The sequence below is a fragment of the Acanthochromis polyacanthus genome, chromosome 6 (genome assembly GCF_021347895.1).
Source record: "Acanthochromis polyacanthus isolate Apoly-LR-REF ecotype Palm Island chromosome 6, KAUST_Apoly_ChrSc, whole genome shotgun sequence".
NCBI classification, from domain to species: Eukaryota; Metazoa; Chordata; class Actinopteri; family Pomacentridae; genus Acanthochromis; species Acanthochromis polyacanthus.
The window spans coordinates 21,364,192-21,652,549 of NC_067118.1; the positions used below are offsets into that span (position 1 = coordinate 21,364,192).

The following is a 288,358-nucleotide window of genomic DNA, read 5'->3' on the forward strand; positions in this document are numbered from 1 at the left end:
AAGGCTGTGTGAAGCTGAGAGGTTTAACTGATTTTCAGGCTGACATGCAGCTCCTGTTGAGGTATTGGGTCTGAAGGGAGGTGTGGCACACCAATGAGTCTGTGTGTGTGCGTGACACTAAGCCTGAGTCCCGCTCGCGCGTGTGTAAGGGCGGTTGTTATGGGCCTGCATAGCAACGGTGCCTGACACAGACAGCAGTCAAGTGCTTCTCAGCAGCAGCACGCAAGGTCGTGTTCTGGCGCTAATTGTGGGCTAACCGTGAATGCTAGCTGAAAACTAAAATAACCGTGAGAGAGAGAAAGGCTGTTGCTAACCATAAATATAATTATTTTCCAAATATTGTGAGAAATGACCGAGTTACAGCGATTTAAAAAAACACTGGACCCTCCATGAGGCAGATGTTTCAGTTTACATTGGTTCTTATGGAGAGAACGGTGCGACTTTGCTCTAAACTGCTGCCTGCTATTTCACTTCAGAAAGAGCTAGGTCTTCAAACTTGGATTCATTTGAATCCCAGGAAAATTGTTTACAATCTGACCAAATTTCATTCCCCTAACATTTATCGATTGGTCGTGAGGGCGATGCAATCGGGAAATTTTCAGGTGGATTTTTCACCTCTCCTCCACTCTACCAACTGACATGCCGCACTCTAAACAGAGCAGATTTTGAGAATTTTCACTTTTTTGAGGACTCACTGATCAAAAACTGTAAATCTCAGCCTGACATAAAATACATCCCTGCGAAGACAAGAAAAATCACTGCGTTTTGATGGTTAAATAAAGTTTCTAGGTGAACGTATGGCGAAGGAGCAGTGTTTGGAAAACAATGGATTTTTAAAGCCGATTTTTTTCACTCTCCATTCATTTCCTATTGCAAAGCAATGGGAGGAGAGTGGCTCAACAGACTCTAATTGGTGGAACAACCAGTTATTACAGTTAATCTAATACACTTTCTGGCTTGCCTATAGAGAATACAGGTTTTTTAAGCTTACGGAGCCACAGATCACCCCTTCCTCTCCATTTCGGAAGGTGCCCTACAGGAGGTTTACAGTATGACTTGTAACCACCCAGGTAACATTAAGGAACAGCTTGGATGCAGCGCAGAGCTGCACAGCTGTCAAGCATACACATAACTTCATAGCTTCTTAAGTACTTGAATTGTGCATTATGTCAGTGACAAATAAGGTGTGTGTTAACACAGTAGAAATGTATGACATCAGTCCAGTAGTAGTAGCACAGCAGTCACATTACGCCATGTTAAATTAAATTGTAAGCAAATATAACTGCAAGCTGTCATGAACACTTTTCTGTTCATTTGACAGAGTGATAAAATAGAGCAGCTGGTTGTAAGAAAACAGTAGATGATGCAGCTGTGCCTCTCGTCTTATTTAACTGGCATCGCTTTGGAAAGATAGCTCCAAGGCAACGATGTCTCATTTTGTTAAATGCCTTTTGCCTTAACTCCTCTTTCCTTTGTATCTCTGGTGGGAGAATATGACAAAAGGAGAGGAGTCAAGGGTATACGAACTGCAAACTGAGAATGGAGGAGGAGAACAAGAGAACACCAGAAACCCAAAGACATGATTTTCATATTGTGTGTGTATACTCGCATATATTTAAATAGACACAGCCTACATGAAGGATGCAGAGCAATTTTTAAAATGTATGAACATATGATAGGTTTTGAGAAATGTCAGACAAGTAAAACCTGTATAAAATGCATAAAAACAACAACAATGGAAAATACAAAGAATCCCCAAATCAAAGCACATTCTGTGGGAGGTGTGCTAAAGAAGTGTTGTAAAAGAATAGTTTCTGTTATCTTTGCTCGTTGTGCAGAGACTGTTTAAAATATGATCGATTTCATGTGGTTTTTCACTTTTATTCCTCCAGAGAAGCTCCCTGAGCATACCAGTTATTTTTCAGCAGCTCTCTGCTTCACATTCTTAGTGTTCCCTGCATTCAGCTCTGTTGCCTCTTCTACCATGAGATATTGTACAATTTGACAGGTGTAACTGCAGTTCAATTGACCTCCTTTGTAGCCCACTTCTCTGCTAAAAGGCCTTTAAATGACTCCACTCAATCAAACGAAAATCATGACTTTTTTCCTTCTAGCAGATGACCTGAGAATTAAAGTCCTGGCAACAGAAGTAAAACAGTATTTGTAATTTGTAGACTCTTCTCCTGCAGTGTGGCTAGAATGTCAACACGACACAAAATTATCTGATGGATATTAGTTAATCAGTGTAAACACTGTTCAGTGCATTCATGCTGCCATGATAAAGTTTTGATTTGAACCATTAAATGCAAACCTCAAGAACAGGAGGCCTAACATATGAATCAAAATAAATCCATTCAGTCATCCAAAAAAGTCAGAACTGATGGTCTGTCACTGTAATGACGGTAAAACCTCCAAAAAATATTGGCATTATCATCCTAGAAATGTGTGTTTAGAAGGGACAAGAAGGGATGAAACTGACGGATCTGAGAATAACTGATGCAGTCTATTGCCACATTTGCTCACATGGTCATGAATTATTACCAGACAGGTGAACACTAAGGGCATAAAGCTTCCTAAATGGATAGAGCTGATTTGCATTCTAACAGACACACACACACAGACACATATTGCATTTTCATATTACCAGACAACATACAGTGGATGAACGTGATTTTGGCAGTGATGTTTCTTACTGTCTAGATCCATGGATTTGTTAAAGATTTCTGTATCATCGCGAGGTAGCAGCACAGCGTCATTGCAACTGATAAGTGAACACTACGTCAGCCACCTGCTGACGATCAGATGATTGTGATCCTACTACAAATCAGCTGTTGCAGACTTATCAGAACTTATCCGTTGGAAATCATACAAGAAACAATTGATTAAATTGTGGGAGTGTCCCATCAATTTCCGCCGCCCGCTACATATTTAGGTCACGCAATTCGTTAGCCTTGCATAACGTACACATGCATAACACGCGCCCGTACTCAGCGCAAGGTAATGTTGTCTGTGGCTGCATCTATGTTAAATGGCCACATTCTGTTGTCACAACAGCCTACTGCACTATCTGAATGATTTTCTTGTTATTGATTGATCGTGCTGCTGATTATTGATGAAGAAAATTATCCAGAATTTGCATACCTAGTGCAACCTATATGATAGCGTACATCTGTGAAGGCTTGAGCTCTGCTTCATGCTGATACCAATCAATTCATGATCAACCTCGATTCTGATTTCTGATTTCAATGTAGACATTCCTTATTTAAATATTTGTATTTCTGTATCCCCTTCCTGCCTTCCTGTCTTGTGTTTTCACTCTCTCCTCTAATACACATCCATCATCTGTTCAGCTGCTCATCCTCCCTGCCCTCTCATCCCCTCATTTTCTCTTGCTCTTACCCTCCAACCTCCCCCTTCATCCTCCACTTCCTTCGTTGTCTCCCTCCCTCTTGCTGCCTACTCACTTGCAGTCTTACGCTGCATAAAACATTAATGCTATATCTTTACGTAACAGAAACCCTGTTAACTCTGCTGATTGATGGCACGGTCTACAGCAGAAAAGTAACAGGCACAAAGGAGCCGTATTTTTTCACTTGTGGCTCATTAGCTGCAGATGGTTGGCAAAGGTTAGTTGTGCTTTTTTTTCTGATTAGTTCTTTACAGCACTGCCCCATTACTAAGCTGGAAAGCGTGACAGTTATGGCTAAAAGCGCAATTAAAATCCAAATTATTCTATCTTCTAGAGGTCTACTTTTTGATTATTATTTGCAATTTTGAATTCAGGCTTAGTTTGAATTTTATTCAGCTTTCATTTCTAAGCAGCAACTCACTCTGTTGAACATAGAAATGAATGCGTTTTACCTTTCAAGAGGTGTTCTTTGATTTCTGGTGTTGCCCTTATTCATTTCTTAGAACACCATTTCTTTTAAAATTATTTTGTATGTAAAAATGTTGCAGAAAGTAGCCTCATGTGGCTGCACCCAACGTGCAGATAAAAGTGTAGGCTGCAACACACCTAATGGTAGAAACAACACTTAATGATTAAAACTGCACTCGTTAATTTAGTGGCACGATTCTCACTTGTCTGAGAAAATGATCAATTTAGATTAAGTCTCAAACAGACTTCGATGAAAAAGAAATTGATCAGTCTGCTGTCTGTGAGTCTTAAGCTCTGATTTCATTGACCTCCAGTTCCCAAAACAAAAAAGAAATACACAGTAGAACTGATGAGAGTTATATACAAACATTTATTAACAAATGCTACAAACAAACAAACAATAAGCAATGACAGGCAGTGGATAGATTAATTACTAAATACAGATAAACTAATGGACTGTGATCGTCACAATCCATCACAGATACTCGCGTAGCCTTTGTAGTAGTGAGAGGGAGGCCGCTGCAGGATGTGAAGCTGTGATGATGTGCTGGATGAGATGTTCAGGAACGCAGAGACAGGAAGGCATTTTGGCGGGTTTGCATTGCAAAAGTGTGCCGAAGTAAAAAACACTAAGAGTCAAAGCTCATAGTTATCAAGAGAATATTCACGCTGTTGTAGTATTAAAGTTGACTTAAGAAGTCAAACTTTAAGAAAAATATAAAAAAACAAAGCCCGGCATCCACATCGTCACTATGGTGATGCTGCATTTCCTTGATGTTCTGATTTATAAAGTGTTCAGTTCATTCCCGCATACCAGGTTCTTTGTGTTTGCTCGGGTGATCAGGGACACCGTGAAGAATGCAAATCCTCATCTGCAGTGGTGTGGTTTTCCTCACAGTTGACACTTTACGACCCTTATCAGATCCCAGTGGAGGTAAGAGGCATCCTGTTGTCTCCAAGAATGCCATTAGTGGTCCTTTATTAGTAAACATCCGATCAGCAGATGTTCCATTTGGAGGTGAATTTGGGTTAGCTGTCTTCTGAAATGGTGTCACACCAAATTTACAGCTTTGGGAAAGGGTATTTGGATCTTTGTGTGTTGCTCTCTAATGTTCTGCTCCTCAGCACGCTACAATTTCTTGGCACTCTGTTTATTTTAGAGATTTTTGTTGCGTTTCTGAACATTCTGACACAGGATGCTAACTGGTCCGGCAAATTGTGTACACTTTTGTAGAGATCTTATTGCCAGGTGACATTTTTGGCTACTTTTAGGAATATGTTTCAGTGGCAGGTTGTATGCAATTTTTTAGTCAAACACTGTTAATATTTTCCTTTTTTTATGAAACACATTTAGTGAGAGTGTGATGTTAACTTTTCTTGTTACATGTGATTAACAACAAATGAATAATTTTAAATGTGGGATTTTTCATTTTGGTTTCACAAAATGTAAACTTTAGTCTTCCATTATCTCTTGGAGAGGCCATACTTTGCTATTCCCAACATGTTTTGGATGCAAATAAGTGAGATGTCTTGGAATACATTATACGGTCAGTTAACACGCACAGCTTCACAAACTCCATCCCAAATACACATTTTATGAAGTTACACACTGAAAGTGCTGCCAACATTGCTCAGCTGTCTGTGTGACTTCATGGCATTGTTCATGATGGGCTGAACAGAAACAGAAATTTGCAGTAAATATTTGCCCTTGTGCAAATCTGGTCACTGGGCTGTTCTGCTTTCTGGATATTCGTTGGAAATGGCAAGATAGTAGCTGCAAGCCATTCAGCGACGCATCTTCTCTTATCTCTTGCTTAAGAAACAAATTCATACACAGGATGAGAGCAATTTTTGTCTAGATTCTTTTTAAAAAAAAACATTTTCAGTTTGATTTGATTGCAATTTTAGATGTATTTGGACCAATTTGAATCTCATTTCAATGACTTAATTTGTAAATTCACCTCATTTAACACTGAATTCCAAGCAGTTTTTTTTCCAAGGTCACATTTTTCTTCACTGTGGGCTCATTTTTCACTGCAATATAGTTTTTTCCCCTCTATGGAAACAACACAACCATGGATAGCTGTGCAGGGAACTCAAACACGTCTTTTGTGCAGTAGGCCGTAACTCATAACAAAGAAAAACATTAAATTTTTAATTATTTAGTTCACAAATACCGAAGAAACAGTCCCTGGAAACAACCAGTGGCTCTGCAAGCTATAAATATTTAACTTTTTCAATTTTAGTTTGTTTCCGTTCTTGCCTCTTTGTCACGCCCTCCACCTCAGCTGCCAGATCGTGGCAGATTCTCCTTCCCTTCCCACATCTCTCCCTCTCCTAGGTGGTGTGTGGTATGCAGACGGGTCCTGCCAATTCTAATCAGTGGAACTGGCGGGCGAGCATGTGGGAGTGATCACTCCGCATCATCCTCCTTCCATAAAAGCCAGACGCTGCCACTACAGTCCAGTCAGTATTGGCCCTGGTTCAGGCTAGCTCCCTTTTGTTAGTGCTTGTGCTCATAGTCCTCTCTTTGTTCTAGTTGGATTTCTGCCTGCTCGTCCTTCCTGCCTGGATTCCCCTTCAGTCACCCTGCCATTCCTCCGAAGCACCATCGACCTTCATCTGCCATCATGGCACCTGCCAAGATGTCAGCCCTTCCACTCACCTCACGCCGATCACTGCAGCGTAGGCTGCTTGGTAACAAGCAGCCTCTCCTGCCCTACTTTCCCAGCTCCAGTTCCCCATCTTGGATAGTTAAGTCCCCAGCTCTTTCAATGAGCCACTGCAGTTAGTGTCGTCCTGTTCTTGGAGTTCCTGGTTAGTTCCAGAGTTTGTCCAGCTCCTAGAGCTACTTTCTTTTGTTACCGTGTGCCAAACTCTGTTATTCCGTATCCCTTTCACTCTTTAGCTTTCCTGCCTTAGTGTTACAAAATTTCGAGTCAGTTTTTGTAGTTCTGGTGTTCAGTGTATGAAGCCTGGTTACAGTTAACCTCCGCCCCACTGCGAGGTTCCAATTCAGTTCTGACATCTTCCTGAGTTCGTGCTTCCTGTTTTGGGACCCTCCAGCATCACATCCTGTTGTTTTTGTAAACTTTGAAATAAACAAATGTTTTACTTATATGCCAAATCTGTTGTGTCTCTGTTGCCTGATTTACGGCATCCTAACACTCTTACCTGCTGAAGCTTAGACAAGAAGTCTATGAATTTTTGAAATGAGATTTCTGAGACTCGAGTCCCTAATGGCTTCATACTTGCATTGCAAAAGTTCATTTTCTAGTGTTTCACAGAATCTGGTGCAAATACTTTGTCAAATTCTTAAATGACACGTATAATAAATCAATTTGTCTGAAGCGTTGTGATTTTAAGCAAGTTAAGTTTCCAAACTGGAAGTCAGAATTGGATTGCTAGAGAGTTGAAATGCATTCATGCTGTTTTTGCGGTTTCTGGCTGTTAAAGTAAATTTAGTATTAAAAAATATGCCTTTTTAAACTAGATGCTGGGTTTAGGGGTTCAGTTTGTTAAGTTTGTTTCATATCATGTTTAAACAGACCTTAACTTTGACAATCAGCACATTTGACATTCATGATATTCTTTTGTGGTATATAACCTCCAAGACCTTTTGGTTGGGCTTGCATTTTAGATTTCTTCTAGTTTTTGGAGATAAGGAGAAACCAATAAGTAAAATAATCAAATAAAGAAATTGCATAATATCTAATATATGATCATTATGTTTCATGATATTTAAATTAGATTATTAAAATTGTTGTTTTTAGTAAAATAATTTAATTCTTATTACAAACAACATGCTCTTTTTGAAGAGAAAAAAAATGATGTTCACATATGTGGACACCAGGTCTTAAGTGTAGATCAAATAATTAGCACCTTGGTGTGAAGATATTGGCCTACCATCTTGAGAATGGTTAACTAGAGGGCAGCAGGGACATTAATATTTGTCATAACTATTACCGCTGTGATTAATGATCTTTAGACTGCATAACTAACTCACATACTCACATTCCAAAGGTCACATCCTTCACAAGACACACAGTTTGAAAATTAGGCACGGTGTCTGGGTATCCAGGTATAAACGACCCTGACAGTGCTGTGGTGAGACGACAAAAAAACACTTCCCCTTAATATAATATGACCATGACACTGGATTGGAGTGACCGCAACATGTGTCCTCCCGCACATTAAATCACACGACCAAGGACATGAGACTGTCAGACGTGTGTGAGGGGGCGAGTATGTGGCTGCATGCCCAGTTCTATTTGTTCGTCTAATTTGTAGCCTATGTTAGAGAAGATACGTCATTACCACTTGTTCCTGCATCTTGTGTGTGAGCGTGTGTGATTGAGTGCAAGGCGACAGTTGTGACTGAGGGGAATACTAAACAGGGCTCCGCAGAGCACCGTGACTGACAGAAGACGATAAGGGCAAAGAGACATACATGGAAAACCAGACGGACGGAGTGGTGGGGGACTGAAGAGGGCCAGGAGAGACATGGCGAGACAGCAAATGAGAGGGGTGGAGGGAAGTAGGGAACATCAATGTACACTGTAAAAAAACAAAGTTTTTGTTTTCAGCACATAAGTCTTTGAACAATTTACTTCTACTATCCTTATTATTTTGGTGGCCCTTGACTAGGGGCAACTACAGGGTAATCAGTCCTCTGTGTCTGTGTGTCAACAATCTCCAGCTTGAGTGATATTCTACAGGTGAACGGAGAATGGTCTGTCCTTGGAATGATTAGATTTTGGGGTCTATCAGCACGAAAACAGCTCCGCTAGATGTCAAAGGTCACTTTTTCAAAATGCTGCATATGTTCAAAAGAGTGGATGATAGATTTATGGTATTTGGTGCAGAAAAGCAACATGTTGGGGCTTTCCATTGCTGATGTTACATTTGACCTTGGATCATATTTCAAGGTCAAACTCAAGGTAATGAATTTTGACTGAACTATAACTTGAAAATGGTGCAAGATAGACACATTGTTTGTCTTGGAAACCATACGTAAATATACGTATGGTTTCCATACGTATATTTACATAAAAAATTATTGTCAGCCTGGTCAATTTTTGAGGCCGATAACTGCCATGTTTTAGATTACCGGAATTGTTTTTTATGGACCAGTTATCAATAAACGCCACTTTAGCTCTGATGCAGCTCACTCTCTCTGCTTGTAGTCACTGTGGTCTCAAGCACTGTCCCGCCCACAGCTTTATCTGATTAGTTACACATCTTGAATAATAGCCAATCAACTCAGAAAGCTACCGTTTACAGACAGGGACAGATGCGTGCATCTGCAGACTTGAGCAGCTCTGGTGAATTAAAGTTATTAATGGTAAACAGAGAAAATGACAGTGTTTTTAATAAGTCAGCTAATTGAACCTATCCACAGCTGGAGAAAGCGAGAGACAGACTCAGAACGTTGAAAAATAGCAGAGACAACAACACTGATCTTTTCTTTGCCATTAAACAAGGCCCGATCTGGCAAGGTAATTAGCCAATTAGAAACTGGCAAAGTGCTGCACTGCTGATGAGCAGGTGTGACCCAGATAGATTTAAATCTGTATGCTTCAAAAACGCCTGCGAAGACAAGCATCCCTTCATAAGAGTGAGCACAAAATACTAAGATTGGAAAAGCAATGCAATAGTCAAATCCCAAAACCTCAAGTAAGATTTATTTAAAGTTAGAAACAATTTCTAACAGCCTTTAAAATTAATGTTTCAGAAATATCATTCATATTCAACAGTCTACATGATGAATAGGAGGCATCTGTATGATTTGAAAAGGATTCTGTTCAAATTATTTTAATCCTCTGCTATAGCTGGTGTGTTGCAAACTAGTTATCTATTCATACACTGCATGACATTAGCATACAATCATAGTTATGCTTATGTTCACTCAATGAATCTAATCTTCACTCTTCTCCCAGCTCTGGCTCTCTAGCTGCTTAGTGTTACACCTTCCTCAACAGAAAATGTCTCTGAGAAAGAACGGCCAGTGACATAATGTGATTTGAGAAATGTGACAATGGACAGAAGAAAATTGCGGTTCATCCACGGTTATGACAACTCCGCTGTCTCCTCACAGTGAATGCAGGGTATTGCATGCGAAAACTAAACCTGCACACGGCAGAGAAACCTAGACCTCACTGTACTCTGAATTCCAATGAGTGGTTTGGCATTTTATGCATACTGACAGTGAGATGACAAAATCAATACCACTCTCACATCTGTCCGTTGAGTACGAAGTTCGAGCTAGGAGCCCATTACTTTAGCCTTGCACTGAGACTGGAGGGATGAAACTTACAGCAAAACAACTAGTCATTTCTGTATTTTAGTTTGTGGGGCTTAGACACCACCAATATGGTGTTGCGTATGCACAGAAGTAAATTTTATAGGGAGAAAGGCTAGCTCTGCCCCCTTGTTTTTGCTCTCTGTGCAAAGCTAAGCTAATGGTTTCTGGTATCAGCTACAGAGCTGATACCAGAAACCATTATGGGAAGTGTCTGCACACAGACACTTCCCATCTCACAAGAAAGTGAATAAATGTCCCGACATGATAAAGTTTACCTCATGTATTTCATTAGTCACTTGATTAAGGTCATTGAAGGATATCAATAAATACAATTTACACCATTCAGCCACAATGTTGGAACCCCTGAAAACTTCTGTACATACAGACGCGGTTAGCACTTTCACTATTCAGCTAGAAGATCCCCGGTTCTCATCCCTGCCTTCCGGGGATCTTTCTGCTTGGAGTTTGCATGTTCTCCCTGCGCATGGGTGGGTTTTTTCCGGGTATTCCGGCTTCCTCCCACAGTCCAAATACATGCTGAGGTTAATTGGTAATTCTAAATTGTCCGTAGATGTGAATGTGAGTGGGATTGTTTCTGTGTAGTCCTGTGATAGACTGGAGACCTGTCCAGGGTGTCTCCTACCTTCACCCTAAGTCAGCTGGGATAGGCTCTAGTCCCCCTGCAAACCTAATGAGGATTAAAGTGGTGTATAGATAATGGATGGAAGGATGGAAGGACAACCTGAGTAAACACATTATGCAAGTTTTGAATCATAATTTACATTTTGAAGCATAAAGGTTATCCAAGACCTTAATTACCAATGTGAAAAATGAATCACCCCCCTGAACTTCATAGATAGTCGTGTCACATATTTCGGATTCAGGAGGCGGTTGCACTGCCTGATATCTGACCTCACAAAGGTCACAAAGGGGAGCTCAGCTACCTTGAATCGGTTGTTGACAAAAAAAAAAAAAAGGTTTAAAAATGAGACCTCTTCATAAAATTAAGCAATATGCCTAAATGAACACAATATATAGGAAGTGAAAACTATTTAAACAGTGGAACAGAAGATTATTTAGCTCTGGAATGAATTCTTCCGTGTAGTGAAAGACTGAATCAATTTCTTTCCAAGTTCTGCAAAGATGTAGCTGTTCCTTGACAATCACATTAATCTATGAATGACTCGTGGTCAATCAGCTGGAGCCCTTTAGTGTTGTCAGTCAATAAAAACAAAGCATGGTCTCATTTGTCTGCATGAGACAGAAGGATAACTACCCGGGGAATGAAGGTGTGTGTGGGTGGTTGTGTTCGGCACCGTTTTACAACGTTCCAGTCAATTCCTCAAATCAATGCACAGTTAAATTGGCTCATTTACTTCTCAATGTTTCAACACGTACTCACCCTGAGTCAATAACTATCTATTGGGCGTGTTGTGGTATGCAGTATATATGATCATTACACAATTCCTAAACTGACACGCATTGTGTGCTGAACATATATCAACATTTTTGCACATTTAAGCTCATCACAGTGATCTCTTTTCAGTCATTACTACAATGGCCCAGTAAATGGAGTTTCAATAAAATATGTGCATACATGAAATACAAGAAAGGAAAGAAACATCTACTAACAGAAATCAACCAGGAGCACCACATTCAGAAACATGCCCTTCTGCTGGCGCCTCAGTGAATTTGACATGTCCTAGTTGACTGTTTCCAGTAAATAGCAGAATGCTCCACTCTTAAGTCCAATATCTTGCATCTTTTACTTTTTATGTTGTCAAACTAGCTGCCAAAGAATAACAAAGTAGCTGCTGTTATGCATGTATGCATCTGCATCACAATAGACCCAGTGCTTGTCAGCTGGTTACCTGTGGAGAATGGTATTGTAGCACAGCTTTTGAACTTGCTTTGATTGATTGGTTGACTTGTTCTGTCTCTTACTTTTTGTCTTCAGGTCATATATTACAATATACAGTACAACAGGTGTACATGTTGGTATATTTTGGTTTATTTACTGTATATACTGCATCATACAATAGTAATACAATTAATAGAGAAGGTTAAGTGAAACAATTTCAGATTCCATAATGTATGAGCATTTTTGGCATGCAACTTTATATGTTACAACCACAACGTAGCCACTAGTTTTACTACCACTCCATATCTTTTTGCATGACCTGCACTTTCATTTCAATTTCAATTTATTGCCATTCCTATAAACAATAATGAGATATTGTTACAGCATCTGTCAGTTGACATCACATCACAGATATTAAGTGCAACCAGTGCAAAAGTCCCATCCATAAGTGTATAATATGAATCCCCTCCAAGTGGCAGTATATAAGACCACATACTGCCCTCAGTAGTAGCAGCTAGAGATGTGATGTTCGTGAACGAGTCAGTCATTTGAACGTCTGTATGTATGTATATAAAAATATAAATAAAATTCAGTAGAGTACATACTGGTGGGATGTATAAGACTGAATTATTCTGATCCATATTGTATCTTGTAAATCCTACCAGTGATTGGTTCCTTGATGAAAAGGAATTACCCCTTGTTGACTTCTAAAATAAATGAATACAACAACAAGCCAGTATTTTCAATGGCTCTTTGAAAGAAATGGCTCCTCAAGTTCCAGCTCCCTTCAAAAAGACATAAATCCCATCTCTAGTAGCAACAGACAAGGGAGCAGGTCTCTAGCAGCAGACGCCTTACTCACTAAACAGAAGGTAATTTCTAGTGAACACATTATAATGAAAGTACATCTGTTAAAATGCTAAACATTCAATTGTACAACACTATGTAACATTACATAACCATTCAGTCCATATTTTAGTCACAGGAGGTGTTATCATCATCAGGTGGCTGAAAGGGAGACGGTGGCAGTTATTTAGGACATGACTGTTACAACAATACAAGTCCAGTCCATAGCTATTGCAGTCTAATGACTGATGGGAAGTGGTGGGGAGACAGGGTGAGATGAGTATTTGCCTCTGTGTGGAGGCTCTCATTCAGCAACCTGACTGCTTCGAGGTATAAGTTGTGATCGAGTCTACGGGTTTGGCTCATATGGATCTGTAGAACAGATGGTGTGACTGGTCCTGGAGGATGTTTCAGCCTGAAAGGTGCTCAGCTTTATTTTTAAGAGTCAATTTCAACATGACATAATTAACCATGCCTGGCGTACACATCAGCGGGGTTACTGCATGCGCTTCGATATCTGGCTGGCTGGCTGGCTGGGTAAGTATGTATGTGTGTATGTCCGTTCAGATATCTCTGCAAGTGCTGAAGTCAGGATAATCAAACTTGGCACTAAAGATCGGTCTAAGGTCTCCTGCTCAGTTGTGGAGTTAGAGGTCTGGGCGTGGTTCTGCCATCTACTGAGGGCTGGTCTAGTTCTGACCTGCAACTAGAGCCATAATAATGGATTGGCATACATATCCTGCCCCTCCAACCAGAGAGTCAACTGTCTGCTTTCTAAACCGGGAAACCAGATTTACAGATTCTATACATGATTTTCATGTCCCGCTAACCACTGAAGCCGCAGCTCTGGTTCTATCTCCATTCATTTAGATAGGAGCCTGGTCTTGTTAGTCTGAAATAATTGCCTTCAGGCATTGCCTTTGATGAGTGGCGAAACTTGGCACATTCACAGAATGCCATCACATGCAGAGACTGATTTAGGCAGTGATGTTAAATGTCTAATGTCTGAAAATGGATTCTGTCAAAACTCCTAACACTACTTCAAATACAGCGAGTACATCCAAATAGAGAAATGCACTGCAAACACAGAAAAACAATCTTATGATGCAACCATGCTTAAAGAAAGCACAACCAAAGACTATTAAGTGCTGCAAGTAGATGAAACAAACCAAACACTTAAATACTAAAGTAGCTCAGACTAAAGTGAAGGTGAATTTCAAAGCAGCTTTTTACGGGGAACTTCAAAGTGTTAAATATGTCTGACCACAGTTAACACACACCTACTTATGTTGTGTTTGGTGATTCATGAAATCACTAAAGCTGTCTGTCTGTCAATGGTTTCAAACAATTCAGTAAAATGTTAGTCATAAATGTCAAATGCAAGCATTCTGGTTACATGAATAATGCAGTGTTTCTTGATTTGGTTGTGTTTTCCCACTTTGCAGCTGTCTTCTCTAAATTCTACAGATGTGTCATTAAATTGCCTGGTTTCCTCGTTTGCTGGTGTTCTGTCTGTTTCTAACTTCAGCGAGAAAATTCATTCAAGTATGAAACTTTGATCCCACAGCAGGACATTCACTACCATTCAAAAGTTTGGTATTACCCAGACAATTTCATGTTTTCCATGAAAACTCACTGTTATTCATGTGCTAACATCATTGCACAAGGGTTTTCTAATCATCAGTTAGCCTTTCAACACCGTTAGCTAACACAATGTAGCATTAGAGCACAGGAGTGATAGAGAGAACACATGAAGAATCTCTAGAGTGTATTTCTGATTAAATTATTGTTCTCTTCATCTCCTCAAAACTGCTTTTCTTTTAAAAATAAGAACATTTCTAAGTGAGCACTAAGGAATATCGACATGTGACATTGTGTTCGCTAATTGTCTTGAAAGGCTAATTGATGATCAGAAAACCTTCGTGCAATTATGTTAGCACATGAATAAAAGTGTGAGTTTTCATGGAAAACATGAAATAACCTGGGTGACCCCAAACCTTTGAACGGTAGGGTACATATCATTGCTGGATTAGGACAAACGTCAACAAATATTTATCTTGTCAGTTCAGGTTTCGGTCGCTGAATGCAAATACCAAAAAGGTCACAGACTGACGAAAATAACTGGAAGTTTATCATGCAAGAATCAACAAAATCCATAGCAGACATCTTTCCAGTAAATGTTTAATATTTAACTATGGTGATGACCAAATGCAACCACGAATTCATTATTTATACTTGCTTTAAAATGTCACCTCTCCAAATGGTTGGACTATTGCTATTAATGAGAAGCAAATATATTTCTCTCATGAACAATACCAACATATCAAAGGTCTGGAAAATGTCTACAAACAAATGGCAATTACGTCAGTTTAATGTTAGCCTCGAAGTTTTTCAGTATTTCCATTTTAAAAAAGCAGACGCATAATCAATGAGTGCTGTGTGTCTTATTGCTCATCAAGTTGCTTAATTTAGATGCAAATGAAGACGTAAATGCTGCAGGGATCACTTAAATATCACAGGGACAATGCCCATGGGTGACGACAGTTGGAAAAACAACGGCGACAGAGAAAAGAACGTAGGACCCAGGAGGAGAGAAATGTTTGATGGATGGTTTCTCATAAACTGGACTTTGAGTCGAGTAAGAGGAATGACTGAGCTGCAGGCAGGAGGGAAAAAAAGAGTTGAGTGATGGAGAAAAAAATGACAGAGAACACATGAAGAAATGGAGAGGCAGCGAAAAGGAGTGAGATAACTGCACACAGATAATATGACAGCGTGGAAATGAAAAAGTGTACAGTATTTTAAAATAGTAAATGTGGTGACAGAAAGGTAAATAAATTGAATATAAAGATGACACAGAGAGACATTTGTCATATTAAAAGTCTTCAGGCATGAAGGGGGGTAGCATAGAAAAAGTCATGCAAGAAAAGGCAAATCCTATACAATAAAAGCATGGCAATATACTTTATATTTAGATAACTAATGTGGTGTTTTAGCTCAGTATAGCAGATGTAAGCAGGCAAAGGACACAAAGGACTTTCCTCCTCCAGTCATCTATCTTCTTTTACATACTGCTGCTGAGCTGCGCTTTCCCTTTTGTTTTTTAATGTTCCAACTTGGTTCTGCAGCACAGCAGCATTCAGCAGGGAAAGAGCTGCCACCAAAAAGGCGACAAATTAGAGAGAATAATATGCAAACAGAATGAATCATTGCAAAAATGTGAGAGAGGCACAGTAAGAAACCCACCTCCTTTAGTAAGTCAGAACTCCACAACAGTAATTGATGCTGCAATAACGAGGACAAAAGCTTGGATTTATGCAGGAGTATTGTGATTTTATAGAGAAGCTGAATCAAACTCTGATTTTAATGTGAAATAGACTAAGATTTTTTTAAGCATTTCCCTAAATGGTTTCATTGTCCTGATTTTTATTTTTTTTTTTAATCTGCAAATGTGGAAACTTCCCATCAGTGAACATATTGAATTTAACTGGACAAACCAGATGTTTCAATCAGGCTTTTCAGAGCAGCTCAATTCTAATATCCTTCCGTGGTTTCATTTTTGTGTAATGACATTTATTATCACCATGCACACAAATGAAGAGTGTCTGATGGATATCATTTAAACAGGCTGAACTAATTATACAGGTGAGCAGGTGAAATTCAAATTAATTCAGACAGCACATGACAGTCAAGTGTTTTTAAATTTAGAACTTTGTGTCGGTTTTATTGTCTGATGTTCTGTTTGTTCATGTCCTTTGTTGATGCTGCTCTTCATGCCTTTTTAATTGCCCCTTGGGGATAAATGAAGTGTTCGAATTGAACTGAATCTCTAAATGCTGCCATTCAAACGGTTTTTATTCATTTGCTTTTTATCATCTACTAGCCCTGTCTCTTAAAGCTTCTGTAACTTAGAATATATTTTTTGCCAGGTAGGTTTTTACATATGCGTTTTGCTACGATGTTTTGGTGCACAACAGTAAATGCTAACATCGAGAGAATTTTTCAAAATAATTTTTAAAAAACCCCTACAAAAAGCAAGTGCTTCCAGTCAGACAGTTTCTATACAACTATCCTGCATTCTCAATAACATTTTGACCAAAGATGTATTTTCTGCTGGGTTATGTTTGTTTGTGATGTAACACAAATACCCATTAAATCTTCATCAAATCATGTTTTCCATCTATTTTATTGCTAACTGTTGCTCAAATCATTGATCTAGATTTGGGGTGACCTATAAAGTCAGGACCTGAGACCTAGAAACTAAAAGAAGCAGTTTAGACTCACAAACCCTTCAGTGTAGCTGCATTAATGCAGTTCTGCAAATAAATGTGGAACAACATCCCACCACTGTGATATTGGAGCTTATTAACCAACATTCTGGTTGTGGTTGCTGCTAAATGTGACACGACTATCTATGAAATTCAGGGAAGTGATTCATTTTTCACATTGGTAATTAAGGTCTTGGATAACCTTTATGCTTCAAAATGTAACATTATGATTTAAAACTTGTATCATGTGTTTACTCAAGTTGTCCTTCCATCCTTCCATCCATTATCTATACACCATTTAATCCTCAATAGGGTTGGAGGGGGACTGGAGCCTATCCCAGCTGACTTAGGGTGAAGGTTCACCTGGACAGGTAACAGTCTATCACAGGGCTACATATAGAGACAAACAATCCCACTCACATTCACATCTACAGACAATTTAGAATTACCAGTTAACCTCAGCATGTTTTGGGACTGTGGAAGGAAGCCGGAGTACCCGGAGAAAACCCACGCATGAACATGGAGAACATGCAAAGTCCACACAGAAAGATCTCGGTCCGAGGCTGGGATGCAAACTGGTGATCTTCTCGCTGTGAGGCAACGGTCCTAACCACCGATCCACTGTGCAGAACCAGGTTGTCTTTGTTTTCAGTAAAATTATGTCTGAAGGGTTAACACAATTTATTATGAGAAAAATACATTAATGTACATCTGTGCATCTCCCATGGCAGAACCAGGAAGTTATCCACATATCAGAATAGTTTAATGTAACAACATCAATCAAATATCATGTCTGAATCCAATATAATAAAAATAACAAACCCCAAAAGGCAGAGAAGAATTGAATAACAAAGAAAAAAAGACAAACTAATATTCTTTGCAAATGTGTGGGCAGAATAATTGGATTGTAAGTGTTAACTGAGGATGACAAAGTAGAGAAACACTGAAAGACCGAGAAATGGAAAGAAAAGAGTGAGGCTCAAAGAACAAAGGCAAACAGAACAAATAAAGGAGAATAAAATGCAGATAAACTGATTAAAAAAGAACAAATGAATGCTGTCAAGAGAGGACATTTTTGGCCAGGCAAATGTACAATAAAGTCTGGAAAAGAACATAGGGGAAAGAGATAAGAGAAGGTGAGGAGGTTAAATAAAGGAATCAGACTGTGAGCAGCAGACAGGAAATTAAAGGTGTTGACAATCATATTAATGAAACAGGAGGGATGAAGCCTTTAATGAGATTTTAATGAAAAGCTTCTTCAGATAAGCCTGAAGGTCATTTTAAGATGCAGAATTCATTCCGATTCCAGTGAGACAGAACGTCATGGACCTTCACGGTCTCCGTCTCAGAGGATTTACTAGAACGAGGCTAAACCTCATAAGCAGGTGAATTTGTTCATTTAGCTCCATATTACCTGCATGTCTCTGAAGGTTTGATGCACCATATCAGGTGTCATGTAGCACACCTCAGGCTATAGCTTTTTTTTTTTTTTTTTTTTTTTTTTTTACTAGTTATTTACTCAGAAGCACATTAAAAAAACAAAACAAAAAACTTTGAACCATATTTACACAACTACGGTATGGTTAATGATAAGCTGTGGTATGGAAAATAAGTTATGTTTATGGATGCAGTTAGACAGCTAAAACAAGCAGCTGGTCTCAAATGAGCTCCCAAATATGTTTAGAATACAAGAGGAATGTTAATTGCAGGTCCACGAGTGTTCCCAAACACTGATATGCATGAACAACCCTGTCTCAAAATGATTTCTTTAGTATCATTATTGTCATTTAAAAAAAAAAAATTAAATGAACAAAAAAGTACATAGGGACCATTAAAATAAAACATTATATATGAAATGAGAGGGGAAAGAAAAACATAGATTGTTTCAATAAATAAATAAATAATTTGGAACAAGGTTTTAATTTGGTGTCTTCTTGATGTTCATATCAGCTGACAGAAAATTCACGTGAAGCAAATGATGAATTCAATATTTTCAAAAACTTGTCCTAATGCAGTGTGATAGTCACTGTAATTATTTCCATCTTGAAGAAATTGTAAATAATGTCAATCCAATCATCTACTGTAAGTAAACCAAAAAAAGTTTCTGTACAACCAAACTGAACTCTTAACATTTTTACGGAAACAAATTTGTATCCAGATGATGTCTACCTGGTTGTGCTGTATCACAAATATGTGTCAAACCAACATATATTTGCCATTAATGTGATCACTTTACTGTTTCCTCCTTTACAGCCAACGAATCACATGCTGGACGGAGTGAGACTCATCACCACGGTAACCCAGAAACTGTGAAAGGATTGCATTCTAACGTTAACCTAATACATGACATTCTCTTGACACCGAAACTAACCAAAGAGGGAGTCAAAACCAAAGTAAATAAACTAAAATAGCACTCGGAGAGTGCATACCTCCGCTAGGCCATCTGTCTGTCTGTCTGTCTGTCTGTCTGTCTGTCTGTCTGTTTGTCTGTTAACAGCATAACTCAAAAAGTCATGGACGGATTTTCACCAAAATTTTACAGGATGTCTGGAAGAGCAAAAGTAACAGTGGTCATCTCTCAATTGTACATAGTCCTTCAAAAAAATCCTGGATCCAGACGGTGATCCGGATCACCTCTAAAATCTAATCGATTGTTACTTTTGCTCTTCCGGACATCCTGTAAAATTTTGGTGAAAATCCGTCCATGACTTTTTTGAGTTATGCTGTTAACAGACAAACAGACAAACAGACAAAAAGAGAAACTGACAAACTCCGGTGATTACATAACCTCCTGGCGGAGGTAATTAAAACTAAACTGAAATCTTACAATTATGGCGACACATGAGATGCAAAGTCTGGGTGAAAATACCATCTTGTGTCTCTACCCTCATCTCTTACCTCCTTATGAGGACTTTCAAGCTCATTAAAACTTTTCCTACTGTTTCCCAGGTGTGTGTGAACAAAATTACATTTCTTTCAAATTGTAAGTATGAATGGAGTTTAGTTGTACAGAAACTATGTGCTTTGGTCCGAAATACATGTGTTCTTTGGGATACTGCTACTACTCAGTGAAGTCCTTCAAATACAGGCAAAGGAAAGACATGTTTCTTGTATTACCCAGACTCGTTGGTACTGGATAGACCTTGGTCCTTGTTTTGATGTGAATGGTGCAGATAAACCTCAAATGATCCCAGCATTTATCACAGTAGAACTTCTGGATGTCTTGAAACTCAAGTGGGTGGATTGATTTTATTTGCAAAACAAAACCAAACAGAAAAAAAAGTGAGAATCTGAACTCCTAAAATAGTTACTGAGTCATCCAACCCTTCTCCAAGTGATCATGTTGTTCTTTGGGCAGAAAAATTATTCTTATATTTGATTTTCTATTTTGGACCATTCCAATGTACTCTGGCTTTTCCCAGTGAGGTGTAACTAATATCCAAGTTGTTGCTAAGATCTCAGATCTCAGATCTGCAGCTCTCGGTATGAAGTCATGCAAGGATCCAATTACCCGTCTGAGCTGCGAGGCCTCACCTTTCCACCCTGCCCCTCTCTATTGTCGTAAACAAACAATGCGTCATTTTCTCAGCAGAAATTGATTATCATATTTCACAGCAGAGAAGGGCCATCAGGGAAGTATGATGATGCCAATAAAATCTGCTCTTCTGGATGTTGCTGGGGTGTCGTGTTCCAGAGGAGACCAGTGGCAGCAAAATGTTCAGCTTCTTGCAGCGACAGTCTAAAAGAAGCAATATCTATAAACATACAATCTCTATACGTCAAAGAGCATTTATTGCAAGCGTACACTCATTACTGTGTATCAAACTTATGTTTGTATGTTTTTTTTCCACGAAAATACTCCATTCTTGTCTGAGATATAACGCTATGCTGTTGCCATGACTTTACTTAAATTCTGTAAAGCTACTCCAGGCTGTACAATAGCAAGTTGTAATTCAGTCATGCCTATTAAAGTTGAAAGAATTGGTTCCCTGTAGGTTGGTTCCAGGTCCTGGAAGTCTGAATGCGTGTTGTTGAGACTGTCAATACACTGCAGTTTCGAGGTGAGAATGCTCAACCAACATGTTAACTGCTATTTTTGCTTATAATGTGTCCTTTAAAAAATACAAAAACAAACCAAAAAAACAAACTTGATTCTCACCAGAAATGGTCTCTAAAGGCTCATTTTCACTGCAATATAACTTGCAGTTCTATCAAAACAGCACAATCATGGCTGGAATTGGAAAGAATAAAAAATAAAAGCCAACCAACTGTTGTTATTATTATTATTATTATTATTATTAAATGATTAGCTCTGGTCAGGGCTAATTATTTGTTTTCAGAAAATTTTAAAATGAGATGCACACACTACCCGGCCAAAAAAAAAAAAAGTCACACACCACTATTTTTCCGGACTGCCTTTAGTTCTGAGCATGGCACCCATTCGTCGTTGCATCATTTCGATAAGCTTCTACAATGTCACAGCATTTATTTCTGTCCAGAGAAGCATTCATTTTTCACCAGCATCTTATATTGATGATGGGAGAGTCAGACCGCTGCACAAAGTCTTCTCCAGCACATCCCAAAGATTCTCAATGGGGCTGAGGTTTGGACTCTGTGGAGGCCAATCCACATGTGAAAACGGTGTCTCATGCTCCCGATCCACTCATTCACAATGTCAGTCCCATGCATCCTGGCATCGTCATCTTGGAACATGTCCATGCCATCAGGGAGGAAGAACTCCACTGATGGAGGCCTCGTCATTCAGTATATTCAGGTAGTCAGCTGACCTCAGTCTGAAAACATAACGTTGCTGAACCTGACCAACCCCAGACCATAACCCTAACCTCCACAGTCTTGTAGGCACTAGCCATGATGAGTGCATCACTTCATCTGCCTCTCTTCTTACCCTGATGCCCCATCACTTTGGAACAGGGTAAATCTGGACTCATCAGACCACATGACTGACGACATTTGTTCCTCGAAGATGATGGTTCACCACTATTCTTCCAGGTTTTAATAATGTGTTGGATGTTTCCTAACCTGATTGTAGTAGTTTCAGAAATCTCCATGGTTGCTTTCTTTGCTTGATGCAGTCCAGAAATGAGAAGTTCCTCACTGCATCAGCTAGGGTTAAATAAGTTGTTGCCTGCTGAAACATATTCATCACTGCAGTAATTATCCAAGGAAAGGTTCTTACCTATTTGCTTAGTTAAATCCAGGTGGCTACTTTTTTTTTTTTTTTTTAGCCAGGCAGTGTAGAAAAAAAAATATTTAGATGAAACATCCAAATTTTAAGCTACAATCTGTTGAATTTTCCTGACAGAAAGTCAAAATTTCTTTCAACTTTTATAGCTTTTGGCTTTTAAATGGTATAACTGAAGTGATATTTTGAAGATAACACGCCTTTCAAACCAGCTAGTGGGCTGTCGAGTTCAGTGTTTAACACAACAGAAGTACACATGTAGTATTTACTGCCACATACTGCACCAGCAAATCATGCCACCACATGATATATTGTGTGTGTGTGTGTGTGTGCGTGTGTGTGTTTGAACCTCTATATCACTTCCTTTCCACCTCCAGAACAAACACACTTGATCTACAACAATCTCTCAGGAACCAACAAGCTGAACAAAGTGAGCGCTGAGTGTGCGCACACACACACACACACACACACACACACACACACACACACACACACACACACACACACACACACACACACACACACACACACACACACACACACACACACACACACACACACGTGTGTGTGCCTTGCTATCATTGTGGGGACATACCACTGACTCCCATTCATATCTAACCCCTAACCTTAACCAAACCCTAACCCTAACCAAAACAATGGCTAACCCTAAAGAAACGTTTTTGCACTTTTACTTTTTTCAGTAACAACAGCATGGCCAAGAAAACACTGTTTAAACGTGTGGAGCCCGAAAGATGTCCCCACAAGTGACATAGTTTTTGGATTTCCTACAGTTGTGAGGTCATTTGGTCGCCACAATATAGCAAAAACATGGGCACACACACACACACACACACACAAAATGACAGACAGACTTACAAGGTAAAAACAGCAGCCACAGAATATAACAAGCATTAAGTACAATCGCTTTGTAAGTTTTCCATTAGCACTGGGCGATGGAGCTGAAAAGTCGTTCACAATAAAATGTAAAGTCGATGTAACTGACCAGCACAGTGTGGATACCAACAGTCCGTATAGGAACATGCTTTAGGAGTGTGAGGGAAATGCAGAGTCATATGTGTTTTTAGACAATGAAACCTGGTCCTGCTGACTGGAACCTCCACCAGGGGAGATGTGCAGGGAGCTGAAAAGGCCCATTTTTTCTTTTGTAATGATGGTATGCCCGCAGCCATTGGAATGCACTATTGTTTCATCTGGTTTTCTCTTATTTTCAGTCTTATTTTGTCTGATGAACGGGAGACCTACAACCTGTAGATCAGACATTCCTCATTCTTCATCAATGACACTCTTGGTGAAATGCATTACTGCTGTGGGCTTACAGCTGTATTTCAGCCTGAACATTGCCTACATTTGAGGTTTACAATATGGTTTGCGTTGTATGTTGCAATCAGTCCATACAGAAGAGGTTTTCATAATTCATCGTTATCCTATTTCAACAAAACTGATTGATTTTCAAATTCTCTTCACAGTGTTGAATGCTATTTGTCTATTTTTATAACCTTCAGTACTGATGCTAGTAGCATGTATTCAAAGCCTGTGTTAACTTATTCCTTTGTGCCACAGAGCTCCACTGTTGTTCAAAACACATAAAAACCACATAGGCTGATCATAGTTTATTTAGAAACAGCTTCACAGACGAACAACAAGGATCACTTTCACTTATCTAGATTGCAATTTCTGGAAAGTGAAAGGTTGTTGAGTGCTCAGGGAGCCGAGTGTTTAATTATGGGAATTAAATTAAGGATGCCAAAATTAGTGCCAAGTCACTAAAGACCTATGGTGCGCACTCAAGGGTAAACTGAAGCAACACAGTGCAGAATTTGAGCATATATAATGTACTGTGTAAAGTAAACGTATTTATGACAAGTTACCCAACCAGTCCACTAGTTCCACCGCTGACATCCTCTCCTGAGAAACATCAGGCAATAACTGCGAATGTGCAAAGGGACAGTATATTGCACATTTCTACATCTCTCAGGAGCTGAAGGATGGCAGATCAGATATTTTTCTTTCCTCCTCGACTCTGTTTGTACTTTCAAAAAAAGCCCTGAAGCAGGAAATTTGATTTAAATATTAAACATTGAAGTGTTTTTCCAAAACAATCTCCACTAACTCTGGATGCTCCACAGGCCTCGCTGTCAGCAGTTCATGTTTGCAAGTACTTTCAACAGTACTGGACATTGATGACAGTGTTTCACAAGTTGTTTTACAGGTTTTGTTTCACTGTTGAATGCTGTGAGCATCACAAATTAAACTAGAAAAGCACTCAGAGAACGCAGTACTTCGCCAAGGCTGTTCATTCCCTCATATGACATTGCCAAAAATGCAGCCTTTTTGTTTTGTAAATGCAGCATTTGTTTGTTAGTTATTGATGATCAGAAATCCCGACAACACAACCTGAGGCCATTTAATATAGATGTACCCACAAACAAAATTACCTTGCGCTGAGCACAAGAGTGTGTTATGCATGTGTACTTATAAGTTCCGATAAGTCTGCAGCATTCGATTTGTAGTATGATCACAATCATGTGATTGTCAGCAAGCAGCTGACGTATTGTTCACTTGTCGTCATAGTTACAGTGCTGCTGTGCCGCTGTCTTGCAATGATACAGAAATCTTTAACAAATCCATGGATCCAGACTATAAGCCACATCACTTTCAAAATCTAATCACTTGGCCCTGTGTCATTTCTGACCTTCCCTAAAAAAAAATAATCCAAATCTGTCTGTTTACGAGTAATGTTGCTAACAGACAGTCAAACAGACAAACAAACCAATGTCATCGCCCCGTTCCTTCATGGAGTAATTACATTCACTTTCATAGAAGTGGATCTGAGGCAGGAGAAAAAGACAAGGATAGGATACTGTTCAGATAGGAAGACACCACTGGGGGTAAGAGAGAAAATACTGCATATTTACGGCACATCACGTCCTCAGATGAATTGCTGTTAACATTTGCGTGATAGAGCACGCTCAGTCTTTGTCTGTAATAACAGCAGAAGTAGAACACGGAGGTTCCTTCTTTAAATAGCACCACAGGAAACCATCCAGCACTGCACAGACTGTAAAGATGCTGCTTGTTCTGTTCTCTTTAGAAGTATGTTTCCTCTTAACAACCTGCAGAGTTCTTCTTCACAGGGATCCATATTAACTTGGGATTCTTACTTTTGATAATAGTTTAAAGACAACAGCAACAAAGGCTCATTTTATTATTATTTGTTTTTGTTTATTTTCATGCATTTTGACAGAGCCATGATGAAGATACGGATCGGGTTCGTTGTGGCTGTTCAGTCAAGAAACTGGATCTGTCTGCCTGTTTTCAAACATATGGAGAAAAAATATATACAATAAGTTCTGTCAGAGCTCAACTCAATTTGACTGCTAAGCGCAGATAGCTAATCTGTAACAGCAGGGACAGTCATGGGTGTTCCAGCACCTCTAACTCCCCTAGACCTGTTCGAACAAATGACCCTCAGACAGGCAGACAATATTTTATCAGATAGTTCTCATGCACTGCGCTCTGAATACATTCTACTTTACTCAGGAAGAAGGCACAGGGTTCCACTATGTAAACACAATCAGTACAAACACTCATTCATCCCTCTTTCAGGCAAGCTCTTCAATGAGCAGATTACCCAGGATGAACAGAAAGACAGAAAGCCACTACGGTCGTCTAGATAACCATGTGTGTAACAGTGTAAGGGGGTCTGTTCTGTACTATGTATACAGCCATTAAAGAAAGTTTACAACACATAGTTTGTTTTAATATATTAGACCATGCTTATCATTATATTTCTTAACAAAATGAACAGCAAAGGCATTTACAAAGAAACCGTTTTAATAAAAAGAATAAAATGTTTAGTTTTAAAGTTTATTTTACCAATTTATGTAACTGTGCCTTCAAGAAAGTTTACAACACATTTGTGAAAACTGACAGAGAAGCTTTTTTTTTTTTTTTATCACAGTTTGATGCATATAAACATTTGGATAACATGCAGTCAGCAAACTAACAGTTTGACCACCAAACAATGTTGGCTGAAAGGTATAAATTGGGCTGATAACATGGGCAACAGTCATTGCAGAAGTAATATCACCATGGGCAAAGCAAAAGAACTGTCTCAAGAGATCAAAAAGAGGATCATTAGCCTTCACAAGTCAGGATTAGGCTACCGAAAGATCTCTAAGATGTTGGGAATTCCTGTTTCAATTATCGGGACAATAATAAGAAAGTGGAAGGTACACAACACCACGTCGACATTGCCAAGGTCTGGATATCTTCATGTGCCAGGGCTAGCATAGTTAGAACAGTGAAAACCAGCCCACGAACAACATTCAAGACACTGCAGAATAGTCTGAAGAATGCAGGAAGAACTGTGTCTTTGACAACAATTTCTTCAGTCTTGCACAGTGCAGACCTTTTCTCCAGAAGTGTAAGGAAGACTCCACTTCTAAAAAAAACGACATCTTCAAGACCGTCTAAACTTTGCCAAGGCTCATTTTGAGGACACAGAAGATGACTGGGCTCGAGTTTTATGGTTAGACGAGACCAAGATTGAACTTTTTGGAAATGACCGTGTGTGGCGTCAGAAGAACGAGGCTTACAACCCTAATAATACCATTCCAACTGCGAAGTACGGTGGTGGCAACTTGATGTTCTGGGGCTGCTTTTCAGCGTGGGGAACTGGACGTCTTGTCCGGATTGATGGAAGGATGAATGCAGCCAAATACAAGGAGCTATTGGAGGACAACCTCTTCCAGTCTGCAAAGCAGCTCAGGACAACGACCCGAAGCATAAGTCGCATTTAATGGCTGAGTGGTTCAAGAAAAAACATCTGACAATCCTGGAATGGCCAAGCCAGTCACCGGATTTGAATCCGATTGAAAAATTATGGAGAGAACTGAAGGTAGTGGTTGACAGTCATAATCCTGGCAGTTTCCAGCAACTGGAAGAACTGTGTAAGCAGGAGTGGTCCAAAATTCCAGTAGAGAAGTGTAGGAAGCTTATCTCCACATACAAGAAACGATTACAAGCAGTTATAGACAACAAGGGACACATTACAAAGTACTGAGAATGTGTGTTGTAAACTTTCTTGAAGGCACGTTTCCATAAATTTGTAAAATATACTTTAAAACTAAATATTTTATTTTTAATAAAAAGTTTTATTTGTGAATGCCTTTGCTGTTGTTTTTGTTAAGAAATATAATGATAAGCATGGTCTAATTTATTAAAACATTGATTCTGACTATGTGTTGTAAACTTTCTTTAATGGCTGTATATGTAATACTGAATATGCACATTGCACTTTTGTTCTTAACCAATGTGACAATGCATTTGCACTTTCATTTCCACCTCACACTGACAGTGGTACCTTCCTTTTTTTAATTTAAATTTTGGATGTTTGAGTCAGCTGAGATAGGCTCCAGCACCCCCCGCGACCCTAGTGAGGATAAAGCAGTGTATAGAGAAAGGATGGATGGATGTTTATTTTGGGCATGGTTTGTATTTTATATCTGAAGTTCAGCCAAACTGATGATGTATTTAAAACACAGCAACCATATTTAAAGTAAGTTTCTCAAAAGTTTATGGTGTGGCATACAGCGGTGATGACCGGACACAGATGGTGACTCCTGTGTGAAAATTCAACACAGCGATGATCAGTGGCATCAGTTGTTTGTATTATCATTTAAAGCAAACAAATTTTAAGTTATACTCTAATACTAAAAGATTAACCAGCAAGTATCAGGAAATCCTGCTGTACAGGATGAGGTTAGGATAAATGGTTAAAGGGGCACTGAGGAAGATTTTTATGCTCGTATAAAAGTCTCATATTAATGTGGATGAATCTTCGTTATTTACACTTATTAATGCCCCCATTTTCGATTCATGAATCATTTTGGTTTTGTAAATATTTGTATTTTATTAATTTTTTGTCGACTCGTCCAGTATTTCCTGTGACAGACGGAGCAATTTACAGCAAATACGGTGCGCGTGCGCTGATGGAGCATAGCAGAGCGGAGCTAGTTGTTTTTAGCAGTAGCAGAGCGGAGAGTTGGTTGAGAAGACGGCACACACGGAGCGCAAAAGGAAGCGAACGGAGCAAAGTCTGCAAGCAAAAAGGTTGTCAGATCGACAACGAAGCAAAAGAAAAGTTCATCTTGGCATTTCAGAGGTGGAGAGAATTCCGGGAGCAAAAAGGAATCAAAACAGATGCCGAGCTGGCTGTGCTTCTCCTAGACAGGTACGTAACTTTAGCTCTTTGTAAGTTTGATACAATTCTTTTGTCTTTTGTGTGTGTTGCTTGCGATGTGTGGTTAGTAGACTATGGGATTAGTTTGACTGGTTTAGTTGACTAACTTTGTGGCAAAAACACTGTGTGGGTATTGGCTAATGTAACGTTAGCTCGGAGCTACCAAACGTTAGCTCCGAGCTAACGTTCGGTTAACTCCGTAGCTCGGAGCAGCTTTGACAACTCGGTTTTACAACATTAGACCGCGGAGTCATTTACACACGTTATTGTTCAACAATGATTTCAACTCCGCCGGCTTTCCTGAGGCTCGCTCGTTCGTTTATGACGGTTTGCGACAGTGCGCGCCGAGGCTCACGGGAAATGTAGGCAACGCTACATTTCTGCTAAAATCTTCCTCGGTGCCCCTTTAAAAAGACAACACACAAAAACTCACATTAGTTTATTTTAAGCATAACAACAAACACTGGCTATAGTGGTTGGACATTAGAAAATCTCATGAACTGTTCTTTTAACAGACATATTGTCAATTTCAGAGGTACTGACAAACAATGTCATCCTTCCATTGGGGCTTCAGATTATGTTGTTTAGGTCCGAAGTACAAGTTGAATTCCAGCTCGAACAAAATGACTATAAATGTTGTGGAAAACATACATGTTCTCCCCATTTCAGCAAACCCTTCACAGGGAATATTCTGTAATGGCTAAATTGGATGGACTCTGTTAACTGACAGGTACACAGAGTGCTGTGAGGGGAGTGTGTTCACATTTTTGCCAATTACTTCAATCAACAATATGGCAGCAAATGAGAAACGACTGGAATTATTCCTCATTGATCTGGTGGAGTAGCACAGCAACAGACAGGTAATGTAGCTGCAGAAAGGTGTAAATATTCAGTCTGTATTCCTGAGGCAAAACAAGGTTAAGAAACTAGTCTCTGTTCATTTATCTTCCAGTAGACAGCGACCATGTTACATAGCTGGCCTGGATGCACTAACAAGTTGATTAATGACTGTGGTATGTGGTCCAAAATCCCCTCTCTCGCTTTCTATTGCTACAATTGGCCTGCTATGGAGGAAAGTTACCTAACAGGGGCAAATAAGGCAATGTGTTGCTGCCGAGAGAGGACACAGGATCCTGTTCACCTCCAAGTCAAAAGAACAGTAATATTTCTTTGCACAGATGGAATATGGCCACTATCCTCTATTTGCCCAAGGACATGTGGCAAGAACAGTCGTATTATGTGCTGAAGCAATCAGCCCTATCTATCTAACTGCTCACATCCTGCTAAATATCTCTCCATCTGCCCACTATTTTAACATCCTTCATTTGCAATATTTTCTGTTGTTTACATCTGTGCAGACAGTTAATTGAAAGTCTCTCTGCACTGCTGGTCTCTGTTATTATGACTGACATACAGTGAGAATGGTAATTTAACAGCAACTAAGGATTGTATTGGTTTATGTGTTCAATGTCTGTTTGAAATATAATTTACGAGCATCGCTGGTGTATAGGTAGCAAGTTCCTAGTTAGTAAATTAGAAAACAGTTGCAGATCGAACATATAGTTTGATCGAAGTAAAGTCATTCCACGCGTCCTTCCCAGCAACGTTTCCTGTAAGGTGCTCACAGGTCAGATTAGATATAAAATCCGTCTAAAGAGTTCCTGCTGTACATCAAGGTCTCCTTCCAGGTACTCGGTAAACTTTAAAAGATGACAGAGCTAATTCAGCTGGCTTCTTTTGATGCACAACAGTAGCGGCTCTATTCTGAGCTCCATACCTGATCTGTAAGGCTGAACCAGCCACCCCACGGAGTAAATGTGTGATTCTCAAAGTCTACAACACTGAATTTCAAAGTTAGCCAAAGAGTTTGATAAAGTGTGTTATATACACAGCACTGTATCCATCTCGCAGAGGCTGACGATCAGACCAGATCACTACTTCATTTCTCTTGGTTTTTTTGTCTGACATTGTCCCCCTTTTTTGAGCTATTTATCGTGTTTAAGGTGTCAGAGCTCCCTCCTCGTCCTCCCCATCTGGCATCCCAAATACCCCTATCCTATGCTGTCTCCCTCCTATTCCTCCCTCTGTGCTCTTCTCTGTCTTTCGGCCTCTCTGTCCCTCTGTCTCCTGGTCTCCCATCCGCTCCTCTACCTCTCTCTTCCCTTGCAGCATTACCTGAGTGGAGTTCGGCTCCTCAGCTGACTCCACTCAGGTAATCAACCACATCCATGGATCCCGGACAACTGGAAGACATCTCATTGATTACGCCTCCTGCAATAAGTACCAGTTCAACCTTCCACACCCTGCCAGATCGTTGAACAAGACTCACCAATTCGGCTGTCCGGGACTCCCTCCGTCCTGATCCCTCTTCTGTCATCCCGAACTATTCGGTACCGGTTATTCACCCCGCTGGATCCCCCATTCTGCTTGGACCCCTCCCTGGATCCCCGACCGGCTTTCCCCGACCAACCCAGAAACCCCAGCAGCACCCCGGCTGCGTCTCACCTCCGGCGTTCCACAGACCATATCCCCTCACCGGCTTCCCTCCCGGAACCCCGTCTGGACGTGAGCCGCCATCTGGCCCTCCGACCACCTTGGCCCCCCGGATCATCGGCATCCTACGTCCCCCACTCCACTAGCCTCTTCCCCAGCTCCCTGGCTCTTCTCACCCCCTGCCATTACTCACTCACTAACCAATAAAATCACTCTTTCCACCAGCCTTGGTAGTGTGGCTCTCTGCCTGGGTCCGTTCTCGTTAGACGCGTGACATAGGGGACCTGGACTAATGATTGATGTATCTGTTTTGCCACTTAGGAGCAGTCACCTCAACAGCACTAGACATTGAATTAGTGTGCACATCTAATATTTCTTCAGCAGTTTAGACGTTCGGGATAACTCTGTCTGTCCATCCAATTCCAGCTGCTTACTGTTCTCCAGGTTACAATGTCAGCTGCTCCTGGGGGACACCAAGGTGTTCCAATTACCTGTCCCCCCCCCTCTCCCCTGGGCCTGTCGCCCATCAGCATAATCCCACATCTAGAACAGATCCATATCTGACGCTAAATCACCTCAGCTGCATCCTTTTCTAACCACTGTTCTTGCCACAGTTTGCATGTCGAAAGGTGATAGTTTGCAGAGAGAAGTTTTTAAATGATAGCTTATTTTGTTTGCTACTAAGAGCTCATGAAGTTTGAACACAGAGCTGCTGATTAGTGTTTGCTGTTGTCATCTGCCTATTACTCTCACCTTTACTCTTAGCGTTGAATAAGAACCTGGCATATGCAAAATGTGTCAGTGTAGAGTTTAAACCAGCCATACTGCCATCCTCACAGCTACCAAAAATGATCATTTCAACAAGTGTGGACTGAAAGGGGGGCTATCTTTACATCAGGGTGCAAGTGTTGTGTGTTATTGGACTATAGATATGTAAATATTTTGTGTATTTACTGATAAAGAACAGTAAAACAACGTTAGTGTAATGTATGGTGTATTAGAATACCTAACAGATCTTTGTTGAAAAGAGTAACTTAGCATTTTACCAAACCCGTATTAGACAGAGTAAAAACATCTTAACAGCGATAATTCATGTGAGGAAAATATTTGCTCTGACAGTCAAAGAGGATTAGTTTTTCCATTGGAGGAAAGCAGAAACCGACTGAGTTTGACTTACTATTACGGATTTCAACGTAAATATCTTAAACACATCAAAGACGGTCACACTCACACAAATCTAGAACTCTGGAAAGTGGACAGAAAGTGCTGTAACGAGCTGCTGCTGCTGGAGCAATTATACAGCAGCTCCATAAAAATGACAAAATATCCCGGGGCAAGGTAGCAATGCATATGAAGCAGTTCTGCAGAGAGAGCTGCTTCACGGATGGAAGAGAACAGCAAGTACAGACAGGCAACAATACAGCAGGATGGTAGTGGTTGGGAATATGAGTGGAGAGGAAGGTCATGAGGGATATGAACTGAAGCTTCGTCCTCAGAGTGCACACAGAGTGATGAGGAGCGTATAAATGTCTGCCGCTTGCTTGATTTAAATTTCTTCTAAGCTTATTAAATTCTCAAGATTTTGACCTTTCTGATATAAACGGACGCTGAGAACAGTGTGAACACCTGTTAACAGGTAAGGATGTGCAAGAAGAGTAAAAGAGTAAGTAAAGGATATTGAACATGTTCTATATGCATTTCACATTGTGTGTTCTTGGTTCATGTTCCAGTGTTAACATGGTTATTTATAGTTCAAAGGAAAAACAATTCTTCAAATGCTTAACTAGCAAGTGCTGAGCTGAAGGCAGTGCTCAAGAGTCAGGAGCAAGCTGATGCTAAAGGGTCACGTTGCTAAAAGGGCATTTGTTTTCCATAAACTATATTCTTTGTTTTTGTATTACGTTTTTTTTTTTTTTTTTAATTTAGCATAGAATGAATACAAGCGCATCCATCACCAATACAAAACCAGCTGCAAGGTGAAATACTGAAAAAGGCAGCAGAAAGGTCAAAAGGTTAAAAATATGACCGGGACTTGTCACTCACTCTTGACTGCTCAATCTGCTTAAACAGGAACAGCCCAGGTTCCAGTGTTCATCCAACATGATATTGATATAAATATCAATTGACCTCAAAAAGTTTAGTGGTATAGGAACAAAGTTTTGTTGAAACTGCGTTGGCTTCTGGTAAATGTAGATCAGTCCCTGATATACACTACCATTCAAAAGTTTGGCATCACCCAGACAATTTCATGTTTTCCAAGAAAACTCACACTTTTATTCATGTGCTAACATAATTGCATAAGGATTTTCTAATCATCAGTTGGCCTTTCAACACCATTAGCTAACACAATGTAGCATTAAAACACAGGAGTGATGGTTGCTGGAAATGTTCCTCTGTACCTCTATGTAGATATTCCGTTAAAAATCAGCCGTTTCTAGCTCGAACAGTTATTTACCACATTAACAATGTCAAGACTGTATTTTTGATTCATTTAATAAGAATTTAATTTCTTTGAAACATTTGACCCATCCATTAGCTCTGTCTGTTAGCTCCGCCCTTAAATCAGTTGGTAACTGATCAAAATGCCACATTTTCACACAAGCTAACAGTCAATCTAACTGGCATTTACCATAAATTGTATAGTGCACATTCATGCTACTCAGAGGAAAAACCGTTTTGATCGTAATGATCATACCACTGCAGTAGAAATGTCTGTAGGAGAATCCCAGTGACTTTCCAGAAGGCACAAGCTTTATACCATGTCCAACAGCTCTATACTGTTTTTGTGCAAATCAAATGATGGGTCCATTTGTTTCTTCATATTCCTCCATCAACAATAATAAACTAAATGAATTGTTCTTCCTCTACTGAACATCTGTGAATTCTGCTTCTTTCCATTTCTAATCTATTATTAACACAAACATGTTTTGTTTTTCTTGTGGATATGCTGCCTGCACATAGTAGACAACAATTCAACTCTAAAACAAGCGATCTAAGAATACATTAAACAGAACAACACTCACAGACATGGGTGCTTAAGAAGCAATACTGACATCTGTTTTAGTGTCAATGGAAGGTCAAAAAAGTCCTGGCTTAGTGCAGACTTGAGTCCATTCCAATACCCATACAACTATGCTATATAGTATGCCAGAAAAGATTTAGTGAGTCACAACATACGGTATGTCAAATACAATCTGCCAGCAACACCAGTTTGTCCTACGACATCTGGTCTCATTTTGAAGTATGCAAATCAGAATATAATTCTGACCATTCTAACCCACAATCCTCTGCAGAGCGGAAGAGATGTCTGACATGAGTATAAACTAACTTGAGCTGCCAAGAGGGCACAGAGAGAGATGACAGCACATTTTGCACTATCACAGAGATATGCAACATGAGCCATTCAGAGGTTAAGGTGCAATACTATTTCAAGGCAATGTGCCCTAATTGTATGCAGTCTGCATACAATAGTACATTCTTTAGAGTGGCAGCTGTAGTACGCATTGAAAGGGAAAAGAAGAAGTATATGATCTGGAATACAATCACGATCTTTGTGTGCAATGGTTCTCAAACCTGCTCCTTGAGCCTCAGAATAAATAGTAAATGGTATGCATATACATGTACTTAGCACTTTTCTATCTGACACTTCAGCATGTGAAAGAGCCACGGACAAATCACCAAGCTTGTGATTAGTGCATAGCCTGCTCTAGCACAAGTGATTCACAGCCGCCAGAGTCTTTCTGCTAGTTTTATCTCCTTACAGTCACTTAACTGTGGTTTACGGCAGATGTGCGTTAGTCCCTTGTATAGAACAATGGAAGCAAGAGAGCTATGAGATGTATAGAAGGAAAAATAGGAGCTAACAGAGGAAGAGGCAGTCTCCCGTAAGTTATTTCTCATATGAAGACATACACTACCGTTCAAAAGCATTGGGTCACCCAGACAATTTAATAATTTCCATGAAAACTCGCACTTTTATTCACATGTTAACATATTTGCACAAGGATTTTCTGATTATCAAATAATCTTTCAACACCATTAGCTAACACAATGTAGCATTAGAACACAGGAGTGACGGTTGCTTGAAATGTTCCTCTGTACCCCTATGGAGATATTCCATTAAAAATCAGCTCTTTCCAGCTAGAATAGTTTTATACTTCTTTAACAATGTCTCGACTGTATTTCTGATTCATTCAATGTTATCTTCATTGAAAAAAATGCTCTTCTTTAAAAAATATGGACATTTCTAAGTGGCCAAATGTTTGAATGGTAGTGTATATATTGCCTAACTAAAGCATCAGTCAGATATTTCTGAAGGCCTACTTAGACATAGAACTCGACAGAAAAAAAATAATGAAATTAAATCTTTCAGAGTTTATTAAGCATCTGTGTTCCCAGCAGAGGTGATGAATGAGCACTGGTCGAGCAGTGAAAGGAGAAAAGACGAGGGATGAAAGGGGCTGAAGAGGAGACCCCAGCTGTGGATGAACAAGTGTCTGAGTGTTCATCCCTCTGGCTCTCCAACTGGAGAGACGGCTTTATGAAAAGGCATCTGATGTGCCCTCTGTCTGTCTGACAGCAAGAATCCAGATATCTCTCCTCTGATATTGCCCATCTCTCTGCTGCTCCCCATCAGCAGCAGCAGCGAGGTTTTCAAGAGCCACTTCAACACCTGCAGGTGCTACAAAACTCTGAGTGTGGCATCATTACAAACACATTAGGCCTGCTTTCTGCTGAGCTGGATGGAACTAACATTATGTTGGAAAAAAACAAGACAAATGAACATGAAATTAAACTAAAATTATCAAAAAATAAAGCAAAAAAATCATTTTAGAATTCTTCCTATAAATTTTTATAAGGAAATATATAATACATTAAGATGCCATAAAGTTATACAGCGATAGGAAAACAAATACCGAAATTAATGTTATACATTCTCGCCTTTTAAATGTGCATATAAATTATTGGATGGATTGACCATGTCTGCTTCATCACTTCACAGATCTCTCATTTATTGACAGTTACAACCATTTACTGTCCTCTCTTTCTTAAATATCTGTAAATACAGCACCTGCCTTCCTGCTTACAGTTGCTTACTTGTTTGAATGTGCAAGATAAGAAAATGGCACATCACAAGCCTCTCTCTGGTCCTTTAAACATTAATTATCAATTTTCGTTTTGAGACTGCGTGCGATGTAGGAGTATTGACAGTCATGTGGTGTCACGTGACGCTGCGCTATCAGGACCTGTTACACAAATTTCCGAGGTAATATATCATACACTATCTGTAATAAACGCTGACTCTGTTTAAATGTGTCAAAATGATGAAATTTAAACTTGAATTTCATTTAGGGGGAAGAGAAAGAAGGAACATGGAACCAGATTTATCTAACTAGGAGGGCTAGTGAAGATGATAGTATTGTTTTGGCCAAAAAAACAGTACTTTGGGGCACCCGCGTGCCACAGTTCAAATCGTTAGCTCTGGATGTTCTCCCTCAGACACCTCCAGAAAGTACAATGAAATTCCGCCTTGACATTTTGAAAGATATATTCCCAGTGCACAACCAAGAGAATGTTGAAGAAAATAACTTGCACGCTGTTGGTGCTCCTGATCTGATCCACCTTCTCTAGTGTGGAAGGTTGTGGCTCTTCCACTGTTTGTTCTCTTGAAGGTAGCCACAGACCTACTTCTTGTCACCCGTGATGATCCTCCACATGAAGGTTGGATCATCCCGGCTCCTGACTGACGCTGAATGTGATGTTTGCTCTCTGCTCCAGTGGTCACCAAAACGTAACACAGATCTTAATATTGCTAGCGTGAGGTAACATGACAGCATGACTGACAGCTACTGACATGTGCACCGAGCAAAGTCTCAAAACTTTTAATTAATCCTTGAAGAAGATTTTTGCATGAAAACAATTCCTTCTTGTCCTAAAATGTCTCCAATATAACTCTACACCATTCCTTTCTTGCTTCTCTCTTCCCTTACCTGTCCACACTCGCTGCAGCTCGAGCACACCAGCTCGCCTATGACTCTCTTAAAACACTGTAAAACTACTCTACACTACATATATTGTAAATTGTACTAGTAGTTTAGCCATACACTGATCAGCCACAACATTATGACCACTTACAGGTGAAGTGAATAACATTGATTATCTTGTTATAATACACCGTTCTGCTGGGAAACTTTGAGTCCTGGCATTCATGTGGGTGTTTGACATGTACCACCTACTGAAACATTGCAGGTCAAATAACCCCTCAATCGTCCATGGCAACATGATGCCAGTTGCCGCTCTCAGCAGGACAATGCATCCCGACACACCACAAAAACTGCTAAGGAGTAACCCGGGAACACCAACAGAACTAAAGTGTTAACCCAGGTTCCACAGTCCCCAGATCCAAATCTTATTGATCATCTATGGGATGTACCAAGGTAAGCCTGATCTAGGTCTCAGCCTGCAACCCACAGGACCCACAGAATTCACGGCCACCATTCCAGTGCCACAGGACATTCCCAGAGGTCCTGTGTCCATGAACCACTGGGTCAGAGGAGGTTTAGCAGCATAAAGGAGATCAACACAGTATTAGCCAGGTGGTCATAATGTTTTGCCTTTATTGGTTTACATGTTTTGCTATGATGCAAAAAGCCCCACCCTGCAAGTTGACAGGATTGGACTGAATGTATTAAAACCCCAGAGATTTAAATCGGAGTTTTTGAAACTGCTACTGGTGCGCTGCAGTCTCAAAGTGGAAATACTCAGTCACAGTGCTGACTGCATATGTAACTCATGGCGTGTCTTCAAAGATATCAGAATCACCACATGTGCATGTTACCAACACTAGATAGTCACCTGAAGGGGTCTTCAAGTAGGAAGCGTACCACTTGGTTGTGATATCTCCTTGTTATGCTACTATGCTGCACTTGCTGACATGTTTTAGAGGAGACATAATGACTGTTTCATTATATTAACTGGCAACATTTTGTGCCAGAGCAGGCAGTACTGCATTTTAACATACAGGAAAATCTCAGAGAAGAGCTGCTGAATACTTGTGTGGGCGCACAAGTGCAAATTTTACACAGAAAATACATCTTCTGCCAAGATTTAAGTCCATGTTTACTTGTTCAAACAAAAAAGCGTTATCTGAACATTACATATAAACCACGGAAATGGATAATTATGCGTGTGTGTAATCCATTCATGGAAAACAGAATAGCGTGACATTGTTTGCAGCTGAGTTTGTTAGTATCACCCTGCTACAAATAAAAGTCCTGCTGTTTGCTTGCTGGGCATATGGAAATGTAGCCTTTTACTTTTTCCCATCCTGTCTTCAGCAGAGCATCCAAAATGCTTGTCATTATCGTTTGAAGCTGCCACAGTGGAACTGCCAACTCACTGCATCGAGACAAGATACAAAGAAAAACAAACCATGTCGTCTTCTTGGTTGTTTTGCTCTCAGAGGAAATCTGATTCAGACAGCTCCATCTGGGTGTTGTGTTCTGCAAACATTTGCATGTTTGACGCTAGGACAGCGCTAGCAATCAGCACCTGTTTTTGGTTCCTGAATAATACAGTGATGGTGTGAGTGGTATCTGAAAAAATGACATTACTGCAATGGTTGAGAATAATGACACAACTTATATTTCATTGGGTTTAATCCACATGTGTTTCTGCAGCGCCTCTGTGGTGTCTGACTACAGCTCTGAAGAACAGCAGCAAGCAAAACACAGCTGTCATGGCAGCATATGACTCTAACACTGTATATACAGCCGCTGGGAAGTCAGGATGTGAAAACACAGACTGACCACGCCCCATGTGGACATAAACTAGGAGATGTATTTCAGCGGCCCGGCGACCCTGCAGCCAGCAGTAGTAGACGCCTAGAAATTAAAGGGCATCTCAGTCAAATTAAGCAAGCCTGAACTGCACAGACGCTTCATTGCTTTATACAGATTATATTCCAATAAAATATTAATATTGTTATATAACATTTTTAATATGCTACATATAAAATATGAAAGCTCCATAAAATCACATTCATTCATATATTCAAACCATTAACCCTCTGAACTCCAAGTAGTTTCTGCTCTTCATTTTTCACTGCACTATAAAATCCCGCACCTCTATGAAAACACATCAGTCATGACGAGCAGAGATGCCGTCTTCTCTGTTAACACGGCTGGCAGTTCAGCTGAGTTTTTGTCATGTGTACTGTTGGTTGCTTGTTTTTGACAAGCTTTTAAGTGTGAAGTAAATTAAAATGATTTCTATCAAATTACCCAATTTGACACACATGGTTCAAGGACCAGCGGAAAGATTCTTCTTGTTTTTAAAGTTACCTGCTCCGATAAATGGTGTAATTTTTACCTGCCAGCAAGTTTTGGGAAACAGATGGTTAAAAGTAAGAGTATTTTTTGGAAAATCAGGACATTAACATCAAGCGTTTGGGACTAAAAGATGTATTATGGCAGATATCAAGTGTATGGTGGTGTTTTGTGTGCACTTGTTAATGGGCTATCATGTTTTAAGCTAAGATTTAGTGAATTTTCCCACAGAATAGTAGTTGAAGGACTGTTGGAGAGAGCAAAATATAACAATTTTCTCCGATTTTCATTGTGTGGTCTATCAGCCTGTTAGCATAACAACATGAAAGATGTCTGATGGAGGTGGGTAGTTGTGCTACAGTACCTGAGTCCTGAGTTTTTGCCGGGTGAAACACCAGGTGGTGTCCGGTGTCTATAATTAGCCTCGGGGGTTTGGCACTGAGGTTACCGCCTGCTGAGTTCTCATATCGGTAGATGGGTTTAGATCCTCGATCCCAGGCCACAGCCATGTTAGGCCGTGCCCCTGGGCACCCCAGGGTGAGAACTTGGTCCGCTGGGTGGCTCAGGTAGAACACTGGTATCTGCACCGGTGAGGAGGCAGAACTACAACACAGATTAATTATATTAGAGATGCATTACATTAGTTTATAGCACTGTGAACTACAACGACAGAGAGTGAGCACAACAAAAAAAAATCTGCAACACTGAGGTCCTGAGCAGATTCATTGTGTTTCTGATTCATGTTACCCATTAATGTTGTAATTAGAGTATTTATCAGGTCAAAAATCCCATTTGAACACAACATTACACTGTGTCTTGTAGATGAATGACTGTATTTAGCTGTGTGTATTCACACTGTGCCCAAGAACAACCAGACAGCCACCAACATGGTTGCAGGCTCTAGTATTTATTGCCAGCCTTGTTAAGGATTGACCAATAACGAAATCTTCATTGTTTTTTTTCCCCTGTGGCACTTTTGTATTGTTTTGGTATAAAGAATGATGTAATCTCTATGTGATGATTGTGTGGCTTTGTCTTGCTTAATTATTGATGAATAAAAAGATTATTTAATGATTACAGCATTTGAAAATCTCTCTGCACTGCAGCTCTTTCGCTTTCAAGAATTAGTCTGTTGAGTGTTAAAATCTGCTCTCTCCCTCTCTGCTGCATGCACCTATATACAGATGCATATATGATGCATATACAGAGTGGAGGCAAAAGGGGCAACAAGTTCTCAGCATCTTTGGGAAGTCCTTCAAGACTGATCATGAAGATCATCAAGAGAATGCCAAGAGTGTGCAAAGCAGTACTCAAAGGAAAAGATGGCTATTTTAAAGAATTTAAAAATATAACACATTGTGACTTATTTTACATATTTTTTGGTTATTACATAATTCCATGTGTGTTCATTCATAGCTTTGATGCCTTCAGTGAGTATCTATAATATAAATAGTCATTAAAATGAAGGAAAAAAACATTAAATGAGAAGGTGTGTCCAAACTTTTGACTTGTGGTGTATCTACAGCACATGCTCACCTGTAGCCAAGAAATGCCAACAGAGCGAGGAGTTTGGAGGATTGAGGGGGTTGAGTTGGACAAGTCACTTGACAGCTTCTGACCTTCAACTTGGCTCCAACTCTGCTTTGCCAAAAGCTCTGGCCAAAAGCTCTGGGCACCGCCCCCGAACCGCAAGAAGCCACTGTCTGATTGGCCCGCCTGTAGCGCACATGCAGGAAGCGGGAGCGGATGTAGCAGAGTCCCACACAGACCTGCTCTCCTGGAACGCCACAGCGATCGCACACCGTCCAGCGCCGGTAGCTGGTGAAGACTCGGTACAGCGGCTGAGAAGTGCTGTATTGTCTTCTTTTGTTCTTGCTTTCAGGAGTGAGCCTAGGAGCAGGAAATGAGTGACATTGTGGTATAAAGAAGATGAAAATTGTTTGAATTATTGGTTGAACTGTTAATTTTTTTGGAGCGACATTTACTTCTTTTTCTGTTCTTTCAACTGTCACACAAACAAACAATTCAAGTCAAGTCACTGGTAAATATAGGACACATTTAAAACACCACCAAAGTGCTTTCTCGTAGTAAAATATATTAAAATGAGCCTAAGAGGACCCTACAGCATTATTTAAGGTGTGAATTTACCCAACTGATGATTAAAACCAGACAAAAATTACATGAAATGCAGCTTCTTCTGATTATAAATATTAAAATTAACAGTTATAAATTATGGTTAACCTAACTAACACAAGGCAAAAATTTGAGTGTTATTATAAAAACTAAGACCCTACAAATATATTTAGACCCCACAAATCCAAGGATTCACAAGATTCTCTATGAGCTGGCCATACATACATAAAGAGACCTTGCGCAACAGAGTCAAGCACAACATATCATAATTTATTTTGATGCTTTTCATAATATCTTCAAAGTGCAATTTCAAGCACTAGAAGACTGGGTATTTTCATTTGCATCACAAAACAATCTGCAGCACCAGCAGTACTTTAAAATAAGTCTATCTGTGACACTGGATGGACTCTATAATTAACTTTTTTGCATGACACCATGACAACAGAGGAGACTCTATTAAGCACACCCTCCATGATGAGAGGTATTGTTTAGAAAAGCATGTTCAGGGGATTCAGAAAGAACAGATTTTGGGTGTCAGTATATGTTTAGTGAATAGCAGAAATGAACAAATACGTTGTTGTCTTAGCGTCATAATCAGACAGATGAAGCATCTGATTTCTAGTATAATGATAGTAACTGACCCTCTTCTTTTTCATTACCTTTGAGTAAAGCTGATTGTGAGAGCTTCCTGAATGTCCAGGTCATAAGCATAGAAGAAGTCCTGGTGAGCGGAGCCACAGATGTAGATGCCAGAGTCTCCGGGTCCCGCTCTGAAGATCAGCAGGCTGAAGAGCCGGATGGAGAATCGGCTGCTCAAGTCTCCACTGTGAGGGACCTGACTGGAGTCTAGCAGCTTGTTGCCATGGCGATCACTCAAGGCTCTGGTCTCTTCATAGCTGCCCAAATGTTTCCGAAAGAACCACACTACTGATTGGACCTGAAACGCAATGGGAACAATACAGTCTATCACAGGGCTACATATACAGACAAACAACCACTCTCGCATTCACACCTACGGGCAATTTTATAGTAATCAGTTAACCTCAGCATATTTTTGGACTGTGGAGGAAGCCGGAGTACCCGGAGAAAACCCACACATGCACAGAGAGAACATGCAAACTCCATGCAGAAAGATCCCGGGAAAGCAAACCAGGGATCTTCTTGCTGCAAGGCAAAAGTGCCAACCACTACACCACTGTGCAGAAAGTCCCATTAAATCTAAATATTGTTACAGAACAAGTTGTTGATGGGCTCAGGGCCTCATTTGACTGTTTCATTGGCTTTTGATGATACGTGATTCAGCATGAAACATAACAAACAGTGACATATATCCATTGAAATGTTGTGAATATCAGTGTCTGAATGTCTAAATCACTTTTGAACCATGCTATATGAGAAGTAAGTGTGTAAGTAAGTAAAATGTATTTATATAGCACCTTTCACAGATACAAAATCACAAACTTTTGCCGAGAAAATATGCTTCAAAATTAAATCATGTGTCTTTTAAACATAAATGAGCTGTCGAGTTGTATAGGAATGCAATTTTTGAGACTGAGGATGGATATTTCACAGGAATACTTATAGAAGCTTGTGGCTATTTTGAATGAATGGATGAAAAAATATACTTGGCACAGACAGAAATGTTGCACAAAAGCATCAGTCATATCATGATCGGGCCACACTACCTGTGGTGGTTTGCAGTGACACGGCAGCTCCACGGTAACTCCTGCCAGGTAGGCAGCGTTGATGAAAGTCAGAAAGGCAGGACAGGCTGTTGTAGCAAATACATCCTGCTTATCCTCTGGAGCCTCATAGCCCCACGCCCGCAGAGACAGCAGGACGAGGAGGAGGAGCATGGAGACGGAGTTACAAGCCATTAGGCTTTTCTGAGGAAAAGAAAAACTTTCTTAATGTTACCAAATTCACAATTTCAATAAACTATGTCTGTGCAGTCTTAGAAACCTCCACTGTTTGTGTTTATTTAATTTCCTAAGAATGAAACAAGCTCACAGACAAGCTTACTTTCAAACCTCGGAATCTGTTGCCAACGCAAACATCTTCAAATCCAGCAGCAGTCTGATTGCATTGCCTAGCATGGGGACAAACTGTTTTTGCATCACAGTTTCCCAGTGTCATTTTGTCTGGCGTTGGCTGCATTAAAAAACAAACCCTCTGGTATGTGGGTCCGTCTGGGTCAGTTGAGGCTGCAGAACCCACAGAGTCCTGTACAGCCTTGAGTCTGCTCTGCTGCATTATACAGATTATGAAAGCCATACATACAACTTTATTACAGCTAGAAACCCAAAGGTATGTGCTCCTTTTCAGATCTATAGGAGAGAAGCAGACAAAGGCAGTGGTGATGTAAATTATCTGTTCTGTATAAATTGTCATGGCAGATTTAAAATACTGTGACATAGCCGATTTCTGTTTTCATGTGCCAATGAATAAAGACATTTTGAAGATTTTACAATGATTTTAAGCGGCTGTGTTTGTTTAATCTCTGATTAGCAAACACTTGACCAAACACAAGCCATTGTCCATATACTACGGAAAAACTTGATTTACACATTAATAGAAAATACAGTTTAAAAATACATAAAACAAGTACCATACAGTACAAGTAGTACTAAGTCATTTAAAATGAAATAAATATGAATGCGTCTCATCTGACTGAAAACATACACTGCTTGCCAAAAAAAAAAAAAAACAGTTGCCACTTGGATTTATGTGAATATAGCTGATGCAGTGAGTAGCTTCTCATTTCTTGAACAACCATGCTGGAAGACATATCCTGTGGTCATGGAAAGGATGTTGATCTGTTTCAACAAAGTGAAATTATTGGCCTGCTTCAAGCAAAAAAAAACCAAAAAAACAAAAAAACAACAACAACTAAAGGAGATTGCTGAAATGACAAAAATCAGCTTAAGAACCATCCAACGCATTAAAACCTGAAGGATAGTGGTGAACCATCATCTTCAAGAAACAAATGTGGTCGGAAGTCTTGAATGATCGTGATCAGAGATCACGTAAATGTCTGGTGAAACCACATCATGAGAAATCAACAACAGTCTTTACATCAATCGAGTTTTTCTTCCCTAATGGCACTGACATATTCCAAGATGACAATAGCAGGATTCATCAGATTCACATTGGGAATTAGTGGTTCAAGGAGCGTGAGACATAATTTTTTACACATGGATTGGCCTCCACAGAGTCCAGACCTCAGCCCCATTGAGAATCTGTGGGATGTGCTGAAGAAGACTTTGCACAGCGATCCAGTTCTCCCATCATCAATATAAGATCTTGGTGAAAAATGAATGCATCTCTGGACAGAAATACTGTACTTTCAGGACTATAAACCGCTACTTTTTTCTCACGCTTTGAACCCTGCGGCTTATACAACGATGCGGCTAATGTATAGATTTTTACAGGCAAGCTTCATGCCGTCAATACTTTCAGCCTCATCACATCAGACCGATAAAATTACCTAACAGGTCACAGTGGATCAACAAAACTGTTGGAATTAAATCAAACGCACTCATACTAAATTCTTTAAATTAGTCATTTTGTGCTTCGTGCACACACCCTCATCATGGAAAACAGACGAAGAAGTGAGTATGATGCAGCTTTTGGGCTAAAGGCAATCAATCTGCCTGCCGAAGAAAGAAATAGAGCGACTGCACATAGTCTTGGCATCAATGAATCCATGGTGGGATGTTGGAGTCGGCAGCGTGAACTGACTCAATGCATGTTACCGCCATGTTTGCTGTCGTGTTATTGGCACAGTTTGGAAAAAAAGCATTTAATTAATTAAAATTTAAAGAAATCTTTCTGTGTAAATATCTCATGTTATAATGTGGACACTTGCGGCTTATATGTTAAAAAAAATCTATTTAAATCTAGTGGGTGTGGCTTATATTCAGGTGTGCTGAATAGTCTGGAAAATACAGTAAATGCTGTGACATTGCAGAAGCTTACTGAAACGATGCCACGGTGAATGTGTGTCATACTCAAAGCTAAAGGCGTCCAACAAAATATTAGTGTGTGACTTTTTTGGGGGGATGGGAAGTGTATTAGTAAGTAAAAACCAGTACAAACACTAATAATACCTGCAACAGCAAAGAGTTGACCTAAAAATGGCAACAGGAATACAGCCACTAACTGCTGCAGCAACTTGCTGCAATGCTCTTGATCTCAGTTTACTACAGCGGATTAATATGACTCATACTGTTCCACCGGGGTATTGCTGCAGTTTGCCCACACTGCTGCAGTGCTGTGATGGTTGAATGTGACGTGGACTAAAGCTGACAGTGGTTTAACAGGTGCGCCGTGGCCTCAGCTGTGAGGAGGGAGCAGACAGGCAATGACTGTGGAGTGTCCTGTGCGTGTTGTTCTCTGAACACGGATGTGCCATTTGTGGAGTGCTGTTGCCCTGCTCTAAGTGGGTGGATGAGGTCAAAGGTGTTAAATCTTAATACCAAAACTACCAGAAACACTCGTCCTAATGCACTTCAATCCACTGAACCACACCACAAATATCCAAGACACTAAACCGCAGCATGAAAAAAATGGCTTTACCCGAGGAAAAAAACCCCTGTGTCAAGTGAAGTCAAGTGGAGTCACTGAGTGTGTTTTTATATAGGCAGTATTTATGTAGCAGATTTAAAACAACAATCACAGAGCAAGTGCTTCTCATTAGAGAAATCAGACTGGTGCTGTGAATTTACCGAACAAGTGTAAACTTACAGTATGAATGACGACCCTACATACAGTATATAAAGTATTCTAATAGACCATTTGGCTAATTGAATAATTAAAGCTAAGACCAGTGACTGTATTTCCTACTTGCATAGTTTCAGAGACAGAAGTAGCTGCAGAGATGTACAGGGAGAGAGAAGACAGGACAGAGAATACACACAGGTAATAACCAGCATATAAATGCATGGGAAAAGTGGCTTAAATCACTGTAAACCGAAATTTTCCGGGCGGAAAGAATATGCAGCGTTACTGTCTTCCCTCCGCCTTCTGCCCACATCTGCTCATCTTGTCCTGTGATCACATAAACATATACACATATGTCTATAACATATACACATATGTCAATGTGATCACTCCCTCCTCCCCCCAGACGAAAAAATGTGGACCCGGGAGACCAGATGAACGGATCCGAATATTCGGGCCGTCTCCGCCGCCGCCGCGCACAACCCCCCACCGGTCGGACGTTACGGGGCGGGACGAATATCCGGATATTCGTCTTTAATAGGGCCTGAATATTCGGAGGCCACAAACCACTATTCGGGCCAGCCCTAGATACTAGTGTCTATAGGGTTGCTTTTAATGAGAGAACAGCCATTTTTCATGCTTATTTTTTGGAAACACACACACTCATTTTAGGCACTTTAGGGGTCATGAACAGGAAAATTCGCTAAAGAAATGAAAAGGTTTTTTTTTGTACCTGATCTGAAATTTAGACATTTTAATAAGGGGGTCTATGGAGAGGTTTTCCCCGGATACTCCCACTTCCCCCCACAGTCCAAAAACATACTGAGGTTCACTGATGTTTCTAAATTATCTGTAGGTGTGAATGTGAGTGTGGTCGTTTGTCTCTAGATGTAGTCCTGTGGTAGACTGGTGACTTCTCCAGGATGTCCCCTGCTTTCACCTTAAGTCAGCTGGGATAGACTCCAGCCCCCTGCAACCCTAAAGAAGATTAAGTGGTGTATAGATAATGGATGGATGGATGGATGGATGGATGGATGGATGACTCATATTTGGAGACAGCCTCAAGGGGCATTAAAGGTACCGCAGTTTTTACTCCTCTAAGGAGGCACAGCTGCCTGCTGATGATTATATGATTGAGATCCTACTACGAAAAGACTGCTGCAGACTTATTGGGACTTATCCATCAGAAATCATAAAAGGACTGAGGAGCCTTGGCGGTATACTGCACTTTCTGAGTGCTTTTCTTGTTTGAATTTGCATTGGTTTCATTTTTCAACCCCTGCTCAAGCTGCACACAGTTCACAATCCATACTTCAGAGTTTGTCGGTGTGAGGTGAGCTATGCTTCATACACTTAATTTATCCTGTGCTTCCCCACTACAGCGCTGCTGGCAGTAGCTGCTGTAGTATTATGAAGCAGAAATGAATGAGTGCAATGAGGCGGCTCCCAGCTGAGCTGCAGGTCTGCGTGTCATCAGGCCTCCAGCACAATGAATGAACACAACATGGCTGCTGACCAACTTCGCTGCCTGCAGACCCAAACAAGATGCGTATGATGTAAGCTGACAGCTTCAGCTGAAGGCATGCAATGAAAAATGATGAAAAAATGCTGGGCACAGTAGTCTCTGGGTTTTTCCACAACAATACCAACGGTGTCCGGACAGTAGGATGACTAACAGTGTGTTCGATGAAGTACACGTTGAGACCTCGCTGTTTCCTGTTAACAAAATGAAATTTAGTTGCTTTTCAAAGCACCACATATCCATTTTAGAAAACAATAATTGTATTACTGGGAGGACTGCAAAAGCCTGTGCTGGACCCAGGCTACGTTTGACAAGCACATGCTTCATTTAGTAATCACCACCATACCTTTTTCTGATAAATGTCTCCTCTTGAAATGAAATGCTGCAGGCACACAATGGCATTAAAGTCCTGAAATTTGTCTGGAATTTCACCCGAATCTGGCTCTAAGTTGTGGTTTAGATGTGCCTTCTAAAAGCTAGAATGCTCAGCTATGGGTTAGATTATATCTGTTCCCACGACTTGATGTTTGATGAAATCCCTGTTTCAGTCTGATTGCTGTACAGTGCAGAAAAAAAAGCATTTTCACAATGACACATACAGCACGTCATTGTTTTGTCCAGCTTATTAAAGTTGAAATGAACTGCCACTGAGATCAAAGTGTAGATTCTCATCACTTTTGAGGACTATGATGAAATGGGAAAATCACAACAGCTTTGTCCTTCCAACTTCAAATTTGTGTAAATGTCAGAATGTATTCTTTCAAAATGTTACATCAGTGTTTTCCTGGAAAAAACAGCAACAAAGGACTACCTTAACCAGTTTTTTGTTGTTGTTTTTTCCATTTGCATGCTGTCTGACGGAACTTGACATTTATTTTGTCCTTTTTCAGAGCTTTTGGCTGTATTTCCTGTAAATGTATTTCCTGCATATTGCAGTGGCTCCGCCCTGACCACCACTCTTTTCTTGTTGCTGCGTTCTAGGACTGGTTTATATAATTGCGTTTAAGTGCTTATTTATTTCCTGCTGTGAAGAAAACAACTTCAATTCTGAACAACCATAAAGGATGTTTCCCTCTACCTTTTGAATACAATCCATAGGAGCATATTAAATCAGACAATGTGTTCACCTCTGTTCAGTCAGGTTTAGGTTCAAAATAAAACTCTAAAAGGAATACTGATTTTGTTAACCAATCCATCCGCCCTGACTTCCTTTCTAAATAGACTTTGTGACTTTGAAAGTAATTCATTTCACTTCCTCCTCTGCTCTTTTAATGACTCTTTAATGAGCACTACAATGCAGCTTTATATTGAGCTTTTAGAGTCATAATTAGCTGTTTGCACAAAAAAAATCTATAAGGTTGCTTTTAATGAGAGAACAGTCATTTTTATCACTTCTTTTCTGGAAACACACACGCTCATTTTAGTCACTTTGGGGGTCACTGTAATGACCAACATGGATTTCCTGGATGGTTAGTTCTAACCCACAAGCTATTGTAGCCACATCGTGCAAAGAGAGCAGGTATTTTTGTTGGCAGCAGGCTATATGGATTTAGACAAAGACAGGTGTTCTGCATGGAATGTAGAGATCAGAAACACACTCAGAGTTCACTGTGACTTCTTTATACAGGCAGATGCATTTAAACCTCTTAAGTCTTAATTTTCTGTCAGCTGGCCAGCCTTTTATCCCCACATAGGAGGTGAGTCTCTGCATTATGAGTGCAAAAACACACACTGCAAACACACACACACACACACACACACACACACACACACACACACACACACACACACACACACACACACACACACACACACACACACACACACACACACACACACACACACACAGACACACACACGTCTCTGTGTAGCTGTACACAGTGCAGGTTGTTGGCATGCAGCCAGGTAGTTGTCTCCTGGCTACAACATGAGTCCCATTTTTTAAAAGCCTGCATTTAAGTACATTTGGACAAACTACCACTTATGGGATGCTGAGTTAGAAGTCAATAGCTTCTGTTTGCAATGCACTCTTGGACGTACAGATGAATCCATCACCGAATCGCAGCTCTGCAAGTTTGGGAGATACAAGTAGAAAGTTAATTTCCTGACATCAGGAATAAGTATGCGTGTCAGGAACCGTAAGGCTACATCCATATTGATGCTTTGTCACTGTACTGACCTTTAAAAGTGAAAGCAGTGCTAACTGTGTTTCAATTTGAAAACTTTGACGGGAAGAAATTGAGACTTGGACGCAATGATGCTGAAAACCACCTTCAGTTTCTGAGTGGGTATGAACTGTCACTACAAGTCGTATCCTCATTTATTACGCTCCTATCATACGACAGCCTCATCCTTGACGACCAGTGGCTGATTCAACATGGATGATGAATTACAGGTGCTGCTGATTTTGGCGTCTCTGCTAGCAGTTATTGTGCAGTCAAAGAAATCTGTGGTCTTGTTTTTGGCCGCTCCTTTATTTTCTCTGAAGTATTTTCTGAAACTATGCAACCAACCCTGTGCTTCATGTTTACACCAGCACCTTCACGTGTGTGAACAGTCATGTGATATGTGTTTCTGTAACAGTGTACATATGTATTTGGTTTTCATTTATTCAGCTACAGTGTGTAATTGGCGTTGGTGCCACACTGTCAGTTCCTGAGAGGCATGCATGAGGTGGGTTGTGGAGCACAGCACGGGCTCATAAATGGATGTTTTCTTGATCTCCCTTTGTTTCATTTATGAGTATATGTATGCTATGACCTACTCAGATGTTCACTGGAGTGTGTTGACAGATATTTAATGGTTTTGTTTGTTTAAATATGTATTTGGGGAGTTTGAGACACTCTGTGAGCTAGCTATCTAGCGAGCATTAGCCCAATGAACGTGCTGTTTGGTGTGGTCTGCACGAGATAGCCAAGCCCGCTGATCAGAGGTTTTCTTATATCAGTCCCTCCAGGATTTCATGGGCGTTTATCGTGATTGTTGCGGCCGAAAATGCCTGAATTCGTGGCAGCTTTTCTAAAAAATTGCGATAAATGTTGTGATGTTTTAAGCTTATTTGTTGAGATAAAATTGTGGGAGATAAGTGACAACGGCTAAAAAGCTGCATTTTTTTCCAGATTGTAGAACATGTTTCAACACTGTAATTGACAATATTTATCCAAAATTAATTATTTAACGTTCCAACCCATTTCCACAAAAGCTGGCACACCATGGTGGGACATTAGCAGCAGCCAGATACTGGTTTAATATGATGTGACCTAACTATGCAGGAGGCGACAGGAATTGGTGAGACTCAGAAACACCCCCACAATTTAATCAGTTGTTCCTTGTGTCATTTCCGATACGTCCACAGTGGTAGATTTGTTGTAGGATCACAATGATGTGATCGTCAGTGGGCCGCTGAGGTAGCGTTCACTTGTTGCCATGGTTACCATGCCGCTATGACTCCTTAATAAATCCGTGGATCCAAACTTTAAGCCGTATCACTGTCGAAGTCTAATCACTTGGTCCTTGTGTCATTTCTGACTGACCCTGAAAACTTCATTTAAATCCCTGAGTCCGTTTTTGAGTGATGTTGGAAACAGAGGAATGATTCACACACGCTGATCGTCACATAACTCCGTTGTGTTCTTTGGTGGAATAATTTAATCTAATTTACCTCATTCTTTCAGTGCTCTAATGGATCTGGATGCAACAGGTTCCATCATGGTGATTTGTCTGGTCTGTTGTCCGCTCATTTCGGCCGTTCTAATATGTTTTGTGTTTAAAAAAAAAAAGTGTGTATCAATCGATGATTTTTTCTTTTTTTGTATTCCACCACAATATTGCATGGTTGTAAAACAGTTTAGCTCCGCTTTGGTGAAGAACATCAGTGAATTAATTGTTTATCACGGTCTTCAGCAGTAATTTTTGTTGGTAAAAGACAGACATTAGTATAGCACGTCTGCATCTTCAAACCATAAACAAGGAAGTGAATTCGGTGACCTACGTGCATACGTTTGCACTGGGAGCTGCTATGATTGGTGGAACTCACGGGAGGCGGGCCAAAATTGCGGGAAAGTTGCGGTGATTGGACAAAATTGCAAGGCCGCGCAAAATTTGCGGAGATTGGTTGATTTCACGTGATCGCAACATCGCGAATTCCTGGAGGGACTGTTATATATACCAGAATAAATGGCACAAAGAAGACATCTCAGCCAGCCAACTTCTTTAAACAAAGATTACACAGCACAGAGTCGAGGGCTTTTAAACCAGTCAGTGATAGTGTGGCTGTGCATGGTTACACTTCCAGGCATGTTAGAATGTACAGAGACTAAATCTGAAATGATGCTGAAATGTGTGTTTGGATGTAGATCATCTTCCTTTGTAGTCATTTTAAAATGAAAACGTATTTGTATCTAAATCACTGTCTGTCTTGCTGTCTGTTCCCAGTTAGGACTTTAAGGACTTCAGAGAGGAGAGACATTTTTCAGGTACCAAGGGCTTTTAAGAACCTTAACTGGCCCCATTAGCTTTGTGTCCCAACCACTGCTACTGTTGCAAATATTGATCTGCTGATGTGGCCTGCACAGTCACAGTAGGGCACATCAATAGTTTTAGAACTCCCCAGTTTTTCCAGTTTTTTTATTGAAATTCAAGTAGTTCAAGTCCAAAGAATAATTTAAAATGGTACAAAGGTAAGGCTGTGAACTCCCAGAGATTAAAAAAAGGTAAAGTTATCCAAAACTGAAAAACAATGTACATTTCAGAATTACACAAAAAGGCCTTTTTCAGGGAACAAGAAATGGATTAACAACTTGAAGCTGGTCTGCAGCAATAGAGGTTGATCAAGCCTTGAAAGTTGCTGCTACTACATCCCAGAGGTGTTACAACCTTTCTTGATTACTTACAACCCCCTCTGTCTGCATAAAAGCAGTGCTGGAACACACCGTGGCAAAATACCCTTGAGAGCATTAGTTGAAAAGTATTGTACTGCAGTTTGTTGCTCTAAAAATGGCGAGGAAGAGGCAATGAACAATAGAAGAGATACAGATCATCATAACACTTGACAATGTAGGTCTTTCTTACAGAGAAATTGCGAGACGCATGTCGAGTTGCAGCAAGAAAGCCATGCTATGTGAGAATAAGAAAAAGAGGCTGGCCTGGGCCATGAAACACCACCAATGGTCTACTGAAGACTGGAAGAAGGTTTTATGGACTGATGAATCACAATTTGAAATCTAGGATTATTGTACATTGTGGAGTAGGTCCCGCTCAGTACAGCTGAAATGCCATTACCGATTTAACTGCAACCAACAGCCACACCACAGTTATGGACTTTATGGCTATACTGCAGGCTGTGGTTATACAGAGCAGACAGGGAACAAGTACGGAAATTTATGGACGCTAAATAATCAAAGAAACTCAACTTCTTTTTTATGATTTATAGCATTGCAAGTTTTTTTTATACTGCACAATACTTTTTGTGTTCTTTCTACCTCCTCACCATGGTCGTGCTGTTTCCAGGGAGGTGCAGGACTCATGTTGGAGTGAACAAAAATAAGCCCATGGTAATTAAAAATGTGCTGTTGTTTTTGTTTGCTTGATTTTTGTTTAGTTTTCTTTAAGACACTGATTGAGATTCTGAGGGTTAAAGATCGAAAACCAAAAAACTGGTCTCACAAATACTACAGCACACACTTTTGTATACACATATGTGCAAAAATCAGACTCATGATGAACAGTGAGGGATGCACAGTAAATATGGAATACCTATGTAAATATTCTTATTCTTCTTTGTTGCTTTTCTGGGATCCCTGTTGGTTGAAGCATTAATTTAAACATTTACTCTTTGCAGTTTGGCAACAGAAACTTCAACCTCTATGCTTTGTCCCACCTCCTTTTGTTCCTCTTGTGGACTGGTAGCTAGAGTCACAACATCCCCGTTCTGCTTTTTTCCCCCCCAAACATCCATTAATCTAATCCTCTGGTTAATCTAACAGCACACCCAGCCCTTCAATTCAGCTTCAGATATCTGTCCAAACATCTTTCTCCACCTCCTTTCCTACCTCCGCCTCCTCTACTTATTGAACTAATAGCATTGATTCTGAGGATGTACTCTGAACATCACCAATCCCCCTGCCATTATCGTCCCCTCATGCTCTCACATTAAGCGCTCGGAAACACTAAACGTCTCATTCAGCCCGCTCGTTCTTCGTCATCCTGCACACGGGAAAATTATTTTTAGCAGCGCGTAGTAATTTAACGTGTTCTGTTCTTGCAATCAAGGACGGTCGCCCCATTAGCCTGTCTGCCTGACACTTTAGTCCAGAGACATCTCACTGTGGATGAATCCCAATGACTTTTGGTGTTTTTCTGTTCTTTCATCTGCCACCACTATCGAACAACACTTTCAAATCATATATTCAAAGACTCAAAAAACAACTCAGAATAGTCATGGTTGTTTATCAACTCAATGTAGTCCTTCTTAGACAGTGTATATGTAAAAAAAAAAAAAAAAAAAAAAAAAAAAACAATAGAAAATTGACAAATGTAATGAATCTCCATAGCACTGGCAGGGCGTGTTGTCTGTAAATACTCTCAGTCTTCCAAATCATTGTATAGAGGCGTCCGCATCAGTGTATACAATATTCACTGTTTGATTTTCACCACCTACTGGAAAACAAGCTGGGGGTTAGCAGAACTCTCCACCAATGTTCCCACTGGGACAGAGAAGAAGAAGCATAAGCACATCAGAGAAGCACTTAAAGCATGTAAAAGAAATGGAACACCGGTGTTCCTTTTGTTATAGAAGTATCTGAAAAACTCATCTTCAATCACATCACCCTGATGCACATTAAGGCCAACAACATACTAAGGAAGAAGTATGTCAATTCTGAGAGGAGAACTCCCAGGTATAAGTAGAGCAGTGTAATGCAGTGAGGATGATCTGTATACTGGGGGAAACAAAAGAACCTCTTCACAGCCTGATAGAGACCCAGAACATCTTGTTATCTGGATTTGCTGAACACAAAGCTGGCTTTCAACAAATTAACCAACTCAGTTTCTGAATATAGCAAGGAGTTTGTTCATATTGAAGAAGCAATACCGATGCCATTTACCAAAAAATTGATTGGCCAGTAAAAGGCAAGTAAGTACGAGGTGTTTTACATGTACTCATATGTTATCTGGAACATAATCTGCTATTGAGCAGGTAAGGTGTGTAGCATCACTTAGAAATGAAGCATTGTTGTAGCTCTGAAAACTCAGAGTTAAATCTGAAGGAAGCAGTTCACCAACATCTGAGGGAAGAGGGCTAGAAAAGACAGATGATTTGAAAGAGCAGCCATCTAAATGAAACTAAACCAATCATCACTAAAAAGCAGAGGTGGTCTTCAGCACCACTTATCAGTCATTTAAGATCCCTCCAAAGACAGCTGAAATCCCAGCCACACCTCAAATCATGAGACCCGAATGACTCACATGCTCAGATGGGTCAACATGTGATGAAAACCATAAGCCTGTATGTTAAACATGGCTATAGCCTCTGGGTCTGAAATGTGAAACCACTGCAAATGTGCCTTAAATTGTCTTTCTTCCTCATGGAAGCAGCAGATACAATTCCTTAAAAAGAAAAATCCAATGAGAATATGAATCTACTTTACCTCAGCAAACTTTTTTTTAAAGGAGTCACTTGTTTCAAGACTTGTTACATACAGCATGGTGTTGATTTGAGTAAAATAAAACAGAAAAGGTTGTATTTTAAAGCAGGACTACCTTGTGACTGTGTGTAGGCTCCTCAGGCTCACCAGTCAGATCCAACTCTTGCTCACTACATCTGGTTTCAAAACACCAAGCTGAAGAGGGTCAAACACCAAAGCCGAGGCCTTAAAATGGAAACTCTACAAGCCAATGGGTGACATCACGGTCGCTACATTCATCTTGTATATCGATGAAGCTAATGCACAAGTGTTTTAAAGTCTGGGACTCCCCACCAGTCATTTAGAACCCGTGGTGTATTAGGAAAGAAAATCAGCTCTAACGAAGCTCATTGGAATTTGTCCCGTATGCCTGATGGCCAGTACAGGTTAGAAGCCTGTCAGATGAGAGGTGGAATAACTTCAAGAAACTCAAGCTGTAAATCCCTTTATTGCCCTTTATTGATCTTAGGAAGACAGAGACCCTGACTTTTATCTGACAGGTTTGTATTCCCTTCTAATTTCCCCAGTGAAGGTTTCCCAGAGTGAAGGTTCCAGATATTACAGAGCAGATACTAAAACATTTTGGTGTCCAAGTGTCCCTCTTGTCTCCTCCTTCGTCTCTCGTTTTTCTCCTCTCATCATCTCACCCATGAAATCACGGCACTCATTGAAGCATCAAATACATTTTATTCCTTTACCCTTCCCCGTCCTATGTATTTCTTCCTGTTCTGCACCACCCTGTTCTCCTTGCACACCTTGCACAGCCTTCCATATCAGACTTAACATACAGTTCTGCTAAATTCTGTTTAGCAAATCCTTGGACCTAAGCACGCATGTTTATATAACTGACATTTACTCTGCTGTTAAAGTTCAATGTAATTACATCTAATATGCAACCTTTATGCACTTATTTTTCCTCCTCCACCCTGTTGGATTTAGCAATTAATTTACCAATTAGTATAAATGTCACATCAGTTGAGAAATGGTCATTAGTGGTAGAAAAGTATGACACTGGATATTTTATCTGTTTCTCATGTCAACACGACTTAGCATTAAACAGCAAATTCAGATGACACAGTGTCTTTCAATGAACCATTAAAGTTTTGTTCTTGTTTTTGTTTTGTTTTTTGGAATTGCCACTGATAACTTACATTGTTAAAATGGTGACTCATCTTTTTACAAAATAAGTGATATCTTCACCCTTTGAGATTTTCCTCGAGCTTTCAGTCAAATAAATTCCGAATGAAAGTGTTTTTGATCAGAACTTTCCTGCTCCTGAAGTTTTATAAAATGAGAGGAAAACAGGAATCCACCGTTTGATTATTTGAAGTTGCCTTTCCTCAGACTTGCTTGTGTCTGCATGTTTTATTCATGAGTGTCCCCTGGAACACACTCCCTGTATTCACCTCTGTGTGTGAATTTAAAACAGGGCTTAATAAGACTTTGGATTGGACCACTAGAGTTTATTTATTTATCTGTCTTCCCTTTGCCTTTAATTTATTACTTCCAAGCATAATTTAAGATTTAATAAAAGGATTCTAGAGGAAAAGTCAGAGAGCTTAAACAATAGGCATTAGATTCAATCAGGTGTTCTCAGACAATGTGCTCAAATCCACTAATGAAGAACTCTGCTAAGTTTAAATTCTGGTGTTTTAAACACAAAGCCAGGACACCAGACAGCGTCTAGAGAAACCTTCACTGATCGATATATTTGGTATAGCTGATATTTGTTTTCAGCCTCTGTGGAAACAACATAACATTTATTTTGTTAGAAAAAGAAATAACATAACATATCCCATGTTCCTCCAATTCTGTTTTAATGAGGAGACTATTTAAGTGAATGTATGATTGGTATGCACCTAACCGTGGACATATGTTTTAGTAAATGCTGACAAATCTAAAGGAATTTGAAGCTTGAGACAAGATCTGTTGTGCTTCTGTTGCCATTGGGTGCTAGAATGGTCTTTTGTACCAGACCAGAATTATATATAGCCATACATCACTTATACAGGTAAGGAAATTGATTTCTCAACAGTTTGGAATCAGCACAGTATTCAATAGTAATTATTAATGTTAAAATTGATATCGTTTTGATCATTGAAGTTCCAAGCAGTGGAAATAGTGGACAGTTTTAAATATTTTGGGATTACACCCAACAATAAATTCACCTTTGACCAGCACACCATGGACATCTAAAAAAAGAAGCCACCAGATACTCTAAGCCATCCGTAAACTGAAAGGACTGTATGTTGCCCTCCTATCTCCTTCTGTTGTTAAATTTAAAAAAAAAAGAAAAAAAGTTCATTTTAACCTGGATGAAATTAAACTAATAATTAACACAAAACATTCCCTTTAACCCTTGGATGCATGGCCAACCAATACCTACACTCTTCCATGGGTGGGGTCAAAAATGACCCCAATTGAAATCAATGCATTTTTGCAATAAACTTGAGACATTTCTTTCATGTTGGTTAGACATTATATATTTTGTTCAACAAAAGAGTATTTTCAGTTTTGATATGTTCTTTCTTCACTTTTAATTCAAATTTTATCACATAATCACTGAAACGGTGTCAAAACATGTTTAATCTTCCTCCGTATTTTAAAACAGACAGAGGGACACATAAATTAACATTCAGTAACAATAATCAATAACATTCATAACAATCATAACATTCAATAACATTCATTCAGCATTCATGTTCAGACACATCCCATCCATCCATGATCATTTTTAGGGCAACGTCCACAGGGATCCTAGCTGGCCTCCAAGCAGCCATGTTGCCTTAGGTTGAAAAGAAAAGGAAAAAACATGAGAAAAGACACTGTTTGAATGCACAAAACTATAAATTATTTGTAGCTTTGAAAGTAAATCTACAGGTGTGCGTGTGCGCGCGCGCACGCACACACACACACACACACACACACACACACACACACACACTAACCCATTAGGTAGCCTATTATATGATCATCGATTATTCAATGGTGTATGTGTGTGTGTGTGTGTGAGAGAGAGTGTGTGTGTTTGTGTTAGCTAACAATACTTTAGTTATCAATCCTGTTAGCTAAAATACTGTGTAATAACAGTGCAACAACAGTGTATGAGTGTATGTGTATGTGTGCGTGCGTGCATGCATAATAATGTTAGCTAACAGTATTGTTAGCTAACAGTATTGCTAGCTAACCACAAACTAGGCAAATTTCACAGATATTCACATAAAATTCACATATTCTGTCAATGAAAAATAAGTTCATAAATGGAGATAATACTTACATGTATAATGCTGTGCAAAAATGACCTCCTAGGTGGTGGGACTGCTGACATCAGTTGTATGAGGGACAGTAAATGTTTATTTACACTCACAGTTGCCAAGAACCAATGTTAAGTGAAATATCCCATTGGAAATACTTGGGGTCATTTTTGACCCCGCCCATGGAAGATACAAAAACTGAATTATTTTTAAATTAATGAAAAAATGAATAAAAATGCAAATGGCATCATGTCACAAACATGTTTTATGAGGAATACCTGGAATATGAAAATATCAAAACTTTTAATCTTAAAGATATTAAGGAATAACAAGCTCTGGGGTCAATTTTGACCCCACCTATGCATCCTAGGGTTAAAATACCTTAAATGTGTTGCAGGCCTGTGTGTTGATCTTCAGCTGGTCGCCGTAGTCCCGGTGCAGAGTAGAAAACCCATGGTGATTTACAGGAAGCAGTAACACGGAATCCCCGCAGCAGCGTTGATGTCCACGGTCAGCAAAACTCACAGTAGTGGCAGTCACAGCTCTTTGTATGAAAGTCAGCAGCCAGGCGACGAATAATCCAATGTCCGAGGAAAAGAAACGCAGGTCAGAGGTGTGGCAGGTAACTCCTGGTCCAGAAGCATCTCAGTTTGTCCAATTCAAAGCACACTCAGGCCGTGACGACCATAGGTATGAATAATATCCTCTATATACATCTGTGGTGATGATGCTAGCCCGCCCATAGCTTAGCCGTTAGCTGTAGCGGTTAGCCTAAACCTGCTCACACGGAATCTCTGTTTTTATCAAGTCAGATTAAAAAAAATCTGCTCATCTACAGTCCTTAAAGCTGCTGTCCGGAGTTTGAATCGCAGCGTCTCCCAAAACACTGGTGGTCCCACCCTCCCTCCCTCTGATTTCGCCCCTTTATTTGTGCACGCGCGCAGTACATGAGAGAAGTGCCCGGAGTGCTGCAGCATCTCGCCTGTTTTGCTGTTTTCCCCTCTTCTACATTTAGTAAATAATAAAGGAATTACGTAAGAATGCTGTATTGAGTCTAACTTGTCCTAATACCAAAATAACATGAATCTGCTAGGACGAACGAGTAAAGTTTCAATATGTGATTACACTCGTGTATCCCTCTCGATGACGTTGTTTATCAAACTTAGTGCATTTACGCGTGTATATGTGTTAGATTGTTTATTTATTTCTATCTAGAGTTCAGAATTGCATGACTCCTCTGACGAAGAGTATGTCCCAGACGCCCCAACATCTTCCTCCAGAGGTCGGGCATCTAAACGAAGCCGTCAGGCGGGCTATGGAGGGCCGTGGTCGGGGAGCGAGGCGAGCACCCCGACCACGGCATCTAAACGAAGGCGTCAGCCGGGCTATGGAGGCCGTGGTCGGGGAGCGACGCGAGCACCCCGAGCCAAAAAACGCCCTGCAGTCTCTTGGCCTGACAAGCCGTGGGATTGGTAACTTTTCTGGAAGCTGCTGAGCCCTGATGCTCTCTCCTCCACAAGCAAAACAAATGTGCGCGCGGTTGCATAGTGCGTAGCTCGCCCACCTCTGCATGGGCTTGCTTGCTGTGCGCGTAACCGTTGATTGACAGCATGACAAAGCTCAAGCTGGAACTTGATTGGTCGGCAGCAACCGGCGCTTTTTGGAATAACATGGGGGTCTATGAGAGGAAGGCGGAGCTCAGGAATAAATTTTCATATCGCGTTATACTAACTTTATATTATAGTATCGAACTAGACTAACACATTTAAGCTTTGTTAAAAAATGATACATAAATTGAAAACAAACGGAAACTCCGGACAGCAGCTTTAACTACACACAGCTAGCAAGGCAATAAAAATAAGATTTACTAAGCAAACCTAACTAATATGAACTTGGACACGAAACAACAAGTACAACTTCCACCTTCTCTCCTTTTCTCTTGTTTTCCCCGCCCCCTAACATTCTCTTTCTCATCCCCGACCAATCCCCACACAGAAAAACAACTTGACCTTTAACCCTTGACCAATAAACAGCTAACTGAAAATGAAACGAGTAGTCTGTGTTTTTCATTTTCTCGTTTTCTAAATGTAATTATTTACATCACCCCACCCACCCACCCACCCACCCACCCACACACCCACCCACACACCCACACATACACACACACACACACACACACACACACACATGTTTGTTTTTCTATACCGGTGGGGACTTACCATTGACTCCCATTCATATCTAACTCCTAACCCTTACCCTAACCCTAACCTTAACCATCACCAAATCAATGCCTAGCCCTAAACAAACGTTTCTGCACTTGTACATTTTTTATTAACAACAATATGGCCAAGAAAACGGTGTTGCCACCCGCGGGGACCTCATTTTAGGTCCCCACCATAAGACAAGTCCCCACCTTTATAGCAAATAGTCAGGTCAAAGTCCCCACTGGTATAGCAGAAACAAGTACACACCTACACACACACACACACACACACACACACACACACACACACACACACACACACACACACACACACACACACACACACACAGAGTTCATTTCAACTATGTAAATAACCATTTTGTTTACAAAAAAATTAACACGAATGAACTATTTTAATGTCTTAGTTAGCGGAATTACTTTCAGTTTAACAGGTTTTTACAGAAAGACCTAATAACATTTTAGGCCATCAATATAGTTCAGAATCCCATTTTCAACAGGGCTACATGCTTTTGTACTGTCCGGTTAATGTAAATCAAGCGGAATGATGCTGTAGAAAAGAATTCACATGTCACATGGGTTACTCCAATGGCAAAGGTTATGAGCCACTATACAACAGTGATGTGGTTGTTACACATTTAACTCTCCTTCAGACTGAGAGCACTAACTGGTAGGCATCAAATATCATAGCAAACTTTGTCATGAAGGTCCTTTTACTAGCTAAACCATTTGCCACAGTATTCAGCAGTATGAGGTTCCAACTGATTTCATTCCATTTTTTTTTGACATGCATGTCCTTTATCTTCTGCCTTTTCAGTTAATATATTTTAAACTGAGTCAATTATTAACAGACATTATTTGATTAACTAGTAGTCACGATTATCTGCATACGTGCCAAAGGTTGCATGCTGTGGAAATGGCTGTAGAACTGAAAATGTTGAAACAGGCCCTTTGGGCACTGAAGCCTTCCCCAGGATCCTCGAGAAAATGCAACAGTCCTCAGATTGAAAGTGACCTGTCCAACGTGAACACAAAGGCATGGGAAATTCTGATTTTCTGCAACACTTGAATGGTAATAGTTTGGACTGGGAAAGAGTGTGGAGCGTGCAGTAGACATATTTTACACAAAAAGAAGAAAGGATAAAATATAACTCATGCGCAACCTTCCTGGTGAGATGCCACAGAGAACTGAACCAATCTGCTGCTGTCATGTTAGACATATTTTAGTTGCTTTGTTTGTAACCTCCTTTAGTTAACAAAAAAAAGTCACCCAAGGTCACACATTGCTTTTGACAACATCCTCCTCTATTTTCACACAAGACAAGCTTTTTGCACACCACACAGATCCAAGCAAAGTCTTCCACTTGGCCACAGAGCCGCTCCACTTGAGGGGTTGGCAGTTGAGCTGCATCGATCAAAGGGTAGCGAAGAGGAGCTGCTGGAGGAGGAGGAGGTGTTACTCATTCATTTTCCACTCTCAACATTTCCCAGCTGGTCCTGTGAAGCCTGCTCCTCCAGGGATTATGTTCCACTGGTAGCTCGGCTTGAGGACACCGAAGTTGAGAGAAGAATTTCACCCCGACCTGATCTTGATACTGTTGGATGGACTGTTGTAAAAGGTTCTGTGTGCATTTATGGTACTCAGGGTTGTATCCAAATGTTCCTCCTTGTATCTGAGACATGATAAAATCTATTGAAGTTAGATGAACCTTATGGGGGGTGAAGTTGACAGCTGACTGTGCTTGTGTTTGCAGGGTTCTGCCAACTGATTTTCCAGATGTGCAGTATTCTGTGCAGGGGAGTAGTGAAAGAAAAAAGAGAACCCTAAATTGAAACTTTCTCATGTCTTAATATTTCAGTGAAATGTCTTTATCTTATTGTCCATCTGTGCATTCATTAGTGACACCCACCTTGCCTTTAGAGGGCCTCAGTGGGCAAGTTCCAGTTTACAATGGGCTGCTACATTGAAGCAACAGTGATTTAGCAGAATGTCTTTAGATGGGAAAAACGTATGTGTGAACACAGGAGGAATGAACAAATGCCACATAGAAGTCTTTTGTTAAACCACACCACAATAAGATGAGTTTCGTGTATTTTTTTTTACATTAAATGTAATTCATATTTGTTGGTTTTGAACAGGGGCTGCACAGTGGAGTAGTGGTTAGCACTTTCGTCTCGCAGCAAGAAGATCCCGGTTCGAAACCCGGCCTGGATCTGGGATCTTTCTGCATGGAGTTTGCATGTTCTATCTGTGCATGCGTGGGTTTTCTCTGAGCACTCTGGCTTCCTCCCACAGTCCAAACATATGCTGAGGTTATTTGGTTACTCTAAATTGCCCGTAGGTGTGAATGTGAGTGTGATTGTTTGTCTGTATATGTAGCCCTGCAACAGACTGGCGACCTGTCCAGGGTGTCCCCTGCCTTCACCCGAGTCAGCTGGGATAGGCTCCAGCACCCCCCGCGACCCTAGTGAGGATAAAGCGGTGTATAGAGAATGGATGGATGGATGTTTGGTTAGCTTAAAGGACCAGAATTGCATGGCTAAGTGTAGGAAGATATCACACTTTGCATGGCACTTTCACAACGATAACTACTTGTTAGAGGTTTGGTTGCATTTAGGCACCACAATTACACATTTAGGTGAAGAAAATGTTTTGGTGATACATTCACTTACTGTGGACATTCTCTGTATGAAGAAGACCACCCTTTCCCTCGACTGGGTTTAAACATAACACAGTCCTGTCTCCCATAAATTACATTTCTATTATCGGTGAGATGCGTTTAAAAACATGTATCTAATTAATCAGAGGTTTGTAAATAATTAATCAAGATTAATCTCATTTTTGTCAAATAGCAATATTTGACAGAGTAAACGTTTTTCAGTTCAAATCAATTTAGGTTGATAAATGAGTCAATGAATAGACATATACAAAAACTTAAACAACAAAATGTTCGTTTCATTTATATTTGTTTGTGCATTTTCATCTGTCTATTAAATTCACAGATTATTGCAAATTTAAAGTGTAAGTGTAGCTATTATATTTAACATTTTAGCACTTTTTGTAAACTCAAGCACTTTCAGTGCCTTGAAAAGTGATCTATTATGGGCTGGCTACACCGTTTGCCTGTACCAGGACTGTCATAGCTAATGTTAGCTCCGGTGCATGCAGCAACATGTTTTACATTGAGGTGATACTGTGTGCTTGAAGTGTTGTGGTGATAAGTAAACTATTTGTTGCACAATTTGCACACAACCACACTTTTATCCTTGCTGTCATTGGGGAGATTTAAAAAAAAAAAAAGACAACAAAATTTTCTGCCCAACAAGCTCAACGCGATCTTGTCTTCCATCACTGTTCACCAAACTGCGCTGATTCTCTCAGTGTGTCCTGTACATCTTTTTTGCAGGTGGAAAACAGGCTTTAGGTTAATTACTGCCACCTACTGGGCTGGAGTTTACAGCAGTGTTACCAGTGTGCCAGAAATTAGGAAACTGAGAAAGATGGGATTAAGTGCGTTATTTTTTCATGCGTTATTTTTTCTGCAATTAATTAATTGAAATGAACACACTAGAATCTCACCTCTAATTTCTATACAATAAACTGCATCCTCAGTAATATTTTGTGCATTGTCCACAAGATGAAATTTGTTATTAATGATTTAAAAATACATTGGAACTCATCATGTCTTCACCAGTTAATTTTTATTGCTTTTCAACTGTCATTCATTTCAACCAATATTTGATAGGGTAGATTTATCACCATGGCAACCACATACATGAATAAGTTTGAAACATTCTGTGAAAGGGCCATACTTTAACCTAAGCTGTGCTATTTTCTGAGCCATAACCTATCCAGAGATGGATAATTGGGTGCAAACCTTCCTTTACTGGTGTGAGAGCAGCTTTGTACTCCCACCGACCACCCTTAATCGCCTTCCTTCCAACCCCAATGTCGATCATACATGGTCATGATTGGAAACAATTAGGTTGTGTCGAAATTTAATTTCTGGGAGACAGGTTTCCTGATTAAGATAGGCCATTTCTTCATTGTTTAAGTGTAAATTTTAAGTAAGAAGTGCTCCTCTACTCCCGGAAACCATTTGGTTTGTCCAGCAGCACTACGTGTTCTAGTGACAAACAGCAGCATGCTGTGCTTCTACTGGGAAGCCCCTGACTGAGTGGGCAGAGGAGAATGAGAATAGTTGCAATCAAGCCTTCCCTGGGAGAAAAAAAAATCATAAATGCAGTATAAGTCTGTTCATCTGTATTCTCGCTACAGACCAGCAGAGAGCTTTATGGTTTAATCATAAAAATCCTGCTCATTTCCACCAGGGATGCTGCCCTGCTAATGAGGGACAGATGCATGTTGGGGAATATTATCTGCTGGCTGTGAGGCTTTGCTGCGACTGAGGAATGATACGAGGTCATTGCAAGAATCTGTGGTTATTAGTTTTGATGGAATCTTGAATGATAAAACTAAATAGAGAATAGTGGAGGGAATATAGATGCACCTCTGTGTAACAAACAACTTTGGGTGTGTAAAAATCCATTAAAAAAATTCATGAACACATTCTTACCCATGCTTGATAAAAATATAGAATTCTAGAATCATATACATATAAGATCTATGTATGTATATACGAGTCAGCTGAAGTGCAGTCTTGCTTATCAAACCCATCCTGTTGCACTAAATGGTCTGGCTACATTTCTTTAGCTTTCTACTGTAGGAAACATTCCCTGATTTGTATTTCTTTAGAGCACTCACATCTTTAGCAGAGCTACTTGAAGGACAATCCCTCAAAATAGTGATGGGTTAGGGTTAGGTTATTGTTTTGGTGGAATATTTGCATGGAGGGAAGTGAGCACTGTCATGGAAATGGAACATCCACCAAAAAAATGAATAAATAAAAAAAATTAGTGGGGCTGCCATATTGAATGATCAAAATTCTCTGGAAATAGAAATAGAAATGAGTGGCCAGTGGGAGGACAATCCCTGCAGCCAACATACAGCGAGTCACACCAACCAAATTCTGTCCATTCTTATGGGAACTTCCATGACTGATGGCTATATTTGCAAAATTCCTCCTCCTGGGTTTTTCTGCTCCAGGATTTGCTTTGAGTACATAAAAAAAAAAATCATTTTAGAAGGATTGCACTACGTGGTGGAAAGTTAGAATGACAAATTTATTTATGGACTAACAGGTTTTTCAGTTGCTTTGCAAAAAAAGGAAAGGAAAAAAAAGAAAAGAAAGCATGCTGGCTGTCCAAATTCCAGAATGCATACATGCTGTTGCGGTTCATATGTCCTGCAGCAAAATATTTGCCAAAACTTATTGCACACCTAACAGAATATCCTCACTTATCTGTCACCATGCATCATTATTCCTGCTTATATAGTCCATAAACCTGGAAGATTAAAAAAAAACCTGATAAATTAGCCTCACTCCCGTTGCTGTAATGATATTTCTACCTAAAGACATTTGTCAAGTCAGTAATCGTCACTTTATATTATTATTTTGGATGTATTTTATATGCATACATAAAACACTAATTATACATTATATATACATTATTATTCAGATGACTCTTTGCTGTTGTCTTTTCTTCATCTTCTTCTCTTGCTTTTCTTCTGGATCTGTGTTCTGCTGGATGTCCTGCTTGTGTCCCAACGAACTTTCATCCAGAGACGATGTTTTTGCCTCAGGCTGCTGCTGAACACGGTAACTCTGCTGGACGTCTGCTTTTACACAACGAGTCACAAGCCAAAGAGGTTGAAAACTAGTTTAAAATTGAACTTACGTTGCATTCGTGTGTGTGAAATGTTATTTTGTTACACAACTAGTAATCCTAACTGTCAGATAAGTGTGGTGGAATGAAAACCACAAAATGAAACGAGTAACCTTCAGAATGATGTGGCTATTTGTTGTCTCAGCTTTGGATTGGAGATTCAAAGAAAGTGATTGTGACACTAGCGTTTGACTCATTCTAGACACTAAATATGACCCCATGTAGGCCTCTGCTTGATGGTCATTTTGTGAAAATGCTGTTGGCGGTGACTACAAAAACCTTATGGAACTACAGTATTTTGCTGGAGGGCTTCTTCAACTAAAATTAGGTCTGTCTAAATTATATTAAGCTTTGTTTCATATTGAATGAATAGTACATACAAGTTTTAATGATTGATGATATAATGATGATGTTTGCATCAACTGTACTGCTATTTAAATCGAACAGGACATTTCTTGACAGACTGCCCTCTATCCGATTTTCTTGTTCTTGTAAATTTAAATCCTTCTGAAACTAAGAATTGCTGCTTTACGTTCTCATTTTTATTCCCTAGGAAAGGCCAAGCGGTTCTTATTTTAGCACTTAATTGATCGATGTTGTTGGAGCTTCTGTGGCTCTGCCTACTGAAAGCAATACTTTGGTTAAAAGAACACCATCATTTCAGCTGCCAAAACAGAGCGCAATTGTTTTATATAGTTAATATGCGATACAACAGAACTTAACAAGAGAAAATGAAAGCGTGGAGATTAGCATTATCAGTGCAGGAGCAGCATTTGTATTAATTTCAACAGCAGCACACAAGTTTCAATCAGAAATCCAACCACGCTTGAGGCAAATCCATGCGAGTTTGTTGAACAAAAATAAGTTGCACACACGGATACAGCTGTTGAAAAGGTCAGTGAACAAAGTGCCCAAATGTAACAGCAGAAAGAGAGGGGAGGTGTCCTGAAATGTAGCTAAAGAGGGCTCATCAAGCTGCTTTCTCAGGGACTCTCACTGAGTTTGTCAAATAAGGACAAAACAGAGAATTCTGCAAACAGACAAATGTGCAGCATTTCAATGTGTGTGGATCAGTGGGGTTTCAAGGCAGCTCTTACTCTGCTCCCCAATCACATCCTCGAAGTTTCCATCAAGCACATTGCTCTTTGAATAGGAATACAGTGTTCCATTGCATCTTTATTCACTAAAAACATTTCTAGAGACTTGGCTTCTCTAACCTGGAGGAGCAATTCACCCCTGAATGAAAAGAGGTAATGCACTGTTTGCTGAAGAAAACAGAAGTGCTGAGTTAAAATGGGCCAGGGCCTTTGAGGAGGTATATTGAAATGTCCACGAGAAATGTTTTATCTATCCTTTTTCAGTTTCTTTCAATAAAATTCAAGATTTCTCAAAAAAAATGTAAACAAATGAAAACTGCCTGGTAAGAAAAGAGGTTGGCTTACTGAGTTGAAAAAAATTATTTACTTGTCAATCTACATTTATGTAAAACAACCACAAACTGACTGGACTTACGAACATTTTCACTGGTCCTTTTGTTTTCATGTTCTATGTTTTGCATTTCCCTTCGATATATTTAGACGTGTGTGCTACCAGAGACTGAAAAGACTAATTATGTAAAGGCCAACTACTGTTATTTACCCACAGCATTGTTTATAAAAAGATAACCCCACACTGGGATTGATTTGGATCCATTATTGACGGTAAAAATCACCCTCTATTTCTACACCCACACAGACACACAGCTGCCGACACACACACAATACATAATCACTAGGTAACATAAATGTCATTTTGAAAAAGGTCACCAGGCATTCTCCTCCGGTGCAGCTCTCACTGAGGAGAGGATACGAAATGACATGGTCTGTTCTTAGACATGTCTGTGCTGCTGTCCTCCAGCTCTCTTTGTTCAGCTGGGTTGTATGTCATTCACTGTATCTTTCCTTTCATTTCCTCTCTCTGAAAAAAAACAAAACAAATCTTTGAGTTTGAAATTATCTAGGCCGAACTTGTTGAGAGAGGATGGAGCATTTCAAATTTGTCATGTAAGGACCGTAAATTTGTCAGTGGCGGTTTTCATGGAGGCCAAGGGAAGCCTGGCTTCCCCAAAAAATATGCAAGAAAGAAACAAGATAAATAATCTTCACCACTATGTATTTTATGTTTTATATTTTTGTCATTCCTTGTTGTCAAAACACTACATCAGGCATTTCTGCTTTGCGAGGAGCAAAACAGCGCCCCTCTTTTCAAGCTCTTTTTGTGCATTACACTACGTCTCTCATGCCCTCTGCGCTGTCTGTTTTTATGTTCAGAGGCCAGCTTCGCCTTGCCTCCCTTAGAGAAAAAAACAGCCCGTATTAGCCAATCAGATTGAAGCAAGGCTCATCGCTTAATGGTCGATGCATCATTAAAAAAAACATAAGGGAGGCCAGATCAAATCTGGCTTCCAACCAATCACAAACTGTGATGAACAATACCCACACTAATGCAGCTGTCCCGCCAGGGCCAGCAAGCCCACACAGCAAGTATAGCCATCAAGCTAGCCAGAGAATGGATGGTGACAGGGACCTTGAGTTTCTTGTAAAAAATGACTTCACAAAAACTTCCTTTTGAAGTTCAACTACAAGTCAAAAGGGACGGTAGGTCAACTCCAAAGCTCAATCTAAGTGTAGAGCTAATGGAAAAGCTCGCTCTTTTTGTGAAGCTAACTATGCCAGAAACGAGTGGCTAACGGGAAGTGCCAAGCTTAACTGGCTTTTCTGCTGGCCATGTCTCCTATTTGACCGGTCTACCGGCTCCCTGAACAACCCCTGGAGCACTTAACCTCTTTTTTCACTGAAATGAATGAGAAGTTGGTAGAATAAAGGTACTGTAACAGCAGGCTGATTTGTTTACATGAAAATAACAGTTAAAACACCAAATCTAATTTGTTGTTCACGCTGGCTTCCTCGGTAATTTTGGTCACGGGCCGCCACTGAAATTTGTGTGCCAAATTCCCTGGCAATCCATCCAAATCATCCAAAATTTCACTTTACTGTCATTGCACAAAATACAAGTACTAAGACAGCAATGCTAAATTCCGTTTAGCATCTAAACAGAAGTGTCCAAGAAGCTATAAGCGTACAGCACAATGTGAAATGTCTAAGTGGAATAACTTTAAGGGCATTATTAATGCAGGTTGTTACATATGCACAGTATGAGTAGTAATCATATAAATAATGCATGCAAGTATACAAGATAGATGAGTATCTAGTATGTAGTATGTATTTAGTGAAATGTAGTATGAATAGAACTGACAGTACGGCCAGTGTGGTATGAATGCACAAAAAATAGAATAACTTGAAGGTAATATTGGTGAGTATCCATGTGTAGTGCTGTCACCTTGGTGAACGGTGATAACAACTGAGAGGAAGGAGCTTCAGAAGAAAGTGCTGGACAGACAGACTGGCACCGTCAACCACAGGACCCTAGTGGAGCTGTGCAGCAATGTTTTTATGAATGCATTCCCATTTTGCTGGTATTACATTAACCTGTCATGGGATTACACAATGTACTACAGATCAGCTGTCGGTGGCAGTAATGCACAAAGAAACATGTCGATACATCAACAGCAGCAGAAGAAGACTGTCTGGCCAGCTATAAGTCACAGACTGTATAGAAAAGATGGGCGTAGCTACCAACTTTTGAAAGTGAAACCAATGTGGAAATGCCTTAAAGCACAATACCACCGAGCACTGCAAGGCTCTATAAAGCGTTAGCTGCAATAGACTCCCATTCAAAGACTGCCATGAGAAACTGAGTCAATATATTTTTCCCAACAAGTCATTAAGATTTAATTTGTTAAATACCCTCCTTCTGATGAGTGTTTTGGTGGCTTATCTGTAAATGATTTCATAAATGTCTAGAAATATAGTTTCAAAGTGCAGGACATTTGAAGGATTGGTTGCTACTGTGGTTGATATGTCTGATCAGGTGTGATCGGATACTTCACACAACAGAGCAGGAGTCAGGCTGATAAAGATGGGCAGACACAGTGTTCTCAGGTTTATAGTCAGTCCTGCCCCTCACTCCTAACCAGATCTCTTCTGAATATGGTCACATCTGGCTCCAAAAACTCTAAGGTACAAGAGGTACCAATTTAAAAGCTTTGAAACAGTAGTCCTCAGAACAACGGGTGGCATTATGTGGCTATGTCTGTGCTTTAAGCTCTCAATGATCTCTGCAACAACCTGCAACAATTCTTATCTGCTGGAGTGTATCACAGAAGTTTGAAGAGAGCTGGATATGGTGCTGCTACCCAGCTTAACTGTTGAATGATTTCAGTTTCGTCACGTCTTTCAGTTTTAAGAATTCATGTGCAGCACCAAAAGCACCAACCAAAAGCAGCAACCACCATCCCAAGAGACATCTCTAAAACTGTCACTTCTAACTGCAAACAAGATCTGGTTTTACTCTGATATAAAATTTTTATTCATCGACATTTTATATTTCTAAAACCTCTCCAGAGTCTCAAAATCAAGTTTTACTGTTGTGATGTCATCACAATGGAAAGTCTATGGGAAGAGCAGGAACGTACTAATGCAAACATGCTGTGTACGTAAAAGCAGAGCAACAGGCTACAAAATGTTATTGGCTCACTGTGAAAAATTTACATTCATGTGAGATGGAGCTGTCTTTAAGTCCAACATTTAGTTCTCCGTAAAGGCAGACTATGTGATTTTAATCTAATAACCCTTTTCATCAAATTCAGCTAGGACTTTCTCATGGTTCACCATCACAGTTCTGGTTCCGTAAAATGAAACCAACTGGACCAACCCACACAACATTTTTCCAGTGTGTCAGTGCACATTCATGCATATATAGAGCACAGTGGGAAAGGGAAAGGTGTGGGAGTAGGGGGCCAAGGGGCCAATAGGAGCAGAACGGACAGGAAATCTGGCATATGCTAACTGTCTTCATGTGCTAACTAGCAAAATATCTTTCTCAATAATACCCAGAGTCCACCTTTAACACCTTCCTTGCAAGAACTGTCATTGCTTTCTGACACCCCAGTTGGCACTGTGGATGAATTATTAAAAACATAAGCTAATGTATGTAGAAGAGAACAGGGAAATGTGTTTGCAAAAGGGGCCATTCATACTGGCAAAATTTATAATGACAGCTCAAGCACAACGCCCCTTGAACCTCTCATGAAGGAACTTTATTGCACGCTGCAGTTGACCCAAACTCTTTTTAAGTGTGGTAGGGGGTCCAGGATTGCAACTAAGTGTCTTATGAAAAGAGGGCAAAAAAGAAGAAGTGACAATTTTGCTGAATGTTGAAACTGTGGAATTACTTTCAATTCCCACTTTCTCCTCCATTCCTTTCAGACATTTGGACATGGAAATGTGACCGCAATCTGTTTCTATGGTCACCCTGACCAAACCTTTGAAAGGAGTCTGCATTTCCTGCAGAACAGTAAACATAAAATGGTTTACAGATAGAAGTCTCATAGGTTAATGTCTACCAGCTATGTTATTAATGTATTCTTTTATAGACTGGGAGGGCAGGTGGCTGATGAATCCACCAAGGGTATCCACTTACAGTGTTAAAGCACATGCCACTTTATATACTGCAGAAAATGATGAATAATGAAAGATGTTATCTTTCTTTCTGCTTTGTTTCACTGTTTATCAGTGTTTGAAGATAAGTTATACTTTGTCCTTCAGAGGAAAATTTGCCTTGGGGAGTAGACCAAGTTTTTCACAACTCTGTATGACCATAGAAAGCATGATAATAAAACAAAACTAGGTATCAAAAGATCAGTTTTGCAGATTTAATATGTGACCACATGCATCAAGGCTTTAGATTGAGCTGTCTGTTGAGAGAAGTGGAAGTACAAGACAGTTTAAAGTGGTTGCTCTTGTGTTTGCAGGCACTGCAATGAAGGCTGCAATTTGTACTCTGAAAATAGAATGTGTGAAGGGTCCTTCAGGTTCTTGTCTACATGTCTGACAACTGTGTTTTCATAGACTAAGATGAAGAATGGGTGCTATTTTTCCCCAGTCACTGTTGATGGTTTTGGGGTTCAATGCAGACCAGAAAAGGAAGTCGGAAAGTATGTAAAGATGGGTAAAAACATTGTTGATTTTGGCTTTTCCACAGGATTTATTGACAGTAATCCCATCTGTTAATGTGCAGGTATCTACCTGACCAAGTATAGTGTTTCATTATATTGTTGAATACTGCTTACCTGCTATTGATCAACATGAATTTCTGTTGGTGTGGTCTGGTTTGATTTCATTAACATTTACTGAAGATAGATTTAAAACACTCTAAACTATTACAAAGGTTTTGACAGTACATTTTCTTCTCGAGTCAAATATAACAATAATTTGCTGATTTTAAATGAGAAAAACAATTAAGCAATCAATGAACAACAACAGTATATTGCTGAGGCAGCACAGACCCCACACCCTTTGCTGTCAATAGTTTAAGTACCCATCAGTGGGGAGGTCAAAGGTCTGTAACAGCCAGCATGTCAAATATGATGAAGGTGCTTACAGTGCAAATACAGATCACTACAGATCAATTTGGCAGCATTTTTTCATGTTTCATCAGTCACAGTATTGGAAAGAAACTAATTTGAGAGTTCATGACCCCTGTGGAGGTCAAAGATCAAGATGCTATGGTGGAAATTTTCTGTCATAACAGCAGATAGATGAGAGACATTTATGAATATAACGTCCAAAATGGCCCTCGGAGGGAGGATTCTAAAATGTGTGAGGGTATGTGAGAGGAAATATATTGTAATGCACATACTCTGTGAGTCTGTTATCACTCCACCAAGGAATTTGGCGGAGTTATGTGACAATCGTCATTGGTTTGTCCGTCCGTCTGTACGCAAAATTACTCAAAAACGGATTAAAAGGGAAGGCCAGAAATGGCACAAGGACCAACTGATTTGATTTTGGCAGTGATACAGCTTATAGTCTGCGTCTATGGATTTGGTCAATAGTTCTGTATCACTGCGAGATAGCGGCCTTAGCGGAGATAGTGGTCTTATTGAGACTTCTCTGTTGAAAATGTTACAAGGAACATTTGATTGAATTCGGGGGGGTTCTGAATCCCATCAATTCCTGTCGCCCAATACATAGGTGATGCAATTCAGTATCCATACAAAACATACACATGCAAAACACACAACTTTACTCAATGCAAGGTAATTTTGTTTATGGGTAAATCTATATTAAATGGCCACATTCTATTTTGTCGTGATTTCAGATCACCAATAACTAATTCATGCATTTCTAATGCATTTTAATGCTGCTTTTCTAAAATAAAAAACAAGCTGCATGTCTGACGATGTTGGCTGAGTACTGCACTCTCTGATTGCTTTTCTAGTTGAATGTGCTGTGATGGTGCTTCACACTATTTACACACACCAAAGTCCAGATGACAAGTGCTGCTGTTCAATACATATTAAATTTCTATTATCCCTTTTATCCTCTTAGCTTATTGTGTTGGTTTTACACCACATTTACTGCATGGTTTACTCTCAGCGCTCTCATCGGTGTCAGAAAGTACACAGCTGTTTACAGCAAACAAGCTCTGATAAACACAAACCCTCTGTACTATACTCCAGCAGCCGGCCGTCACAGAAAGTCAAGGTGACAAGGCTAAACGGAGTGTGAATATACAATCTATACATCAGGTAGACACAACTACAATCTCATGGTGCAATGGCCAAATCATTTCATAAAATGTAAGTCTGAATAGCTTAAGTAGGAAAAATATGTCAAGGCTTCAACGTTTTCAGCTTGTTTCTCAGTCCACAAAATAGATAAATGAATAAACAAATAGTACAACAGATTTCTGTGTAAGAAATCAATTTGTGAGGCAGAGGATTTATTTGACCCCCCCAGAATCTTCAAACAGTACAGAATTGAGGTGAACATCTGTTCCTGAACTGTTCGTTCAAACAGAACGCTGATAGAATGGATACTTTGTCCTGGTTGAAGGTGGCAGCGAGGCTCCTGAGGAGTATCTTAACCGTCTACCAAATTACCTCTTGCCAAGAATAATCCTCATTAAGAAGCACTATCACAAAACTAGACAAGTGACAATGGAAGTAACACTAATGCTTCTATAAAACTGTTTGTACGGTGGAACAACATTAGGAAGCATTAACTCCCTCCCAGACTACTGCAAGCTCTTTTATGTAGAAAGGTGGGCATTGATCTCACACCATTTTGTTTTGTTGCCTACTTTACATTTAGAATTCCAATGGGTAGAGATGGAATAATTTTGTTCCAGTATATTAATAAGTGTTTTCAAATTTAATTAGACAGTGGATGTGTGATTAAAAAAAATCCAAATAATCAAGATAAACACTGAAGAAAGCACATATATTTATATATAATATTTCATCATCTTGAATGTCCAGCATCAATGATTTTTTTTTTTTTTATCTTTATGGGGGTTCCCCATACACTACCATAAAGAGATTTGGGGAAATGTCCTTATTTTTCTGTCTTTTTCAATAGTCACAGTGAAGACATGCAGCAAAGGGCCGCAAGCAGGAATCAAACCCCAGCCGCTGCGTTGGAGACCAGCCCTTGTACATGGATCACCCGCTTAACCCGTTGAGCTATATGGGCACCCCAGAATATTCTTATTTTTTTTTAAGAAAAGCAGTTTTTTTCAATGACAATAAATTTCAAATAACCTGAAATCCAGTTTAGACATTGTTAATGTGGTAAATGACTATTCTAGCTGGAAACAGCTGATTTTTAATAGAATATCTACATGGGGTACAGAGGAACATTTCCAGCAACCATCACTCCTGTGTTCTAATGCTACATTGTCTTAGCTAATTGTGTTGGAAGGGTGATCGATGATTAGAAAAACCATGTGCAATTATGTAAGCACATGAATAAAAATGTGGGTATTTGTGGAAAACATGAAATTGTCTGGATGACCCCCAATTTATTTAGTGTAAATACTCAAATATATGGATGTGCTTAGTCAGAGAAAAGGAATCATTCACACATCTTTGGTATCGCTGTGGTAAAAGTGTCCAAACTTTATCAGTGCTGCAGCATATATGCGGCACATACTACATCTCATTACTAGAAATTTCTGTGCTCTAATCATTTTAATCGCCATGGGAACCCTTAGAAACATGAAGGTTTTTTGTTATTGTTTTTAATCACTGTCAATTAACCTGGCAACATACAATATAGGCAGGTTACAAAAAGTGATCTGCATTCATGAAATTGATTGAGAAACCATCTGTCTCCACATTTGGGGCATCACAGTGACAGTTGTATGCAACAAAAACCAAATATGAAATTCTGCCTCCAAAGTTGCTAGACATGAGTGAGACTCGTTTGAAGTTGTTCAGGTGAAAAGTGGCCATCAAGTGGCAAGTTAATGTATGGTCTATTTTCAGAAGAGTTACACTATTCATAATGTATAAGGTGAATAGCAGGCACTTTGGATAAAAGCATCCACTACATGCACAGGTACAGGTAGATGAAAAGGAGAGTGAGAAGTAAGGAGAGCTGGAAAAAGCAATGCGTGCAAAGAAAGGTTTTCTCTTGTGGCAAAAAGATGAGACAGGAGCTCTTATGGATGATAAAAAAAGTAGGTAAAGCCAATTTAAGGAAAGGAGAAAAATATGAACAAAAAGATGAAGGAAAGTTTGAGCAATGTGACAAAAGTTTGCTGGGAAGGTGAAGAGAGGTTAAAAAAGGACAGAGCCGAGCTGTTATGTAATGAAAGGGGAGGAGGGGAGGCAGAGATAGAGGGGTGAGGAGGATAAAAGGAAGGAGGCAGATGAATAAATGCATGTAAAGGGTGTCAAGGACTCACAGTTATTGTTCAAAAAGGACATCCATGAGTGTTTGTGCTTAATTCTTCTCCAAATTCATTAAAATAGACACAGCTATGGACAGATGGTGAGGTGTACGGAGAGACTAAGGACAGAAGGACAAATTAGACAGAAATGTTGAAAAATCACCTAGTCCTTTATTAGGGGTCAACGACATTTTAAAAGAGGCCTTTTTGAATGGACACAGTGCAAATTGTGCCAGATGTAATGGATTTTAATGGCTCAGGCACACACCGATCAGCCACAACATTAAAATCAGCTGCCTAATATTGCGTAGATGATGAGGGGGAGGGTGGGTTCTAAATGCAGACATAGGAGGCATACAGGAAGGTGAAAAGCAAACTTTCATAAAACTTACTGAAGGTGACAGTCTGAAACAAATCCCAAAGAAAGAGGTCTAAAAATAACCACGAAGAAATCAGAAAAGGGGACCAAACCCACAGGAGGATGGCAGACTGGACCTCAGGAAGGTAAATAGATGAACTTGCAAAAAACAAGGGATGAAACACAAGGTGGAAAAAATGAGGGAATCACGAGGGCATGAAGAAGACAAGCTGGAAAGGAAAATCAACTGAGGCACACCAGAAAAGTAACCGTAAAAGCAGGAACTAAAGCAGCTAAAACCAAGACTGTGACAGTAGTAGCTCTGAAAAATTAAGGCTTTGATTCCACAGATCCTTGAGGATGTCCTGTGGCATTAGGCACCACAACATTTACAAATGATCATTTACCTCCGTGAGATCTGGGGAATTTAGAGGCCGAGTTAACATCAGGAACACTTTGTGAAAACATTCCTGAACAAGACAAGCACTTAGAGAGCGCAGTACTCCACCGATGCTGCTCAGTTGTTGTAATGATTTTTAATGGATGGAATCTTAAAAAAAGTTTGTGGTCCACAGTGGCTGATTTGTGGTAGGATCATGATTATCACCAGGCCACTGACGTAGTGTCCACTTGTAGTCATAGTTACAGTGGCGCTGTGCCACTATCTCGCAATGATACACGAATCCGTGTGTCCGGACTATAAGTCGCATCACTGCCAAAAAGTAATCAATTGTATCATTTCTGACCACCTTTGGTCAGAAAAATTTGTTGTCCTGTTTTTTGAGTAATGTTGCGAACAGACAAACAAACCAACACAGGTCGTCACATAACTCCACTGCATTCCCTGGCGGACTCATAATGTTTGCAGCGCAGTAACAAGCATTATCCTGCTGAAAAATCCATCAGGGAATACCGTGATACAGGGTCTACAGTGTGTTTGGGTAAGTGTCAAAGTTTTGCTGTGAATGCCAGAACTAAAGGTTTCCCAGCAGATCATTGCACAGAGCATCACAATGCCTCCACCAGTTTCCTTTCTTCACATCGTGCCTCCTGCTGCCAATCTGTTCTCTGACTAAATGACACACTCAGACATGCACATGATGTAAAATAAGCTTACAGTAATGGACAGGTATCAGCATGGATCCTCTGAGTGGTCTACAGCTTTACAGCTTCAAGCTGTGTTGCACAGTGTGTTCTCACACCTTTCTTTCCTCAACTTTACAGTTTTCAGCAGCTTGTATTACAGTAGCTCCTCTGTCGGTTTGGAACACACTTGCCAGCCTTCCATTCCTTCCTGATTCTTGGGCACCCATGACTCTGTCTCTGGTTCACCAGTTGTCCTTCTTTTGACCGCTTTTTGTAGAAACTAACCACTGCGATCAGGAACATCCCACAAAACCATTTTGGAGATGCACAGATCCAGTCATCTAGCCATCACAGTTTGACCTTTGTCAAAGACACTCACATATTTCCCGCTGTTACAGACCCCATACAAACAAGAAAGCACATGGCTCAATACGGGTAGAAGGCTGTAACATATGAAGAAGGACGCCACACAGAAATGTTACAATTGAAGCCACAAGCTTTATTTGGTTAACCCAAAGTGATCAACAAAAGAAACACAAACCCAAAAGGAAACAAAGGAGGGCTGGAGACCCCGGCCGAAAAGAACAAAAGTGGGAAGATGCTGGGCCAACCACGCAGTGGGCCGTCGCTCCCAGTGTCTCCCTCTAAACTACCTAAAAATAGAAACTAAATCTGAAATGAACAGAAGATGAATAACGGACCTGCCGGTAATCTCCAGCCCAAACTAACACAACAAAAGAAAACAGCAAAACCCTGGCACCTAAACATGCATGGGATAAAAAACAACAAGGTGGAAGGGAAAAACCCCTTCTAACCTGACCAGGTGTCTGTGCCATGTGCCATGCCGCGCCCCGTGTCTCTCCACTCCCTGTCCCTCGTATCCCCTCCTCCTCTCCCTACCTGAGCACCGATTGCACTCAGGTGCACAGCAGGCCGAGGGAGGAGGGAGACAAACTGGACAGAAAGAGAGAGACAGAGAGAGAGAGCAGGCTTCTGCACGTAACACCTGCTTCAAACACATCAACTTCAAGAACTGACTGTTCACTTGCTGCTCACTGACAAGAGCTATTGGAACAACATAATCACAAAATAATCTGCGGTATTCACTTCACCTGTCAGTGTTTTGTTTTTTAAAAGAGGGTTTGCTTCAAATAATTTCACCACATTTTTTAATAAAAATGTATCTAAAGTCAATAAAACTCAACACTTTCTATGAAAACAGAGAGCTTCTTTCAATAATAGGAAACATACAGAAAGATAATAGAAAAAAAGACCTCGATCAAAGTCAGTTTCAAATGAAGCTTTGGCTCTGTCTTCACTTGAGATGAACAGTCATGTGTATTTTTCTTCTCATCTACTGATCCCACAAAAAGACTAAAATTAATAATGAATGGCTACAAACGGTTGTCTGTGTATTTGAAACTCTGTCAAAGTTCAATCTTCCTTTGTCACAAAGGTCTTGAAAGCATTCTAAAACTGCAGCATGTTGTGAGGTGAGTAGCTGGCATAATACAAAAGGAGTTCTCAGTCTGTCCTTATATTTCTGTACAAATTCTCAATCATCCATGTCATGGTTATCCTAACAGCTTCAGAAGAAGGAAACTGTGTGTCTTTTTGGTTCTTGAAGACATTTCTCCTCTCATCCAAGAGGCTTTTCAGTTGTTGCAGAGTCAGATATTGTCACTCCAAAAACCCATAGCTAATGGTCCATTAATGGGCCAAAATGGTTCAAAGTCTGGATAGTTGTAAAACTACCAAGTTTTAAAAACAATGCTTGTGGTTCAGATACGTGGGCGATGCCTTGGATAAAATTAGAGCCAAAGAAGTAGAAGTTTTCAGGGAACATAGCTATGTCCATAGCTCGATGGACAAAAACAACATCAGGTTCACAAGGGAGGATGTCGGGGAAACAAATAGCCCATTTTGGACTGTGTTGTGCACATTGAGGAGAATGGAAGTCTCAACATTTAAGTTGACAGAAAACCTTAAAAAACAAACCAAAACTTTCTGTTTGATTCCCACCGCCCACCGGGACATCAGCTGGGGGTCATCAGAAGGTCACAGCCGCAGGATGAAAACATCCCTACAAACACAGAGGGACGAGAGAAAGCACTTAAAACCTGTCTCTAACCTAACACCGCTATTATGAAGTCAAAGAGGAAATCCAGAAAAAGCAGCACAACATCAAACAGAGAATAAAAGCACAAGTGAAACTACATTGTCATCCATTATGTAGGGTTTGTATTTTCTCCAAAAACAAGACATCAGTGCACTTCAGACCCAGCAACGGCAGGACAACCATCTCTTCCGGACATCTGTTCATCTGCATCTGAAGGAGAAGGGACTCCTTGGATGGCAACAGCCTGGACAGAGAAGACAGGCGGTTTGAGAGGGGAGTGAAAGAAGCCAGGACGTTGCCTGCGATGCCATTTATCAAATATTTATAACAGTTTAACAGTTTTGAGATCTCATCCCAGAGAGTTCCACTTTGGAAGTCAGTGAAGCAGCAGAAAAACCTCTCCCTGCTGGTAAAGTGTACGAAAAAATATGAATGTTTAGATGTAACACAGATTGTATAGACAGGTTGTCAGATTGACAGAAAATGAATAGAAATGAATCTGAGTCCTGTTTTAGTGCATGTTCAGTGGATATTTCTTAAACACAATGCTGCCATGATTCTGTACCGTGTGGGAAGCTGTGCCAGCTGCAGACTATTGGCGTTTTGTCAAAACATAGTGACAGTATTGCATTAAGACTGGGACAGACATGCTCAGGACTCTGCTTTTTGTGTGAAGATTGATGTGTTTCTATGAGGACTGTCCGTAGCAATAAATAGGTTTGATTGATTTGGATCTCCCACATGAACTTCTGCTGCAGATTAGCTGTTCGTCCTTTGTTTATTTGTCAGTCCACTTTGATGAATGCCTGAAAGCTCGCTGCCAAAACATTTGATAACAAGGAATTTGCTAAAGAAGAAAAGAAGAGCTCTCTGCAAAACATTCCTGCAAGACACTAAAGAAAGCATGCACTGATGGAATAACTGAATAATAAAAATCATCTGATGAAAGCCAAGATTATCCGTTTAAAGATTTGTGGACCTGTGGCTGAATACCCAAATCAAGCTAATGCTTTTCAAGTGCACACCGCGTCTTCCACAGAACATAATTTATGTAAACTGCTTGTAAGAGTTCTAGGTTTGCAGACACTGGCACACATAGTTGATAATCCCGAGAGTAAGAGTTATACATGGAGCAACTTCAAAGTAACCGTGACACTTAACCAGTGTAATTAATGTCGGTGCTGGTGTGAGGTACAGGCTTCTTAATCTAGTTTGTTTGGAATCCTCAGCGTGCAATGTGTGGATTTGTCATTACCAACACTTGTCACACTTCGTCAGTCCAGAAATGTGCTCATACAGGTGTTAGCTGATAAGTACTACACACATGCCTGAATGGCCAAACAGCTGGGAAAATAAAGAAGGGATTAGTTGTCAAGAGGAAAATACAGGCCTCTATTACAGATGACATTTTGACATGCCACAGCAGGAAAAGCACCACATTTAAATGAAAAAAGCAAAAACAAAACGATACTGGGGAATTCCATTTAGCTGCTTCAGATTCAGTGTTCTGCTCTAGTGGGCTGTCATATAGTGAGGAATGACAGGAACACCTAAACAGTATGGAGTCATCATAAATACAATTATGTTTGTATACAAAGCACCATTTTTTTTTATAGACAATTGTTTCGCACATCAGCAAGTTAACTAGCTTAGAGTTTGTGATTGACTAAGGTGTTTGCACAATCTTTGTCAGTCATTGTAGATATTTTCTCTTTATTTTGAATCACATGTATGCTTTTTTGTTTTTCAGCAAATCTTTCATAGAAAATTTATTAAACTACAGGGGAGCCTCAACTTACGTCGGAATTTCATTCCTACAGCACAACGTAACATGCTTTTCGCTGTAAGTCGGAACTAACAAATATACATTAGTACCTATGTCAGGGTTTCGCCCTTTTCCGAGGATTTTATAATATCTAAATTCACTTCCACGGAGATGGCTTTCCTTTTCTTCGAAGCACTGCCATCAGAAGAGTCTGACTTAGGCTTGGGAGCCATAATGAAGGCCAAAAGGTTTACAACAAAAAAAAAACACAAACTAAAGAAAGCTAATGTAGCACAATTCAATGTGGCATACAACTGGTGAATGGACACAAAGCCATCTTTCTTGTATACCGCCACGTGACAATGTATTCATCTGAATGCAGAATGATGGAACAAGACTTTATTTATAAATTTATCAGAAATGCCGTAGGTCGACCGATTGTAAACCAAAGACTGATTGTAATGGATTGAATATTATTGGGTAGGACTGTGCTGCCGAAACCAAAATGTATGGGAAAACCTCAATAAAAACTAAGAATTTCCATCATTTTTGAAGGCAAAGTATTTGAGGAAAATGTTAATAATTCCATCCATTATCTATACACAAAGGCAGAGGACACCCTAGACAGGTCACCAGTCTATCACAAGGCTACATATAGTGGCGAACAATCACACTCACATTCACACCTATGGACAATTTAGAATCACCAGTTAACCTCAGCATGTTTTTGGACTGTAGGATGAAGCTGTGGGATGCATGTGAAACATTCCCTGTGCAAGAACACTGTAAACATGCAAATCAACACAGAAAGATCCCAGGCCCAGGTCGGGATGCGAACCGGGGATCGTATAACTGCAAGGCAACAGTGCTAACCAGTACACCACTGTGCAGCCCACTCAAGAACCCTCCATTGGGATTTCTTGCATCTAAAAAAAAAACAAAATAGAAAGAAAATATTCAAAAACTCCAAGTCATACATAGTCATCATTTATTTAATCATTTCATAAGCAGAGAAAAATATACAATTTAAAATTCAAGCTTCAGCAAAAACTCTTTATGCGTTGACAACAAGCCAGCTAGCATGGTAGTTCAGTCTGCCATACACAGAACCAGAACAAGTAAATTTATAGCGCTACAGCCAGAGTCATGGGATACAAACAGCCCCACTGACAGCTACTATTTAAAACCCATTAGAAATAGTAGCCTTATGTCTGATTATAGCATACTTAAAAGGTATGACTGGATTAATCTGATCCTCTTAGCTTGTCCTGATCCCCAAAGCTTTGTATCACATCTATTTTGTGTGAGTAGATTGGTACTTGGAAAAAGAAAGTTTCAGAAAATGGGACATCGATAGCAGCAACTTGTGCTGAGGAGTAAATTATTCGATTTTCAAGCGTGAAGAACTGTTTCAATTCATGACTGAGGCAGTGAGCAAAATGCAGTCCACAAGTGATACATAGATATATACCAGACAGTCTCCCACGCATAAGAAAACAAAACCCCCCAAAGAAATATAACAGAAACACTAATGCAACACTGTTTTTTTTCTCATTTAATAGTAATAACAACAACATCAACATTGAATGTTTTTTTTTTCTTTCTTAGATTTGGATTTTCAATGAGTTTTTCATTTGACATTCATGTGGTCTGTAAAATGTAAACAAATGAAAGTAATCCCCCCGCGTTCTGCCACGAGGAGGTAACAATACGTACCATTACAGTTGGTGAGAAATAGATTCTATTTTTACACCAAGAACAACCAGAGAAAGAGGTCAGATGTTAAACGATGATTAGATCATGTCTTATACTTTTACATAATTGTAATGTTGAACAAAATGCCTATACAGACGGTATAATTAATGCTGACTGTGTATTGTTAAACAGAAGGGTTTTGCCCACTTGGAGTCCTCTCTATGTACTTTTGCGTGACAAAAAAAGAAAACACCAAACAGTTATACAAAATATTGTTGCGTCTTCATTTTTAACAGTGACAGTTAAGCACAAAGAGCCTCACAGCTGCGCTATAGCACGTCTTCATAAAGATGAATCATGTCGAAGCCAGTGTCCTTGATGCTCCGGCATTTTTTCCTACACAAAGTCTGCTAGGTTGTACAAAAGAAGACCAGTATTCATAAAACTACCTCCAACCAAAACAGAGACTTAATTATTAGGAGCTACGGCTAATATGTGAGTCCAGCAATACTTACAGTAGTTAATAGTGGTCATATTCTTGTAGCTAGAAAACCAAACAAATCCCAGATTTCCCTCTGTTGAATATTTGAAATTAAATCCACTTCAAGCCATGAAAACTCGGTGAGTTATTTTAAATGATCATGCATGTTGGAAAAACAAAAAAACAATATTGGAGAGGATTGGATTTTTTCTGACCTGCTAAACCTACAGTTAGATTTGCATCATTACAGTTCTGCTGCCACAGTACCTTAGAACTTTTACTATTTTGATAACTGTTACCAGACATGGGCTACAGAATGTGAGCCAGTCTAAAATGAGTTTTCTTTTTTTGCGAAATTATTAAACTCGTAATCAGGGAGTCCAAAAAAATCCCACTTCCCTTATTTTGATTGGTGCTTTGATTTATTTAGAAAGTGGCTGAGATTGCTATTTTAAAATAAATAGAGACATCTGAATCTACACTACTGTTCAAAAGCTTGGGGTCACCCAGGCAATTTCTTGTTTTTCAAGAAATCTCACACTTTTATTCATGCACAAGCCTTTAAACACCACTGGCTAACACAATGTAGCATTAGAACACATTAGTGATGGTTGCTGGAAATGTTCCTCTGAACAACTATGAAGATATTCCATTAACAATCAGCAGTTTCCAGCAAGAATAGTCATTTACCACATTAACAATGTCTAGACTGTATTTTTTAATTCATTTAATGCTATCTGCATTTAAAAAAGCATTTCTAAGTGACCCCAAATTTTTGAACAGTAGTGTATCTCCCAAAAGTTACACTAAATTGCATTCTCAATTACGTTTTGACAGAAAAGTGTTCTGTCCCCCAAAGGCAACACTGTAACATAGAAGTCCTTCTATGGAGTCAGAAGGGTTGGATGGTGGCATAAGTCGGCAACAGGACTTTCACTCAGGCGACCAGCGTTTGCATCCTGCTTGGAGCCAAACTATCACACTTTGGTTGACACTTTCACATGATAACTATTTGTTAGAAGCAGTGAAAACAAACAAACAAGAACACACTTTATCAACACATGATCACAACAGTATTTGTAATGCATAATACCATGAATGTTGACGTTGTTTTGACATTTAAATTTAATGCAACAAATCTGAGGATTACCATTATTATCTTAGCTGAGAATTAAGCTAACTGTGAAGGGACCATAAGCTAACTGTGAAGGGACCATAATACTCAGGTCAAATTGCAAAACTGAACAAAAAATGCCAAACCAGTTTACGTCCACCGTAGATTTAAATATACATTATTTCTTATATTATGTGGTGTAGCATATGGGTTGCTTTTGCAAGTCCCAAAGTCAGAATCAAATGGCCAGCTTGAAGCTTTATTGTACAAACATTATGAGGGAGATAGAATAAAAACAAAAATCCACACAATGAAAATGAATTCATTATCAAACTGTTCCAATCTTTAGCCTAAGATTAAATACATATTTCAAGAAACCCAAGTTCAAAACAGAACTGTTCTCTGGCCTTGTGACCGCTGTCCTCAGAGGGTTTATGAATACAGGTCTGGACTAGTATAAACTAACAGCAAAGCACCATTAAAAACTAGAGCACATTTTATCCAGCCAGAGAGCGAGCTTCAGTAACAGACTTCACTTGATATTTAAGGCAATGTAAGTTTATAGAATTGTTCCTCTCGAAGAAAAGGACAAAAAAAAAGAGAAAATGAGGAAAGTGCACAATACAGATTTCTATGTGCTGCAAAGAGAAGCTGCAGCAAACAGATTGGTTTATACAAATAAGACATTTAACAGCAAACCTTAATCTTATGTGACAGCAAAAAGCATCCATTTGCTGTCCTGACACTCATTCTGCTAGAAAAAATGAGAGAAAGAAAAGCACATGTGTTTGGAATCTACAATAATGACATCTTGACCAATTAAACTTATCCAAATTATATGAAGAGACACATTTATAAAACTAAAGGGGATACCAACCCTAAAACAGAATACACATGTAAATACCTAAAGCCTGGACACTTGCTATAACTGTCTCACTGAAACTACACCCACTGCTTTGCTGCATAAATGAAAAACAAAGTCATACTGTTGTTCAAATGAGAACAAAAACTGATTTATAAATGTTTAGATAAAGCTGTGAGTCAGAAACTGCACTCAAGTTTCCTCAGAAATTGAGCGCCACTGCTTCAAGGCTTTCCTGGAAATAAAAGTTATAAAAATTGACCTCACCAAACATGTATCGGCCACAAATTTCACTCAAATTTTCAGTAAATAGAATAAAAATGATTTAGTAATGACATTTTACATCCAGAAGGTAGAATTCTCCACCTACAAGGATGAAAACTGCCACTTTAACTGTTTGGCAGAGGCCTACAACCGCTGGGCGATAACTTTTATTTTATAGTTGTCCAATTTTTGTGGCCCAAACCTCCACACTGACATATTGTATCCAGTGTAATGCTGTCAGTCCAATTCCCAAAACTGTCCAGAATGAGAATATTTGATGTGACGTCTGTTTCAGGGTTGATTTCCACTTTAAGACACTAAGAAGAGAGAGAGCCCCTTTGTCCCTTGGAGTGGGGTCAGAGCACTGTGACCCCGTCCTCCTGCTTTGCCACTGTGGTGCTGGGAGTCAAAATTACTCCTCAGGTAACACCCAGACGCCAACCCCTCCCGGTGTAAGTGCCCCACCTCAACATTTCCTAAACCCCGACTTCACCAAAACTCTCCTAAATCCAACGTCAACTCCTCAACAGATCAGCTTCACCTTGGAATCCTCAAACCTGACCTGGGTAAAAAAAAACAAAAAAACAGCAAACCCATATGTGTCATTTTTAAAACATTTGTTATCATATTGGTATCCAAATTGTATAAAACCATGACAAACCACTGGAAACTGGATCATAAGAGATGGTGTTGTCTTTCCTCCCAACTTTTTTTCCCCAGAGGTTCTTTTTGATGTTTTGGTGATACGGTAGCATTGACATAAAAAAACTGACATCTTACTGTATTTGTTGGTCAGTTCCATCAAATGTATAGGGAACTACTTCAAATTTAAGAAAAAAAAGTACAAATTTCCTTCCTTAAATGTGAGCTCTGCAATTTCCCTGCCTTGAAACTTACACTTGGGTTTTATTTGATAGTTAAAAGTGGCAACCTTTTTTGTTGCCGCCATATCAATATAATCAAAACAAGAATTTTGCAGGAGTCAGAATCAATGAGCAAACTCCATATGATGGAAAACAATAATCAGTAATTCCAAGCAGTTATGAAGGTCTAAATTTTCTTTTTTTTCAACAAGTTGCAGCAATGTTGGCCAGTTGTAGTTCACATTTTAAATACACTAGAGAAGGAAGTGTGTGCTGTTTTTCTTTGTATTCACTTTTAAACACATATACACATTGTCTTAAAAAGTTATCTTCTGGCAAAGTGATTTATAGTTTTCAGTGTTTGTCCGTGTTAAGAGATAGGATTGAAATCATTTTTTTTTATCGGAGTAATTGTTGTAATTGGATGTTTTGTTATAGTATTTAAAGATTTAAGTGCTTGGAACAGCTTTTGTGAAAGCATTGTTTTTACCCAGGTCATGTTAACGTTGTTTGAGTCAGATTTCAGGTCTTAGCTGCAAACTTGATACGTATACATCCCTACAGGCTAACTGTATTTTTATGTGTGGACACATCACAAACAGCACAAGCAGGCACTGTCATTCATTTTGTGCCCTACAAAACAGCAAGAAAAAGGTCCATACACCTTGTGGTTTTTTCTTCAAATACTAAATCACTTTGTTTTTGTTTTTTTTTGCTGTCGTGTAAGGTCTCCCCATATCCCACCCTAAATACTTCCCATGCTTCCACAGGTGTTCATAGAAAGTTCCTAGAAATCACAGAAACACTAAGAAACTTGTTTCAGGACAGGATTTCTTAGGCCTAATTTGTTTCAGGACACACTGAGAAATGCTTGTTCTATGAGAAATCACATTCATGTGACCCAATCTGGGTCCATAGACACAGTTTAAGAAATATTGTTCAAGAGTAACTTGCTGCAAATTGTTCTTTTCCTTGCAGATATTACATCCAACTTGTTGTCTACATAAACATCACATTACACTTTGTGTGCCCATTAAAGCCAAGGGTCACGGGCTCAGCAGCATAATACAATCACGTAGACCCATTTTGTTTCAGTAAAACCCTCTCAATAACAGCCCCTTACTGAGACCAGCATAGGACACCAGGCTTTCTATCCACCACTTCCAATCACTTACGACTGAAAGTTTAGAAACATCAACTGATAAAGATATAGTAAACTGTAGTGAAAGTGTTTATTCTCCATTTCGGGCGGCATGGCTCAGTGGGTAGAGTGGCCGTCTTGTAACTGGAAGGTTGCCAGTTTGATCCTCAGCCCATCGTGCTCATGTCAAGGTGTCCCTGAGCAAGACACCAAACCCCTAACTGCTCCTGACGGGTTGTGGTTAGCGCCTTGCATGACAGCTTCCACCATCAGTGTGTGAATGGGTGAATGTGACGTATCATGAAAAGCGCTATATAAATACAACCATTTACCATTTTGCAATGTCTAAGGTCGTTATCGCTGGAAAACCACAATCTGCACTTCAAATGTTGTTTATGTTCCTCCTACAAGCACCAAGGTAATGCAAGGTTGTCTTGCAGATTTGGTATCTGTAGCTCCTTCTATTAATCCCATGCTGTTTATACACTTACCCAACTCCAACTCATGCCTTCTCATAACCAAGTAGAAAGTCAAGCAACTTCCTAGAGAGGCAGCAAGTGTCTCCCAGCCTCAGTTGGTCGATCCAATTTCTGTTGATGAGACTGTTGCTTTTGGAACTAAAATAAATGTCTAACAACACTCAAGATAGTTGAAGCCTTAAGCAAATATCCTTGAGGTTTGCCTAAAAGTCACTTAACTCTGTTCCAAAACATGTTATCATCTTGTCCCATCTTGTGGAGTTAGGGCCATAGTCCTTCCAATCTAGGGCTCAGTTACAACCATATCAGGCATCTTCAACACAGATATCTACGTCCTTCCCAACAAAGCTTCCAACAGATCTAATTTCCCTGCACCCTTTTAAAACTACAGGTGCTGTGACTCATTCCTAAATTCTTTTCCTTTCGACCCCATCCTCCTCATCTCCCTCCCCCCCGCCCCAGGCCAGTCTTCTCATTGGGGGGCGGGAGGGTTCGTGCCGCTAGAGAGCTGTAATCTGAGTCAATTCTGTATTGGAGTTCCCTGTCCCATGGGTCTCTCCCCTCTGCGGGGGGTCTACCCCCACCAAAGGGAGCTCCACGCCTAGTCATGCTGGATTAGGCGTTCCACCTCCAGGCCCCCCGCCATCCCCGGCCTTGCAGCTGTAGGCAGCTGCCACCTCCCTGGCAATGCTCCTCATCCTGCCTGACTGCTGGGTATCAAGGCGGAACGGAGACGGATGGCAGAACTCACGGAAGCAGCGCTTGAAGTTTTCATCCAGGAAGGCATAGAGCACAGGATTCAAGCTGCTGTTGACGTAGCCCAGCGCAATGCAGAAGTGCATCAGGACCAGCGTGAACAAGCTGCTCAGGTTGAAGCCCAGGGACTGAGCCAGGACCATGATCTGGATGGGGGTCCAACAGACAACGAAAGCCGCCACCACCACCAGAACCATCCTGGTGATGCGACGCAGGTTGCGGTCCTTTTCCTTGGAGCCGGACAGGATGCGAACACTGCGCAGGCGTTTGACCATCAGGCTGTAGCAGATACTGATGATAGCCACGGGGATGAGGAAGGAGAAGAGGAAAACGCAGGTGCCAAAGACAGGATCCCAGTGACTCCTTGGTTCAGGTAAAACCACAATGCATTCAACACCTGGTTGTGAAAAAAGAAGAATAGAAGAAGACAAATGATATTCTTAGAAAAAAACACTCTTAAAAGAAAAAGAATCTTGAGGAACCTTTTGAGGTTCTTCACTATTCTCACTGTAGAGAAACCTTTTGGGTTAGAAACAGTTCCTTGAATAACTGCTCAAAAAGTTAATTAGACAATATATCACCTAATTACAGATAATCCTAAATAAACTGCAGAGACCTTTTTTTCCCATTTAGGCAATTAGGGAGCTTGGATTGAAAATCCTTTGCACATACTGTTGGCAGAAAGTCAGACAAGATGCTAAATTGCCCAAATATACACAGTTTGCATTGAGAAATATCCCCAGTACCGGTCAAAAGAGCTCTATATTTCTATGCAAAAAATGGGCAAAGAAGACAGGAAGATAAATGTGTCTGAAGCTATAAAAAGATAAATAGAGCCATGTGAAATCAAAGAATTATGACTGCAGAATTTTACAAGAACCTGGTGGGTTGGTCAAATTTCACATCATGAAAGGCAAAAGAAAATGTTCTTTAACAAAAAATTAGGACAAAAAGTACACAGTGACATTAAAAGGTTGTTCAGGGGAGATAATTTGGTGTGTCGAGCATCGTAATAATTTAAATGCAACACACACAGAGTATGTTAATACAGTAAATCTTGGCAGAGGACAGACAGAAATGAGAAGAAAACAAAGCTGAGTCTCAACCTACAGGACTGATACTGAGGTAAGTGGAGGGGGAGCAGTAACCACACACAGTGATAAGAGAAAAAATCATTTTGTTCAATATTTTTACAGAAACATACTGCATTGTTAGCACTAAATCACAACAGAGAGCAACGTCCCGGCTCTCCTGTTGAGACGTAATAAATGCATCTTGTTTGCCTAAATGGAACTCGGGTGTTGGCTTTGGATGCTACACAAAATCCTCTTAAGGTGCAGAAAGCAATGAAGCACAAATTGAAAAGAAAATACAGAATTGCTAACCAGCAGAGAGGAATTGCATAAAACCCCCCACTAAACCTTCGCACTTTAAGCCATTACAATGACTCACAAATGGCTGCAGGGTTGAGGTTCAAGAGCATTTTAAGAAAACTGAATCCATCCAAAATCCATTTTCAAATTTCGTTTTAGTTTATTCTTCACATTTTTTCAAGTCGGCAAAGTTAAAAGACAAACAAACAAAAAAGCACTACCTTTTAGAGTCACTTTATAGCTGTGCTCAGCTGTTGCCATCAGTATGTCAGTGTTCGGTAGCAGCTGCTGAATTACATCCTATCGTGTCTGATTTATATGTATTGGACTACAGTGGAGAGTGAAATGATTTCATTAGACAATTGTTAGCATCACAGTTTAAGAGTTCATCAGGTTTTTTCATCTGTGAAACAGGTCCAAACTGAAAATAGCCACTAGTTCTTGAGACATTAATTACAAATGCGAATCACTGTCTGACCAAACGATGTTGGTACAAAACTTTGCGTCAATCCATCCAGCAAAGAATGACATAGTATACCGAAAAAGTGAGAATTTTGTCAGCAGTGTTGCTAGAAGAAAGTAAGGTGACTGACAAAGTTCACATGAAGTAGTTTATTCAATGTCATACAGAGAAATCTGCTGACTTTATATCTTTGACATTTATGAAAGAGTACCCTGCAAAGTTAGCCTAGCCACGCTAGACCCATGTTTCTGAAGGCACAAGGGTCTAGGCACGCTCGACAGGCAGGGAGGGGGGCTAAAAGGTTGTCTATCAAATCCCTCTGCAGCAATTGGGTAGGTATACAACCAATCAGCGCAACGAATAGGCTCCTAGAGCGCCGGAAATCAGAGGATGCGGGAGTTCGGTGAAGCCTTATTTATACAGTCAATGGGTGAAGCTCAAGTATATTACAGACATGTTAACAGAAAGATTATTCAGAGTCGGTGCTAATGGAGCTCAATGACTGTTGTCGTTTTTGTTGTCGACCCTGTCAGAGAATTAAATTCGTTGCCATGTGTTGTCTAACGCGGCTAGGCTAGTTGTTTCCGGTTGTTTCTGTCAGAATCGTCGCGCCTCTGTCGTCACTTAGTTACGCCCGCCTTCTGACTCTACACTTCATGGTGATTCGTTCGGCCAGTTTTAGGAGAATCCAGCCTCGAGCCTTATGGAGGGTAACTAGACCCACCCTGGCAGAGAATTAAATTCGTTGCCGTGGGTTGTCTAGCGCGGCTAGGCTACTGCAAAGTCACTTTAGGAGACAATATCCTTCCATCCATCCATCCATTATCTATACACCGCTTAATCCTCATTATGGTCACGGGGTGCTGGAACCTACCCCAACTGACTTAGAGTGAAAGCAGGGGACACCCTGGACAGGTCTCCAGTCTGTCGCAGGGCTACATATAGAGACCAACAAGCACACTCACATTGACACATATGGATAAATTAGAATCATCATTTAACCTCAGCATGTTTTTAGACTGTGGGGGGAAGCCGGAGAACCCAGAGAAAACCCACGCATGCACAGGGAGAACATGCAAATTCCATGCACAAAGATCCCAGAAAACCAGGGATCTAAAGTTTTTAAAGTTTTCCATGGCTTGAAGAAAAACTGGAAAAGTGGTCAGTGTAAAACAATTGTGATGATCAAATTAAACACTGCTGCTGTTTTAGCACTTGCTGAAAAAGTAGACATTTTGAACTGAAGCAGTACAAAGTGTTAAAAGTGCCTGTAGCCACAGTTTAATACTTTCTTGCTTCGTCAGCCTGGTGGAACAACAACCTGCTTCGAGTCTTGCGGCTATGGACCAGAAGAAGGAGAAATCCCCCATACGTACGAATGTTTGACAATCAATTTGTCAGAGAAACCACAAATGGCCTAAACAATGATTGATTACACTTTAGAGGTAATCTGCTCCTGGGATTTTTGCCATTAGTTGGATTTCATGTTTTAATCATAACCCTGACAGGAGCGGAGATTAGAAAATGTGATTTTTTTAAAATCCTGAGGCTGTTTGCGAGGCCAAGAAATCAATCAGACTTACACTCTAAGTGATAGCAATGATGCTTTAAAGTGCAGGAGGAAGATGGAGGAAGGTTCAGCCATAGCAAAGGCTGGTACTCTTTAATTATTACCGTATTCAAGAAAAGGGGGGTTCTACTTTGAAAGCTGTAATCTTTAACAAAGTATTCGTTGAGCAGGTTTAGTCTCTATTATTTTGAAATGTTAAGTATGAAGTAATTTTTTCTAAACTCACAAGTAACTTTTTTCATGTTTGGGATTCAGGCTGCAAGAGAAACATAAATGCAGTGTCTTTGTTCTGAAATAAATCCTTGAACTGTGTTTATACCAGATACGGCATCACACACACACACACCAGCTGCATAAATACTCGAGATAAAGCTGTATGAAACAAATGGGAATAGGAGCTGCTGAGAGAAAAGTTGATCTATTATTCCATTTGTTGGAAGCTTTTATCCGATGCATCTCTCAGTGCCATGAGAGTGCACGATTTATGGCGTGTGCGTGTCCCCAGTAAAAATGGAAGCTGCAGTCCCCGCTTCATTACCGCCACGCTGCAGCCATTGATCAAAATCCCTGTAAAAGTCTGTGTGAAAGGGCAGGAATAGTGATAACTGTCTTGATAGGGCTGTGAAGTTTATGTGTTTTATAGCAGTTGCTGTGGATGCCTCGCTGTTCCCTGAGGAAGGAAGTGGCAGAAATGAAGCACCGGGCAGGTTTTAAACCTAAGGGATAACAACACCAACAGATACAAGAAAGGTGTTGTTCCCTGTTGGGTGAAAACCCTCCTTATGGACAATCAGAGGTCAAACGGAACAGCAAAGACGGGGCAGTTTCACAGCTGAATGAAACCAGCAGAGTCAAAGAAAAGCAACGTGTGCTGGTGTGTGTCGAACATTGTTGCCTTATGGGAAAGCTGACGTGACTGTAGATAATCAGTTCTCATTTCTGTCTTCATATCATCTTCTCCTTCTCACTTGTCTTTATCTTGAGGAAGCTGCACCCACTCTGTCTCCCACCCTCCATTTTTCAGACAGCGCTGACATTTCTGACCTCGCGGACACTTCGATTTAATGTCCATGATTTCGCTCTCATTCTGCTAAGAGACGAGATGGCAGCTTGTCAAGACACCGATATATTATACACCACAGCGCTCAGACCTCCATAGCTACAGCTTCAGCTTATGACTAGCGCATGAGAGAATATGTGGATGTATGTTAACATGTTAAAACATTTATTGTGCTTCTACTGTAAGCTAGAGGAAGTGTGTGTATGTCTTCATAAAATAAGCATAAAATTAAAAAAAATTAAGCAATGTGTTGAGGAATTTCAAACTGCCTATATGCATGCATTACTGCATGCTTCAAGATCTTCTGACTCGCCACACTCAACCATGTTATGTTTCATTTAACAAAGTTATACACTACTGAATGTAGATAATAAAGAAAAGACCATGTGCTCAGGTATGTTTGCACAAACTAATGCAATTCACTAACTGTTTATGACGTTTATCATTAATTGTTGATGTTGTTGGGGTTTGGTGTTTGACATGACGATTCAAGATTCAAAAGATCATTCTTGCCATGTGCACATACAGAACTGACAGTGAAATGTAAAGTGACTGTTCCACAAGGCTGTGCAACAACAACATGATACCATCCATCTATTCTCTATACACCGCTTTATCCTCATCAGGGTCGCAGAGGGCCTGGAGCCTATCCCAGTTGACTTAGGATGAAGGAAGGGAACACCCTGGACAGATCACAAGTCTATCACAGGGCTACATCGAGACAAACAAACAAGCACACTCACATTCACACCTACAGACAATTTAGAATCACCAATTAACCTCAGCATATTTTTTTAACTATGGCAGGAAGCCGGAGTACCCATAGAAAACCCATGCATGCACAGGGAGAACATGCAAAGTCCATGCAGAAAGATCCCAGGCCAGGATGCAAAACAAGGATCTTCTAGTCATGAGCGGCCGGTGCTAACCACCGATCCACTGTGCATCCCACAACATGGTACATGATTAGTAAAATAAACAAACAAAAAAACAACCCTTAAATAAATGAAAAAAAATGCGACAAATATTGAGGAGTAAAGAGGTTGTGGAAATGCTGTGTACATCATTCAAGAGTTGCAGTCATGTGTATGCGATGATGTAATGCTCAAGAGCACATGTGTGTATGTATACATCTATATATTACAGAACTACATACATTAAGTCAATGTGTTGCTGCTGTTTGAGTTGCTGTTGAGTGATTATTTTTGATGTCCGGGTCCCTGCAGCGAGCAATAATCTGCAGTTTATCCTCGGGAAGTCCAGACAGCTACGTATCAGCACACCTGGCTCACCAACCACTTCATAAAGACCGGCTCATCACTCCACTCCCTGCCACATCATGAACTCAATTCAAGCTAACCTCACTGTCTGGTTCTGCCCTGACTGCTCTTTCTGACCTGGCTGCATGCTAGGAAACTGGACCCCCTCCTCCTGATCGAGGATCTGGACCCCTGACTGTTCTGTCTAACCTGGTTGCATGCTAGTACCCTGGAGCATACCTGCCCCCTTCCTTCCTGTTTGTGAGTTTAGCCTAGTTTGGGTTTTGCCTCCCCAATCCTGTTTGTTTAGTTCTTGCTGTTGTTTAAAATAAAACCCGTTAAATTCTGACCTGTCTCCGTCTTTCTGTGCGCTCTCACTTTGGGTTCACCCCCATGTGCCGCGACATCCTAGCATGCCAAGTCCTGAAAAAGCCAGCAGTTGGAGCTTTGTTCTCATCCAGTGGGATTTCTGGATAATTTAACACTTCCTGCTGTGTTTAAGCACCATCGATGGAAGCATGCCATGAACATGGGACCTCTGGAGGTATCCTGTGGTTTCTGACACTGGAACGTAGCCAGTAAATCTGTTGGGTCCTGTGGTTTGGAGAATGGGGCCTCCATGGATAAGCTTTTTCTCAAATTAGATTGATATTCAGGGAGTTTGGAGGCCGAGTCAATGCTCTAGGTTTTTCATCATGTTCTTCGAGCCATTCCTGATCATTTTTTTGCAGAGTGGTGGGATGCATCGTCCCACATGATGAACACCACTGGCGTTAAGCAGTCCCATTAGCATGGGGTGTGCTCAATCACTAGTAAGTGGGTGGTTGGGATGTGATAAAGTAACATCCACACATAAGGCAGGACCCAAGATTTCCCAGCAGAATATTGCAGTGTAATGAGACAATCAATATTATACACTTCATCTGCCAATGGTTTTAATGTTGTAACTGATTGGTGTATTTAGTACTGATAAGATGGAACTTGCTGAGGGAAATTCTGGAATCTCATAAATGTATGCATTCATGGAGACTGGACTTATGTGAATTAAACTTTGAGACAAGTAAATTCTACAGGGACACCCTGCTGAAGTCTGCACACATAGGTAATCTCATTAACAATCCGTATTTTTTTTGACTCCACAGATTAAATATGGCTGGTCTAAATTTTGGAGTTATCATTAAGTGGCCCTTTTACCCAAACTGCCCATTGACACATTCCCACAAAGAAAAAAAAACAACCGAATAAAAAAACAAACAAACCCAAAAACAACATAAATATGTACACAGAGTAAAATATTTTGATGTGTACACGATCCACGATCTTTTCACTGTGTTGACAGGAGGCATTAAGTTCCCCAGCTCTCATCTCTCTGAGAGGATGATCGGTGGAAATCTCTCAGACAGGATTAGTTGCTGCTCCATTAGAGTTTTTCAGCAGCACTGGACACTCGCAAGAAAAGGTCAACATGCAATCACTCAACAGCAGTTTGCAACAATCACTCAATGGCTGTTTTGAAATATCTCGCATCTGAAATGTTAATGCAAGACCTTCACTCCACTCTTTTTTTTGCAAACAATTATTATTATTATTTTTAACCATGAAATAGGATTCACAATTAGCCCAGCTTAACCTCAAAGCCACTCTGCAGGAGGAGGCAAATTCAGTGTGTTTCTAATCAGTCCATTTTTAAAAATCATATCAATTTCAAAATCATCTCCAATTTTATAAAAAAAAGTCTCTTTACTGTGTTGCTGGTTTGTGTTGAACACACTCAAGGTTTCCAGTTTACCATTTATTCAGCCAGTATATCCCTTAGGATTGAAATGTTTTGTGTTTTTTTCTGGAGTGAGACCTGAATTCAATGGCTTCCCACACCAGGACAAGTGTGTTTGCTATGACCAAGCTGGATTCAGCCCTTCCAGGAGTCAAACCCTGTTTTTTGATAGTAGGCTGCTGATTAACATTCAGCGTTGGCATGAAGTGGCTCAAAGGTCAAAGAAGGAGGGAGAGCGCACATGCTGAGTTCAAAAGTATTTACATAACTAAATAAGATCGTACGGAATTAAACGGAGACAGAGAGATTGAGCAGGCTAGTTTTCTAAAGCCCCACGGCTCAGATGAACCTCATCTTCCTAATGACCTCCAGTCTGCTTGGCTGCTTTCTCAAAGGGAGTTTTGATGAGCAGATCACAAGCTCAGTCTGAATTATTCCTGAAAAGGTGCAGCTAGTGATTAAGAAGGGGAAAAAAATAGCTGGAAAGCAACCGTAGAGCGTGTGATGGAATTAACATGATCCTGCCTCACACAGATTTGGTTCCTGTACGTCTAAATTGCGTTCTCACTGATGTTATGAGTGAAACACATTTTGTGCCAGATTGTGTTTGTATTTTTCAAAACTATAGTTCTATTCAGTATATCTTTGCCAGTTATTCTATTACTAACCCAGAAAATGTAAAGAGGGTTTTAGAAAATGTTACAAAATGGCCGTATTTTAACACAAACCATGATGTGTCCTGAATTTAGCCAAGTAACATTGATGCCTGAATTTTACCAAACGATGACTGAAACACAAAAGGAAATAGCAAGGGAAAAAAAATCTGCGTATAAATAATTACATATCTGCCAAATCATGAATGGAAATGCAGAACAGTTGTATAGGAATGTTTTTTGGTAGACAGGGTTGGATCAACAACATAAAAAGTCAGAATAAATGCAATGAATGGCTAACTTCTGGTCAAACTAAAAAGACTATAAACCAAAATTCATATCTAAACTCAAACGCTGGCTTCAATACATAATCACCTTTTTATCTGTTGTCTCTCATCACTTGATGGAGGGGTTTTATTTATTTTTAGTTTCACACTATTTTTTTGTCTCTTAACCTTCTTTTTTCACTTTCAAGCTTCGTTTTTTCCCTTCACCATTAACTTATCGCCACAAACTGCTTTGGGTTTCTTCTTCAAATCTTCTGTCATCAGTTCCCTCCAGAATTGATCACTTTTGTTTGCTTTCCTTCACATGTAACCAAGGATCTGCGGGGCACAGATCCTTGGTTACCCTGTCAAACTCTGCTTTCATTCCTTTCATTTAACATTTTTCTCTTCTATTACATTTTGTCTAGCTCTGATTTTTTATTCTCCACCTGCTTAACTTCTTCCCTCCGTATCTTTGCTGCCCTTCTCATCTATTTCTTTTGAATTATTACTTTTTGTTCTCTCTCTTACTCTCTTTACCAACTTTTTTTTTTTAAAAATATTCGCCTGATTTGAATATCTCTCTGTTTTTACAAATTTTGTGTCTCTTATTTCTCTCTCCCTTGCCTTTCTCTGCACTTTCATTTTTTTCTATTTTGTGATTCTTTCCTCTTTCTTTCCTCATATCTTTTCTTTTCACTGGTTTTCTATTACTTCTCACCTGTTTATTCTCCTCTCCTCCCCAAGGACTTGCTTTTCCACTTTTCTAACCTTCTTTTCTTGGTCATCCCTCGGTAAATTTTTTTCGCTTTTAAATAAAATGCTCACATCCCTTTCCCATTCTCCAATTGCCTTTTCAGTTTCTTGCTTTCTCCTCTCTCTTATTGCTAATCCCCCCTCATCCCCCTCCTTTCAGTTTCAATCAGACCAAAACGGCATTCACTTCTCCCTCTTTTTTCTCATTTTGACCTTTCCTTACATTTTCACACATCATTTCTTTCCTTTCTTTTTTTTTCTCTACTCCTCCTTGTGTTGCTTCCATTTCATTTTCTATCACAGGACAGTAGCTACACACAATCTTGCAGTGATTGGATCCCGATGCTCTTCCACCTGAACACATGAAAGCTTGTTAAACTTCAGCAGTCAGCCCTGCCTCCCAATAATTCTGTTCCGATACAACTAAGCTGCATTCTCCTTTCATTCTCAGACATCCAGGGAGCCGCTGAATCCCATCCTCCTGCCCTGGAGAATGTTATATCACAAAAGCTTGAGGAGTAAACACCTTGATTCTTGCTAGAAAACACAAATAATAATCCAGAAAATACAACAACATGCACTGTAAAAAGTGCATTTGAGTTGTAGTTGAAGTAAAATACTTTATGAAATGAATCTCATTTCACTTTCTGGGTTTTTGAAAACAGTCTAGAAGTTACCGGACTCAATCGACTTTAGTTAAGCTTTATTCCTTTATGATGATGTTTGAATTTCAGTGGAAGTGCAAAGATCGGTTTCGCTGCTCTTTCACTGTTGTGCATCAAACGGCCAAGTTTCTGAAAAATTTCTGCTGAAACTCAACCACTGTTTTCTTTAAGTAGGACTGCAGAGAAAACAAAAGGAAAGAAAAGTAAATGCAATGTTGAAATCATGTTTAAAATGTACCTTTAGGTAAAGCAAATATGTCTGTTGTAAAAACTGTCAGTTTCGAGTTCTTCAAAATGCCGCAGCAGGAAAATGTTCATTTGAGAGAGATTGGTGGCTTCAATACAACTTCATAACTTTACTTGGTTGCACCTAATGCAATTGCTCTTTATTGTCAAGCGATTCAATAAAGTTGGTCCAACAATTCTCTCCTGTCATTGTGGGATAATACAGTTCCACCCCTAAAGTCATGTGTAATTACCTTCACCATCACTCATTATTGTTAAGTCGGTTATTTAAATCTTTAATCGCATGGGTGTCAGAGGAAAAGCAATGATTTGTAAAATTAAATGATGTCACCTCATTAATTTCTATTATCGACCTTTAATGTACAAGACAGCCTGAAGATCAATGACCCAAAACCTTCAATAAAATGAAAGAAAGCCAGGAATAAAGCAGATTCTAAACTAGAGGACTCCATCAGCTGCTTACATATTTTGATTGTGGTGCTTATGATTGGGCTGCACAGTAACGTAGTGGTTAACACTTTTGCCTTGCAGCTAGAAGATCCCCGGTTCGTGTCCTGGCCTTCCCGGGATCCTTCTGCATGCAATTTGTATATTATCTCGTGCATGCGTGGGTTTTCTCTTTCTGGGTACTTCGACTTCCTCCCATAGTCCAAAAAACATGCTGAGGTTAATTGGTGTTTCTAAATTGTCCGTAGGTGTGAATCCGAGTGTGATTGTTTGTCTGTATGTGTAGCCCTGTGACAGACCTGTCCAGAGTGTTCCATGTCTTCACCTTAAGTCAGCTGGAATAGACTTTATCCCCCTTAGAAACCCTAGCAACACCTGTAAGCCATCACTGTACAAGCTATATTTCTGTAACTTTGGCTTCTTTTGGTTAACATAAACACATTTTATCATGTCTTAATTTTTTAAAAACTTCTTAGGCAATTGATAATCAATTGAACTGACAACAAGATTCTACAGCAACACTGGCAGCTTTGTAAGGCTGTCCTTAGCAACAGCATGTCAGCATGCTATCATGCTCACAGTGACAAAGTGAACATGCTGATCTTGAGCAGGTAATATTTACTGTGGTGGCCATCTTAATAAAGTGTGTTCACATGCTAAGAGTTTCTCTATAACACCTAAAGTAATAGTACTTTATTACATTTATTTACTTGACCATCAATCAAAGTATTGGGTCGATTTAATTTCTAACATGAGGTATCACTAAAGTCATCAGGATTCATCCTCTGGGAGTCAGAAATGATAAAGCAAATGCAACATCAATCTATCTAGACGTGGGATGCTTCCTATTTTGTTTCTCAGGGATTCAAGATGTTTATTTGCCGCATGCTCCCACAGTAAGGTCAATGAAATGCAATATGACTGTTGTACAAGACTGTGCAATTACAATACACAATGAAAACTGTTCCTTAACACAGTAGAAAATTGTTGTTCAAGCGTGCTGTTGTGGTTTAAGATGATATAATCTGAGGTCAGAGAGTGATTTTACAGCTAGTGAGGATAAATAGGATTGTGCAGTTAGTTTTAAATTACATAGAAGAATAAGTAAATAACCACAGTTGTTGCTGTAACTGAGAGGAATGTTTTTTCTGCATGCTCTTTCATTATTCACTTTGCAGGATATGCAAGAAGTGGTGCAGTTTGATCAGCTAAAGTTGATTTGGAGAAAAGTAGAACAATCAGAGTCTGCTACTTCACCATTCAGCTGCCTCTCAGTAGTATTCATTTCATTTTTTGTGTTGTATTTTTCTTTTCAGACAGGTATTTGTACAATCTTTCTCACTATTTTTGCTGTCACCTTTTGGTCTGAACCTTTGTTACTGGTTTTAACAATGACACAATATAACGTAGACATTTTAAATGTAACATTTTAATTGGTTAAAAAAAGACATTTGTATTACATCGTCTCTATAAATGTATCTCTGTGTTTCTATGTGTGTTGTTGCTGTATTTGCTTACTTGCGGGCCTTACATTGTCTTACATGTGATTACATAAGTTGAACACTTCTTCAAGCTTAACCACTGGGTGATTTTTAGACAATTTAATGCTGCCTGGACCTGAATTGGCCCACAATCACTGCTTGCCATAACTGCTATAAGCTCTGTAGTCATTTCACGAGGCACTTTTACTGTTTCAAGTATGCAATGTGAACCGAGTCTTGTCGTTATGTACACTGAAGCTTATAAATAATCATTTAAACAGTCATTTTGTGTCCAGCTGAAGAGGACTTGCTGGAAGTCTCAGCTACTACTCTGACGGCTCGAGGACTGATGACTAACGACACAAATCTGGTCAACATCTCTGAAAAGCAGGGCATGACAGTTTATGAGAATGCTCCACTTGTATGTGACATTTCTACGTCAACAGCTCAGCTCACACTGCAGCTCCTGGCACAAAAAATGAAATTATAAGTGTGGCTGTCAGGAGGTGATGCGTGTTCGGCTCCAAATATCACCAGCTTGGCACTTGTGTGTAGATTTATTCTGTGCGTGTATGAGTCGATGGGCATGTATGTCTTCTCTGTGTGTATTCTGAGTTGGTGTGTGTATATGTCCGTGTGTGTGTGTGTGTGTGTGTGTGTGTGTGTGTGTGTGTGTGTGTGTGTGTGTGTGTGTGTGTGTGTGTGTGTGTGTGTGTGTGTGTCCTTGGGCGATACAGCACTTGTCATAAAGGTTTTATCTGGTTGTGTCAGTGTGGAAGGAGGCCACAGAACCCTACACTCCCTCACACACACATTCTAAATGGTGATTCTCACTAAGACCATCTCTTTTGGTGCAGTTTTCCTCCATCACACTTTATTGCTCAGCTTTATATTTGCTTCATTTCACTTTAGCGTTTCATTACTCTGTAGATTTATGTATTTAAGGAGATTGGATTAATGAAACAGAGCACCGTTTCAACTATCTGCGGCAAAAACTAGGAATGTGGTGAAAGATGCAAGCAGGTGCATTATGTACATCATACTGTAAGTAGGCAGTGTAGTATAAAGTTCAGTGGCAGTTGTGCTACGAGGGCACAATATTCTTGTTCCCGCAGGAGGATTATATGGTGCTGGGAAACAAAAGAAAGCAGCAGATAAATATAGAAACAGTTGTGATTTATTAGCACTGGTGGAAGAGCTGTATGTGCTTTATGAGACAATCTACTGTAAGCAAATACTGGAAAGGAGTGACTTTGTCTTCTGTAGATGCTCAGAAAGTTACTTTGAGAGTCCACCAGTACAATATTGTTATGGATATGGTTGTGTATGTAAATCAAAGAAAGACCATTCTTTCTAACAATAACCTATCTTTAAAAAAAAAAAGAGCAGAAATGAATGTACAACTAACGTGAAAAAGCCATGTTACATGTGTCACTGCTTTTACAATAATTAGCCCACTCAATATATACCACACCATCAGAGATAATAAGACATGCCAACACTGTACACAGTTACTGTAATGGAACTATATTAGCATATTGTTTTGAATTGTTCATTCCCTGATATTTACAGCCCTTTAGAGGATGTACACAAGGGGCTGAACTTTGACATGTAATATAGTTTAGGGCAGACAACCTGCCACCAGAAAGGAAATGTACAAAAACACAAATTGCATTCAGCTATGCTTTAAAAAAGGTAATTATTTTCACCTTTTCCCTGGACTAATTAGAGTTTGTATGGGGACAAATAATGATTCTTCCTCGAAACAACATGCAAATGTGCTTCATTTTAACATTTAGACCAGCGCTGTCTCCCACAACTTCTATATAACTAAATTGCATTTTCACTTATGTTTTGAGTCAGAGGTACTTTTTGATGAATTACACTTGTTTGTAATGTATCACAAGTCAGTATAATTTTTTTAAAAGTTTTTACCGTTGCTCCATTTTACCAAACCAACTATATGTTGTTTGAGATAGGAAAAGGTTTACACATTTTGTAAAAGGGTGATGTTTTAATGTGAAACAGAACATTTCCATCAACGTCATCAAGTAGCTTTGGTGACCAAGCTTAAATAAACTTAAAAAAAGAAGACATCATTGTGAAGAAGTCAATCAAAATGTGCTATTTTATTTAATCCAAATACAACCACGGAGTTCTGGTGCCTAAATTTAGTTTTGCATTTCTAGATCTTTTTCAATAGAAGTGTATCAGTGCTGGAGAATGCCCTGACTGCATCGCACCATCAATCTGCTATTTTTTCCCCCCAATCAGTCACAATCATTTTAGGTGTTGCTAAGCCCAGGATACAGCTATGGTGCCCCTCAAAAAAAAAAAAAAAAAAAAAAAAGAATCCAGTGAGTCTGCCATATTGCATGATCCAAATCCTCTCCTCTGAGCTTCTTATGCAGGCTCCTTTAAACTGGGAGCCTTCCCTATGTGACAGAGAATGCAGTAAGGTCGTGTTGGAACATAAATTTTGAGACACAGAATTGACTGAAGAAATGCTATTTGCTGCTTCACTGAAAAATCTGAGTGTAGGTGTCATAAAACTTCTAACATCACACTTGGTTTCAGTCACTGGCTTTCAAACTAGCATCATCTCACGGCACGTCTATGAAGGAATGGGAAGACTTGCTAGAGGAAAGAACACTGTTCTCTATGTACACTGGAGAGCAAGTTTCAGCTTTGAAAACAAAATGTTGACACGAGAACCGTCAAGGGGGGAATTTTACTCCCTTGCAAATTACAAATCTATGTAACCTTGTCAAAAATACAGCCCATATACCATTCAGTTCCTGACTTTTTCTAAAATGGCCATCATTTAGTGAATTATGAAGGGTTTGATATAAAATAAAAATTATATCAGCATTCATACCTCGAATCACTGAGGGTTCATTTTACCTCACATAGTGAACTACTTTATGAGCTGTGGCCAACACTCACATCACATCTGGTTGCCAATCACTGCAGATTGTGTAGACGTCTTGTGAGAAGCATGTTCCCTACCATGAGATGCAGCTAACTGTATTTGATAAATACACTAGATAAATACATACAGAGTTGAGGAGACCTGACAAAGATAAAAGAGTAATTACAGCAGCCTTGAAGTGATGCTACATTGATGGGGTACAGGATAAGTGAATGCTGAAGAACCAGGCAGGTGATTTGTTTGTAAAACTGTAGCTATGCCAAACAGAAAGTCCAGACTTTGGGAACCTAAACCAAGCAGGTCCAATGTGGAAAGTACCAGCAGAATGAGCTGGTGGGAGAAAGTAAGAGTTGAAGAGAGAAGTCAGAGCAGATCACACATGATGCAGGTACAGCAGAGGTGGATGTTGCAGAGAAGAAACTTTGTAGGAGTTCTGGTATTTAGATGGGATGTAGGTGGATTTGACCCCAACACACCCTCTTCTGAGGCTGTTTGACCGATTCCATCTGTAAGGTTATGAAACAGCCTAAAACATGAAATAAATACAGAGTGCTCTGTTTCTGTGTACTAGTTTTTAACCTATATACTTCATGTTCCTCTTCTGCATTGATTAAATTTTTCAAATATGTAAACAATTTTGATATTTGCTTTCTGTAACTTCAGTTTAAAAAAAAAAGTTATTTACAATATATTCGATCATTTCAATCTGTGATGAGATATCCTAAAGCAACTGTAAATTTAAGAAACCACACAAACTGAATTTTAAATTGCTATTTTGTCAAGTGTAGCTGATTATTTTTTTGAAAATCGATAAGAATGAACATCCTAATTGCTTACAAAATTACAAAATCATGGTTGCAGACGTTATTACCTCCGCCAAGGAGGTTATGCGATCGGGTCCGTTTATTTATTTGTCTGTCTGTGTGCATGTCTGTGGACAGGATTTCTCCGAAACTACTTGTCGGATCTTCATGAAATTTTCACCAGAGGTGGATCTTGGCCCAGGGAGGACTCCATTCAAATTTTGTGTTGATCCGGATAAGGATCTGGATTCTGGATCCGGATTTAGATTTTCCAACTTTACCATCCACATCTTCCCTTGGCGGAGGTCAGAAATCTCGGATTGCTCATGTTGCAGTATGAGGTAAAAACAGTCACTCGGTGGTTGTAGGGAGTGTTGGAATGATGGTGGCTTTAATGTTCAATGGTCTTTTCATTGCTATTTTCAGTTTAACAACCTATTGTTGTCAATGATGAGTGGCAACACTGAAGACAACTATGAGCCTACCATCCCATCTTCAACTGTGTAAATCAGGGGGCAAAGCTACGTATGTCCTCAAAGAGATTTCTGTCATGAGAGCTGAATGAGGAAATGATTTTCTGCCTGAAGTCCTGCGTTGATGGGAGGACTGACAGATTGTGTTTTCATTGTCATCACGTGACTGAAAGTGTGGTGACATGTACATTTAAATGTACTGGACTGGCAGCACTGTTGTGTTTACTGCATTTGAATGTTTTCCACTACAGCACAGGTCATTAAAATTAAATGTTATTTTTCTTAACTAACATTTTTACATTAAAAAAAGCAACATGAAAATGGAGAGTTTATTGCTTGTGTATATTATCCACCGTAGAGCAGATTAAATCTTCAAAACTAAAATAGCAAATGGCCTTTTCTGTGTCATTTGAATGCAGTTATGGAAAGACCATATTGGAATGCAAAAATTAAAATACAAATTAGATCATTGCATTTTCATTTTCATTTCGACCCAAATGACACTATTTTGGGATTACATTTTCATATTCATGTTTAAATTACCATTTAGATAAAAATCTGTAACCTGCACTGACACTGACGGACACACACTGTTTTGCAGATTTGTCCGCTGCTGATTTAACAGGAAAAGTTCAGATTTACATTCAAGAAAAAAAAAAAGCTCTTGAAATGAAATGAAGACCTTGACCAACCTCTGTGTTGGTGTCTCAGTACTGGCACGATATGCTGCCAGGAAACACACTTTGACACATTTTCTACGGGTCTTTTGAATGGATTAGTCAGAGCGTCTATTAGTGACAGTGGGGTGGCTGCTGATTATACCCTCCTTCCTGCCACCATGTCCTTGGGTAAGGCTTTTGACCCCAATTACTGAGAGCCCTGTGCCGTGACTTTCCCTGCAGCTGTCAGGTTGCGAAGCTGCTCTGACTCCACTTTGTTTGTTTAGAGGAGACAGAAAGAGGAGAGGAATAAAAGTGGAAGGGACTCAACCTTGATTATGCCTGAATGTCAATTTGCTGTACAGCTAGGACAATCACAAAAACAGAGACAAATAAATAAGTAAAAGCTACAAGACTGAGCCAACAAATTGCAATTACACAGGAAATAGTGGAAAGGAAAAAAATATGAATTTTATTAAAACAGGGAGACAGAGACACAACAAAAAAGTTAAGAAAGGACAACAGAAGAAGATAAAAAATGAGATGGAAACACAGGAGAAATTAGATGCATATTAAATTCTAAATATAATATTTGTTGTCTCTTCAAATTATGAGAGTCTCAAAGAACTCTGTGGATATCCAGTGGAAAATAAATCCATCCATCCATTCATTCTCTATACACCGCTTTATCCTCACTCGGGTCGCGGGGGCTGCTGGAGCCTATCCCAGCCGACTAAGTGCTAACCCATACCCCACTGTGCAGCCAGAAAATAAATCTTTACATTTTAATTTGAAACTTCTTGGAACAAAAATGAATAAAATCATAACAATAGGGACAACATGGAACCCCAACTTCCACACTGGCTCTTTGTGGAATGTCCTCAATTAAGCATTTTGAACTCAGAAAGCTCCTCCTCACTGGCAATGGTGAGGAACCACAAGAGGTTCATTGAGGCTCTTGTCATCTCACAGTGTAGAAAAAGCTAATTTTCACTCTGAAAGGAGGAAATGATAATACAGTAAAAATCAGAATGGGGTGATGGGAATAAAATAGCAGCGAGAAGTAACATATATGATAAATGACAGAAATGGAGGCACAGGGGAGAAAGAAAAACCAAAGGAAAGTGAGGTGTTGAAGACAAGTAAGAGAAGCGGACAATTGGAAGAATGAGAATGGAACTTTAATAAAACCGCTGTTGATGAGAATAATGCTGTAACACGAACATAGAGAAAGAATGAAATCAGAAGATCAAGTAGACGAGAATGCACTACGCCTTAAATGAAGCAGACGAGAATTAAATGAAAAGAACGAATGAAAGGTGAATGAGGAAGGAGTAGACGTTGAAGACAAAACAGAAGAACGGACAAATAAGAAAAGAAGCAAGACACGAGCAAACACGAGATAAGTAAGAAAAGAAGCAGATGGAGGAGAGAAGAGAGAAGTCTTCGTGCAGCTGTGGAGTAGACTAATAAAAATGATTATGGGATTAGGGTGTAGCTGCAGGCTGAGACTGGATCAATATCGAACCACTAGGCCTCCACTTTCCCTGCTAGCTACAACATATTACTTGATTTAACTGCAAAATAGCCCTGGTAGTAACAGGGCCGTGTGTGGGCACGTACCTCAACAGTTTGCCATTAAAACGGATAATGAAAGACAACTATTTTGCTTTCCCTTCTCAGGTCTGTCAACTAGCTCTCTGGCATCGACTTTAAATATGTACCAAAACATTGCAAAATCTCGGGTATTCATGGAACAAAGATAAGCAACTGTAACAAAGTGTAAAAAATAGGGCGAAGTCTTGAGCTAAACTGGCTTTTAAGGATGGATTTAATAAGAGGTCACTGGCAGATTTGTGAACAGCAAAAACAGCGGAGACAGACTCTGGAGCAAATCGGGCTCAGACGGAAAACAGTTCACTGAGATCAGTAAGAACCTGACCGTGGAAACGTGAAAAAACTGTAGTAAAATCAATTCTAAAATTGACAAGCAGCCAGTGAAGGGCAGCGTGGATCGAAGAAACAAGATCTCCCTTCATGACGCGTGTTTGGCAGCAGCTTTCTGACTAGTGCAGTCAAGAGGCTGGGACATGAGGGAGGGAAGTTGCTGCTCTAAAGTCTGGATTAAATAATTCATCCAGGACTGGTAATGGAATAAAAATAATCAGATTTCAGACCTGATTTCTGTGATGTTACAAAAGATTAAACTGAAGAATTGCTTACATTTAGGGTGCGAGGGAGAGAAGAATAAGGATACCGGCTTCAAAATCACTGAACTTGTTTGTTCATTTAACAAAGGAGATAACCAAAGATAGGAGTCTGTTGGTTTTTAAGAAAGTGGGGAAACCATGGGACTGAACCATCTTAATTAATCTGATTGCTTGGACATTGTAGCAGGACTCTCCTTTGGTCTTTCCTTTCCTTTAATAAGCTCTGAAAGGCACACCGATCAACCTGTCTAATACTGTTTTGGTGCCCCTTTGAGTCACCAAACAGCTCTGATCCTTTGAGGCCTGTTTGGACACAAGTACCATGACGCTTGTGAATCTTAGAAAATACCACAAAATTGTCACTTACAATATAAATACCAGTCATAGCCATCAACCAAAATGAAATATATTTCATTTTGGTTGATGGCTATGACTGGTATTTATATTGTTTTGTGGTATTTTCTAAGATTCACAAGCGTCATGGTACTTGTGTCCAAACTTATGGCCATGGCTGTATAAAAATCACTCACATTCGTACAGTCTGACACCTGCTCCCAATGCATCTACTTGAAGAACTGACTGTTTACTTGCTGCCTAACGTACGGTTTATCCCACCCTCTGCCATTGTAAGAAGATAATCAGTGTTATTCTCTTGTCAGTGCCTTTAATGTTGTGGCTGACTGCAGTACACCAGTAGCATCGAACCAATTCAGACCAAGTTTTTTTTTCATATTGAGAAAAGGTGACATCATTTAAACTTTGATCGTATTATTCTTTTACTAATGTTTTCATTTATGTTACATAAATAGATGTGACCACTCTCTTTATCATCTCACACACATAGGGAGCTGTTCAAATCATGTAAATTGTGCTAACTGTGACCTTGTGAACTACACCTGCCAGGACTGCTTTGTCAGTGCATAATGATTCAATGGGAGATGAATGAAATTATGTGGATTTAATGATTTTTATGTAAATACAGTACCACCAGGTGTGTTGTTTCTGTTCACACTGACATTAAAAAATTATCTTTCTCTGTTGGTAAATCTGATTAAATCCATTTCAGAGTGATTTGCAATGGTGTAAATGTAAAACACTGCAAAGAAATGACAGACAGGCGAGTTCAGTCAGGCCGCCAGTGAGTCTGGCTGCAGACGGACACGAGACCTGCTGTCATCTCAACTGGTCTGGTTAAGCCTGCCGGTCTCAAAGCAGTTTAATGCAGGGCAGAGCTGCACTGGAATATGTTAACGAAGACACCGTTTACACTAAGCTAGCAACTTTTGCTTTTGAGAGAATGGTGATCCCATTCATAAACAGCAAGATGAGAATAACAGGGAAACATGTTGGCATGCATTTCACTGATTGCTGCTACTAAGGAAGTATTCTCTGTACCAATGCACTCTGTGATCTCCAAGCAGTTTATGGACATTTATTTATTTATTTGCTCTTGTCATATTTTGACTCATTGTGAGTTCATTTTTAACTGCAGTATAAAATCCTGCACATTTCTGGAAATATCACAACAATGGCTGGGAGTAGAGAGAATTCAAACATCTATTGTGCAATATATGAAAGTTATAGTATCATAACTTATGAAACAAACAAAAAACATAATAAATAGAATTTGTTTTCTTTACAGAAATCAGAACAAATAAATAAAAAAAATCCACAACATTTTTCAACCTGCTCACATGTGTTACCAATACTGGAAAACAATGGCAATGCTACATACAAGATGTTTTACTACTCACAGTTTTTATTAGTTATCATGCTGTTCTCTTATCTGATCTGTGCAAACCCAGCATGCAGTTAGTTAAACAGAGGAGTCACGGATGACTTCACAGCTGCAGATGGGTCTATTTTCACGCCACAAATACGCCTTTACAAGTTCAATGTGAAGAATGTAAGCGCTATTAAAATAAAAATATTTACTTGAAGTTGTTGAAATGTGGATGATCCATGATCTGTTTAACTTAAAGAGTTACCACTAATAAAAGACACTGTGAAAAACCTCACTGACCTGATTTCCTCCTCTAGCTATGTCCTGGGAAGACATTGTGCTTCGGGGCTATTAGTCATAGCTATTATGGCGAGAAAAAAGGGATATGTATGAAGACACTGAAGCTGTTTGAGTGTGAGGACATGCACTCAAGCTTGAAACACAGGACATGTGAACAGCAACAGTATATCTGAGCAAAGAGAACGAGTTCTGAGCTGCAGCAGCAGGGCAGATTTCCACCCAAACAGTGAAGGCTTTGCAAAATCTTACAGTAAAATGAAGAAATAATGCTCTTAAATTGAAGGAGCGTTTTCTTGATCATAGAAAGTAACTCCGTAAATCTGAAATGCCAGCAGCGCACAGATGGGCCAGCTTTTACACGTAGCTTGACAATCATCCAGTATCAGTCAGTTGCCTCCTGAGGTTGGTCAGGACAGCCTCGGAAACAGTGGGAGAGTCACACTAACTGAGACGGCGACAGTGTTTTGAGTAATCAAATGAGATTCTTTCCAAAACCGCTTGGAGCCCAGACATGCTTCGTTGTTGGCGTGAAATTTTAGCAGCTACTAAAATTACAGTAAAACCTCTACTGCTGATTAACACCCCTGCTTATCTGCTGATGACATATTTTGGTCATTTCCATCTCTGTGTTTGTATTAACCTCGTGTGTTTGAAAGTCTTTGTGCACCTGTTACCATGGAAACTGAGCAGAACGCTTTTAATATTATGGCCTTTTAAGGAGAACTGCTGCCATCTGTGATCTCCAGCAGCAAGTTTGCCATGACATACAAGACTGCCAGCACAATGAGATCACAAACACACATAAATACTCGTCATCACCCTCACACAGCCCTATAAGACAAACACATCACTATGAAAGACACAAACATCTGCTTCATATGTCTATACAATCTGTTCCACTGCAAGACTTTTTCATTAATATTAGACTATGAATGTCACCTATAGTTATGCCGGAGTGAGATGATTCATTGCAGCACACACGCAAAGAGCTTATACAGTAGGACCCAGGTGAATCCATTCTACAGAAACTGATAAGCATCAATAAGAAGAGAAATGAAAGGAGTATATATGAGAATTAAGCTCCTGTTATCAGCTGACTGTTATCGGGTATCAAAGAACGAACAGAGAGAGAGAGACTGTAATAAAAAAAAATCTAACTTACCAGCTGCTACATACTTCTGAAAACTTCAGTATTTGGTGAGACATACTGTTGCCGTTTAAACATAGCTGCAGTCCATTCTCTTACATTGCTTGCTTTTACTATCTGTGAAATTAAATCTTTTACACAGATGCTATTTTTGCCTTTATTTAATTATGAGAGGATATCTACCGAAAAGCTAAGATTACTGCAATATTAGCCCTCTGATGCAAGGAACTGAGCAGTCCGCAGCAAAGATATGGAAGAGGAGTGCTCCTTATTCCCCTACTGGCTGTATCAGTGATGGGCTTTGGCTTTTTAAGCCTTAATTAATTGTCCATTGTAAATGCAAGGAACATTTGCCCTCTCCTCCCTGGGTGAATCCCTGTTAAATATTCTCACTGATTTAATCATTTATTGGATGGAGAATTCTGCTGATTCAGTGCACAGGCATTAAATGAAAAAGCATTAAGTCAAGTCTCTCATTTAATTCCCCTATGATCATGGTGCTTGATATTCTTTAATGAAAGGTGGGAATAAGGCGAGAAAGTGCTCCGATTATTACTATTTGCGATTTTAGAGAATTGCTAAGTCCCTCACCATGGGAGGAAAAGTTTTTAACTTATCTAGTATGTGGAGATCTTGAATTAGCTGATTCACAGCTTTCATCGATTTATTTAACACTCTGTACTTGAAACAGAGTCTGGGCATTTTTCCTGAATCTCTATGGAAACAGTACAACCATTGATTTAAGTACAAAGAAGGTAAAAATGTCTTCTGTGCAGTATGGAGCAGGCTTGACAATGTACTGGGGGAAAAAAAAGAATTTCTTTGACTGTTAATTTTACAAAAATATGGGGAAAAAATGGAAAAATGGGATCACCTTGCACAAGTTTTTTCTATATGCCCACATATTTTCCCAACACTGGAAAAAAAAAGATGGCTCTACGTTAAATAGAGTTCTTACAACTTGCCTTTTTAACATTTTTTCTTCTTATTTGCTCTGTGCAGTTCAAATAAATAGTCCGCAACTTTTTCCACGTGACCATTTGTCACAACTGAGTCACTTCTGAGTCGCTTCTCAGTTGCGTCAACCTTGCAGATTAGAAACACAGCATTACAGAAAATCTGGCATTTCTCAAAGGAGAGATGTAGAATGAAGTGATTTTGATTAAATATCGCAGTTTTAAATTTAGATTTGGTTAAACTCCTCAATAAAACAGCACGCTACATTTGGAAAGTGAACATCTGTTTACAGTTTCTGGCATTTCTGAAAGACAACATACCTTTCAAACCCACCAGTCACCTGACAATATTTTCTTTGTGCACTGTAAAACTTGATAATAAAGGGATACATTTATTTGTCTTAGATGAACGATAGTGGTATTCAATTAACCATGTGCCATGATGGGAATGTGATAAACCAAACCTAAAACAACTGTTATTGTAACTTTTATGCAAATATTTCTTGTAAAAAGTGACTGTAAAAAGATCTGGTGTGTCGATGTGTAAGAGGCTCACACTTGACTGTAGTGTAACATTACATACAGATGCAGATTAAATGAACCTTCTGATGATATGTTTCATGTAAAGAGCAGGACAGAAGAGGAGATGGTGAACACCTCCCTGACTGACATCTTGAGACTGGAGTTCAGCTGTGCATTATGGGAAAGGAGCACTAAAGCCAAGCTAGATTTATCTATCGAACTCCAGGTGAAGCTCACTAAAATTGTGTTTGCAGTTGGATTTCCAGTCTGCGTTGGAGGAAATGAAACAGCAGATGAATAAGGAAAAGCAGCAAAGACAATATAGAAAAAGCGCCAGGACACACGCTGATCAGGTTTTAGCTTTATCAGGAGGGTCTGATGTCAAGGTAGGAATAATGAATTGAACATTGAATTTTCATAGAGCATTCAGACTTTAGCAACATAATGAGGCTTCTACAAGGAATAATATTGAGGGGCTGTAGGTCCATATGATGATCTATATATTAAACAAATCCTTTCTATGACTCAGAGACTGAAAGAAAGCCTGGCATCATTAAGCCTCTAAATCCTCAAACACACAAGTGGGTTTCAAATGTATGTTTTCTTTACGAAATTTTCAAAAAATGATTATTAGAACAAGAAACTACACTAAAAAAAAAAAAAAAAAAAAAAAAAGGAAAAACAGGGACAGTGGCCAGTTTTTGGATTGGAAAGCCACTTTTCTACATGTTCAATTTGAAGGTTTATCAAAAATAAATCCTTTTCTTTCTTTCTTTCTTTCTTTCTTCATTTTTTTATTTTTTTACACTGCTGTTCAAAAGTTTGGGGTCACCCAGGTAATTTCATGTTTTCCATGAATATTCACTCTTTTATTCATGTACTAACATAATTGCACAAGGGTTTTCTAATCACCAATTAGCCTTTCATCACCATCAGCTAACACAATGTAGCATTAGAACACAGGAGTGATGGTTGCTGGAAATGTTCCTCTGTACCCCTATGTAGATATTCCATTAAAAATCAGCCATTTCCAGCTAGAATAATCATTTACCACATTAACATGTCCAGACTGGATTTCTGACAAATGTAATGTTATCTTCATTGAAAAAGAAAGATTTTCTTTTAAAAGCAAGGAAATTTCTAAGTGACCCCAAGCTTTTGAATGGAAGTGTATTTATTTTTTGTACATTATGGAATCATTATGGGTGTCCATGAAGAGACTAAAGCAAGTGAAGCAGCCTGAGGCCTGAATTCTCAGTGGGACTGTGATGCAGCAACCTTCTTCTGTTTACTGCACTCTGTACGACGTTAATTTGTGAGTAAGAATTCTTATTATCTCGTATTTTAAAGCATTTCAGTGCTGACTGTTTTGCACAGCCCTGTACAGTATATTTACATTACGAACACATCGTGTGCATGTCTGTAGGAATTACTTACTGTTATGCTCTTGCTCCTCCTCAACATTTCCCATGACCATAGCTGGGACACCGAAGGCAGAGGCCAACACCCACACACAGATATTCACCACCTGGAGTCAGAATACCATGATAGTGAGTTACTAGTCTGTGTTTTCCCATGGGTACGCTATTTAATAACCTGTACGTATACAAACCTGGAATGCTTTATGGCACAACAGTTATGTCACAAGCACCGGAGTCTTTGTCAAGTATGTTGTCAATATTCAAATACCCTTGTGAAACTGTAAATTAAATGAATAAATTCAAGTAATTTCATACGCAAGAGTAAATTTAAAAAAAAAAAGTCACTGTGTAGTTTGTGTTCTTGTACTTTTCTAACACATTCCATGTTCAAATACATTTCTCAGCTTCACTCAGGTGTCCTGGTCACAGCGAACAATACATGTGTTTATCTTTGCCAGAATATGATCAGAGACGCCATTTTGACATCAGTATCCATTGATCTCCTGCAGGTCTGTTCTCACACGATGACAGCAGACACAACGTCAGTTTAATGAATTCATGGTTTCATGAACTCTAATCATGAGATCAGACTCTGAAGTGAGTCCAAGCGACTGTTAACATCAGAACTGATGTCAGGATTCATTTGAGTGAGAACAAAGGAGGCATGAAGGTTTTGAAAAGGTAAATATCACACCTTGAAATGAATCAGTTTTACCTTGGCTTTGTGAGGCGTCCTCATGTCCAGCGCCTTGACAGGGTGGCAGACGGCTATGTACCTGTCCATACTCATCACTGTCAGGGTAAAGGTGCTAGTGAACATGTTGTAGTAGTCGATAGACACCACCGCCTTGCACAGGGCATTCCCAAATGGCCAGAAGCCCAGAAACACATCAGTGCCCTGGAAACATTGAGGAACCAAAGAATGAACAAAGAAATACAGCTGGGACCTGAGGTGCTCTGAAATATGACTTCATGCACATTCAAACTGATGAAACACAGCAACTTTGAAACACTTAATTTTGAAAGAGTATGTTAACAAACAGTAACATTTACACACGAATCAAAATTAGAAACCGTCATTCAGATGCGATAGATTTGTGGAGATTTATAGGCAGCAGAGCAGCTGTAGTAGTGATAGACACAATTGTAAAGTGATGCCATGAAGGAATATATAACCAATGAACATATGAATTTGTCTTCTTTTCCTTTCAGCTATTCCTACCATGGGTTTCCACAGCGAATCATCTGCTTCCATCTAACCCTGCCCTTTGCATCTTCTTCTCTCTCACCAACTAACTTCATGTCCTCTTTCACTATATCCATAAACCTCCTCTTTGGATTTCCTCTAGGTCTCATTCTACCAATTTATTCACCGTCCCTCCTCTGTACATGTCCAAACCACCTCAATCTGGCCTATCTGGCTTTATCTCCAAAACATCTAACATGTGCTGTCTCCTCTGATGTACTCATTCCTGATCCTATCCATCCTGGTCACTCCCAGTGAGAACCTCAACATTTTTATTCTCTGCTACCTTCAGCTCTTCCTCCTGTCTTTTCCTTTAAACCAGACAACATCACTGATCTCACCACCATTTTGTACACATTTCCCTTTATTCTTGCCGATACCCCTGACACTTTTCTCCACCTGTTCCAACCTGCTTGCTTCTTCACCTCTTCCGCACACTCTCCATTGGTCTGGACTGTTGACCTTAAGTACTTAAAATCCTCCACCTTCTCTATCTGTACTCTCTGTAACCTTACCCTTCCACTTGTATTCCTCTAATTCACACACATGTATTCTGTCTTGTTGTGTCTAACCTTCCTCACTTTTCCAGGACATACCTCCGCCTCTCTGGATTTTCCTCCACCTGCTCCCTGCTCTCACTACAGATCACAATGTCATCTGCAAACATCACAATCCATGGAGATTTCTGTCTAACCTCATCTGTCAGCCTGCCCATCACTGTAGCGAAGAACTGATCTATGATGTAGTTCCACCTCCACCTTGAACTCCTCTGTCACACCTACAGCACACCTCACCACTGTCCTTCAGCCCTCACATGTACTGCACCACTCTAACATACTTCTCTGCCACTCCAGACTTCCTCATGCAACACCACAGACCCTGTCATGCTTTCTTTAGATCACCAAAGACACAATGCAGCTCCCTCTGTCCTTCTCTATCAACATTCTCAAAGTAAATACTGCATCTGTAGTGCTCTTACTTGGCATGAAATCGAAGTGCTGCTCACAAATGCTCACTTCTGTCCTTAGTCTGGCATACACTACTTTTTTCCATAACATTATTATAAGGCTCAGAATGCCGTCCCTTTAAGATTGATAAAAGAGCAATGTTACACTAACCATGTCTGAAAAGGGCTTAGAAAGTCAAGGGTCGTGTAGTAAATGTGATGTGTGGATGGTTGATGAAGTCATACCTGGAAAGGTAAAGTAGCCAGGAACAAAGAGTCAGCCAGCGCCAGGTTAAAGATGTATATGTTGGTGGCAGTCTTCATCTTGGTGTATCTGGGGAGAGAAGAAGCACATCAGCACACAGATTCAGTTAGGTGAAAAAGCAAAGATTAGCAGCTTGCACTTTTAACACTGTAATCAAAGGTCTGTTGCCTGTTAAAGATTTAATCCAGTCTGGAGTGTGCAAACAAACACGAACAGTGTGCAGCTACAGATGCATTGTACTGATAGAATGCACAGCGAGTGTCTTTATCAGGCGCGGCTGCTAAAATGGAAAGAAAAAAAAATTACTCATTTAGATAAACTATTCACAGTGCAAACATTATATTGATCAGTCGGGATGACCTAATAATGTTAGCAATTGCATCAGCTCAATATTGCATGTAAATTAAAATTCAAATTTCTGTCTTAGTTCATTTAAAATTAAATTTAAACTGAGCTATATTCAGGAAAATTGGCTTGATAACTTAATTTTGCTTCAGCTTTAGTTTCAAGATTTCAAGTTCCCTCCCCTATTTTAATGTGCCTGCCTGGATAATTTCAGACAAATGTAATTCCAAATACAGTGGAATGCAAAAGTTTGGGCACCCCTGAATTTTCAAGATTTTCCTCTACAAATCACTGGTTGTTCGAATCAGCAATTTCAGGTAAATATATCATATAGCAGACGAACACAGTGATATTTGAGAAGTGAAATGAAGTTTATAGGATTTACAGAAAGTGTGCAATAATTATTTAAGCAAAAAAATAGGCAGGTGCATAAATTTGGGCACCCCAACAGAAAAGTTACATCAATATTTAGTAGATCCTCCTTTTGCAGAAATAACAGCCTCTAAATGCTTCCTATAGCTTCCAATGAGGATCTGGATTCTGGTTGAAGGTATTTTTGACCATTCTTCTTTACAAAACATCTCCAGTTCAGTCAGGTTTGATGGTTTCCGAGCATGGACTTTAAATCACACCACAGATTTTCAATAATATTCAGGTCTGGACACATTCCAGAACGTTGTACTTGTTCCTCTGTGCGAATGTCGAGTAGAATTTGAGCAGTGTTTAGGGTCGTTGTCTTGTTGAAGTATCCAGCCCAGGTGCAACTTCAACTTTGTCACTGATTCTTGAACGTTGTTCGCAAGAATCTGCTGATACGGACTGGAATCCATGCGACCTTCAACTTCAACAAGATTGCCAGTACCTGCACTGGCCACACAGCCCCACAGCATGATGGAACCACCACCAAATTTTACTGTGGGTAGCAAGTGTTTGTCTTGGAAAGCTGTGTTCTTCCTCCACCATTCATACCGCCCCTTGTTATGTCCAAATAACTCCATTTTAGTTTCATCAGTCCACAGCACCTTATTCCAAAATGAAGCTAGCTTGTCCAAATGTGCTTTAGCATACCTCAAGCGACTCTGTTTATGGCATGTGCGCAGAAAAGGCTTCTTCTGCATTACTGTCCCATACAGCATCCCCTTGTGCAAAGTGCGCTGAACAGTTGAACGATGCACAGTGACACCATCTGCAGCAAGATCATGTTGTAGGTCTTTGGAGCTGGTCTGTGGGTTGAGTTTGACTGTTCTCACCATCCTTCGCCTCTGCTTATCTGAGATTTTTCTTGGCCTGCCACTCTGGGCCTTAACTAGAACTGTGCCTGTGGTCTTCCATTTCCTCACTATGTTCCTCACAGTGGAGACTGACAGCTGAAATCTCTGAGCTAACTTTTTGTATCCTTCCCCTAAACCACGATGTTGAACAATCTTTGCTTTCAGGTCATTTGACAGTTGTTTTGAGGCTCCCATGTTGCCACTCTTCAGAGAAGATGCAAAGAGGAGAACAACTTGCAATTGGCCACCTTAAATACCCTTTCTCATGATTGGCTCCACCTGTGTACGCAGGTCAAGGGGCAATGAGCTTACCAAACAAATTTTGTGTTTCAATAATTAGTGCTAAAGGTATTCAAATCAATAAAACAACAAGGGTGCCCAAATTTATGCACCTGCCTACTTTTGTTTAAATAATTATTGCACACTTTCGGTAAATCCTACAAACTTCATTTCACTTCTCAAATATCACTGTGTTCGTCTGCTATATGATATATTTACCTGAAACTGCTGATCCGAACAACCAGTGATTTATAAATGGAAATCTTGAAAATTATCAGGGGTGCCCAAACTTTTGCATACCACTGTACCTTTGATTGGAGAGCTAATTCCCTTAACTAATTGTATTGTCTTACATGAACATATTTCAGTTCAGAGTTCGTTCATGACTCAAAAAGACCGATTCAATCCGTTGCATTTAAATTCTTTTGTTGAGCCCATAATTCACTCTTTAGACCGTAGATGATGACCAGTGTTGGTGTTTTACAATTTTCCAGTCTTCAGAGTCAGGGCAGCATGAAAGTGGTGACCTCGGTCCTCTATTTCCCAATCTACATTGCATGTTTTACAACATTCCAGATGAAACAATCACAGGAGTCAGAACCATATCAGAAGCAACACACACACACGTTATCTCAGATAGTAGTAGAAAGAATGTTAACTGGTGAGAAAATATCAATTTCTAAGTTGGAAAAATTCTAAAGGCATAAATTGGATGAAATGTGCTTACACACGTGGACAAAATTGTTGGTACCCCTCAGTTAAAGAAGGAAAAACCCACAATTCTCACTGAAATCACTTGAAACTCACAAAAGTAACAATAAATACAAATTTATTGAAAATTAAATAATCAAAAACAGCCATTACTTTTGAATTGTTGATTAACATAATTATTAAAAAAACAAACTAATGAAACAGGCCTGGACAAAAATGATGGTACCTCTATAAAAGATTGAAAACTATTTGACCAGAGTGACATGATTAACTCATCACTCATCACGTCATTTAATTGACATCACAGGTGTTTCCAAACTCATAATCAATCAGTCTGCCTATTTAAAGGGAGACAAGTAGTCACCCTGCTGTTTGGTGAAAAGGTGTGTACCACACTGAACATGGACAACAGAAAGCGAAGGAGAGAATTGTCCCAGGACATCCGAAAAAAAATTATAGACAAACATCTTAAAGGTAAAGGCTATAAGACCATCTCTAAACAGCTTGAAGTTCCTGTGACAACAGTGGCTCATATTATTCAGAAGTTCAAGACCCACGGGACAGTAGCCAACCTCCCTGGACGTGGCCGCAAGAGGAAAATTGATGACAAATTGAAGAGACGGATCGTTGGAATTGTATCCAAAGAGCCCAGAGCAACCTCCAAAGAAATTAAAGGTGAACGCCAAGGTACATCAGTGTCAGATCGCACCATTCGTCGTTGTTTGAGCCAAAGTGGACTTCATGGGAGACGACCAAGGAGGACACCACTGCTGAAAAAAACTCATAAAAAAGCCAGACTGGAATTTGCAAAAATGCATGTTGACAAGCCACAAAGCTTCTGGGAGAATGTCCTTTGGACAGATGAGACCAAACTGGAGCTTTTTGGTAAGGCACATCAACTCTATGTTCATAGACTCAAAAACCAAGCATACGAAGAAAAGAACACTGTCCCTACGGTGAAACATGGAGGAGGCTCAGTAATGTTTTGGGGCTGCTTTGCTGCATCTGGCACAGGGTGTCTTGAAAGTGTGCAAGGTACGATTAAATCTCAAGACTATCAAGGCATTCTGGAGAGAAATGTGCTGCCTAGTGTCAGAAAGCTTGGTCTCAGTCGCAGGTCATGGGTCTTCCAACAGGACAACGATCCAAAACACACAGCCAAAAACACCCAAGAATGGCTGAGAGAAAAGCGTTGGACTATTCTAAAGTGGCCTTCTATGAGCCCAGATCTGAATCCCATTGAACATATGTGGAAGGAGCTGAAACATGCCATTTGGAGAAGATACCCATCAAACCTGAGACAACTGGAGCTGTTTGCTCATGAGGAGTGGGCCAAAATACCTGTTGACAGCTGCAGAACGCTCATTGACAAATACAGAAATCGTTTAATTGCAGTGATTGCCTCAAAAGGTTGTGCAACAAAATATTAAGTTATGGGTACCATCATTTTTGTCCAGCCCTATTTCATTAGTTTGTTTTTTTAAATAATTATGTTAATCAACAATTCAAAAGTAATGGCTGATTTTGATTATTTAATTTTCAATAAATTTTTATTTATTGTTACTTTTGTGAGTTTCAAGTGATTTCAGTGAGAATTGTGGGTTTTTCCTTCTTTAACTGAGGGGTACCAACAATTTTGTCCACGTGTGTATATGCACACAATGTTTTCACATAGAATTTTCAGCACAAAGTGAAATGTCCTCCAATGGCACCAAGTATTCACTGTGAACAATAACAGAACAGGTGGACCTTGGACAGAAATGTTGATGACAAAGCTCCATTTCAACTTGAAGACCTCATTGTCCCTTATTTTCTCAAAAGAACATTTTGTTCTCAGACTGCAGAAGCAGAATGAGAGGCAGAGTTCAGTTATCAGACTCCTCTGCTGTGGAACCAGTCCCTAGTTTGATTTATGCCCCTATGCTTTCTGAATTTTTCTTTCTATTTTGATAAAGCTTGCAGTTAGAGCTAACAGATGACCCTGAACAGATCCCTCAGTGCTGCTGGATAACTTCCCATGATGCACTGAGCACCTCTCATTTTCTCTCTTCTCTTTCTTTCAGTGCATTTATGTACCACCTTTGCACGTCATTAAGTGTGAGTCTTCTCTCCCTGTAGTTTGCGTTTTGTCCTCTCTGCAGGTATCTCTAGATGCAGAACTCCACGTTTCTGATCTGTAATTAAAGACCTCAACGATTTCCACTGTGGCTGTTGTCCTCTTGTTGGTTGTTGGTTTGTTTGTCTTTGTTTTTTATCCTTCTATCTCACCCTAGTCTGGCTCACTGGATGCAGACTGCAGGTATTGCAGGCCCTGTCCATCCATTGTGGTAGTTACACATTAGCACTTTTAAACTTTAAAAAACGAGTTACAGTAAGGCAGTACTGCTGGTTCTCTTTGATGAATCAGCCATTCTAATGGCAGCGCCCGACTGCATGCATGCAAACTTTAAACAAAAATTGTTTCTGTCACTATTTTAAGTGAGTGGCACAGTGATGCAGTTTTTAGCACAGTCGTCTCACAGCTAGAAGATCCCTGTTTCTCTCTGTGTGGAGTTTGAATGTTCTCCCTGTGGCTGTGTGGGTTTTCTTCGGGTACTCCGGCTTCCTCCCACAGTCTAAAGGCATGCTGAGGTTAATTGGTGATTCTAAATTGTCCGTAGGTGTGAATGTGAATGTGTTTGCTTGTCTCTATGTGTAGCCCATACTGGTGACTTGTCTAGTATGCTCCCCCTCAAAGACACTACAGAAGATTAAGCTGTGTATACAAACTATTTTAAGTAAATATGGGATCCAGCCTGACCATTCTGCACAGTGCTATGTCAGGGTTAGCATATGACTATACAAGACTACTTTCTCCTCCATTTCTTAAGGCTGGGTTATGCTTTTTTACACAAACGTGATGTACGGAAATGTGACGCTTGGAAATCCGCTCGAGAGAACGTGAGTGGCTTTATACTCCATGCGCCGCCTGCTTCCAAACTGCAGGGGGCAGTATATCGTAAACACATGTTTACCACAGTACAAAACTAGAGAAGAAGGCGTTTGCCATTGTTTACACCCCTAGCAACACAGCATTTTACTGAATAGTTGCATTTCATTTCACCCCTTGAATTGTTAATGACTCGTTATCATGGTGATCTCTGGGTGATAAATCGTGTAAATGACTGTATTTCTGAACTTCTGCTGCTAGGAGCTCCTGTTCTTTTGCCAGTTTTAGGCATATCTCTGTCCATGCTGTCAGAAAAATTTGGAGGTGAACAACGCGGAAATTTTCCGCTTGAGAAGGGCTGTGTGAGGGGTCCTGGCTGCTAAAATGGTGCAATTTGCCCAAACAGAGCTGCACGAACCTTGCAGATGCATCAAGCATAAAACAAGCTTCAAGCATCTTCTCACTCTTTAGGATCTTGTTGAACAACCTAGTCAGAAGCTCTACTGCCTCTCCTAGACACATCCATACCTCCACAGGTATATTGTCAGGACCAGCTGCCTTTCCACGCTTCATCCTCTTCAGTGCCCTCCTCACTTCACCCTTACTAATCTTTGCTACTTCCTGGTCCACAACAGTCACCTCAACCTTAACCAGTTCATGTTCTGCCCGAGGTTTCTCCCTGTTAAAGGGGAGGTCTATTTCTTTTTTCTTTCATTTCCACTGCCTCCAAAGAGCTGTTCAGATTAAATCAGTTGGATTTGTTGGGTTTCTCTGTGATATCATATTGTGAGGTCTGCACCTCAGCATAGAAACCATTGGAGGGATTATAAAACACAATGATGAGTTTGAAATGATTTAAGAAAAAAAAAATACTGGCAGAAAGGTAATGAGGGTTTTAGCATCAAAAGGGTTCATCCTCTGGGAAAGGGAAATGTTTGCAGCAAATTTATCGCCAATAATCCAAAAACAGATTATGTACTATTATGTGTGACACACTGACATTTTGAGCTGTTAAATTCCCCCCTGCTGGGCATTTGTTGCTTCTATCTTTCTCTGAGTTTGCCCCTGAGGTGGTTATGTTCTGTGCTCAGCATCAGCAGCCTGATGTGACCCTGCGATTTTGCATCACTACTTTGTTGGGTTGTCGTGCTTCGGTTTTGTTTCTGTCAGGTTTAGTTGTCAGTGATCTGTAGGTGGACTGGAGGGAGCGCTCCAGGGCTGGTGATTCTGTGTCTGCAACGGGGATTCCCTTTATTTTATGTCATCCTGCGTGTTTCTCTCAACTTACTTTAATTTTAGGTTTATTTTTAGTCAGTACCTTTTTCTTTGATGTTTTCGGATCACACATACATCCAACACATATAATAAAAATCTTTACTTTTTTTGTCTTCCGGGGTAAGAATGAGACTGTTTGAGGTCAAAACACTGAAATCTGTCAAAATTTATCTACTTGAGTCCATGCATACATATCCATAGAAAACTGTTAAATATAAAGAAACCTGAGTCATTAAAGACAATATTTTTGAGTGTGTGTTGGGTTTGTTTGCTCTTGTATCTCTGCAGATTTCTGTGTCTTTGACTTGACAACAAGCTGAAGGTTCTTCTGCTTCGGCTGCCCTGAATAAAACTTTACAAAAACGCATTGCAGTCAAATGTTTTCCCCCTCTTCCCCCCTCTCTTCTCCCCCCTTCTCTGCCCATTATTCACTTTGGCCCCGGGCTCTTTTGCACTCCCTCTTCTTTCGTCAACACATCCCCTTCTTTCTCACGCCGTTTCTCTCGATCTCCTCCTCTGCCTCCTCTTTCCTCTTCATGTCCTTTCACTTTTTCCCACATCTCCGATTTTAGATGATGTTCACCATCTCCGACGCCCCTCTCTTTAATTTTATTTTAGATCTCCCACTCTTCTATTCCTTTGCATCCCAGCATCTGTGTCTTTCAGTCCTTTATCCTTTCATGCCTCTCATTCCCGTCCTCTGATTTTCAGTTCTATGGATTGGGTCAAAAACCCTCAGCTCGTTCTGATTCCTTATTGTATCTGCAGGTTCAGGGATCTGAGATGTTCAAGATTTTTGCAATACTTTGTGCCAGCAGTTAAAATTAGGCCTTAATGGTCACAACAAAGAGATACAGAAAACTAAAGAAAGAGGTCTAAACTGGCAGCTTTGCCAGGACAAAAGGAAATGAGGTGTTGATGAACATCCGACTGCTAATCTGATGACAGAAATTTGCAGTTCAGACAAATCTGCGAGGAGCTTTGAGTCATTCACTCTGAAAATCAACTTGTAGGGGAGAAGAACCTCAGCTGAACTCAGCAGGCCACTTGCAAAAAGTGAATATTTAGTCACATTGACAGTGTTTATTCATTTTCTTGTCCAAGTTCAGTTATACAGCTGACAGCAGAGCCTGTTTAGGCCCCTGAAGTCTAGGGATCTGGGCTGGTGCCAGCAGGCTTATTCAGTTAATCTTCCATAATGATTTGCGAGTACTGTGTAAGCAATGTGAAGGGAAAAGAAAAAGAACCAACCCTTCAGTTGAATGATCTGCCTCAATATGTCACTTAATGTAAATCATCTGCCAGCCTGTGCAAACTTTCCACTTGTGTTTGAATCTTGTTCAGATGCTTTTTCTGGAGAAAACGTAATTGTTAAGGACTGATAGATACTTTATCTCCTCCTATCTTCATCAGCACTTTCCTGTCTTTCTGCGTTTCTCTTTCCATTCACTTTCACCTTTTAACCCTCTGAAACACAAGTAGTTTCTGTGCGTTTTTTTGCGCTTCACTGCAGATCCATTTTTTAACTGCTATATAAAGTCCTGTCCCTCTATGGAACCAGCACAGAGATTGCTAGAAGTAGAGAGAACTTGAAAATATCTCCAGTCATTGAAAATAATAAAATAAAAATAAAAGAACAGCAAAGATTGAAAAAAAAATACTGACAATAAATATATAATTTCCCTGAATGCCCACAAGTGTTACCAATACTGGAAAAAGTAATGGTGAGTATACAGACTATGGATCATTTTCTGTTTAGATTTTAAATGACCATGGTGGTCTCTTGTCTGCCTTAAACATAACTGGTATAGCCAAGCTTCAGAATTTCAGCAAATAGATTTTACTTGTGTTTTACAGCATCTATTTAGACCAAATTGTTTGTTTTGACTTTTGTCTTAAAAAAAAAAAGTCATGTAGAATCAAGTAATTGTAATTAAACATCACTATTTGAAGGTTAGAATACGCTAAGTTTCAATACAGAACAACATTTTACAGATGATTAGTTGAATTTTCAATTTTGTTACAATTCTTTTTATTTTACAGTTGCTGGCCCTGATACTTTATTAATTCCAGGGTTCAGAGAGTTTACTGTGGGCCTCTACCACAACCCTCTGTCCATTTCAGCATCTGGCCATTCCTTTTATTTCTTCCCATCCATTCCTCTTTCCTCCTCGTTGCGCTCCACCCGCTTATCGAATACCTTTCATTCCTCCTACCTCACATATTGAATAGATTTTCAATCCCCTTTCTTCCTGTTCTCCATATTTCCTCCCTTTCCTCCTCTTCCAAGCCTCCTTCCTTCTTTTTCTACTTTTTATTCCATCTGATTCTTGCTTCATCTCTCTACCTCCTTCTTCCGCCACATCTGCCTTCTCCTCCTCCTGGTTCTCTCCCTTACATTTCTCCCTCCTTTTCTCTGCATACTGAGGACTTGCAGGCAGGCCGAGAGTCTTCAGAGAGAATATTTCATGGCTGTTCAGCTACCCTCCCCTTTATACATCAGAGACCGAGTCTATCTCTGCTTTTCTGTCTCCACAAGTGTTGTCTTCTCTCTCTCCGCTAGTCTCTGCAGGTCTGACTTGTCTTGTAGAATTCAGTCTCACTGGCCAAACTGTCTCTCCTCTGTCTCTACGGAAACAGTCCTCCAACATTCAGCCATAGTCCCGCCATCTCATTTATCTTTCACTCTCCCTGTCAGTCAGTGAAAGTGTAATTGCACATGGGAAAAATAAAAGGGACAAAACTAAAGATGTAAGGACTAAGATGTGAATCCAGAGCAAGGAGAAGCTACAGTCAGTATCATACAGCGTGGAAGTTAATTCTTACCTTAACATGACCTGTCACAGACTCATACATGAAGCACAGTCAGTGTTTGTTAGCTTTTTGCTTGAGTTTCAACAAGGGCATACTGGGATAGATGTAGTTTTGAAAGGAGTTTCATCTGCATTGTTGCTTTGATCATATGAGAACATCTTTATTTTTACACGTATTTTAAAAAAAAATTCTTTACATACACACTAAAACAAAACAACATAATAATCAACTCCTTCACAAGATAATTAGGGTGTTTATGAAAACAAGTTAAGAAAGGAAGAAAGAAATGGAAAGAAAGCAATCAATATATGGTGTCAATTATCTTTGCGGCAGGAAATGGAAGAGTACGGTTTGATCCTGAAGCCCAACAAACAGCCAATGGTTAAAAATGTTCAGAAAATACTCAATACACTGTAATTCACATTGTATATTGAGCTTCATGCATCATTTTTGTTATTAATAAAAACCAAATTTTTATGTTCTTCCTCTAGAAATGTGATTATTTGTATCTTAAAAAGTAACAATTAAAGCTAATGTTAGCAAACAGTCATTATATTTTCTATCTATCTATCTATCTGTCTGTCTCTCTCTCTCATATATATATATATATATATATAAATATATGTGTATATATATATATATATATATATATATATATATATATATATATATAGTTAAAAACAACATCAGAGCTTTGAGGATGTGGCTTACAGTGGTGATCCTTGGCAACACAGCCAATGAAAGCAGTTTGGTTGTTTGCTTGAGCATTAAATGAAAGCTACACTGGACAAAACAGCTTTTCATCTCTGACTGCCAGAAAGGAATACAAACCTCCCAACTGAGTAAATGCCAGAAGACACCACGCTAAACAACTGCAGACACCAGATGTTGGTAGATAACCTCAGAAATCCTGCTGGGATGGCAACTGATGCTTCATCACATGCTGACAGTAAGCAGCAGTTTGCACTGTTTATATTCAGTGCAAAGACAAGGCCAAAAAGGGAGAAAAGCACAGAGATCCCGGATATTCATAAAATGAAGCTTAATTCAGGTTAGAAATAGCTATTTATTCAACAGTATGTCTTGCTTGGTGACACATAAGTCACGTCATCAGTCAGTGTCAGACAAAAATGCACGGTAAAAAAACAATCTTTGGACTCAACATCCATCTTACTCCTCATGAGGGAGGCTGGAACTGCAGCTGATTTGAACAGGTTCACCAGTCTATCACAAGGCTACTTATGCAGACAATCAGTCACACTCATATTCACACCTATGAACAATTTAGAGTTCCCAAATAACCTCAGTATGTTTTTAGACTGTGGGTGGAAACCGGAGTACCCAGAGAAAACCCACGCATGCACAGGGAGAACATGCAAACTCCATGCAGAAAGTTCCCAGGCTCAGACCGAGGCATGAACCGGGGATCTTCTAGCTGCGAGGCAACATTACTAACCACCAAGCAATGGTGCCGCCCAGGGCTCAACAACAAAACAATATTCAGTGCAATAGATTCCATCAATCTTTTTTGAGTTAAGACAAATTTGAAAGAAATTATGTTCAACTAATAAACTACATTGAGTGGAGTAAATTATCCTTCCCTCTACAAGCTAATGTATTTTTAGTTAGTTAATGATTGGTCGTGTAAACAAAGTCTGTTTGTTTGTCTATTGGTCTGTTAGCAACATTAGTCAGCAATGGACTAAAGGATTTGGATGAAATTTGCAGGAAAGTTCAGAAATGACACAAGGACCACCTGATTAGATTTTGGCAGTGATGCATCTTATAGTCTGGATTCATGGATTTGTAAAAGATTTCTGTATCATTTTGAGATAGCGGCACAACGTCACTGTAGCTATGACAACAAGTGAACACTACATCAGCTGTCTGCTGACGATCACATGATTGCAAGGCTACTGCAAATCCACCACTACGGACTTACTGTGACTTATCCATCGGAAATGATACAACAACTGAGCACCCTTGTTGGAATACAGCACTCTGAGTGCTTTTCTTATTTTGTTATCGTTGTGGATTGTGACAGTTTAATTCATTCAACAGCAAAATTATTAGCAATTAACCATATCACAATTGAAAATGTCCCTACAATCATTGTTTTATTGTAAAATATTTGTCAAGGAATTTCTTTTTTATTTCTTTTTTTTACTATATTTTAGGTGATCTCATTGTCTGAATTTTTCCAGGCAAAGATAATGTTCTTTTCCTCAAGATGGAAATAAACAGTTATCAGGCCAAATTCCATGTAGATACTACAGCTTGACTTCAGTTTTAAATCAACTAATGGCACTCGCCATTATTAAATCAGCCCAACACATCAAAACAGTGTTTGCAACTGAAAAGGTTTATGTAAATCAGTAAAATATAATTTTATCTTGTTATTATACATTGAATTTAAAGGTGGAAAAAGTTTCCCTGAATTACTTTTTGAGCATAGCAAATTAGAATTACGACTAGAATTAGAACCCAGTGTTTGGATTTGAAAACACATGTTCTCTGTTTGTTTTCAGCTTGATCAACTGATTGTTTTGTCTATACGTAAGCCCAAAATCCCATTTCTAGTGCTTTATGTAGGTTGAGCTTCCCTCAACCAGCATGTAATGCTACACTATAAAACTGTAAAATGTACTAAGTAAGCAAATATTTGGCTTTGGTTTTGATTTCAAAAATTATTTTAAAGAATAGATTTCCATTCTGTCAGTCCTAATACAACCCACATGCCTATACTGTATCTGTGAGAGCAGTATTGGCTGCTGTGACGATTTCTCTATACTGGCTCTCAAGTGATCTCCTATTTGGCTATTTCATTCTAAGGTTCAGCTGAAGTGAAATTTCTTAAACCAAGTGGAGTATTTTCTACATGGAGTCTTTTCAGATCCCTCCCTCTCCTCATGAATATCACTAACATTCCTGAAATGCAGCTGAAGCTCACTGCTCTCAAAGACTCAGTCCTGTTAACATTCACTGTCTGCACTTAAGGAATCTCCAAAATAAGCATGAAATATTTAACCATCCATTAAAGAGGGTTTACTGCCTCGCTCGCTCTGTTGTCTCCCTCCTGCCAGCTAATTCTCCAGCTCTCTCTCCAATTGTCTTTTGACTACTTCTGTCTTCTCCACTGTCCTCGTATAAACACTAAGTCCAGGCATTATTCTCCGAACAAAATCCAATCTGCAAAGCTAATACCAGCGTACTGATTGCAGCTCCAAACTAATCATCAGACATACAGTTCATTTTGTCAGATCCTCCTAAACAAGCAGACTGGTGCAAGTTAGACAGCTAAAACACTCAATTAGGGTGAAGTCAGGCTCAGATTATGTCAACAAACATCAGCTGCTGGATGCTCCAGGCAGATTTGAAAGGCATGTTTTCTTTAAAAAGTCACCGAAACGACATCATTTTTAGTAGAAAAAAATGCAAAAACAGAGGAAAGTATTGAATGTCAACTTTCAGCGTTTGAGACAATTTTGTCAGAAAAATCAACCAAATGTAAGCTTAATATTTTGATACTTTATCAAAACCTTGCTATTCTGCATGCCGTACTTAAAAATGTGCAAAAAATAGTCTGCACTGAACAGATAAATATTAAACGCATTGCAGAGCTGTTTAGATGTCATTCATACACAATTAAATTGATTTTAATAACTTTTAGGGGCTTGAAGCGTCTATTATCTTGGAAAACGTTACTGGATTGAGACTTGATATTGCTAAATATTAAATTGCTCAGATTGGATTGGGTGAAAAAACAAACAAACAAAAAAAAAACCTATCTGGAGACCTCTGCTTTCCAGGTGGCTGCATCAGAAACTTGATATATCTTTCCTTCATTTTGCAGTTGTTCAAAGCAAAAGCTGCTGCATGGTGCAAAGGTGACTCTTCAGTTTCATTTCCACTTTGCTTTGGCTAATTTCCTGCATTTATATAAACTCTTACTGTGAAGCCTGAATGAAATTGTGTTCATCCAGGGAAACAAGCTGAACCAAAAGGAATTGAAAAAAATTGAAATCACTTCTAACAACCCGCGTTTATAGACCTGCTTTTAAGGGAAGTTTATTTTATTTTAAATGTTCTCTCTTGCTTTATTTTGCTTTTAGCTGCCTAGTTCTTTGGTGTGATGTCGTCTCTCTTTAATTCTCTATTTTTTTTTTTAATTTCTAACTTGAACCCTCAGTCTTATTTTTTAATGTTTAAACTGCCTAGTTCCCTCGTTTGATATCAGTGCTGATCTAGCTAATTATTCATTTCATTTATTATAGTTTTTACTATTTATTTTAATTGACTGCTCTGATTTGTCTCCTCTGTCTTGTTTGATCGCCTGTGTTGCATGTTTTAACTGTCAGACCACCTTGTGTACGCTGTTCTTAAGGGTGCAATATAAATAAAATTATTAATATTATAAAAGGCACAAACTTCATTCATACAACTTCCAGCATGGTTTGTGTAAAATTTACCCTCTAGCTCTCAAAATCACTTTTTCTAATCACAAGCTGTAACACTGCGTTATCCTCCTTGGAAGTAGTACAAGTTTTGCTTATTTCTCTTTTATCTGCTCAGATCACTGTATTAATATTTCACGCCAAGTCAAATTAGTTACGCCAAAGCAATCACATCATTTCCCTTTGTATTTCTGCTGCTTCTCTGCCTCACAGCTACACCTCGCTGTGTTTGTTTTCTCTCTTGCCCCTGTTCATGGCAACTTTCTCTCGTGCTGTTCAAATTTAAATTTTCCTCTTCACCTGTTACCTTTATTTGCGTGACGCTGTGATGCATTAATTCATGAACGCAGTTGCTCGATTACACCTCTGAACCTTTCAGCAGACACAACTGTAGCATGGGAATGAAAAATGGTGTTGTGAGGTGTATAACTGAGACCGAGAAGGTCAAGATTTTGCAATTCAACCAGCAATCGTTTCGTTTTTTTGTAACCACACAGATGCGATTAAAAGCTTCACGTATGCATGGAGGTTGATCATAACCTGTGTGGTTAAAACAAATTTTGGTCAAGACTAGTGAGTGTTGCTCTGAACACACTTCAGGGACACACAACAAACATTTAATTGAATTCTAGATCAGTCACTGACTTGTAAATGTCAGTGTAACAATACTGCTGCAAATATCATTCCAGCTGCTTAACCTGAATGACGTGTAGAAGCTTATTGCTATCCAGTAAACACCAACATTTCCTACACACAAAAAAGAATATGTATATTTAAATAATATTGTTTCACAGTTATAATAATGACAGCAGATTTTTTTGTGCATGTGTGAGTTTTAAATTTTTTGGGGGCGGTTTGAGCAAATATTTAAAAATTGTTGCAAAGTTTTTAAATAAGACATTTGGATGAAACATCGCGATTTCAGCCTCATGCTTGAATATGCTTCTCAACCAAAGGGTGCATCACTAATGAATAGTTCGAGGATTGTCCAAAATTGAAAATCCAAAAACCCTCTTTTTTTGGTAACAGTTTCTGTATCTGATAAATGTTGTAGTTTCTGCATTTTTAGGAAGATAATGTGACTATCAAATCTGCCTGTGGGCTTTGGGGTGCAGAAGGTCACCTCATTTAAGCAGTGATACAAGGACTTTGTCACAATAAAACAGTCTGAAATTATGATAGACATTAATTCCAAAAAAGTTTGAAGTTTCTTCTTTTGGATGCTGCAAGGCTGCTGTACAGCAAAAGCCTCGTATTAATGACGCATATTGGTGTTTTTGACCTGTCTTTACTTTTCTGTGATTTTCATGGACCGGGAAGCAAATACTATTTTCTGATAATATTACCTTGTGTCATGAAGGTATTTCGAACAAAAATAGGTCCCAGTCCTGTTTTTCTTATTATGGAATGATGTGACGACAGGCGTACGTTTGTCCTTCCATCTGTTACACACGTGGACAAAATTGTTGGTACCCCTCAGTTAAAGAAGGAAAAACCCACAATTCTCACTGAAATCACTTGAAACTCACAAAAGTAACAATAAATAAAAATTTATTGAAAATTAAATAATCAAAAACAGCCATTACTTTTGAATTGTTGATTAACATAATTATTTAAAAAACAAACTAATGAAACAGGCCTGGACAAAAATGATGGTACCTCTATAAAAGATTGAAAACTATTTGACCAGAGTGACATGATTAACTCAGGTGTGTCATTTAATTGACATCACAGGTGTTTCCAAACTCATAATCAGTCAGTCTGCCTATTTAAAGGGAGACAAGTAGTCACCCTGCTGTTTGGTGAAAAGGTGTGTACCACACTGAACATGGACAACAGAAAGCGAAGGAGAGAATTGTCCCAGGACATCCGAAAAAAAATGATAGACAAACATCTTAAAGGTAAAGGCTATAAGACCATCTCTAAACAGTTTGAAGTTCCTGTGACAACAGTGGCTCATATTATTCAGAAGTTCAAGACCCACGGGACAGTAGCCAACCTCCCTGGACGTGGCCGCAAGAGGAAAATTGATGACAAATTGAAGAGACGGATCGTTGGAATTGTATCCAAAGAGCCCAGAGCAACCTCCAAAGAAATTAAAGGTGAACTCCAAGGCCAAGGTACATCAGTGTCAGATCGCACCATTCGTCGTTGTTTGAGCCAAAGTGGACTTCATGGGAGACGACCAAGGAGGACACCACTGCTGAAAAAAACTCATAAAAAAGCGAGACTGGAATTTGCAAAAATGCATGTTGACAAGCCACAAAGCTTCTGGGAGAATGTCCTTTGGACAGATGAGACCAAACTGGAGCTTTTTGGTAAGGCACATCAACTCTATGTTCATAGACTGAAAAACCAAGCATACGAAGAAAAGAACACTGTCCCTACGGTGAAACATGGAGGAGGCTCAGTAATGTTTTGGGGCTGCTTTGCTGCATCTGGCACAGGGTGTCTTGAAAGTGTGCAAGGTACAATGAAATCTGAAGACTATCAAGGCATTCTGGAGAGAAATGTGCTGCCTAGTGTCAGAAAGCTTGGTCTCAGTCGCAGGTCATGGGTCTTCCAACAGGACAACGATCCAAAACACACAGCCAAAAACACCCAAGAATGGCTGAGAGAAAAGCGTTGGACTATTCTAAAGTGGCCTTCTATGAGCCCAGATCTGAATCCCATTGAACATATGTGGAAGGAGCTGAAACATGCCATTTGGAGAAGACACCCATCAAACCTGAGACAACTGGAGCTGTTTGCTCATGAGGAGTGGGCCAAAATACCTGTTGACAGCTGCAGAACGCTCATTGACAAATACAGAAATCGTTTAATTGCAGTGATTGCCTCAAAAGGTTGTGCAACAAAATATTAAGTTATGGGTACCATCATTTTTGTCCAGCCCTATTTCATTAGTTTGTTTTTTTTAAATAATTATGTTAATCAACAATTCAAAAGTGATGGCTGATTTTGATTATTTAATTTTCAATAAATTTTTATTTATTGTTACTTTTGTGAGTTTCAAGTGATTTCAGTGAGAATTGTGGGTTTTTCCTTCTTTAACTGAGGGGTACCAACAATTTTGTCCACGTGTGTATTAAGTTTGTGTGCCACATTGCTAAAAAACGGACTAACGGATTTAGATGCAATTTTCAGGGCATGTCAGAAATTACACAAGGACTATCTGATTAGATTTGGCAGTGATGTGGCTTATAGTCTGGATTTGTTAAAGATTTCTGTATCATTGCGAGATAGCAGCACATAGTCGCTGTAACTATGACAACAAGTGAACACTACATCAGCTGCCTGCAATTTAGTGTCCATACATAACGTTCACATGCAGAACACACATCTGTGCTCAGTGCAAGGTAATTTTGTTTGTGGGTACATCTATATCACATGGTCACATTCAATAGTGCCGTGATTTCTGTTCATCAATAACTGATAAGCAAATGTTGCATTTCTAAAAAAAAATGCTGAATTTCTGACATTGCCATGTGAGGGAATGAACAGTCTTGGTGGAGTACTGCGCTCTCTGAGTGCTTTTGTATATTAATATAATTGACTGTTGATTTTATAATAATAGAGTTCATATACACGATCAAGCTGTGTGTATTCATATACCAATAAGATATATTAAAGCAAAAATATGAAGCATTTACTACATGACGTAACACTGAACCATCATCGCACCATCAGAAGCTCATTGTCAGTGTTCCTCTTCCTCACCACACTCCTTTTCTGCACAGGCGTATCTCTGACAGATTTTTCTTTTTTCTGCATTTCTCTCTCCGCTTCTTCTCTCAATTAATGAAGGGAGGAAGAAGCGAGGAAGAAGGATGAAAGGAGTCGATCTGATGACTCTTTAATTCGCCGAGCTGTTTGGTTTCAAATATTAATAATCATTTTGAATTATTCACACGCTGCCGGTCTGCAATGTGTCGGCTTGAATGAGCTGTCACATGCCTGCACAAATTTGTGTGTGTGTGTGTGTGTGTGTGTGTGTGTGTGTGTGTGTGTGTGTGTGTGTGTGCGCATCTTCTTGACTCCGTGAGCTCACTATGCAGCGTAGGCACCCATGTGTGCACTATAGCAGGTCATACTGAACAGGGATCGTTGATAGAGCAGAACAAAAACAGACCACAATGTAAGAAATGAAGCAAATTAAATGGTCTGTTGAGGAAATGACATGTTTCATGTGTTTTGTTCTGTAACACAACAACCAAAATCCTGTTTTATACTCAGAGAACAACTCTGCTAATTAAAGGTAATATAAGTGAAATAGTTTTTTTTTACTGCTACAAAGGGAAACCTTGGTACTCTTTGACTCAATCAACAGGCTACATCATATTTCACTAGTTTGAGAAAAAGAAATAATTTGAGTTCTTGCTGAAAGCGAGTTCTGAAAATTTATAGTAGTCTCATGTTCTTATTTATGTTTGCAAGTTAGACCTACAGATTTGAGAAACATATACTAAGTGCTAAGTGTACTGAAGTGTGTGTTTTTTTTTTGTTTTTTTTTGGCTTTGGTAGATAAACTAGTATTATAGGTGTAAAACATTGAATAGCCCAAACCCAGGGAATAAAGAAATTGAATAAACATGCTTTTAATGCAACATATGCAAATGAATACTAAACCAAGTAAATAAAATATAGATTTAAATAAGATACAACTCTAAAAAAATATATGTTTTCCTTTAAAAATGTATTCTTACAAACTCAACAAAAACATACTCGAGCATTCAAAAGTTTGAGGTTATCCAGGTATCACCTCAATCCAGGTAATTTCATGTTTTCCATGAAAACACAGTTTTATTCATGTGCTAACATAATTACACAAGGGTTTTCTAATCACCAATTAGTCTTTCAACACCACTAGCTAACACAATGTAGCATTAGATCACAGGAGTGATGGTTGCTGGAAATGTTCCTCTGTACTCCTATGTAGATATTCCATTAAAAATCAGCAGTTTCCAGCTAGAATAGTCATTTACCACATTAACAATGTCTGGACTGTATTTCCGATAAATAAAACAAGGGCATTTCTAAGTGACTACAAACTTCTGAGCGGTAGTGTATGTTTTCCTGCATTTTATGCCTTTACTCTGCCATCATGCTAGCTGACCTTACAATCACTACCAAACTGACACCAATAAATGGCAGCTGAAGGCGAGTGTGACATTTAGCACCAGACAAACTTTTGTTGCGCAGAGGCGCCTAACTTAAAGTGCATTTGAAGTCGGCTGTTCTATAATATTTCAGTGTTTTCAGACTGAGAATTTACCTGAGGTGGTGCGGCTTGACTGATGCAGGTTAGAGGGGGAGAGGGGAACTTCTGACTTTTGTTGTGAGGCTAAAAATGTACAGATGTCCTCTCACATACAGCTCTGGTGGACGCCACAATTCATCAATGTTCTTTAATGATCTGAAATGCAGTCGCAGAAGCTATGAGGCAGATGGACACAGAGAAGCTTCTAGTCTTCGTTCAATTACTGCAGCAGCTTTGACAGATGTTTAAAACATCTGTGCCTGAAAAGAGTGAAATAAGATGCTCTGATGTCAGATTTACCTCAGTTGAAACAGAGAAATTGTTTCTACCTTGGGAAACTGTCACAAAGGCACACCTGCTAAATGCAAAGTGCATTGAAAAATTTAAGTCGCATTTAACAGTTTGTCTGTATTCTGGAGCCACTGCAAATGTGTAACCCAGGAATCCAGGACCCCATTTGAGGGGGTTAGAAGCAGAGTGGTCCAACCCACAAAAAATCCAAACTAAGTTGTATATCATTTCTGTAATATTTTATGGTCTAGATTTTACTGGCAAAGTGGTCTTACCCACAACCCAAATATAGTGTTACAGTGGTGTGATTCCACCAATGTGATTCCAATCACCATTCTTGAAAACGCAAAACGCTGAACCAATTTTTCTCAAAAACTACAGAAACCCTTCCAATCCCTTCATCTGGGCCAAGTGCCTTTGACTAAGACAAAATATCCCCTCGGGTCTCTCTTTGTTCTGTCACTGCACAAAATGTTTCCAGGGTCAAATAAATGTCCTACGCCATCTGCTCTCTGCTGACAGCACGGATTCTGATCTGAGAAGAAATGTTCACAGTAAATGACTCTGAATGGAAATGTGTCACTTAACTTGTGTTTGAAAGTAAAACTTTAATGACTCGTTTCACAGCAGATGAATGCTTTTTCACAACATGACTCCAACATCTATCGTGTGAAATCATATACACCTCTTTTCAATCTCCAGCTGTAGCTCACAGCATAAAGGCAGACTGCATGAACCAGACCTGACCGACACGCATTACAGAGATGAAATGAGTCAGAGTGAGTGCCCAAGCTCTTTCATAGATGCAGGAGGTACAATGACAATGTAAAAGTGCCATGTTTTAATGACAACAAAGCTTAAACTCAAACAAAACTTTATCTTCAAAGAATTTGCAAAAATCAAACCTTTCTTTAAAGTTGTCAGACATTCAATTTTCAGATGGTCATTTAACTCATCTGTAATATGCGGTTTTATCAGAAAATATAAACTTAAAATTGAAATATTTCATAGAGCTTATTACTCAGCCAAGGAGTTATGTGACGATCGACACACGTTTGTCTGTCTGTCTGATTATCTGTGCGCAACACTATAAAAATTCAGAATAAAGGATCTGGATGAAATTTTCAGGAAATGTCAAAAACACAAGGACCACCAGATTAGATTTTGGCAGTGATGCGGGTTGTAGTCTGGATCCACGCATTTGTGAAAGATTTCTGTATCACTGTGAGACAGTGTCACTGTAACTATGACAACAAATGAACGCTACATTATCTCTCTGCTGACGATCACGAGATTTCGATCCTACTACAAATCGACGGCTGTGGACCTACTTAAAAATGTTGCACATGCTGACTCCAAGATTTTTCAAGATTTGTCAAATAAATCATCAAAGAAATTAAAGTCTCGTAGAATGTAGCTCTGTGGTTCACATCGTCACCTTGCAGCTAGAAGATTCCTGGTTTGCGTCCTGGCCTGAGCCTTGGATTTTTTTTGCATGAAGTTTGCATGTTTTCAACAGGTACTCCGAATGAGGTTAACTGATAATTCTAAATTGCTCACAGGTGTGAATGACAGAGTGCTTATTTGTCTCTCTGTGTTGTCCTGTGATGGACTGGTGACCTGTCCAAGGCGTCCCCTGCCTTCACCCAAGTCAGCTGGGATAGACTCCATCGCCCCCACGACCGCGATCATGGATGAATGGAACTCTGGTTTTCTCTTTTGTTATGATTAATGGCAAGAAGACATTTTTGAGTTCCTTTTGCAGCTAGCCATGGTTATGCTGTTTCCATAGAGGTGCAAACTTTATATTGCAGTGAAAAATGAGGCCAAAGTGAGGAAAAATGTGAAATAAACTCTACGGGATGACAGGGTTAATCCTCAATCTGGCCTGTCAGGATTTCAAAATGTGAACGACACTGATAAATCTTATTGTTATGTATCTTATTGTGCGATGAAATAAATTCTGATATTCAAATACGTGTGATGTCAATTTCTAATTTGAGTCTTTTACTTCAAAATGCCTCCTTTTAACAGTTTTTAAATGCTCCAGGTTACACTGTCTCCAATCATTAAATTCTGCCAAATCTGCTGCACAAACATCCCTTTTACACAAAATCCTTATCTTTTAATGCTGTGTCTCATCCTCTCTCTCCCTCTGTGCTTTAATGATATCGTTTCATAAAGACCTATTTATCTGTATCTTACTACACTATAAGCTCTTTCATATCCTTGTGTGTCTTTAGATGGAAGAGCTCTCAAAGGAAAGCCTTTCTTGATGACAATCACACAATCCAATTCACGGCTGCCAGCTGCTGCGGCGGTACAGACATAGTGTATTATCACAGTTCTCCTTGGGTGACATCATCAGCTCCATTCTTAAAGGTCTTTAAGCGTCTGTGAAAGCAATTCAAAGGATGTACAATTATCTTTGTCAAGCCAGAAGGGTATTCAAGTGAGCAGCAAGAGGGATTATTGAACTGTGGATGCTGATGTCAAACAGCAGATCCAGGATTTTGACATACACCGCAAGGATTACAATGCTCTTTTAATATAACCACTTAAGCAGTTCTGTCACGAATGACTACATCTCTGCCATTTAAAGCAGTGCCATATACACTGACACCAAAAGTGTACCTAAGTACAATAACAGAATGAATGCTTTTAAATCTTGTACTTGTAGGTATGGTAGCTAAGGTTTCAATAAATAGTAATAAAATTTTATAGGTGCTGCAAAGTCATATGCATGTTTTTTGTTGGGTTTTTTTTGCAAAAGCAACAGTGATTAGAAAAGAGATGGAATGAGCTGGAAGATGAGGCTGGTTTCCACATGTAGGTAAAAATGAGACCTTTAAAAAGATGTAACTTTGTTTTGACGAACCACCTATCACACATGGTGGTACGACACCAAATGATCAGAAAACAGATAACTAGGACTGGAATTTTAACACATGAATTTGGATTAATTATTTACAGAAAAAATAATGTCTAAAAATTAACGCATTTAATCACACCTTTCTCAGTTCCCAACACTGATGCACACTCCAGTTGGGTGGGTGACGGTTAGGAACCATAAGTCTGTTTTCCAGCCATGAAGAAGATGCACAGAACTCACTGAGTGATGTCAGTGCAGAAGAAAGTTTGGTGAACAGTGAAGGAGGACGAAGGCGAAAAATTTTCTTTTAACAATCTTCCCAATGGCAGCTGAGATAAAATTGTGGTTGTGTGCAACAAAGAGTTTTGTTATCACTAGCACGGTATCACCTCAATGCAAAACATGTTGCTGCGAGCAGCAGAGCTAACATTAGCTACCACAGTCCTGGTACAGGACCACTTTTCAAGATGTTGAAAGTGACTGAGTTTAGAAAAAGTCTTCAAATGTTGAATATAATAGCTAGGTTTGACTGCAGTGATCTGTGGATGCAGCAGACTGATGAAAAATGCAGATAAATATAAATGAAACCAAAATTTTTGTTGGTTAAGTTCATGTATATGTCAATTTGTCGATTCAGTTGTCAACCAAAATTGATTAGAATTGAAAGCTTTGGACTGCACAGTGGTGTAGTGGTTAGAACGTTCGTCTTGCGGCGAGAGGATCCCTGGTTCGGGTCCCGGCTGTCCCAGGATCTTTCTGCATGGAGTTTGCATGTTCTCCCTGCGTATGCGTGGGTTTTCTCCGGGCACTCCGGCTTCCTCCCACAGTCCGAAAATATGCTGAGGTTAATTGATTATTCTAAATTGCCCGTAGGTGTGAATGTGAGTGTGATTGTTTGTCTGTATATGTAACCCTGCGACAGACTGGCGACCTGTCCAGGGCGTCATCTGCAATATAATCCAGCCCCCCGCGACCCTATTGAGGATTAAGCGTTGTATAGAGAATGGATGGATGGATGAAAAACTTTGCTTATTGTGTCAAATATTGCTATTTGACAAAATTGTGATTAATCCTGATTCATTAATTAAAAAGCCTCTAAATGATTAGATTAATTGTTTTGATCATGTCCCACCGCTACAGAAAACACATCCAGGGCAATACTACTTGGTTCTATTCCTCTATTAAACAGGTGGGAAACTGCTGCAGTTTTACTACCAACTCGATGCCATATCCCATGACGTTGATGCTCAAAGTTGATCATCAATAAACCTGTGTTGAACACCTTCAGATGATGTATTTGTGAAGTTATGGGGGCTCAAAAACACTGGAAAAAGGAACACACTGGCAAAACATTTCAATTCACCTCTGTAATTGAAAGGCATGTAACTCAAAAAATATTCATAGCATGGCGATGATATTGTGCATGGCTTCATGAAATGTATTACAGTTCTTGTACACAGAAAACAGCTGATATTAAGGGAGTCTGCTTGGAACTTTTTTCAGATTTGATGAAGGCAGAGTGTGTTTTTCTGCACTCCAAAATAGAAATAACTCGTGTTGTATCAGAGGCAGGGAAAGAAAGTTTTCCAGTGTTTCAAGCTTTTCTTCATATTTCTGCACAGAGATTGTTCAAAGCCCCATCTGTCTTTTGTCAACGTGCACACACAGAGCGCTGCAACATTACAAATCGACTGTCATGTGTTTTGCTTGATTTCATCTCACTTGAACCATCTATTGCACTTCTTTGAACATGCAGTACATCCTCTTGATCTTGAGTGCTGCATAAGAATGCAGTTTAGTTGGACAGGAACACAATTTTGGAAGACAAGATTGCTGTTACATACTTTTCCACTGCACTAAATCTTTCTATTTAATACATCATATAAGACTCGAAAAAAGTCAAACCTGAGCAATGAACACATGATACCCAACAGTTCCATGTCTAAATTCATCCCAGCTACTACATACCCAGAAGGCGTAAGAAAAATGTCAAAAAAAAAAATTTCTTTGAGAGAGGAGATTGAAGAAGGAACAGTGAAGTAAGAGCTGAAATCAAAGGTTAGTCAAGCTGTTTTTCCATCTTTGAATAAGAGCACAAAAGGATGAGTGGTATTCCAGTGATATTGAACAGGAGGATGTCAGAGAAATGAGGTTTTAGGCTTTTCGAGCTATTCACTCTTGACATAAAACACTGGAGTATTGATCCAGGTGGCTCCCAGCCCAGATTAAAAGCACTTTAGACCTCAGAGGACTCATTCGTATGTCAACAGGAGCTTTGCTTTCATGAACATTACCTTTGCATTTGCTTCCTTTTAGGCCCACTTTAAATGCTTCAAATGACAACACACTTACATGGTAATTGCGTCACAACATAATTAGTGTGCCTTGTTTGTCTCATGTCACTTGCAAATAAGCAGCAACAGCCATGGCTTCAAGCTGAAATCAGTGTGGAGGTGCCATGACCTGGCAAAACCTGCTGGTGGGTTTGAAACAACACCAAAAAAAAAAACAAAAAAAAAAACACAGCAAATGACATCATTTATCAGAAACAAACTGTAAAATGTCAGATTTTTAACTTTCCAACGGTTCGTGAATTTATCAACTACCAACAGGAAAATTAACTAAATCTAAAGAGACGTTTATTCAAAAATGACTCTGTTCTACATTTCATTTGAAAATTGCCCCAAAACAAAATTAGCACAACAAAGACGTAAGTAAATGGCAAATAAGTAACTAAACAAATAATCCGAGCTCTTTAGCACAACCATGAAGCCGTTAGTGATTCAGCTTTCACCCACCGTCATGTGATAAATTCGCTGAGCTACAGACCATGATTACACAGCACTGAGACGAGATGACTATAGAAACAAATTCAAACTCTAAATAGGTTTTTTTGGTGTGTTTTTTTAATCAGTGTCGGTAACACCTTTGGGCTCTTGGAAAAAATGTTATAAATGTTGATTCAGGGTTTCATTTCATTTTTTATTCTTTTGGGAAACAAATAATCAAAGAAATTTATGTTTTTATTTTTTTCAATTCCCTATCACATTGTAGCTGTTATACAGCACAAAAGACAGTTTAGTGTCCGCTCTATACTTCTAGCCATTGTCGTGCTGGTTCCGTACAGGTGCAGGTCAACTTCTCTCATGAAAAACTAAGTCAGTAATGCTGTATTGTAAGATAGTGAATAATTAAGTAAATAAGAGAGGCATGTTCATGAATATAAGTGGCTAAATTGGCATGTCTGGTCTGCATGTCATTTTGATTAGACTGTGTAATTGTTGGTAGAGTAGACGATGCGTTTTCCACACACAATTTTGCTGTTGTTTAGCTTGTTGAGTTTTTGGTTCATACGTAAATGGTTGTTTTCTTCATGGTTTAAATTTTAAATACATTTTCATTTCAAGTGTGGCATTAGACAGAATGCATGCATAGCCAACATGCAGATGATGTTGCACATATTCTGTTCCACATAGATTTTAGGTGTCACTTCCACGGTCCATCCTTGCCTCCAGTGACATTAAAGACATTCTTATATTCTTATATTTGCTGGGAAACCCTCAGAACTTCATAAAAATGTCCATATTGTAGCTTTGGACTGCAAGGATTTGCATTTGCTTCTGCACAATTTCAATATCAATGTTTAGTTGTATTTTTTTTGATAACATCTAGTTACAGTGCCTTGTGATATTATTCGGCCCCTTTACTTTCAGTGCACCAAACTCACTCCAGAAGTTCAGTGAGGATCTCTGAATGATCCAATGTTGTCCTAAATGACTGATGATGATAAATAGAATCCACCTGTGTGTAATCAAGTCTCCGTATAAATGCACCTGCTCTGTGATAGTCTCAGGGTTCTGTTTAAAGTGCAGAGAGCATCATGAAGACCAAGGAACACACCAGGCAGGTCTGAGATACTGTTGTGGAGAAGTTTAAAGCCGGATTTGGATACAAAAAGATTTCCCAAGCTTTAAACATCTCAAGGAGCACTGTGCAAGCAATCATATTGAAATGGAAGGAGTATCAGACCACTGTAAATCTACCAAGACCCGGCCGTCCCTCTAAACTTTCACCTGGAACAAGGAGAAGACTGATCAGAGATGCAGCCAAGAGGCCCATGATCACTCTGGATGAACTGCAGAGATCTACAGCTGAGGTGGGAGAGTCTGTCCATAGGACAACAATCAGTCGTACACTGCACAAATCTGGCCTTTATGGAAGAGTGGCAAGAAGAAAGCCATTTCTCAAAGATATCCATAAAAAGTCTCATTTAAAGTTTGCCACAAGCCACCTGGGAGACACACCAAACATGTGGAAGAAGGTGCTCTGGTCAGATGAAACCAAAATCCAACTTTTTGGCCACAATGCAAAACCATATGTTTGGCGTAAAAGCAACACAGCTCATCACCCTGAACACACCATCCCCACTGTCAAACATGGTGGTGGCAGCCTCATGGTTTGGGCCTGCTTTTCTTCAGCAGGGACAGGGAAGATGGTTAAAATTGATGAGAAGATGAATGGAGCCAAATACAGGACCATTCTGGAAGAAAACCTGTTGGAGTCTGCAAAAGACCTGAGACTGGGACGGAGATTTATCTTCCAACAGGACAATGATCCAAAACATAAAGCCAAATCTACAATGTTAGGGCTGGGTATCAATCTAAAAGTTTCGATACCGGTACCAATTCCGATACCTTCACTTCGATACCGGTTCCTAAACGATACTTTTTTCGATACCAGTTTCACAATATATACTCTAACAGAATGAAAATTGTATTCCACATTACTTTTCACATCTTGAGTTTAAATTTCCAGTGATTTCCAGTGCAAAAGAACATTTGCAAGCAATGTACAGTTCAGTACATACTGAGCCACCTTCACCCCCGGACCCTTCCTGGCCGACCCGGAGCAGGTCGCGGCGCACCGCCACGGAGGAAATGCGCCTGGCGGGGGACGGCCCGAACCCGGCGAGAGGTCCCGCGAGGGGATCCTCCCGCACCGAGCGGCCGCCCCTGACCCGCCGAGTTGAATACCCCGGGTGGACTGCGCGGACCCCACCCGTTTACCTCTTAACGGTTTCACGCCCTCTTGAACTCTCTCTTCAAAGTTCTTGTCAACTTTCCCTTCAGGTACTTGTCGACTATCGGTCTCGTGCCGGTATTTAGCCTTAGATGGAGTTTACCACCCGCTTTGGCATATGCTGCACCGCGCACTATTGGCGTCTGTGGCGATGGGCGTGGGAGAGCTCAGCTGCAGCGGGGAGAGGTGTGGAGGAGAGTGTGTGGAAGCAGCGTCAGGTTAATTAGCGCAGCTGGCACCAATTAGACTCACCTGATTCTCTCGGCAGTAACAGACTGAAGCAGAGGACAAAAGACAGACGGACAGAGAGGACGGGGGAACGGACGAGCGGAGAACAGCGGACAGGACGAGGTCCGGTGGAGCGGGCAGCTTACCGAACGAGATCCTGTGGAGAGCCGGCTGACGCCGAGACTGTTTACCGGAGGAGAACCGGCGGAGAGCCGGCAGACGTTGAGACTGTTTACCAGACGAGGTCCGGTGTAGTGCCGGGCAAGGAAGAGAGACTGTTTTATTTACATTGAGACGGTGTGGTGAATAAAAGACTTTGTTTGCATTGGCCGAACTGCCGTGGTTATTGTGCTGAGCAGAGCCGCAAACAGGTTCTCCTGTTACAGCGTCCATTTCACAAAAGTAGAGCCACATTTTAGACCTCAGAGGCATCTTTTCCCACTTCGACGACATGCTACACAACTGCAGTAAAGTCAATGTACCTAACGTGAAACCTGTCTGTGAATGGGCAGCATGCTTTTTTCCAGCTTGCCGCAATCACGTGTAATGTTACAGCCAGTCACAGGTTTGCTTTATCATAATCACGTGATAAGTACCGAAACATGGAACCGAAAGACGAGGCTTATTTCGATACTCATTACTATCGAAACATTTCGGTCGGTGCCATTAAAGAACCGAAGTTCGGTACTCAGCCCTAGGAATGGTTCACAAATAAACGTATCCAGGTGTTAGAATGGCCAAGTCAAAGTCCAGACCTGAATCCAATCGAGAATCTGTGGGCAGAGCTGAAGACTGCTGTTCACAAACGCTCTCCATCCAACCTCACTGAGCTCGAGCTATTTTGCAAGGAAGAATGGGCAAGAATTTCAGTCTCTCGGTGTGCAAAACTGATAGAGACATACCCCAAGCGACTTGCAGCTGTAATTGCAGCAAAAGGTGGCGCTACAAAGTTTTAATGCAAGGGGGCCGAATAATATTGCACGCCCCACTTTTCAGATTTTTATTTGTTAAAAAAGTTTAAAATATCCAATAAATTTTGTTCCACTTCACGATTGTGTCCCACTTGTTGTTGATTCTTGACAAAAAAATTACAATTTTATATCTTTGTTTGAAGCCTGAAATGTGGGGAAAGGTTGAAAAGTTCAAGGGGGCCGAATACTTTCACAAGGCACTGTATCTAGTTAGCATGTTCTCTGTGTGCATTCGTAGGTGTTCTCTGGGTTCCCCCCACAGTCCAAAAACATGCTGAGGGTAATTTGGAACTCTAAATTATCTGTATGTGAATTTGAGTGTGCTTGTTTGTCTCCATATGTAGTCCTGTGATAGATTGGTGACCTGTCCAGAGTGTCCGCTGCCTTCGCCTTAAGTCAGCTGGTTTAGACTCCAGCCCTTCCACAATCCTAATGAGGTTTAAATGGTGTATAGATATTGTATAGATGGATGGATAATGGCTCTTTGGCTCATTTGTATTTTTCATTCAACTTTTTCACCTCCAAGAACTTTTCATTTTTGACTTTTCATTGAATAAAAACATCATCCTGATTAATTTCCCCATATATGCAAAAATATGCAGCTAAAAATGCAGGCGTCTATTTAAAATCTCATCTTAATTCTAATGAGGCAAATTTTGCAATGCTCTAAATGGCATCATTCAGATGGGACTTTTTATGTTCATTTTCAGATATTGTTCAGTGAGCACAGGGCTCCCTCAGTTTACTCTCATTCATCCCACTCACTGCAGTCCCACAGGTCACGCTGATAATGGAGAGTCGGGGGGGCACATGCACACATGCTCACACACTTGAAACACATGCTTTTCACTCAGACACTATACCACACAGAGTCAAACACCCACTTTATTAGGCCAATCACAATTCAATCCACAGAAAAAGAGAGTGGAGGAGCACTGATGCGCACATGAGTGGATACTACAAACACACACACCGACACTGACAGCTTGAACACCAGCAGGATTCACTTTCAGGCATTATCCCACACTGAATTTAGTATTTTAACACAGCGTTCGTCATGATTACACTCACTGATAAGTACTGATACTGTAGTAAATTCAGTGCCATCTGTTTTAATAATTTTTTGCTTGGATTTATTTATTCTTATACAAAATTGATGACCCAGAATTTCAGGCAAATCTGCCCTTGATTTTAATCTTCAATTTTTGTATTCTTGTTTAGTTTTCATACTTGTCTCCTTTCTGCTTAACGTAAACACAGCCTGCAGTTCAGCCAAAAAAAAAAACAAAAAACAAGTTGGCCACAGCAGCATTCCTAATGTCATTTTGGTTGAGCATTTTGTTGCTTTATTTTAATTTTTTTTTTTTTTAGAAAATCTAGTTAGACTAAACACTTACATTTTGTGACATTTTGCTCGTTTAAAAATAACAATAATATCACAATTTAGCTTACAATTGGTTGGGTTTTCTAATGGAACACTATGTCACTGATGAGTAGTTTAGGGACTGTTGGGAAGTTGAAAATCCAACAGTTCTCTCTGCTTTTACAGTTTCTGGCTTCGATAAATGGTGTATTTTTTTTTTTAAAGGAAAACACTTAATTTAAAGAAATTTACACTTCTTCAGATATCAAGTGCTTTAGTTTTTTTTTTAAAAATCAGTTTTTGTCTTTTTATCTTTTTGCAGGAAACTTAAGTGACACTTAAGTCACAAACTTCTTGGACGTCATCTTTTATTTTTATGTATAGCATGCTAAACCCAATCCTTAGAATTTTCCTGATTGATGATATACCAACTAAATTTTTTTTGCAAATGGCATTCAAGTTTTCAAGAGTTAAGCTGTACAACTTCAGAAAATACTGCTCTCGGAAACAAAACTGGACCTTGTCTTTTTCTCATTTCAAAACATAGTGATTAAATGATTTTGCTCTGTTTGTGTCAGCACCATGCTGAGGAACAAGAAAAGAACACATGGTTGAGATTAAATCTTTTCAAAGGTCCTGCCATTTTGAAAAATGTCAGCTTACATCAAAGCCTGTGAAGTTCGCAGCAGCTTTAAATCAATCCAATCAATTTAGTCCCACAAAAGTGGGCTGCACATACGGATGCTTCACGTGAACATGTTTAACATGATAGCACCTCACTTTCTCTAATTTGTCTGTGCAGTGCTTCCCTTTCATGTGCTTCTTTTACTTTTACTTAAAAGTCTTACTTACTTATTTCTGCTGTAATAAGGAAGCTACAGTCATTTGCATACCGGGAGTGAGTCTTCACATCAGTGCGGTGTCTCCTTATTTCAAACAGAAATGACATACTCATACCGTCACTTTGCTGATCCTAGTGTTGAGACTCTGTATTTTTATCAAGCTTTTTGTTCAGTCAGTAGTTACAACTACAGAATGCAAATTCATCAGGACATTTTTATGCAGCACAAAAGACATCCAGTATGGTGGTTTTCTGCTTTATGTGATTAAAAAAATTACTTCATTGCGACTAATCACATTTTTGTCAAATAGCAATATTTGACTCAAAAAGCAAAGTTTTTCATTTCAAATAAATTTTGGTTGACGACTGAATTGATGAATAGGCATACATGTGAACTTAAACAACCAAAATGTTCATACATCATTTGTATAGTATTTGTGCATTTTTCATCTGTCTACAACATTCACAGAATACTGCAAGCTCAATGTGCAATTTTAGTGATTGTATTCAACATTTTTAGACTTGTTGTAAAATCAAACACTTTCAGTGTTTTTAAAAGTGAGCTATCGTGGGCTGGCTACAACGTTTGCCGGTACCAGGACTGTTAGAGTTAACATTAATCATCCATGTCCACAGGATCCATCAATTTCAGAAATACTTTTCGCTGAACTATTTTGTAATAAAATAGAAAGTTTGCGACTGAGCTGCCATGTTGGTTCATTTCTATTGGACTGAATGTCTGAAGGGTTGTCATACGATCACCTAGTGGCCCATTAGTGACCAGCAACTAAGTGGGCAATATTCAGATGTGGCACATTTCCATGCGAGAAAAAAATGGCCGTGTGGACACGCAGCTTGTCCGTGCTCGCAGCAACATGTTTTGCATTGAGAAGTGATTAAAAACAAACAATGATGGACGCTTTGCATCAGCCAAAGACTATTGTGTATTTGAATGAATATTTACTGCATAACATTGATGCACGATATGTTAACACTAAAACAATCCACTCTCTTTGTGAAATCACACAGAAATAGGGATTTTCATTAACTTTAGAATCTTGTCTGTCTTTCTCATCCAACTCATTGCTTTCCAAAATCACCCACAGACACATTTTCTAATGTTTATCAATAATGTATTCATTTGCCAATCCCTTACATGATGTGTTACAAAACAGATTCTTACTACCTGTATGGGTCTGTAGCCTCAACTTCCTCAAACTCATTCTACTTTAGCTGTGGTTCACTGACAGTTAGATCATGTCTGAGCTAAAAGCTCTGCATGCATGCATGTATCTAAAAACTTACAAAACTTTACAAAACTTAAATTTCTTTAAGTGTATGCACTGTAGGGTTGTGTTTGAATAACCCCAAACCTCTGGCCAAACTTCTCTTCAAACAGATTTATTGACTGTTTTAATTCCCTGTATATGCCTTTTCTGCCTGACATTAGTCTTCCAATCAATTGTAAAGATTCAAAGAGGGGAAAAAAGATTCTTATGAACAAAAAAAAATCAATAATCTCTTGCTAACTGTTCACAATGCCTTTTTCAATCGTACATCCCTGTCCTAACTGCTGCCTTTCTCTGCTCTGTTCTGATTTTAGCACACACACATCACACAGCCCACTTGATAAAAGACTATAAATTGTCAGTGGACAAGTGGGTTTTTTTTTTCATTCTTTTGTGAGCACATTCTTGAAAAAAGGTGATTGGAAGTAATTTCCCCTGATGCTGTTAGCTAACGCTGTGAAGAAAATGGAGGAAGAGGCACAGCGGAGCCTCATTGTGTCTCATAAACTTCATTTTCTTGTACCAGAAAAAAGAACCTTTACATTCTTGTAAACACTAAAAAACACAAACCACAGTGAAGACTTCCTTTTCATTCTCAAGAATGGTAACAGTTTCACTTTGGACTGAAGCACTTCAGGAGCATCAGTAATCCAGTCAGGTAGAAAACAAGGTCAAAGAGGAATTACTGCTAGATTAAAATTCAACAAAAACAACCCAAACTGGTGATTTTTGGAGATAAACTGAAACTGATCCACTGTGATTCTAAGTAGTTTACACACAGACAGTGTTACTTTCTCTGAAATTCCTTCATATTTTGAGTCCTTAAACTACTTCCAGAGGGAAAATGTCATCTGCTAGAAACCATTACATTGCATACAGACAAAGTGTTTCAAAAACACAAAATGTTTTCTGCTTGATCACTTTTGTACTTGAGTTTAGAAATGAACAGATGAGCTTGTTTTCTTTCTCAGTGACTGATATGTGGAACATTAGCCCAGCTGGCTAAACTGGAATTCTGTTGTTGAGCAAAGACACATGTGGTTGCCTGGAAAATCCAGACTGACTTTATTTATGTATTAATATAAATACAAATAAAGGCAGTCTGGCATTGTGATGACAGGAGACGATTTCAAAAAGGAGGGGCTAACGAATGCAGCTTGAACGAGAAAGAACCAATCAGCGTAACACGGATGTGACGCACAAACAAATCGACCTTGAAGTCCATGTAGTCCAAACATCAATGGCATGCAGCCGAGAAAGCGTCGCGGTGAATGATTACTGCCGTTTTTGTCACAAAAATCGGCGAATACATGGGGTACTCTCAAGTACAACACTTATTTTTGAAAAGGCTATGCAACAAAAGACTCCTTCCGAACGATTAGCGGTGTTAGGAATAACTTGAAATCGGAGCCAAACCAAATCGGTGCGTATGTGTAAAAGTTGCTTAAATTTACTCACACATTTGGAACGAGATTTTCCTCTGTGCAAACAATGGCAAGAAGCCGAAAGTAACGAGCCATCCACTGCCTCCTCATCGTATGAAACGTCAAGTGAAAACAGGCAACGACTAACGCCATCCAAAACGCCAAGAGACCACAAAAAGATTCGCTTTGGCCCCCCTCCTCCTCCTCCGGCATCATCTTCGAGGCGCTGAAGATGACGCAGCATTAACTCCCGCCTCCCGTGCTATGATTGGTCGTACCAAACTGTCCCGGGAGGGAAACGCGATTCAGTTCACCCAATGCCAAACTGACTCTCCTGTATCTCCTAACATGGAGATAGGAGATTACATGGAGATTCAGTTTGGATTTTCCAAGCTACACATGTGGGACATTTGCCATCCTCTACAAGCAGGACATGAAACTAAATAAATCAAACAATAACAAGATTAGACCCTGCGATAATCCTTTTCCCCTCCTGTCTCCTTGAATGCAGTTGTTTTTTAAAATTGCAGTAAATATGTGTGCATTTTCTGTTTTGCCACTTGGTATTTTTCTACTCGTGCTGTTTTTGTGGAAAACTTGTGAACGGCCAAACTATTGTTTTCAGTTGTATTTCATACCAGTATTCGGATTGAGTTATCACTTCTTCAGCAGGAGAAACAGTTGTCACACTGTTGAAAGCGCACGAACACTACAATTCAATAACTGAACAAATCAGAGTTAAAGTCTGGACCCAAACAGGAAAAAAAATCAACTTCTAAAATAAACAAATATCTACATGAATGTACTGGGGCCTGTCATCCATATATATGCCATATTTATTCAATTTTTTTACAATACTACACAAGTGGTATACTGATGAAAGCTGGAATTAAACAACTTGGTTTTGAGGAACAACATTTGGTTCTGGTTCTGTTTGAAAGCTGTGGAATTTGAAGGTAAAGCTAACACCTTGAACTCTTAGTCATGTCTCTTAAATTACTTCCGAACTGTGTTTAAAGTGTGAGAAACATTATGCTCCTGAAAGAGGCCAATACCATCAAGAAATACTGCTGCCATGGATGGGGTGTACGTGTCTGAAACAGTGCTTGGGGAGGAGAAATGTAGGAGAAAAGAATATCCAAGCAGGACATTCCTCAAAGTATCACACTGCCTCCGCTTGCTTGCCTTCTTCCCATGTTGATAAGAGTAGACCATCTTCATTTGATGCTACATGGTCAAGTTCTGATGCCCATGTGTCCATTGTAGACAGGATTGAGCCTGACCGTCACTGATCTGCACTGACATGACCTTACATAGAACAAACTCTATTGCTTTCTCTGTTCTGATACTTTTTATCACAGCAGTATTCATGTTGACAGTAGTTCTCTTCTGTGAGACGAGACCACTTGGGCCAAGTTTCACATCAATGACCCTGATCATGACCCATGACCCTGTTGCCCACTCACCAGTTGTCCTTCCTTGGACCACTTTTTGTAGATTCTATCCACTGCATACCAAGAACACCCAACAATACCTGCTGTTTTAGAGATCTGAACCAGACCTTGAACCATCATAATTCTCAAATCCCCACTGCGTTCCAATACATAAGCTTGAAGAACTGAGTGTTCACTTGCTGTCTAATACATCCCACTCTCTGCCATTCTGCTGTTTTTTTAATCTCTCAGTTATTTTAACCCTTACAAGGCCATGTTTCTGGAGAAGTACATATACTAAAACATATACTAAAACCACCTAATCCATAAAAATATTGATCAAGTCTTGCGAGGTCGCATTGTCGTAGTCGTTTGCCATTGTGAAATTCGGCCGTATTATTACGGTACATGGCCCAGCATAAAAGCTTCGTAATTACGGCTTCGTTATAGCAGCTCATACGGCTTTATCGTCTGAAATAAGCAAATTTGGGGCCAATGTTTATATCTTACCATTGGTCGACTTATATTTTATGTTAATTAGCGAGCCGAGAATGTTCGGTTTCGGCTGTGTGTACAAGTAAGCGTGAACCAAGATCGGTCCCGGCTTTTTAAGGGTTAATGTTGTAGCTGATAAAAGTAAAATGTGCTATGCAAAGAAGGCACTAATGTGTAAGAGTGTTTACTAAAGTATGATATTTTTCTAAACCTAATCACAAACTTTTAGTGCCAAAAGCTACCCAGAAAGTAAGTAAAAAGTGAAATTAAACAAGAATAGAACATGGCTTAGGACAAGAACCCTGGTCATCTGAGTGAAAGTCCAGTCATTGGCTCATGTTTCCATGCTTCCCTCCTGCCTCTTAATGTGGGCTTTCTGGCTTTTTCAAACTGGACACCTTCCTTACGATGTCATGGGTGATAAATTATGTTAATTTTAAATAAATAGGAGTGTAATTTTGAGGAGACAGGGTTTTTGTTTCACCTCTTGATGCCCTCAACCCAAGAACCAAATTCTGTCTTCAACATTGAGCTAATAAGAGACGAGGGGTCAATTGGCGACTTTCCGGCAGTTTAAGAAGAAATAATTCAAATGACTGAAAATAATAGGTTAAAATCTTGTGAAAAATTCAAGCTGCACTACCTCATTATTTGAAATAAATAAACAAATAAAAGGGAAAAACAATCGTTCAGCCTTGGTTTTAAATGAGCCGGGGACCATGTTTTACCGCTATGAAGTCAGCCAACCATCTGTTACTGTCCAAACGGTAAACTTGAAGGAGACACTTAGATTCGTGCTTATTAACCTTCAACATAATCACAGCTTTGACTTCAGTCTGTGTTGCTTCAGGCATAGCTGAACCGTTTCTTTTCCTGTCTCCTTCCTGTCTCTACACCATCACATATTGACTCTGTCTCATTGAATTTCTATCCCCGTTTGTCGGGAAATCACCAGGACAAAGGAGGACACCACGGAGCTGCAAAGGAAAAATGTGATGGACAGAAAACTGCCAAAAGTGATACTGAAGCATCACTTTCAGCTCATATAATCACAGTGTTGTTCTGTACTTTGATTTGAAAACAATGAAAGCAATGAAAATTTGAAAAGACAAAAGCAATACAGGGAAAATTTCTTATCAAACTGTTCCATTTATACATTATTTTTAAATACTTCAGCTACAAAACAATAGTGGTCTGTAAATAACCAGGCATGATGTCAGATGTGTCTTTTTTTCCCCAAAGCAGGCCGCTGATACACAACAAAAGCATCAGTCAGCACCTTCACTATTTAGCCTCCAAACTTGTTTGTTGAGTTTCTACAAAAGAAGTCAAAACTATTCAAAGGTAAAAAATAAGTAAATAAATAAAAATCTCTGCAGACTGTCAGCAGGTTGGCTCACAGAATAAAGCTGCTGAGATGTAAAGAAGCAACATGAGCACAATCAAGTCTAGAGGACCTTTTCTGATAACATTTTAGAAGCAGGCTTTGGGCCAGAAATTATATCAGCAGCTTAATCATCCATTGGGTAGCACTAGAAAATGTATCCCTTTCTCCTATTCAGAACTCACTGTTTTTCATTTGAAGGGAAAGTAGAGAACTGGAAAGAAACTATCCTGGAAAATTAGAAAATTTAATTTAAAATGCAATTTATGGGGTTGATTTCAGCATTACGCCAGCAGCTTTGATTTATTCACAGCACAGACACAGCTCACCATTTCTAATGAGGTCTGCCGCTAATTTATGACCGTATATAATGACAATATTGTGATTAAGGATGCATTTAGAAGCTCACAATCTGAAGGAAGAAAACGGCAATCAATACATGTGTCCTCTGAAGTCAGGCCAGTTCCCATTTCTAAAACACTAAAAGGCCAAGAAAGAAAATAAACAGACAGAAGGCGTGTCTTCCATCCATCCATTCTCTATACACCGCTCTATCCTCACTAGGGTCACGGGGGGTGCTGGAGCCTATCCCAGTTGACTCTGGTGACCTGTCCAGGGTGTCCCCTGCCTTCGCCCGTCTGTCACAGGGCTACATATACAGACAAACAATCACACTCACAGACAACTTAGAGTAATCAAAATTAACCTCAGCATGTTTTTGGACTGTGGGAGGAAGCCGGAGTGCCCGGAGAAAACCCACGCATGCACAGGGAGAACATGCAAACTCCATGCAGAAAGATCCCTGGCTCAGGCTGGGATTTGAACCGGGGATCTTCTTGCTGCAAGGCAAAAGTGCTAACCACTACACCACTGTGCAGCCCAAAAGCATGTCTTGATTACCGAAATGTATTTGCGGCTGAAACACATCAAGTCCTTTTTATTCGTACGATCACAAGTTCATCTGTTTTTTGGAAAGTGGTGAAACATTTAGTGTTGTAAGATGGAAGGTGTCACACCAGTGCTGGGTCGTGTCAGTGACACTGCTTCCATCACTTCAATAAAAAAAAAAAAACATTTTCAGTTGTTCTGTCAAGCTGTCTGCATTACCAATCTGGTAATGGAATTTATGGAATTTACAGAGAGCATATTAAGATAAAAGAAATATAATAATGTGGCTCTTTTTTTTTTAAAAATTTAACCACATTCAAAGCACGACAAAGATTCTCCACTACAGCACAGAGCCCTGTTTTTTTTTCCCCCGTTGCAAAGCAAAAGCACAAGAAACACCAGACAAAATTGATTCCCAAGTGCATCTGTGCTACCACTGTGCTGCAAGGCCACCATCATCTCGAAGTCAGTGTGAGAGAAGCAAACATGACCATGCTGATCAATGTATAACATTGATCTCTGCAGGGTAGCTGAGACTTGGAATGATGGAACAACCAGCAACAACAAACCGACCAAGTGGGACACACAGCAGGTCAGACACTCAGACATGAGCTACTGATGGTGCCGTATGCGGAGATCCAAGCAAAGGATTTTGTTAGTGAATGTTTCTGCAGCTTCCAGTAGGAATTATGGTGCACTGCTTTCCGTCTTTCTGTATTAAGACTGTAACATTACTCATCATTTGAGAGGGAGATCATGACTGACATTTCACCCCTTTAAACCATTACTAGCTTTGGTTGTTCATGGTTTTAATGGTATTTGCCACTAATGCTAGTTGCGGTAAAACAATGGTCTGTTGTTGGAATAAGATAATGGAATTGTTGTGGTTAAGCCATAGTGGCCTGGTAAAACATCTTATTCAAAGGAATCTTAATAGGAGACACATTAAAACAAGATAAGATGAGATAAGATGTGTTTTATTGCTCTGAAAATTTAAATTGGCATTGGACAGCAGCACGGATTTTACAGCTCTGTAAGATTGCAGACAGCATGATAGTAAAACAGAAGCACACAATTAAAATCCTGATTGGAAAAAAAGTGGAGGCGGAGCAAAGTATTACAAAATCGAAGCCCAGATTGCCTCGACAGCAGCCTTCTGTATTTTTTTATTTATTTTTTATTTTTTGGTTAGGTGTGTGCGCTGGACAGTCAAGTACAGTAATGTTGTTTTCAATTAAATTACAAAAAAAAAAAAAAACAACTTACATTCTAATTTTTGGAGCTGCAACTGTATATCTAAATGTATCTGAACTTCTGATCCACAAACATGAGTTTTTGCTGCAGCTTCTGTGTTAACTTGATTTAACAGAAATGAATGAAAACATTCACGTCGGTATGTACATGGAAGTACCAACCACGTAAAATATGAAAGGGAGTGTTAAACTATTAAGGATAATTTGCACCCACTCAGACCTGAACACACAGAGACAGCAAAAACACACGGCAGCCGTTTGATGTGCAGCCAATTAAAAAGCACCGAGAGAGCATCAACACGTGTCCTTCTTCTTCTTGCATTGTACAGTTTACGCTCACCTTGCCTCAAAAGACATCCTTTTCTCTCGCGAAGTCTAAGATGCACTGTGCGATCACAACTGATAGCATGGCCGCTTGGATCCACACAACACCTTGACACAAAGACATGCAGCTACGGAGTTGATTAGAATTAGAAGACCTCCACACAGCCACACAAAGACCTTCCCTCATGTTGCTTCACATTCACATGCACACGCCATCATGCACACAGAAGGTGGAACGCTACCCTCATTATTTTGAAAAGGGAGTCACGAACTGAGATCTGAGGATATTACACAGAGAGGGAGAGTGCACCCTGGGATGAGATGTTCATTAGAGCCTCACCTGCCGTTCTGTTACTGCTTGTGCCACCGACAGCAGCTGCACATACAAACACACACCCCCACACTGTGCAATAACGTGTACAACGACGGCCCTCCACCGCCTGTAAATAATGAATGATTTTTCTATAAATCCGGGCCCAGGATATGGAAGCGCTGAGTGTGCTCGGTCGGCCGGCATCTCCTTATTTGACAGCTTTTTCATCGCTGTTGCCAGCCGGCCAGCCTCGCTCAGGGCTCTGCCAGAAACATTAGGGTGCCGGCCTCGTGATTGCTGACTGCTGTCTCCTGGCAAATGTTGCACATTAATACAAAACCTTTCAACTCCTGCAGACATTACAGCCGAGGTTTTTGTCAGCCACTAGCGAGCAAAGAGCTGTGCCCTGCTCATCAAGGTTGTTGGTGACGACCTGGCAGCTGCAGGAGAAAGAGGAAACAAAAAAAGCTGTGACCTTTGTGTTACATCTGCAGCCATTAAAGCGTCCTATCATCTCACCTCTCCTCTTTCAATAATGGTCATTTTTCTCCCCACCTCTCTCTCTAGCTGCGTTCTCTCAGCTCTGGCTGAGATAAAACTAACAGAGTTTATTTTGATTTGCTTTTCTTCCATTTTTATATGACTTTGCTTACATTTTATGGTGACTTCAGGTCATGCGTTCTTTTTCACCTCTCACTCCCCAGCTTCTTCTGCTCCTGGTAATCCATCTTTCTGTCTACTATTGCTTTCTCTAAGTTTCAAAAATGAAATACACATATATAAAAAAATGTCTTTCAGAAGTTTGAGCATTTCTTTTCAAAGTCGACGTCTGTTATTATGCTATTATTCCATCCTTACTGTATGACTGCCGCTGAATTGCCACCCACATCTTAAATTTTGCTGAGAGATTCAAAGTTGTTCATGAATACTTCTTTTCCCACTTATAATAACATTTAAAGCAGAATCTCTGTGACCAGCCTTCCCATCACTGTTCAATGTTACCTTGATGTAGCCATAGAAGAAGATAGGTATATATAAATCTGGCATATTCACAACATAGATTCTTTTGACACATTTATCCCACTTGATCACACATTAGCAGACAGAACTGGCTGTACTGGTGTGTGAGATTTAGTTTTGATAAATACTAATCACTGCAGACTGGGAACACTCCACAGGAGCTGTAGTTTTGGAATTGCTCTGAGTCAGTCGTGCAGCTATCACAATTTGGCCCTCGTTACACTCACTCAAATCCTTACACTCCCTTACACACCCATTTTTCCTGCTTCTAACACATCAACTTTGAGGACAAAGTGCTCACTTGCTGCCTAATGTATGCAACCTACTAACAGGTGCCATGATAAAAACATAATCTGTGTTATTCACTTCACCTGTAAGTGGTTATGCCTGATCCGTGCATATATACAGTATAGATGTCTTCAGAATGGTTATGAAGCCTACAAGTTGGTGAACATCCAGCGGATTACAGATGACTTTATTTTCATATCATACATTGTCTTCTTTCCTCATTTCACTCTGACCCTGAATTCATACAACCTCAGTGTTTTGAGAGCATATCAGAAACACAACAGAGTTGTGCTTCAAACACATATGACTTGTTCTGTGATATGGGCTGTAGAATTAAATAAGGGGGAAAAAAAGAGGGTGATTTCACTGTCTTCTTCCTTTGTTCTTGTGCAACAAACTGACTCTCTTTATGTGACGCTTTCAAGAAATCACCCTCGCGTTTAATCCAAATTGTACTATCCTCGACTATCTGCTATCTGAGTTCACAATCCCTGTAAACCATCATATACCTATCATCGCACTATTGTTCTGGGGGCACGGATGTAATCATGTGTGAAATTAGTTTGGATAGGGTTTGATGGTGCTCCATGTCTCAATGGATAAATTCAAAGCCCATCTAATTAGGATCTGGAGCAAGAGAGGGAGAGACCAGTGACCTGTGGCCCATTTATCTGCTGCTAATCAGGATTATCTCAGAGTGGGAAATTGTCATAGCTGTCATGTCATTTTTGTGGTGAATTCTCTTTAATAGGTAGTGCAGGTACCACTTTAAACATCACTGCAAGATAATTGACATTTTAACCACTACCTCCAGTTAAGGTGAACATATGACACCCCAGAGATAAATGTAGCCACATTTCCACCACATTTTGGCTGATCAAATGAAGTTTATGAATTATATTGTTGATAATGGGTGTATTCCTTTTTGTTTTTTGTTGTTTTGCAAGATATAGGGTTGGTTGTCTTTGCTGGCTGGTTGATACTTGTGTAGCAGAGATATTAATACTTATCTACATTAATTGCTGTTTATCCAGGTTGTTTGATCCTGACTACACCCTTACATGTGTTGTATCTACTCTCATATGTACGTCACTTCGGATAAAAGCGTCTGCTAAATGAAATTGTAGAACTCTAGAATTAATAATTCAAGCTAAAAAAAAAGAAAAAAAGATTTGTTTAACCAGTGGATTTGCCGCAATATTTGGAGACTAGCTAGCAATGGGCCACCATGACAGAGACTTCTGTGGCCGTTCATGGCTTACAACCAAGCTCATATACATGACAAATTGGCATCTATTGCAAAGATCTTCCTGTTCGATAATTGCAACGTCATTTCGGCAACTAAAGCATTTGTCTGTGATTTGCAAGTCCATCCATCCATTATCTATACACTGCTCAATCCTCATTCGGGTTGCAGGGGGATGGAGTTTATCCCAGCTGACTTAGGGGACATCCTTGACAGGTCACTAGCCTGTCACAATGCTACACGGACAGACAAACTCTCACATTCACACCTATGCACCGTTGAGAATTACCAAGTTTTAGGACTGTGGGTGGAAGCTGGAGTAGCCTGAGAGGACCCACACATGCACAGAGAGAACATGCAGACTACATGCACAGGGATCATGGGAGGATGGGGACATGAACCAGGGATCTTCTAGCTTCAAGGCGAAGGTGCTAACCACCAATCCACTGTGCAGCCCTGGTTTACAAATGACAACTATATTGTAAATTAACTGATATCACTTTGGATAAATCCTGTAAATTTCTGTTTTTTTTAAGACAAAAATACACCATGATCCAGTTCTGAAAAGGAGAACACCTGCCTGTTCAGCCCGATCGCACGAGGATTCGTGAAACTGTCACGTAAGTTTTAGTTTCGGTTTCGTGCGCACCAACACGATTTCGTCATGTTTTTCGTGCCGCTCACCACGAAATGCGCACCAGTGTATTTTAAACGGCGGACTTTTCGTGCCACTCAGAACGTATTTCAAAAGAATGTGTATATTATATTTTTAATGTAAAACCGTGGCGAATCCAACGCTATATTTTGCATGACATCGTCCCTAAACATAACCCTAACCATAACCTAACCATAACCTAACCATAAGCCGGTGGTACACTTACCAATTTGCATAGGAATTTCAAGAATGTCCGGTGGCCGGCGGCCGCAAACGCGATCACACAAGCAGTATACGCCGATGGACAGCTTAGATCGTCATGAATCCGCCGGTATAAACCACTTTCAGATGTGATTACCACAGTGAAAAACATTTCGTGGTGAGCGGCACGAAAAACATGACGAAATCGTGTTGGTGCGCACGAAACCGAAACTAAAACTTACGTGACAGTTTCACGAATCCCCGTGAGACCGGGTTGGCCTGTTGGTACCTCAGCTCCTCATCTTTCATTCTCTTTAACCCTTGGATGCATGGCCAACCAATACCTACACTCTTCCATGGGTGGGGTCAAAAATGACCCCAATTGAAATCAATGCATTTTTGCAATAAACTTGAGACATTTCTTTCATGTTGGTTAGACATTATATATTTTGTTCAACAAAAGAGTATTTTCAGTTTTGATATGTTCTTTCTTCACTTTTAATTCAAATTTTATCACATAACAATCACTGAAACGGTGTCAAAACATGTTTAATCTTCCTCCGTATTTTAAAACAGACAGAGGGACACATAAAGGAGGTTGATTTCCAGGCAGCCTGACATCTCCAGGTGGACAATAGTCTGAGTCCTCTACATCTGAGATGTCAGATCCTGAGTCAATGCCTCCAATAGGCTCTTCATCCCATCCATCCATGATCATTTTTAGGGCAACGTCCACAGGGATCCTAGCTGGCCTCCTAGCAGCCATGTTGCCTTAGGTTGAAAAAAAAAGGAAAAAACATGAGAAAAGACACTGTTTGAATGCACAAAACTATAAATCATTTGTAGCTTTGTAAGTAAATCTACGGGCATGCGCGCACACACACACTCACACACATACACACACACACACACACACACACACACACACACACACACACACACACACACACACACACACACACACACACACACACACACTCACTAACTAACCCATTAGGTAGCCTATTATATGATCATCGATTATTCAATGGTGTATGTGTGTGTGTGTGTGTGTGTGTGTGTGTGTGTGTGTGTGTGTGTGTGTGTGTGTGTGTGTGTGTGTGTGAGAGTGTGTGTGTTTGTGTTAGCTAACAATACTTTAGCTATCAATCCTGTTAGCTAAGATACTGTGTAATAACAGTGCAACAACAGTGTATGAGTGTATGCGTATGCGTGCATGCGTGTGTGTGTGTGTGATTGTGTTAGCTAACAATACTGTTTGCTAATAATAATGTTAGCTAACAGTATTGCTAGCTAACCACAAACTATAAAATTCACATATTCTGTCAATGAAAAATAAGTTCATAAATGGAGATAATACTTACATGTATAATGCTGTGCAAAAATGACCTCCTAGGTGGTGGGACTGCTGACATCAGTTGTATGAGGGACAGTAAATGTTTATTTACACTCACAGTTGCCAAGTACCAATGTTAAGTGAAATATCCCATTGGAAATACTTGGGGTCATTTTTGACCCCGCCCATGGAAGAGTGGGGTACTGATACAAAAACTGATTTTTTTTTAATTAATGAAAAAAATGAATAAAAATGCAAATGGCATCATGTCACAAACATGTTTTATGAGGAATACCTGGAATATGAAAATATCAAAACTTTTAATCTTAAAGATATTAAGGAATAACAACCTCTGGGGTCAATTTTGACCCCACCTATGCATCCTAGGGTTAACCAAATCCTGTTGCAGACTTTCCCTGTAAGCCTATTAGTCATCTCTCCAACCTCCTGAGCACATCCACGTAGGTCAAGAGGCCCCGCCCTTCTCCATTTATCACCACTACATCCACTCACGTCTTTATCTTCCTTCCTTTGTCCTTTCCTCCTCCCTCCTTCCCTTGATGTTTCCCCTCCTCTGCCTCCTGTCTCTTCAAATTCAATCTCGATCGCTCTGCTTCTCAAGCGGTCTCCACCTCTAGCCTCCTCTTTATCCCCTTTCCTCACTTATTATTCCTTCACCTCTTTGTTTATCCAGAGACGACAGAGAGTTTTTCACCTCCCATCTTGTTTTGTCCTCCGTCCTTTACCTTTTCTTCCACTGCCCCCATGCCTCTTGTCACTCTTCCATCTATTTTTTTTATTTTCCCTTTCTTTTTCCTCCTTTTTCTTTATGATTAAGTGGACACTTCCAAACAAGTTCAGCAGCAAACAAACCCCTCCACTTGCTGCTCCTTCAGATTGTTCATATTCTTCCTGCACTCTGTTCAATTTACTTCAGAATACTCTGAGGAAACTCAAGGTTTCTTGTCGTTTTATTTTTGAAAATGGATTTCTGTTATTCGATTCGGTAGAATGTCAGCTTTTACTTCAGACATCAACTTCAGTCTCTTGCCATCACTTGCTGCTCCTTTACTTGTGTCCCTTCTCCTATTTTTTGAGCCTCTGCCCACAACTACCTCTATTCACCAACAAACACTCCACATTTTACTTTCTCCTTCCCCATTCCCACCTTCTCCACCTCCATCATTTCCTTCCTCCAGCTCTTTCCCCCACTTGCCTCCTCCATCTTCCCTCCGACATCAACAATTCAATTACTAACACGCTACACTGCTAAACTGCTTTTCTTGCTCTTTATTCATACTGTCTATTCTAATCTATACACTGGCATTTATATGTAATTAGTTTCTTTTGCTTTTCACAGATGCAATTTAGTTTCAAAATATGATGGCTCAGGTTCCCCTTTGTGTGACTGACACCTGATTTGCCAAGACGGAGGTTTTTGAATTAGGCTGCTCTGCATGTGCGCTCTGGGAAACAGATGATGACATAGTGCTGCTGCGAGGAAACGCTGTTTAAAAATAGGACAAAAATTACAAATGCAGGAGGAAAAGCCAAAGAAATTATAATAAATGGGACTATTGTTGCTTAAAAGCAGTCATCTTATGAAACTGTAAAATATGTGGAATGACATAAGAGACCAGAATTAATTACAGCTTACTAGAAAATGATAATCCCTGCAGCTTCGAAGAAGAGAGAGCTGAATGAGGCGGAAGACAATAACTGTCAGGTATTGTGTTTGGTTATAATTATTGCTGCTTTTTTTCTTTGCATAAATCATTTTTTAAAGATTGTCTTAAGGTTAACTCAATGCATTTCAAACATTTCAGTGCTCACAGTTGAATTCATTAAACTTTTTCTCCACCGCATTGTTCTGTCCCAAAGCAGAAGTTGCATATTAAACCATTTTTTAGGCTTCCTCTTCACCAAAGAGCTGAAGGTCCGAGCCTCAGTCAAGTCCACATGTGCTTTGAGGCTTGCCAGTTAGTAAACAACGTGGTATTCATCTTGCAGAATTCAGTACTTGCAAACTCTGGCACATCATCTATTGCCAACCACACTATCAAATACATATCTACCTTTAATTTAGAGCTGGTTCTTTCAAAAGGAGATTTTTCAGAAAACGTTTTATTTTAGTTGAAGTGAACAGATTTAGTCTTTGAATAGAATACATGTTGTGTGGTTAAATTAGACTTTTTCCAGTCACAGAGGCTGAATATATTCAAATTATGCATCATAAATTGCATATACTATACAACAGCTACTGTCTATTGTATATAAACCTAGACCTGACTTTATTCTTTAACTATGTAGAAACACAAAAACATCTGGTACAGGATGTCTGAAAATAGTATCAGATCTGAAGCCCAGACAGTCGAAAGGTCTGACAGATCTGTAATTGAAGCTACTGTATTTGTAGTTATTATTATTATTATTATTTGGCTGTTTGTCTCTGCTATTTTTCCTTCCTATCTTGTCTAAGCTCATATTATCTCCTTGTTACATCACTTTCTGTCTCTCTCTTCAGTTATTGTCCATCTTATACTGCATCTTGCTTCTAATGGAAGCCTCATTCTGATTCTGCTTCACTTTTTTCCTCTTCACAGTAAAAAACAAAACAAAACATGCTGTTGCATGTCTGACCCAACTCTCTATAATTCATCCACTTATCCCAGCGAATACCCAGTTATGCCAGTGGCCACAAATCCGTTCATTTGTCTCTCCTCTCTTCTCTTAGCTCAGCTCTAATATCTACTTCTTCAAGAATCTTCTGTCTTATTATCTTCATCTTCATTTCTTAAACTTCACACATCTCATTGTAGCCATTCTCTCTTCGTTTCCTCCATGATGATACTGCAGGCGGACTTTAGTATGATGTTTTTGTTTGTCTGCTTGTTAATAACATTCAGCTGCACAAACAATACGGATGGGATTTTAACGAATAGCAGCGTTTTTGAAACTAGTCTTGTTAAGGGTATTAGGTAACATCACAGAAAACTACTGAAAAACTCAGTGCCACAAAGCATCTGCTATATACACTGCATGTTAACATGATAGTTTCTAAAGGTGGAGAGACAATCCACACTACAAAATCTACTCATATTTGCCATTAAGGGCATTTTCTTATCTGCTGATGTTATCAGACAGTGCATTCCAAAATGCATATAACCAGTACAACAATTAAGATTTTTCTAAGCTACCACATCTCTGTGTGAAGTTTGGTTGAGGTTAGACAACATAAACTACTTGTTCAAGATAAGGAAGAAAAAAAAGCCCTGGTTAAATAAACCAAAAATGTCCGATGGTTAGGTGGTTAGGGTGCGTTCTACATGGGGCATTTGAGTAATCACTTTGACTCTAGGCCGACATGACCTCTGCTGCACTCCCCATAGTTTCTGTATGTCCCAGCAGCATTATCCAAATGAAGGCAAAATGCCGGAAAAAAATCTACCTTTCCCTTGCTGGAACATTTGATCATATCACAAAAAAACTAATTAGCAGAATGAGCCTCCTCAGTTGTTATGTCTTCATCCACAAAGGTCGGACATGTGAGCACAATCTGTGAAATTTCCGACATAAATAATTCCACAGCGACAGATCAAGTTGTGTTTGCTGACGACGACCAAGAGTACAGGAAGTAGAGGTTGATTTGAATGGATTCAAAGATATTTGTTAATTTTTAGTGGATGGCAATGTTTTATATCTGATCAATAATTTATGGTAGGAAACTGGTTGATGCAAAATTCATCATTTATTTTTAGATTTAGTTCCATAAAGGATGTGTCAGCAGGTCATTTGGTTTGTATTTTGTTCATCCAACCTCTCTGATGCTTCAGTTATGGGATGGCGTCACTTCCAACCTGCTGTAATCATAAAACCTGCACAAATCACCACCACATTTCCACACTCATTCTTTCCATTCGTTCGTCATCAAACCCCACACTGCTCCTTACTGTAATGCAAATAAAGCTCTCCCTGGTTGGAAATCAACCTTGCTGTCCATTGTTAGAAATCAAGAGAAAGTCCAGGAGCCTGGCGGTAAAAGGCGCGATCGGGGGTAGAAGCGGTGCCATGTTCTGGCAGAGCAGAGCAGAAATTAGTCGTGATGATGGTAAATGGTCCAGCTCTGTTTCACCATCTGAGGTCCTCATTAAGGGAAATGCCTCGCAGAAGCCCAGAGCAGGGATGATTGCACACGCTGTTGACCCTGCTAAGATTGTGTTGAAGTGCGTGTGCATGTGTGTGTCTGTGTGAGAAATCTGCCTTCCTGTTGAGCCCAATCTCTTGTCGGTGTGAAGAAATGATGCGGCTCTGCCAAGCCACATGTTTGGCAAATGTTTCACCAGGTGAACCAAACGCTTTTGGCCAAATACTGATTGTTTCTTCCTTTACACTTCACAGCTCCTGTAACAAATGAATTCGTCGCCTCATAAAGATGCAAGGCACGAGGAATCGATATGCGTAAATGAGGTGACGCCGAGGGTTTCATGCATTCCACACAGCATTCAACGACTACCTTAACCATCTTACAAATGATGCAAGAGCTACAGTATATTACATTCATCTGCCTGCACAGCACAAACAAGCAATTTGTTTTACAATCACCATCAATAAAAGACGCTTGCTGTGGAATCTGTCGTAGAAAAGGTTGTCAGAAGACTGAAATTTCCTTCCATTCTGTTTAATATCTTTCTGTCCTGTGAGATTTATTGTCGTCAATCCTCTTGGTCCCAAAACAATCATGCTTCAGTCCTGATTAATTTTCTGTTGTGTTTCAAAGGAGCCCAGAGCCAAAGGTTCTCTGCAGATTTAAATGGTCCAGCTTCTTAATCATTTTAAGTTGCATTTATTATTTTTATTTTTATGTTAATAGGATAATCCTGTTTTTAACTGGAGCAGTAATCTGTCTGTCATCTCCAAAGCCTGTTTTGTGTCTCACTACCATCATGAGAAGATGTTCAGACCATGCGATAAGAAGAAAAAACAGGCCTCTAAGTTTTATTGCTTTGTTCTTCCTCCACTTTAACATTTGCTTTCTGTTCTTGAAACATTTATGGCCATTAAAAATCCCATACATAAACTGTTTAACCTCCTGAAACCAAACAGATTTTGGGTAGTTTGCTTCCATTTTTATTCACTGTGGGCTCATTTTTCACCACAGTAAGTCCTGCACCTCTCATGGAAACAGAGCAGCCAAGGTGATATAGAGAAAATGTGCACAGCTGACAAACTGGAATCAATATGTACAACATTTTTCCAAGTGCCCGCAGATATCACTAATACTGGGGAAAAAAACCCAAAAATAAAACGGTGACTGCATATGATACAGATGTTTTTCTTCTTATATTTTGAATTTGCTTTGTACTTGTCCCGTCTCTGCTCTGCGTAAACTCGGCGTGCAGTTCAGCAAATTAGTCTGTGAGTGTTTTGTCGCAAGTTTTTTTCTGACAGCTGAATCATTAATTATCTGATAAACACCAAAACTGGTGTGATTTTGGTGATTTGTAGGAGGTAATATGAATTTCAACTCAAAGGTGGGTTTAGAGGGTTATTTGAAAAAAAGTTCTTGTTTTATTCTTCAGATATTTCCTATCCTGCACAGACCCAGAGAGTCTGTAGCACCCATAACTTCTGTCTGGGATGGAAGATATAAAAAATACAAAAAAGACTAAGAGAAGACAGAGAGAACTGCAAAGATGGAAAATTAATATGACAGTGAAGATCAAAGCAGAACAATAGATAATGAGACACAGAAGAACAAAAAGGGATGAATAATTTCTCCTGCCTCTCCTCATTTTGCTCTCCTCTTCATCTGATCTCTCCGTCCATCTTTCCTTTTTCTCCTCACTACTCCAATCTGTCACAGCTTCACTGATTGGGTTTTGTCAGGCAATCAGCTGCACGTTTCAATCCTCGTCTTCTTTGACATGATGGTGAGAGAGATACACAGAGGGGTGAGAAGCACATCGACCAAACATGAAACATGAGGAAAAGGAGTATGATTTATAGCAACAGTACAAGTATTTTGTGCACATTTTCTGCATTAATTTGCATGATTTTTTTTTAAATATTAATTTGAATGTGAGGTTTTTGTTGTTGTTGTTTTTTTAAAAAGGCTAAATAATGTCCACATCAAAAATCTGTTATTTTACGAATATTAATTCTTTGTTATTCTTTTTCTACAGATAGTTCTTCTTCTAGTTTCTTTACAAATCTTTTTTTAAATTTTAATTCTTTTTTTTACAGTGCATTCATGTGTTGCTCGGTGTTTTGTAAGTAGCCTCATTCTGTCTCACACTTGTAAAGGGAAAAATGCAGAAAGAATATTAAGAAGGAATCAAAAGCCTGTGCAGTGCAGCAAAGCCTTTGAGTAACAGCTTAAAAAATAAATACTTGAACATTTGGAAATTATTTATGCCAAACTATGTGATCTTCACTAAACGTTGGACTTTAGTATCAAGGTTATTTTTGATTCTCAAAACACTCCTAATTCCAGAAACTGCACCAAGCTATTCTATCAGTGAGTCATGTTATAAACTGGGATAATGGCAGCAACACTGCTATCAACAAATACTACCTTACCAAACAAAATTCACTTGTGGAGCTCGTATTTCATTTTTACAGTTTTGTTCAGGCAACTCAAAGAACAGTCAGTGTTCCGGTACACTAAGTATTTCAACTTTTGAAATCAAACAAACTAGCCTAGCCGCGCTAGACTCAGGTCTGAAGACGCAAGGGTCTAGGAACTCTCGACAGGGAGGGAGGCGGGCTAAAAGGTTATCTTTCAAATCACTCTGCAGCATTTGGGTAGGTATACAACCAATCAGCGCAACAAATAGGCTGACGTAGTTCCTAGAGCGCCGGAAATCAGAGGATGCGGGAGTTCGGTGAAGCCGTATTTATCTTTCTTATCTTATCCTTTGTTTATCTTTCAAGTTGAATTCTAGCTTCAAATCTTTAAGGGCTGTGGCCAAAGCCGAGTCGAAAGATAACTGTGTATTGTGCGCAGCCATCTTCTTGTCTATACTTGTTTCTATGGTTGTTTCCGGTTGTTTCTGTCAGATGGATACAGAGATGGAATCAAACCAATGAAAAAAAGGTAACAGCAAATGAGATATGGGTCATTTTGGGAAAATATTCCAGTTTTCACTGTAATATGAAGGATGGGGCAAAATGTTGCAAAAGGACTGAGATGCCTAGAATAACAATAACGAATGACAGAAAGTAAGATGTTTAATGTCACTTCTAATTTAATCAGTTTATGTGATTTTGGACTTCAAGAATCAATCTTAAGGAAAATATAGGCAAAAGACGACCAAGAGAAAGAAGTGAAAAAAGGCAAAACAAAACGAAAATAGGCCATTACTATATCCCTTGTCACATCTGGCACCTCATTAGTGTCAGTGTTTCATTCCCATCAACTTCACCCACGCTGAGGGGAAGCAGATGTCTCATTTAATGGAGGCTTTTATCACATTTCAAAACAAGAATGTCAGTGAAATGACCTTAAAACCTGAGGGGTGGACTATGGAGCTAAATGAAGGAGTTAGCAAGGTTTGTTGAGCCTAAACTCAGAGATTCTAATGTCACAAAGGAGGCTATCTTTTAACCTGCTAGATCTCCATGGTAACTGGTGCTGCACAAAGGAGATTCTGGTCAGTTTAGGATTAAAACTGACACTGATTAACCTGTTATTTTTCCTGATCAGCATTCTCCATAAAAGTTTGCTTGTTAATAGCGTAATGTGGAGCTGTTCTGAGAAAAAAAGCAGCTGCAATGAGAGTCACGGAATAGTAAAATATGTGTCACCTCACACCATGAACAGCTTTCTGCCAGCACTCTTATCCTTCATCATTTGCACTGGCAGCATTTTTGCCATAATTCATTCTCATATTCGTCATAGCGCTTCTGTTTCTTTTGACATAAGGGTCATATGATGCATTGACCGCTCCTTTTATGTGGGCACTCACGGTGACTGATGAAGGAAACCCGGTGACAACCATCATCGTGATACCAATGTCTGTGTCAAACTCACATAGCCTCATAGGTATATTGTGGAAGTTCGGCAAGATCGAGAGAGAAGGAGGAGGCAGACACAGAGAGACACACTAGAGATGCAGATGACTTAGCTTGTGAGTACTGATATCAGGAGATGCGGCACCGACAGAGCAGCAGTACATGCAAGCACTGCCAGCATCAGGAGTCTCTCTGATTACCGGATATACATTGTAGTTGGGAGAGGGGTCAAATTTAGATTACAGAGCAACATGGAGACAACTCGTCTGCTTAGTTTTGTCTGAATAGACACTATCTAACCTTGACCAGTGCAGAGAGTCCTGCATATCTTCCTCCTACAGTGTCTGCCTGTCGGAAGATAATTTGGGATGATGACAGCTAACAGCTGCAAGGAAATACCTTAGAAAGGGGAAAGAGTAATTTTCCTTCGCAGTACCCATAGAAATACAATTGCAAATTTAGATTACACTTTAAGATAATTTTAGAAGATATACTGCGTGGGAGCCATGTATGTCTGTACAGTGAATGGATGTGAAGCTATTCCAATAAATATGCACAAAAAACATTTACCTGTTGGCAGTACAAGAGGAAGTATCAAGGAATTATCAAGATTATTAAGATCATTCTGGTATTTTTGCTTTGAGTTAGTTGTTTATTTCTGATGATGTTTTAAATGAAAAGTGTAAAATAAAGAGTTTTTGATGAAATATTGCGATTTAAGCTTAGATTTGAACACTTGGATTACTCATGCCACGTATGAGAAGTTCAAGGACCATCAGAAAGCTGAAAATCAGATGATGGTAGCACTTTATCTCATGGGCTGGGAGGAAGTTTTTCTCAGTGACACAAGTGACATGGAGTCTTCTCATTTGCATTTTTGACAGATCGCCTGTCATCTTTATTGCTCATCAGGTGGCATTCTGTTTTTTCCCCAGTAAGTGTCAAAGTTAATGTCATTGCACTCTTTAATCATGAAAAGGCAGCTAAGGAAGTTAGGAGCAATGATTACTTGTGTGACTCTGTCATAGTATGACAACTACTGGACACAGAATATGACTCTGAATATAATTTAAAACTCTCTATTTCGAGGAAAATGCACATTAGTTGTCTTGAAAAGAATCAAATAAAAAGCCCCATCAGGAAGAGTGAGTGCACCATGAATGACAGAGGGGGAAACATGTTTGAAGTGAAAGTTGTGTCCCGTGGCTCACATCACTGCTCTCCAGAAAAAGAAAAAGAAAATCTTCTAAGGAAATATCACTCGACCGTCCCTTGAGGGGGATAGATTTCAGACTTCAAACTCCTCAAAAGGAAAAATGAAACGTGGAAGCATGAAAGAGAAAGACCAACTATCATTTTCTATCAAAGTTCAAACTTGAGGGCAACTGAACTACTAACAGCACTGGAGTCTGGCTGCTGTACAGTGCAATTCTGAGGCCTTTAATGTCTGCAGGGACTCCCTCTAAACATCTAACAAAATACTGTGGATCACCTAAAGGTGCAGAACAAAATGAGTGAAGGGCTGGGGTTGTTGCACTGGAGCCAAAGAGAAATTATTATATTTTCCCCCATGTTGTCACCTTCAATATTTCATTTGAATGTTGTTTTTTCTTATTTAATGTTAAAACTAAGTAAGACTGAACATCGTTGTCTCGCTGTCCAACACAGTCACAGTTTATACACGACCATTATATGTCACTGTGTGTCTTCTCTCCTACCATTGCCTGTCTAAGTTCTATCCACTATCTTTTCTCTCTGCCCTTTGTCTTCACCCCAAGTGGTCGAGGGTGCCTGCCATCTCTGAGCCTGGTTACATTAGAAGCTTCTCTCTGTATAGACCCTTTATTTGTTTACAAACATTGTGACGTTTTTTGTGGGCGGGGCTTATGCTGGAGGCAAAAGCGGAGCGAGAAGTCAAGCGGGACTGGGAGTATATAGTTTGCGCTGGGAGTTTGCGCTGCAAACTCGAGCATTTTTAACCCGTTAAACTTCAGTGTACCGCCGGCGGTACACTTACTAATTTGCATAGGAATTTAAAGAATGTCCGAAGACTGCAAACGCGATTATATAAACACTATACGCCGATGGAAAGCTTAGATTCTCATGAATCCGCCGGTATAAACCACTTTCAGATGTGATTACCACAGCGGATAATATAAACACATTTGTCCGACAAACAACGAATATCCATCCATCCTTTCTCTGTACACGGCTTCAACGCACACAGCGCGACTCACATTTCCGGGTTTATTATTACACACTGATGAAAATATTCCACAAAAAACGGCCATAATCCTACCTTGGACATCCAGACGACACAAGCCAGTAAACTATTTTGTCCAAAACATATCTAAGTCGGTATATAATCCACGAATTGGTCGTTTTCAAGGAAATGCACCTCGCGATGCGCGTCCAATATTCCCTGTATTTCTCATCATATTTTTTTATTTACAAATAGAATATTAGCGATTTTTTTGTACTGAAAATGGCTGGAATTGACTGCAGCTGATCGTCTCTGTCCAGTCTTTTCGCCTCAGTGCATTTAACCACAACTGTCTTCGTTCCCTCTGAGCACGAGTGCGGTGGAATTCTATAAAACTTTAATTTGCGTTCGCCAATGTCATTCCTCCTATTCTGGCATCCAAAAACACAGCAGGACGACATTTTAGAAAAGTTAATAGAGCCTAGTCCCTCAGTCTTTCGCCTTTCTGTCCGGCCGCGGGCTTCCTCTTTTGCCTCCAGCTAAAGCTGTGACGTCATTCGTGACGTGGGTCATTAAAGGGTCTATAGATATATTGATAAAAAGCTCAAAACTGTAGATTATGTCTAGATCAAACCTCTGTATTTTTTACAAATTGTCATTTGCTAAGAAAATACACAGATGTAAAGATTTTTTTTTTTGAGTAGTGCACTTGTAATACTGACCAATCAGGCCACAGATCAAGAAAAAGAAATGAAAGAAAGAAAGAAAGAAAGAAAAGTTTATCTTCACTCTACAGGTGATTAGTTACATCTACCTAAATACAGAGTGCAGTAAGCTAATGCCGTGTCTGAACAGAAAGAGTAACAGCTGCTTTTTGTGAGTTGTCTGTGTTTTGAAGGTGTAACTACAGTTGTTGTGTATTTGGCTCAAAACACAGGCGACCCGCGTTTAGCTGTACCTGAGTGCACACAGCAGCTGCTGCTGCTCGCTCAAACTTGCTACATTTTCTGTGCAGACACGAACCCTCCATTGTGCTTAGTCATGCTGCAGATGTAGCACCCAAAGCATCTGTGGAGAGACAGCTGGGACAGACCGAGTCACTGTCCCCTTCTAAACCACGCGGTGACCCCCAAAAGATCACATTACAATCAGCTCATCAAGATTTGCTCTGAGGGTGGATTTGGGCTTCGGCAGCCACGTGGCAGCAGTCGCCTCAGATTATATTGTTTGTCACGTACAGTGCTGCAGTTACGAAGATGGCCTGAAAATCCAGGGATTTAACTCCCTAAATCCCAAAACCACCGATGGATTTAAAAGGGTTTTTTTTGCCATAAAAAGAAATAAAATAGAAGAACTACACCATGTAAGAGCCAGACAATATAAAAACACAGTTGGATTTTCTCATATTTACAATGGTCCATAATCTACCTACCTGTGACAGTGAAGACAGCCATCAACGATCCCCACAGTGGATCTATTGAAATGACTGAAATGTTCATCCACAACATTAAAACCACGCCGCTGCAAATGTGTCCATACTCCAAGTGCCAGCTCTGACCCTTCATGGTAAATGGTCTGTATTCATATAGCGCTTTTACTATACCTGCAAGGTACCCAAAGCGCTTTACACGATACGTCACATTCACCCATTCACACACACATTCACACTTCAAGGCCTGGACTAGACCTCTGAAGGTGTCAAGTGGTGACTGACATCAGGATGTTGGCCGTGAATCCTTCAGGTCCTGTGGATTCTACAAGATGCAAGATCAGATTGGAATTTGGAGGTTTGGAAAGCCTTTTGTCGTACTTCTAGAGCCTTTTCTGAGTAGTTTTTTGCAACATGATGGTGTATTGTCCTGCTGGGAGGATGGTGGGAGCTGCTGCCATCCATGGTTTTAATGTTGTGGATCTTCAGTGTATATCAGTGTGATACATTTAGTTTTGTGGAGACAAATTTGATGCACCGATGCCAAGAAATTCAATTGAAAATAATAATAATAATTAAGAGAAAAGAACAACAGGCGAAGGTCGAGCATAGAGAAGAGCTACAGGGAAGAAGACATAAGGACTGTGAATGTCCTGAATATATGCAAATGAGAGTGTGTGTCTGTTTCGTGGAGACAGAGAAGTCATGTGACAACCAGCTATATTTGGTGTCCATTATGCACACACACACACAAACGCAGACACCCTCTGTTCTCGGTAGGGAGAGATTCATTTGCAGTTCAGAGTAAATGGCCTCATAATTCAACGTGGTCATTAGGAAGGAGGAAGGCATAGTCATTACCCTGCAGCACACACACACACACACACACACACACCTACACACACACACGCACACACACACACACACACACACACACACACATGCAATCTGACAAGCAAGTGTAGATAGAAACATCTGGAGATACATGCGTGCATTTGAAGCACAAAAAACACGACTTGAACTGATTCATTAAACATACATAAAATATGTAACTATTATTATCATTATTATTATTACTACTGTTATTATAATTATTATCATCATTATTATTATTTTGACTGAAATTTTTAATTTGGTGTGAATGCAGAGAAGAAGCAGAAGGAAACACAAACATCAGTGAACACTGTTAAAATAATAAAATAAACTTTTAACCTGTCAGTTTTTTTTACTTTTTTTTTTTTTGTTGTTATTTTACATAATTTCCCTGTTTTGGTGAATTAAAGTCAGTAACCCCTAAAATCACTGAAAAAAGCATTAATTTACACAACAATGAGACAAAACGGCAAAATTTCTAATGTTGTCCATAATTAAATTATGTTTTATGTTTTAATTCACAATACAATACACAGATTTCCATGTTTTATTTTCTTTTATTTACATATTTGTTTATACAAAATTATAAGTAAATTAGAAAATGAATAAACAAATTTGTATTTGAAGAAAACACATTAACTGTTCACCATTTGTTTGTAATGTGAAATCTTTGACCTGCTTTTTTCAGCATCACTGTTGTCAGGTTTCCCTTTTCATTGCAATTATTATGATTATATCATTTTTCAGGGTCAAGAACAAGCAGACATGACATGACATGAGAGTCATTTTTCTCTCTATTTTCCTCTCTGCTGGTTTGCATCAACGCTTCTCTTTAGCCTCCAGTCCTTCCAAACCTTCAGCAGCAGTTACGATGAAGGTGTAACAGATTATTTAGCTGATTGTAAACGAAGATGGCTTTGGTAAAAGTGATGAAAAAAAGCAAAATATGAGTAATAAAGACTTGTAAGACTTGTAACTATTGTGTTATCTGCATGCTCTCTTCTAAACAGATAGTCTGTCTCAATGGGATGCACAATTGTACAGTCATTTTCAAAGCACTTTTTCTGTTTATGTTGTGCAAAATGTAGATGCTCACATTCATCATCCTCTAAATGTAAAATCAGGCTGTGATGTTGCAGGTAAACCTGCATGATAGATGAAAGACAGACTAATGAATAAACAGATTTCATCAAGTGGGTGATAATGACTCTCACTAAACATAGATTACACACTCACACACATACACAAACACACACATTCTGATTAGTGAAGGTAACTGTATAGCGGATGAAAAATGATGAATCATGTGACATTTGATGTTCCCTCGTTCTCTTTCATTTCATGTCTTTCTCTTCACCCTTTATGTCTCACCTTTCTCTGTATCCGTTTCTCTGCTTATTGACTTCTCCTTCAATCTGCTTCAGTCTATTTTCACTGAAGAGCTCAGAATAACACTCCCAGCCCGACATCCAAGCACAGCCGTTCCACTTTTTAATTAAAATATTTTTCCACAGTTTTTTTTCCCTCAAACGCAAAAGTTAATTTTGACCTTTACACTGACAGTAAGAATGAGCATAACTTGACAGAAATATACTTCACTGACAAGTTATACAACGAGAGGTCAAAATATGCGAGATGATGTGTTTTTGCTCTTTTTTGGGACTCCAAACACACACTCTTAGACCATCTGTGTGCAATTACCTATTCAGTCAGCTCCATGTCTCTGAGCCAAAGTATGAATGTTTGATGTTTCTATCTATTCAAAGAGACACTTTTGGCTGATCACAAACAGCAGAGTGAAATGAGAGACTGGTAACTGCAAATGACCAAGCAGTGGATACCTGCAGCCATGTCCGCTGAGCGGCTAACAGGCAACTAACATTTCACCTCAAAGAGAAGCTAAAAGCAGGGATGCCTACATATGTAACTGTTGTTTTCCTTTTAAACGGGGTGGACATTTGTTGAGTAATGATAAACAATGAACTCAATTCAATAAAAACACTAAAATAACCTTTTCTTCTGTCAGAAATACTACACTGCCCATCCAAGAAAAAGTTGCACACATTACACTGGACCGCCTTTAGCTCTGAAAATGACAAACGTTCACCATGGCATCGTTTTGATAAGCTTCTGCAATGTCCACAGTTGCATGAATTTTCTATCAATGTCTTATATTAATGATGGGAAAGTCAGACCGCTGCGCCAAGTCTTCTCCAGCACATCCCAAAGATTCTCAATGGGGCTGAGGTCTGGACTCTGTGGAGGTCAATCCACGTGTAAAAATGATGCCTCATGCTCTCTGAACCACTCATTCACAATGTGAGCCCCATGAATCCTGGCATCATCATCTTGGAACATGCCCATGAAAACAGGAAAGAGAAACTCCATCAATGGAAAGACCTGGTCATTCAGTGCATTCAGGTAGTCAGCCGACCTCATTCTTTGGGAAAAAAATGTTGCTGAACCTGACCAACCCCAGATCATAAAACTCTAAGCCCCACAGGCTTGGAGGCACGAGACCGGATGAGTGCATCACTTCATCCAACTCTCTTCTCATCCTTATGTGGGCATCACTTTGGAACAGGGTAAATCTGGACTTATCAGATCACATGATCTTCTTCCAGTGCTCCAGAGTCCAGTCTTTATGCTCCCTAGCAAATTGAAGCTCTTTTTCTGATTAGCCTCACTGATCAGTGGTTTTCATCGAGCTATACAGCTTTTTAGTCCCAATCCCCGGAGTTCTGTTCCTATTGTGTGTGTGGACATGCTCTTAGCTGTGAGTTCTACTGTTGATTTCTTACGATCATCTATGAGTTTGTTACGACCACATTTGCTCCTCGAAGATGATGGTTCACCACTATCCTTCCAGGTTCTTAACCTGATTTATTTTTTTTAGTTTCAACAGCCTCCTTAGTTGTTTTGTGTGCTTGATGCAGTCCAGTAATTTGACCTTTCTGAAACTGATTAACATCCTTTCCATGACCACAGGATATGTCTTCTGACATGGTTGTTTAAGAAACGAGAAGCTCCTCACTGCATCAACTGGAGTTAAATATGCTCTTTCCAGCTGAAACATATTCATCACTGCAGTAATTATCCAACGGAATGTTCTTACCTATTTGCTTCGTTAAATCCAAGTGGCAGCTTTTTTTTTTCAGGCAGTGTATACAATAATATTCTAATTTTGTTTCTGTGTGGAGATTTTATTCCTTACTAAGGGTTAAACAGCACCTAAGAGTTTAACTGTCTGAACCCGATGACCAGCAGAACTGAAAGCATGCTATCTTTAAAAAAATGCAGATAAACTGGTAATAATCAACTTTCTGATGGTTCTTTACCTAATCTGTGACATTCTGTCAGAAAACGAATGGAAGCTTGAAATTATACAAAACATGCAATTGCAGGACAACATGTGTATGACAAACATTCCAGGACTTTTCGGCTGAACTGCAGGTCGAGTTTACGCATAGGAAGGAGAAGACAGAGTGTGGAAACAAATTACAAATGTAGGAAAATAGTAAAATATCTCTAGAATGTAGTCACCATTTTTTCCAGAACTGGTCTCAAGTGGTAAAACTAAGTGTGATGTAATTTTCTACTTTCAATTATCTTTTTCACTTTCATATGCGGGACTGAAATAAATTAGAAAACCAAACTGTCCAACAGTTCAAAGACCAGCAGATTGTTTACCAAGTGAGATTCGGATAACTGGGCCATTCAGTGCAGCTCAAAGCCCAGTTACAACCTAATTAGACTCTCTGGTACCAAAGCCTCACTTCAAATGCCAGATTTGCTCTGCAGCAGATGGTGAAACCTGACACAAACTGACCCGGCACTTTGTAAGTAATTCTGATGTTTTAGGGATCTTAGGACGAGATAAAGTGTTTAAAACTGGGTTTAAATACGCAAGAACACACACACATTAAGCAAATACCCTACATGCAAGCATCGTCAATAAATATTCATGAGGGTGTGTTATGATAATGAGCAGCTCTGGGAGAAAATGGAACAGTGAGGAAACGTCTAGCAGCGATATAAGAAGGCAGATAGGTGTTTTCTCCTTAACACAGATACCTTATGTATACCTTTGCTTTCCTCATTAAGATACCAGTGTGTATAGGATAGAGAATGTTCCCATCAGAGGATTCAAATGAAACACAGCAACATCCTGATTAGTTTTAGCCAATCAGTGTACAGACCTTAATTGTTCTTTCTATCTTTCAATCCCTTCTTCTTCTCTCCTATTTTCTTTTATTTGCACCATTCCTCAGTCGTTAGCTCTTCGTCCACCAGGCTGGACATCCTTGAACTGAGCTCTGTTCTGGGATCTTGGTCTGTCTGAACCGATCTTCAGATTATTTGGTACAGTGAGGTGTTTAAAAATCCTTAAACTAGGCTTCTGTGATGTGTCCCTCCATCAGAACACTCTATCAAATCTAAGCTTAAAACTGTGATACACACGTGGACAAAATTGTTGGTACCCCTCAGTTAAAGAAGGAAAAACCCACAATTCTCACTGAAATCACTTGAAACTCACAAAAGTAACAATAAATAAAAATTTATTGAAAATTAAATCATCAAAAACAGCCATTACTTTTGAATTGTTGATTAACATAATTATTTAAAAAAAACAAACTAATGAAACAGGCCTGGACAAAATGATGGTACTCTATAAAAGATTGAAAACTATTTGACCAGAGTGACATGATTAACTCAGGTGTGTCATTTAATTGACATCACAGGTGTTTCCAAACTCATAATCAGTCAGTCTGCCTATTTAAAGGGAGACAAGTAGTCACCCTGCTGTTTGGTGAAAAGGTGTGTACCACACTGAACATGGACAACAGAAAGCGAAGGAGAGAATTGTCCCAGGACATCCGAAAAAAAAATTATAGACAAACATCTTAAAGGTAAAGGCTATAAGACCATCTCTAAACAGCTTGAAGTTCCTGTGACAACAGTGGCTCATATTATTCAGAAGTTCAAGACCCACGGGACAGTAGCCAACCTCCCTGGACGTGGCCGCAAGAGGAAAATTGATGACAAATTGAAGAGACGGATCGTTCGAATTGTATCCAAAGAGCCCAGAGCAACCTCCAAAGAAATTAAAGGTGAACTCCAAGGCCAAGGTACATCAGTGTCAGATCGCACCATTCGTCGTTGTTTGAGCCAAAGTGGACTTCATGGGAGACGACCAAGGAGGACACCACTGCTGAAAAAAACTCATAAAAAAGCGTGACTGGAATTTGCAAAAATGCATGTTGACAAGCCACAAAGCTTCTGGGAGAATGTCCTTTGGACAGATGAGACCAAACTGGAGCTTTTTGGTAAGGCACATCAACTCTATGTTCATAGACTCAAAACCAAGCATACGAAGAAAAGAACACTGTCCCTACGGTGAAACATGGAGGAGGCTCAGTAATGTTTTGGGGCTGCTTTGCTGCATCTGGCACAGGGTGTCTTGAAAGTGTGCAAGGTACGATGAAATCTGAAGACTATCAAGGCATTCTGGAGAGAAATGTGCTGCCGAGTGTCAGAAAGCTTGGTCTCAGTCGCAGGTCATGGGTCTTCCAACAGGACAACGATCCAAAACACACAGCCAAAAACACCCAAGAATGGCTGAGAGAAAAGCATTGGACTATTCTAAAGTGGCCTTCTATGAGCCCAGATCTGAATCCCATTGAACATATGTGGAAGGAGCTGAAACATGCCATTTGGAGAAGACACCCATCAAACCTGAGACAACTGGAGCTGTTTGCTCATGAGGAGTGGGCCAAAATACCTGTTGACAGCTGCAGAACGCTCATTGACAAATACAGAAATCGTTTAATTGCAGTGATTACCTCAAAAGGTTGTGCAACAAAATATTAAGTTATGGGTACCATCATTTTTGTCCAGCCCTATTTCATTAGTTTGTTTTTTTAAATAATTATGTTAATCAACAATTCAAAAGTAATGGCTGTTTTTGATTATTTAATTTTCAATAAATTTTATTTATTGTTACTTTTGTGAGTTTCAAGTGATTTCAGTGAGAATTGTGGGTTTTTCCTTCTTTAACTGAGGGGTACCAACAATTTTGTCCATGTGTGTAGCATTAAATCATCTGTCTACTATTCACCAATTACTACAAAGTCAACGTGCAATTATAGCGATTATTTTCAACATTTTAAGACTTTTTGTAAACTCATCTTGCAGTGACTTGAAAGTGGTCTATTGTGGGCTGCCAGTACCGGGATTGTCGTAGCTAACATTAAAGGTACGTGTCCACAGGATCCGTCAATTTTTCACATCCTATTCGTTGTCTATGTGAAAAGCACCACATTGCATGCTGGTGGTGTTGCACTGCGTTTCAAGCTGTATTGCGATTCGTTGCCCCGAAGCTCATTTGCAAAAAATAGTTTAATTTCTACAGCTAAAAGAGAAAACTTTTTGTTGTACAAAATGCACACAATTTACATTTACATTTTTATCCAAGCTGCCATGGGGAAGATTTTTAAAAGAAAACTTTCTGCCCAACAAGCAATGTAGTTTCATCTTACATCACTATTTTAAAAATTTTCTTTTTATGTTATTGTTTTTCAGGCTGCTTTTGGCTTTATTTGACAGATTAGTGAAGAGGCAGACAGGAAAGTAGGGAAGAGACCTGCCTTTGTCGTCACTTAGTTACGCCCGCCTTCTGACTCTACACTTCGTGGTGATTCGTCGGCCAGTTTTAGGAGCATCCAACCTCGAGCCTTATGGAAGGTAACTAGACCCACCCTGGCAGAGAATTAAATTCGTTGCCGGTGGGTTGTCTAGCGCGGCTAGGCTAGATGTAGCTGACAGAAAATCTCCCCTTCTGTTCTAGAAAGGAACGGACAGCCCATGATGACTACATTCCCCCAAACATTTCCTCATCTGGACTTACTTCTTGTTGTTTATCTAGCTGTAAAGTATTATTAGATCTCCATTTCGTTCACATTGTCTCCCTATGAGATCATGTGATGTTGAAACTCCTGTAGAGTAAGCCTGGGTTTACTCACCAGATCAGTCAAGAAGCAATATGTTGTTTTTACATGTTGCACAGCTTAGTGAGATCATCTCTCACCTTTTGTCCTGGATCTCTTTATTTTCTCAGAGCTCAGTTTTGCTCATATAAATAACTTCCTTCACATTTTGTATGTTTTTTTAATTCACTATTTAGAACTAATAACGAAACACTGTGTGAAATCCACTGTCTTTCGACATCCAGTGTCTTCTCACGCCCACTTAATTAAAGCTCTCAGAAAAGTGCTGCAAACATCTTAATATGTCATCTTCTTTTTACTGTGGAGACTGCACACAAAAACAGCCCATTCAGAGAACTGTCATAGCTAAAACACTTTTCATGTCACAGTTGTAAAGGCACAAGATTCATGTCAAAACACACAGAGTTGTACTTTGGAAAGTAGTGGAGGTCAGTGGTTCAGATGATGTTTGTACATTTGCATTTAAAAGCTGTAAACTCACAATCATGTCGTCATTATTTCTCAACCTAGAACAACCCTAACACCAGACAGAGAATACAGACAGGGGAGTCTTGCTTTCTGTAATACAGGATATGCACAGAGAAGCAGGAAGATGAAGGTACCAGAAACATGTGGTGATGGTAAGTAAAGGCTAAGATACAGGATTGACAGATCAAAGTCCAACCTTCTGCAAGACAATTAGAAGCAACATTTATCCATCCATCATGTTTGCTGCCTTGCTATACAAAGGAAAAGGCCGACTGTCTTCTGCATTTAGACCTCCATTGTTGGCATTTTAAAGTCCAATCCTGCAGTGATAAGTGTGGAGAGTTCATGAGGGTGAAAGAGTAAATAAAAGGAGCAATGGCTTTAAGCATCAGTCCAAAAAACAAGTCAATTTGGACTCATGTCTTATACATAAGCAGTTTGATTACCGCTCAGTTGATCACTCCAATGTGTGACATTACAGTGTTAATAGTCTCTAGCAAATGACAAAACATGAAGGAAGCCATGATCATCTATAATTTCAATGCAAATGTGTGACTAGAAATACACAAACTGTCCAAATGTGCAACAAAAGTGGCATCAGAGCCCTCATTCACTGAGCAGGAGTGTGCCTCAGAGTCAGTGAGTGCAGATACTGGGATTGGACCCAAAACTATGAGTTGCTTCCAGCAGTTTGCCACAAGCTAATCTGTAATCATCAGCTTCAGCCTGCATCTAGAAGCATGCGGAATTTTCAGCTCTATGATTTGAGGTTCTCTCTATGTGTAGTCCTGTGATAGACTGGTGACCTGTACCAGGATGTCCCTTGTCTTCACCCTAAGTCAGCTGGGATAGACTCCAGAGACCTAATGAGGATGAAGCAGTGTATAGATAATGGATGGATGGATGATTTGAGGTTTCTTAGCAAAGTGCTCACTGGGATTATAGTTGACTCACGTAGGTAAGTTTGATACGAGCACTGGCACTTTTTCCTAACACAGTACCTCATCTGTCGATTCAGCTGGAGTGTTTCATCTTCATGAAGCCTTGGAAGTTCTCCAACTATCAATCAACTAACATCATCTAGGGCTTCCTGAACCTGGATGCACTCTTACCAGTGGAAAACAGCTTCATTTCACATCCTCCTGACACCTCCTGAGCCTTTTGTTCTTAGGTCTACTGTCACAGGGTTATGACACAATAAATTTAAAATTTGTGCATGTTTTCGTTTCATTTTTAGTCATTTCCTTCTGTTTTTCCCTCCAAGGAATCATTTTTGATGTCTCGAAACCGATGCCAAAGACTGACAATGTCCTAAACCGTACAACAGGATCGGTCTGTTGGTTATGGAAACAGGACCTATTTTTTCCAACAAAAATCCCTTCAGGCTGCTCTTTTTCCCTCACAAAAAAACCTGCTTCATGTGAACACTGCTTCAGCCTGCTATCCACTGTCTCTTTTCTCTTTCTCTCTCTTCAGGCTGTTCTGCGCTGAACTCAGCACGATGCTTCTTTCTCCTGTAGTCCACTTCTTTGGGGGCTGTAGCGCTAAACAGATGCTTGCAAGAATACCTGCTCACAACTGTTGTTGCTATGAGTCAAAAACACATTGCACTGCAATGCTATGCTGCAGAAAGTTAAAACTCTTCTTTTCTTCTCTTCTGTGACAGCGCTGAGAGCTGAAAGCGCGGCTAAAGCTCGCAGCGCTGTCAGAAAAAAGTGCTAATGCATGTCTGGGAAAACAAAAAAGTAAAGACGCTGAGAGAAGAGTTTCCGACAGACACATAGCCTCAATTAATGCTGCTTGATGGCTTTTCCTCTGTGCCTTTTATTGTTCATGTTTTTTTTTTTGTTTACAAGGAAAAGGTAAATGGGCAGCTGCTGTCTGCTGCATTCGCTTTCCATCTGCCGTTTACTCTGGCATTTAAAAGATCGTTCGTGAATGTGAAAGAAAAAAAAAACTTTCCTTTTTGCCTCCTTCCCTCAAATAATCAAAACATTTTTTTAAAGTTTCATGTCAGAGTATCTATGCATGCACATCATGAGTACAACATCTGTACACGGGGATGCAAGTAAGGGAAAAACTGTCTGGCGCACAGTGTGATAGTGTGTTGCTTTATATAAAAATGAATAAAACAGAACAGAAAAATTACAGAAACATACCAATATGTTTTGCTATTTTACATGCAGTGTAAAAGGTGTATTACCTGTAATATGCAAAATAACATTAATTGTTTACTTTAACATGATCCTTTAAAAGATGGTTACTTTTTTCTAGTTTATTATGATTATTATTACATTGTAGATGTATATACCTGTTTACAGTACATTTATATTTTGTAGTTATTTGCTTTACTTTACTTTATATCTAGATGGATGTACTTTGAGACTACTGCTGCTGTTATTCCCCTTGCCCACATTGGCCCTCAGGTGATCCCTTCTTACATCACTGTAGTGTAAGGTGCAGGACAAAATCCACAGTATATATCCACAGTATCTCAAGTATCTGAAGTTTAGCCTGAGTTCAGGCAAACGCTCTTGAGCCGGGGCGCTTCAACAGCCAAAGCTCCGCCTCGTTACTTACCAACCTTGAGTTAGGTTCACCCAAGAAATCCTTGCCATAAGACCTCAGGCTATGATTTGATGGATAAGAAGTAAAGGCTTAAGAAATACAGTTTGGAGTGAGACCCTGTTAAGCCTTGAAAGTTATTAGTACTTTTTTCCCCTTTTTTTGTCAGTAATTCTAAAATGAACAGGGAGCCAACAAAGACGGGTCATTATGGTGGTGTTGTGATCAAAGCCAAACCTGAGCATCAAAGCTACAGTCAGATTCAAACATCAGCGGTATGGTTTTTGGTTTAATAAGCCCTGGGCGTTTTTTTGACACATTCATCTGAAAAAACACCCCCAAATCAATTCAGTTGTGAGGCCACTGTGAAAACCTAAAATAAATAAATAAAATCTTTATTCCCATCACCAAGCCAGAGTAAAATGTGAAAAGTCCAGTAAAAAAAAAAAATAAATTACCTCTTACAAATTATGAAAACACATAACAGTGTCATACCAATGACATTGTGCCAGTGATGTTACTGAACCTGTTTTTTGCTGCAACTCTACCAAATTTCATGCGACAGAAACAAAGCACAACAAACATATAGTCTGGACTTGATGTGGGGTTCTCCATGGTGGGAGGGGATCACCATATACTGATAGATTCATATAATAATGAAGCTGTACACACAGGCAGGCATTTTGTCAGACCATGATGTGACCTAAAGCATCTTCTCAGTTTTCTTCCATTTGCCCATGTAACTGCAATGACTGTAACTGAGTTCTGGACACTGACCACATGAAGGTGACCTACACTCAGTAGTCTGCTTGTGTACACCCTTTGTTGATGCAGATTGGGCACTGAGGCTGCTAACACGCTACTCATGCAATACCTTGAAGTAGAGGCACTGTATAGATATAAAACTCACTGGTGTTGTGAAGTGGAAGATTCTTAAAGAAAAGCACTTCGAGAGCACAGTACTCCACCAAGCTGCTCAGTCTTTGCATCATTTCTGATGGATGAAATCTTCAATAAAAAAAATTACGCTGTGCTGAGCACAGGCATGTGTTATACATGCGTACATTATGAATAGATACCGAATCGTGTGACCTAAATATGTAGTGGATGGCGAGAATTGATAGGACTCAGAAACATCCAACAATTTAATCAATTGTTCCTTGAATCGTTTCCAATGGATAAATCCTGATAAGTCTGCAGTGGTCAATTTGTAGTAGGATCACAATCATGTGATCATCAGCAGGGAGCTGACAGACTGTGCACTGTTGTCATGGTTACAGTGACGCCGTGCCGCTATCTCTCAATGATACAGAAATCCTTAATAAATCTGTTGATCCAGACTATGAGCCGTATCACTGTCAAAATCTAATCGAGTGGTCCTGTGTGTCATTTCTGACCTTCCATGAAAATTTCGCCCAAATCTGTTACTCTGTTTTTGAGTAATATTGTGCACAGACTAATGTACACCGATCGTCATATAACTCCACCACGTTCCTTGGTAGAGTATATGACTCCTGGGAGACTCTGAACTCAGAACTTTGCTCATTTTACTGAACATTTAATGCTGCAGTTACAGAGGAACACACAAACACAACTTTCATGAACTCAGGACAGTTTATGATGCACCATACAGCAGACGTGAGTACACCCCTGTGCAATATCCCATAATAGGGAAATGATTCACAATTACATCTTTAATAACTGCATTATTTATAAGTTACTAGTTGAGTATTTCCTTCAATAAACAATCTAAAACACATATTTTAAATATTATGTTCTAAAATACAGGTTGAAGTAGCGACTCAGCACAGAAAACATGAATTCACCTGTAATCACTGACACACAAGTTAGACAACCTGCGGTCACTGAAGCTAACTGAGTACAACCACATGGGCAACACAAGTCTGCATAACATGAACATAAAATAAGAACTGTCAGTTTTGAACCTTTAGGTCTATCTGCATGTCTGCATCATGGCTCAACACTGAAGAGAAATGCCAGAGGAACTGAAAAATTTGAGCGTGAGAATTCACAAAGATGGAAAAGGATAAAGGAGCATCTGTGAAAAAAATCTGTCGAAGCTCAGTCGCAGCTCTGAACTCACTTCTGTCGTAGAAAAGCTTTCTCTTGCACTGCCATTCGCATCTGTTGTCTGCTGTCACCAACACTTCTGTGAATTTATGTGTCTTCCCTCTCACTGCTGTTTTCCTTTTGGATTGGGAGGAGTCCAGTTGACATAATCCTCTTTGGGACTAAATTACAGAGCAAGCCACTTTATATACATCCCAGAGTTCTTCTGTGTCGTGGTCAATCTTTCTTTGTCTTGCTCTGCTTCTCCATCACAACGCCAACCTCCCACTGTCCCTGCCTACCTCACACCTAACACGTGGGCAACACAAGTCTGCATTTGTCTTTTGTTCTCTGCGCCGTTCCTCCATTTGACATAGCCACACCACAAGGGAAACATTTAACATCAATCATAATGTTTTGCTTGACTGTCACATCTTTACATTGTAAAGACTGATTGCACTTTCTCAGCTGTGACTGCAAAGTGTTGTTTTTATTCAATTAAATCTGCTTCCTTGTTAAAATATAGTGCCAAGTGAGCAAATGGAGTTTCCCTTTTGTAGAGTGACAAGCTGATATATCAAGGAGTTATTTAGGCACACTACTTCTAAAAGGGTACACGTTAATGATTGTTCCATTTTGATGCAACCTGATGCATATATTTTGTGGTACATTTGCGTAGTTGGAGGATTTCTCAGCCTCTCACTTCCAGTCAGTCTTGCAGCTTTTACTGTATAACCGCTTTTACAAAATATGAAATTCAGGAATTCATTAGACACCACCTTTGAGTAAAGGAAAAGATACTACACCTACATTTTGCATAACCTCTGGCTATGGAAAGACACCAACCAGTGAAGGTTTATAATTTTGCGTTTTATGTTCAAGGAAACCTTGCTGCGTGGCTACAGTATTTGTTAAAAAGAACGTGTGTGGGGGGCATGTTTGTGTAGGTTCAATGTCCCCCCCCCATCTGCTACTAAAGAACTATTAAGATTTATCTAGCTGTGAGTATGCCATAAAATCACATCAAAATGTCATATTAGCTGCGCAGTAAAAAACACCCTCATTTACGTTTTCTTATCTCTTATTTCCTTCTTTCTTGTTGCCGCTCTTCATGAATAAGTGATTTCAGGCAGCCTGGTGTTATGAGATTCCTTGAAGCCTGCTACAGCTCCCGGATGAGATTTCAGTCTATGCCAGGTAATTACCCATAATCCATCACCTTAATACTGAGTCTAGCAGAGTCCCATTGGGTCCCATTTTTTATAGTTCTTTGGGATAATATGGACATCTTTAAATTCAAAGCACTTGGCTGATATTTGACCTACACTGAGTCTGAGATTATTCATTACTGCTTTCAGGGTGTTTAAGGTTCATCCAACAACCAGTATACTTACCTGTTGAGTAATGTATACATGATGTAGAGACGGTGCCTTGCATTTAGAGCAAGAAAGTAAAATACGCATATTCAGATTTAGACTTGGGTCTGAAGGTGAAAAAAAAGAGTCCAATGTGTTTTTTATGTCCAAACTGGCATAATACATATGTATAGGTGTCGGTATAGGTATAGGTAGGTATTTAAGGTATATATGTTCCTAATATTTTGCCTTCCTAAAGTATATGGAACACCTTTAAAAGTAATACACTCCAGTACAAAACCACTATTATTGCAGACCTCAATAATAAACATCTCTTTCCTGATGACAAAAATGTATAATCTTCATCAAAGTAGAATACATGTCAGAGCTGTTGCATTGGATTGGAAAAGATTTCAAAAGAACGCATTATAAAGTGACTGGTGAATGTAATCTTATTTTTAAAAGAACCCACATAAAGTGGTATCTATATGAAAGAGAAAGTTCATGTAACAATTATCTCTTTAATCCATCCATCCATAAGCAATATGCACTTATCCTTTCAGAGTGCTGCATGGTGCTGGAGTCGTTCCTAGCTGACACTGGGTAAGAGGCGTGGTACAGTCACACACAGTCCATAATGGGGCAACATGAAAGGGCAGGCAACCATTCACACACATTCCAACCTGCTGCGGCCGACCGACCTAAGCTGCATGTCTCTGGATTGTTAAAATTCTTAATATTCAGGGCGTATGAATCTGCTGAATAAACCTCTTGTGGAGTTCAGGTATTATACATAAATGAATATCTCCAACAGTAACTTGTCATATTGTATTTGACTACTTGAACTGCTCCATGAAGCTCTTGAGGAACTTGGGTATTTCATCAATGTAAGTCTGAGATAATAAGAAAAAGATTCAGTCAGATCAATGAAATTCACCCCAGTCTCAGAGGTTAATGAGTGCAGATGCTTGCACTGTTCCTCCTCATCTAGTCATGCCAAGTGATGGGGTCAGCATCATGTCTATAACAGAGGCTGCTGACATTTTTGATGAGGCAAGTTGTCGAAGGCGGCCATCTTAACAGAGGGCACGTGAATGAGAGCTTGCATGGCTGAGTACACAAGTGAAGTAACTGTAGTGGAGATTCAGTTCGTGCGCATTAGTCCGAAGAGTGTGTGTCTGTGTTTTCTGTGTGACTAAGCGTGGGTGAGAAAGGAATAATTCTCAGCATGTGTCCATGTGCGCACGAGTGTGTGTGTGGGTGTGACTCATATTTCTATCTTCAGAACATCATGCAGATGTCACAATGAGAGCAAGGATAGTAATTATCAACCAAAGAGTTAGAGAGGCACCATGGAGACAACACTGTAACACACACACTAAAATTCCCAAACTATAACAATTTTCCCTACGCTTCAGTTCTCCAGAAGAGAGCTGGACATTATTGGGGTAAAAAAAAAAAAAGAAAAAAGATGTTGAGCTATTTGTTTTGCTGCTATAAATAGTCCCACAACCATACAGAGACTAAAGCACTGCATAGAAAATGGATGGATGAATGGATGCTAAATCCATGCTAGGGTTTGCACCCCCCTATGCCATCAGATTTGGTTTTGCACTTGTCATCCAAAACCCTGTGGTGCCAATTTAAATGGTCAAAACTAATTAGGCATGTTGCCTGCATAGAGGCAACAACTGCAAAACACTGCAGACCAAATGAATATTTTTTTCTGTATCATACTTTATGTAGCTGAATATTTCCTTGCATCTGAAGTTGTTGTTAAATCTCAGAGACTCTTAGATAACTAGTGGGAAATCAGAACCAATACAAGTTTTATTTTTTGTGTCAAGCAAAAACAAAGTTCACATCACAATTCTTTCAACATGACTGTTGCAAATGTGAACATTGCAGTGATTGAAGCTCAAAGTACATGTTGTGCAGCCCTGCTGCTGACCAGCTTTAACATGGGCTCACACTGTACTTAATGAAGGTTCAAAGAAGAAAAAAGGAGAAACTGTAGTTTTGTGACAGTTCATAGGACTGAGTATAAATGCTAACCATGCCATGTGTAAAGGGAAATTGTCACTTTGTCAGGGAACTTACTTGACTTACTTGATCTGAGACTCTCAATATTTTTTTTTCAGATGGTTCATGCCAAGTTACATATCATGTAAAGAAGGCCGAAGAACAGGATTAACATCACAATGTTATTTGCTGGTGCTCTGTATGTGGACTCTGTTACTTGTACTTCATCACAGAGGAAAGATAAACTGTACCGACAGTATAAAACTTAGACATGTAAACATTTTAGGCTCCCATTTTTCCCAGTGTAAATCTCCCACTTGTAGTCACCAGCCATCTTTCAAACTTCAAAAGGTCTTGAGCAACATTTTGAACAGGTGTCACAGGAAAAAAAGAGAAATAATGGGGCAATAAATGCTCAATGCAAATGTATCCATAGACAGCATGAGAAGTCACTAATCTAAATTAATGCTATGGTCTTCACAGTCACAAAAAAAAAAAAGAAAGAAAAGCACTCAGAGGGCGGTACTCCGCCAAGGTTGCTCAGTCTTTGTTTTATTTCCGACAGATGAAATCTTGAAAAAATTTGAACCAAATTGTGTGATCTAAATACGGGCAGCAGGAATTGATGGGACTCGCCAATACCCCAACAATTTAATAAATTGTTCCTTGTATCATTTCCAACTGATAAGTTCCAATAAGTCTGCAGCGGTGGATTTGTAGTAGGATCGCAATCATGTGATCGTCAGCAGGCAGGAAGCATAGCGTTCACTTGTAGTCATAGTTACAGTGACAAAGTGCCGTTATCTCGCAAAACAGAAATCTTTTAACAAATCCATGATCCAGACTGTAAGCCTCACTCCCAAATCTAATCAGTTGGTTCTTGTGTCATTTCTAACCCCTCCTAAAATTTCCTCCGAATCCGTTAGTTGCGTTTCCGATTAATGTTGCTAACAGATGAGAGAAAACAGATGAACAAATGGATGCCGATTGTCACACAACTGAGAAGTAAAAAAAAAAAAATCAAATAATTCTTCCAAGAAAAGAGCCATGTTTATTCCTCCAGCAGAGTCTCACAAAATTAGGAGAATGTGTGACATGGAGTACTGAAGCTGTTCTGGAGTCTGGCAGTAGACCTAAGCCTTACTACCACCATGTCTACATATATTAAGGCCAATTTATGTCTTTACATAACCTGTTCTGTCTTATGTTGGTGGACAGATTGGAAAAGAAATTGACATCTCAAAATTCCCTGCTAGGACTTCCCAGTATAAAACCAAAGCAAAAGTGAGAGCACAGCTGTCAGCTATGTTACATCGCATGTTTGAAATGACATCAGTCTCAAGCGAACAACTATGATGCCTTACTACAGAGCAAAACTCCAGCAAAGTATGGCAAAAACAACAAGGTTTTTCTCTCTCTCTCTCTCTCACACACACACACACACACACACTTGTGTACACGAACACGCACACACTCCCTGAGCTCAACATCATATACATGAGTAACAGCTGGTGCTCTCAGGGCAAATGCACTAACTGAAGCAACATGAATCCACCTACGCTCTGTTCAGTCAAATCCATGGGAGAATAATGTGCACAAACACACACATGTGCTTGAACACACAGTGGCATCCATGACCCATACGTGACCAGACAGTTGGCTATCAGGCATTCCATGGGAATATCTGCACAACCAGGAACACTCACACACACAGACGCGTGCTAAGGGGGTTTATGTGTTTTGAAAGTTCTCCTTTTATGTTCGGAAAAAAAATGCTCAAAAAGAACCTGATGTTTCAAGCTGCAACTACTGATGATTGCCCTTTTGAATAACCACTTACCAGCAGGGGAACATTCATCCACTATCTATACACCACTGTATCTTCATTAGAGTTGTGGGGAGCAGACTATCCCAGCTGACTTAGGGTGAAAACAGGGGACACCCTGAACAGGTCCCCAGTCTATCACAGGGCTACATACAGAGACAAATAATCACACTCCCATTCACACCTATGGATACTTTAGAGTTACCATATAACCTCAGCTTGTTTTTAGACTGTCGGAGGAAGATGGAGAGAACCCAAGCATGCACAGGGAGGAACGCTTACTGGGGATCTTCTAGCTGCAAGGTGAAAATGCTAACCACCAAGCCACTGTGCAGCCCAGCAGGAAAACAAACAAACAAAATCATACCCCAATTTAATTGATAACAACACCACAACAAAGCTAAATGACACCAAGGAGCATTCAAAAACGCAATAAATTTCCATATCCCCATCATCTGGTCATATTGAGATCTGAAAAACGGAAGTAAAGTTTGCTTCTGCCTAGACAAAATTGTAAATTAGACAGGGAACAACTTTACTCAGTCCTATAAATCTTCAACTGCAACTCCACCAAATTTGATGCAACGTAAAAGAAACACAATGCTACATCCATTTGTAATACCAGTGTCAGGCGTCCTCTTCGGTGAAAGCATCATGCTCACACACCTTCAGACGCCTTCATCGTTCAGATTGTATCATAAATATACACTTTAAAAGTATATTGATGTAAATTTCAATAATTCAAGCAAGAAAAAAGAAAAATGCATTGACTGGAAAAAAAAATCAACAATTGTGCAGCAGCAAAGTGTTTTTTCAGCTTAGAATGAAGCCCTTGGGAGGGCTTCAATCCCTGGAATTGAAATGCACTGGTCCATCAAAGGTGTCCAGAGCACAAAGATGTTCTGAGGAAAGCAACAAATCTCAGTCATTCTACTCAATAAACGATGCAGATGACTATCAGAATTAAAATTGAATAATTGTCTCTCAATCACTCTATTGATTTTTGGACTAATAATGCAGTGCTGGCATTGATGTTTCTTTCTAAGCAATGACTGGACCTGTGATCAATGGACTCACTGATGTGCTTAGCCTAAATTATTTATAGATTTATGTCATAAATCTTGTCAGTTTGGATTGTCATGTCATCATTCTCAACTACAAAGCCTGTGATTGTCATTTGTAGAAAATTACGTGAGCACATTGAGCTATATTAGAAACAGTTTTTAAGCCCGTGTTCTGCGTTAATAAAGAAATTCATATTATTTTTACCTTATGATGACGTACATGACCAGAAGTTTCCCACCAGGCCAATGACACAGACGATCATGTAGACGACCACGATGGTGACCTTCACCCCGGTCGGCAGTAAGGCGTCGGTCTCGTTGTAGGCACTGCTGAAGTTGTTCTGGAAAATCGAGTCGTTGTAGAGCTGCAGCTCCGCCAGCAGGAACTCGTCTGGGAACTCCATGTCTGATCAGGGACGTTTTACACCCACCTGAAAGAAGAAAGGAAGCTTTTGCTGACTTCCAGTTTCATTTCTGAAGTTACATACAGATGAACTCCACTGTGGCTTCACCATCAAAGCACACTTCCACCCACACTGGACCGCATCCATCAGTGAATCAGGTGACGTCAGAGGGTTTCACATTTTAACCAGAGAGATCAGCGAAACACCGCTTTGGTTACTCCCTAAATATGTGATGTGCAATGGCCGCTTTGAATTAAAAAATAGCTTCCTAAAAGCACGGACTATGTGTGATAGTCACAACATTCACACAACTAAACCGCAAGCTGTGCTAGCAAATGTAAAATGACTGATCATTCTCGCTTCTTCTCTTATGATTTATGACATTATACATTTTTCATACTACATACAGGACATTTTTGAGTTCTCTCTACTTCTAGCCATGTTTGTCTTGTTCCCATGGAGGCGCAGGACTTTATATTGCAGTGAAAAGTGATCCCACAGTGAGTAAAATATGATAGGAGGATGAAGAAGTCAACTTGATGCCACCAAAATCCGAGAAAGGACGAAAGGAAGGAAGATACCAGCTTGAGTCTGGGTGTGTAGGAACAGAAGGTGCAAAGACAAAGGGGGAAGAAGGGGAGAAAAGAGTGAGTAGATGGGGAGGATGTAAAAACAATGTGATGAAGGAAACTGAACAGGAACAAAACAAGAGAAGAGGAATTGACAGCATGAAAATTTCTATTAATGCACTGCCATGAGGGATACATCAATGCCAAGAGATGTGTGAGAAAGAGATTAGGAGAAAGAACCAGGAAGACAGAGAGGGGAGATGACATCAATATTTATGGATGGTAATGCAGTGCAAGGAGAGAGAAATTGTGCTGGAATATTGGGATATCATCATAATTCTACAGCAGAACACAAAACAGACATTTGTTCATACATTTAAGGAAGAAGGCTAGGTTTGTGATGGTCTGGACCTTTAAACTTAGGGATCAGATAAGACACGGAGTAAAAGTCCAAAATCCAAGTTTAAATAAACAAGACATGAGCGAAATACAGGAAGGAGTCAGTGAAGCAGCCAGTCCAGATAAGGAGCAGGTCAAAAGGTAAAATTTAGCAACAGTTCACGTATCCAAAAATACATCAAGAGTTACTGAGGATCAGGCAAAAACAGAAACCAGAACAGGCACAAGGAATCACAAAAATACCAAGGAATGGCCAGAGCGTTCTGCTGTAGGACATATAACAACAGTCTGACAACGGGGAAAAGATCTGCTTGGTGAATGCATAATGAGTAAGTAATTTGCTAACTCAACATGAAACTGAAAGCTGCACAAAAAATGGCAGTAAAACTAATCAAGAAGCATGAAAGCAACACTCAGCAAAAAAACAGAACATGATCACTAAGAATCTTTTTCTTCTTACAAGTAGGACACCAGTAATAAATACTGGTTTTTAAAAGGAAACAACCTGTATTTTCCCCCGTTAAACTTAGAGCTGGGTGATTTAATTGTAAAAACCTAGCATTATAGAAAGTTTCAATTTAGTCTAAATGATAATAATTAACATTACTTGCTGACTTATTTGCAAAGGCAAGTATTTTCAATGTAATCACCTTTCTTTGAATGTATCATTTAAATATACCTAACACACAAATAAACAAATTAGCCACATAAATAAAAATTAGAAAAGCACTCAGAGAGTGTAGTACTTTGCCAAGAATGCTTAGTCATTGTATGATTTCAGATGGATAAGTCCTGATAAGTCCACAGCGTTGGATTTGTTGTAGGATCGCAATCATGTGATAGTCAGCAGGCAGTTGGCCTAGTGTTCACTTTTGTCACAGTTACAATGCCACTATCTTGCAATGATAACAAAATCTTTAACAAATTCATGAATCCAGACTATCACTGCCAATATCTAACCACTTGGTCCTTGTGGCATTTCTGATCTTCAATGAAAATTTCATCCAAATCCATTTGTCCGATTTTGAGTAATGTTGCAAACTGACAGACAGACACACACACAGACAGATACCAAATGTCACATAACTCTTTTATCCTTACTTATTACTCCGTCAAGGAACGTGGCGGAGTAATAATTAAGGATAAAACAGTGATCTTGCCAATTTATTACCATAAAAGAAAACAACTTTGACTAGACTAGTGCACCTCAGGAAATCTACACAGCTCTGGGAATATTGATGAAAGGCAAAATGGGTCCATTTTCATTATCTGCTTTCATGATAGTGCGCACATGATGCTTTTAAAATGATTGAACATCATGTTAAATCATATCCTTAATTCTACTCAAGAAGTGTCTAATGGTGATGCACATTACTTCTATAATTTTATCACCCATTCCAACTTTGTGTTGTCTGTCCATCTGTCCACCCACACATCCTCCATAAGCACAGTTTGCAGTTCTACAGAAATCTCACACTCCTTTGCTCTCCAACGTTGCTGGAAGGTAATGATGAAAGCTTCTCTTTAGAGGAATTCTAACGTTTGGTGAAGAGTCAACTAAACTTGAACATGAAGTTCTCAGGTCTCACTTCTATTCGTGGTAGTGGACAGATATTGAGGGGAAAATGAAATGGGGAGTCAGTTTAGGCGATTTAGCCAACTGAGGATGTCTCCTGTGGGGGTATTCTGGGACCATCTAACAGAGAGGATGCCCTACGGCTGAGAGGATTACATATTCCAACTGACCTGGGTACACCCAGAATCCCTAAGGGAGAGCTAAGCAATAGGGATGAATCCCTGGGCTGCCTATTTTAAATGCTGCTTGATGGAGTCGAACTTGGAGAAGTGAGAGGAAATAAAGAAACTAAAGGATGTGCACTACTGTTCGAAGGTTTGGGGTCACCCAGATAATTTCATGTTTTCCTGAAAACTCACACTTTTATTCATGTGCTAATACAACAGCACAAGGGTTTTCTAATCATCAATTAGCCTTTCAACACCATTAGCTAACACAATGTAGCATTAGAACACAGGAGTGATGGTTGCTGGAAATGTTCCTCTGTACCCCTATGTAGATATTCCATTAAAAATCAGCCCTTTCCAGCTAAAATAGTCATTTACCACATTTATAATGTCTAGATTGTACTTCTGATTAGTTTAATGTTATCTTCATTGAAAGAACTGCTTTTCTTTTAAAAATAAGGACATTTCTAAGTGACCCCAAACTTTTGAAGGGTAGTACGTAGGATTTACTCCAAATTAATTACAGTGCCAGTGTTTATTATAATACAAGAACATGGTCATGAATGTGTTTTACAGTGACGAGCCATTTCCCTGATACTGTACAAACATAAGGTATATTAGGCGCTAGCTATTGGGATACCTCTGTTCCACTGCAACAGCCCTTCATGCAAGCTGCAGCAGCAGTACATCAAGATGATGCGATGAACCCAGCGCCCTCCTCTCTCTCTCTGCGTAATCATGAATATTCATCAAATCAAAACAGCAAAGTAGCTCTGCTCTGTTGCCGAATTTCCCCAGGGTTACTGCCAGGCTTAATATACATGCTTTATATATGCTCTCATATCTCTCTTTCTTCTCTTGTTCCTTCCTCAAGTTTTTCTCCATCACTCTCTTTTCCTCCCCACCCCACTCCTGACATCCAAACTCTTCATTCTGACACAGTCTGTTATGTTTTCCAGGTTCAATCTCTGCTTCAGCAGCAGTGTGTGTACGTGTGTGTGTGTGTGTGTGTGTGTGTGTGTGTGTGTGTGTGTGTGTGTGTGTGTGTGTGTGTGTGTGTGTGTGTGTGTGTGTGTGTGTGTGTGTGTGTGTGTGTGTGTGCTGGTATGTGTGTTTTGGCTGCCTAAGGTTTGATGAATGCGCTTTAAAAGTTAGAGCCTTCAGTATGTGTCCATGTAAGGCTGCAGTGGCACTCTGGGTGGGCTGCTGTGTACCACTTTCAGCATGTGTGAGAGGACTAAGAAGCACTAATGACACTGATGTTTTTATTACTGCCGCAGGAAGAAGGACGAAGAGCATGTAGGAAAGTAGCTAACTACACACGTGGACAAAATTGTTGGTACCCCTCAGTTAAAGAAGGAAAAACCCACAATTCTCACTGAAATCACTTGAAACTCACAAAAGTAACAATAAATAAAATTTATTGAAAATTAAATAATCAAAATCAGCCATCACTTTTGAATTATTGATTAACATAATTATTTAAAAAAACAAACTAATGAAATAGGGCTGGACAAAAATGATGGTACCCATAACTTAATATTTTGTTGCACAACCTTTTGAGGCAATCACTGCAATTAAACGATTTCTGTATTTGTCAATGAGCGTTCTGCAGCTGTCAACAGGTATTTTGGCCCACTCCTCATGAGCAAACAGCTCCAGTTGTCTCAGGTTTGATGGGTGTCTTCTCCAAATGGCATGTTTCAGCTCCTTCCACATATGTTCAATGGCATTCAGATCTGGGCTCATAGAAGGCCACTTTAGAATAGTCCAACGCTTTTCTCTCAGCCATTCTTGGGTGTTTTTGGCTGTGTGTTTTGGATCGTTGTCTTGTTGGAAGACCCATGACCTGCGACTGAGACCAAGCTTTCTGACACTCGGCAGCACATTTCTCTCCAGAATGCCTTGATAGTCTTCAGATTTCATCGTACCTTGCACACTTTCAAGACACCCTGTGCCAGATGCAGCAAAGCAGCCCCAAAACATTACTGAGCCTCCTCCATGTTTCACCGTAGGGACAGTGTTCTTTTCTTCGTATGCTTGGTTTTTGAGTCTATGAACATAGAGTTGATGTGCCTTACCAAAAAGCTCCAGTTTGGTCTCATCTGTCCAAAGGACATTCTCCCAGAAGCTTTGTGGCTTGTCAACATGCATTTTTGCAAATTCCAGTCTGGCTTTTTTATGAGTTTTTTTCAGCAGTGGTGTCCTCCTTGGTCGTCTCCCATGAAGTCCACTTTGGCTCAAACAACGACGAATGGTGCCATCTGACACTGATGTACCTTGGCCTTGGAGTTCACCTTTAATTTCTTTGGAGGTTGCTCTGGGCTCTTTGGATACAATTCCAACGATCCGTCTCTTCAATTTGTCATCAATTTTCCTCTTGCGGCCACGTCCAGGGAGGTTGGCTACTGTCCCGTGGGTCTTGAACTTCTGAATAATATGAGCCACTGTTGTCACAGGAACTTCAAGCTGTTTAGAGATGGTCTTATAGCCTTTACCTTTAAGATGTTTGTCTATAATTTTTTTTTGGATGTCCTGGGACAATTCTCTCCTTCGCTTTCTGTTGTCCATGTTCAGTGTGGTACACACCTTTTCACCAAACAGCAGGGTGACTACTTGTCTCCCTTTAAATAGGCAGACTGACTGATTATGAGTTTGGAAACACCTGTGATGTCAATTAAATGACACACCTGAGTTAATCATGTCACTCTGGTCAAATAGTTTTCAATCTTTTATAGAGGTACCATCATTTTTGTCCAGGCCTGTTTTATTAGTTTGTTTTTTTAAATAATTATGTTAATCAACAATTCAAAAGTGATGGCTGTTTTTGATTATTTAATTTTCAATAAATTTTTATTTATTGTTACTTTTGTGAGTTTCAAGTGATTTCAGTGAGAATTGTGGGTTTTTCCTTCTTTAACTGAGGGGTACCAACAATTTTGTCCACGTGTGTAGCAACTAGTTATTACACTTCCAATATTCCACTCAAGTGTCTTGAATGTAGCAAGTTATTACCTCTACTCTGGTGTCAGTAATTATCTGTCGATCAAAATGCTTCGGATAGATTTTTATGCCAAGTTTGCAAAATAACAATGGGATCTGTGCACAACTCTGCTAACTACAGCAAGAATATTAATCCAGCAGCGGTAACTCCCATCCATTGTGGCATTTAATTACTCCAGTCTATTTGTGTTGTTTAAAGACATCATTTTGTCTTCTCTGACTAATGCACGTCATGTGGTGTTTCTCCATGGTGGTGACAGAAAGGAGACGAGAGGAGCAACAAGTGTCGACAACTGGAGTCAAACTGCGGACACTGAAGTCAACTATCCCTGCTCTTCTTATTCTTTTGGGGTCTCTGTGCTGATTCCGTTGCCCTGAGCAGCATCCAGGAAAGCAAAGCGACGATATGAGTTATAAGCGAAAGCTATTCATGCTGCAGAATGAATAAACTCACTTACTATTAGGAATGCCATACTTGTTGCCAAATTCAACACAGTTGTAAACAGTATCTGCTTGAGTTACTGCAGCTTTCTGTCAGCTTTACCCTGTCTGGCTATTCTCTCTCTCTGACAGCTCCCGTTAACAAGGCTTTACTGTCTTCCCTAATTTCTGTTCTTATACAACTGAACTGTGATCTTATAACAATCTGAGCCGCTTCATCTGAAAGACTAAGACTATATGGTTGATTTTAAGAAAACATGCTAGTTCTGGATAAAATACAATCCATTTCACTTCATGCAGAAAGCTTTTCCTCTGTTTTCTTGTTTACCACAGTGATGATTCCTGGACCATCAAACATCTGACTGATTCTGAGGACCTCTGGGTGTCACATGTAGCTGTACTTTGGTGTCATCTGTCACCGCGCTACTGCTGGGTAGTTCAATAATCCTATCAAAATATGTGACTGTTGGAGTGGTGGCTCAGCAGTTAAGGCTCTGGGTAACTGATCAGAAGGTCATGGGTTCAACTTCCAGCACTGTTGGGCCCATTGCCGCATCTTCCTCCATAGGGATGAACTAAATATTCTCTGTTGTTGCAGTTTTTCAACAAGATGTTTGCCTTGTAACATGTGCCTAAAGGGTACATCTTAACCCAAACCCCGATATAGTAATTTTGGTGCCACACTTCAAGTTAATATAAAAACAAAGAAAGAAAAAAAGACAACCGTGAAAGCAAAACATACTCACCAAATGAAATAACCTCAGTGAAAAAATAAAATAACGATCTGACATATGACAGAATCTCAGCCTCTTCAGTGAAATCTCTATGACTTACGCCATCATCTCTCAAGCCTCCTCGTGAGTCTACGGTGTACAAAGGTCTCCCTGAAGCACCAGAGGGTTTGGAGAAAATGGCTGCACTTGATGGCCTGTGAATATGAACAGGTTTGTGTCAGCCCATCTCACACCAACCGTAAGGCCACAGTCATGTCAATGAGATCCCATTTTTGTTTTTTCTCACTGTGATGTTTGAACTCAAAGAAACATCCCTGACCTGTTTGATCTTATGGATTACACTGCTGTCACATGATTGGCTGACTGGATAACTGTATGAATAAACAAGATGTTCCTAATGTAGCACTGGTGGATGTTTATGTAATTATTGCATTATTTCACGATTAACTTTTACAGTTTTAAATGCTGGTAAAACAGCAGTTATATGAAACACATGCCTTGAAGTGTCATCAGCTTCTACTATCACTGGATTAATAAAATTGGTTATAATTGGTAAATTGATAATAAAGTTGTGACAAGAAAGAGGTGACAAATGGAATAAGTGGACGAAGAAAAAGACCATATCTCTGGTTCTCCTGCACAATTTGGATAATTTCTTTTTACTTTCTATTGTAAATAACAAGTCACTGGAGTACCCTGCATCTTTTTTGTGCAATAATTGCACAGTTTGCAATAGAAATATATTGAAGTTAAGGCAATCAATGAGGGATAACAACCTGCTGGACAAAATCACATACATTCCAGGCAAAACCTGACCTGACATTCTTGTGTGTGTTTTGTTGTTGTTGTTTTTCATTCATTTAATGACTGAAGAAGCTCTGTTTCTTTCAAGCAGATCTACAGTTGTTCCGAATATTGCAATTCACCCTCATAATTCAATATTAATCACCCATCATGATTAGAACGGTTACTATAATGTTGGAAAAACAAAACAGTGAATGTCTTTTGGATCTCCTTAGAGGAAAACTAAACGGTTTTTAAAAGTGGACAAGCAAGGTTTAAATATTGTGAACTAAATGAGAGATCAGTGAGCTGCAGAGCATTTGTTTGTGCTGGATGCCCACAGGCTCAGATCTTTCTCAGAGGAAACAGAGAATACAAACAGTTGTTAATAAGTCCATGCGGTTCAGGTAAACTGGAGGAAGATGTAGTCCCTGTTTATTTTCATCCATTAAGCTTGTTCACGGCTGTCCAAATGCTTAATGTTACATAAAAGGACGTGATCCTGGTTTCCGCTTTTATTTTTTTCTCTCTCTACACTGCAAAGAACAACCTGGAGTCTCTTCTTCGCCAGTTACACGGAAAATATCCTGCACAACTTTAGTGTCCGCTGCAACAATCACCTGTTGATGACTGAGGATTGATGCTGACACTGTCATGATTATCACCAGAGTAAATGCTTGCTACAGACCTCTGGTAGCAAAACAATGTAACCCTTTACTAGGCAAATAAAAATCTATACCATTTGACAAATTTGGCAAAGACAATGATGTTGCTTTAAACTGAGGGTGAAAATAAGTGAAAGACAAGGAAAACAGCAGTGTGATCCAAAATACTCTGGTACAAACAAGCCACCAAAATCACCTTTGTTTCCAACATAACTACAATACACAAAAAAGTATTTCCACAACTCACAGAGAGGGACCAAAGAACACAGGGACACTGGGAGCCTGGATATCCTGCTCCTAAATTAAACATCACTTCCCTTTAAATGTTTATGACTGCAGGTTGGCACCAACTTGAAGACACACATGCAAACAGGAGATAATTGTACAGCACTGCACTGTGTTTTATACAGATTTTTACACCAGTGCAGTTCAATGAAGAGTTGATGAGCTTGCTGACTTCTCTAATGCTGCAATTTTCCCCTTGGATTCTGCTATTTTCTCTCTGCACATGTCAGCTGCAGGACTGGTTTTGAGCTGCACATCAGCAACAGGTCTGCCTCACGGGCCTTAAGAGCATACTCTGAAACTACGCCTGGTTTTCTCCTCGGAGTTGGCAATGATGTCCTGTATATTTATTGCTTTTAATCATAAGCTCCAGTGGAAAACTGTTTCTGGAATACATGCTCTACACATGCTGTACTATAACAATACCTCTTTCTTATAGCACATCAGCTGACTGCTCTGTTGTTGGGTCTGTGTGAAAAAATCCTTTTGTATGAGATCAGTTTCAGGCCAGTGCTGAACATTTTTGCCACACTGGTAACAATCTTGCTATCCATGCTTTATATCTTCAGTAAGCACCAACAGACCATTCTGCATGGCTGCATTTATTTGCATGGTGACAACAATATTTGGTACATTGGACTGTCTATCTTTTATTCATTGAAAGCTCAACTTAAGTTTTAATGCAACACTGACAACAAGGTGTTTGAAATAATTTAAAGCTCAGATAGCTACAAGTTACTGAGCAAACATAACCTGCTGATAAAAAAGGCAACACAGAACGCACAGTAAGTAAGGACACTTTGACTTGTGCTAAAAAGTTTATTTAACTTTTCATGCAGTTACTTGTTTGGTTTAAAGAGACTAAGAGAGTCAATGAAACTGGGACTTTCATTAGGCTGCCAGTGATATTTTTCTGTTTAGGAAGAACAGGTCTATTAGATTTCACCCTATAACTGCAATAGCATGATGATACTGTAAAATTAAGAGTGAAAAACTGCTCTGATCAGAGCCCTTCTGTTGTTTTGTGGCCAGTTCTGTCACATCACACTTGCACTTCCCTGCTCCAAAGTACTGTGTCAGTAGTAACAGAATCACATTTCCAGTAGAGACACTACACGAGTCAAAACACCCAATCAGACAGCACTTAAAGCAGTGATGCACTTCAGTCTGAGCGTAAAAATGCGCCCAACTTCCACCTTTCTTTGCAACGCAACTGGTCATAGAAATACAGCACGAGGGGGTGAAGCGTGTTTGCACCGACCGTCCTGCAAACACACGCCATAAATGCGACAACACTTCACATGAAACACGCCAGGCACACGTCTCCACCGGTCTCTATGCGGTGCGTTATGGCAACAGTTCAGATGAAGCGGCTCAGAATAAAAACAGTGACAAAGCGCAGACAGACAGATGGACGGACGCGGGCGCGATTCCTCTCGCTGCCCGCAGGACACACATGTGGACACATGCTGGGGATGGAGTTGCTTCGCTGCAGCGGGTATGTGCCTTATCCTACCTTCAGTCAGTGCCAACGGCTCCGGAGATCCCCGCAGACCGCCCCGAGGACACCGCTGCTGGAAGTTGTTGTGTTTCTCTCTGCGCTACTGTCTTGGATGTTGCTCTCTCTCTCTCTCTCGGCTTGTCTTCAAATTCACAGTTTCCTCCGCTTGTCATCACCAAGTAGTGGCAAAATCCAAAACCTCCTGTCAGGCGGTCCAGATTTTTTTTAAATTATTATTTTATTTTTTTCTCCGGGATGACGAGCTGAGAGAAAAACAGCTTCACCTCCAGTCAGCATCAGCTGGCAGAAAGACAGAGAGAGAGAGAAACGGAGAGAGGGTGAGGAAGAGGGAGAGGAAGAGGGAGAGGAGGGGTCTGCTGGGATGAAGATGCAGTCAGGCTCTGCGCTTTCTCTCTCTTTCTCGGTCGGATCGATGAGGGTTTGCTCGACACCCCTTCTCTTTCTCCTCTTCATCCCCGCACTAGTAACCCATCTTGTATGCGCATTTGAATCATCTGTGCGTGTGTGTACATCTTCAGAGTCTCCACGTTGTGTAGTTGTGTGTGTGTGTGTGTACAGCACCTGTAACGGTATGGCTGTGTGTACACACTGCGAGCTGTCCGTGTTTGGACTCTCTGATCCGGGAGGGATGATGAAGCAGAACCTGCAGTGATTCCATCTGAAGAGGAAACACGTGAATTCATGATCAGAGTGACACAACCTGCGATTGTAATCACATTACCTTTCCCATTAGCAAGGCGAGGTTACACAGGCTTTCTGTCCAATGAAATTTTCCCCTCACTTAGGCCAAGGAGGAGTGATGTCATGATTCTGATGTGGGTAATAAATGACTGAGTGATCCAACAGGTTACATGAGCAGTGCAGCAGTTCACAGTCTCACATGTATTGGTGGAATAATTATTTTCTGTGGGAGGGAAGAAAGGAAACAGCTTGATTCAGACAGCAAGGGCACAAAAAAGAAAGGGCTTGCTGAAATTTGTCATAAAGCCTCATGATAACCATGCTTGAGCTTGTAATATATAGATTTCATATAGATGGGTATGGACACTTTCATGTAAAGATCTGAATAAGTCTTCAACCACTTGTCCAAACAATGCTGAATGCACAGAAGATCAGTAAGACATTAGACAACCACAAACAGTCATTTGAGATCTGTATGAAACACTCAGGTCCAAGATTTTTGCACAAGCACAATGACAAAAAAGGGAGTTTTGATTTTGAATTTAGTTTTGGATTTCTCATAATAATGTAAACTCTGCAGTACCATGTCAGATGTATGTGATTGAGCTGTTTTGTTCTCCAGTTCTGTTCCCAACGGCCATTGTTTTTCTCTTCACTGTGGTATAGATTGACTGTATGGACTTCAATAACTTGAGTTAAGCTGTGATAACTTGCATTGCATCTTTACTAAGCAGACTTACCAGCATGTCCTCAAACAAAAAACGACCACATAGGTCGTCTGTACACGCCCGTATTACGACCCAGTGTTACGTTTTGACATATGCGACTTCTAGCAGTTGAGTAAATATCGACACTCCGGAGTCGCAGGTGAAACGTCACCATGAACAAACTTTCATCTAACACTATCCCTGTCCCTATCCCTAACCCTAACCTTAACCATAACCCTAAACCCATGTTGGGAAAGTGAGGAAAAAGCCGTTTTGCAACGGAAAAGCCGTTTCGTGAATTAAATCCCGTAATGTGTTCCTTTTCCCCGTAGGGGCGCTAACGTAAATACACTCTCACGGGTCGTATTCCGGTGCACGGTGCATACGACCGATGCGGTCATATGAATTTGAGGACTTGTTGGACTCACTGTTCATTCATTTACGACCATTTGAAATGTGACATCTGTTGGACAAATGTTTGTAGCAGAAGTGGCTTTTCTACATGTGTATTACTGAAAATGAGAAGTTAACTGTGTTTTTCTTCAACCTCTTTAACATTACATTTACCAATCTCACCAACTAGGTGTAGAGTTCTTTTATGGGTTTGTGGAAGCAAAATCAATTGTCAGCTCTTTGTTGTAAATTACTCTGCCAAGGAGGAGGGGGGTGGTATGCTAATGTTACCCTAGAACATTTCCTCAATCACTATTTTGTGAGGACTCTGTTGCTCAATCCTGCACCCATCACTGCCCAACATGATTGCAATGGTATAAAGAAAATCAAACAAGTCAAAGCTTTTCTCCTCATAGCAGAATTCTAATGAAGTTCAGTCAGACCATTCTGCAGTGGAGAATGGGCTGAATATGAGAGATTCTGTCTTCACAATCAATCTCCATTGACATTCTGTCGTGGTGGAGTACCTCAGGGCTCTATCCTAGCTCCTTTATTATTCTCATTGTATATTAATGGTCTCCCAGATGTCTGTCTGGGGCTTAATGTGCTGATGTATGCAGATGATGCAGTGAGCTTCACTCTGGGAGAGGACACTGTGATAATTGTTACAAATCTCTCAAATGCCTTATCCAAGATAGAAGACTGGTTAACATTGAACTGTCTCACGCTTAACACCAAAACAACTGTTTGTATGATGTTTACCAAAAAGAAAAAAGAAAACAATGACACATATAACTGAAAAATGACTGTCTGAGACAATCTTGTGTAAACTTTCTGAGATTGTTTGTTCATTAATATGCACTGTCTCGTCCAAATAAAGAAATGAAGTGAAATCAAACATCAAAACTTGTGGGAGAAAGTGCAAGCAACCAGTCACATGTGTGCTGCCCTCACATGGTTCTTCTGTAGCTGCAGTAGCCCCAGTTACAATTCTGATATTCTGCCAAACCTCAGATCACAGAATTGGAAGCAGTTGTCACTCCCAAATGATCTTGTGAATTGGGAACAGATATGACATCTAAATCTGACCCCTAAATGCATTCTTGCCTTGTGATGCTCTCAAAACCCGATTCATGGATCAAACTATTCAGTTCTGAGTTTGAATAATCCTCATCTGTCAAACTGTTCATCTTCATATTAGGTATTTCCAAGAAATGCCAAAAAGTCAAAAGCTGAGAATGTGCCTTAACATATTGCATTCAGGTAATTCAGGTAAACATATGAAAACAAGTCTTTACAATTCAAGCACAGAAAATCTTTGCTGCATTTGACTGAACTCTTTTAAACCCAAATGGAAACTTACCTTCAATTTATAGAGACAATTTTAAGGAAGAGGGCCACTGCACAGTGAAAATGGTTCAGATGTAACTATTAGTATTAGTTTTTAATAAAGAGATACAAACATAAGTTGAGACTTCATCATTCAACACTGCTGCCAAATTTCATTTATAAAAATCTTTTGAATATTTAGGGCCAAACCCCCCAAAATGGGATTTTTTAATTACAGCTCCACACACACACGCATAAAGTCTTTGATCATTTATTTTCATTTATTGCACCAAAGCCCCACTGAAAAACAAACAGATAGCTGAGATATTTTTCATGATAAGTCCACTGCAGTTGCTGAAAATAAGTCAGCATCAAATGGCATCATTATTTTACACTCACTATATATTCATGAAAGAAAAATAACCAAAGAGGTAAATGAACCCAGGATGAGCTCAGCGGTGCGTCAAAAACTGTCACAGTTATTTAAAGGGGACTTCTCCTTCAGTAAGTCTTCAGTTGTTTTTGTGACCTCAGCTAATCTGATCAGACAAATTGGCGGTAATGAACTATTGTGTGTGTGTGCATGTGTATTTGAGAGTCTTGAATGAGTCATTTTAGGGCCATAGCTGTTCTAATTTGACGTCTGGTCAACCAGTAATCTCAGGAGTCCTCAGGGCTCTCTGCTGGGTCACTTTCTGGCAACAGATGGAGTTTCTCAGACGACAAAAACACTTTGTGAACCCTTAAACCCATTTGCCTTTTTGATCTGGTTCATTTGAGTAGATAAAAAAAAGCTGCAGCCTGAACTCTGCTGAGGATTTAAAGGACAATACTAGTGATTTTGCATGTTAAAGGTTATGTCTTCACTAATTCACTTTCATTTTCAAATACCATTTTAAAGGACAAACTGTCTGTGCAGACCAGCAAAAAGTCTCAGAATAATCTCCATCCATATTAACATGCCCGAAAACATGTATTGTATGACCATCCACATTTCACACTTGATGTTTTTGTTCAGACTGCCCAGGAGCAATTCAATTCAGTTTTATTTATATACTCCCAAATACAGTTCAGATTGTTTCATGATGGTTTAAAGAACCCATATGCCTGATCCTCCAGAGAAAGCCCTAAGGTGACAGCGGCAAGACAAAACTCCCTTCACAGGAAGAAACCTTGAGCAGAGCCTGGCTCATATAGGGGGACCCTTATCTGTTCCCCAATCTTTCTGTTTCTGACTATCCAGACTCTCAGAGGGAAACTAAAACTAAAGTTAAACTAAAATGGGATCACCATACTTTCCAAAAGTCTCAGTTATAGTAGTGCTATAATACCGTAGTAGTGCAGAAGCTGTACACATAGCAAGAATTAGCAGTCTTAAAACAAAACTGCAGTATATTAATTTGGTGTATTTGCAATACATCTTCCATGCCAGTTATTTTCCAAAGCATGCAGCTATATTTTCACTTTGGTTTTATTTTGCAGAATTGTTGAAATTAATAACGAAATAAAAGAAATAATAACATGAGACATGGGCTGCACTGTGGTTTGGTGGTTACCGCTTTCGCCTTGCAGCTTGAAGATCCCTGGTTTGCGTCCCGACCCCCTGTGACCCTAATGAGGATTGAGCGGTGTATAGAGAATGGATGGATGGGATATGAAACACTTAAGTTAAAATATCATTTTTTTCCCCGACCACATCACTGTTAATGTACTGTACAGCAATCATCCAGTAAAAGTTTGTCTTCTTCTCAGAGCTCCTTATCATGAAATTTATTTCCTGACATTGTTTTTGTGAATGCATCTCTATTTTACTGTTGTTTATTTACTTCTTACGAACTAATGTTAGACTCGTGCGATCATCCAGTGACAGCACACATCTAAGTTCATCACAGAGGAGCAGATGTTTATCAGAACATTTACAACATTACTAGCTAGTAATTAGTTACAGTTATAGTGTATGAATGCATTTTACTGTGGCAACTGAATGGGATACATTCCCTACACGACTTGCCACTTTCACCAGACTTGTTGTCAATAATGTTATATGCATTATATGCACACATGATTTGAGCTGATCCTGCAGAACTACTGATATGGTCCTTTAACAACTGAACACAGATGGCTTAAAGCTCCAGTGTGTAGAATTCAGGAGGAACCTGATGGCAGAAGTGAAATTTAAAAGTAGTATGACCTGAAAACAGGAATCCTGTTTTTGTTCTCATCAGTTTAGTCATTTTAAGTCATTTTAAGTCCATCTGTTGAACAATCATTTTTTAGTTAATGTTTGGTAGTCCAGAAAGGACAAACCAAACATTACTTCCATTGCCCACACATGTATACATTTTTGTTTTTATTTTTTTATTGTGTGTGTGTGTGTGTGTGTGTGTGTGTGTGTGTGTGTGTGTGTGTGTGTGTGTGTGTGTGTGTGTGTGTGTGTGTGTGTGTGTGTGTGTGTGTGTGTGTGTGTGTGTTTTGAGGCAAGTTCATGTTCTGCTGAATTATGCTTGTTTGTGACCCATTGCAAATACCTTTCAAATTAATATATCTTTTCCATTTGTTTTGCTGCTTCACTATTGCTGTTTTAGTTATAATTTAGATGTAGCGGGACTCGTCACCTTGGTAACCTGGGGCAACTGTGGCTCAGTTTGTATAATGCAAGGTTAGCGGTTCGATCCCCGGCCTCTCCACATGCTGAAGTGTTCTTGGGCAAGACACTGAATCCCAAGTTGCTGCCCAAATTCTGTCACGATTGGTGTGCGAATGGGTCAATTCAAAACATACTGTAAAGAATTTTAACTACCACTAAGGCTGAAAGGCACTATATAAGTGCAGACTTTAACCCTTGGATGCATGGCCAACCAATACCTACACTCTTCCATGGGTGGGGTCAAAAATGACCCCAATTGAAATCAATGCATTTTTGCAATAAACTTGAGACATTTCTTTCATGTTGGTTAGACATTATATATTTTGTTCAACAAAAGAGTATTTTCAATTTTGATATGTTCTTTCTTCACTTTTAATTCAAATTTTATTACATAACAATCACTGAAACGGTATCAAAACATGTTTAATCTTCCTCCGTATTTTAAAACAGACAGAGGGACACATAAATTAACATTCAGTAACAATAATCAATAACATTCATAACAATCATAGCATTCAATAACATTCATTCAACATTCATGTTCAGACAAACATATCTCTTCTCACTCTTCACAGCTTTCACAGACTATTTTCTTGTGGCTGTGACCATTGCAGACAGGGCTTTTGCATTTCCAACAGAAGTTGGTGGCTAAATGTTAGATTGATGGCTAAATCATTTGTAGCTTTGTAAGTAAATCTACGGGTGTGTGCGCTCTCTCTCTCTCTCTCTCTCTCTCTCTCTCTCTCTCTCTCTCTCTCTCTCTCTCTCTCTCTCTCTCTCTCTCTCTCTCTCTCTCTCTCTCTCTCTCTCTCTCTCTCTCTCTCACACACACACACACACACACACACACACACACACACACACATCTCCACTCACATTCACACTGTTGTTACACTGTTATTACACAGTATGTTAGCTCACAGGATTGTTAGGTAAAAGCATTGTTAGCTAACACACACACACACACACACACACACACACACACACACACACACACACACACACACCCATTAGGTAGCCTATTATATGATCATCGATTATTCAATGGTGTATTTGTGTGTGTGTGTGTGAGTGTGTGTGTTTGTGTTAGCTAACAATACTTTAGCTATCAATCCTGTTAGCTAAGATACTGTCTAATAACAGTGCAACAACAGTGTATGAGTGTATGTGTATGCGTGCGTGAGTGCATGTGTGCATGTGTGCGTGTGTGTGATTGTGTTAGCTAACAATACTGTTTGCTAATAATAATGTTAGCTAACAGTATTGTTAGCTAACAATACTGTGGTTAGCTAACAGTATTGTTAGCTAACCACAAACTAGGCAAATTTCACAGATATTCTCATAAAATTCATACTTTCATGTATGATACATGTATAATGCCGTGCAAAAATGACCTCCTAGGTGGTGGGACTGCTGACATCAGTTGTATGAGGGACAGTAAATGTTTATTTACACTCACAGTTGCCAAGAACCAATGTTAAGTGAAATATCCCATTGGAAATACTTGGGGTCATTTTTGACCCCGCCCATGGAAGAGTGGGGTACTGATACAAAAACTGATTTTTTTTTTAAATTAATGAAAAAATGAATAAAAATGCAAATGGCATCATGTCACAAACATGTTTTATGAGGAATACCTGGAATATGAAAATATCAAAACTTTTAATCTTAAAGATATTAAGGAATAACAACCTCTGGGGTCAATTTTGACCCCACCTATGCATCCGAGGGTTAACATGGAAAACAAAAGATTAGCTTTATCCATTTTCCTCAACCTCACTGTGTAGTTTATTTGCTTTAACCGAACTAAACAGAGTGACAACAACAAGGAAATGAATCAAATGCTGGTCACTGACCTGTGCTTCCATCCTCCCCTTCTACCACCTAACATCGACTCTTAGACTCTTTCAAATTCAAAACCAAAATACATTTGCACCAGAATGAAATTATGTCTCTTTCAGTATGTAAATGAGTAAGAAGTCTGCATATAAATTTGTCATTTTGTTTAAACAGGGGTAGGTGAATACAACTACAGAATCCTTATTACATTCATGAGATAAAAGGAAACAGTGAAGAAACACTTGAAGAAAGTCTCATTTGTGAAAGTATTTGTTTGCTGCAGGGGTTATGCTGACTACTTGTGAAAGAAATGTAAAGCCAAAACTAGCAGTATATTTATATTCTCTGGATGATGGCAATTTTCAAAGCAGTGATGGTGCCGCACATGAAGGCAAGGACTGGATTGTATCTGACACATCAGAAAGGGAGAAGGGGTTCACCAAGAAGCATGAGGTGTTTTGTCATACTTGAATATTTTTAAAAGTCTTTGTATTCTCCAATTTGACCAAATTTTGGGCATGACTGTGAACTGATGACAAGAGATCACAACTACTGTGAACTGATGGCAGAGGAATATTGCCTGGAAGGTCACATTTCATGATTACATACTTTTTACAGCCATGCAGCTCTGTAATCACCAATGTCAGTGAAGCGAATGTAATCTGCTTTCCAAATGTTCGCTCGGCCTGAAAACCTGGCTAAATCCAGCCTACATGTTACTGAATAATTAGCAGGGAACACAAACAACTTTAGAGTTTTGTTTCGAATTAGAAGGTACTGAAATAGAAACAGATATAGATAATAAAGGATTAAGAAGTAAGTGACTGGAAAAGGTCACATACTATCAGCGAATCATTCACAGATAAAAATGACGAAGAAGCAAGAGACCACTGGGGATTGTTTTTGTGCTCTTTACTGTCATTTATTTATTGCTTCTGTCTGAAGACTCCAAAGGATTCATATGTCTGAAGGCTGAAGGAACCTGGAGATCACAGAGGACTCATTAAACACACTTCTTCTGTAAGAGACCCTCTGCTGACCTGAACTCAAATCGTATCCTAATGTCTCTCCTGGGAGTCTCCTGTATTGTCACTGTGAATGTGAATAATGGATTCTATTTCTCTATACTCATGATGTCAGCACTTGTGGAAGTGGCCTTTTCTAAAGTGAATCAGTGAATCTGACCAATGCAGCAGTTGGGATTTAAATTACAATCATCTGTATGTACAGTCTATTAAACAAAGCCATCTTTTGCTTGGCCGACAGCCAAGATTTTCTGTTTCAACTTACTAAATCACCATCAACTAAAGCGTTTTAAATTTGCCACTTCAATAGGTGTCTTAGTAATTATATAGATATAGGCTATAATTTAAATCTCAATAGCTTTAATTAAAATTACAGTTTAAGTGAATATTGTGTTTTCAAATTTTGATTCAAAAGTAATTAATCTCTTAGCCTAAGATGCTACTTTCGAACTGCATAACAAATTAACATTAGCATTATTAACACTAACACTAACTACTAGCTACAAACTGTTTGAAGGAACAGTGGCTGTCTCAGTTTGAAATGAAATGTCTTCATTTTTGTAGCAATTAGTTTGCAAATGGTCACTATCCTGGACTAAGCAGTCAAGCACAAAAACACAGGTTTAAAGTTCCAAAAAAAAGACGGATTTATTTTTCAAAAAAAGTATCTTTTACAAAACAAAAGACTGAAGATAATGAAGGCAAAGTTATAGGGCCCCGAAAAGAGGTCAACAAAATATAACTATTGAAAATATGGCGAACAAACTAAACTGTAAACTAAGTGTGCGTGCTCCATCCAGAAAACAATGTGTTGTCAAAATGCTAATAAACCAATTTTAAACAAAATAAACTGTGTGTTGTTTGTGATTTAAGTGACTGCAGCTCAAAGTAACTAAACATGTGGTAATGGTGTCAGAGTGTGAAAATGCTACAACCTCTTGTGTGGCTATGGGCACCACTTTAACAGTCACTAATGGATGTCTACTGTTGTACGCATTAAAATTTTAAGTATTTACACTCTCATTCAAATCTAATTGTGTTGATGAACAAGATATTATTCAAACCTGCGAGCCCCACTTGGTTACACCTGTTGTTGCCGAGTTCACAGTTGCCACCACTAAGTGCTGTCTTTTTTTTTTAGACTGGCAGTCCTTCTTGTGCTAGGTTTCTTCTTTATTTCAGAAACTTTTCTCTTGAGCTTCAGCAAACTAATGATTGCTGTTTGACCATACTTTATTGAAAACAGTGTTTCCTGACCAGGATTTAAGCCCAGGCCACCTGGTTGAGAATACTGATTCCTAACCACTAAATCACCACGGAAATACAAAGAGTCAAAGAGACTTTCTTTGTGCTGATGTACTCTGAGAGACAATGTGTGGGCTCAGAGAAAAAACAAGGCAAACAAAAATGCAACTGTTTTCATTAGTCTTTTTGAGTTATGACAACTTCTAATGAAATTATATTCAACCAGTACATTTTTTTGATTAACCTCCTGAACTCGTCCAGGTATGTTAAGGTAGCTTGAAATGCTGAACTTGATAGCAAGAAACTTCAACCAGTTTTATTAAGTTACTTCAACTTGCTTTATAGTTTCAAATCATCTAATGCAAAAACATCCAGTAGCTTCAGGTTGAACTGTTGTGTAACTAACTAAACTAGTAGACAATATATATATAAAAAGACAAATTCAGAAAGCAATATGGACTAAACCATGAAAACAATGCAGTAAAATTTTAGATTCCATTTCACATCACAACATATGCCTCCAATTTTAAAATGATACGGCAAAAAACATTTGGCAACATTATCATTTCTCCATATACACAGACATAAATGAAACAAAGTAATATATAAATGTGCAAAGGATGTATATTTTCAATTAAGCACCTATAAACCAATCACAACCACATAAGTTTACACTGATTTCTTCCTTGCATAGACGACTGCTGTTTTTGGATTGGACAGCACCACCTATACTTCCTTGCATTTATTCAAATCTATTCTAGAGCTCACATATCAGTCTCTAACATGCCAACACCATTTCATCAACGCTCATAGAAACTGTGCTTGAAAGAAGAACAACGGCATAATTTTAGCTAAAGATATCTTGGATATATGAGACACGCTTCAATGTGGAGCAGACCCATTCACTGTACGCTCTCTTGCAGCCAGGGGAGGGGTGTTGCTATGACAACTTGAACTCCGGGTGTTTTTTTTCTTAAGCAGTGGGATCAGTGTGAGCATTTTGAGTCATCGAATGCATAACTTGCTCACATAACTTGTGTATGACAAGTTAAATTTTTGCTCATCACACTTATTTTTGGGATCATGTACAAAAACATTCATCTAAGAGAGATGAGATGTGAAGATCTGGTTCTTGATTTGAACCAACAGCCTTCAGATTATTGCTCAAACCTCTGAGATTCCTTTCACCCAAGTTGTTCACCCATTTCTTCTATGAGTGCACACTAATGCAGCTGACTTTTCCTCTCTCTCTTGTCCTGTTCACATTTCTGCATGTGCACAGGCTCGGTCCTTGTTTATTTCTTGCCAGTTTTTGTTTTCATTTAAGCACACTCTCCTCTGTGCCCTTTCATTTGCCCTCAGATTTACTATGTGCCCCTGAGGATTTTTGCTTTTTCCACTCGCTGAAAATAAATCACACTGAATAAACTTTAAAACAGTGTAATAGTAGTGGCACCAGAATGGGTTTCTTTACTGCTGATATTTGTTTATATGCCCTTGATGAGTACAACGTCTCCCATGTGACTGAATAACTCCAGAGTATCACAATATACATGGTCAGTTCTTTAAAACAGAAATGTGTTTAATGTTACCCTAAAGTCCCTGATATTCAACTTTTGAGCCCTGGTCTGAGATAATCATTATTTGTAGAGCACATTGTAAAACCAGTTTACAAAATGCATCTCTTGAAATCAGTGATCAGACAGTTTTATGATCTATGGAGTTTTATAACAGTGAAAACTAACTGTTTTCCTGTGAAGACTGATTATGAACATGGCAAGGCATTTTAATATTTAATAGCTATATATGCATTGCAGATTTTCATGTTTCAATGCTTTCGTGTTAACAAACAAACAAAAAACTAATTAGATATCCACTGTGTCCTTCTTCCAAAACAACGAACACGGCAGAGTTCTGTGACAATCAGCATACATTTGTCTGTCTGTCTGTCTGTCTGTCAGCAACATTACTCAAAAACATACTGACAGATTTGGAGGAAATTTTCAGGGAAGGTCAGAAATGACACAAGGACCAAGTGAATGGATTTTGGTGGTGATCTGGCTTATAGTCTGGATCCACAATTTTGTTAAGGATTTCTGTATTGCGAGATAGCAGCATCTCATCACTGTAAGGATGACAAGTGAACGCTACATCAGCTGCTGTCATGCCGGAGGAACCTGGAGCCAAAGTTCTAGTGAATTTCAAACAAAAGCTAACAATGAACACAGCCCAAGTTCTGCAAATACTTCGCAGATAAGCTCCCAGAGCATTTGCTAGTGATCATCCACCGCAGCAGCTGCCTTTTCTTCCACAAATACTGTTCAGGTCCTCTGCTGTACCAAATTCCAGTGGGAAGCCTCACATGAGCAACATCATGCACAACATCCCTCCATTATCTACACACTGCTTAATCCTCATTAGGGTCGCAGAGGGCTGGAGTCTAACCCGGGACATCCCGGACAGCTCACCAGTCCATCAAAAGGCTACATATAGAGACAATCACACTCACATTCAGATCTACAGACAGTTTAGAAGCACTAATCAACCTGAGCATGTTTTTGGACTGTGGGAGGAAGCCGGAGTACCCGAAGGAAACCCAAGCCGAGACACGAACCAGGGACCTCCTCGGTGCAAGGCAACAGTGCTAAACACCAAGACACCGTGCAACCCCCCATACACAAGAAGCTGTAGATATCTCTAATTTTAATACTGGACTCTAAAACAGCTAATACATTTAAATTTGTCATAGATACATGCAGCAACTTTACAACTGCTGTCCAGCCATCATGTCTTCTGAGAAAACTACCACAAAATGAAGGGATGCAGAGCCGGCTGGTGTTTTCTTGAACTGGACGTAGGGTCCACTGACGTTCAGCCTTGGTGGGAGGTGGAGAAACAGTTGGGCGAGTGGAGTTGATCATCAGTGATGGACACAAAAGAAGATAAAATAAGGAGCAATAACAAGACAGTGAGAGAGAGACAGAGGGGTAGTTTGTGATTAGCTAACCTGACTAACTGTCACAGGTAGACAGATGGTTTAACAGCAAGACGTGAAAATCAGACTGCCAAGCCAGAGAGTCCCATGGCCTCCAGGTTTTGGCTTCTTGGCTCCTGTGAAGTTAGTTTGTGTTCCAGCAGCCTCACTTGGGGAAATGTGTTTTCTCAGAGCAGCACCATATGAGCTGAAAATGACGCCCAGCCATCAGCGAGCAGCACCACTGCTGAATACTGATCCAATCAGTGACAATGGTGATTTGATATAATCAGTTCCTTTTGAAAATCTGTTAAGAGTGATTCATACGTACATGTACTGAACACCTCCGCTATTTGTATCATAAGTAATGCAAGCCGTCTACCATACATACAAATCATATACAGAGCATAATTAGCTTCTAATTCACATGCATAGTCCAATTATAGGTCACTGCTCAGCGCTCCTGTAGGAGGTAGATGTTGCATCATTTCATGGGCAAATTAAGTACACTAATTACAGTTGGGATAAATGAATTGCTGCTTCTGAGTCCTCGTGAGTAAATGCACTGTGAAGAGACACTTGCAGAAAGAGACTGGAGGATTTAAGTTGAGGCGAGTAACAACATAGAAAGAGAACAAGTCTTCAAGACGTAAGCTTACTGGTGTGCAGTTTTTCCATACTTGATAGCAGATGTGCAATGTAAAGCTGTGGCTGCCTTTTACAAAGCCTGTGTGTCTGTTAAAGAGGTTCATGTTAACTATGCAGTCAAAGCCAGTATTTAGTCATATTAAAAATCAGGATAAAAAATTAAAGCAGCAGTTCACATCAGTCTCTTGAAATTGTGACAGCTTCTAATGAAATCATGTTTAGCCTGCAAACTCCACTGAGTTGGGTTCAATCAGCTTTCCTTTATCAATCAAGATATTTTTAATTTCCACTTACTTCATGATTGATGGGATGAACACAGATTTTGAGTTGATTATTATTAAAAAAGTGAAGTTGCTCCAACAAGTTTCTCCACAAATGGCTGAAGGGAATTTGTGTTGCACTCAACTGCAATATTTAAGAACACAAGTTTTTAAGTTCCCAACTGCTGGCAGTTTTTAATTGCTTTATTTGAATGTTTTTGAGTAGCTTTTAGGAAATTTCATTTATTCAGCAACAAAATTGTTCACCAATTAACATGCTTTTTCTTTATTTAATCGGTGTAATTGAACACAGGCTATATTTCCTCAGAAAATGCCATCTTCAAATGTGTGTGTGAGCTGTGTGTGTGTTTGTTCAATCTACAGGTCCTGTAAGGCTCCATCTTAGTTGACTTTGTTCAGGGGGGGACAATCTTGAAATTAGAGCAACTTAAATCTAGTTTTAAATCAATAAATGGTGAACTTAAATTCCACACAATATTAAGTTGATGTACTTGCCAGTTCAGCACAGTTTAGCAATAGGGAATAGTATCTATGATACTAAACTTTACATTTGTGTAACAACACCCTCACAGCAACTACTCTAAATCTGTGCAAAATTAATCTGAGATGGCTATTCATTGGTGCAACTGAGGTGGAAACTAAGTGTCAGAGTCCCAGCCTGGTCCCCTGTCTGCCTTCTCTTCCCTCTCTCTCCTCCTGACATCTCTCCCGTCTCCTGCTCTCTCGGTCCTGTCTCCCCTCTGTGCTGCGCCTCTGGCTGTGCTGGTCATCAGGGCTCATGGCCTCCAGCTGCACAATGGGCGCAGCTGGATCGGATCAGCCATCAGCTGCAGATAAAGCCGGGCTCGTCCATCCCCACGCTGCCAGATCATAGCTTCTGTCGTGTGAGCACTTCCTGCTGGCCCACGGCGTCACTGTCTGTCACCGTCTGTCCGGCCGCAACAGCGGCTTCTGCCTGCCCGCTTGTTCCCCAGAGCCCAGCCCCGCACTGACTCTGCTCTGCCGGCGCATCAGCCCAGATGCTGGCCTGAGCCTGCCTGTTAAATCCCCTGTGTTGGCTCACGTGACTTGGCCTTCTTAGTATTTCTGTTTGGCAGTTGACCTTCACTCCTGCCTTTGGATGAGCGCTTTAAGTTTGCCTTGAACTCTGAGTTTTCACTGTAGTTCCTCCAGCCCAGACTTGTATCTCAGCCAGCTTTTGTGTTCAATCTTGTATATTTTTCTGAGAATAAATACACTTGATTTACCTGACCTGTCCAGCCGTGTGTGTGTGTGTGTGTGTGTGTGTGTGTGTGTGTGTGTGTGTGTGTGTGTGTGTGTGTGTGTGTGTGTGTGTGTGTGTGTGTGTGTGTGTGTGTGTGTGTGTGTGTGTGTGTGTGTGTGTGTGTGTGTGTGTGCTCCTTGGGTTCTGAACTCTGCTGCCCTGTGGTGGGCCAAAGTCTAAGACTTGACCGTGTTCAAATGTCTAAAAATCTTCTTTAACGATCTTCAAAAGCCATCAGATTAAGTCAGCATTCAGGGCAGCAGGATTTATTGTCAACAGAAAATCCAGAAGCAGTTCTTAGACATGACTAGCACCCCCAAGGAAAACCAGAGATACTGAGCTGGGCATTGCTGCGAGAGTGGGTAATTTTTCCACACCTAAAGGGTGTATTTTTTGATAGACAGTTTTGACACTGGGTTCTAAATCCATTGGTTAGATCTTGTCATGGTTATTGTATTTCATTGTTGGGTCACACTTTTCAGAGGACATGCACACTAGGTTGTCATGTTTTACAGAAAACGTGCCCAGGCATGTTCAGACTTTGCCCTATGATTTTGTGACAGATTTCATAAATGTCACACCATTATGTGTTATGTTTTTAATATATTTTAATAGTTATAATACCTTAAGTATACAACATTATGTTTTGAGCACTCCACATTTCATCTCCTAGAAAACATGATTTATCTTCACACCAAAGTTACAGACTTTACTTTGATCGCCCACCAATGTTCCAGACATCCTTACTACTACACACAGCTTCTAGGCCTTCCTTTCCCCCCCTACTCTCTGACATACACAGACATCACAATCAAAGCATCAGTGATTATTAGAATATTCAACATTATGTACTACACACACACATTTTAGCATTACTCATCAATTCAAATGGCATTTGCCAGGGATACATCATATTGTACTTTTAGCATCGTATCCAAAGAATATACTGCACAACGAGATTAGTTTTTTATTCATTTCACAGAATCTGATTAGTCTGAATGGCTCTTTTTTGTCACTGTTTTTGATAAAATACCACTATTTTAAGCTTTGATTTTGGCAATTTTCCTGATGAAACTGCACAGTACACATAAATTGTTCAAGGACCTACAGAAAGTTGAAAGTCAGATTGTTCTTTTTACAGTTTTTGGCTCTGTTAGATGCCTTTCACACCCAAGATTCAGAGGGGTAGCAACTAAAAGGAAAACCGCAGTAACAAAACACCTTTACTGCAGTGAAGATTTCGCAGACTGCCAAAGTACATCTAACTCCTCTTCATTACACCCGAGTCTATTTTGGGGCTGTAGTGTCATCCAATTTTGTGGCACATTAGGAACCTGCTGTTTATGACCAGACAAATCAGAATCAGTGCCTTTCTAAGATGAACAACACTGCGATAAAATATAGTTGGCCCTAGTGGGTCAAACAACAGGAAAGGCTCTGTCCTACCTGCTTCTGCCTCATTACACCAGTTGAAGAGCTATTTGTCTGAGTCAGCCGCAGGGCAGCTCAGAGGGAAAGCACCTCATCAGTTCAGCTGTCACCTCTCTGCACTCAACAGGCTCTGATAGCAGCAACAGGTACAGGGCTGGACAAGCAGAGGTGATGTGATCTGTGATTAGAACAGATTTTTATGCATTTTTGTGTTTATTTGTGGTTGTATCCTCATCTGGTCCAACTATCACACTGCTGTGGCTCTAATTGTAGCTTTCTGGATAGCAGTGGTGAAAAATAAGAAAGTGTGCGAGTACACAAAATTGTCGTGAAGTGCAATTTTGAGATATTTGTACATTACTGGGCCGTTCTATATTATAGAGTTGAAACTGTGTTGGGTAGTGTTCTCTGTTTTGGCTGCTTGTTTTTTTGTCGGGTTTTCTGTAATCGCAGCACATTTTAATAAATCTTTGTTTTCTGTATTCGTAGCACATCTCTGTATTTGGTTGTCTTTTCTGTATACTTCATTAAGTAGTTGTTTTTGTTAATTTGTTTTTTGGATTAAATTGTGCGCTGCCTATTTAATGATTGCTTCAGAGATCTGTTGAGTTTTCTCACTTTGCAAAGGAGTTTTTGTTTTCTTCTTTGCATGTTGGTAAATTGGTAGAAATCCACTCTTAGCTCGCTCATGTTTTGCCTATTTGAACGTGTTTTCTGCAGTGGTTGTGTGTTGCGTTCTTAAGTCCACCATGCAATACAGCAATTAACGCAGTAAAAGCCTCACAAGTGCTGCAGGTCAATAAATTCAAGGACAATTGGTGCTTTTCATGAAGGTATACCTGCCTATTTGTTCTATAACATTACTACATAGGATGAAGAGAACTGAGCAAACACTTAGTGTCCAGCATTTTGCAAATGTGTAATAAGAGTGACTTTTATTGAATCCATTTCTAACAACTGGTAAATAAATAAATAGCAGTTATTTACAGTTTCTTTTGAAATTGCCCTTCAGCTCCACAACCAGACATGGAAGGCTCATTCTATGAACGGCAGTTGCTGTGAAAACCATTTCCAACCAGCTGCAGCAGTGTTAACAGCCCTCTTTCAACTTCTATTCACCACTGATAGATAAATCTGTTGTAATCAGTACTCTATTTACCACACTCACACACCCTCCAGATTACATCAGTCCACCGCTAAACAAATTTCATACAGCAAAATCAGAGCAGCTGTCTGCTGTGCTGAGGTTTGGGCTAATAGACTGGCCAGCCGTCACTTGACAATGAACTGCAGATTGCATGGGTTACAAAATCTTCAAATAACATCTTGCAGAGACCTCTACTGCAGAATTACAACACATGAGGAAATTATCATAAATGTTTTACATGTAGGAAAAGAATCAAGATGTAGATCAGAATGCTGATGCGTTAAATGTGAATTTATCATGCTGATAACACACACAGCAGGTTGTTTTTCTTGCAGATTGTAATCATGTTTTCAAGACTCGTGAAAAAACAAACCACAAGAATGTTTTTTTTCTTCTTCAGGAAAAAAAAAATCACATCCTAAGGTTGAAAGTTGTGTGTTAAATGGATCATAGTTGGCAGAACAACCCAATCTGTGTGATCTGTTTCCACTCCATTACTCTGGCTGAGGAAGTGTTTGGCTGCCTCAGCCACAGGGCCACTCAGAGGAGGGAGGCCTCATCTGTCAGTCTCTGGACTCAACAGGCTCTACTGGCACTGCACCAGGAACAGGGAAATGCTGCTCTGGCTCCTACTGGTCACTGATAGAGGCCATGGATTTCCAAAATGTCTGAATAGTTTGATTTAATAAAAGATGGCCCATTTTTATCATTTGATTCCAGAGCTGCAGTGCAACTTTTCCTTATAGGTTTGAGAGAACTTAAGACGTGCACAACAGCATGTAGAGATGGACGGAGTTATTGTATGTATACAAAGAAACATCAGCACATCTTTTGTACATGACTGGCTCTCACTGGTTTCTACAGTCAAAACCTTTACATGTTACTTACAGCTTGTGTTTGATTTCCTTAGACCTTAATTTGTGTAATCTCATCTGACTGTCTTTCAATTGAAGCTTGAAAATTTGTTTTTCACTGCTCATTTTTTTGTTCTACCCTCAACTCGTTGAAGCAGATGGTTGCCCTCTATGAGCCTGCAACTGCTGCAGATTTCTTGTGACCAGCTGCTTGCAGATAGAAATATACTTGGGTTTCCTTTGATAATACTGTAGTTTCTTGACTTTACTATGTAAAGTGCCCTTAGATGACATATGTTATGGTCTGACATCATATGAAGACCATATACACATCACATCAGTATTTTATTCATTTTCTTCTACTTATCCAGACTAGAGTCATGGTGGCAGCAGGATAAACAGTGTAATCTCTAGTTCCCTCACCCCAGCAACATTTTCCAATTTCTCCTGGGGAATCCTTATGTCTTCCAAAGGATAGATTAGACATGTAATCCTTCCTGTGTGTTCTGACTCTGCCCCAGGGTCTCCTCCCAGTTGGATGTGTCTGAAAAATATCCAAAGGGAGGCCCCCAGGAGACACCTAATCAGATGGCTGAACCACCTCACCTGGCTTATTTCAACAATAAGGGACAGCAGCACTGCTCTGATGTCCAAGCCCCTCAGCCTATATCTAAGGCTTAGCCCGACCACCCAATGGAAGAAATTTATTTTCACTACTTATATCTGCAATCTCAGGGTTTTAATAACTACCTAGAGCTCATGACCATGGTTGAGAGCTGGAACTATGATCTCCTGGTAAATCAGGAGCCTTCCTTTAAAGCTCCCTCTTCAGCACATCAGTACTGTACAACACAACTAGCATTACCGTCTCCACTGTGCCAAGCCACTGTGCATCTCACACTCCATTTTCCAGTAGTTTCTGGTTCAGAACCAAGGCCACAGATTTGGACATGCCAACTTTAATCCAGGCCGCCTCACACTCAGCTGCAAACCACCCCAGTGCATGCTGAAGGTCACACTTGATGAACCCAGCCAAACCTTGTTGTCTACAAAAAGCAGACATGCAACTGTTCAAAAGTGGAACTTTCTTTGGCCTGGCTGCGCCTTGAGATCCTGTCCATGAATATTACAAACAGGATTACATTATCGGAACAGAGTCAAACATTTTCCTGGTGGGCACTGGACCTCATCGCAGTTTCCCAATGACAGATCCATTGATTTTAGACACCAAGCTCCCCACTGGATGAATACTTCATTTTGTGCACCATATAGCCATTTGATTAAGTGCACAATAAGCTGAATTAAGCTCCAGAGAGATGAACATTGTTGATTTTGCCCAAGAGCAAACCCAAGTAGCATTTTAGACCCACTGATGCAAAGGCTCATTATAAAAAATGGTGAAGGACATACAACAGTTAGACACAAAAGACAAAAAAGACGCAATGATAAAATGTCACCAACTAGCTAAAATTTGAAGTCAGCAAACAAATGTCACCAAGGAAAGGGGTAAAGACTATACAACACTGCATAGCATTTATACAAAACTGTTCCGGTTTCCAGAGGCTCAAGTGCAGGATATGAGACACAATACAGAAAAAGTAAAATAAAGGCTTTTATTTTACAATATGAGAACCAACATGAACAACTGGAAGTGACGAAAAGTCATGCTACGGAGCAGGGAAAGGCCCTCTAGTAGCCTGGCGGACAAAAAAAAGACAGCAATGCCTGTGACAAATGCACTATAAATTACCCACAATGGGCAACACCTGGGCAGGAACAAGACAAAAAGCTACCGTGTCAAAAATACTAATGTAGAAAGCTACCAACATCAACTAACCAAATTACTAGGCAGATATGTAAACCTGAGCTAAGCAAAAACAAGAGAGTAATACTAACCAGACAAGATTTCAGGATACTCTATACTAACCAGACAACTTTACATCAATACACTATACTAACCTGAGGATCAAAACTAGAATACCAGTCTGGCTCTGAAGTATACTGGGACTTAACTGGGGGAATATAGGTGAGAAGTCCAGATACAGGTGCAAGGGGAACCCTAGGTGTGGGGCGTGGTAGGTGGCCAAGAGGTAGGCACGGTGTGTGGTGCGGCAAGGTAGATCTGGAGACACAGCGAGGGGCACGAGGTTCAGGGAAAACCAGGGGGCAGCAGAGGCAGGAGACAGATGATTCAAGGGTGAACACAAGCAGGTAGGAGTCCAGACTGGAAGGGAGCAGAGAAACAGGATTTACCAGAGTTTAGGAATGCAAGTGCTAGATTGAACAACACGCAAAACTAACTGTTGGTTGTTCACAGTCAGATACTGAGTACAGAGTGATGTCAGTCTTGACTGTCAGAGGGAAGTGGCTCATTGGATCCCTTTCACCTGGTCACGCTCTGCTCCAGCTGATTGGAAATCAGGCACACCTGTGCCACAGCTTCACCTGCATACGCACAATCTAGGAGAGGGAAAGGAGAGGGGAAGGGAAGATACTGCCACTACCACTACCTAGATGTGACAAAAACTGGAGTAACACTGTGGTGGCTTTTATACACCAAGCTGTATTTTTATCGATCTTTCAAATTATGATGATTTTGTGACATGGCTGTTGTATTTTGTAACTTGGATTTTAAAGAAAGACAAAAACATATAAAATTATCTTCAGTGTTATTAGTCTTACTTGCTGTTGTTGCTGTTATCAAACATCAACACTATTTTCATTTGCTGCTGATCAGTTGCCTCTTGAACGTCCACACAGACTTTACAGTATCCTATCCATGCTTAGCTCTTTAAAAGGTGCTGAGGTGGGAATTGGACCAATGAAATAAAGTCTACAATACATTTTCTGCCATAAACTGACAAGGTTCAAAATGTCAAAATAATTAAATTCCTCAGTTACAACTGTTACAACATACATGTGTCAAATTTTATTTGCAACCCTGGCAAAATGCTACTAGTATTAGGAAATATGCCGTTTTGTTTCATGAAAACATTTAAACTGCACGAGCAAAACATGAAAAAAAAAACATTTAACAATGCTAAATATTAACCACAAGCCATGCAGTTCTGTAGGCTGTTTAATGCAGTGAACTGATTTTACTGGTATCCACTTATCAGCCGAATTACAGTTGACTTTGTTAGCAGGGAAATTATTTATTAGTCTGCTCAGCTAACTGTACTTTGCTGCAAACAACATACTGTAGGCTGGACTGTAATATTGCACTGCAGTGGCTTATGTTTGATTCATTGTGTAAATTATTCAACAGAAAGAGAGGGAGATATATTGTGGTGAACAGTATGATATGATGTCTGGTTAGGTTAGCTTAAACTGCATTATTTTAGTTTAAAACCTGCCCTTTCTGGATATGTACAACATGAGACAGTGCAGTGTTAATGCAAGGTATTTAAAGGAACAGAAGACGCTAAATTTTCCTCTTCTTTTCCAAGTTTCAAGGCAATATTAGATTTCTTATTTTTAGCATCTTCAAAGTTTTGTTTTTTTCCCCCTGGAATTGATTAAATCCCTGAAAACTCATCTGTTTTGTCAGATTTACATTGTTACAGCTTGGCTCAAAAATGAACAAACCCAGAGACACACTGTGTGGCAACTAAAATTATGTTTATTGTAAGAAAAAACAACCAAAATGTGTACCAGTAATACAAAACCCATGCTGCTGGTGCTGCTGTGAGTGAATGAGGGAGACTTCTCTGGCTGAGCCACGAGTCAGCTGACGACCCTTTACTCAGCCTCTGCAAAAGACAAGACGGAGACACTTCATGTCCAGGTGAAGGGTCGTCACAACATACAGTATATCCTTATTTTCCCCTCCCATTAAAATAATTGGCCCCTTACATAGGTGTAAGCAGACTGGTCATTCATGCTACAATAGGTCCAATCATATTGCCCCTAAAATTGAACACATAAAAACTCACAGAAAAAAGTCTCGATGTGTCAAAACTGCTGCACTTTGCACTTTCTACAGGTTCTACAGCAGCTATAGTTCGGACTGTAGCACCGTGAAAATGGGATTACTCCTTAGGCAAGCTGAGCACAGTGGGAGGACAAAGCACAAGGATTTGTGGTGAATTTGGGCTGTGTCAACAGAAGGCTTGTAGAAATCAAAGCACCTGGTTGGTCCAGAGGGGCTAATGTCTGCAGAGGGGTCAGCATGGACCCTAAGGGACTTGAACGGATGACAAAATTTATGTCACGGGCACCCTTGTGGATCTTTGCTAACATGCGGACGGCATTAACTGTCCTTAACTCCACAGCCTTGCCTTCTGTACCAAATCTGCTCAATTTTAACTTTACTCCAACAATGTAACACTGCTCTATGCTACACAATGGTGAGTTGTAAGATTGCAGTAATTCAGCCGTACTGGGTTCTCTCTCCTGATAGCCATGGTTGTGCTCTTTCCATAGAAGAACAGGTGGAGTAACAACAACTGAAATTATATTTAATAAATTATATACAGTCTGACTGACTTTTCAATAAATCATAAGATCCAACAAATTCTTAGATTACAAATTAAGTGCAAAGTCGAAAATGGTTGCCCCCTGTGAACTAACTTGACCATGAACAAATCAATGGCCTCCTCCCAGACCGACTGAGCAGGAGAAGCACAGCAGGATCACGAGACAAAATCAGCGCCTACACAGGTGAGCATCAGGCATATCTTGCTTGAGGGTTCTTATGTCCAGTTCACCTTCAATCAATATCTCTCCTGGTTGGGTTTCCGAAGGAGGTTAAACATGTCAGAAGGCACTTTTCACTTTCAGGCTTTCAATTCTTCAACCATCTGTTATAGCAAGAAATTCCACATGGGAAAAAAATATCTTGTTTACTTAATATCGCTGTCAAAAAATTAGACAATAAAATACAGTAAAGATTATATTATCTGTGGGTTGTAAACAAACTCCAGGAAAATCACTGAAATAGATTAAATGGGAGCAAAAGACGAGGGGGAGGGGAGGTCGGAAGCAGAGAGAAAGAGTGGAGTGAAGACACTAATTGTCAGAAGGCCTGCAGCCTGGAGATGCAGCGTGTTTCTTCTGTGCTGATGCTAAATTTGTCTGGGATGCTTCAACATTCAAGCTGATTACCGTGTTGGGGCACATAGACGCATAGACGCATACGTTCACACTAAATTTTTAAACATCGGTTCAACGAGGCTTTCTGTTTTCTTCCAGTGAGGGGATTCTGTGGCCGCAATGCACAGTGGACAGGCCTGGATAAATCAGGGTGAACCAGATAGGAGCTGTGTCCTCATTTAGGGGCTGATCCCCTAAGTCCATGTTTCTAGACTGATTCTGTTCTGACGTCATGTGTCTGGATCAGCTTTCCAAATGCATTAAAAGGGTGTAGCATCCATTCCTGGAATCTGGAAGGGGGGCAGCCTTTGTATTGTTTTGTGCTCCTTGCCATACACTTATCCATTACACAGTCTGTAATTATATCTGTAATTCCTAGCATGTTTTATTTATGGTGTGACTGTGTGTTTTTTTTTAATGTTCTATGTTTGGGTGCATTTTTACAGATGTTTACACAAGGTATGTTTTGTCTTCATTCACTTTAGTATTTGTCATTTCACTTTATTTAACCACTAGTTATCCTTTTGAACCCCAAATCTGTTGACAAATTTGAAAAACATCTTTTGGAAATTGCCAAAATTACACCATTTATCAGAGCCTGAAACAGTGAAAACTGAAAGAATCACTCGGTATTCAGCTTCCCAAAAGACGCTCCTTCAACTTGAGAAACTGTGGTTTGAATTTCTGTCAAGAGACTTCAGCAGATCTAAGCTGAAAATTGGGACATATTCTCAAACGCACTTTTTTTTCTCCACAACCCTATCTGAAAAAAATGCCCCAAAATAAATCCTTTATTCTAACCAGATATAGGAAAATGAATGGAAAAAAAAATCTGGGCCTCCTCATGCAATCAAGGAGCACAGTAAAAATATATACATATGTATTAAAAAACACTAAAAAAGATTTAGAATAAGATAAAAGGCAGAATAAACAACAAGCAAACAAACAGCATCCTATGGAATTTGCAGGGTAGTAATGATGACCTTTGATATAAACTGAACCATAAAGGATTTATGAACCAAAAGACGGCGCATCAGTGCATTATAAGAAAATCTGAATACCAGCAGAGTTCTAAATACTAAGCCCTATGTAGTATTTACTTGCTGTCCATTTGGAAATTACACTACAACATTTTTTGAATCTCCAAGTAGACAACGGAGTGTCGGAGTGAATAAAAAACCTTTGCCTTTTGCGAGCTTGGACTGTCTGATTCGTGAATTTGATTCAAGGTCACAACATGTTAGCAGCTCCAGTCAGGTGTCTCAACACCTCGTCACACTCTATCATTTCCCCCATGAACACAAACACTGGTCACGTTCAGACAGTATGATGGTATGTCAACACTGGTTTATGTCAGCTTGTCAGAATGAAGCTCTGTCCTATTTCCCTGCAGCAGAAGCAGTTTTATCGCACTCCCTCTCCTGGTGGCACTGTATCTTCACTTCTTCTGATCCTACATCACTTTGAGTGCGTGTTATTGGGGTCCAGTGGCACAATGCCAAATATCTACCCACAGAATTTAACAGACTGATTAATTTGAAGGATGCAGGGCCTGAACTGGGACGAAACGGATGTTGGAACGTCCTTATTTCATCTGCGCCGATAAAGCTGTTGTGGAGGCCCAAGTAGATCCCACCTGGTCTGAACTAAATGTAACTCGACCATGTTTAAGAGTGAGAGCTTTTCTTTTGTCTGAGTACACAGCACAATGCGGTCCCTGAGCACATTTCCACTGCAAGCTGAAGACTTGTGCTGCGGCCCAGGTGGGAGGGTGCTGCAGAAATGATGGAGGGAAGGGATGTGAAGCTCAGCGGGAAAGGAGGAAAAAAGGAACATTTTCTGGCTATTACATTCAGATTTCAGCAAACAGGGAGACAAAAAAGACCGACATAATAGCTGTTATGACTTCAATAGCAAGTGAGTTGAGAGCAATAAACGCAGGCTCAGAAAATGAGGGGAAAAAAAGAGGAACTTTTTAGCTGTCTGTGCTCGGAATGCTTGTGCATTCTTTGAGAAAAACTAATAGCTACCTGAACGTTCTGTAACGTTGCTGAAAGAAAAGAGAATTTCGGAGTTTAAGCATTAAACAGGTTTATGGCTGACAGCATGGGCAATAAGAGAAACTGTTTTTGTTGTCTTTGCAGTTTAAGTAGAAAACGAAATGTGGATGTGAAAGATGGGATGAGAGCATTTCTCAGAGACAGAAGTAGAGAGTAAAGTAGGAGAGCATTTTATTACTGCTGCAGTTCAGGCAGGGGTGATGGTGATAAAGACGATCTAAAAGAGAGGGAGTGTTTTACTGAAACAGGAAGGTAGAAAGTGAGAACAAAAGGAGAGCTTTTTATTGTCATTACAACACAAATGGGATTATTTTGGAAGCAGAGCGAGAGGGGAAAGCGGTAGCGTGTTTTGTTGCTCCCATGAGTCAAAGTGTCAAAGAAATGAAAGGCAGTGTACAGGAGGAGAAAAAAATGTCTTTATTAGAAAATGATTTCAAGCTGCTAAACCCAGATGGGATGCTGTTGATGGAAAAATAGTGAAGACCGAGACGGAGAAAGAATAAAAGGTTGTTGCTATTGGCATCTGGGATCATTTACACCTCTTGTGTTTTGGATAGATTGGATGATGAGCCATTCTCCAGAGACACATTCTAGTTAATGCTGAAAGGGTGTTAATATATCCATCTCAACAAAACTCATACACAGTCTAATCTGTGTAGGTATGTCAGTGAGTGGAAATAGCTAGTATCCCCTGTGGTAAAGGCAGGTGAAAGTAAGCTGGATATTTACAGTATGTGCGTTAACCTCTGATTTGATTAGCCAGCGGGACAGGAAATTTGCTGCATATCATTCCCCTATGTTCTATCAGTTTCATTCCTTTCTCTACTGCACTGTCTGAGAAATTGAATGGATTTAAAAAAAAAAAAAAAGAAAAGAAAACGAAACCCTTGAGATGTCAAAATCAAGTTTTTTTACATTTATTTTTCTCACCCAATCTGATCTGAGTTATTTAGCATCAGGTGACCGTGATTACTGTGAGTCCCAAACCGATATCATTTTCCTCGAAATTACAGTTGCACAGGGTACACCTAAAAAAATGTTCACGTTATTTGTAACACATCTGAGCACGAAGTTATGTGACACTCGGCTTACATTTGTCTCTCCGTCTGTCTGTTATCAACAGATTTGGATGAAATTTTCATTGAAGGTCAGAAATGACACAAGGACCAAATGATTAGATTTGATGTGGCTTACAGTCTGCATCCACAGATTCATTGAAGATTTCTGTATCACTGTGAGCTAGCAGTACGGCGTTACTGTAACTATGACAACAAGTGAACACTATGTCAGCCGCCTGCTAACGATCATGATTTCCATCCTACTACAAATCCACCACTGGGGACTTATCAGGACTTATCCAGTGGAAAGGATACAAGTGACAATTCATTAAATTGTGCAGGTGTTTCTGAATACCATCAATTCTCGCTACATATTTAAGTGATGCTAGTCGGTATCCGTATATAATGTACACATGCAGAACACACATCTGTGCTCAGTGCAAGGTCATTTTATTTGTGAGTACATCTATATTAAATGGTCACATTTTATAGTGCAGTGATTTCTGCCACATTTTTTTTTCAAGATTTCAGCCCTTGGGAAAAGATAGAATGACTGAGCAGCCAGAATTGTTTTCTTTCTTGTTTGAAAACTCTCAGCATGGAGGATCCATTAGTCAGATAAAAAGGCCAAAGCAGGTCGCAAATGAAGCTGTCCAGTTATTGTTTTATTTCCTGAACTTACAGCAAATCCCCAATTTAATTAGCTCAGATCATCGTGACAAGTCTGTCTACAATGTGAGGGAGTCCAAATCAAATGATTATGCCACTCATTTGTTCCACTTCTAGGACGATTGTTTCCTTCCAGTCTTTTTCTTCGCATAACAACACAAAACATTCTAATTCGCTCAATTAGCTGTTGGCTCCAGCACATGAGCACAGAGCACAGAGAAGACAATGTGACATGGAGCCAGAAACAATTAGGCAAAAATCACAATGAGCATTCATACAGAGAGAAACATCTGAGGAGAAAGGATGTATGCATAATGAGGTGAAGATTGACCCGGAACAGTTCTCTGGATTGTTTTGGACAGCTCCCAGACAGCTGTAAACAGCCTCCTGTGTCCCTTCGTCTCCCCATCACTTTTCATTCATTCTGATGAAATGTGGATTGATTCTGACAAGCAGGGTTATAAAAAACACAACACCATCATATCTGCAAATTTCCATAACACTCCTGAAAATGGACACTGGTGACTGTTCATCTGTGAGAGTTGGAGGCAGTGTTGTGTAACAGAGAATGGGGAGGAGGAGAGAAGAGACAATAGAAGAGAAGATTATAAAAGTATAGCAGCAGGGCAGAGGATGAAAGTATGTGACTCAGCAGAGGAGACACTACAGGTGAACAGGGTAAAACTAACAAATACGACTCATATTGATTGTTTGTATGATAAGAAAATATTCATAATAATAATCGTTCTTATTGTATTACATTTTTCTTTAAAAAAATATGGATATGGGGTATTATCTCATCAGGTATTCTCATATTTGCATTTATTCCAGAAAACAAATCTAAATAGTGGAAAAAGTCTAAAATTCTTGTTTTAATTTGTTCACAATGAATCAAAGTTTTTTTTTTTTTCTTTTACAGATGACATTTTGGCTGTGTCTCTTTACCTCTCCATAAAATAGATGGTTTGTAAAAATTCAATATAATTTTAAAGGAAACCTATGGCGACAGTATAGGTTGTCACTGAAAATAATTTTTGTCATTAAATAAGAATTTGTCATTGAAAATGACACGGAAATTTTTAGAGTTTCTCTTCATGACTGTGCTCTCAGAGACTAATTATTATTTTTACACTATTTTTTAAAATGATGTTTCAAAGTTCCGTTTTCAAGGACAACTTTCTGTCTCTCTTTTGGCGTGGAGGTAAGGAGTCTAAGGGGAGGGGCAAGGAGTGCCTCATTTATATATCATGTGGATTTGGGGCAGCCGCGTGTCCTGTGATGCATTTAGCACCAACCAGCGGAAAAGAGAGGAGAAAATCGACAAAGGTAATCAATGTTGTTTTTAAAAATACTACTGTGATCGTGACACAAAGTGTAATTTTAAAATTTTAGACGAGAAAGTACTTGTATAAATGTCATATAACAACACTTGCCATGGCTTTCTTGCACACCATTACTTTAGGTCGAGTGAATGCTGGTGCAACTTGCTGCTGCTCACTGGTACCTTTCAAACTTTGAACGACAAATGTCATTCAGGTCAAGTATCCTAAGTGACTATGGGCTATGCTGATGTGGTAGTGTTGATATCCGAACTTGGCCTTACTGACAAACATTCAGACTGCTCATAGTGAGTATTTGGGTGCTCTACCTGTGGCGTGTCGGCAGACTCTCTCTCCTCTCCTGGCTGCTGCTACGTGCCGGCTATCACATCATGTGGATCAACAAACTGGTTTTGATAGTTTGTCCTCGTTTGGACTGTCTGACTTGACTTCCTTTTTGCAGTTCACAACTGCTAAACTCCTTCAGCTGTGGTTCCATTTCCCCTGCCTCGAGTGACTAATGGCACCTAAGACCAGGCAGCTGCAGCAGAGCGCCAAAGTTTTGCACTGGCTGGTGCCATGCTGTCAGTTCTCTCATTGTCTCAGTCATACAAATTATAGGGATCCTCAAAGAAGAAAACCCACCAGGCCTGCCCCAATCCTAGCCTCCGGTGTCCAAAACCAACTCTGCTTAGCCCCACAGGGACCCCCGTCAGACACCGCATGAGGACCCGTCGCCCCTTTTTGAGTCAGGGTCACCAATGGCAGCTAAGACCGGGTGACTGCAGCGGAGGGCTAAAGGTTTTGTACTGGCCGGCACACATTTTCTATACTCTATAGTTCATGTGTTAATCAATGTTTAAATCCCCACTGAGGGATCCACGGCAAGCTATGGCTTTTCACTCAACCATGGTTCTGTCCGTCTAGAGCTTTTATAAATTATGTATTTATTCATTCCCTAAGTCATTCCATTTAATCCCATACCTAGTCACCTGAAGAACCCCCAGCGCCACCCAAGAACATGCCCACTCTTCAACGGTTGAGGAAAGTGTCCCCTGCAGCTCATGGGCTGCAGGAAACCTGAACAAACCATACCTCACCCAACACGACACATACCCAGCCTCCAAAAAAAAAAAAAACTGAGAGCTACAGAAGATTGTGCTGGACAAGGCCCCCGTGACCACCTCCAGCCTCTAGGACCCCTGAGACAACCGGTCAGGGCCACTCTAGCCAAACCAGCCCAGCACCTGCACAACCCCCAGGGAAAGACCAGGGCTGCTGAACAAGGCCAAGCCAGAGAGGCCCTCATAGGCACCCTCCCCATGCAGGCTGCAAGGGAACCCAAGGCCACCAGGCAAGGAACACAGATGTAAGTAAAAACACCTTGGTCCAGGTCTTACACCACCTGTCCCTAAAAAAACAACTACAACCTTTTCAACCTATTTATAACCTACTGTAAAAGTCTTTGTTATCTGCTGTAATACATCATTTATTTATCAGTGGCAAGTGGCCAGGACTCCCACAGCCCTCTGGAGCAGGAGCCCTTTGAGGATTTACACCCTTGATTCATGGATTTTTTTGTTGCCTTGTGACACATCAGCACATATCACCTAGCTCTCTTCATAAAATGGGATTTGAGTCTTACGTGTTTTAAATTATCATGTTATACCTTATTTATACACCTTTTATCCAAATTTCAAAGAAAAATGGCCTTGAAGATGCCAAATCAATGGTTCATGCGCCTAGTTTTCCCACAATCCCATGCAAAAACTATAACACGAATGCACACATCTACTCCAATCATTTTCCCAGAATGCCCCTCTTTCCCAGGGGACAAGCTGGAAGGAGAACAGTGCCACATATAAGGGGATGCAGTACAGATTCCCCACATCCAAAACTTAGATGCTTATGGACCACCATGGATCCCCTGTCCCATCTGGGGAAAGCCCACGAAAAACAATACCCCTCAAGCACCAGTTCTGTCTCCAGACTATCATAGGGCAAGAGAAGACCCATAAAAGAATTATTTGGCCAAACTGGAATTGAACCAAGGATCTCCAGGTCCCAAGCCTCACATCAAAGTGAGCTATTTTGGCTTCACAAGAACATACCCTTCGGATTTAAAAAAAAAAAAATGTGATAACCTACAGGTTCCAATCGCTCTCCCAGAATGCCTCTCTTTCCCAACAGAAAACCCATGAATTAGGAGAACAGTGTCACACATAAGGGGATGCAGCATAGATTTCCCACGTTCACAAACAAAGACCATAGTGGGCCACCATGGAAGCTCGAACTCAGTCAACTGGATCTTATCTAAGGGAAGGCTGTGAAATCAGGCCCAACTCCCCCTTTTGTTTTTCCCTCTTTGGCTTGTTTTCTTCGACCTGCTGGGATGAAACACACTGACTGCAACACAGAAAAAAAAATAACAAGAGACACAAATTTTTAATCAATCATTCTAAGTAACATGAGCGAAAAGATTCAGACCTCATTATACCAGGCAAGAGTTTGTGTGGCTATTCAGGTTTTCGTCGCACAATTAACTATCCATTCTTGGCTGACACATGCGCTTTTCTGGCCAGGTGGAGACAGAGAGTGGCCTTTGCTGTTTCCTGTGTTGTACCTGAGGCCTCCACTCTTCAGGCCAGGGGGAGCCAGAGAGTGGCCTTTGTTTTTTATACAATAAGAGGTTTTTAGAAATAAGGAGTTTTTGTGTGTCTCTCTGTCTTTTGCTTGTATTCTTTCCTGGGATGAAACGCATTGATTGCAACACAGAAAAAAAGTGTGACGATGGACAAATTTTAAATCAATCTTTATGAGTAATGTGAGTGAAAAGATTTCCCATTTAAAAAAATAACATCTCTGTCTCTCTGCAACTCCTTCCTGGCATCATGGCCCCCCCTTTGCCGTAGCATGATTGGAAAATCAGTTAACCTCAGCTTATTTTTGGTCTGTGGGAGGAAGCCGGAGTACCCGGAGAAAACCCACGCATGCACAGGGAGGACATGCAAACTCCATGCAAAAATAAAATAGCACTACTTTCAACCGACAACTAAATAAGGAAGGTATGGTTTTACCTTGCTGACATGTTTCGACTGCATCCCCAGTCTTCTTCAGAGCATCATCCTACGTGTGATGATGTGTTCTTTTTATCCTGTGATGGGTTTGACAGATATGTCAGATCAGCCATGCCCCCCGCCGTCCGGTGGTCTCTGGAGGATGGAATCCCAGGTATGCCAGAGGGTGTAGGTCCCCCTTGTCCCGGTTCATGGAACTGCTCGCCCGCTTCTTGATCTCTATGGCCTCCTAATCCATTGTTTGTATTTGTTTGGCCTCCGACGTTAAAATCCTCTTCTTGTCCCTGTCCATGATGTGGTTATTTCTTTTCTTTCTTTTTTCTTTGGTCCATAATGGCAGATTTTTTTGTTTTCAACTAAGTCCTTATTTAGTTGTCAGTTTAAAAGTAGTGCTAGCCTATAATAAGAAACGACAAAATGAACATAATCCAACTCCATGCAAAAAGATCCTAGGCCCAGGCCAGGATGTGAACTGGGGATCTTCAAGTTGGAACGCACCAGATAATTTAAAACTACCGTATTTTCCGCACTATAAGGCGCACTTAAAAGCCTTTAATTTTCTCAAAAATCTGCGGTGCGCTTTTTAACTCAGTGCGTCTTATGTGTGCACTGAGCTCCGAAATCTGACTGTCAAACCATAGGGACGTAGTACGTACACTACACATGCTGGCAGCGATAAACCCATTAGAGAACATTATCTAAAGCTACGTACAGTACTGACTATTGTCCGAGCTTTCGCGAAAGCCGGCGTCATTGCTGAACAGCCACCTGGCAACGAGACTGACTCCGACAATGACGAGCGGGAGCCCGGCATGTTTGATGTCGAAATTGCCCAGCTGTTCAATTCAGATACAGAAGATGAGGACTTTGATGGAGTACTGACAAAAGATTGATTAAAAAAAATAATGTCAGTGTATTTTTAAATACGTAGTGGAATAAAGTTCAATCAAGCTCACTGTGTTGCTTCCGTTTCCTTGTTCTAGCATGCGCCCAATAATACGGTGCGCCTTATATATGGCTTACGTACAGAAATAAACCCCGTAATCGAGACTGCGCCTTACAATCCGATGCGCCTTATGGTGTGGAAAATACGATACATATATATTTCAAGTTTTCTGAAATTGCGTGTAATTCTGTAACTGTGCAAATTGGGTATTATGTCTTTCAAGATTCAATACTTTGCATAAATGTCCAACAGGCTAAGTATGGTTAAGATTTTTTTTTAAGTCTGAAAGAAAACATTTTGTGGAAGCAAAAAAGCTCTGCAGTGTGTGAACGAAAACTGTTTCTGTCTGTATTTTTTTCGTAGTTGTTTCCTAATTTTACAAGCATGCTCCAGAAACCTGCAATTGCAACTGGAATGATCAAGATTTAGGAAACATGACATGAAACATAGAAAAACAAACATAGAAGAGTGATAATGAGAAAGAAAATGATATCCTCAACTGCTTTGTGTAAGTGAATCCATGAGACATAAGAACAGAAAATACTCTCCTGCTATCATAGTGATTACAGTTGGCATGGGCATTTGAAAGTCCCAAGCAGCACCGACTGCCTGTGATGTCAACCTTCAATACTAGAATGCAGACCAAAACAATGACATCTCGAAAATCACATTTATGATCATGATTCTGATGCAAGCTATGATGTGATCTCATCTGAATTGCAGATCTAATTTTCTCTGCGTGAGAGCTGGTGGAGCTCACAAAGCACTGATAGCTCGTTTCATTTCCTCAAAGCCAGGGCAGAGATTTTGTCAAACGGCTGTAATTATTACAGCAATAATGGCTGCATTCCATTTCAGAGTGTCAGTCCCGGTCATCTGCGTCATCATTGCTATTATTGAGGTTTTCCTGCCAAGAAAAAATTCAAAATTCATCTGCTGTAGGAAAAAGAAAAGATCTCTGAGCCCTATTTTATCTGGTACAAATTTCGTATCAGCACAGTCAGGTACACAGAGCATACTGATAATATTGATTTCATTAGACTGAGTAGTGGCTTTAATAATGAGCTGAAGCTGCTTTTGTCTTATTGAAGGAATTGTCAAGGATTTAGAAAATAAAAGAGATGGAAATGATTTTTTAATGACACCAGACTTATTGTACACTGAGAAATATTTGGATATTAAAAGCTGTATGAGCGTTCTGAGTGTAGTTCAATGCACTGTGGCGCACGAAAGTGTAAGTGTACTGAAACACCTGTGGCTTCCAATAAGAGCAATCAGCTTCCTCAAACAAGATTCTGCCTTTTCATAAAGCGGAGTACCATATGCTCCACTTAGGAAGAAAATTATAAATAGATTTAATGTAACTTGTGGTAATTGGTAGAGTGACTCTGCACAGTCACGTAAAAGCTCTCCGAAATGTTGTTCGAATTTACTCCCATTGGTTTCAGTTAAAAAGGAATTCAATGAAGGATGATTGTAAAACACTTTTAGCTTTCATTCCCTCAAACACATCCTCCTCACATAAGCCACAGGGCGGATCGTTGGAATTGTATCCAAAGAGCCCAGAGCAACCTCCAAAGAAATTAAAGGTGAACTCCAAGGCCAAGGTACATCAGTGTCAGATCGCACCATTCGTCGTTGTTTGAGCCAAAGTGGACTTCATGGGAGACGACCAAGGAGGACACCACTGCTGAAAAAAACTCATAAAAAAGCCAGACTGGAATTTGCAAAAATGCATGTTGACAAGCCACAAAGCTTCTGGGAGAATGTCCTTTGGACAGATGAGACCAAACTGGAGCTTTTTGGTAAGGCACATCAACTCTATGTTCATAGACTCAAAAACCAAGCATACGAAGAAAAGAACACTGTCCCTACGGTGAAACATGGAGGAGGCTCAGTAATGTTTTGGGGCTGCTTTGCTGCATCTGGCACAGGGTGTCTTGAAAGTGTGCAAGGTACGATGAAATCTGAAGACTATCAAGGCATTCTGGAGAGAAATGTGCTGCCTCGTGTCAGAAAGCTTGGTCTCAGTCGCAGGTCATGGGTCTTCCAACGGGACATCGATCCAAAACACACAGCCAAAAACACCCAAGAATGGCTGAGAGAAAAGCGTTGGACTATTCTAAAGTGGCCTTCTATGAGCCCAGATCTGAATCCCATTGAACATATGTGGAAGGAGCTGAAACATGCCATTTGGAGAAGACACCCATCAAACCTGAGACAACTGGAGCTGTTTGCTCATGAGGAGTGGGCCAAAATACCTGTTGACAGCTGCAGAACGCTCATTGACAAATACAGAAATCGTTTAATTGCAGTGATTGCCTCAAAAGGTTGTGCAACAAAATATTAAGTTATGGGTACCATCATTTTTGTCCAGCCCTATTTCATTAGTTTGTTTTTTTAATAATTATGTTAATCAACAATTCAAAAGTGATGGCTGATTTTGATTATTTAATTTTCAATAAATTTTTATTTATTGTTACTTTTGTGAGTTTCAAGTGATTTCAGTGAGAATTGTGGGTTTTTCCTTCTTTAACTGAGGGGTACCAACAATTTTGTCCACGTGTGTATAATCCTTTCAGAAGTGGCCAGATTTTCAATTTCAGTTTTCGATTCAAGCAGGCTTCATGATTTCATGGAGATCAGGTGCATGGAACAAATTATATCACCAAGTAGGACTGCAAACAGGCATAAAAATAAAGTATTTGTCTTAAAAGAACATAGATTGTTATTATCAAAATACAGACCAAGCGATTTTGAAACATACTTTTTTTTTTAGTCACTTGCGGTAAAATAAACTCACAACCTTGAAGCATCAGCATTCAGGAGAGCGTCTCTCACTTGCAGCCAGCGATTTAAACTGACAGCCCACTCTGCAAAAAGGAGCTGATTTCTCTAACCTCATAGCTGCAACCAGCCCACTCCAATCTTGTTTGTTTGACCTAACAAAGACCCAGAAAGAGTTTTAAACACTCCACCAAGCAGACAATCTTTACAAAGGTCACAAAGTATAACTGAATCTGATTTGTTCTTCTTTTTCTAACAATTGCTTTATTGAAATTGACATTAGCAGAATCGGAGTGGCCGGGAGAATTAGGACAAATGTTGAGAGGGATTATACCCTCCGCCAGCCTGGCCACATTAGGGTTCCTTAAGTGGCAAAGGGTATACTTCATTAATTGAATAACGCATTTTAATCTTCCAGTAAGTGGTCCTGAGTTCTGGAACCTGCCTTGGAAAAATATTGCAATCATCCTTCTAGCACACCCTTGTGACACTCGTGTCCAATCTTTCTCTATTAGATTGCTTTTCCATTTGAAGTTCTATGAGGACGATGTGAAGACTGCAAAGTGTATTTCACCATCAAATAAAAAAGCAGATAGACTGCTTTATTATTTGAAACAAATGATGTCCTCACTAAAAGTTGTTGCTGGCAACATATTATTTTAGATATACAACTAGCTTAACACAGTCAGAATTTATTAATTACTATGTTATGTTGAGTGACGATTGGCATTGGTTTGTCAGTCTATTTGTTAACAACATTACTCAAAAACCAACTAATGGATTTGGATGAAATTTTCAAGGAAAGTCAGAAATTACACAGTGACCAATTGATTCGATTTTGGCATTGATGCGGCTTAAAGTCTGGATCCACAGATTTGTCAAAGATTTCTGTTTCATTGCAAGATAGCCACACAGCATCACTAACTATGACTACAAGTGAGCACTACATCAGCTGCCTGCTGACGATCACATGATTATAATCCTCCTTCAAATCGACTGCTGCGGACTACATATTGTTCGATTTCATCTGTCAGAAATCATACGACTGAGCAGCCTTGGCCGAGTACTGCACTTTGAGTGCTTTTCTTATTATTATGATAATGATGATGACTATTATTATTATTATTACAATTATTAGGATCCTACCATACATTACCAGAAGTCACATTCTACTATAAGAAGCGCACGTTGTGTTAGATGTGTGCCTGGATGTGCACCCCTTCTGACCCTCTGTTTTTGTTGGTAGCTCACCCAATCCCACTCTGACCCAATACCCTGGCATCCAATCTCGTTGGCGTTACGTCACGGCTCTATTTGAATATTAGATGCGAATCAAAGGAGACACACACAGATCACAGAATAAACTACACATATACAACTACAGTTTTAACACCCCTTAATTAGTGGCAGCACAAATAGTCTGTTTCAATCTTTTACAGCTTAAAAAATTCTAAATAAAACCATACAACCCTAGTTCTTTATCATCTTCTGTGATAAATGTGTATTTCCACATATACAGCTACACTCCAGTGTTATGAACAGGAGGATCCCTGCCTGTGTTTCTTGTGTTTGGAAGCTTAATTGCCTCAAAACACGTGAGCACTCAGCCTCACAGGAAGATGTTTTTAAGAGCGCAACATCGGCAGCAGCACCGATATGCTACAGACGTACATGATCACCCAAATACTTAGAGTAATTTAATTTGACAGCAAGCAATCAGCTGTCAGTGATATGGCAGGTATGATCAGTGAACTGTCAGCTGATTAGGCATCAAGTAACAACGTGGAATTCCTGTATTCACAGTAGTTTCTTCAGAAAAACTGTCTGTTGTGTAGAGATGAGCATGAAAGCTGCACGGCGCAAACGGAAAACCTAGTTGTTGTTGTTATTGTGCTGAGGGTTTCCAGGGGAAGGAGCATGACTCCCCTGAGACAAAACACCAGGAAAAGACAGCTGCAATTAAATACGCAAACCTGCCAATGCAACAAGCCCCTGCACAGAAACACATACTGGCAAGCACACTTTTTGAATCTGCATCATAAAGACACACACAGTGTAGAGGATACAAAATGCAGACACACACACCATTTCTCCATGTCTTCCTCTTGTCTGTAAGGTCAATGTTAATTAATCACTGTTTTTCAGAATGAGGGGGTTGAGAGGAAGACAGCAGGAGAAAGGGATGAATCAAAAGAAAAGGAGCTGAGTAGAAGAAGCAGACAAGATAATTAAATAGAGAGAAGAGGAGAGGAAAGTCAAGTACAAGGGGGAAAATGGTTAGGAAAACAAGAGATTCTTCTTGAAAGGACATTGTATTGTAGATTAATTGTAGTACCTGGTTCCAGCAGGTAGAGTCTGCCTCTGTTTAATAGGGTAGGGAGCAGTTTTGTTTTGGCAGGTAGGGAGTACTGTGGGAGTTTAGCTAGCAACAGGTCACTATGACAGAGACTTCTGTGACACTTAATGCCCTCTGACCAGAGGACATGTGTTTACCAATACCCTGGGATCATCTAGGACAGTGTTTTTATATCCTGGTGGATTGTGTAACATCAAATATTCATTGTACTCAATTTGTTTTATCAGTTAATCAATTATTGATTGATAATATTGAGTATTAAAAATATTATTTAAAACTTGCATTCCCAACATATTGAGAGTGCCATCTATAGTCAGAAAAACCCTTTTCTTAGTATAGGAAATGATTATTGTGTTTAAATGCCAACAAACACGTGTTTCAAGTCAAAGTGGACTTCCTCTGTACAATCAAAAACACACAGCAAAAATGAATTCATTCAGGTGAAAATGTGCGTGCGTGTGTGTGTGTGTGTGTGTGTGTGTGTGTGTGTGTGTGTGTGTGTGTGTGTGTGTGTGTGTGTGTGTGTGTGTGTGTGTGTGTGTGTGTGTGTGTGTGTGTGTGTGTGTGTGTGCGCGCGCGCGCGCTCAGGTGCTGGCTATACTTGTGAGGACCAAATGTCCCCACAACTGTAGGAAAACCAAAAACTATGTCACTTGTGGGGACCTCATTTCGGTCCCCACAAGTTTAAACAGTGTTTTCTTGGCCATGTTGTTGTTACTGAAAAAAGTAAAAGTGCCAAAACGTTCCTTTAGGGTTAGGCATTGTTTTGGTCTGGGTTAAGGTTAGGGTTAGGGTAAGGGTTAGGGGTTAGATATGAATGGGAGTCAATGGTAGATCCCCACAAGAATAGGAAATCACAGTGTGTGTGTGTTGTGTACTTCAGCTTCTTTGTGCATCAGAGCTTTAATTAAAAGCTTACATGCAATTAAGCATGATCTATTGCTCCATTTTAATGCATTTTATTAGGGTGTGAGCTTGCATTTTAATTCAAAGTAATTGCATGTCTTACTGTGAGTGTCAAATGTGCTTCTTGAGGACAAACAGCCTGCTCAGCTTTTCATGCCACCAGCCACCAGAATGCCTGACATTCTGCCAACATTCCACACTTTAAACATTTTTTGTTTCCTTGCAGTACAGCTGCCCTCATAAAGTACATACTGCTGTTTGTGGTAGGCGTACAACTAGGACATACTACTTTGTCATAATACTGCACCTGTAGCTTTGAAAGTTTTGTTCATGTGTCTGTCGTAGTCTGCAATGTGAAATGAGCTGTTGTTATTCTGTTCACTCTTAGTGCTCAAGTTATTAAATATGAGTGTAGGGAAACGAAAAATCAAAGCGTATATAAAATGCATTTGGCATATCTTCTGCTGTGCAGGAGATTGTAGGTCAGATTTGAGTTTCTCCACCTCTCTGTCACAAGAGAGTGATTCGAGTCTAGGTGTAATGATAAGACTTAATTTCGTTTGCAATCTGGAAATGAATAAATAGATGCAAGAAAATAGACTTGTGCCTGAGGAAAATTGCATTTTCTCTCATCCTGTCAGGAAAACATTTTCCGTAAACTGCATGTGAAGCGGTGTAAGGACTTCCTCTGTAAGTGGGTAAGTGGTATTGTTGATTTTCCTCTCTACTGAGAAATGATTGTTTCACAATTGTCACATTCATTCCTCTTTCAAATCTTCTATTTTCTCTTTCCAATATGTGTGCATTACCTCGACGACAACAAGGACTTCCAAGATAGAAAGACTTCCCGACACACAAAAAAATCAATAAATAAAAAATGCCAGGACCTCTCTGCCAATCTCTTCTAATTAAAAAGACTTCTTTAATTTGAAACGAAATGTTATCAAGACCCGAAGAAAGTTAATGTGTTTCCAATGCTATTTGACACAGGAACCAAATGACTGAGAATGTTTACAGACAGCTTATATACTCTGATAAGACACAACTTCAAAATCACTGACAAGTGAATACCACTGACTATGTTGTTACAATGACTCTTGTCAGTGGGTGGGATACATATACAGTGGTAGAAAAGGGTATTCTCTGGGTACTCTGGCATAACTTAATTGGCAACTCTAAATTGTTCAAAGGTGTGAATGCGAATATACAGCCCGGTCTCACGGGGATTCGTGAAACTGTCACGTCAGTTTTTGTTTTGGTTTCGTGCGCACCAACACGATGTCGTCATGTTTTTCGTGCCGCTCACCACGAGCGAAACCCGCTGTGGTAATCACATCTGAAAGTGGTTCATACCGGCGGATTCATGACGATCTAAGCTGTCCATCGGCGTTTGCGGCCGCGGCCGCGGCCGCCGCTTCGGCCGCCGGACATTCTTTAAATTCCTATGCAAATTCGGCGGATTCATGACGATCTAAGCTGTCCATCGGTGTTTGCGTCCGCGGCCGCCATTGCGGCCGCGAGACATCCAGCCGCAGCCGCAGCCGCAGCCGCAAACGCCAATGGCTGGCTTAAATCGTCATGAATCCGCCGGTATAAACCACTTTCAGATGTGATTACCACAGCGGGTTTCGCTCGTGGTGAGCGGCACGAAAAACATGACGACATCATGTTGGTGCGCACGAAACCGAAACAAAAACTGACGTGACAGTTTCACGAATCCCCGTGAGACCGTGTTGGAATATAATTGTCTATCCTGTGATAAACTGGTGACCTGTTCAGGGTGTTATCTGTCTTCTCCCTAAGTTATCGAGGATAGATTCCAGCCCCCTGTGACCCTAATGAGGATTAAGTGGTGTGTAGATAATGGATGAATGGGTTTCATGCTGATATAATCTATTTTAATAAGTTTTCAATAACCTTCTTCTTTAATTCACTCACTTCTACAAGCAAATCCTTCTGAAATTGAACATTTTGAACATGATTTTGCTGGTGTCGATCACTGAACAGTTTGTAACTCTTGAGCATTCAAGGCATACAAACCCTCCTGAAAGTGTGGACTTTCAGAATTTTCTGGAAATGTGTTTTGAACATGAGCATGGTTTCTAATCACAATGGATACTCGGCTGTTTTTGTACTGCATCATCCAGCAAAAGTAGTCCAGTAAAATTATATATATTTCACAAAGTCTGGATTGTTTCAGGTTTAGCATTGATTCTGAGCTGTAGTTTGTGACTCCATCTTTGGTCTGTGCATGACTGCACCTCATTACTTGTAGAAAATGAAAGCAATACATAAATACATGCTGTGGAGTGAAATCCTTGAATAGTTTAGAGAAGGGCTGTAGGGGAGGCTAAATGTACTTCAGTGTTTATCCATCTCAAATTCTGATATCTGACTTGCCCAGTACCAATCTGAATGTTGCACATTACACACGTTAATGTGCTAACTCCCTTTCTCAGTTGCTCTTACAAATTGTGCTGTTGCGACAAGTGTAAGTTTTAAGCTGGGGAGAAAAAATAAAGTATGTTTGCTTAAATGGGTGGACAATGCAAACAAAACCTCAAAAAGGCATGTACGAGTTATGCATGGACAGACAATTGTGAAAGGAATAGCTATATTTTCATGTTGTTCCATTTATTCTTTATACTGAATCAGGATGAAGTAGCGCTCCTGAAGCAATCTTTTAAATATATAAACTATGTCTGCTTACAGGACTCAGTGGGAAGCAATACCAACTTGTGAACAGCAGGTCAGATCAAGGGTTGAAATCCCAATTAGTCCAAACAACAATGATGCTATGGCAAAGCAGAGCCAGGATGCCAGGGAAGAGGGAAACATATCGGTGCCCCCCGTGCCCCCCATGCAAAGATTCTTCCTCTTGAAGATGAAGGAGACCAAATCAAGCTACAAACTACAGCTGATGATAAAACAAAAAAGAGACTGACCATAAACCCTCCTGATAAAGAGAGATGGCCCACCAGCCACTGACTGAAGTAAGAGATTTACTGTCAACCCTCCTGATAAAGACAGAGGGCACACCAGATCAAGAGGAAATGGACTCAGGCATCAGAAGGATGTGGAAAGAAGCCGCTACTCCACCCCACCCAAGAAAATGAGAAGCTAAAAAAAGAAGCTCAACTCAATTTTTATTTTTTTTTTACCACAATTTTAAACATCTTCATTCTATGGGTTCAGCAGATCCTAGAAAAAAAGCAAAAGAGACAAAATGTCTCTCTTTCTGTAAAATATCGAAGGGCTCCTCTTTGGCTCTCAGGATATTCTCTGGAGGCCTGTCAGGCATTAAAAGGCAAGTGTGCAAACAAAACCTGGTGCTCTGTAATCGGCTGATACTAAATATTATGTGACTCGGATCAGATCGTTGGAAAAACAAAGGGAAAAAAAGAAACTTAATCATGACATCCTGAACCATGATGTTACTGCTAGCATGGGATGGATGGAAGTTGTCTTTATCACATGATGTGGGAACACATTGCTGTATTCAATTCAATTTCAATTCAATTCAATTCAATTCAATTCAATTCAATTCAATTCAATTCAATTCAATTTATATAGCGTCAATTACAGTCAAATTGTCTCAAGACGCTTTACAGAACCCATATGCCTGACCCCCAGAGCAAGCCCAAAGGCGACAGTGGCAAGGAAAACACCCTTTTAACAGGGAAGAAACCTCGAGCAGAACCCGGCTCTGCATAGAGGGGACCCATCTGCCTGCTGATATGAACTAGATATATGAACTAGAGGATAATGTTCGGCAAGCTTTCATTTACATCCAGTTAAAAAATAACACCTAATCATTTGTTAAACTCGTATAGATAAGGGACTCAAGGTTACATTTGTCCAAATGAGGGCATTTTAGTTACTGGAAGAAGGTTACATTTAAAGAAAATGCTTGGTATGGGTGGTATTTTTTGTAATGTCCATTTAGTGTATAATGTACATTCAAACATATAATAATGATACATATTAAATGTAAAACATTAAGATATTTAAAAAAAAGACGAAAATCAGATTGCCTTCACTGGTCAATCACACATGAGCAGCCTGTCAAGAAAATTTGCAGAATGTTTTGGTTTTGTATTTTTATTCATAGCCAGAGTGTCACAGACTTACTCCTGATGTTTTGAGGTCAACTCCTAGTGTCACTAACAAGCATTTGAAACATGGGAGCATTGCTCTGTAAACAAAGAAATTATCCACTCCTCTTCTCTAACAAGGTGAGCTAACAGGTCCCTTCACACCTTGACAATTCCATTAACTAAACAAAATTGTCTGAACCATGTTTACCCCGATGCCCCTGAAGGGGAGATGAGGGAGACTCTGTAAAATAAAAGATTGCAAGTATTAAATTAGACAAGAAACAGAATGTGGAGACAGAAAATTCACAACAAGATGACACTGCGACAGAGGTTAGTGACTAGACCTCAATTGCAGTCACATTTTCTACCAACCTCAAATCATAATAAAGTGATAGAAGTTAATTATTTTCACATACATGCTAAGCCAAGAGATCTGACACAGTTATCCTATCTTCTATGAAGTAGTTTAACATGGTAATATTTTGTGTGTTGTTACTAAAATAGTCTGGGGTCCACGACTGTTTTGACACTCCAGGTTATCAAAGATGTGTTGAATATTGACCCCAGTGACTCTCCCAAGCTTTACCCCCTAAACTCCAAAACCCATCACTGGTTATGAGAGGCATCTTGTCTGTAAAAAAACTGTCAAAATTAGACCATTTATCAGAATCATAAATTATTACATCGAAGAGAATCGTCAGCGTAATGGTTCGGTTATGTATAGCTTACCACTTGTACTTGGCAGAGGACCAATGCAGTGGACTATGACAGGGCCAGATGGCTATTCAGTTGGTGGAATTGGATGTAACAGGGATGGAGGTTTAATGTACGAATGATTGCAGGCCAGAGGAAGAGATGTACTGTCAAAGAGAGGCTGTGGACTGGGCCCCTCCTATGGCTCCACTTGTTTGGAGAGAGATGATGCAATCTTCATCATGTTTTCAATTTTTGCTTCACCCGAAGTTTAGACCTGGCATTCACTCAGGCCACAGGACATGACTCATCTCTATACCAAATCAGGAGACACTGGAACCAGAAGCTGATTATAGTGATTAGTAATTAGTGACCAAAATCACATACTGCGAACCTCCACTGATCAGCTGACTCACCGGTCAAAGACACCAAACCATGAAAGATGAATGGCTCAGACATCTCATCAGTAAAAGTGTAGCTGCGGGGTTCTACTTGAATTAATCCTACACCTTTTGGCTCCTGAGGATTCTGCTGAGTTTTGCGCTTCAGTGAAACGCACTGTGCAGGACATTTCACTACCAACAGAAAAGGACATTTTGTGTGTCAAAACATATCCATCAGCTAAGGTGGCAGCAGAGGCGAGTGAAGGCACTTTTTATTTGTTCAATACGCAACAATGCATTCTGATCGACAGCTCTTGAACTCTTTAAGCAGTAATAACTAGTGATGGTGAGATGAAGCTTCATGAAGCATTGAGGCTTTCCATCCAATTGGTTCACCCATCACTCGAAGCTTCATGGTGCGTCATTTGCTCTATTGCGCCATCAAGTGGACAAATATAGTAAAACAGGCAGAGTACCTATAATGACACACTGGCTTTGCTATGTGAAGCTTTGAATTGTGTTGAAATGATAATGCCAATAAACAAGTAACATACTTAATATAGTGTCTGTCTTTCCTGATAGCAGAGATAGAGGGGGGGAAATGGAAAAAAAATGGGGAGAGATTTGATATTTGTAGTTTGACTGTTTGATTGGGGTCAGGTTCTGGTTTTCTGTAAAATGTTAAAATACTTTTAATTGTAATATGGGCGACATAAATAAAATGTGCTTGTGCTACTTTTTGTTTTGTGACTCTGCTTGTGGTACCAGTGAAAAACAAAAGTAGGGACAGCATTGTATTTGTTTTTATTAAAAAAATACATATTTTTTTCCACAATGCTGGGATTTAGGTGGTTTTTTGGACAATATTCCTCCAGCTCCTTGGAACACAAACCGACACTTCAACTTTTGAAATACTAAAAAAATAAAAATAAAAATTAGAACAAGCGCTGTGCAGTGTTGTCACAGATACTCATATTAAACTTCAATTGTTATGTGCCACTTTATTAGGTGAAATCAGGTCAAAGTATTCCCAGAAAGGGGAGAATCTTCTCTTTTTGGTCTTCTTCTATGGAGAAAAAGAATCTCAAACCAATTGCAGGCAAAGATACAGCAGACAAAAATCCAACAAATGTGAACTGGGAATCCATTGCGTTTCGCTGCCCCTTGAACCAGTCAAGCAGTACGACCAGCTCACGAGGCTTTGAATGTCATAATTTTTGGCTCCTCCCCTAAATGAAGCAAGCCTCGATACGCGTTTCGTGGAAACGCCCACTCCATTACTCGACACAGGCTTCGAAGCCTCGGCACATCTTGTAACATCACTAGTAATAACTCTCACAAGGAATAAAAATCATGAAGTTTGGAGGCTATACATCATTTAGTTTCCTTTTCTCTGGCAAACTCAACATAACTCTGGCTCAAAGACTTTCTCTGGTTTCTAAATCTCTTTTGATAAGCTTCAGATACTAATACAAAGGTTTGCAAAATGGCAGCTTTCACCATGTCATTTACACTGGTGCAGGAGCGGCCAAGTAATGCACTCAAATGCTGAAAAATATGAATCAACTCAAGCTTTTAAAATTGGTACTAAAGAGATATGCATACTAATGTGAAACCTGTCGGCTGGTAAGGTGGTGGAAGTAGTCACTGCAGCTCCATCAGAGACAGGTGGTAAACAAGTAGCCTGAGCTTTCAGGTCCAGCTTATGCAGCCACGCAGCTGTGTCAGCTTCAATCTCAAGCCTTTTAATTTCAAACTCCAATTGCACCTGCCCATCCTGTGCCTTCTCCTGGGCTTACAGCTGGAGATGGGCAAGGCAAACGTCTATCTAAGGACACAGAGAGAGCTAGTGGGCAAGAGTGAATCAAAACAAGGGATAGTGAGTGGAGTTCTCATCTGCACACCTTCTCCTACATCCACTCCAGCACCTGGAGATGTGTGAGGCATTTACTCAATCTTACAGCTACTCACATACAGGGCATGTGACTCCAGTACAGCACACACACTGCGTACTGACACACTTACCACCTTCATTTCCACCAACTTACCTACCACCTATAATAAATGTTACCCTTGATCTGTATGTATGTATGTGCATGTGTTAAAATAATAAAAATGAATGACATCAGTCCAGTAGCAGTAGTAGTAATTGTAGCAGCAGTAAGAAAATATAACTGCAAGCTGTCATGAACACTGTTCTGTTCATTTGACAGAGATGATAAAATACAGCAGTTGCCTGTAAGAAAACAATAGATGATGCAGCTGTGCCTCACGTCTGATTTAACTGATGTCGCTTTGAAAAGATAGCTCCAAGGCAATGATGTCTCATTTTGTCAAATGCTTTTTGTCTTAACTCCTCTCTCCCTTTGCCTCTTCCTCACCTCCTCCACTTGGATGTCTGGTAGGAGAAATTATGACATGAGGAAAGGAGTCAAGGATATATTATGAAATGTTTTAAGAAATGTCAGACAAGCAAAAAATTGCATAAAAAGCCTTAGAAAAAAAATTACACAACATATCAACATAAACCAAGATAACAGCTTCTAAATCAAAAAATAAATTCTTGTTCATTGTGTGTGATCTTTTTAAAAAGGGATGTAGAAGAATAGTGTCTGTTAACTAGGCCTGCTCTTCAAATTCCAAGTGCTCTTCACCTTAATACCTCCAGAGAAACTCCCTGAGCATACCAGTTATTTTTCAGCAGCTCTCTGCTTCACATTCTTAGTGTTCCCTGCATTCAGCTCTGTAGCCTCTTCCACCATGAGACACTGTACAATTTGACAGGTGTAACTGCAGTTCAAGTGACCTCCTTGCACTCCTCTTCTCTGCTAAAAGAATGACTCCACTCAATCAAATGAAAATCATGATTTTTTTCTTCTAGCAGTGGAGCCTGAGAATAAACGTCCTGGCAAAAGAAAAAAAATATATATTGTAATTTGTAGAATCTTCTCCAACAATGCAGCCAGAATGTCAACAGAACACAAAATTATCTGATGAATATTAGTTAACCAGAGTAAACACTGTTCAGTGCATTCATGCTGCCATGATAAAGTTTTGATTTGAACCATTAAATGCAAACCTCAAGAACAGGAGGCCTAACATATGAATCAAAAATAAATCCATTCAGTCATCCAAAAAAGCAAGAACTGATTATCTGTCACTGTAATGACTATAAAGCCTCCAAAATATTAGTGCTATTATTTCAGAAATACATGTTTAGAAGGGACAGGAAGGGAAGGAACTGACCCATCTGAGAAAAACTGTTGCAGTCTATTGCAACATTTGCTCACGTGGGCAGGAAATACACTGCTCAAAAAAATTAAAGGGACACCTTTTAATCTAAGTATTGCATCAAATCAGTGAAACATGTGGGATACTGATCTGGTCAAGTAAGTAAAAGAGGGGGGTTTTTTTAGTCAGCTTCAGCTGCTTTGGTGTTCGTGAAATTAACAACAGGTGCACTAGAGGGGTAACAATGAGACAACCCGCAAAACAGGAAAGAATTTATCAGTGAAGGCCGCTGACATTTTTTTCCTTCCTAATGTTTTCTGACTGTTTTTCACTAGTTTTGCATTTGGCTAGTGTCACTGTCACTACTGATAGCATGAGGCGATACCTAGACCCTACAGAGGTTGCAGAGGAAGCCTAACTCCTCCACAATGGCACATCAATACGTGCCATTACCAGAAGGTTTGCTGTGTTGCCCAGCACAGTCTCAAGAGCATGGAGGAGGTTCTAGGAGACAGGCAGTTACTCGAGGAGAGCTGGACAGGGCTGCAGAAGGTCCTCAACCCATCAGCAGGACAGCTATCTGCTCCTTTGTGCAAGGAGGACCAGGATGAGCACTGCCAGAGCCTACAAAATGGCCTCTAGCAGGCCACTGGTGTGAATGTCTCTGATCAAACAATCAGAAACAGATGTAATGAGAGTGGTCTGAGGGCCTGACATCCTCTAGTGGCCCCTGTGCTCGCTGACCGGCACCGTGGAGCTCGGGTGACATTTGCCATAGAACACAGGCATCGGCAGATCTGCCAATGGCGCCCTGTGCTTTTCACAGATGAGAGCAGGTTCATCGTGAGCACGCGTGACAGACATGCAAAGGTCTGGAGAAGACGTTATGCTATCTATAACATGGTTTAGCATGACTGGTTTGGTGGTGAGTCAGTGATAGTATGAGGAGGCATATCCATTGAGGGACGCACAGACCTCTATAGGCTAGACAACGGCACTTTTACTGCCATTACGTATCAGGATTAAATCCTTGGCTCCATTGTCAGACCCTACACTGGTGCAATGGGTGGGTTCCTTGTGGTGCACAACAATGCCTGGCCTCATGTGGTAAGAGAATTCATGCAGTTCCTGGAAGATGAAGGAATCGACACCATTGACTGGCCCCAATACTCACCTGACCTAAATCCAATACAATGCCTTTTGAACATTATGTTTTGTTCCATCCGACACCATTAGGTTGCTCCTCAGACTGTCCAGGAGCTCAGTGATGCCCTGGTTCAGATCTGGGAGGAGATACCCAAGGAGACAATCTATCTTCTCATTCGGACCTTGTCCCGGGGTGGGGGTGGAGGGCTTGTGGCGGAGACAGCCCGAATATTCAGATCCGTTCGTCTGGTCTCGGGTCCAAATTTTGCCTTTGATTTTTTTTCAGTTAAACTGAAGAATTCCCAAAAAGTTGAGGCAATTGATTCGCTGTGGCGACCCCTGAAGGGAAAGTCGAAAGGAAAAGAAGCATCTTCAGCATCTTGTCTTGTGTTTATGCAACGAAGTGAAGCGTGACGTCAGAGTCGGCAGCAACCTGGCCATTCAGGTGGTGTTTACAAACAGGAATGGAGGAGATGAGCCGAACACGACGGGATGAGCCGAAGTGGGCCGAAGGCGAAGGGAAGAGACGAGCTCCGAATATTTTTGACATATGTGTATATGTCATAGACATGCTGATCAAAAAAATGATCCGATCCGTGACTCTTGATCCGAGGACCGATCCGATCCGTGAGTTTAGTGATCTGTTGCACCACTAGTGTTAAAAATCAATGGATTAGAGAACAAGAGGGTACATGGTTGTATACATCAAGAAATGAATTGAATTAAATCACTGTCATTGTAATATTGGTTCTTTGGAAGAATAAACCTTCCTGTTGTGAAGCTAACGTTAGCTCAATGTGTGTGCCTCCTGTATTCTTTATCACAGCATCACACGTCAAGAGGACAGAAAACCAGCTGCCCCCTGTCAGGGAGTCAGGGAGGCAACATATACTGTAGTACTAACTAACATACATAAGGCAAAAATACAAGCTTCCTTTGTTGCAAAGGCATTTGCTCTCGTGATGAATCTGCACCGACCCTTAAATATCAAAATATTCTATTCAGAATTTAGAACTCTAGCTGTAAACTCAAGCAAACATACATATTTCATTATACTGCATTGCCCATAGCTGATGTATTCCCCTCTCTAAACTCTTCAAGGCTATGCATGTTTGTGTGTGTGGCGATAGAATGAGAAAGAGAGTGTGCACATCTATAGTCAAAGGACATTAACTTATGAAGGGAAATAATGCAACAACACAAACATGTAGCATTTTAAGTGTTGTTTACTTCTTAGCAGAGTTATTTATGCAATGAGTCCCTATGTGCTTTTGCATCATCTTTTTTAGCAGGACATGGCAGATCTCTAGGATGTTTCTGGCAGAAAGTAGTTCTGCTGTTTAACAGCACTTGCTCAATAAGTTGGTTGTTGAATTGGCAAGGCGAAAATGAATGAGAGTAAATCTTTCAGTATTTAGGGTCATAGTATAGTTAAATATTTTGTCTTGAACTTGTGCACAGAAAGGAAGGTGAATTCTTCTCAATGATTTTCTGTGAAACAGAAGGTAAAACACTGTTTGCATTGTTATTGGCTTCGCAGAAAGGACACCTCAGAATATAGGACATTTTTGAGAACTTTAGATTGTTTTTGGATTCCGTCATGATTGACAAAACCAAGGGACCTTTCTCCAGAGGGCAATTTGTTTATGCCGTAATGTTAACACTGGGAACAGGGTGGCACTTCAAATCCAAGTTTTGATTGATTGTGGAAATGTTACAGCTGTGGCCAATGCAACATCATGATTCTAACTCCTGAGCAGTATCATAGTATCTTTGGGCACTGGTGGACAGAAAGGCTCCAAAGCAAACTGACAACAAAAGGGATTTGATTTGACACTGCTCTGTGTTGGCAAACAGAGCAACATGAGCATCCAAACGCAGTATCTCACCAGAGTCTGTCAATTCTGCCTGAATTATGGGACTCCAGTATTTGCTTTTCACTCTAGCTTGGTCTACTCTCACTCTTGTGTAAATATCTGTTTCTGTTGCTGGTTACTATTGTACAATTATATTTCTCTGCAGACCGGCAAACACAACACACGAACAGAATGGAGAGCTCCGCAATAAATTCTGGGTTACACTAATATTGATACAAAGCAGGTACACGGCTAAGTATTGAGACACACACACACACACTAGAGACCCATAACTACTGTGACACAATTACTCTTTTTGAGATCCGTAAATGTTTCTGAAATGGCTCTGGAAGCTCCACCTGAGCCTCTGTCTTTCCATCAGTGGCACAGAGAGTCTGACAGTAACTTATGATGGCTGCTTGACTCTGACTATAACCTCCAAATCTGTGTCCATGCTGCTCTGAGCAGTGGTCACTCAGCCGTGTCCCTTAAACCTTCATGTCATCCACCATGTAGCCACGAGGCCATGACTGCCACAGTGTCTTCTCCCTTTAAAAATATAAATATAAAAAAAAAGTGCTGGGATGGAGGCCTTGAGCAAAATGTGTGAGTGTTGATGCTTCAAGTCACCCTTAATGTCAGTCAGAAGTATTTCTTGATAAAAACAAGAAAAATGCTCCACCAAGGCTGTTTATTCCCCCATATGGCATTGTCAGAAATTCAGCATTTCTTTTTTAGAAATGCAACTTTTGTTTATTTCTTATTGATGGATGCACGGATATTAAATTGCATGGCCTAAATATGTAGCAGGCGGCAGGAATTGATGGGAGTCAGAAACACCAGCCCAATTTATTCAGAGGTTCCTTGTATAATGTCGGACGGATAAGACCTGATAAGTCTGCAGTTGTCGATTTATAGTAGGATTACAATTGTGATCATCAGCAGGCAGCTGACATAGCGTTAACTTGTTGTCATAGTTACAGTGACACCATGCCACTATCTTGCAATAATTACGAAAATCTTTAACAATTATAAGCCTCCTCACTGCCAAAATCTAATGAGGTGGCCTTTGTGTCATTTCTGACCTTCCCTGAAAATTTGATCCAAATCTGTTTTTAAGTAATGTTGTGCACAGACAGAATAACAGACGGATAGACAAATGTACACCGATCGTCACAGAACTATTAATAATAACTGCTTAGCTTTTTCACTAGGAGCACAGGTCCTCCTACATGAAAAAATTTAGGAGCACAGAAAAAAGTTTAGAAGCGCTAAGAATTTTCACTATGAATTGCACAATTTTATTATTAACATTCACACAACAAGCCAAGCAGTAGGCTCAGTTATTTAACACAGAGAACATCCCTGTCCCACATCTTTTTGTATTCAAGTCGCCTGGCAAGCTTGGCTGAGTTCATCCAGCGGTCCACAGCAGGACTTGGATCAAAGTCCTCAAGACATGGCCCCTCATAGCTGATCCTCATGACGTCTTTGGTGGTGGAGACTGCAAGGCTGCTTCTTTTGGAGCCCTTTGTGCGGTTCTGCGCAGAGAAGCCCCTCTTGCACTGGGCAGCTGAAATGGGCCGCACCATCATCAGCTGCACCAATCAGAGTTAAACTTATAAACTTTACCAGCAGTGTCGCTGACGCCAGTGCTAGTACTAGCACGAGCTGCCGGCATCTCTGGCACTGACACAGGGAATCTGGGATAACTGACTACATTTTCTACTACATTTTCTCTCACATTTCTCTCACCCTCCTTGGTTCCACATTTTTTAAAATATGACTATTTTCTTAATCTCTCTTTCCCGCAAAAAATGCTGTAATGTTCCCAGTATCCAATTGACAGAAATGGCGTAGTTGACGTTACCTAGGTGACTGTCGTGAGAGGACCTTGTGTGGCTTGGACGTTAGCGCGCGTCATTACGTTTTGTAGCGTGCCGATGTGAAATAAAGTTGTTGAAGAAGAAGGTGTAGGCTATGACTTTTATTTTGATCCACTTTTTGTGGATTTATTTTAGGAGCAAAATGCGAATGATAGGGTTAACATCTGTACTCGCATGCGTGCTCCCTTTTTATTTTTTGTACTCGCACCAATCTATTTTTAGGCGCATATGCGAGTGAAACGCTCGCACTGTACAGCGCTGTGACAATGGCTTCAAGTAATATTGGAATATAACTGTCTCTTTTGATGTTTCATTATGCACATTCACCTCAAAACAAAAACTGTTTTTGTGACAATTTCACTAAATATGGGGTAATTTTTCATATCTATTGTCCAGTATGACAGTTCCAATGATGTAATTTGTTAAAAACAAGACAAAGAAACTTCAATTTCTTAGATTATTCATTTTTGAAAAAAATGAATAAAAAATGTAAAATCAAAATAAACATTTTTTAAAGTGTCTGCAGATGTTACTAGAACTGAAAAAAAATGGCTACGCCACATACGATAGATGTATTATTACTGCTTTGTGTCACCAAAGCCTGCAGTATAGTGCAGGTGAACACAAAAGTTTCCAGTTTTTTTGTGGCGAGGCTGCTGGGTGCAGCTGAGTCAGTCCTGACGAAGTCAGTGTTGGGCCAAGAAGTGGAGAATTATTAGTTTTTTGCAGAATCTGCTAAATGTGAACAGTATGTTTTTTGAGACCCTGTAAATTAGACCTTCAGGTAATGTAAATTTTCATGAGATTTCACAATTTTAAGCTTGCAAGTTTTCCAATAAAGCAGCGCATAGCTCATGATTAGGTTGAGGACTTAGAAAGAATTGACAGATTTGTGTTTGTTGTCTGATAAATGGTGCAATTTTGGTGATTTTTTTTTTTTTTTTGTGGGGGGAACTAATTGCCTTTCAAACCTATCAGTGGGTTTTGGCACTCATAGGGTTAACTTTTCCTAATACAATACTTTGAAATGCACATAAAAATTAACTTCAGAAACAGAATTAGTAGTTAATCGCTTGCATTGCATAAGAGCAAAACCAATGTTACATCAGATAGTGATGAAGCTAAGTCGGTAATAGAAAACTGTTTCATTGCAACACTGTGTTAAACCTAGTTTTGCTACCACTAGCTGCTTCGAGTCGTTCATTCTTACCAAACTTCTTATCCTTGAAATGATCACTACTGGCACAATGGCGTTGCCGAACTTTCTAAAACAAGCCTTGTTCTTCCTGACCTGAAGATCAAAACATCTAATTCACTGCTAAGCATTAGTGAAACTACTGTCCTTGTAACTTTACCAAGCCTGAGTTGAGTTCTTGTTCATTGTGCATGACTGTTTTTGTATTCGTATTCAATGCCATTAAATATGATGTCTAATAGTGTTTTCACAGTTTTATAATTGCTTTTAATGGAACCTTCAAAGACAAGTCACTGTCTTCCGCCTGAAATTTTAATGTGTTTAGCTCGCTGCATAGCTCTGCGCCCACACACATAGTGAAGGCCAAAAAAAAATGTAATTATGTATTAGTGGAGCTGACGGCATATTCCTTCCTCTTAAATGCATTCAGATGTGTGTGAGGACAAGGAATTAATTATTCAAACTGGCATCTGGATTTGTTAAGGCCACAACAGAGGCCACACTGCTGCTATCAGTGATACAGTCTTGATGTTGAGTGAAAGCGATGATTAATACAAACAATTTAGAAACACATCACAGTTTCAAAACAATGTTGCCTCGGAGATGAACACTTAGCTGCTCTGATTCTCTTTCATTTGCTCAGAGGCTTTTACTTTGAAAACATAGCCAATTAGCCTTATCACATTCCATTGTCCACAGTACACCATTACAGCTCATGGAAATTGAATTAATCTGCAGTTAGTCACATTCACCGTCTTTCAGAACGTTCTTTAGTCTTTCTACCTCCATCTTCTGGTCTCCTTCTCCATTTGATTCAGATCCTTGTCTGTTAACTCTGCTTCCAACAAATGTGGCTGACCATCAAACTGAAATCACCTACAATCAGTCATTTCATGGTCCAATGGGCAAAAGAGCAATTCATGGCTTTTGTGTCCATGCACATGGACGGCTTGCAATGAAAAAACACATGGGGCTCCGCAGATTTTTCTGAAAGGATGGATGTGTTTTTAACAGTATCTGGCAGCTACTCAAGGATTCAAATGTGACACCTTGTCAATCTGAATAATCCTGAAGTGTATCAGAACTTAGAACTTCTGACTGTGTTATGACTCCATTGATAAGCTCCAAAGTCCATCAGCAGCCTCTTCAGTTACAACTCTTGATACTGAAATATATAAGGTGATGACTGATTGTCTCCTTGTGTTGTCCCAAGGGCAAACATTTGTTCTGAGCACCATTTGTTTTTGAGCAGCTGTGGCTGATGTTATGTCCCAAAGTGTTCTTGGGCAAAGATGCTGAGCTTCAAGTTGCTCCCAATGGCAGTGCATGGGAAACATCTTAAAGCACTTTGAGTACCTCAAAGGTAGAAAAGCATGATTTAAGTGCTAAGTGCTTATGATATTCCTGGTACTTATGCAGTCTGTGTATTTGCAGTGCTGATGGTCCACGTGGTCACACATTTCAGTGTACACATGGACATTCCCAGAGGGGTCCGCATGCACTGTCGCTGACTTGGGTGGACGGTGGAATTTACGTTGCATGTACTGTTGTGGACCCACTGATCCAGAAAACACGAACCGGTCTGAATTTTGCCATTGCATTTCAAAATTCAACTTCTTTGCAGTGTATTTAGTGTAAGTGGGGATCACTCTGTGCAGCCGTGGAGAGGGCTGCACAAGCTTCCGATTCAACCGAAAAACTCAGGTTTGACTTGGGGGGTCCTCGACTAATGATGCATCAGGAGCAGATTTGGATGCCTGATATAAATTTGTCACAAACTATAATAGATGCCTTTCAGTTGGCAGATGGCTGGGCTAAATGAAAAGTTTTTTGTTTTTTTTTGTCTGACAGCATAAGTCAAAATACACTCCTGGCAGGAGAATTAAAAAGAAAAAAACTAAACACTCTTTGTACATTAGACGTCAGTCAAGCTCAGCTTACATGGAGTAGCAGGAGGTCTTGTATTTCAGATTTTTGCTCAGACATTTGAGAGAATGCGGCTTTTATTGAAAAGCAGCTTTTTTTTTAACGAGGACAGCAGGGAACAACAGTATTGACACAGACACACTGTTGAAGTTCTCTTTCAGGCCGGGAGGTGAAATGGTTGTCGCTGGCAGTTTGAGATGCACAGTTTATACGCACACACACACACACACACACACACACACACACACACACACACACACACACACACACACACACAGGCTGTTCCAAAGACACATAATGAATGCTCGCCCAGAAATTTGCTCTCTCAGCTCAGTTTACGCCCACAGATCTCGGCCCTCTCATCACATGTGCACAAACACACACAAACACACAAACATAAATATGCCATCTCAGCTAACACCCACAGATCTCAGGGAAAAGGATGGTGAGCCCCTGATCACTGGCGCTGCACTCACACAAGCAAAGGGAGATCAACTGTCTCTCAGTTCACACCTACAGATACTGTCAGTGGCTGCTGAGATGAGTCCCTGAACACAACATTGTCTATAGCTTATAAAGACAATGGCACACTGGGACACATATTCCTTTTATTCCAAATACAAGGGAGGAAGGAAAGTTACTCTGATCCCTTGAAACCGCATAAGGCTTTTACAGTCAGGAGATTTTCTCTTGTTCTTAGCAAAATTTATTTAACCAGGTAAAAGCTAGATATTGGATTACCATTCTTTAGTTTTATTGTCATTGCATGGAGTACAAGTAAAAGACAATGACATGCAGTTTAACATCAAACCAGAATTGTAAAAGCAGCAGTTGAGTGTATTATATAAAGCCTGGGTATACACAGTATAAGCAGAATGAACAGTAAAACACCCATAGATGTCAAAATAAACATTCATAAATGTATACACTTCCATTCAAAAGTATAGGAACAGTGAGGCCAACTCCTTTGTTTTTCCTGGAAACTGAAAACATTTGGGTTTGACATCAAACAATGAATGTGAGACAAGAGATCAACATTTCTGCTTTTATTTCCAGGTATTTACATCTGGATCTGACACCCAACTTGGAAGATAGCATTATTTGTAATGGAACACCACATTTTGAGGTGAGTGAAAATACTGGAACATCCAGCCATCCATCATCTATACACCGCTTTTTCCTCACTGGGGTCGCAGGGGGTGCTGGAGTCTATCCCAGCTGACTCGGGCGAAGGCAGGGGACACCCTGGACAGGTCGCCAGTCTGACGCAGGGCTACACATACAGACACACAATCACACTCACATTCACACCTACGGACAATTTAGAATAATCAATTAACCTCGCATATTTTTGGACTGTGGGAGGAAACCGGAGTGCCCAGAGAAAACCCATTCATGCACAGGGAGAACATGCAAACTCCATGTAGAAAGATCCCAGGCCCACCCCGGGATTCGAACCAGGGATCTTCTTGCTGTGAGGCGAAAGTGCTAACCACTACTCAACTGTTGCAGTCCTTTTTAAAATTTAATTTTCTAATTAAACATTAAATTTTTTAATTAAATGTTTTGTCTTTTTCAAGGTTTAATAATGTAAGTAAAATGTTTTGTAGTTTTTTTTAAATGTTTAATATTCTTCTTGTTTAATTGTATTTGTAAATGTTTAATTATCTGAAATATTTTATCTTTAATGTTTAATATTTTTGTCTAAAAATTTTAATTTCATAATGACATTTTGTATCTTCTGTTTAATTACATAATTAAATATTTTGTCTGTTAAATATAATTTAGTTGTATTTAATGTTTAATTTTCTTTTTAAAAGTTTTATTATATTAAAAGTTTTTTCCTTTGATTTTATTGCTTTTTAATGTAGTTTATTTCTTTAATCTCTTTCTGACAAGATTTTAACCAACCTTAAAAATGAAACAAACCCTTAAATCACAATGAAAATATTTCTGTTGTCACAATCATGAGTTAGTTATTCAGTTTATTAATTCAGCTTTATTTGTTTAGCACCTTTCACACAGATGACAAAACTACACAAGCAAAGAGAAAAAACTATGCTAAAACTATGATCAAAATTCAAAAACATTTTTAAATAAAAGATTTTACATGGTAATAAAATATGTTGTGTCCAGGGGATGAAGGGAGTTTATTGAAGTGTTCTTGGGCTCACACGATAAATCATTTAAAGTACAAACTTGATATTCAGTCTAAGGAAACTAGAAACTGCAGAGCGACAGAAGAACCAATAATATCTCCTGTTTTCTCCTTTAATGGGTCAACTGTTCTTGTGCTTTCAGACCCAAGAACTACAGACTCTTCACAACCTGCTCAAACTCTTGGTACAGGACCTCACCACATGAGTCAAGAAGGTTTCCTTCTCATTTCTACTCTGAAGCTCACCTTCTTCTGCTCAAACTGCTGACAAATGTTTCTGCTGCTCCAAAGTCTGGTCTCCAGACTTCCTAAAAACTCTCAAAGTCTCTTCTGCTGCAGGTTGCTTTGTAGAACTGTTACAGAAAACCTCACTAAACCACATGGAGGGGCCTCAAGATAGTCGTCCAAATGAAACCGTACAAAAACCAAACTAGCACAACCCAAACGCTAAAGTCTTCTGCAGCCTACCAGAGAACCTCTTTGAACAGAGTATCAGGTAGGCATGAACTAACTGTGACGTCACCCGTTGGTTTCAACGCCGAGAAAATGAAGCCCGGATTTTCCTACTTCCTGGTCGCCATTTTGGATTTTTTGGAGCCAGTGACTTAAAAAGTGTCATCAAACAGGATGGACTGGAGAGCAACTCTTGGCAGGACCAGTCAATGGGACTGTCAATCAAGTATAGCCACGCCCCCTGGCTCCACCAACTTTAACAATTTATTTAAAATTCAGTATTGATTTATTTTAAGATCGGCCACCTGATCTCTCATTTTTACCATGAAAACTAATGGGAAAACAAAATCCTGAGCTGTAGAAAATCAGTCTATAAAATTTAATTTTTTCCAGAAATGAATTGGGGTCCATGGAGCAAAAGCTTTTTGGAGCCAACCCTAGCAGACGGCGTGATATTGCAAGTTTTTGACACTTCCAGGTGGACTTCAATTTTGGAGCCAGATGCTACGTCCATCTTTATATACAGTCTATGGTATCAGGACAGGAACTCTTACCTTCCAGCCCGGTCTCACGGGGATTCGTGAAACTGTCATGTCAGTTTTTGTTTCGGTTTCGTCCGCACCAACACGATGTCGTCATGTTTTTCATGCCGCTCACCACGAGCGAAACCCACTATGGTAATCACATCTGAAAGTGGTTTATACCGGCGGATTCATGACGATCTAAGCTGTCCATCGGCGTTTGTGGCCGCCACTGCGGCTGCCGCTGCGACCGCCGCTTCAGCTGCCGGACATTCTTTAAATTCCTATGCAAATTCGGCGGATTCATGACGATTTAAGCTGTCCATAGGCGTTTGCGGCCGCCGCCGACATCCGGCCGCAATGGCGGCGGCGGCGGCGGCCGCAAACGCCGATGGACAGCTTAAATCGTCATGAATCTGCCAGTATAAACCACTTTCAGATGTGATCCGGCCGCTGTTGTGGCCGGATGTCTGGCGGCCGCAATGGCGGCCGCAATGGCGGCCGCGGCGGCGGCCGCAAACGCCGATGGACAGCTTAAATCATCATGAATCCGCCGAATTTGCATAGGAATTTAAAGAATGTCCGGTGGCTGCAGTGGCGGCCGCAGCGGCGGCCGCAAACACCGATGGACAGCTTAGATCGTCATGAATCCGCCGGTATAAACCACTTTCAGATGTGATTACCACAACGGGTTTCGCTCGTGGTGAGCGGCACGAAAAACATGACGACATCGTGTTGGTGCGCACGAAACCGAAACAAAAACTGACGTGACAGTTTCACGAATCCCCGTGAGACCGTGTTGTACCTTCTGGACAACCAACGTTGGTTCACAAACAAGAATACAGAATGTGTCTGACCAAAAACCTCTAAAGACTCACTACAGCCAAGATAAAGACACAACTCAGCTGCCCCAAATCCACTAATCACTGCATATGTTAGCACCATGAGCTAACTGTGGCTAAAGAACCACATTTACCAAGACAACTATCCACTACAAAGCCCTAAAACACACCAAGAAACACATTAAAGTCTATTTTACTGCTGGAAGCTGCAAGCTAACACCTAAAGAACAAACTAAAGCAACAGAGACAAACTCAGCTCAGTGGTGAAGAGAAGCAGAAGAAATGTTTGACTGCAGCCATAAAGCAGGAAGACACTGAGCTGTTCAGGTGTTCCTGATAACCAACAAGTCCTCAAATTCATACGACCGCATCAGTCGTATGCACCGTGCACCGGAATACGACCCGTGAGAGCGTATTTACGTTAGCCCCCCTACGGGGAAAAGGAACGCATTACGGGATTTAATTCACGAAACGGCTTTTCCGTCACAAAACGTCTTTTTCCTCACTTTCCCAACACGGGTTTAGGGTTAAGGTTAGGGTTAGGGATAGGGATAGTGTTAGATAAAAGTTTATTCATGGTGACGTTTCACCTGCGACTCCGTAGTGTCGATATTTACTCAACCGCCAGAGGTCGCATATGTCAAAACGTAACACTGGGTCGTAATACGGGCGTGTACAGACTACCGATGTGGTCTTTTTTATTTGAGTGTCCTGATAACACCAAGCAACCACCTGGACAGTCAATAGGAACACAGCTTACTGGAAGTCCAGAGGGCTGGCTTAGTGAAGGAAATTTAGTTTAAAGTTGAAGCAGAAAGTTAACAAAGAAAGTTGAAAACCACCTTCTGATACCTGAAATCTCTGAGTTTTCACACATAGAATGCCTGAACATGTCAAACTGGTTCCATAGTAGAACCTTCACTGTAAAAACGTCATAGCATAGTGTGTTGCTCAAAAAACATTACGACTGGCTGTCTAGGGTCGCCGAGGAGTGACACAAAAACAGGACAAACACTGGTTTCCAGGGGATTAGGAGGCTATTTATTTGAAAGAGTAAGTTTTCAATATATTTCATGATCAATATCAGGACAGATGTTACAACTCCAGTTATTCCATTAGACTGCAGTTATTCACAGAGAAATTAAAACATCACATTCCTCGTAATAACTAGATAGGACTTTTATTAAATAAAGTATTGGTGAATAAACTGTGTAAAAAGTGCAAAGCAGCTCCATTAAATGAGGACGTGAGACTTCCACAGCATGGATCACCATCAACTGGATCTGCTGTGTTGATTCAGAGCTGAATGTCAGAATGAACTGAGCTGGAAAAGCTGCTTTGAGCTGCAACATTACGGTCTGACAATCCAACACATCACACTTTTCATCTGGTTGTTTTGCTCCAACATGCCGTAATGTTCAGTTTTTACCTGAATCAATACAGAGATTCAATTTCCAACCAAGACTGGAATTAAAATTAGAATGTTATGAGGTTATTAATGCAACTAAATACTTTCAGATGGAAGGATTTACTTCTAAGTTCTAGTTCAAGTTTCAGTTGGAGCACGTTGCATTCACAAAGAAAAACAGTGATACCTTCATAGCAACATTTAATAAAGCTAAAGCTTCCCTGTTGGCTCATTGGTGGAGTTTGTTCCTGAGCATCTGAACCTTAAATCCAGTGAGAGGACCATCTTCAGTCAGAGAACTTCAAGACCTTCCATCGGCTGGACCAGATGTGGCATCAGCTCCCTCTGAACATCTGGATGACAGGAGAAAAGACAGAAATCAAACAAAGACCACAGAAATACACTTTCATCATTTTATAAAAGTAGCTTGAACTTTATTAAAACTGGACAACATCAGTAATGAAAGTCAATGTTTTTATCTCATCCTATTCCCTTTCAATTGTGGGCTTTGTGTATTTATTATCTTTTAATGATAAAAAATAAAATGGGTCACTACTATCATTTGGGCACTAATGCCTGCTTGTTCACTCTGTTCCAATGTTCCTTCATACTGACAGCAGTAATCCCCTCATCACTACTGACTCTGCCTCAGACACTAAATCACATTTTTAAAATGGTCAAAATTCTCAGCACAAATCTCCACTTTTGACAAAGCCATCAGGTCAGTTTCATTAATGTAGAGCTGAATCATCTTCTCATATAGAGCAGGTCTACACCAGTCTCTTCATTATATTCATTCTCATAATCTTCACTCAATGAACAATCCTACCTCCCACTCTGGTCTTGTGGCTCTTGGCTGCTGCTTGGTGCTGGATCTTTCTTCTGACTCTGAGGGGCTACAGGACAAAGTTTCCCAGTTTTGGTCGCATCATACTATTATTTAAATTATATAATGCTATGTTTTACGGCACAATGACACACAATTAATTGACTATAATTTACTTGAACGGTGGTTTGCAAAGTTCAACATCTTGTCGTAATTGTTTCTTCGTCCTCATTTGTCGTTTCAAACTGCAAGCTTTAGTGAAAAAGTTGCCAATTTCTACACATTCGGCTGTGTCTGTTTCCAGAGCTTTCCTGTTTTTAATTCTTGCCTTCTCCGCACTATCCTTGCTCTTCCTGTTTTCCATCTTTCAAACACCTCTGACCATGTGCATGAACGTGTTAAGTCAAGGTGCTTCTGCAAAAAAAAAAAAGAGCTGCCAGTGGAGGCGGCCCAGGAACAGCGGTAGCAGTATAATGGTCAACTCAGTGCCGTGACTGAATACCGGCCCAAAAAAATGGTAACACCAGCCCTCGCGGCCCAGACATCAGACCGGCCCACCGGGAATTGTCCCGGTCCTCCCGATTAGCCACCCCGGGTCTGGTGGTGGGTTTTATCTCCAACAACGACAAGGAGGACTATTTGATGGAGATTGCCCACCTGGAGGACTGGTGCAGAGACAACACCCTCCTCCTGAACGTCAGCAAAACCAAGGAGCTGATTGTGGACAATAGCAAGAAGCAGCAGAGAGCATACTACCCTCTCAGGATCAGTAGCACAGAGGTGGAGAGAGTGGAAAGCTTTAGATACCTGATGTTAACATCACGCAGGATCTGACGTGGTCCTGTCACGTCAGCATCCTGGTGAAGAAAGCTTGACACCGTCTCGACCACCTCAGACACCTGAGGGACTTTAAGTTCCTTCTCAAGGTATTCAGGAACTTTTACACATGCAATTGAGAGCATTTTGGTTGGGAGTATCACTATCTGGAAGGGCAGCAGCACCCAGCAGGACTTCTTTGCCCTGAGGAGGGTGATCCTCTTGGCTGAGCGCACCATCAGAACCACCCTTCTCAACCTGCAGGACATTTACAACAAATGCTGCAGGTTAAAGACCAGGAAGAGTGTGAGTGAGATGGTCTTATAGCCTTTACCTTTAAGATGTTTGTCTATAATTTTTTTTTTCGGATGTCCTGGGACAATTCTCTTCTTCGCTTTCTGTTGTCCATGTTCAGTGTGGTACACACCTTTTCACCAAACAGCAGGGTGACGACTTGTCTCCCTTTAAATAGGCAGACTGACTGATTATGAGTTTGGAAACACCTGTGATGTCAATTAAATGACACACCTGAGTTAATCATGTCACTCTGGTCAAATAGTTTTCAATCTTTTATAGAGGTACCATCATTTTTGTCCAGGCCTGTTTCATTAGTTTGTTTTTTTAAATAATTATGTTAATCAACAATTCAAAAGTAATGGCTGTTTTTGATTATTTAATTTTCAATAAATTTTTATTTATTGTTACTTTTGTGAGTTTCAAGTGATTTCAGTGAGAATTGTGGGTTTTTCCTTCTTTAACTGAGGGGTACCAACAATTTTGTCCACGTGTGTGTATATATATATATATATATATATATATACACATATATATTTCTCTGTACTTTTTAGCAAATTCCAGCCTGGCCTTTCTGTTCTTCTTGCTAATAAATGGTTTGTATCGTCTGGTGTAGCCTCTGTACTTTTGTTCATGAAGTCTTCTGTGAACAGTAGATTGTGATACCTTCACTCCTGCCCCCTGGAGGTTGTTGCTGACATTGCCACCAGTTATTTTAGGGTCTTTCTTTACAGCTCACAATGCGTCTGTTATCAACTGCTGCTTTTTTCCTTGGTTCAACATCTGTTACTTAGTAAACCAGAGATTTTTTCTTCTTCAGTACATTCCAAATGGTTGTACTGGCTATTGTCATTGTCTGTGCAATGGCTCGGAATGATTTTCCATTTTCTCTCAGCTTCACAATTGCTTGTTTTTCACCCACAGACAGCTGTCTGGTTTTCATGTTGGTTACACCTCTAACTCTAGATGCAGTCTGCACAGGCAGAACCCAAACCTGAAACTGAGCGTAGACACTGAGCGCTATTTATTGTTTGAATAATCAGTGTAATAGGACACACCAGAGCAACAAAACACACCTGCCAGTCACATGTTCCAATACTTTTGCTCACATGAAAAATGGGTGGGTTCAAACAAAAGATGCTATCTTCTAAGTTGTGTATCAGATCCAGACGTAAATACTTGGATATAAAAGCTGAAAGGTCGATCCCTTTTCTCATGTTCATTGTTTGATGTCAAACTCAAATGTTTTCAGTCTACAGCAAAAATAGAGGAACTGACCTCACTGTTAAATACTTTTGGAGGGGAGTGTATATGCATGTGCATATTGGTGCCTTCCTCTTAAGTGTGATGAATTGAAGAAAAGGTTGTTTGTCTTGAATATTGACAAATTATCCAAAAAGAATTCCTTGTCACCTTTTTACAAAGAATCATGATTGTGCTGTTTTGTGATTGTGAAAGAGTCATCTTTGTTTTGTGTCTTTTAAGAATGCATTTAAGTTCCTGAGCACAAGTTGTTAAGGACATCCAACTTACTGTACAAGGTTTACATTGCTTGACTATAAATATCGTCCTTGTGAACAGCAACTGACTGTTATTAACTAGCATATTTGCCATCGTGTCCATTGCTATTAGACAGTACCCCAATATGTCCTCTTTGGACAGTAGATGTGAGGCCTAATGTGGGCTGTCTGTCTCCCTAAGACGTGTTGCCTCAGTGTGATGACTGGTCAATTAAGACACACTCACTTAGGAACAGGGTGTTGCCAGGAAACAGGTGACAAAAGAGTGTCACCATTAGATCAGCCACAACTCCCATCCTCCCTGTCACGGCTGGAGAATCAGTAGTTACACAGTGTTTGTTGTTGGGTGACTCCAATGCACAAACATTTACTCATTGCCAGTGAAACCTGTTAACCTTCTGTTAACAGTCGACCAGGCTGACTGGAATCAGATATTTTGTATGGATGTCCGACTCCTGTCTCTGACTTTATTTTCTTATTAGGATTCATAGTCTGAAAGTTTAGCAGAAAAAGTTGAAATAAGATTCACTTGAAACATGAATATGCTCATTTGCTTTCTGGTTGAAAGGTTTCTCCTTGTCAGGTTATAATTATTTCCGATGTACACATCTGTTTCAAGCATATCAGTGTAAATGAAGGAATCAGAGAATTCTAGACTGTCTTTAAAACAAGAAGTTTAACAATAATTTTTCAAATAATGCAAGGAACACTTACAAATATACGTCATAGAGCTTATTATAAATGAAATATATTTTAATCCTTCTTTAGTTGAGAATGAAATCAGAATGCTGATGATACTCCAGTGTCCTTACAGTAAATATGACGTCCTTTGACAACTTATCTTAAATAAATAAAACTAGGACTTAGCACTGTGAGGTTGCAAGACCCTCCCTGAAGTCACCGTGTGAGGCTACAAACAGCCCTTTACACTTTACTCTTGCATTGTGTCAGTTATTGAAGGGATGTTTTCTGATAAGTAACTTTAGCAAATAGATTAAAAAAAGAAATGTTTTTCACAATTTTCAATTGTAATTTTTCTCACAATTTACTGGCATTTTTACAGATTTGCACAGTTTTTTAAAATTACAAATAATAAAATCACAGTAAAAAGTGTCCATTTATTTAAAAAAAAAGCAAAACAAAAACAAAAAAATAAAACAGGTCACAATTGTAAATGACTGTAAATAACATCACAAATCTGTTTTAACTTTGTTTTAATGAATGGTAATTTGTTGCTTTAAGATGTTTGACTGTAACGTTAAACATTTTTTGTAATAAAATTGTCTAAAATCTTAAAATATTATTTTACATATATTTATCATTATATATATATACATGTATGTATATATATATATATATATATATATATGTATATATATATATATATATATATATATATATATGATCTAGGTTTAATCTAGTTTTTGGTCATCCTTATTGGCAGTTTTCCACCATTATTAATTTACTTTTTGTATACTGTGTATTTTATGTGTCACCTAATGAACAAACAATGGAATACTAATGCAAGAAAGTTAATAAGCGTATTTTTCTAAATTGTTTAAACTAGTCCTTTAAGCTGTAAATTGTCTGCTAATGTAAAAGTCAGGAAAACTGAAAAAGATACAAACTAATACTATTCCACATTACTTTCAACACTGAGAAACTACCATGCAACTCAGTCTAGAGACAGTCTGGTAGCTCTTCTGGGAGAAGTTGGCCTTTAAACAAGGTGAAATGTCTCCCGTAAAGAAGAAAAGTCACATCTAAGAAAACATCACAGTGCCTACCACACTGACTGATGAGTCACCTCAGAGAGTTGTCACACAGAAATACTCCATCCACAAGATCAGACAGAGACACTTTGGAGCATAAATGTTTGAGTTTAATCACTCTAAAAGTGTGTAAGACGTGATTCTCATTCTACGTGCAGCAGATCTGAAGGTTGTCACAGAGCAAGCTGGCCCACATACTTCTTCTGTGTGCATTCACAGTTGTGTGTCTTTGTGCATGTGTTTGTGTGCATGTGGAGAGTCAATTTGCTACTAACTGGCACCGTCTCATGGGACTCGTGTGTCACTATGGCAACAAGTGGAGACAAAGATCAGGGTGGGAGAGAGATAAGACAAAGCAGAGGAGAGGAGAGCATCAGGGCTGCACAGCTTCCATCCATTTTTTTAATTATTTTTTTTTTTGGTAGCCCGTTGTTGGGATTTAATGTTGTTGCAATTTTTTTTTTTAAACATACTGTCCATACTGAGATGTTAGTTATGCGGCAGCAAATTTAAAAAGCTGTTAAAATCGAGATATTAGAGCCCAGGTTGGAGTCTAAATGTTTTGATGTGTATTTTAAACACTGTAACATTTTAAAATCGTTACAGTACGATGTTGATATTTTTTCTTTAATAATAAACCAACCCGATTAATCATGATCTCTGTTTTGGAGATACACATAATGTACACAAATGTTCCTCTAGGGAACTGTCTGTCTGTCTCTTTACCATCATCATCATCATCATCATTGATTAGTCATTTTCATATGTTGCAAAAAATGTTGTCATCTTTACTTAAGAAATTATTATTCACAGCATCTTATGGCAGCTTTAAAAATATACAAACTGATCAGTGGAGATGGCAAGAGAAATCTTGCAGAGGCAGATCTGTTTTCCTTTAAAATGAATCTGCTAAGTCACAATCTAAATCTGTTTTCTTTTATTTATTTATTTATTTATTTTTGCAAATTACTTCTGCATACCCAAGGTCCTGGTTCAAAACCATAATTTTGACACGTGAAAGGTAATGAAGATATGAATAAAAGCTAACTGAAAGAATGTGATCTTTAAATGAACATAATGGCATCACCCAGATGATTTTATAGTAAATGACTGCTTGCTTAACCAAAACTCTTGATCCATCATTAACCCCTTAAGCTTCAGTGTACCGCCGGCGGTACACCTATTAATTTGCATAGGAATTTCAAGAATGTCCGACTGTTGCAAACACGATTATACAAACACTATACGCCGATGGAAAGCTTAGATTCTCATGAATCCGCCGGTATAAACCACTTTCAGATGTGATTACCACAGCGGGTGAGAAAAACACATTTGTCCGACAAAAACAAATATTCATCCATCCGTTCTCTATACATGGCTTCAACGCACACAGCGCGACTCACATTTCCGGGTTTATTATTACACACAAAAAAAAAGATTCCACAAAAAACGGCCATAATCCAACCTTTTACATCCAGATGACACAAGCCAGTAAACTATTTTATCCAAAACATGTCCTGAAGTCGGTATAAAATCCCCGAATCGGTCATTTTCAAGGAAATGCACCTCGCGTTGCCCGTCCAATATTCCCTGTATTTTTCGTAATTTTTTTAATTTAAAAATAGAATATTAGCGATTTTTTGTACTGAAAACCACTGGAATTGACTGGTCTTTGTGGAGAATGCAAACTGACAACAGGCAAGGTTTATTCTGTTACTTACAGAAAAAATCTCAACCCTCCGAACTGCAGGTTTGAAAGGCATTTTATCATTTTTTAAAAATTGCAAAATGACACCATTTATCAATCAGAATCTTTTTTTTAAAACAATAAAAACAACAAAAACCAGAGTATATCATGAAATGTTCTACTCTGCAGCAATCCTTGAACTTTGATCATCTCAGATTTGGATGTCAAAGCTTAAAATTGTTTTAGTTCATCAAAATCACTTTCTTCTGTATGTGTTTTAAACATAACTGCAAAAACTAATAGTTTGCTCTAAAGAGACTCTGTTAAAGGTGAAACATTGTGAAGTGCTCGGCAGAACTAAATCATTGGTGACTTAGCTATGGCCAACAGTAACGTGACCAAAATTCAAGGATTTCTCAGCTTAACTGCAGGTTGTGTTCATGCAGAGCAGAGAGGAAACAAACGTGGAAATCCATTAGGAATGTGAGTCACAGAATATCTACAGATAGACTGAGCACATTCTTTTTTCAGTATTGGTGACACCTGCGGAAAATGTACAGTTATTTTGTAAAATAAATATTCAAAGAAATTCAAGTTTCATATTTTGTCTTCTTTCTCGTCTTTTTTGAAAAAAAAATCTCTCTATTTCTAGCCATGGCGGTGCTGTTTCCATAAAGGTACCAGACTTAATACTGCAGTGAAAAATGAGCCCACATTAAGCAAAGAGTGACAGGACAATGCGTTATGTATTTAGGTATGGCATATTGCTGGAGTGGACTTGTGTATCCTAGTCATGGTTGAATTAGTAATTCAACCATGACATGAAGGAAAGAAGAAACAGATGCAGGGAGAGAAGAGAGGAGGAGAGGTGAGAATATAGAGTTTTGTCAGGTACAAGTCAGACAGAATTGAAATCCAATCTGACTACCTTGAATGGAACACGATCTGCACTCAAATTGCGTTTTTACATTCAGCGCATGTCAGCTGATTGGGAGGAGGGAGAGAGATAAAGGAGGGGAGGACAAACATGAAGGAGGAGGGTAAGGAAGGGACGCAAGGAAAGATGGAGGGAGGGAGGAAACGAGGAGAAGGGTGAGGGAGGCCCGGAAGAAGAAGGGAGGAAAGGGCAGGGGTGAATAGCAGAGAGTGGAGGAGACGGGGGAGCCGGGGGAGAAGGCGGGAAGAAGGACAAGCAGACCGGAGGAAGGAGGGACTGAAGATAGCTAGCTTCATCTGTCACACCTTTTTGATGGAGGACAGCGGGTGTATGTGTGTGAGTTCAGTGTGTCCCTACTCAAGGTCTTACACCTCCCTGTGTGTCTGTCCGCCTGTCCTCCATTAAGCAGAGCAAACACACTGGAGCACCACATGTTGACTCAAAGACTTTTCAAATGGACACACAGGAGGATGAGGGGGAGATGTAACACTGTTGGGTGAAACAGATGTATTAGTCCATCAAGGAACGGTGGAGTTGTGTGACGATCGGAGTACGCTTGTCCGTCTGTTTATTTGTTAGCAACAGTGCTCAAAAACAGATTTGGGTGAAATTTTCAGGGAAGGTCAGAAATGACACAAGGACCAACTGATTAGATTCTGTCAGCAGTGCAGCTTATAGTCTGGATCTACAGAGTTGTTAAAGATTTCTGTATCATTGCGAGGTCGTGGCACAGCGTCACTGTAACTATGACAACAAGTGAACACTACGTCAGCTGCCTGCTGACGATCACATGATTGCGATCCCACTGCAAATCAACCACTGTGGACTTATTGGTCAGAAATGATACAAAGAAAAATTAATTAAATTGTGGGGTGTTTCCGGGCGCCATTAATTCCGGCCACCTGCTACATATTTAGGTCACGTGATTCGATATTCGTACATAATGTACACATGCATAACACACGCCTGTGCTCAGTGCAAGGTCATTTTGTGTGTGGGTACATGATATCAAATGGCCACATTCTATGGTGGTGTGATTTCTGCCACATTTTTTTAGAGATTTCAGCCACTGGAAATGATACAACAACTAAGCATCCTTGGCAGATACTGCTCTCTCTGAGTGCTTTTCTTGTTTTCTCTGGTGCACTTTATCTGAGGAAAGACAAAAGGAAAAATAAACAATAATACAAAAACATTTACCATAATCTTATTAAAATAAAGTTAATCTTGCTTAGTCAGATCCTTCTGTAGTACATGTCTGACTGTACTTCATGTCCATTCTGCTATAGAAGGAACATCACCCTTGCTTGTTTGAATTTAAGCCGATCACCATTGTGGTGGGCAGAGTTAAACAAAGTATGTGGCTTCAGTGTTCCCAAAAATAGCATTGTTTTTGATTATATTTGCATGTAGGGAGGCTAGAACTGTTATTGCACGGGCTAATGCCCCTGCAAAAACTGACACTTTCAGTGTGCACGGTTGCTGCTCTCATAATGAGGTGGATTTGAAAACATGAGTAACAGGAAAAAGCTGACTGAAACAAGTGACCGTTGGCAGGCTTATACTATATCCACAGGTCAGACTTTCATGGTGTAATATTTCAACGGAGCAGAAATGTTGAATTTCTGGTAAATTATGTAAAACATTATCCAATACTATAGCATCGATAGCATAAGAAAGTCAATCATGAGCTCTCTGGTTATCAGTTATTATCTATTTGTAAATGTAATTTTGTTGTTGGAGACTATTTCACATTAGTACAGTGAATTCTAAGTACCTCATAACTGTTAAAGAGTTGACTAGGGGTCAGAAGGTTAAGATCTAAAAGGCCTGAGGGCAACTAGAGAAGATATGTTTACACCTTTAGAAGGTTTTAGTCAGGAAAGATTCACATTTTCAACATGGTATGAAGTAAAGTCTCTTCCCAATTGCAATGATGTGCTTCCATTCTCCATACAGTGAACAATATTAGCTTTTGCAACCCAGTAGTGTGTTTGTTGACTTATTCTAGGCTAAGGCCCAGATGCACAATTTCCCCAACAATTGTTAGATTATTTTAGGTCAGTGATGTTATACAGTATTAGCTTGTTGTAACCTTAGCTGCATTCATAGTGGCTGAGACTAAAGTAGTAGCTGGCAGCAAAGTTAGGAGTTAGACACAGAATGTTCTTAAACAGTGTTTGAAAAACAAAGAGAAATCAAGCCCTAAGAGCTGGGCCAGGAAAATAAAAGTGACAGAACAGAGAAAGATTAAGAAAATAGAGAAGAAGAGCAAATGGAACTGCAGAAGAAAAACAGTTATTGATCTCAGTCAATTGATTTCACAGTAAACAGAATAGCATTGTAGCATCACATCATCACTCCTATTTATACTGTACAGATTAACTTATAGTAATCATTACTCATAAGTTTCCTGCTGTCACATGCTGTTAATGAACAACATTCAATGTATATCTGTTCCAAATATCAGCTATCGGTCTTTCTCGTTTATAATCGATATAGACATCTGGCCTACAAAAAATAAAAAAATATTGGTCAACCCCTAAATCAAATGACATAAAAGACACATGCAGTGTCATCTGATGTTCAAATACAGCAAACCTATCAACCATCTGCACAACCGGTATCGCTCAGAAACAGAATCAGTGCCGCTGCCAGGAACCATCAACCTCATGCAGAGAGAGTTCAAAAGCATCGACAAAAAAAAAAAAAAACTGAGCTGAGGAAAGAAGAGATGATGACAAAATGGATGAATGACAGCTGAGAAAAGGCAGAAGGAAAAAGAGACACAGAGCAGAAAGAGGTCAGGGTTTGATACAAGCATTTTTATTTTTTTTTTACCACATAAACAGCTCTAAATTTGGCAAAGAAAAAGAGGATGATTTAGAGTGAGCTGAATGGATCAAACACGATAAAACAACATGAGCTACTCTACTCACTTTTCCTTCATCAAATACTTACGGCTTCTGTGTTTCTCCTACACACAACACAAACAGGCAGCTTTACCAAGCAAATACAGATTAATTGACCATTTGAAAAACAAATTTATGAAATGGATCAAACACAAACACAGCAAGCTTTTCTTTTTCTAATCATATTTGTTCAAACCTTCACTGTCAAACACAAATGAAGATATAGAGGTCACACTGACACACGCACAACTTTTGGATTTTTTGAAGAACTCGTGTGGAAGCTGACTGAGTAACTGTACTTAATTCCAAGCATGCTACCTGAACCTTAACCTAAATCTATAAGCAATATCTTGGTTCATTTTACCAAGATGTTCTCACTTTCTAATTTGTGCTTTGCAAAATAGTTCTATTTATCTTGTACAAGTACCTTTAAAGTTTCTTATTTTTTTTAACCATGTATAGCTACTGCTTAAAAAATGCCAACATTTAGCACAAATTGTCAAAACGAAAAAACTCCCACAAACATCCTCACATTCAACATTTTTAGCAAAGAAAAAAAAATGTTAACACCTCTACAACATCCTCTCTTTGATTTACTCATCTTCCAATGTCTGTTTCTAATTAAAGACATCCATGTCTAAGACGTCCTTAGCTTAATCAAATGTCCCACATTTTCCAAAATTGTCCTTGCTTGCCAAAATGTGCTTAAGTACCCAAAAATGGCTTGGCACTTTGTAAATCATTTCATATACTATTTCTCACATGCAGCCATTCTGGTGACACTAGGTGAAACAAACACCAAAGTGGTTACATTTCATTGTGTGGGGGACGTGAGTGTCAGTAGTAAATTTAATGATTTAACCGTTGCCCAACCCTTCACTCAAAACCCATAATTGCCAACCTCATTGTGGTGCTTCTGTCGGATAGTAATCAAAGTCAGTCAGATTCATCCTCTGCAATCCCATAAATAGTGACATACTGTATATAACCACCTGATTCAGACGCTTTCATCACATGTCATTCTTTTCGGCCAGTAGGGAACTCATCTACCTTTTGGCTCAGAAGGCATGTGATTATCAAGTCTGATCACTGATAAACAGAAAGTATTGTTGATGATCTCCTGCGTTAGTGTGAATATGTGCATTTAAATTCTCAGAGGAAGTTGTCTCCCTGGAGTCAAACAAAATGGAGCTTTGTAAAATGTGGTTAACATATCTACAGGGTGTATTTTAACCCTACCTGTTCCTAAACCTCACCAAGTAAGTTTGGTAGTTTCTCTTTGCTTCTAGTCATGTTTGTGCTGTTTCCATAGAGGTGTCGGACTTTATATTGTAGTTAAAAATATATTCCACCTTGACAAGACCAAAAAGTGTCCAGTTCAGTGGTTTAAACAAACACGGTGACAGCAAAAGCAAAAATGAGGCAAAATGAGACTCAAACAGAAATCCTCTGACTGAAAGTGTCCTTAGCTGTCCTTAGCCATCACCAACCATCTCTCCATCCTCTAAGTATAAAACATGTTTCCTCTTTGTAATTCTAAAAGTGCAGCTCCACTGCCATTACATTCGGCAATAATGGAGCTCCATTAAAAGGATTGAAAACTCAACTTGCTAGAAGATGGAAATTAAGTGGTCCCTGCTGAACTATATGAGTAATAGTTCCATGCTATGAGGATGCCTGTTGTATGGTTTGATCATATCTGCAACAGGTGATATAACTTTGCATTAATAACCATCCATTATGTTGTCTTTGAGATGTTTTAGTTTGGACCAAAGTGGTGATTTAACCAACCAACCAATTATCCTTCAGTCCATATAGCCATACTACCATGGGCAGAAATATTACTGCCTATTTGGCAGAAATGATTCCACTATATTTAAAAATAGTCCTCATCTGCCAAAATATGTTCATTTTACTCAAAGCAAAGGTTCGAAAACTATGTGCCATCATTGTCTGGTATTATAGTTCTGCTCAACCCGTTTTTACTTTTCTTTGTTTTGTATTGTCTTGCATTTTCTAACTCTTGTCAATTCAAACCTGCTGGTCACTCCCCTGATCTTCCCCACCTGTATACACATCTGCATCCACTCATTCATTCTCTCATTACTTATACCAGAAGTTTGTCTTCCCCTGGGTCCTTGCGCTCCAAGGGGACGGGTCTGCTGATTGTCCCTGGAATGAAAAAGAAGACAGCTTTTTATTTCAGTGCACCGTCTTTATGGATTGCTCTTTCGTCTGACATTAGGCAAGCTAGCTTTGTTTTGAACACTTCTACTGAGCCAAAGACCCACTTGTTCACTGCTGTATATGAATCCAAACTTGTGAAGTACTGTGTCTTCTTAGATATTGTCTTTATCGGTTTTATCATTGTCATTTTATTGTCATTTGTCTGTCACTTGCCCTGTAAAGCACTTTGATTTGAAAGTGCTATATAAATAAAATTATTGTTATTAATATTATTTTGTTATTGTTGTTGTTATTATGATCATCAACATTTTCTCCGCATGCTTGGCCTGTTTTCTACCATTAGATAACTTTGTTGCATCACTTTGGTCCCACTTTAACCCGCCTTACTTCCCATCATGCTTTTGGTTCCTTGAGTGAAGAGTGTCAGTACTTTCAAAAAGCTTTTGTCAATTCACAATATATTCACTTTTCAAAAATGTGCACAAATGTCCTCACTTTTTAATAAAGTCTTCTACTGCCAAAAAAACCCATTTTGGATAAATGCTTTCTGACACTTGAGATCCAGCATTCAAACAGGTCAAGACAAAACGGCACTGACGCTCACCAGAAGCGCTGTCAAGAACAGTCAGGACAGTGTCTTTTTAAAGTGTCAAACACTCTGCAACAACAAGGCACAAACAATCCGCAAAGTTACTTGTGCACATACACACCGAGGTGACAAAGAACCCCCCACACACATCCAGACACCAAAGGCAAACATGTTAATCATCTCCTCCTCCGCCATAGCCTTTGAAATCCGTGTGAATGCCCGTGTTTCATCAGTGACGCTGTGAACAGAAAAGGACGTGGACTGACAGTTAATGCGAACATGGAAGGAGATAATACTCTCTTCTGACGTGTACTGTGAAATACGTTTGTGTTTGTTTGCTGACTGAGAGAAAAAGAAAACTGTCCATACTGAGAGAACACCAAGTCCATAATTCAAATGATGTCCATCTGTTCTTGCATTTGCAGAGGGCACACATTAGGACACTGGCACCAAGAGTAAAACACTCTGTTCCCAAAACACAAGTAAGGTTATTGTGAAGCTCTGTGGGGTCACAAAGATGTCAACTGTCATTGAATAGGTTGACTGGCTGTATTTTCCATTAAAATAGTTTCTTGGTTGCATCTTCTGGAATAAAATAAGTGCGATTAGGATACATGCTTGCCAAGAATCCCACATGACAACCAGATACATTTTGTTGAGCTCACTTAGTGTCCTCTCAGAGGTTATAACGTTTTGGACAATCTGGAAGTGACGATACTGCAGAAGGGCTTTTGATTTTTTGATATATTTCATCTGCAAGGGAAACTGAATGTCAGTAGTGGAGCCTGATTTAATCCACTGTTTTTTGTCAAGTTTGACATAGCCAGGCTCTATTTACGTCAGCTGGTGCAACAACAGCTAAAAATCAACATTCTTTGTTAGCCAGGTTTCAGACTCTGTCTGTGCTTCAACAAAAGAAGGCGACGGGTGAGTCATTTGACTCCTTCAGCACAAAATGATTCTGTCAAGAGAAACAGGTTGCTGTAATTACAAGCAACAAAGAATGTGAAAACATTTGTTGATATAAAGTGCTGTTACTGCAAATGATGCAACAGAGGAATGCTGGTAGAAAAACTGTTAAACATATTTCTCAAGATGTGCATTTAAGCCCAACACTGTCTCATAACAAAGGGGACATGGTAATCACTTTCTTTGACAATGTCATGCTATTGATTGGATATTCTGGATATGTCAAGGGACTATTTGATGTTCTAGTCTGTGTTTTATTTGCTGCAGTACCAGCAGTGTGAAATGTGAATCACGATGAAAACATATGCGTTTTCTATATTAGTAACTGAATGTAGAGGTTCCAGTGAAAAAGCAGTTTGTCGTCTGTAACTGCACAGCTCTGCTCAGTGGGATCGCTAACCTAGAGAATAACAGGGAGCAGATATAATGTATTTCTCAGGTGTATAAATCATCAGGAGAAGAACTGATGGACAGGTTGTGCCTCCTGTAGTTGGCTTTAATGCCAATCTCCTACAGAGCAGGTTAACTGGACAGCATCAGTTGCCATGGGGATTTAATAAGTTAAAAGAGAGCCCTCGTTGTGACATCGAAAAATCTGATTTTAGACTTAGCATACGTTGCTAACCCATTCTTCCTGCTTTCTAGCACAGTCCTCAGGTCAGAAATGAAACATTGTGTGTCCAAACACAGCCTAAGTGTGACTAAATAATTGAATTCAGCCTTACTCCTGCCTCGAAGAGGTCTTCCTCTCATACAAATGCCATTGCATGCATAGCTGCATTTGAAGGTTAATTAGCTCTCAAATGTGTTTTGTGCACTTCTTCAAACTCCGTGTGCGCTCCAATAAAAGAAGGTGATCCGTGAGTTATTTGACTTCTCAGCACAAAATGAGTAGGTGTCCTCATTTAAGTGATTTGCTGTTTGAAAGTGTATGTCAAGTCAGTAAAGCATGACTGTACTATTTTTGTTCTCTGCGTTGTTCAAATGCATGAGTGTGTGTTTGTGATACTGGTGAGCAGAGTGAGTGGTTGGTGAGGTGGTGTCTGTCAGCTTCATAAAAAGCCAATTAGAGAAATGAAAAGGGGGGCAGGTGCTGAAAGCATTTCAGTTTTTCAGTCATGTCATGTCACATCTGTTGAATGGAAGAAGCGCTTCAGTTTTCACTAATTAACTGAAATGAAATATGAACTAGAAACACAGTTTCACTAATTTGACACAGGCAGAAACAAGAAAAGCACTCGGAGAGCGCAGCACCCCGCCAAGACAGCTCAGTCGTTACATCATTTCCAACGGCTGAAATCTTGAAAAAGTTTGTGGCAGAAATCACTGCAGAATGGCCATTTAATATGCATGTACCAACAAACAAAATAACCTTGAGCTGAACACTGGTGTGTTATGCATATGTACGTTATGTACGGATACCGAAGTGCGTCACTTAACTATGTAGCGGACGGTGAGAATTGATGGGACTCAAAAACACCCTCACAATTTAAACAATTGTTCCTTGTATCATTTCTGACGGATAAGTTCCCATAAGTCCGCAGCAGTGGATTTGCAGTACGATCGCAATCATGTGATCATCAGGAGGCATCTGATGTAGTGTTGACTTGTTGTCATAGTTATAGTGATGTCATGACGCTATCTCGCAATGACACAGAAATCTTTAACTATTGTGTGAATCCAGGCTATAAAACGCTGCACTGCCAAAATCTAATCAGCTGGTCCTTGGTCCCATGTCATCTGCCTGCTGATGATCACATGATTGCAGTCTTACTACAAATCCACTGCTGCAGACTTACTGGGACTTATCCGTAGGAAATGATACAAGGAACAGCCGATTACATTGTGCAAATATTTCTGAGTCCCATCAATTCCTGACGCCTGCTACGTATTTAGGTCACGTGATTGTAAAAGTCATGGAATTCTCACCAGTCCGTGTTTTGGGTGACCTAGCATATGACAGCATCCTAACAAGTAGTTCTAATACATTCAGGCCTACTGAGTTTAACATCTAAGTATCGCCTCATTTTATGTAAATTTCTCAGGTGACAGTGTATTCGATGCATCAGTATCTGTCAGGAATCTGCAATCAGTCTATCCTCTTATTGCAGATGCAATGAGATTTTTGTGGCCTTAATCGGCAGAGGTCCATGCACACAAAATCACTTTTCATTTGTTATCAGGTTGTTGCACATTTTTCATCGCATGCAGACTGGTATGTCAATGAAAATTCAATTTTTTGTAGGTGAGGGAGTGAAACTTTTACCCACAATATCACTCACAAGTGTCAGGTAAGTTGGAGTTCCAACGAAACATCAATACTGATGACTTTGAGTGATTAGCCTACAACAGCTTTAAAATATTGGATACTTGTCTTGTAGCTGATTAAATATCTGCTCCTACTCTTTTGATTTTGTAACATGGCTGTGAGCTGTGAGGATGGCACATCAGGAACTCTCCCAAAAATGGTGACTGGATTGTTTTTTTGGTTTGTTTTTTACATCACCACTATTTCTCACTGAACAGCCAAATTATTTGGAGTGATGCAGCTGTACCCAGTATGAGTCTTGAGCATCATAACATCTTTGCAGAAAAGTCCAAGTCAGACTGAGAGAATTTTTGCAGTGAGGCACCAAACATTTGCTGTCGTGGCTCCTTAAATGGAAATTTTGCCTTGAAAGGAATTAATCATGTTATTAAAAGTGTGTCGTGCTTTCCAATAAAACTGTACACGCACACACACACACACACACTGGTAAAGCTCACCAGAAACCAATCTGTTACCTGCAATGTTATCTGGATCAATTATGGCCTTGGCCAGTTAGCACAAGACCAGACCTGAAAACATAATGACACATCTGCATGTTGGATAATGAACAGAAAAACCTGGGACACAGAGCGTTGCACACAATGTTGAGAGGTAATGAAAAAAAAAGAAAAGAAAAGATGAGCACAAAGCAACTGATATGTACAGATTGCAGAAGCAGAAGCACCCTTCATGATTTTAATTTGCGTTTCCATCTGCTCATCCAACTGGATAGCATACTTTACACCTACCTGGCATACCGTGCACACTTCTATTAATACACAAGACAGTTGGTTTAATGATAACTTATGTTTTTCAATTTTCCAATTTAGCTTAAAAGAATATGGGAATTTAATGGTCTGTTTTTTTTCCCATTACATAAATTAGAAATAATATATTGCACAGAAAAGTTTATGTTTAATAGACTTTATAGTCATTAATGAGTCTGTAATATATAATGAAGCAGAAATACAGACTTGAAGCATAATATGGCTGGTAATTATTGCTTGGGTTTGCATTATTCTTTATTAGCCAGGTTTCTCATGACAATTATCTTCTTTTATCTCTTTCAGCCTTTTATTCAGTAATGAATCTCGCTCTGCCTTTACTTGCTGACACTGTATTCTTCCTGCTAAGAACGTTGTGCCTGGTTTGAATGAAGACTGGTAGTCACCAAACTTGCAAAACTCTGCTGGTCAAACCAGAGATCATTCAGGACTAAAGGAGACTTATAAAGGTAATTTATGACAGAATTCCGTGACATGAATGACAGCAGTTCTATGACACGTTCAACCTCTCCATTTAAAAAGCCAATTATCTGCTTTATAATAGCCAAACCGAAAAGTATCTGGCCGGTCAGTTTTACCACACAGCAATGTGTGCATACTGAGTTGAAGTAGAAATTTGGGGAAAAAAAAAAAAGCTTTTTCAGCCTTGTTTTGGGGCAAAGTCACCCAGCTCTTTAAGCAGTTTTGTTTTGATTTGACCGGCATTCAAACATGCAATTTTTATGTCCAAGTGTTCACTGAACTCTCTCCCAATTCGTCAGATGGAGACTTGGTCTTCCTTGCTTTAAATATCCACCTGTACGTGTGACCTAGATGGGTGCTCAGTGATGAGGCTTGCTCTTGATTGACTGTGGTTAAACGCATCACATACAGGAGCTGTAACTGTCGCCCTATAATTGTTCACATTTAACATAATCCATTCATTTAAGGTTGTTTAAATAGTTTTTCTTGGAGAAACTGGCTCATGTGAAAAATGAGTACACTAACACACAAAGTGATTTGGTGTGTTTAAAAGATGCCTTTTCATGATGCTGGGCTTATCCTCCCAGCTGTAGTACTTGGGTGTGTGAGTTAATGAGGGATAAAAGACATTTAAAAAGTAGGAATAGGGCCCATTGTTAGGACAGCACGTGTTATGTGGAAACAGCACATTGATACTGAAAAAAGTGGGAACCGTGTTTAATTTGCAGGCTGATCACTCCTGACATTACATGGTTTCTACATTTTAGCACACTACTAAAAGTCACAAATCCCTGAACATCTGTAAATCTAAAACCACTCTACAAATGTGATACAACAAACCACAACAGTGAGCAGCCAGATGCTGTCACATAACACACAGAATCTTCCTGGTGGATTTCTTTCTGCCATCATCCACAGTTGGTATGTGTATACTTTATTGAGAGCAGGACAGCCTTGTATATATGCCATCAGTTGAGTCATGACTTGGGAAGGTCCATCAGGAAAGTCAGCAGATATGTGTTCAGAACTTCAGTAAGTAGCAACTGGACTTCTATTTTTGGTTCTTGGAAAGGTTTCACCTCACATCCAAGAGGCTACTTCAGTTCTCAGAGCTGAAGGAGCCTCTTTAACACTACCATGTACCATTTCATCCAAGTGCTAAAGACCAGAGCGCTTATGCACATGCTGATATGACAGAGACAGCCCTGAGCCCTCAGACTTTGTGGCGCATTCCCTCTAAGTGCATGTCAGTCTGTTAGAATGGGGCCGCTGGTGGTAAAGTAATACAGACTACACAGCCATGAAAGTCAGGTGATTGAAACTCCTTGTTAAGATCATGTTTTTTCCAGGTCTGATATTGGACATATTTTATACTGCATCATGAATATGATCACAGTTCCTTTACACCAGTCTCAGAATACAAGATCCTAGCCAGCCTGTCCCACACAAACATACAAAAACCCCACACTGTTGCCAAAGATCTGCTTGTTCCTCCTAAGTTATACCATTCAGAGGGATGTCCTCACCTGGTCCTGGAGCTGTCCTAGAGTCCTGAAAGTTTTCTGTCATGTTTGAAATCATCATCAACATCTTTAGCTTTCCTCTCGTTGGAACAGCTCTGGAAGAAAAACAGTGAGCGACAGCAAAATGACAGCAAGAGAGGAGTTGGATCAAAAAGACGACAGGATTTGAGTGACTTAATTTGCTCTCTTGCATGTGTTTTTGTAAATTTGAATTTGAATACCTAATTCAGAGGTTGAACACAGTTTTACAGTATGCGCAGTATGATGCTGGGTAAGCTGTGTAGTTGGAGCAGTTCAGTGATTTGTGCAAACTATGGCTGACATATTTTGTGCTGAGCAGATATAAAAAGAGGATGAAAGAAAAACAAAACAAGTGAAAGTAACGAGAATAGAGCTTGCAGAGCACCGTCTGAAGTGGATTCTGCATCCTTCTGCTCCACTGGACTTGTCTGTCACAGTTGCGAGACGACTATGCAATTAAGACAGCCAAGCATGTGCGTCAGGCCTGAACTAAAGACAGCTTACTCACGTCACTGGAGATGCCGTTTTGGGTTTTATCAGCAGGTGTTTTTCCGTTTGTCTTTCATGCTGTTTGTAATTTTTGAAGTGGAGGTTACATTTTCACAGGACAAACTGAAAACATTGAATCAAGTCATTGTAGAATGATTTACATAACATGTTTTTACACGGCTTTCATAACTAGCTATTACAAGTCCACACTGCACTGCAGTTCAGTGGAAACTACAGTATTGTGATAATTTCACATTAGCCACCACCAGGAACAATGACGTGGTCAGATCTATTCAAGCACTGTGATGCTGTTCAATAGCTGAGGCTGCTGCTGGAGTTTGCTATTGTAAATGCACCACAAACAGAGTTCTTTATAAATTCAATGTGTGAAAGAAAATAAATAAATCTTTTATTTGCTTCACATGCTGCTTTCTGTCTGACGGGAAGCAGCATGTGAAGCTGGGGAAGCAAGTCTCCGAGACCAGGACCATCAGCAGTGGCTCCCCTCAAGGCTGTATTCTTTCCCCACTGCTGTTTTCTCTGTACACCAACAGCTGCACCTCCAGGCACCAATCTGTCAAACTCCTGAAGTTTGCAGATGACACCACCCTCATCGGACTCATCTCTGATGGGGATGAGTCTGCTTACAGACTGGAGGTAGACAACCTGGTGACCTGGTGCAGCAGGAACAACCTGGAGCTCAACACCCAGAAGACAGTGGAGATGGTGGTGGACTTCAGGAGGAACACAGCCCCCCCTGCTCCCATCAAGCTCTCTGACTCCACAGTGCTCACCGTGGAGTCTTTCCACTTTTTGGGATCCATCATCTCCCAGGACCTGAAGTGGGAGATGAACATCAACTCCATAACCAAGAAGGCACAGCAGAGGATGTACTTCCTGAGGCAGCTGAAGGAGTTCAACCTGCCAAAGACTATGATGGTGCACTTCTACACGGCCATCATAGAGTCCATCCTCTCCTCCTCCATCACCATCTGGTACCCTGCAGCCACTGCCCAGGACAAGAGCAGGCTGCAGCGTATCATCCGCTCTGCTGAGAAGGTGATCAGATGTAACCTGCCATCTCTCCAGGATCTGTACACCTCTAGGACTTTAAGGTGTGCAACCAAGATCTTGGCCGATCCCTCTCACCCTGGACACAAACGTTTTGAACCCCTCCCCTCAGGCAGGAGGCAGTGGTCCATCAGGACTAAAACCTCTCGCCATAAGAACAGCTTCTTCCCCTCTGCTGCATCGCTGATAAACACTGCCCGTGCCACTGCCAATCAGCTCTGTTGACTATATTAATTACTACTGCGTAATAACTGCACGTACGTTGTCTATTTTTGAACCATATTCCTTACATCTCTTTACTTACTATTTTATTTTATTTTATCTGTACTTGCACCAAGAGCACCAGAGAAAATTCCTTGTAAGTGTAAAAACCTACTTGGCAATAAAACCGATTCTGATTCTGATTAAACTTAAGAGAACCGAAGGAGAGATGGTAAAGCACAGAGTATTAGTATATTATGGTTAAAGACGCCCTCTGGTGAAAATCAAGTTTGTTTTTTCTGTTTTCCTAAAACGCCCATTTGGTGTTTCTTTTATGCTTCCCACCTTTCCCACCATGTTTTTTTTTTTTAAATAATCTGCTCCACCATTATTAGTTTAACCTGCATCTAGCTTTCTACAGTGCCTTTGGAAAGCATTCACCTTCTTGGAGGTTTTCCCATTTTATTTTATTTTTGTCAACATTGAATCATGGTCAGTTGAAATCAGCTTTACATTCAGTAAAAATACAGAACATGAAATAAATAACTACGTAAATGTTTGCCTTTTCAAGTCAGTATTTAGTAGATGCACCTTTGGCTGGAAATACAGCACTGAGCCAGTGTAGATGTCTGAATCTGTCTTCCACATCTTGATGCTACAATTTCACCCCATTCTTCTGGGGAAAAAAACTGTTCAAACTCTGCCAGGTTGCATGAGGATTATGAGTGAACAGTTGTTTTCAAATCCACTCAAGTATTATTTGGATTGGTTCTGACTCCAAATCTCCAGAACATTCACCTTTTTACCATTTCTAAATAGCTTTGACTGTATGCTTTGGTTCATTGTCTTGCTAGAAAACAAATCTTCCAAGTCACAGTTCTCTCACAGTCTGTAACAAAGTGCAGGGAAATCTTGGATGACAACTTGTGGCATTTATTTTACCTTTACCAGCTCTCCAGGGCCTGCTGCAGAGAAGCGTCCTTACTTTATGATGGTGCCACCACCATACTTCACCGTGGGGATGGTCTGTTTATGATGATGTGCAGTGTTTGGTCTTATGTGAACAAAACTGAGAAGGTTTATTGTTATGCTTGGCTGTCACCAAAGAACCATCTTGTACTTACTTCTTTTTTTAAAGTGGCTCATGAGGATGTACCATTTCAGAATGTTTCATGTCAGAGTCTACAGATGTCACCCCAGGTCCAGCGCCTCCTACACCGGCCTCCACCCTGACTGACAGCGGGGGATTTACTTTTGCCAGTGCCCAGAGGGGCTCCACCTGACATTTTACTGCCACCACCACTGTCAGCCACCAGCCCGGCCTCCTGAGACATTCCATCTCCTTTACCATTGCCATCAGCTACCTGCCCAACCTCCAGAGGGGCTCCGTCTTTGCTGCCGGACTTCCAGAGGATCTCCACCTTTACCTTCAGCCTCTCTTGGGGCTCCACCTTCACCGCTGGCTTCCTGAGGGGTTCCGCCTCCACCCACGAAGCCCATTTCACCAGTTCTCTCTGTCATGGTTGACCTCTGAAGCAACCCTGCCATCTCCCCTTTAATTTGGGCTGCTCTCCAGTCTGTGCCCACCTGTTCTGGGTTCTTTCACTTTGTTTTTGTGCTGCACATGTGTGTGACTGTCTACTCAACTTTTTCCTCACGGCCCTTGCCAGTTAATCATCTGCCATCTTCAGTGTCCCAGCCCTGTTTCTTTGTCTGATCGTCCCTGTGTGCCCGGCGTTATCAGCCTTTGTGTTTCTTTGTTGTTTGCTTTTGTTGCTTTGGTTGTCTTTTGGATTTATTTATTTTTGTTCTCCGTGCTTTTGCTTTTTTTTTTCTAGACTGTGTTTTGAGTTTTGAAATTAGTTTTGATTAAAGTCTACTTTTTGCTCATTTTACTCCTGTGTCAGTGTCTGTATTTTGGTTTCTTGACTTGCTGTTTTTTTCCTGTGATAATTGCTGCATCATATGTGGCTAAACAAATAAAACAATAATAAAAATGGTAATGATTCTACTCAAACTCAAATTATCAGCTCCTCCTGGTATATTAAGTTTTTTTTGTCCTCTAAAGGTGTCCAGCTAAAGTATTCATTTACCACATTAAGAATTTAATGTTATCTTCATTGAAAAAAAAAACTGCTTTACTTTAAAAAATATGGATATTCTAAGTGACCCCTAACTTTCGAATGGTAGTGTATTTACATTTGCAGAGCAGGATACTCCACTGCTTTGGATTTAAAAGCTGGTTTAAAACAGAGGCGGATATGTGATACATCTACGCTTTTCTGCTATTTCTGCTGCAAATACAACATTAGGTTTCCGTGTATTAATATGGATGGAGAGGGTGGAGGACGATTCAGCACCTCAGCTACATTGAATGTCATGTGTATTTCCAACCTTTCACTTACACATCCAGCACTTCTCTAATTCAAATGTCATCAGTGTGTATGAAAGATAATTACACTTGGGGAGAGTGGCTCTCAAAATAGAAATGAAGGAAAAGGTTGAGCACATGACAAATGACTCACACTCACTCAACTAACTCTCTCCTGGTTGAATCCTTTCTGCTTTGTTTTAGTCTTCCATTGTCTTCTGCTTGTCCCTCTTAGTCTTTCCCGTCCTCTTCCTTCTTGTTGGGCTTCATGCATATGGATCACTCTCCTGGCCTGAAGATAAAATCTGTCATTTGCCTCCCTGCTGCAGTGCCACATGGATAGCACTGTATGTCTGAAGAGAGATGAAAGTCTCCGAAAGGTTGCTGCTTCATTCTCATAAGCAGAGGAGATAGGATAGAGGAGGAAAGATGGAGAGGATGATGAAAAAAGAAACGGAGGAAAGTGGAGGGGGAGGTGTGGGAGAATGAGATGCCAGACAGCAAAGAAGCTTTGGATGCTGATCTTATGACCTGCATCAACTCTGACAGTCATCTTTCTTCAAAATCACTACTTCATATATTTTACTATGTACACCAAAAATTGTTTCTCTGAACACCATGTAATTTTCTGGGATATTCTATTTGCTCCTGTCTCATTCTTACTCACTGTGGTGCTCATGTTTCACTGCAACAAAAAAAAAAGTCACAGTTTTACATATAGCGCATTTAAAACAGTTCCAGTTGCACCAAAGTGCTGCCGGGTAAAACACGATTATGATTGGAGAAATACACAGCAGGTTTAGATATTGAGGTTAAGATAATTTGATCATTTTTACCCAAATAATGTAAAAATTGTGAACTAAAACCTTACAAAAACTACAGATAGAGAGATAGATATAGTTTTATCTATCTAT

The 288,358-nt window shown here is 39.8% G+C and overlaps 2 protein-coding genes across 2 annotated transcripts; both read right to left on the reverse strand.

The window, feature by feature from the left end:
* Positions 1-38,773: 38,773 nt before the first annotated feature.
* Positions 38,774-43,433, reverse strand: LOC110958275 (Ig-like V-type domain-containing protein FAM187A). The gene is made up of 5 exons (XM_022204736.2): positions 43,263-43,433; positions 42,237-42,514; positions 40,981-41,334; positions 39,809-40,047; positions 38,774-39,000 (listed from the first exon to the last, which is right to left on the reverse strand). Exons 1-5 carry the CDS (start codon positions 43,431-43,433, stop codon positions 38,774-38,776), a joined length of 1,269 nt encoding a protein of 422 aa, XP_022060428.2.
* Positions 43,434-82,901: 39,468 nt separating this feature from the next.
* oprl1 (opiate receptor-like 1) lies at positions 82,902-203,856 on the reverse strand. The gene is given in 7 exon segments (XM_022204728.2): positions 82,902-89,982; positions 114,761-114,851; positions 115,460-115,642; positions 117,183-117,270; positions 192,830-192,851; positions 192,854-193,055; positions 203,167-203,856. Coding segments are annotated over 6 exon segments (1,107 nt in total). The 5' UTR covers positions 193,029-193,055; positions 203,167-203,856; the 3' UTR covers positions 82,902-89,434.
* Positions 203,857-288,358: the final 84,502 nt, after the last annotated feature.

What these genes read in the sequence shown, in the direction of transcription:
- LOC110958275 (XM_022204736.2), bottom strand. Translation starts at nt 43,433, where the DNA reads ATGCTCCTCCTCCTCGTCCTGCTGTCTCTGCGGGCGTGGGGCTATGAG. An exon ending in ACAATCAGCTTTACTCAAAG is followed by an intron (nt 41,335 to 42,236) that starts GTAATGAAAAAG and finishes TCCTGCTCCTAG; the next exon opens with GCTCACTCCTGAAAGCAAGA. An exon ending in GGCAAAAACTCAGGACTCAG is followed by an intron (nt 39,001 to 39,808) that starts GTACTGTAGCAC and finishes TTTAATTTCTAG; the next exon opens with GCGTCTACTACTGCTGGCTG.